Source organism: Camelus ferus, chromosome 17, assembly GCF_009834535.1.
Source record: "Camelus ferus isolate YT-003-E chromosome 17, BCGSAC_Cfer_1.0, whole genome shotgun sequence".
Classification (NCBI taxonomy): domain Eukaryota; kingdom Metazoa; phylum Chordata; class Mammalia; order Artiodactyla; family Camelidae; genus Camelus; species Camelus ferus.
This window is the reverse complement of record NC_045712.1, coordinates 19,501,889-19,745,681: the sequence shown is the minus strand read 5'-3', so window position 1 is coordinate 19,745,681 and position 243,793 is coordinate 19,501,889. Positions and strand designations below refer to the sequence as shown.

Here is a 243,793-nt window from a genome sequence, read left to right as displayed (position 1 = left end):
TTAATGGAGGTACTGGGAATTGAGCCCAGGACCTCATACATGCATGCACTCTACCATTGAGCTATACCCTCCCCCCCCATTTTAATTTTTCTGGATGAACTTTCTTTCCTAATATATTTATTGAAGTATAGTCAGTTTACAATGTTGTGTCCATTTCTGGTATACAGCACAATACTTCAGTCATATAGGAATATACATATATTCGTTTCCATATTCTTTTTAACTCTAAGTTACTACAAGATATTGGATCTATTTTTCTATATGAACTTTAGCGTTAACTTTTCCCCTTTAACCATGCAATCTCCTCTCTTCCTTCTTTTCTACCCTCTTCCCCCTAAAAGCATTGTCTTTCCAAAGGCTGCTCCTGCACACTTTTTAGTCCCTAAAACGGGATCAGTGCTTTGATCTAGGAAGACTCTTTTCACACTTAAGGTGGACTTACAATTTTCTTTTTAAATTTGAGATAGTTCACATACCATAAAATTCATTCTTTAAAAGTGTACAATTCAAAAAAAAGTGTACAGTTCAGTTTTTTTTAGTATATTCACAAGATTTTGCAACCATTATCACATCTAACTTCAGAACATTTTCATCATCCCTCAAAAAACCCACATAACCCATTAGTAGTCATTCCCCAGCCCTGTTCCCAGCACTCAGCAACTACTAACCTACTTTCTCTCTGTTTTTTGCCTATTCTGGACATTTAATATAAATGGAATCACACTGCATGGGTTGCATGTGCCAACAGGCACCTAAGGAGGCCACTGTTCTGCTGTGCAGCTTTTGAGTCTTCTCACATATTGTTCCCTCGCGAGGAACGCCCTTCCATCAACACCCAGCTCCTTCCCACATTGTGCCTTAGTCGTTTCCCAGACGCATCCATGTAGAGGCAACAAGTTGAGGACTGATCTCTACACATCCTTCTGATCCCTCCCCTCCTATGGCCTACAGTACTCCTGACCATCTACACACATTACCTTAGTCCTTAGTCACATGCTTCCCTATGCTATTTTCTTACTGTTTCATATATTCCTTCATTCACTCATTCACTGTTGATCGTGGGCCAGCCATTTGCCACGACTGTGCTAGGCACTGGGTACAGTAAGTCCCAAAACAGCAAAGACCTGGTTTGACTTGTTTACCACTCCATCCCTAGAGCCTCACATAGTGACTGGCTCATGGAAGATGTTGAATAAATATTTGTTGAATAACTGTTGAATAGTCTTTTCTCTCCACCATATGGTGAGGTCCTAGAGACCAAGAACTGTTTTAATCTGTTCTATGACTGACTGAGAACTATGTACCATACATTGTTCCAGACATGAAAACACTGTTCTAGACAACTTCCTTTACTTCTTCTATATTCCCTAGCACATGATTATAACCAGAGCTAACATTAACTGAGGGTTTTATATGTGCCAGGCATTAGTCTAAGTCTTATCCATTATCTCACTTGATTCCCCCAATTATTCTATAAAATAGGCCTCATTATTATCCCCATTTTATAGATGAGGAAACTGAGGCTCAAAGAGCTCGAGTAACTGGCCAAAGGCTACTAGCTACTGGGGTTTGAACCCAGGTGATCAGACTCTAGCGCAATCTCTTGACTACATTACTAGGTTGCCTTCAATGAGTATGTTTTGACTGACTGACTTGATTGAACAGGAGAGATCAAGGAAAGCCATGCTGGTGGCATACACAAACCTACAAATAACCACCAAATAGGGGTCGGGCCTTATAAAAATGACAAGTCGTTATGCAATTCCTTGACCAACACCAGATATAATAGTTGCATGGTCTTTGCAAGCTTATGGTGTGGTAAATAGGACATAAACTATGATATCATTTATTTCACTGAAATCACCCAGTCATAAAATGCTAAACAAAGGAGATGGCCCACTAGGCCATCCAAGGACTGGAAGAAGAGAACAAACACTAAGTTCCTAAATGTTGCTAACTCTTTACTAAACTGAAGGCAAGCAATAAACTTTCTAGGCTGAAAGTTCATTTGTCAGACTCAGTAATGCTGGTTGACATCAACAGGCTTGCCAAGGCACTAGCAGGGAAAAAGGAAAAGGGTGGGAATAAGAAAATCGGAGGGAGGAAAATGGAAAAGGGGAAGCCACCAAGTACTGCTTTGGCTGCTTTTCTGCTGTGGGCTGGTGCCACAGCAGGAGACAGAACCGTCAAAATGAGCATTAATTTAGCCAAAGGACCGTGGGGTGGGGGTGGGGGGTGTTTAGTTCTATGGGGCTCAGTGAAACGGAGATAGCAAATCTCTATTTATCATACTTTGATTTGGGTCCCACATCAAGTAAATAGAGTCCTGTGCTTAGAAGTAAGCACAAGGCCTAGGTTGATGCTGTGTGTTGGTTTGGTAATGGGGGATTTATGCCACTCACATAAATGTGTGATAAGATGCAGGGGGTGAAAACAGCTATTAACACTGATTAACTCAAAAGTTGACCACCAGCACATTCAGCCATTGTTTCCACCAGTACTCTTTAGTGATGGGCTTTGTCTGGCTGGCTTCACAAGAGACAAATGCCATTACAGGAGACCAAATAACATTATTTAGGCAGTCAACAGATAATAGAGACGCTCCAGGTATTAGCCTGACTGCATTAGTTTGATTTGTTACTACTGTTCACCTTGTCCTGGGCATTAATGGAGACAAAGGCTTGGAATTACCAGGAGCAGAGTTAAGCTGTGGATTAGAAAGAGTCTGCGTGTTTTGAGAAAGATAATTTTATCTTGGGTTTTCATTTCCATGTCCATCTTGCTTGATTTCTCCTTAAAATTAAAGTCTAGTTTTCCCCGAGTATCATATTCTCACCAATGTACTTGTAATTGTAATTGTTAAAAAAAAAAGTTACTAACTCATTATTTCCTTTAATAAGATCAGCCTTTATCTTTAAGGTTTCTGGAAATGATTTTAGGGGAAATACACTAGTGGTCAATGTTATTATTATATGTTATCTTACTTCTTGAATATTCCCATATGCTATGAACTCACTTTACAATATTTAGTGATATTATAAGTATCTGAAAATATAAAAGGGTGTGCATATTATATTTATACTTTTTTAATATTATAAACCCTATATTTTTCTGACTTCTACATGTTACTTTTTTCAGTTATAAATGAACCATTTCATAAATGATTTCAGTTATAAATACATAACTGGTTATAAACACAGTTTATTTCAATTATACACATACATTTTAGAACCACATAAATCAGTCATAGTAAATTGTCACTGGAAAATACCAAGATAATGATATTCTAGAGTTACCATGTTTCTTTCCTCACCAGACTTTTTACAGGTATGATCAGTTTTTATAATTAAAAAATAATTTAAGTGCATTACTAGTTGTGGATCAATGTTTGTGAAGCTGGTTCGTTTTTTCCTTAAGTCTATAATTTTATACAGAATCCTCACACTTCTCAGACTTGAGGGTTAGGTTTTAGATAAACTCTAGATAAACTATGGTTACTCTTTGAAAAATCAATTGTGACAAGTACTTGTTCAAAAATACTTAAATATTAATGTTGTGAAATAGTTATACACAGGACTTGCTAAACTAAGCAAACAACAGGAAGGAGGCAGAGCTATCTGAAACTGCAAGATGTTGGAAAGAGGCACAGACTGTTAAGTGTGATGGCATTTTTAAAAAATAACAGCAAAAACAACAAATACGTATGTGTGTGTGTATAGGTATACATATATAGGTGCTTTTATACACAAATATTTAATGATGGTTATCTGTGAAGGATGAGATTTGAGGGGGTTTTACTCTAATTCTATACGGCTTGCGTTGTTTACAGTTTGTAAATACGAACTTTGGGATTAAAATAAATGGCTATTTGAAAAAGTTTACCCATCACATGACCCTTTCCCCTCCAAGCCACTCCTGGTGGCTTCCAGTTCTCCAAATTTCAGGGAAATCTAATGAAGAGCAAAGAAGGCTTCTGGTGGATAAACTGTGGCTAATGTATTTCATAAACGGTGTTTCAAATGTTATGTTAATGAGAGCAGCTCTTTATATGAGAAAAAACGGCGCAGTCTGACAGTAGAAACTTCCTTGGAAAACAATTGCCTCTGGCCTTCCAGTTACTTCCCTGCTGCTCTTCTTTCCCTCCTCCCTCTCCGTCTCAGCAACACTACAGCTGGAAAAGCACAGCTTATTGCTGACCAGTTGCTGGGACACAGAGCTCTCTACCCTAAATGTGCTCTCAGTAAATGATTTTTAAAAGTTCTAAAATCTGAGTCATGTTACTTTTCCTCAGCAATAAGATGCAAAGCCCTCTAGTCTTTCTCATGCAATTAAAAGAAAAGAAAAATATATAATGGGTATAGATTCAGTAACTCAACAAGAACTTTCTATTCTGGTCATTACTGGGAGAGAAAAGAAGGGCAGAGGAATAGGAAGGAAAGAAAAGGGAAACAAGGGAGAATTTCAGTCCTAAAGGGCAAAGCTGAAATATGGCTTACAAGAAACAGAGTCCTCCAGCTCATTTCACTGGCCTTCCATTCATTAATTGGGAAACAAATACACAGATGTCCACTGGTAGGACTCCCTTGTGATGCACCTTGTTCTATTCCCATCTTTCATTGACAGGTACAATGACAGATGCAAAGAAAATAGTTTTTGTCCCAGAAAGTGCCCTGATTATTTCCAGTGACGAGGTTAGAACACACACGAAAGGAAGGATGGCTACCCTATCTCCTCCGTCAACATATTACTTATAACAAAACATACAGTTGATTGGAAATCACTAAACTGGAAACAGGTATAAGCCAGATGATCATTCTCACTTCGATGAATGAAAGTAAAACACAACATTAAAGGGACTAGGAAAATATTTTAAAATGTGCATTTGCAGCTCAATTCTGCTGTGCAATGCAATACTAATGGCATGACTATGACAACTGATGATCTTATATCTCTACTTTGGCATAATAACTTTGATTAAAAAAAACCCAACAACTTGAAACTAGAATGCTATAAAATTTACACTGATATATGGTGAGAAATTCTCACTGCTTTATGACAGAATCAAGAGAAATGAAAGATTCATGAATAAATCATACTCTGTATTTAAGTATAATCATGTTTCAAAATGCAGTTGAAGGAAACAAATCTATTTAAACAAATCTCATCTTTGTGCCATTCTTTAGATTATTTGACTTGAATTATTTTGAAATGGAATCCAGCTTGTGAAATTAATTACTCATGAGTTTACTGATTTTAGCAAATTGATTTATTAGATTAAATTTGCTCACAAAAATAGTTGGCTTTTTCTGAAAATGTTTATTAAAATATATAGTAAAGGCCTTTATTGTAACTAAGAGTGTCCAAGTATAATAGGTACCATGGTATAACAGTAATTATTTACAATATATTTTCAGAAAAAAATGACAGTACTCAGATTAAATGCAGAAAGGAAAATACACATTTTTAACACTTGATATTTCCATTGATTCTTCATGTTCTGAAACTGGAAGGTAATCTCACATGTTTAGTTTTCTATTTATTCCAGGAGATCCGTGTTGAAATTTTTTTTTGCCATGAGAAACTGTGATTCTCTATGGGATCTTTTCAGCTTTGCACGCCGATTTTGGAACCATATCTAAAATTAAGGAAAAATAAAACATATCTCAGAAATATTATTTTATTATTTTTAACATTTTAATCACCACAAGTAACAACTAAACTTGAAAATTACCTGGATTCTGTCTTCCTCTAGGTTCAATTTTTGAGCTAAGTCTTCTCTGATATCAATACCAGGATAGCAGTTTACTCTAAAGACATTTTCCAACACTTCAATCTAAGAACAAGGAAACAGTTATTTAAAGTGTCATCATAAAATAAGACTTTAATTTGTATAGCAAAATAGTTGCATTTAAATCTTGAGCAATTAATCTGTATACCTTTTTTTTTAAAATGACTATCCAGAAACTGTTACCAAAAAAAAGATATAATTTATTGTTTCATTAATAAGGCTTCTAAGCTGAGGTCCCACAGTGAATGGGCTTTTGCCCAACAGCGTGTCAGCTAAAGCCTTTGTATTACGATTGCTGGTTGAAAAAATTTCCTACCTGGTTTTGAGTAAAAGCAGTTCTTGGTCTTCGGCCTCTATACCAACTCAACTCTCTTTTCAAAGAAAGTCTTTCTGAGGCTGAAAGGTAATTTTCATATTTCGAAACTCTTTCTTCTTGCACTGGGTGATCCAAAGTACAAGGTAACGAGGTCCCATTAGGAAGACTTGGGATATGTAGACGTAGGTTAACATCTTTCCCTAAAAACAGAAAAATAAACCCCATCTTAGATGTTCAATTCTATATTCCACAAAGTTTTATAAGAAATAATTTCAGGAACTTGTCTTTAATTTTCCTAGTAGAATTCTTCTGGGTTTCACAGGAGAACTGATCTCTCATCAACTAAAATCCAAAAAGCAAACAAAAATGAAAACCTGTTTTGCTGATAGAGGACACTTTTGGTCTCCAAATGTCATTTACTTTTCAGTGGAAAGAGATTTAGAATATCTGATGTGACAAACACAGAGATCCTCCAAAGTAAATGAAGGTTCTTAGAATTTCCTGGGAGTGAATTTTATATCCGCTTGGGTCTAAGGCTGATAGTCTTAATTTCCCATAGGATTCAGCTGGAGACATTAAAAGTGCTAGATACTTCAATTATGTAACTAGATGAAACTGCAGTTTTTCTCTATGTAGTATATATATATATATATATGTATTTTTTTTTTAAAAGGCCAAACTGAATCTTGCAAACGAATAACAAAGAATTTTAAAAATTAAGCTGTGGCATACCTGAGGAGCCGCAGGTGTCTGCCCATGGCCTGTGAGGCTTCATTGATGGAACACAGTCTTTCTTCTGGTCCAGTCCTAAAATGCTCTCAATTGAAAAGGAGCAGGGTGAGGGCTTGCTTTCCCCAAGCCGAGCACCTTCCTGAACGTTGGGAGACATCTTCGTGTGGGTTGCACAGAGCTGCGGCTCTGGGCTCTAGCCTCTCGGAGCCTCCCAGGCTGGCTGTGCCCCACGTGTACAGGGCTGGGACCTTCCTGCAGTTCACCTTATGGCTCTGCTGACAAGGGGGCTGGATTTAGAACGTCACTAATTAAAATCCCGTCTTAGAAAGTTTTAGCATGTCAATGAACACTGGCCCAGCCAGCAGCTTCAGGAGTTAATTGTTTATTTGTTTGCAAGTAATTAGCAACTAATGGCTACACCAGGGGGGCCACCTACAGGGACAAAAAGTGTTATCTCTCCTAAGCAGAGCACAGACTTAACTTTCTCGAAAGAAGTGATGCACAAACTACCACTTCTCTTTTATTTGAAATCATTAATGTATAAAATCATGCTTTTTGTTCTGAAGTTTACACTTTCATGGACTCTAGTTACCTAAACATACAGGCCAGATAGGAGAGCAGTCACGTAATAAATAATCTAATTTGAGTGACTTTTCTTCCAAAGAAATTGGAAAAAAAATAATAATCTCTTAATGCTATTACAGTAATTCTGATGAAAATGCCTGTTTTTCATATGCATATGTAATAGTGAATGTTGTCAATGAAAACACAATAGAATTTGGAGTGCAGCATACTGGAAAAGGTTGGCAATGTTATTAACACCGAGTGTAATTGTCTTCCAAGTGCCTGCATTAATTCATAAGGAACAGTTGCACCAAGTATTTTAAATAATTAATGAGCTAATTCCCTTTTTTTTCCATTTTTTCTTTTAAATGAGAGAGGTACAAGTTTATATGAAGATTCATACATAACCACCTCCAAGCAACTTAAAAGCATGACTATTCAAACGAAAGGAAGAATTTCTCTTTCCATCACAGTTGTTTCAAAGGAAAAAGCATTGTCTATTGCATCTTTTAAAGAAAAATTTCCCTCTGCTGATCTTTTGAGGGACTGTGGACATGTGGACATTTCATGAGGACAATAAGGTTTGTGAAAAAATAAGCAAGAACAGAGTATTTTAATTTCATCGTCCTAGGAAAATGTGAAATTAAAAGAGAAACACAGCTGTTAATTGGGAAGATTCTGAAGCAGCCACTCCTCACCAAAGTTGGGATACTTTCTTAGTTTTTGTACTCCCCTGCTCCTCTTCCTCCAGGACCTTCTTGATAATAAATTTAAGTGCTCAGCTTTGTCCAGCATTTAGACAACTCCTGGGCTTTTCTTGATGGAAGAGGAAAAGTGGTCTGTGCTCACAGAGGTAATAACCTCTACAGGATGGAGCTCAGCTTCATCAGATTTTTCCCTTTCATGATGTCACTTCCTGTCATGATGTCATAAATACTGAGCTAAATTCCTCCTTATTCAAGCTCTAGAGTGGAGAAAGGAGTCACACACAAAATATCAATAGGCACACAAGATGCATTTATAAATATACAAGTAAAGCCAACCTGAGAATGAAAGAACTTGTAAACGTTTACACCTCAAAGAGGTTTCGCCTAGAGCATCTTGGGAGGTAGACTGTGCAACAGTGGGGGTGACCTTACTCTGGGCACACTTGAAGAAGAGAAAGAGATTCAGAACCTTGCAGATTTCTTTCTTTCCTTTGAAACATTCATCCATCCATCCATCCATTCCACAATTGGTTGAACATCTACTCAGTATCAGAAAAAACAGAGTAAGATACTTGCCTTCATGTGCCCATGAAGGTCACAGTGGTGTCATGGATGGGAGGGTGAGGAGACAGGCAACAAACAATACTTATAAGTAAATTATCTTGTACATTAATCAGACAACAATGGTAAGAATGGAAAAGGAAAAAGGGAAGCCAGGAAAGCTGGTTCATCAGTATGGGAGGCAGGAGGTGGCCTCACTTAGACCTTTGACCCCACAGATTAATGCCCTAGCGGCACAAGTTACAAGGATGCTACATGTGCTGAAGCAACGCCAGTCCCCAATTTCTTTTTTATCAACAAGGACTTTATAATATTTTCATTTCTCCTGAGTTAGTTTGATCTGGACTTACAAAATACCATTTTATACATGGATGAGTAGATGAAAATAAAAGATAGAAAAGATACTTTGAAAATGTAGAGGAAAAGTTTTCACATATATTCATTCAACAAATTTTTATAGAGAACTTAGCATGTGCCAGACACCATTCTAGGCACTAGAGATCAATGATGAACAAAGCAAGGTAATTTTAGAGAGTGGTAAACTCATCGAAAGGCATAAACAAGGTGACGGTGATGAAACATAAGGAGGGTGGGTGTAGAGTGGGGAGAGGGTCTGTAAGTATCGATGGTCAGGGAGGCCTCTCAAAGGAGGTGATACTTTAGCTGAAGCTGAGGACAGGAGACAACCAGTATGCCAAGATCTTGAGAAAAAGCACTGCAGTCACAGGGAACAGCAAGTATAGCTGCTGCAGCTGAAAAGCATTGGAATATTTGAGGAAGAAAAAGGCAGTTAGCCAGAGGGAAGTGAGTAGTACCAGACGCCATTGTTTGGAGAGCCAGACCTGGCTGGATAACGTATGCCTTTATAGAGACCATTGTGAGGAGTTCAAGTGCAAAGGGGAGCTAGGGCAGGGTTTTAAGCTGAGACTCAAATGACAGTCTGAGCTGTTTTTACTCACAGTACTTCTGACACCAAATGTGTTATGGGTTTTCCATACCAAGCAATTCTCCAATTTTTTACAGACACCAACAGGGCGTCCTACAATTCAGTTCTGACACTAACTACCTGGAGTTAGTACAGACTCCACAGGCCAAGAGCTCAGTCCCGTAAGGCTGCTCCCACTTTAGATACTAGCTGCATGTCCCAGGTTGCCACCTGTACTTCCGATCAACCAGCTGTAAACCCAGGGTTCCCACGACCCCCTTCTCAGGTTCAATTATTTGCTAGAATGGCTCACAGAACTCAGGAAGGCACATTACTTACATTAACTGGCTTATTACAAAGGATACAACTCAGAACAGTCAAATGGCAGAGAGGCAGAGGGCAAGGTATGGGGGAAGGCGCACAGAGGTTCCATAACCTCTCTGGGCACACCACCCTTCCCGCACTTCAATGTGTTCGCCAACCTGGAAGCTCTCCGAAACCTGTCCCTTAGGGGGTTTATTGGAGGTCTCATTACATAGGCATGATTGATTAAATCACTGGCTATCAGTGATTGTCCTAAATCTCCAGCTCCTCCCCACTCCCCTGAGGTTGGGAGGTGGGGCTGAAAGTTATAAGCCTCTAATCTAAGTTTGCTCTTTCTGGCGACCAGCCCCATTTTAAAGCTATCTAGAAGCCCACCAAGAACCGTGTTATTAGAATGAAAGATTCTTCTATCGCTCTTATTACTCAGGAAATTCCAAGAAATTTAGTAGCTGTGTACCTAAACTCGGGACAAAGGCCAAATACATTCCTTTCTGTATCACAGAACTTGTTTTTAAACACTCACCTTGGCTGCTGTGTGGAAAAAGACTAGAGACAGATGAGTGTAACAAGGAAGATCAGTTGGGAGTTGTTTGTTCAATACATTTTTTACTGGGCATATACTACGTGCAAGGCATTGTTCTAGGTGTGGTGAAAACAGGTAATTGTCTAGGAGCAAGAGATGATGGCTAACAGTGGGTTTGGAGAGAGGTACAATTCTTCAGGAGGCTGTGGGAGATTGAGTAATTGAATAATTGGTTCCAATTCTTCAACGTCAATAGTATATTATATAACCACTCTTGCTGTGGCCTCATAGTAAATACAGTGTCCTTCCCACCCCTTAGCTTTGGGCTTGTCTACGTGACTTGCTTTGGCCAATGGGAAGTGATGTGAGCTGAAGCTTGAAATGTGCCAGCATGACTGATTTGCCCTCCTGAGCTTCTGACATCACCATATGGTCATCCCTGGGGTAGCTGCCACCGCTCAGCCTGAGCCCCAGAATGAACACACACGGAGCACACCCCAACCCATCCTGCAGCCTGCAGCCTACAGTCAAGTAGGCCAAGCCCAGGCAAATTCAGTCAAACACTAAATGACCTGCAATTTCATGAATGAGAAAAGTAAATATTCATTGTTTAAATCACTGAGATTTGGGGGGTTTGACACACAGCATTGTGGAGGAAATAGCTCATTCATTCAGAGATAGAAAAACACATCTTGCAGATGGATTGAATATAGAAATGAGGGAAAGAGAGGCATTAAGGATGACTGTTTTTTGGCTTGAGCAAATATAGTGTCACTTACTGGGTTGTAAAAGGCTGGACTAGGGGAGGAAATAATTGGGGAGAAATGAAGTGTTCCAGTTTGGATAGCAAGTTGGCTACTGGATTTATGACTATAAGCTCAGGGCTGAATCTCTAAGTTTGTGCATCACCAGCACAAATCATCAGTTTTAAAACCATTAAAAGCCAGAGGTTTGCAGGAGATCACCCAGTGAAGGGAACTAGATACAAGAAGGATCTTAGGACCAAGTCCGAGGTATTCCAACATTTGGAAATTGGAGAAGATGTGCTGGAGAAGAAACTGGAGAAGGAAACAGCTAGTAACGCAAGAGAAAAATCTGGGGATATGGAATCGATCCAAGAGAGGGAAAAGGGTCAAGGAGAAGGGTGACTACAATAGCATCTCAAGTGGTCTTCCTGTCTCCATCCTTGATCCCTTATGGCTTTTTTAATCAACACAGCAAGAGGCCAGAGGAATCATTTAAAAATAAGTCAGTTCATGTCACAACTCTGCTCAAAACATGGCTTCCCATCTTAGTAACAGTCAGTCTTTTTAGGGGCCCTCAGGGTCCCATATGATATGCCAGCCCCCTTTTTCTATCTGATCTTATCCCGTATTGCATCTCCCATGCTTACTCTGTTCCGGCCACTTGGACCTCTGCTCTTCTTGAAAGCACCAGGCACAATCCTGCCCCAGGCCTTTACACTGGCTGTTTTCACTACCTAGAATATTCTTTCTTCACGTAACATCATGGTTTACTTCGTTACCTCCTTCAAGTATTTCCTCAAATATCACTTTCTCAATGAGGCTTACTCTTCTGCTTCTTTAAAAATTTCAGCCTCTCTCTCAGGACTCCTGATGTCCTTTGCCCTGCTCCAATTTTTGTTAAAAGCATTTACTATCTTATGCCTCGTTACATACCTGCTTATTGTGTTTACTATTTTTTGTCTGTTTTCTGTCTTTAGGGTTTTTGTCTGTGCTAGTCATCCCCCAGCATCCAAAACAGTGCTTGGCTCATACTAGATCAAAGAATAAATGAAAGGTCAGCTGTCAATGCTGCTGAGAGGTTGAGTAAGAAGACAGAAAGGTATCTACTAGGTTTGTTAAGGAGGCGGTTACTGGCAACTTTGGCAAGCTGGATGGGTAGAGAAAAAAGCCAGACTTGAAGTAAATTGGAGAGTCAATGAACTATTTCTGGTCTAGCAACATCCTGGGCCATATTCCTTGAAAGACCTTTCTACTACAAAACAATTAGATGCTAAAACATACCTTCAAATGCATTGCTGGGATCCCAACAAGTAAGGGAAACTTTATTTGTTCACCAAAGAAAACAACAAAAACCCAACAACCACGAACTGAAATCAGAACTGGGAGCAGTGATCAGTAACCGAGCAATAAACATGAGGTCACCCAAATGGGCAAAAACACTTAGCATTACGGAAACCAGGATTCTAACCCTCAGGCTGGAAGTAGGTATAGGAGAGCTGAACTGAAGACCCTCACTTCAGGTCAGGACCTTCAACATTGGCTCCTGGCAAAAGCAGACCAAATCCTCCCCGGAGGAAAGCTTCCCAAATTTAGGTCCACGGGATTCCCACAGATTAAAAGCAAGCAAATATAAACTCATAATCAAAGATCATCAAGCACATGAAGCTAGACAACACAAGAGAAAATTAGCAGAAACGAGATTTACACCATGTAGCAGAGACTGCTAGTTGTTTCACAATATCTATTCTACACTTTTCAGTAGCACTATACTTTTTAGGTAAAGGTTAACAACTACAATTCCCAAACTGTCTTACATGTTGGTATGATCCTATGACTTCTCACCTATGAAATGTGAGCAGAAGCAATGGGTGTAATTTTTAAGTCCTGCTCTTAAAACTTAGGGCTGTGCCCTTCCTGTTCCCATTTTCTCTCTCCTGCTGTTTGGACTGTGGACAGGATAGTGGGTGGTGAAGTGTTAAGGACAGGCAGTGTAATAATAAAAGAGAGAGGGAGCTGGGAACACTGTTGATTGGGAACTGGATTTTTCTTTTTTTTTTAATTTTTTATTTTTTTGAGGGTTTTTTTTTTCTTTTTTTGGTAGGGGAGAGGTAATTAGGTTTGTTTATTTGTTTGTTTTTAGAGGAGGTACTGGGGACTGAACCCAGGACCTCATGCTTGCTAAGCATGTGCTCTACCACTTGAGCTATACCCTCCCCCTGGGAACTGGAGTTTTCTATTCTAGCACTGGACTATGTACTTGGATGGAGAAATAAACGTCTGTCTTGTGATTTGGGGTCTCTGTGTTATAGCAGTCAAGTCTATACCCTAACTAACACAGATCCAGAAGAAATTCAGATACTAGAATTATCAGGTATAGAATATGTAATAGCTATTAATGAAAGTTTAAGGATTCTAAAAGTTAGAATCATCAATAGAGACAAACAGAAAGAAATTATCAGGAATGTCTGGGAAGATTTTTAAAAGAACCAAATGCATTTGATAAAACAAAAAAATATATATAACTATTGATATATACTCAGTAGATAAGTTAAAGGCATTTTGGACACAGTCATGAGGGTGTCTTATCCACACCCTGGCCAACACTTGTTATTATAAACATTTAAAAACTCTTGCCAATCTTACATGGTAAAAGAATCTCATTGTTTCCTTCTGCATTCCTTCAAATAAGGTTGGCATTTACTTCTTCCTATGTTTATTAGCCAAATGTGTTCCTTCTTTTTTGAAATGATGGTTTATGTCCTTAGTCTTTTTAGGCTGCTATAACAAAATACTACTGAATGAGTGAGTTATAAACAACACAAACTTATTTCTCACAGTTCTAGAGGCTGGAATTCTTTGATTGGGGATGCTAGTGTGGTTGGGTGAAGGCCCTCTTCCAGGCTGCATACTTCTCATTGTATCCTCTTGTGAAAGGGACAAGGATGCTCTCTTGGGTTTCTTATATAAGGGCATTAATTCCATTCATGAGGGTCTGCCTTCATGACCTAACCACCTCCCAAAGGCCTCATCTCCTAATACTATCACACTGGGCAGCAGGATTTCAACATATGAATTTTGGGGGATACATAAACATTCAGACCATAGCATGTCCTTAGATCATTTTTTATCAGGGTGATTTGTTGTTGTTTCTTAATGAATTAAGAGTTTTTCATATATTAAAGATAATAACTCTTTGGCATATATAATAAACATTTTCCTCATTTTTCCCTTTACATTTTTACTTTATTGATGCTGTCTTTTGTTATACGAAGTTTATATAGTAAAATATGTTGATACTACCCTTTATGGTTTCTGCCTTTAAAAAAGGCCCTTATAGTTCCCTTTATAGTAATGGCAAGTAGTTTCTATTGTACCTATCCTCCCAAAGATATAAACTATAAACCCTGGGCAAAATATTTTAAAAACTATCCCAAAATACTGGAAACTGGCCAAAAGCTGGCAGAAATTGAAGAGGGGGAGAATCTGGAACAAGTGAAAAGCCCTGGATAAGTTACTCATTTTTACGGCTTTTTGTCTGAAGGCAGGCACCAATCAGCACTATGTGGGATGATTCATGGTCTTTCTGACTTAAAAAAAATCAAAGGAGAGAGTCCAGAGTGACCACAGCAGCTAGAAAGTGACAGGGAAGCCTAGGAAGGAAAGAGATACAGAGGAGGGCCCCAAATTCTGCCCAAATCCATGGCTGAACTGGGCATGCACAGGGAAAACACCAAACATCTCAGCTAACACTAAAATGACTGAACAGAAATTTCAGCTGATGACAACTATAAGGGAGACAGATTTTAGAGGTAGAGCATAGCCTGACAAAATAAAACCAAAGGAAGAAAGATAGATAAGATAGATCAACACTCTTGAGAGGAATATAACAGAATCTAGAGACTATGGATATCATTCAGAATGTCTACAATTCAATCCAAAATTACTAGACTAACAAAGAAATAGGAAACTGTGTCCCATATTCACAAGAAAATGCAATTAGTGGAGAAATTCCCAGGAGTGATACAGATGTTGAAATAAGATGACAAAGATTAAAAGCAACTATTGTAAAGATACTCAAGTACATTTATGAAAATATGATCATAAATGAACAAATAGTATACATTATCAGAGATGTTTACCATAAAAGAGAACTAAAAGTAACTTCTAGAACTGAAAAATAAAGTATCAGAAATAAAAAATTCACTGGGTGGGCTTAGCAGTATATTGGAAATGACAGAAGAGTCAGTGAACTTGAAGCCATATTAAAAAAAAGGTTATTTAATAAGAACACATAGAAAAAAATAACACTAGAAGTCAAATTAACACAGCCTCAGTATCCTGTAAGACAATATAAAAAACTAACCTATGTGTAATTAGAATTACAGAATGATAAATAGAGCAACTACAGCAGAAAAAATATTTGAAGAAATAATGGCTGAAATTTCCCAAAATTCGGTGAAAGACCTAAATTTACAGATTCAAGAAGCTCAAAAAACCCCAGCAGGGTAAACACAAGAAAAACTATACCAAGGTACATCATAGTTGAACTGGATGAAAACTAAAGATAAAGAGAGAATTTTGAAAGCATGCAGAGAAAAATGGCACATTATATACATGGGAATAACAGTATGATTTGACTAACTTCTATTAAGAAATAATGGAGGTCAGAAGACAATGGAATAACATCCTGAAACTGCAAAAAAGAAAAAAACCAAAACCAAACCAACAAAAATACCCTCTTTTCAACCAAGAAGTCTATATCCTACAAAAATATCTCAGAGAATGAAGGCAAAATAAAGACATTTTAAGACAAAAACTAAGAGAATTTATCATCAGCAGACATGTACTACAACAAAGCAACCATGTGCAGCTGCCTGTGTTACGTGTTATGAGTAACTACAGGTTCTGATTTGGTCTCTTGGATAGCTCTCTCCAGGGGAAGCCAGCCACCGTGTCAAGTGTAAAGGCCAACATGTAGAGGAAATGGGGTTTTCTGTCAACAGTCTATACCAATTTGCCAGCTATGTGAATGAGCCACTTGGGAGTGAACCCTCCAGTCCCAGTCAAGCCTTCATAATGATTTCAAGATGACTGAATCCCCAACTGATATCTGACCACAATCTCAATGAAGACTCCAAAATAGGACTGTGTATTCAAGTCACTCCTGAATTCCTGACACAGAAACTGTGAGAGGTATTAAATGAATACTACTATTTTAATCATTAAACTTTGGCTCATTTGTTATGGAGCACTGGATAATTTATACGTAAGGTTCCATCAATTAAAAAAGAAAAAACTAGGGAGTAGGAGAAAATTTTAGGTTGAATGATGAAGAACAAAAAAGAGAATACAAATTACCAATATTAGGCATAAAGAGGTGATATCACTACAGAGACTACAGATATTAAAAAGAATATTATAAACAACTTTATACCAATAAATTCAACAATTTATATGAAATAGACAAGAACCTAGAAAAACATATGATTACCAAAACTGAGACAAAATGAAACAGAAAGTATGACTAGTCATATACCAATTAAAGAAATTGAATTGGTTATCAAATTCTTTCCACCAGGCCCAGGTACTTCACTGGTGAGATTTATCAAACATTTTTTAAAAAGTCTCAAACACACACCAATCTCAAATTCTTTCAGAAAATAGAAGGGGAAGGACTTTTCTAACTTTATGAGGCCTAAGTAACTCTGATTTTAAAAAATTTCAAAAAAAATAATAGACAAATATCACTCATGAACACTGACACAAAAACCTTAAAATACTAGCAAATTTAATATAGAAATATATAAAAACGGTAATACAATATGACTAAGTGGGGCTTTTCCCAGAAAAACAAGGATGGTTTAAAACTCAAAAATCAATCATTGTAATTCATCATATTAACAGGAAAAAAAAGAGAATCACGTGATCACTTTAGCAGATGCAGAAAAATACTCCTTCGTAACTTAAAATTTTTTTTCAATAAATTAGGATTAGAAGTAATTTCTTCAATCTGATAAAGGGCAGCTACAGAAATAACTAGATAACGTACTATTTAAAGGTGAATTATTGAATGCTTTCTCCCTAAGATTAGGAACAAAGCAAGGATGTTCACTTTTAGCAATTCTGTTTAACACTATATTAGATCTAAGTCAGTGCAATAAATAAAGCAAGAAAAAGAAATAAAAGTCATACAGGTCAAAAAGGAAGACGTAAATGGTCTCTTTTCACAGATAACATGATTGTTTACACAGAAAAATTTAACAAATCTACAAAATAGCTACTAAAATTAATGTGAATTTAGCAAAGATATAGTATAAAGGTAAATATACAAAAATCAATTTAATTCCATATATTAGAGGTAAATAATTAAGCATATACCTATGCTATGATCCAGCAGTTCAATTCCTAGAAAAATGAAAACATGCCCACAAAACAATATACAAGAATATTCATAGAAGCTCCATAGACAATAGCCAAAACTGACAACTAGGTGTCTATCAACAGGAAAGTGAGTAAACCATGGTATAATTATATAATAGAATACAGCAATATACAGGTATATACTACCACATATGCAACAACATTGATGAATTTCAAAAACATTATGCTAAGTCAAAGAAGACTTATACAAAAGAATACGTGAAGTATGATTTCACCTATGTGATGTTCCAGAACAGACAAAACTAGTTCATACTGAAAAAAAACAGAATGTAGAGTTGGAGGTGGAGACTGACTGGGAAGAGGAGTCAGGAAACTTGAGGGGTAATGGTAATGTTTTATATCTTGCTGGGGTTTGGATTATACAGTTGTATTCATTTGTCAATACTCATTATTTAATACTCTTTAAAATTTATTCACTTCACTGTATATAAAAATTTATCTATTAAAACATAAGCAAGTATTGAACTATTGTTAATGATAATACACATGCAGAAGAGTTTAGAGGAGAAGTATATTGATGTCTGTAACTTTAAAATGTATAAAACATAAAATGAATTGGTGGATGGATAGATATGATTATAATTAAACATTATTATATAATTGTAGACAGAACTTCCAATCCAATAAAGTTCTCTAAGATGATGTACATGTTCTATGTCTGCACCATCCAACAAGGTAGCCACTAGCCACATGTGGCTAATGAGCACTTGAAATGCGGCTAGTGCAAGTGCTGGTGCAATTTAATTTTAAATTTAATTTTGTTGTAACTTATTTAAATTTAGGTAGCCATATATGGCCAGTGGCTACCATATTAGATAGGACAGAGAACATTTCCATCACTGCAGGAGGTTCTGTTGGACAATTCTGGTCTAGAAGTACAGGACAGTGTTGAAAATAGTGATGATGAAAACAGACATCCTAGTTTTGTTCCTGACATGAGAATAGTGTTTCACCATTAATACAATATTTACTGTTGGTTTCTTTCTTTTTTTTTAATGGGGGTGGTAGTGGTGGTAATGAGGTTTATTAATTTATTTCTATTTGAAGGAGGTCCTGGGGATTGAACCTGGGACCTCCTGTGTGCTAAGCATGTACTCTACCACTTGAGCTATACCTCCCTCCTATTGTTGGTTTCTAATAAATGCTATAATGAACACAAACACAAAATGCCTATAGTGCTATATAGCTTCTAAAGCATGTGAGCATATTTGTTTAATTCTTTGACAAATCCTTTATTATTTTGTAGCTGAGAAAACAAACTGAGAGTTCAGTTGTAACTTGCAGAAGTCACCAACCAGCAAGTGGTAACTGAAGTTGACTTAAGTTTTCTGTCTTTAAATTCCCTTTTCTACTGACTTTATCAATTAATGGTCTCTGTAACATCTTCACCAATGATCTCATGATATAAACATCAAAGTGTACAGATCAGTTAAGAAAAAGGTTGTGAAACCTTGCATATGATACATTCTCAGTATCTTTCAACACTTCTTTTGATATAAGACATAAAAGCCTGACACACTGACACTGAAGAGAAGAGATTCTAGGAATTGTAAAATTGAACAGTCTGTATTTTAAACATCTATATGTACAAGATGAAGTAAAAACTGAGAAGTATATATCACTCCAGGGCAATCCACAAGTTAGGTGTTATACCATTCTCTAACTAAAGCTTAATAAAAAGTGATATGAGGGATTCATTTGAAAAATCTGAGCTTAAAATTTAAAAATCCTGAGCCACGGTTCACATCTGTGACGCTCTATCATTACTAAGGTTCTTATCAGCCATTGTTACTTGAGGCGCATGGTATCTTTCCCAGTGATTACAAGGTTCAGGAGAGTTGAAACTGTTTCCACATATACTTCTCTCTCTCCCAGCACCCATCACAGTGCCCATCACATGGGAGATATTAAATAAAGGTTTGTTAAATAAGTTCATTTATTTATAACATTTAAAAAACATCTCAGCATTTGTTCTTCTCAATCTCAGAAGAGTACAGTTTCATATTTTTATACTTTCAAATCAGTTAAAACTATTTTCAGTACAGTGCCTGGCATATATCAAGCCCTTGATTTTAAAAATTTGATATAAAGTCATCCAAAACACAGATGCATTTTTTTATTTTTAAAAGATTCATTTAATACCATGGTATCTAGAATAAAATACGAGAGTATCCTTCAGTTTTACCCCATTTTTACTCTCCAACCTACTGGCTACCGATACTAACAGTTTAGTGCTTCTCTTGTCTTTTAGAATGCCTTGACATAAAGAGGTAGATAAACACAAACCCACACACACATTTTTATCTACATGGAGTCAGACATATATATTGTTTTTCAGTGTGGTTCCCACACAGTGACATGACACTATGTCAGCATGTACACAGCTCTATCTCATTCTTCAAAAGCTGCCTGGTGCTTCAGCAAGTGGAAGAACCATAATTTACTGAACTATACTGCTGATAATGACACTTAGGGTTGTCTCCAGTTTTTTAAACTATAGTAAACATTATAGCAATAGGTATCTTGTGCATACATGTTAGCACACATGCAAAACTAGTATGTCCCTGAAAATTTTTCTTTGAAGAATGTACTAATTTTTTTGGTGGGTGCTGCCATATTTCCTTCTAAGAAATCTTTACCAATGAGCACTCTCACCCAGTCTAGCCCTTGTCCTTATGTCCTCCGAGGGTTGACAGTGGGAACAAGAAAACTCAGGACTAGGCTAAATTAGCCTCAGGTTTTCCCCCAGACTCAATAATCAAAGATAAAATAGTTTAGGATTTAGGGCTCCCAGGGGCTCAGGCCTACACGTTAGTGCCATTTAATCTAATCATTGCAGATTAAATGAGAGTTGTCAGTTAACCTGAGAACCTGATTGTTATTTATAACATTGTTTCTGGAGGATAAATGTTATGGTTCTTATCAACTTAAAAGCTGACTTTTGAATCACAACATTTATTAAACTCCAGCATGTATCAGGGATGTTCTAGGCACCTAGGAGATGAAATGATTTCTATCCTCATGAAACTCATGATTAAGACAGTAATTAATATTAATTTTGTTAGGTGAAATAATGTGATTATGGTTACATTTTTTTTAAATGCTTTTTAAAAAGAGATTCTATTTAGGTATTTACAGGTACAATTTCAGGATGTCTGGGTTTTACTTAAAGTACCTCAGGAAAAGAAGAAAGAAAACAGATAACTGAAGCAAGTGCTGCAAAATGTTGATGAGTGTTCAATTGGAGTGATGAGTGGCAGGTATATGTGGGTTCATTATCACTGATGAATAGATATATAACAATGTGGACTCATTATTTTTCTACTTTTGTAAACATAAATAATAAAATTCCCTTAGTCTTCTAGGGAAGACTGTCCTAGGTGCTTCCCCCTGCACAAAAGCCCTTCTCTTCCTGCTGGTGTTCTGACACCCCACACCTAACCACTCTCTGTGTGGATGCCTTCCTCACCCCACTGGTGCTCTGAAACCCCACAGTAGGCTGCCCTTCATGGATACTCCCCACACTCCTTGCATTCTGAAATCCTGCAGCGGGCTCCCAACCTGCACAAAAGCCATCTTCACCATGCCTGGACTCCAGAACAGCCTTCTCAGGCACCCTCGCCCTACTTTTGCTCCAACATCCTGCTGCCTATGGGCTGCCCCTCCACCAAAATGCCATTTTTATCCATCTTGAGCTCTGACACCCCCCTATGCAGATGTCCTCCTCATCTTGGACAGGCTCTCCATCCCACACCAGGGTGCCCCTTTTGCATGGATGCCCTCATTACCCCTGCTGGACTCCAATACCCATTCTGGGCCCCGTGGGCCACCCACCCTGCATAGACTCCTACTTTATTTGGCCCCACCTAAGGCCTTTAGGACTGAATGATTCAGAAAGAGAAGGGGAAAAACTATATATCTCTTTTTACATGAAATCATTGTCTTCTGTTATTAAGACATTACTTTTGACTCTGTACATAAAATATGATTTAGCTAAACCACTGATGTACTTTTTCCTTTAAATCAATATATCTCATAAAGTATCAAGTTTATTTAAGACAACGTTACTTTGCCCAGAATTTATATCTCATCTCACTAATTTATCCAACTCCTCCAACATTTGTTTCAAATCCCAATCTCTATTAAAGGTGTTTTTATCCGAAATCAGAATAAAAGTCAAAATCCTCACATAGGCCACTGGGCTGTCCATGATCTGGCCTCCTCTTCCTCGTCCCCACCAGACTCTTCCCCTAGGCTCCCTCCTTTCCTGCCACCCTGATTCAGTCTACACAGTTCTTAAAATGAGCCAAGCCACTCCTGTCTTAGGGCTTAGGGCCTCTGCCCTGCTGGTTCCTCTTCCTGGAACACTTTGTCCTCAGATGTCCCCACTGCTCATTCCAGTGACTCCTTCAAGTTTTTGTTCAGATGTCACCTTCTTAATGAAATCCACTCTGACAAGCTTATTTAAAATTGCAACTGCCCCCTCATCCCATTTTTCCATAGCACTTCCCGCTTTCTAATACACTGTATTTCTAATAATACTTAAACGTTTTTTTTTTTAATTGTCTTTTCTCCCTACCATTCCCACTAAACTGTAGCTCCACAAGGGCAGGGGTTTTTTAATATTTTGTTTATTACCTAATAAATATTTGTTGAATGAAGGCAGCCATTTCCTGATGTAGTTTGAACCCCAAAACTAAATTCAGAGCACCATCTAGTGTTCTTGGAAGGATGTGCTGATTAACTCTGAGACCTACCTCTATTAGTTGTGATATAAACAGTATGGTTTAATCAATCCTCAGTTGCTCTGTTTTTTACTGCCCTCTGTGGTTCTATAAAAAGTAAAATTATTTCAATGATTAAACAGTCATGGCACATATTGGCTTCTTTCAGAGCAGTCTCTTCTCTACTGCCTGCCTGTTGCTCCCCAGAATTTCTGATGAGTAGGAGTGTTATGAAAGTCTTCTGTCTTAACCTTGGGGTATCGCTCCTCCTCCCACAGCCAAAAAACAAAAACAGGGTAATAGCCTTTGCTGGTTTGGTACCTACACCACTTTTCCAGAATATCACAATATATATTTATTGATTTAAAAATTTTTGGTTTGGTCACAAAAGCCCCTAAATCAAAGTGATAAAACAGTAGCAAGGGTAATGGTAATACTATGTAAAACAGTATCAGGGTTCTCTAACATAATAAGGACAATCTTCTGACTTAGAAAATATTTGTTTCTTTAGATATGATGAAGGAAAAATGAATAAAATGAATGCTGCCTTAAAAGCATTAAAATATTTAATATTTAATAGTAAATAATGAAAAGAATAACTAGCTGATTTTTATTGAATACTTATTATGCCCAGCACTATTCTGAAAGCGTATTAATCATCTTCACAAGTCTATCATGTAAGTTTCTCTACACTAAGCTCCATTTTTCAGATGACAGAATAGAGACACAGAGAAGTTAAGTAACTTGACTACAGTCACAGAACTACTAGAGTGAAGCCAGGATTCGAAGCCAGCTATGCTGGCTCCACAGTCCATGTCCATGAGCTCATGCCTATGCTTTCAACTACTTCTCAACAGAAACAGAAGTGATGCTTCTTGGTTTCAAAGTTCTTGGCTTAGTCAAAGAAATTAGTTTATAATGTTCTCATCTTCCAAAAAAGAATTAAGGTAACTATAAAAGAAACAAGCATATACAATTATCCTAGAAATAAAAGTTTTATTCTTTTCACAGTCAAGAAAGTAGAAGCTACAGAATTTGCCTTTCTAAGGATTTAAGGTTTAGCCACGAATCTAAGGCTGCGGTGGCAAAGAGCAAAAGCAACATTAAGGTTAAAGGCCAGAGAGGCATTCGCAGTGGCACACTGAAGAATTGGTAGGTCCTTGCTGCCCACCCACCTCCTTTTGCAACACATTCCTCAGAACTTTTGATTCTACCCTCCAATTGCCCAAAGCTTCCCCGTGCCCTACCACTGGTTCAAATGTTTTAAAGTAGATGGAAATGACTCAGGTTCCCAAATTACCAATTAAAATACTCATTTCTTGAATTTGGCTCATCTCACCTGGATGTTAAGAAAACAATAGAATTACCTGTTAAAATCAGTCTCATTAATGTGTGATTTATTAGGTAACATCCAGGATTATTTGCACTATACATTAGACTCTCAAAAGGAGTATGAATTCCCCCAGAATTTCAGACTGATGGAGACTTTCAGGGGATATCTGTAAGTAGCAGTATTCCAAGCTCTCTAGGTGATTCTGGAAATGGTGCCCTTCTCACCATCTTGAGCTGGAACCAAAGACTCTTTCCTAAGTGTTTACTTGACTTTCTAAATTTTCTAAACTACAATGTTATTTAGGAAAGAGAAATGGCTATTTTCCATTTTGGATAGAATTTTTCAACATGTGGTTTGAGGATGATCTGCTTTGGACTCACCTGGGAAAGACTCTCAGCTCTATCTCTGTCTGACCCACTGCATCAGAATCTTCTAGCTGGGCTCAACCTTCTCCAGATGACTTTTACGTGTGCATGAGTTTGGTAACCACTAGCCTAGGGGGACAGCTTTGAAAAGTAAAGCACCAGTGTCATTTGGGTTGTTGCATTCTTTCCTATTATAGACCGCAGACCAGAACTTCAAGAAGTATCATGTAAAAACCTAATTACAAGCAGATCAAATATAATTTTAGGAGACTAATAATTAACAAATCTATTTACAAGACTGTATGTCCTTTCGTTGTAAATTATATATGTGTAACTTCTTAATGGATTATATGTGTGAAACGTCTCAAAGAATTCTTTGGTGGATGTCGTTTAATCCTGACTTGCCTTCCATAAAATTAAGGAGCTGGCCAAAGTTTTTACTATGCTACCCACACGTGAGTCTCCAGTAACCCTTGAGGCACTATCTGAAGAAGCCTCATTTCCTGTATAAAAGCAATTGAGTTTGGTCAACTGTACAGTACTTAAGCTGATGAAACTCAAACTGGTTTCCAAAGGAGACTATAATTCTGCCGCTTTAAAGACGTTTTAAAATAGGAAATACATTCATTTTTCTGAATGAGCAGAGTGCATAATAGCCTAAAGCTAGAGGATCCAAATAGAAAGTCTTTTAAGATTCTTTCTAGTTTTATAATTTGATGTAACTGCCTCTTTATCCAATTGAATATCAACTTGTTTTTGCTTTTTTTGTTTTTAATCAACTGAGCCTGGCAAGAATTCCTTGCACTTCTCTGATAATACAATAGCCTCCTTTACAAAAATACAGTTTACTTGCACATAACATACAAAAAAGGAAACCATTTAACTTGATGACACTACCCCACCCAGATAATTCAGATACCTAAGAGAATTTTTCATCGGAATTATTTGGTTTGGCCAAGTTATCTGGCCAAACCCCTTCAGTTATACCATATAATTACTCTCTTTGTTACACTTAGTTTTTACCTGTCACTTACTCCTGATTCTTATCAATTGCCACTGCCTTTCTTCTCCTTCACTCATAATCTAATCAGTTTAACCAGGAATGTCACTTACCATGAAAATCTGTCTTTAGAGCCAGGTTGCATGCCACTGTGCTGACAGAGTAGGAAAGAAATGTCAAAAATCAGAGTTGTGTTGCTGAGATCTGTACGATGCTGGGTATATCCAAGCGACTGTAACATTAACATTAATACTGTGTAAGAACAAACTCCAAACCACCTTTCAAAAACTAAAGCTCTTATCTAGAGGGTGACTAGCTGATCAACATCTAAGAGGAGAGCTAACTTAATAAAAAAACAAACAACCCAATCCACAAATGGGCAGAAGACCTAACCAACCAATTCTCCAATGAAGACATACAAATGACCAATAGGCACGTGAAAAAACACCCAATATCATTAATTATCAAAGAAATGCAAATCAAAACCACAATGAGGTATCACCTCACACCAGTCAGAATGGCCATCAATCAAAAGTCCATGAACGATAAATGCTGGAGAGGGTGTGGAGAAAAGGGAACCCTTCTACACTGTTGATGGGAATGTAGTTTGGTGCAACCATTATGGAAAATAGTATGGAGATTCCTCAGAAGACTAAACCAGACTTATCATACGATCCAGCAATCCCACTCCTATGCATATATTCAGAGGGAACCTTAATTCAAAAAGATACACGCACCCCAGTGTTCACAGAGGCACTATATACAATAGCCAAGACATTGAAACAACCTAAATATCCATCAACAGATGACTGGATAAAGAAGCTGTGGTATATTTATACAATGGAATACTACTCAGCCATAAAAAATTTAAAATAATGGCATTTGCAGCAGCAGGGATGGACCTGGAGACTGCCATTCTAAGTGAAGTAAACCGAAGAGAAAGAAAAATACCATCTGATATCACATATGTAGAATCTGAAAAAAAGACAAACTTGTTTACAAAACAGAAACAGACTCACAGACATAGAAAACAAGCTTATGGTTACAGGGGCAGGGGGAAGCAGGTGGGAAGGGATAAACTAGGAGTTTGAGATTTGTAGATACTAACTAATATACATAGAATAGATAAACAAGTTCATACTGTATAGCACAGGGAACTATATTCAATATCTTGTAGTAACCTATAATGAAAAAGAATGTGAAAACAAATATACGTGTTCATATATGACTGAAGAATTATGCTGTACACCAGAAACTGACAACATTGTAAACTAACTATACTTCAATAAAAATATATATATATACAAAAAAAAAAAGAAAGTTTATAACACTAAGGATAATCAGGTGAAACTATACTGCAAGTCTACCTGGTAAAACTTTTAAAGCTTGATTTTACCTCTCCTTTAAGAGATCATGGGAAAAATCTAGTATTTTAGTTTAAAATATGTAACATCTATTCCAGTTGCTGTATTTGAGGTTGTTCCACTGTACCTGGATTTGTTCCAATTTATCTGCGGAACCAGGCAACTAACAATCTTTACTCAGCATTTCTTTTATTTCTTGAATGAAGATGAGATGGACTGGTGGGATTCGTGCCTAGATTTTTAGAAGACACTAGTAATTTTGCCATTTTCTCTGTACACTGATTCCTTTATAAAAAACAGAGAAATGAGACAGTGTGAGGTTGGGGAAGATGGACAGACAGACAGGAGTTCTAATCCAGACCAAGTTCTAGAAATAGAGCTTCACTTTTCTCTCCTGAAAAGAGGACTAGAGCCCGAAGAAGCTATTTAAATCTTCTTCCAAAACTTTTTAATCTATCAGAAATACTAATCAGTTACCAACATAATTCACCAGTGTACCCTGACTTTCAAAAGACGTTTTCATTTGTGATTTAAAATAAATGTATGTCTAATTTGTGGTGAGTCGGCCCTTCAAAGCCGGGTAAGAACTGATGACATGGTAACAAAGCCACGTTTTTAACTGAACATACCGATATCCACGTTCCCAGAAAAATCTTTTCGAGTCGACTGTCCACGAATTTACCAGAAAGCCAGTTAACGACACAACTTCTGACCTCGCAGGCATCTGAGGCAGCACCATTTTGCTGGAGAGGGGAGACTGGACGTTTCAGGCAGGGTTGGGAAGGTTATAATTTGAGGAAACTAAAGTGAGGCCTCTTTCATGGTCTCTGACGAAAAACGTTACGGGAGAAGTTAAAACCGCTCCAAATTCCCCAATGCGGTCGTCATTCGAGGTTCTGGTTCCCACAGACGCACGCCTTGCTGGGGGCAGCAGGCCCCCTACGATTTACATCCAAACGCCCGCGCGCAGCCGCCCGCGCGCAGCCGAAGTGCTCGAGGTGCGCAGAGGCCCGCGGTCGCCGCAGAGCCGCTCGCGGCCAGTCCCGCTGCGCCGACGGGCGTCGCCGCGAGCCAATGAGCGCGCCGGGAGGCGTGGCAGTCAGGACGAGAGGGCGGGATTTCCCGCGCGGCGGCGCGGCCGCTCGGCGCCTGGCGAGGGCTGCTTCGCCAGCGAGAGAGGGCGGGTCGGGGTCAGCTGCTGCAGACGGGCAGGCGCACGGAGCTGTGGGCGGCCGCTGCCTCTCCTGCCGCCGCCCTCCCTCCACCAAAATGCCAGGGATCGACAAGCTGCCCATCGAAGAGACGCTGGAGGACAGCCCGCAGGTGAGGCGCGTGCGGCGGCGGGAGGCGAGGGAAGGAGCCGGGCTGGCCGACCCCAGGCCTGGCCCCGCCGCGCTCGCAGGTGCCTGCCCTGGCCCAGGTAGGCTCAGCCGCCCAGGGCTCCCGCCTGTCGCGCCCTGAGCCGCCGAGGCCGGGCCGCCCTCCCGAGGCCGACGTGGGCCTGCGCGGCTGGGCCGAGAGCTGCGTGCGGGATCTGGGACCTCGGCGGGCGGCAACCGAGCCGCCTTCGCGTTGGCTCGTGGGCCCGGCGGTCACGTACGCGCGCGGGGCTCCTTGTATTTGGCAGGAAGATTTTTTTTTTTTATTGCCGTGATGTTAAGGGATAAATCCCGATCTTGGAATTTTCTCCCGGAGAACCTCTTCGGAGAAAATGCAGAAGGAGAAAAGACCCTGTAAACTTACTTAATGATTTCTAAGCAAGCTAGGGAAGGAAATGGATAGTTTTTCTTGTGGAGATGCTGAAAGGCTGTTGATTTGGCCGTGTGGAATCTTCGGCGAAGCCCGTCGTGCGTCTCGGAGCCTCCCCTAGTGTCGTGGCTGTGAGTGTAGCTGCTGTCACTCGAGGGCGGTGCACACCGGGTGATGGACGGCGCCTTCGCCGCTCCCCTACTGCTGCGCCCTCGTTGCAGGCTTGGCTCTAACAAACTCATCAAAATAAAAGCCCTGTTTCGTGCGTTGGGGATGATACTAGTGGTTGCTCTAGCTTTAAGGCAGTCTAGGAGAACGTAACTACTAGTTATGTTTTCAGTACTGAAGAATGAAATCAGCTATATTAAAAACATCTGGGTGTGGGCTGTAACTCGCTTTGAGAAACTTCATCCCTCGGCCTGGCTTTTACATAGTAAGGGATTTAAGACGATGTTGCTGGTTGGCTACTACTTAGAATGAAGAAAGTTTCCTGAAATGTTCATTGAGAAGTACAGTTTGCACATAATTTATGTGTCTTGACCGCAGGAGGAAGGGGGTAGATCCCCCTTCCTAGGTGACATGTCTGCCACGGATATTGTGCCAGTTTTGATTGCCAATTTGAAGTTGCGCTCTGATTGAGGAATTGATTTGGTTTTTTCATGCTGAAAGTTTTCACAGGCCAGTTGCCTGCTGGTAATGTACTCTTATCAGCCTATACTGATACAAAGAGAAACCCACTTCTTGGCTTATCTTGACTGCCAGAATAGCCAGTTCAAACTCAATGATTTCTCTAGTATAAAGTTGTAAGCTACATCTGTTTCGTATGTTTTGCAAAAGTTTTGTGGGATGTATTGGTCAGGTGTACTTTGTCATTTTACTTTTTTATTTTATAAAACTCAACAGGTTTCCTTAACCTTTCTTCTCTTACCTGGCGTGGTTTTTATAACTCATAAAGACTATACACTGCTCAGAATGGATTACATAGTGCTCTAGCCGTGACTGGTGAGGAGGGTATAATCTATTGACTCATCTAATTTCTTGAAATTTTCACACAGTTTATAACCTGAGCGTTAGATTTTTTTTGTATTTTTTTCAAGCATGTGCCATATTGTTATCAGTTTTATGGTCATTTTTAATGAAATAGCCACATTAATAGTCTTCCAACTTCTGGGAGTAATAAATTTGAACTAGTTAATATTGTTTAGAAAAATTAATTGGGAGAACTGGGATTTAGAAAGGGAAGAAACTTGGAAGCAATTCTTGGGGAAAATCTGCAGCAAGGTGAAAAGCCTTGAATTTGGAATTCAGGGTATAAGGGTTTTAGTCTTTACTGCCACTTAGTACCTTCTGCTTTAGGGCAAGTCACTTAATTTCTCTGAACCTCAGCTGTTATAGATAATGAATGCTTTAATTTTTGTATTTTGATTATAAAAATAATAGTTGTTTGCTTCAGAAAAATTGGAAGGTACAGAAACCAGTTACCTGTCATGCACCCAGCATCAAACTCTGTTAACAGTTTGCTTTCTTTTTTCTAGTTTTTTTCTTGCCATTTTAATATGATTGAGATCATATTGAGCATGACAATTTTTATTCGGCTTTAACTTAACATTACAGCTAAGTATCTTAACATATTATTACATACTGAATAAAAAATTTAAAGGCTGCATGTTTCCTTAACTGACTTAATAGTTGTCCTATTGTTGGACTTCTAGAATTTTTCCTAAGGTTTGTTTTTATAGGGCTGAGATGAATGCTTTTGGGCATAAATTTTTGTTCTTATCTGGACTATTTAGATAGAGTCCAAGAAGTTGTGTAACAAACTTCTAAAGCTCCTGATATAGATAAGTTTTTATTAGATTATTTGATCCTAATCAAAAATGGCCTGCCAGTTGGTGTATAAAAAGTTAGAACCTGGGAGTCATGGAAGACTATCCTGAGGTATGGTTATCCTCTTTTAGTTTTAATTTACAGTAACTAAGCATTAAAATAGTGGAGTATTTGCAAGGCCAAATCCAGATGATTGAACATAAACATCTTCAGAATCATCTTGCCCAAATTATACCATTCTGCAAAAGATGCCATCTGTTGAGGCAGAAAATCTTAAGACTACACTAGATGACTTGTCCTTGCTTATATATTGTTTTGAAAATCAGAAACAAAATGAAAAGAACACGTAAGATCTTTAAAAAAAAATCTTATCAATGATTTATCCATGCTGGAACTTTAAAAACAAACTCCAGTCCCAAATGGAGGCTTCTTTCTTTGGCATAATATGGAATACTCATAGATTATGAGACAGACTTTTTTAAAATTCATATTCTGACATCTCTTATATTGGGATGATATAACAGTTGATGATATTTTATTTGTAATTGCCTGAAAACGTACACATTTGGTTGTTTGTCTTAGTGGCATGACTGGCCAAGTGCAACCTTTCAATAAGCCACAACCACTTGAAGGATCCAGCTTGTTTGTGTCTGAAAATTTTCCTTTGACACCTGGTAACATGAAGCAAGTGCTACCATCAGAACTTGCTGAATGGGTATCACTGGTTTGGAAGAAAATACTGGGACAAAGGGAGAGTGCTTCTAAGAAATATTTATCACCTGTTCATGGCATAGAATAATACTGGATGAGAAAACATGGATAGTGATCACTCTTGTATCAAAAAAATGACTCAGAGGAGTTGAAATTTTAGCATCATATTTATGCAGCTTTTCTTTTTTGTGTTTATATGAGAATTACATATAAAACTTTGTCTAAAGGTCTGTTTCCATGAATATCAAGTAAAAACATCAAGACATAAGAAAACATTAAATCATAGCTTAATCGCCAGCATTGGTTTGTTTTAGTAGTATATAAAAATGTATATATCACAGTTGTATGTATTAGTATATAAATCACAGTGGATGCCATCATAGATTCAGTGAAATGGCACCATGTTGATGCATTTTTGTAAGATGTTAACTTTAAACAGTCATTATACAATGTTGAACTATTATTAGCTTTCGTAAGGAAGCTGTTTCAACTCTGGGGTTAAGAACATCTTTTTAATGTAATTCCACTACAGCGTTTTGCATAAATGTGTTATGTCTTGAGTTAGAATGATAATTTGGGGGAATAAAAAAACCTTAAGTGGCAGATCTATTTTTTTTTTTTTTAGGAATGGAATTAGCCAAACATAATTTCATGATGCTTTCTTTGTTACATCTTAAAACAGCACTTGGAGAATGGGAATAGTGCACTAGGGCTAAAAGATAAAAAGATTCTGTCAGATGTAAATCTCTGGGGCATGTAGAGGACTGAGATAACATGGACTTCATATACTGGCATAATGATTTTGTGCTGCTTTTTCTTTTTTAAACCATATTGACTTAGCTTCCTCTTCTGAAAATAGGAAGCTAAGGAATAAGTTGACTTTTAAAAAACAACTTCTAAGACTGAGGCATAAATTAACTATTTGTAGAATAAAAGTACAAAGTTATCTTTTAGATTTTAAGCTGTAGTGATCTCAATAATTGTTGAAATTTAATTCTTCCTTTCCCTTTGGGATATAAGAAAGTGAACTTACCTTGCCTTGATATGTTGAGTTTCCTTATCTCTGATCCTTTTTGTTGACAGTCTTAACATTTTCTGACTGATGAGTTTTTACTCTTACAATTAAGGTAATTTTTACATGCTCCTGCTCATTGGGCCAAAAAAAAAAGCCTAACAATATGGCAATGTATAAAGAAGAATAAAAAATAACCCCAAATTCTGCACTCATAAAAAAACCTAATTAGCATTTTATAGGCCATATTGGGGAGGGGTACTGTAGTATTATTTTGGATTATGATGGGGAGGGGTTTGGAGGAGACCATTGGTAAAGACAAATAATCATGCTAAGTTACCCTGAAATAAGACATTTTAAATATTTATACATGGAATACTGTTAATTTAGCTTTGAATAATTCTGTTGATTTGTTCTTAGTTTAATATCAGACTTTTTAATTCATAAAAATACACTTTTGTAGTTTCTTCTAAGGTTTGTGTGACTAAGTTGGAAACTCCCTCTATTTTAATTAAGTGAAATTGAGAACAAAGAACCCTGACATCCTGGCATTACTATCAAAGGAGAGAAAATAGATTAAAACTCAGAATTATTAGAGCTCTAATATCTGAGGGTTTTTCCTTCCTTTAGGAAAAAGAAGTCCATCTGATTTTTATAGTGGTTAACATAAACTTACTGCTTTTATTTTATACAGACAAGGTCTTTACTGGGTGTATTTGAAGAAGATGCTACAGCTATTTCCAACTATATGAACCAGTTGTATCAAGCTATGCGTCGGATTTATGATGCACAGGTAAAGGGCTAAAGACTGACTCAGTGCATTTTTGAAATGAATCTTTAAGCCCATGAGGACAGAGATAGCGTCTGTCTTGTTTACTGGTACCTAGCCATGTCCAGGGCACACAGTAATAAATATTTGTTGAATGGATGTATGAACATTAAGTATTTTATATTACAGAGCTCACATTTCAATTACTAGTGTATAGTTTGTAGCACTACAAAAGTGATGAAGTTTGAAGCATTTGCCGCTTTCCCCTAAACACAGTATAAGGGCTTTCTTAATGAAACTCATGATAGTGATCTTTACCTAAGATCTAACTGAAAACCCCAAATTGTCACCAGTATTTTCTCTAATCATGCTTTTAATCTTATGGAATACATCCCCTCTCTGAGCAGAGGGTTTGAAAGTAGTTTACCTCTATCTTGTTAGAAGAAGGTACTAAAATTTGGATATAGCTCCAGGGTACCAGGAGATGAATTTAAAAAAGATATGACTAGGTTTTTTTGGTTGAACAGGCATAAGATTTGAGGCTCTGTTTATGTAAGTTAATTATAAGCCTTAATAGGAACCTGGGTTCTGTGATAAACTCTCTTTGGGATTAATTAAGTGTACAAGTTTCTTTTCTTTTTTTTTTCCTTCTCATTTTCTCTTCTTTCTGGACTCACATTTTCATTATGTACTTTAAAGTTGCTGTGATAGTTGTTTACTTTTTTTCCTAGAGTTAGGTCTCTCAAGAATTTGATTTCTGACCAGAGAATAATATGTAAAAGAAACATTACTTTTGTTTCTGGAAAAAAAAAAAAACCTTTAAATTAAAAAAGTATTTCTTTCATATGGCTACATTACTGTATTATAATGACTAGATCGACCACATTTTGGTTGTATGTTATTAAATGCTTATCATGGTCTAGTATCAGCATCTAGAGAGAGGGATCATCAGTCATCAGTGTAGAATCTTTTAAGATGTTGCTAAGATTATGTACAATTTACTTCTAGCTTTAAAGCTTTAACAGTTAGTTTTCATTAACTAAAAAGAAAGAGCACATACCTGGAACACTGCTGAATTTCTTGATGGTGTCTGTCTTAAGGTTTGAGTTTCCCTTCAAGTGCTTTTGTGGTAGCTTCCTTTCCAGTGTTTTAATGAGGGATTTGGAGAGCATGTTGTACTCTATTGAAGTGATAAAAGTGGCTTAAAACTTTTTTCTTAATCTTTAATATTGTGTTCATTTGAATGTTAATCTTTTCCCATAGAATGAATTAAGTGCTGCAACACACCTGACTTCAAAACTTTTAAAAGAATATGAAAAACAGGTACTGTACATCAACATTGTAAAAGTATTTAAAATATGCAGTGATACAGTATCTTTGTAGATAAACAGAATTTCTCATCAAGAATTCTAAGCCTTTTTGAATTCACAGAAGATAATTTTGATATGCCTTTGGAATTCCATTATGCACTTATATCTAATTTTAATTATTTAATGTTAGATACAGAGGTTATCTAGTTTACCCCTATTTTTTCACATGAAGAAACTGAAGCTTGCTCATGGTTACACAGCTGGTTAGTGGAGGAACTAGAACTAAACTTGTATCTTTGAACTTTCAGTATGGTGTGCATTCCTGTATACCCTGTTAATTGGTTACTTAGCAGATGTTTCAATTAATGTTTACTAATTATATGAATTATACTACTATATTAAAATGACATTTTTTAGAGCTTCTCAAAATTTTAGAAGTCTTCTGAAGTAATTTAAAACTGAAAATTATAATGTAACTCATGAAAGACATGCGGCATTGGACCTTTACCTCATCTCTGCTTTACTTTTCAGCGCTTTCCACTGGGGGGTGATGATGAAGTTATGAGTTCTACTTTGCAGCAGTTTTCAAAAGTTATAGATGAGGTGAATGCTTATTTTATTTTGCTAGAATAAGTTGTCTTATAATTAAGTTACTCAAGTTGTTTACCTTTATTGAGAACTTTTCTTATAATTATGTGAGTAAATTTCTATTATAAAGTATTACTATTTTAAGAAGTGTCTTACTTCCACATCTTGGTGGCTGTCTCATAAAAACAATACTTTGTCTGATTAAAACAAATTATTTTCAAGGAATAATCATATAGATGTGCTCTCTCTACTCTCAGTCCATGTAACATGCAACCTTTCATTGTGGTGTTTGATGTAGGCAGGGAGAGGAGTTAAGCTGTGAAGTAAAGTTCTCCTCTTCATGGTTTCTCTATTTTTAACATCAAGTAATGGAAGTTCATTAATCCTTCCATCTCAAACAGCCAATATCAATCCCTAATTTCTCTAACCAGTCATCAAAATAATTTAAAAAAGGCCTAGAAGCCAGGAGGAAGAAAGGTGGTGAGAAATATTTGGAGAATCCATAACTGTTTCCACTAGTGCAATGAAAGCTTTTCTTTTTACATGACCCATTAGGTAGTTCTGTCTTTTTAGTTTCTTAACTGGGAAAGTAATTTTTTGAAATATTTTAATAACTCATTTTAGCAAAATATTATATTAGATCAATATAAAGAAATAGTTATAGGAAATGGAATTTTTTTTATTGTGGTAAAATATACATAATATAAAATTTACCATTAATGATATTTCATACATTCACAGTGTTGTGCAACCACCACTGACGTTCCAGAATGGTTTTTGTCATCATCCCAAAGGAAACCCTGTGCCCATTAAGCAGTCACTCCCCCCTCCCCTCAGCTCCTGGCAATCACAAATCTGCTTTCTTGTCTGTATGACTTTTCCTGATTTGGATATTTCATACAAATGGACTCATACAATTTGTGGATTTTTGAATCTGTCTTCTTTCACTTGGTATAACGTTTTCAAGACTCATTCATGTTGTAGAAAGTATCAGAATTTCATTTCTTTTCTTCCTGAATAAAATTCTGTAGTATGTATACCACATTTTATGTATCCGTTCATTAGTTGACAGACAACTAGGCTGTTTTCCACCTTTTAGCTAATGTGAACAGTGCTAATGAGCATTCAAGTACAAGTTGTTGTGGTGGTGGTGGTGGTTGTTTTGAATACCAGTCTTCAGTTCTTCTAGGTGTATACCCAGGAGGGGGATTGCTGGATCATATAGTAATTTTATGTTTAGCTTTTTGAGAAACCGCCACACTATTCTCCACAACTTCTGCACAATTTTACATTCCTGCCGCTATTGTAGGAGTATTCCAGTTTCTCCACATCTTCATCAACACTTGATAGTTCATTAATTTTTTATTATACCCACTTAGAGGGCTATAAATTGGAACTGCATTGTAGTTTGTTTATTTTTATTGAAGTATAGTTGATTTAGAATGTTGTTAGTTTCTGGTGTACAGCACAGTGATTTGTTTAGACACATATATATAGTTAGACATGTATATAGTAGACTATATATATTAGACATATATATATATTAGACTATATATATATAGCTTTTCAGATTCTTTTCCATTATAGTTTATTACAAGATATTGAATATAGTTCCCTGTGCTATAGAGTAGGACCTTGTTGTTTATCTACTTTTTATATAGTACTTTGAATCTGCTAATCCCAAACTCCTAATTTATTCCTCCTCTTGCCTTTCCCCTTTGGTAACCAAAAGTTTGTTTTCTATGTGAGTCTTTTTCTATTTCGTCAATAAGTTGATTTGTATCATTTTTTAGATTCTACATATAAGTGATATCATATGGTATTTGTCTGATTTTCTTCACTTAGTATGATAATGTCTAGGTCCATCCATGTTACTGCAAATGGCATTATTTCATTCTTTTTATGTCTGAGTAGTATTACATTGTGTATATATACCATATTGTCTTTATCCATTCATCTGTTGATGGACATTTAGGTTGCTTCAGTGTCTTGGCTGTTGTAAATAGTGCTGCTATGAACCTTGGGGTGCATATATCTTTTCAAATTAAGAGTTTTCTCTGGATGTATGCCCAGGAGTGAGATGGCTGGATCATATGGTAACTCTGTTTTTAGTTTTTTAAGGAACCGCCATACTGTTTTCTATAGTGGCTGCACCAGTTTACATTCCCACCAACAGTATAGGAGGGTTCCCTTTTCTCCACACCTTCTCCAGCATTTATTATTTTGGACTTTTTAATGATGGCCATTCTGATTGGTGTAAGATGATACCTCATTGTAGTTTTGATTTGCATTTCTCTAATAATTAATGATGTTAAGCACCTTTTCATGTGCCTGTTGGCCATTTGTTTATCTTCATTGGAGAATTGCTTATTTAGGTCTTCTGCCCATTTTCGGATAGGGTTGTTTGTTTTTTGTTATTGAGTTGTATGAGCTGTTTGTATATTTTGGAAATTAAGCTCTTGTTGGTTGTGTTGTTTGCAAATATTTTCTCCCAGTCCATAGGTTGTCTTCATTTTGTTTATGGTTTCCTTTGCTGTGTAAAAGCTTTTAAGTTTGATTAGGTCCCCTTTGTTTATTTTTGCTTTTATTTCTGTTGCCTGGGAAGACTGATGATTTATGTCAGAGAATGTTTACCCTTTCAAAAAACCAGCTCTTGGTTTGATTTTTCATTTTTTAAATCTGTATTTTATTTATTTTGTCTCTGATCTTTATTATCTTCTTCCTTTTGCTGACTTGAGGTTTTGTTTGTTCTTTTTTTCTAATTCTTTTAGGTGGTAGGTTAGGTTGTTTATTTGAGATTTTTCTTATTTTTTGAGGAAGGCCACAATTACTATGAACTTACTTCTTAGGGCCGCTTTTGCTTTACCCCATAGATTTTGTATGGTTGTGTTTTCATTGTCATTTGTCTCAAGGTATTTTTAAATTTCCTCTTTGATTTCATCATTGGCCCATTGGTTTTTTTAAGTAGCATGTTGTTTAGTCTCTGTAGTTGTTGGTTTTCTTGTTTCTCTCTCTGGTTGATTTCTAGTTTCATGCTGTTGTGGTCAGAAAAAATGCTTCATTGTAGGTTTTTTTTTTTTTTTTTTTTTTTTGGGAGGGGGCAGTAATTAGCTTGCTTGCTTGCTTGCTTGCTTGCTTGCTTGCTTGCTTTATTTATTTATTTATTTATTTATTTATTTATTTATTTATTTATTTATTTATTTATTTATTCATTCATTCATTCATTCATTCATTCATTCTAATGGACGTCCTGGGGATTGAACCCTGGACCTTGTGCATGCTAGGCACACACTCTATCACTGAGCTATACCCTCCCCCATTTCATTGTAGTTTTGATATGCATTTTCCTGGTGGCTAATGATGTTGAGCATCTTTTCCTATGCCTACTGGCCATATGTATATCTTTGAAGAAGTGTCTTTTCAGACCTTCACCCATTTTTAAATTGGGTTGTCTTTTACTACTGAGTTTAAGAGTTGTTTATTCTAAAGATTACAAACTCCTTATCAGATATGTGATTGGTAAACATTTTTCTTCCATTCTGTGGGTTGTCTTTTTATTTTCTTGATAGTATGCTTTGATGCTCAAATGTTTTTATTCTGATAAAGTGCAGTTTATATTTTCTTTTGTTGCTTTGGGTGTCATATCTAAGAAACCTTTACAAATCCAGGGTCATTCTGAGAATTTTAAATGGAATTTTTTTTGATTGCTAGATAACTATGTAATAATATAACATGATTTTTAGTGTTCTCTTATGTAAATGTATCGACCCCTGTTGACTAATTTTGTTTATTTCTCATAATGCTGATTAAATGTTTCTTTATAGTTATTTGGCCTTTTTGGTCTTTCTTTTACCAGCTTAGCTCTTGTCATGCAGTACTTTCAACACAGCTTGCTGATGCCATGATGTTCCCCATTACCCAGTTTAAAGAAAGAGATCTGAAAGGTATTGAAGTCAAGTTTATGTTTACTTTCATTACCTGTCAGAAGATCAGTGCTCGAAAATGTGTATTACTCTGCACCTTAACCATTTCTGACTACAGCATGTGGCACTTTTACTTTAATAAGTCACTAAACATTTATAGGAGCTCCTGCTAGATGTTAAACTAAATACTGAGGAATACTGATACAAGTAAGATAGGACTTTCCTTGAGAAAGCCCTGGGGAGACGGGCAAACAGATAGTTGTGATACCCTGTTGCTTATAATTAGAGATGAGCAAGGTGCTGTGGGGGCTCAGAGGAGGGGGTCAGAAAGGCTTCACCAAGGATGTGACAGCATTGAACAATAAAGAAGAATTTGCCAGGAGAAGAGAGTCACTGTTCTATTAGAGGGACTAGAAAGCACAAAGGTATGGATTGTAGAAGTACGTGGCTTGTTGACAATGACAGGAAATTCAGTGTAGCTGCAGTTTTGGGTTGTTGGGGCGCGGCAGGAGACAAATCTAGAAGTAGATCAGTTGGGACTAGATCATGCTAAAGAGGTTGGACTTGAGTTTATCAGCAAAGAAAAGCCAACAGGGGTCTTTAGGAAGTAGAGAGACACAATTCTTTTGTTTTTGGAGTAAGGAATAGAGTGGATTTGATGTCTGGGAGAAGGGATTAGGAAGTTTGAGAGTCTAGTGAGGTGTGACCAGGGCCTGAACTGGGACAGTGGCACAGGAGATGGAGATGTGTCAGTGGGCTGGAGTGGTGGGCGGTAGCGGGGCTGGCCCATCAAGCAATCCATGACTTGGTAGTTTGTGGTGGTTTTCCCCTCCCCATTTTGGATACTTAGGTGATAAAATGAGAGTTTTATAGACTTGGCTCTGTTTTCTCATAACTTACAATCTCAGACGATCATACAGACTTTTAAATAGACTATAAAGACATTGACTAGCTATCAGTGGGTGGTAAAGTATTAACATTATATGTAGAATAAAGACAAATGTATTTCAGAGATGGAATTAATATTTGTGGTGGTGATTCTCAAGAATGATCTTTTCTAAGGTCAAGAAGAAATAAGATCTCTTCTCAATCTAAGGGTACTGAGTATCATAATCTTATTAATAAAATGTACTTTGTTTCTCATTTAGCATTTGACTTATTAGAGTCAATATGAAAAAATCAGTCAGTTGAATTCTGGTACTAAATCAAAATATTTGTATAGCTTAGAATTCGCAATGGTTTTAAATTTTGTTTTTGTGTCTTATTACTAATTTGTGGCAAGTACATTTTCTGGTGGTGTAACTGTTGCTAATGATAATAGTAAGTGTTCCATAGGCAAGTTCAAACGCTAACTTTTTCACTTTGAATGTTGAAATTTTATTTGGAGTTTCAGTTAAGCTTAAATGTCATTTACTGTTTTCTAAACAGAATTTAAGATGGGTCATAAATATGCTAAACTGAAATTTTTCCTGAATTTTTCCAGAAATACTGACATTAAAGGAAGTGTTTCAGATTGCTAGTAATGGTAAGCTCTGAATATTTTACATAGTTTTTTCTAGTAATGACGCATTTCTTTATCAACACAAATCTGTGGCCAGATTTGATGTAATATTTGTAAAAAAAAAAAATGATCGTAATTAAAAGTTTAAGTGAATATTTTTAAAAATCAGTGTTGTTATTTTAGTTGCACTGTTTATGCTACAAGAAAAATTTTAAAAGAAATTAAATCTTGTGGTTTGTTATCTTCATAATACCTAAGGAGGGAATGTATTTTCCCTTCCTTATTTTCCTGTATATTCCATATTTTCTTTAATGAGCATTTGCTATTTTTGTACTAAAAAATACTTTAAAAAACTTTCAGTGGACTACAGTTTCCTTGGAATTAAATGTTTTTAACAAATTTAATAAGCAGAAACATACTTTAGGGGAAATTTGGCTGTAGAGAACAGTTTGGGTGGAATGATCACACAGTAAGGAATTCTTATTTTGCTTTACTATGTTTGTTGAAAGATGCACATGTGAAGACCATGTAAAGCACTTACAAGTTTTGCAAAGTTTTATTGTGTTGCTGTTAATAGTCATTTCTGTTTTCCAGATCATGATGCTGCGATTAACCGATATAGCAGATTATCAAAAAAAAGAGAAAATGACAAGGTGTGATACATACTTACTTTTTCAGTATCACAGTTAACAACTGTTTCATTAGGTGGTCTAGTTTTTCCTGTTTAAAATGGTAGCCAGTAGTTACTTTGTATGTTTTGCCATATTGCCCTTAGTTTATATTTTCCTTCTAGTTGTTTCAAAGCCTTTTTGTTAAATCAGTTATTAGACAATTAATAATTGTCTTTTTAAACAAAATATTTTCCTGCTGACAGAATTTTATAAGTAAACATAACTATTCAAGAAAAAAAAATGTAACTGATGCCCAGGGTATGACATTGCCTCCTTTGCTTTGTATTTTGATAACACTGCATCGTATATATGTATTCAAAAGTGTCCTCTGAGATGCAGTGGTTAAAAAGTTGAATATTTACATATATGTTTAATGAAATTCTGTTATGAGAACTTTCTCATTTGTAAGGAATATATATATATATATTTGAATACTTCTATGAGTGAAATTCAGAAATACTACACTACATTTGAGGAGATACGTATTTGAGTAAAGAACAAAGAACAGAATGTTATGTTCATCTAGATGCTCCTTAAGATCATTCCTCTCTCAGTGCCTAATCCAAGACTTGGTGAGTAGGCCTCCACTAGATATTTGTGAGTGAGGTGATCTCTGTGCCTGGGAGTTGGTGTCTGCAGCCTTGGCTGCAGCTGCTGCGTGGGACACAGTGACCACTTGTGGGAATCCACACCCGGGTATGGTTTACCGTTCAACAGCTACTGTGACACAGAAAGGGAATGTTTCTCACACAAAATTCAGTACAAAGATCTGCTTTTCCATTTCTAATTTGAGTTCACTGATTACTTGATGGTGCAAGTATTAATACATAAATTTTGAGATCTACATTAGTTTGTTACTTTGCCATAGAGAAGTAGTTAAAGGTGCTAAGTATGAATTCTGATATATTTTACATTGCCTCTGGCTATTGCAGGTATTTTTAAAAACATTCTTCCACTAATTTCATTTAGTTGAAAAATTTATTGAGCACCTACTGTGTGGGGCAACAGTGTGAACAGGCTCCACTCCTACTCTCAGGGGGTGGATAATCTACATTTATCAAAGGCTTCCTGTGTGAAGGCATGCAGCTAGACCAGATGCCAGAGTACAAGGATGAAGAGAACACAAGAATTAACAGAGTTAAGTGCAGTAAAGAAGTCTTAACAAAATGCTGGGAAAGCACAGAGAGGGCAGCATATCTTTGGTGAGTTGGGAAAGGTTGCACTTTTAGGAGGTGCCATTTACACTGAAGATGAGTGGATGTCACTGGTTTGGGATTGGGGAGAGGGCATTTCTGGAAGGAAAAAGCCTTTGCAGAAGCACATTGTAGAGTCTGGAGAGTGTAAAGGTTCAGAGTCTTACTCTGAAGTAAGACTGCTGGGGGACTAACCTCACTCTGTGGCTTATTTTCTGAGGTTGTACACTATTCACTTAATTACAAGCCTTTATTTCTTTATTGAGAAAACTCAGTAGTTGTGAAGGTGAAACAAGAATGCATGTAGAGCACCTGACTTACAGCAATTATTATTTCTAGGAATAATTATTATGATAATGGAAAGATAATCATTTCAGTGTGTCTGGGACATAGGATGTATTTGGGGAGGCATGGCAGAACAACAAGAAGGAAGTTGGGGCCAGATTACTATGTTAATGACTGAAATGTGTATTAGAGGGAGTGGGCAGCCACCAGTGGGTTTTAAGTAAGTGAGTAACACCATGCAGTTGTTACAGAATAAAAAAACTAGTGGAAATGTGAAGGGGACAATGAAATTGGGAATCCAGTGAAAAGGTATGAGAATAGTTTGCAAGGTATTAGGAGAGTTTCAGCTAAGATTGTTACTGAAAGGAGAGGAAGGGATAGTTTTGGAAGATAGTTCATAAGTAGAATTGATAATACTTAAGATAGGAGGAGGAATAAAAAGTGGGTCCTAAAGTCCTTGGATGATGGGGTGCATCTAGGAAAATTTCAGAGAGCTAAGAAACAAAGTAGAGGAGCAGGTTTTGTGGGGGAAGATACTGTCTTTAGTTTTGTATGTTCCCAGCACATTCACACATAAAGAACCCATCTGGAGATCTGCTTCCTCTGACACTTGGGAGAGTCAGGGGCAGGAGATAAAAATTTGGGAGTCATTGGTAACTGGAATATTCTTGGTACTTGATGTGGTATTCTAAGGAAAGCAGGAAAAGAATGGGACAGTGTATTACATAATAGGTGCTCAATAAATACTTGTCATCTGCATACGAGAACTCAAGAGAGCACACATACTTTAAGTGTGAGTGCAGGAAAACAGCTACAAGCAGAGAGGGACATTAGGGAGAGAAGCAGAGAACCTGTAGGAAAGAATGGCATGCTGTGAACTGAAAAAGGTCAGAGATTAATGGTTAACACCAGACTGCTTTCTGCTTTTCCTCCATGTGGTAGACTTTTGCTGCCATTCTTAGCTCAGTTACTCTACCATTATAAGTTATGTGCAGAATTCTGCTTTTAACGTACATTTTTAAATAAAGTAGAGGATGGTAAAACAGGAAAACTATCTTAGCCAATATTCTGCAGATTTCTATCTGAAAATAAGAAAGGTATGCACAATTGCTGGTTATGCACCTTTTTCCTTGGGTAGGCTCTTCCTCTTAGTCATTATTAAAGATAATTAAAAGTAAATAAATAATAAGACTTCTAATCTTTTCACTCAAAGGTGAAGTATGAAGTAACAGAAGATGTCTACACTTCCAGAAAAAAACAACACCAGACCATGATGCACTATTTTTGTGCATTAAATACTCTTCAGTACAAAAAGAAAATAGCACTGTTAGAACCTCTACTTGGGTACATGCAAGCTCAGGTGAATACTGTACTGTGTTTTGGATTATAACTTGGGTTATATAGAACTTTGTAAGTTTGATTTTTATGTTAAATACAGGATATTACAAACTAAGGTCAAAATATTCATTTGTGTCTGTTTTTAAAGTACTTCAGAAAATGTCATCAGAATGCTATTTGAAGTAAGTTAGGGAGAATGGTTTTCCTTGCAGATGAAGCTTTCAAATATTTTAGGGTAAATGAAACCATTTACCTTGTATTTAGAAGTAATCACAGGTGGGGACAGGGACCAGAAAGCTAAATGAATTCTGGAGTTACTCCTGTTGCTGGAGTTTCCACTCACTCCTGCTTCATAATAGATCTGAAAGAGAATGGACAGGTTTGAGTTTGTCTCATGTTCCTTCCATACTTCCTGAGTTAGAAATAATAGATGAAGTTCAAAGTATTCCAAGAGGTGTGCATCAGGAAGGAAGCTAGGAAACTAAATTTGAGTAACATAAAATGAAATGGCAGTCCCTTAAAAAGCAAGAATTTAAAGAAATTTGAATATTCTGTCAAATATGAGTGTTTATTATTCCTCAGATATAAAACTTATCTTTGAAGTAAACATGAAATAGTTTATCCATATGACTTACTTGAAATGTTTTAAAATATATTTTCCAGTTTAAAAAACTTGCATACCATATGCATGTATTAATATAGGAGGATGCACAGTGAAATTTAAGAGTAATTTCTTCATTGGCTCTGTGCTCAGTAGAAGTCATTATGAACTACAGCCTATTTTTACACAAATGAGAATAATCCTTTGTCTTTTACTTAACCATGTATCTTGGCAATTGTTTATATGATTCCCTCTAAGTATTTTGTTTGTGTGTTTCTGTTGTTCAACCTTCTACTCCCACATCCTCTTGCCCCAGATAAGTTTCTTTAAGATGGGTTCTGAAAATCTCAGTGACCAACTGGAAGAATTCTTAACTAATATTGGAACAAGTGTACAGAAGTAAGTATTTTCTTCCTTAAAAAATTTCAGACGAAATTATGAGAATGATAAGTTGACAGCTAAATGCCATAACCTAAAAATATTTACTACTTAATTTCTAAGGGGCTGTTTTCCCTCCATCAGATTGTTTCTCTAGTGGCTTGTGGATGCTGCTTGGTTTTTTTCACCATCTTTTCCACAGAATATGAACTCTGAATTTCACAGTGGTTGTGGACTGTCAAATATAATGGTATTTTATTGATTCTAAACTATGAATATAACAGACACATAACAGTAACTATAAGTGAATTATCTTCACAGTTATCTGAATTGTAGGGTATGGATGGGAGATTACCAAATAAATCTTGCTTTCCAAGCCATGAAAGTTTAGAGAGTGAGCAGTTCTAATCAAGTTCAAAAGTCTGAGCAGTGATGTAGTTAATCTGAGGTATGAAGGGAGATGAAAATGATTGTTGTTTTAAAGGCATAGGACAGAGCAGTTTGAAAATTCCTCCAAAGTCAGGCATTCAGTGTGACTTCATTAGTTTTGGAATTTAGTATTGTTTCCAAAATATCTAAGTTTCAAATAAAATATAAAGCTGCTTTATAATATGTTCATGTTGCTTTAACCACCCATGCCACTGCTGTTCTCTGTAAGAAAATATTTTCAGAACAAATATATAGATGAATGTGATCGATAAAGAGTTGTCTGTGTGGTTGGTAATAATCTGTTCTCTCTGTTAGTGTTCGCAGGGAAATGGACAATGATGTAGAGACCATGCAGCAGACTATAGAGGATTTGGAAGTAGCCAGTGACCCCTTGTATTTGCCTGACCCGGATCCCACAAAATTTCCTGTCAATCGTAACTTAACCCGAAAGGCTGGCTATCTTAATGCTAGGAAGTAAGAAAACTGTTGTTATTTTCACATATTGTATATCATTTAGGGTAACAGCAGGTGAATATAATACATAATTGATATATTCTCCAAATGGTTTTGGTTTTACTAATGTTGAATCTTTTCAGTTAGTGGTATTAGTATTTATGCCAACTTTTTGACAGATGAGGTTCATGAGTAATTTTCAAAAGTAAAATTCTATTATATATTTCCTGAATAATTTAGAATTATTTTAAAAAGTGAAACCAATTTGAGTTGAAATAAATCCAGCATAACAAATGAATGCTATTAAACATCATTTATCATACTTTAAAATATCTGTAATTACACCATCAAGTCAAATTTTAGTTTTTACTTGAAGATAGGATAAAACAAGTTAACCCTAGCAGTAAAATAAATCCTTTTGTTTTGAATGTATTCCCTTGAAAGTTGGACTGTATATCTTGTGGTGCATCATCATAACACCTGCAATTTGATAATTGCCAGCCTTGTTTTGGAAATGTATATGCACACACACATACAAGTGGGTTGGCCTATGTGAATTTATTTTAGAGACTGAAAACCTGATGTTTATATTTTCTAGGCACCTTGGTGCTTTTTTGTAAGGTGATTCTTTATGATGTGCTTTATCTTGTGTCTGGCTTATGATGAGATTTCAGGTATGTTGTTATTAAAGAGTGAATGTACTTTCTTCATTTAGTAAAACAGGCTTGGTGTCATCTACCTGGGACAGACAGTTTTACTTCACGCAGGGTGGAAACCTAATGAGTCAGGCCCGAGGGGATGTAGCAGGAGGCCTGGCCATGGACATAGACAACTGTTCAGTAATGGCTGTGGACTGTGAAGACAGGAGATACTGTTTTCAGATCACTTCTTTTGATGGAAAAAAGTTAGTATTTTCCCCTACTATTAAAAAAATCTGTCCTATTTTAAACTACTGAAATGCAGGATATTTCCTTTTCATTTGGACACTGTATAGATATTATAGAATTATTATGTATTAACATAATTTTCTTCTTAATGCTGTAGAAACTAGTTGAATTTTCCTTTTTGACTTGGTTAAATGGTATCTTAATATTTTGAGGTTGTCAAAGCAGGGGATATAAGGTAATAACCTGTGGTTTCAGCTTAAAAAACCGATCACTGAAAATCCAGCATGGTTTGGGGAAGGCAGCACAAATCAGTGTAAAGAGCCCCAAACTTGGGGCCATAAAGTTCAAATTATGCATCCACTACCTGCTGGATGGTCTTAAGACAAGTTACCTAGCCTTCATTTTTCTACAAGTAAAATGGGGGTGAGGGATTCTAATCTCCATTTTGTAAACTGTTATGAAGAATAGCAATCTAACATATGTAATGTTCCCAGCATGTAGGAAGTAGTAGTAACAATGTTATTTTTAAGTGTTAATCAAATATTTCTGATCAGATTAATTTCTTAAGCCATTAATGTTTATATTGCCATTTTTAGAACTTCTATTACCTTTACATTAAATAAGAATCTGTAGAGTAGCTTTTAGAACAAATTTTTTAAAAGCATATAAAAATGTAAAATGGAGTGTGAAAAAAAAACTATAATCTGACTAACCAGAAGCAACAATGAACTTTATGGTCAGTTGCCTTACAGTTTTTATTTTTTATTCTTAGCACATTTCTTAAATAGTTAAGGAAATACTGTATATATCATTTGGGTCTGTATCCACATATTAAAAGCTTTTTATAATGGTTACATTATAATTCCCTAAGGATGTACGCCATAATTTAAAATTTTTCCTACGTTTAAGTTACCTGCAGTTTTCCTGTTTAATTAAAATATTGTTTGGGTCTTTCTTACTGTTCAGAAGCAGCTTCCAGGTTCCCTGAAAGTCATTTCCCCCCTAAATTTATGTACATTAAGATGTCATGGCCCATTATGTTTTATCAAAATGTGTAGTTCATCTTCCAAATATAAACACATAATGAATGTCAATTAGTGTGTGTCATTTATCACACTGGAAGAGCCTGTGTTTATTTGTCAAAATTACCAAATGGTTAATGTTACTGCACATACTTGCATTTTTGTATTTTCAGTTTTTTGCTAATGCTTAACATAATTTCCCATTTCACATTCCTGGTATGATTCAAAATCAGTGAAAAATTTTCTAAGTTTAAAATATTAACATCAAGAAAAATTATCCCTATGTTAATGATAATATATTTGAAAATTTTTAAACTGTATTCAAGGACAAATAATAAGTAATGAAGTAAAACTAGTGTTTTATATTAGGACCACTGATTTATGTGTGAAGTATATATGAAGTGTCAGAAAGTTGAAACGTATTGTCTTAGTTGCAGTGTACCTTTGTTACAGGCTGTCTCTGAAAACCAGCATATTTCTTTTTTGGTACATCTTGGCATAGATAGACAAAATCAAGAGTTGTTAAAATCTGAGTCCTTATGCCTTTGGTAGTCTCCTTTCCCTAAGATACTGGTTGGTTGTGTGTTTAGGGTTTTTTGTTTGTTTTGATACTGATTGGTTTTATGTGTACCTTTAAAGATAAAAAATTTCTTACCTCATGTTAAAAGCACTTTAGAAAAAAGTTGGATTTTCCTTTTTGACTTGGTTAAATGTCATCTTTTTTTTTCTTCAGATCTTCAATTTTGCAAGCAGAGAGTAAAAAGGACCATGAAGAGGTAAAATTTTACCTACTTAATTTCTTTAGCATCATCTTAAGATATTTTTCTGATGACAAAGCACATATTGATGTGTTCATTATAGAAATTTGGAAAATCCTATTTAATTAAAAAATTTTTTTCATAAAAATCTGTTGTTCTCAAGCAGCATTCTTAAGTTACACACAGAATTTTATAACTGGACCTGTAAGGAGAGAACTTAGAGATCATCTCTCGCTGTCTTTTTAAGAGCTCAAATTCCAAAATGACCTTATGACGGTTGCTTTCTGGCAGGCTGTTAGTATCATGAGGCGAGAGTTCAGTTCATTCCCTTCTCTTACCAAATCTCTGAGACAGTATTTGCTGCATTAAGAGCACAGTGGCAGCAGGTGTAGCATGGCAGGAAGCAATTAAAGCTTAAAACCTCAGGGAAATGAAAGACAGGAAAACAAAAATTTGGGAGTGTCTTTTCTTGCTTGTGAGTCTTTTATTCTTGGCTCCATTTTTACTTCTAGTACACCAAGTATGGAAGGTAAGTTACTACCAAGAACTGACACTTCAAAAACTTTGTCTTGAGAAATCTTCAATGAAAATGTACTATAGGTTGGTTTTGAGCCATTTTATCTGGTATTATAATTGTGTTGGTAAAAGACAAGGTTAGAAATTATGTAGAGATCAACTTTTATGTACTTCTTATTAAAAAGGGTAGGTATTAAAACTTGCTTTTGGTCTCTGAAGAACAGAGACGTATGTCTGCTCTTTGCAGAGTTTACCAGAGTATTAAGTTAGTTTTGTGAGACGCTTCACGCACTGGCATCCTTGAGAATGAAGCAAAAGATGTGGGGCAGAGAGTGTTTTCTGTGTTATTTATAAACCTGAAAGGGAAGTATGTAAAATGCATTCACAAGGAATATATTTAGCTCTTAACTTTTTTTTACATCAGTGTTAATCATGGTATCTGAGTCCAGACTGTCTTATTTGGTGGGGATTAAAGGGGGATGTGATATAAAAAGATAAATATAGACTATTAAATTATAATTTAACATGATAGCAATATTCTTATTTCCTTGTATGAAATTGGGATTTAAAAATAATATGTTCAGTGCTCTGTAATACACTCAAATATATACATCTTATGTAGATAGGAAGGTATTTACAAGAAAGTATGTTACTTCTAATGAAACTTCTGTGTCAGTTAAATATTGAACATTGTTTTAGAAGAGAAGCATTGTAGAAAAAGTATTAATCATATTTCTGTTTTTTCCCCTTACAGTGGATCTGTACAATAAATAACATATCTAAACAAATATATTTAAGTGAAAACCCAGAGGTAATATTTTTATTTTATGGTATCCAGATCTGGCAAAATTGAATAATTCTGTGGCTTATATGGCTTTTATTAATTATTGTATTTTCTCAAGTTCTGTAATCTTTTAATTTGCCCTTGAATGGGTAGCTTTAATATATCATGTATAGAATGAGTATCTGGTCTTCCTAGAACAGTAAATTATTTCAAAAGGTGCTGAAATTAGTCAACCAACAAATATTTACTGAGCATTGACCTTGTATTTAGCACTGTGTTGAGCACCATGGACTAAGGGGATACAGAAGAAAAATAAGCCATGGCCTCAGCCCTCCTGGAGCCCATGTGTGTGGGAAGACAAACTAAAACTTTAACATGTCATATAAATCAGCATGTAATTGAAAGTGTATGGTGGTGACTAAAAGCTAAAGATTCGAGAACATTAAAATCAGTATGGACTTCAGTTTTAGAGAAAACTCTGTGGAGACGGTAGAAACCTGAGCTGGGTAGGATTTGTCCATATTTTGAGGAAAAGATAAGACGTTGCAGATAAGAGAATAAAAACAAAAGCACAGATGCGGAAATGATGGGTTTATGAAACAAGTTGTGTAATTAGAATTGAAGGTTCTTGCTGGAGAATAGTAGAACTGAAAGGTACATACAGATCACCTGCAGATCTTGGTAAAATGCATATTATGTTTCAGTAGGTCTGGGGTGTGGCAGCCTGAACTTCAAGTTTTGCCAGTTACGCTTTGAGTAGTAGCAAGAGTATCAGATCAGATGAGCTCAGCCATGTAGGCACAGCTGTAGATGCAGTCCAAACATACAGACAGAACCCAGGGGTGCAGAGAACTCTGGAAGGAATCAAGTGGGCCCATACTGCAGTATAGTTGGGGGAAGACTTGGTTTAAGAAAGGAGCCATTTGACCTCTGCCAGTCTTGATGAGTCCAGCTAGGTTGTGAACCCGGCTGCCTCCCAGGGCTGTTCAGGGTTGATGGTGCAGGCTGATGATTTCAGTTGAGGCAGAGCAGGGCTATTTTCTCTAGGAAGCCCTCATCCTTCTAACTGTTGTTGATGTAGGTTGATTAGAAAGGAGTGTCTGGGTACATGTAGGAGGCCATTATCATAGTTCAGGCATGAACTGAGGGTCTGAAAAGGGTGGTAACCTGAGGGAAGAGAGAAGAGTGAGTCATTGAAACAGGTAAAAAGAAATTGACTGCACTAGAGTTAGTAACTGACTGACTGATGTAAAGGATGAAGAAACTGACTGATGCAAGGATGGAGACAAATTAAAGATGACTTCTAGGTTTTAAGCCTGGATGAAGAGAAGAATAATTTGGAAAAGAAGAGTTCTGTTGTTATAACGGTTTAGAGGTATCAGCCAAGACATGTATGATTTAGATGCCTAGGGAAACGTTTTGAATCAAAGAAACAAAATCTCATCACCTCCAAAAATTAGTAATTTCTTTTAGTTTTATAATCTTAGGAATTTCATCTAAGAAAATCAGTGGAGGAGTCTTTTGCTTTTAGTAACTTGATCTCCTGCCAGTCTAGCTTTTCCTTCCTGTTATGTCATTTGGAAACAGCAAAAAGTAAAATGCAAGTTAGATGACTTGTTAATACCTAGAGAATACATGGAGAATACAGTGTTTGGATTTGAATAATTCAGGCTTATTATGCTTCCTACCAATTATCAGAAGTCTAAGTTTTAGTATTTTCCTCATTGTCCAGAACTATTTTATCTATATTAATGAGAGAAGAAATTTTGATTAATTTGTGCTATTGTCTCATACTTTTGCTAACTATAAGACATAGAAGTACAAAGAATGTTTTGTGATTATTTTTTCTAATGTAAATACTATTTTATTTAGCTAGTGTTTTAAATAAAACAATGTTTTAAAATATTGCTTATGGAAAGCTTTTTTCAAATTTGGCCTGAAAATATCCATGATAACTTTATCAATTAATAAATATATAGATATTTCTGAGCATAAATATATTCTGGAAAATTATGAAAACATCAGCATCATATATAATACTTCAATATTTTGTGCCTATTGCCTACCCCTTTTAAATTTCTTTATTTGGAAAATTTAGAGTCCCCATATGCTAGGCACTGTACTAGGTGCTAGCAGTACACCCTGTAATCCAAAAAATCTGGCAGTGAAAAATTTAAAGAAAAAATATTTCCTATTATGTATATTAGTAGAAGAAAATCAGATTTTCCTCCTAGATTTACAGGAAGTAAGAGGAAACTTCAAGTATAATATTGTGAAGTTAATTATGTATCTTAATATTAAGACAGGACAATGTAGAACTACTTTAGTCACTTGTTTGCATTTTAAGTGTGACTCAAGAACATTCTGATAATTCAGAAAGTTATATTTAAACTTTTGGTTTTCTTGCTTTACTAATTAGTCCTTTTGAAAAAAAAAATAGGAAATTGCTGCGCGAGTAAATCAGTCAGCTTTGGAAGCTGTCACTCCTTCCCCATCTTTCCAGCAGAGGCATGAGAGCCTGCGGCCAGCAGGGTGAGTTACCAGACTGGGGGTTATTTAAAGAATTATATGGGCTATTGAAAGTGTTAGTGAACATTTTGATTTTAGCAGTGCTACTTACATTAGTATGAAATAGTTCGAGAAAATGTGTCTTCAAAGTGGTAAATTTACCAGCCAGAGTGCTAAATAAAGATGCCAAATTTCCCTAGTGTTTATCTCTAGGTTGAAGTGATTTATGTTTCTGAGTTTAGTAATTGGAAAGAAAGAAGTCTTTTGATTAAGTAGCTATGATTTGGGATTGTGTATATTGAAACTTACTCTCTTTACTGACTTATAAAATTGTATTTTCTTTTCTCATAGATGGTGTTCAGTTTCCAAAAGAGAAAATTAAATGCAATGCCTTTTTGTTTTCTTCTGCTTAGACCATCTCGGCCGCCAACAGCTCGAACCAGCAGTTCAGGATCCCTAGGATCTGAGTCCACAAATTTGGCTGCCCTCTCTCTAGATTCTCTGGTTGCTCCAGACACTCCAATACAGTTTGACATCATTTCTCCCGTGTGTGAAGATCAGTCTGGCCAGGCAAAGGCCTTTGGCCAGGGAGGCAGGTGGGTGGTAGCATCATAGAAATTCTGGTCTGTGCTCTGTAAGGCTTACGGTTCTGTTTCTTCAGTTGAGAGTCTTCTCTCTGTATCTTGTGTATCAGCTATGTTTTACTTTCTTTTAACTACCTAACATAATTTTGATAGTTGGAGTAGAACCATGTAGGTTCTCTCTTTGTTTTCTGCCTCAGTTAAATCAGTTAAGATAATTTGGTTTTAAAAATATTTAATTCTGAATTGCTTATTAGATCTACTTCTAAGGTATTTTACTAAAGAAAGTTGATAGTCCTATCTTTAGGTCATGACAGTATTTTAAAAATTCTTGAGAGTAATACATGTGCTATTGGTTTATTAGAAAATATTATCCTATGTCAGAATAAGAAATTTCCAGGAAGGTACTAAAATATCATACTATAAATTATTAATCACCTTTTGTTTATATAATGAGAAATCTTTGTCAAAGCAATTAAAATTTTTCTTTGTGGATGAAGGAAATGTAACTTTAGGCAAAACATTTATTAAGTAGGTTGAACACCTAATAAATTGATAAGGTAGTAATTTGGATACACATGGCTGTGACCAAGAAAAGGCACTTTACATTTGATCACAGAAATATACTTAGAATTTGATACAATAGGTCAGGCATGTTTTAGAGGGATCATGTTATTTTAAAACCAGTGTTATTTAGAATCACTTAGCTCTCTGCCTACAAAACCCACTTTGAATTGTACTTGTTTTCCTTCACTGTGGGTGTGCCAAAAGCCAAGCACACTAAGGAGAGAGGGAGCTTCCATCTATGGGTGGCCTTTCTTCCTGTATTCTGTTATTTGTGCTTTGAGAAACTCAGGTTTAAAACTAGGAAATGTTCACATTATCATAGTTAACTTGTGACACATACTTAGAGAACCTAAGGAAAGATTTTTCACAATCCCAGGAAACCCTTTGTATTTTTCTCAAGTAGTTAAAATTGAAGCTAAATCAGCCGTTATTCTGTCCTAGTTTATTTAAATTCAAGAATTTTTGCAACATGGTTTATTATGATGTTGATTTGTGTGTGTGTGTGGCTAAACATCCAATCCATCCGCATCTTCTATTTTTATTTATTTATTTATTTATTTTTGGCAGGGGGAGGGGGAGTAGTTAGCTTTATTTATTTATTTTAATGGCGGTTTTGGGGATTGAACCCAGGACCTCGATCATGCTAAGCGCTTACTCTACCACTGAGCTATATCCTCCTCCATCTGCATCTTCTAAAATGTAGCAACTTTGAGTTCAGCCTATTAACTTCGTGTGAGGTCAGGGGCCTTTACCACAAGTAAGTTGGTCATAGGTAGTATTCCTTAACAGGAAGGGGTATTTTAGAGCTTTTAAAAAATGTATGTACAAGGTTTTGTGACTTATAGTTTTTAACTCTGGGTTTAGTGATTGAGATTCTTTCCATGTGGCTCATGGTAGCTGACCACTGCTTCATATTTTTTAAAATACTTTTCAGGCGTACAAATCCATTTGGAGAATCTGAAGGAGGTACAAAATCTGAAACTGAAGGTAAAACAGAAGTGTAGTCTTATATTTTAGAAATTCTCAAGAGCAGTAAACTGTGAAGAATTCGTTGTTTACATTTATTCTGCTATCCGCTGTTTTAATGGTATCTTTACTGCATTTTTCTCTTTTTACTCATAGTACACTTAAAGCAACAACTTAATCAGACTTAAGATTTCATTATCCACACAAAATTATAGAATGTTATACTTTAACCTCATAATCAAATTCTCAGTGTATAAGATATCCTTTGAGCTTTTCCTAACAGCTGCTGTTTTCTTCTGGTACTGGAGCATGACTTTTTTTTTTCTTTTTCCAGTAGCTATTTATTTTGATATAATTTCAAACTTACAGAAAAGCTGTAAGAATAGTAACAGGAATTCTTTTTACTCAGAACCACCAGTTGTTGAAGCATAACCTTTTGCTATTTGAATTTGAGATCTTAATTTTTCTACAACTTGAACACTGCAGTTAGAGTTGTTTTTAAATACTTCTACTAGGTTAAAGTTTTCATTGGAAAATCTAAAAGAAGGCAGTGTATTTTATTCTGTAGGAAAAGAAACGTGGAATTTAAAACTACATAATGCATCTTGTTCTGTTTTAGATTCTATTCTTCATCAGTTATTTATTGTCCGATTCCTTGGTTCTATGGAAGTGAAATCAGATGACAATCCAGATGTTGTTTATGAAACAATGCGCCAAATATTAGCTGCCCGGGCCATCCATAACATCTTTCGTATGACAGAATCACATTTATTGGTCACTTGTGATTGTTTAAAGTAAGTAATAATCTGTCCCTCAGAAAACTGTAGGAAAAAATGTTTTACATAATCTTAAGGTAATTAAAATGTTTCCCCAATTTTTAATTATTATTACAGGTTAATTGATCCACAGACACAAGTTACAAGGCTCACGGTGAGTTCTATGTTTAATTTTAAGTCTCTTTGTACATGTACACATCTTAATAATAATCCTGATTCTGTATGTTCAGATATGGTAGTATGAATTATGTCTGGTTTTTAGGCTGTTATAATTGAGTCTATGGCCACCTCTCTAAAAATGTTATAATTGAACTTACCCTGTAACTTAAAGAAACAGTGCAGTCTGGTGTGATAACTTAGCTAGGGAGCATGTATAATGCACTGAAGATACTAACAATTAAATTAAGGAATTAAAAGGCCAGCATGATTGATTTTATAGTGATCTGTTTTGAAATAGCTACAAGTGTGTGCTTCTGTTTAATCATTTAATAATATAGTTGGTAATCCAAACCAAATATGACATTGTTTTTGGATTATCATTCTGTTAAGAAAAACAATTGGCTCTAATGTTCTGTTTATGGTACTTAATTACTTAGTACATGAGTTACTTCTGATGCTTGCTTCTGATGTTTTCTGTGGCAGTTTCCCTTACCCAGTGTAGTTTTGTATGCTACACACCAGGAAAATAAGAGGCTTTTTGGATTTGTTCTTCGGACATCAGGGGGGAGAAGTGAAAGTAACCTGTCATCAGTCTGCTATATATTTGAATCAAACAATGAAGGTGAAAAGGTACATGGCTTTTCAAAATGTGTTTCTGTTGTGAAATACGTATCATAGGCAAATTTTTTACTAAGATTTCTGGGGAAAACTCCCAAACTTTGCTTAGTCCAACTGAGTTTCTTGACCAAAGCGTGTTGCTCTGAAGAGAGCTGAGCTGATGGGTTGGGCCTTCTGACTACAGACCTGTATCTTCCTGGCCATTGATAGCTGGTGCAGTCTTCTGGCTTCATTAGCTTATCCTGGGAATGCAGAATCTTCCCATAATCAGCCATTTCCAAATGTCTTCAGCTTAGAGCAACAGCAAGCACTTCTTGCTTCATTCCTCACAATCCTACTATCTCACTAATGAATTTGAGATAATAGGAAGTGGGTACTTGAAAGAGGTGAGAGCCAGCAGTGGGAGCTCATAGACACTGAAGAAAATATACAAAGCCTTGGTTTGGGGGCTGGGACATTCTTAAATCAGCTTTTGTTTGAAGCAGTGTATTATAATGAATTATAAAACTAGTTACATCAGCCATTTGGATACTTGAAATTACTACTTTGTTGTAAGAACTGCCTGAGTTTTTCTACTTTTTCCCCTTTTAGATTTGTGATTCTGTTGGACTGGCAAAACAGATAGCTTTGCATGCGGAACTGGTAAGAATTCAAGACACTTATTTATCCAAGAATGTTAAGGAATTTAAGATCTTTCATATTAGTAAGTAAATAAAAATGATTTTGCAATGCAAGATTAGCAATAAATGCTATTGCTGATATATATATATATAGCATTTAGAACTTGGATAAATTAATGTTAGAATATAAATTTTTGGTGTGCTTTCTCGTATAAATGCAGATAATAATTTGAAAAGGTTACAAATGTAATATTAATTGAAAAGTCTAAAATTTAAAGTTATTTCATATTTAATTCATTAGTTGTATTCATCTGTTCTTCAGGATCGTAGGGCATCAGAAAAACAAAAAGAAATAGAGAGAGTAAAAGAGAAGCAACAGAAAGAACTCAGTAAACAAAAACAAATTGAAAAGGTATGCAGTCCTAATGTCTAGATCTTCTCTATCTAGATGTGATGTTTATGAAGTTTCCTTAATTCAGCACTGGTATTTTCAGGTTGGAATTTTCAAATGAAAATTCTGCTTGCTCAGCCACTTCACAGATGATTCATAGCAGAAAAGGGTGATGTCTGTCTTTTGATGTGATGTTTACATTACTAGTTATATTGACATGTAGTGTGACTTGCTGTTTAGCAAACATACTACAACTTTCATATTTCCACATTACAGTGAAGTTTGGAAGGTTGTCTGTCAAAGCAGGTCTCTTAAGAGGAGATATATATACATACACACACATGCTTAACTCCCATTATTGAAAGCCATACTGGCCTTAATAATATGTGTGTGTGTGTGTGTGTGTATAAGATGTTACCAAGAGTGTTAAATCATTGTCCATCCAACAAGATAATTTTAAGGTAGACAAATTTCAGAGCAAAATCTGGAAAATGCATTAAATAGGTGATCCATGAGATTTTAAGAGCCAGTTATGGGTTGTGACAGTGGTAGTAGCAATGGAAAAGAGGAGATAACTGGGGGATACTTAAGGAGAACAGACCAGTAAGAATTGGCAATGGATTGGATGTAGGGACAAAAGGAGAGGGAAGTGACAAAGATGACACTGAAGCCAAGGCTTACGTGATAGGTTAGGCTGAAGGAAGACAAGATAAATTGGACAAAGATGGAGAAAAGGGCTGGAAAGGGGAGAGAGAGGGAATGTGGAGTGATTATTATGAGCCTTTTACTATAGTTTTGAGTGAGATATGATGGCCTGAATGTCAGTTATTAGCCATAAAAATGGAGAGGAGGGAAATGATGGCTTTTATAGGATTTCTAGAATGTCATCAGAATTCACTTTGGTGTTCCATTGGTTGTGTGTAGCCTTTCTTTTCAGTCAGTTGTCAGATTATGCATACATATTTATGACAGAAGGACTGAAGTGGATCTCAAGTATATATTTTAACTGCATAGTTTTCCATTTGATTACAATTAATTTTAAATTTCTTTTTTTTTTTTTTCCACTAGGACTTAGAAGAACAAAGTCGGTTGATAGCTGCTTCCAGTAGACCAAACCAAGCCAGTAGTGAGGGGCAGTTTGTTGTCCTTAGCAGTAGCCAGTCAGAAGAGAGTGATTTGGGAGAAGAAGGAAAGAAGAGAGAGTCAGAAGCATAAACTTATCCCTGCTTTTTTGGTTGATATTTACCCCTTTGGAATTTACTGACAGTTTCTGTGATGAAAATGGCACAAGGTAACAGCGATGTTGAAATATTAAGGAGGAGACTAAAGTTTATATTTGATTGGTAGTTTTAACTTCATTTTTTAAACTAAGATTGACCTTGATAACTTAGGTTTGCATTGATTTTTTTTTTCCTTAAAAATAATATACTATGCAGTAAATTCAAATTCCACATGTCTGAAAGAAACCTTAGGAATTACAGTTGCTCAAGCCTTTTTTTCCTTCAAATTGTGAACTTGTTACCTTGCATTGTAATTGTCTAGGACCATAAGAGATCATTTAATCTTCAGCTTCAGATAGTCATGGATATGCTCCCTCTCTTTCATTAGGAACATTTTGCTGGCATTGAGGAAGCTTTTTGACTGAATAGGTTCAAAATCCTTATACAGAGAATTATACAAGTTTGCAAGTATTTTAACAATATAAAATGTGCAATAGAACTTTTACACAATAATTAGAACAGAGATTTTAGACTTTTAAGGTTTCAAGTTGTGGCAGGTGGTACTGTTGATTTCAGGGTACTTCCTTGATTGCTCACCCTTCTCTGATGTACTACACCTGATGCCAGTGGGAGAGAAGCTTAAGTGTCTTCCGTTCAAGATGGATACAGCCCTTGGCATTTTATTACGTTTTTAGTTCTCAGGTTGGGACTTGAATTATTGCTGCAGAGCAGTAATGGTTAAAATAAGATTTTGGAATTTATTAAAAGGGATTTTTTGTTGTTCAAATACGTTTTAGACTAGCACTTAACATGTAAAGATATTGTTACAGGATAAATACATTGTATTTTCTGCATTGCGTGAAATAATTTTTATTGAAGATCAAGCAGCATTTCGAAAGACGTTCTGTAACAATTATGTTTCCTGCTTAAAGTAGATATTCCCAGAGTTTAGTTTAAAAAATGTAATCTTTTAAATTTCAGACTGATACCCACAGTATTTTCATAATTCCATGTTTTTATAAAATACTGATCACCACTTTATATCCATGAAGGCAAATAATATATGAGAATAGAATAATTTGCACTAATTATTGTAAATAGTTATACTTTTCCAATGAGTAAAAGGTCTATTTCCACGAAAGACTGAAGAGAAATTGAGTGCTTGGTATAGGAGAGTCAACCCAGGAGGATTTTAGCCTGGTGCCAAGGTTAAAGTGACATTTCTTTACTGCTTACTTCTATGTCAAACCTTGATTTTTTTTCTTTACTTGGATTTTTAACATTACTGATAGAAATTATGTTCCTGTGTTTCACATGTAAAAATATATATGGACAAGTTAAATGTATTGAATAAAATATTTTACATATGCATTAAAATTTAAGAGATTAGCCACTAAGACTAACTTTACAAGGGAAAAGTTTTTTGTTATTTGATATACCTTTTTTTCTTATTAGTTCTGAATTAGAAATGGCATTTGTTTTAGTTCCCAACAGTATAGTGTTGCTGTTTGACACAATATGTACAGTTTTCTGCAGGAATGAGATAGATAATTATACTTAGGATCATGATTTTTTTTTAGCCATGTGCCAAATGGGAATAATTACTTAAGCATTATTTTGAAGCCTTATGTTACCAAAACATAGAGTAAAAAAGTAGAAATTTATGGAATACTTTTTGAAAAAATTTGTTTTGTCCTTACTAAAGGGAATACTTTCACAGTAGTTTGTGTATCATTCCCTTTTGTAGAAATTGAAATTTTTTCTCTGGTCAGCATTTAATTGGTCATGGCAGGTCCTACTTTTAAGGTGTTTTTGAGAATTAGTAAGCTTTCTGTGTCGTAAGTCTTTTGTTCATACTATTAAGCTGTCACCTTACTTAGTTCAGGTGAAACTTCTTAGCCACCGTGCAAGGAAGGTAGTCGGCATTAGGAGCAGTTTTACTGGGCTGGTTGGTGCTTTGTGAAGTAGTGAAGTGCTGCCCTTGGCAAGTACTCGGGGTCAAAGTGTAGACTAAAGTTAAGTGTACTGGCAGACCTAGGGAGGCTGGACAGACTTGTAGTTCCTTTTAAGTCATGTTTTGATAGGAATTTCCATAATAACACAGTCATATCCACGGGTAGGACCAAAGCACATTCCAATGCCAAATAGAAGTCATGTGCGGGTTTAACAATTTTAGATTCAACTTCTGCTCCATTACTGTAGAACTGTATGAACTATTTACTCCATTCCTGCAGATACTTAGGTATCAACTTTAATAAACTCCTTTTTGTTTAAAGAAAGCCGCCCATGGATTTCTGCATAACGTTAAAGCTGGTATTTGTTACCCTTTGAAATCCCGTCTAGCTTTTGGACGCTTTAGTAGTAACTGAATTCAATTTTGGAATATCTTTCTCAGATTCAAACCTACACTTAATGGTTTTTAGAAATTAACAAAACTGATTCTTTAAAAAGAAAGAAATGAAGTCTGCCTAATTCTGCTGGGCACTCTTGCTGCCTGTGTCAGCAGTACTTTTGTAACCATGGTAATGAAGTCAGTAGATGGGAAACTATTCCTTCCCCCTTGTAAAATTTAGAAAACTTGCTAACAAGGGACTGAAACTGTTCCCTTGAACACAGTCCTCCAAAGCCAGTCGAGTTTTTGCCATGTCTACAGTGATTACTTTGTGTTTAGTTTCAGAAGAATTGTCAGACTCCACAATCTAGGGGTACTAAATTTATGGTACTTTTATGCTTGGAAAAAGGATAGTAGGGTGTGCATAACATCCTACATAACATATAATCTTATGCGGTAAAGGCATCTGAGTTAATTTTGAGTTATATATAGGAACTGCAAGTATTTATGATTTCAATCTTATTATACATACTGACTGACCCTAAGAGCCTGTGTTTTGCAAAACCTGCCACCAAATTAATAAAGTGAAACTATTAACATTGGTTTTGATAACAATGTCCTAGCACTCAAACTACTTTAAATATTCAAACAGACTGATTGTAGCAAGCAATCCTTTGCTTTTATTTTTAGCGAGTTTGGCTTACTCTTCGTTCATGAGATTTTTTTCTTCCACATTAGTTAGTAATACATAAAAATTTGAAACTGGAACTATATTATACTTTTTAACTAATCTCTCGTGGCTGTACTCATATGTAATTTACTTAGGTTAATAAGAGAACTGGGGATTAAGTTAATAGCTAATGTGCAGAACCGCTTTGTATATTTGGTGATTTTGTAATGTAAGTGAATTGGTTAATTCTTATTTCACTGATACTGTATTAATCATGCATATACAATTAAAAATTATGCTACATTTCCCTTTAAAATTGGATTTGAAGAACTCAATTTTATGTAATGGTGGTATACATGTGGAGTGGAGAACTTATTTTTTCATTTTGTCAAAATTGGTATTCCTGACAAGGCTTCAGGAAATATGCTGTTAGGAGATTTTTAATGTATAATAAAAAGTCCATGATTTTTGTATAATCTTTTTTGTATGAAATATTTGATATATACTGTGAATTATTTCTCCAAGTAATTTCAAATGATGCTTATAAAACAATTGGACTTTCTTAGTTTGTTATGACAGTTATTACACATCTAACCCCACTGCAATTTCATAATAGCTAAAATGAAAAGTCAGTTACTGAGAAGTAATACTAATTCATCACTAGTGACTTTTTTCCCCAGAAAAATTAAGAGATTTTTCAGTAATTACCCTAGAGACTTTTCAGTTACCCTAGACATGTTAACAGACAGTGTATACTTGCTATGTTTGGTCCTATTCAAAGTAATTTCTGTGATTTAAAGGGCCAGGCTGTTGTGTACACCTGAGCCTATAGTTTTAATAATAATGCATATTCATTCCATGTGCTCTTTATTATTTCCTACAACACTTACCAGGTTCTTATCTTCTACTGGCAGTTTGTTTTAATTTGTTTTGAATTTTATAAAATGTATACAATTGTAGATGGTCCAGGGAGCGGATAAAATTAACTTCAGCATTCTGTAATTTATCTAAGTGCATGTACATCCTATATTTGTATATTGACGTACATATAATCCACCACTCACTTATAAACAGACACCACAATTTGATTTAAAAAAAATAAAAACTGTTCATGCCAGCTAGTTTTGCATGTTTTTTATGTGAAAACTATTAAGAGTAATTTTAAGTCTGTGCTTACTGAAAGTCTATGTAGCCATTAATCCCTACATCAGAAAGAAATCACATAACTTCTGTTTCCTTAAGAAGGACTATATTATGCTAAAAAAAAAAAGTATGCTAAGATTGAAAATACAGACATCAAGACTGTAACTGACTGGGCCTGTGGTCATCCCACCTCTCGTTTCTCTGTTGATGTGTCATATAGTGGCACAGGTGTGGCTGAATGAATGTCTCCTCAATTTCTTCCCTCACTTTCCCATATAGAAACCTGTACTTAAGTGCAGCATAGACTACACAGAAATGAAAATTTAAACTAACATCCTGTAACTGCCTCTATCAGCGAGCCCCTCCTGTGTGTCCAGTACTGGGTGAGGTTCAGTAAATAAATTATAAGCCATCTTCCATTTGAAAACACTTCTAGTTTTTATTCCAGTGATCACATTAATAAATGGTAAACCTTAGCCAGAGTTTTGTGGAAAGAAGGAACACATATATCCCATTAATGATGAGATTACAATTGAAGGTCTATTTCAATTAACTGAATTACTTCACCTTAGTACTGGACTCTACAAGTAAACAGACACTAAGCTAGCCTTGGGACTTTTGCACAGCAGCTGATTTCTAGGATCATGTACTGGGGTCAGTATTTTATTCAGTGCAATCACTAAGACATTTTATATATATACTTCTCTATAAAAATAATTACTGTTAAGAATTATCTTGAATTTATCAGAGTGGCATATAATTTTGAGCATGTAGAAATGTTGAATTCATACATTTAATTAAGATCAATAACAGAACTGATATATTTCAGTTAATTGAAATTTTTACTGTTTGGGTTTTATTTTCATAAAGCTGCCTTTCAGAATGCTAGCATCTATTGAGAGACTATGTTCAGAGTGACTTTTTAAAGAACATAGACTGCATTGAGATCTTAGTTGCTAGATAAAGTGAGAAATATGAATCATGTAACAAGTCAAATTTTAAGAAATAAAGCTGCAGAATTATACCTTTTCATCCTGAATAGTTTGATTACGAGGTTCCGTGAAAATTCCTTGTTCATAAAGATCATATTCTTTGTAAAGGACATATGCTTTCAGACGATTGGGCAGTGGAAGAAATGACATGAAGACAGGGCAGCGCAAGTGTAAACGTCCCATGCACTTCCGGATCTTTAGGCGGCACAGATGTTTCAGGGATCGAGGGTTTGCTAAAATGAAAAATAGTCACATTATCCAAAAGAAGAAAGAAGTGCTTCATTTCTTAGTGATATTAGCAAATGTATTTTATACCTAAGCTACCAAGATTTTTATTTGCTGTTACTAAATGGAAAAGTTCATTGGGAAATAGCTTTTCACTTCTTATTGCGTATCTTGTAGATACGGTTTCAGAGCCATGTCAAGTTAGAGTCCAAAGACAAGCATCAGTTGTGGGTCTGGCCTGTGAAAACTAGGGTTCTTAAATCTACATGTATATTAACCCCTGTCCTGCCCCTCAAGGTCAGGCTAAAAACGAAAGATCACCACCTGTGGGGAAATTAGATGAAAGAAATGTTTAATTTGACCTACGTGCTAGAACGGATTCATTTAATACCCTCTACCGCCTTGAGATTTTAGCTTTTTCTCATCCCTGTTTTTATTGCCATCTCATAGTTTTTAATTCCTACGTCTACGGTGTTCCATAGTAGGAAAAAAGTATTACCTATATAATAAATAATTACCTAATAGATTTTATCTATTGGGAAATGGTAATAAGTAAGTAGAAATTAAGTGTAGTTATACACAGTAACATTTTTTAGATAGGAATAGTATTTTTCTTGGTTTCTTTAGGTCAAGCTTTTAACCAAAGAGAAGAGAAGTCTACAAGAGTTCAATTTGTATTTTTTGGTAAGAATCTTCAAGAAAAGAAGATACTCACTCAAGATAAAATGGATTTCTGACCAGAGTCCCTGTTTTTGGAGCACAGCTTTCAACTTTGAACAGATCCGAACTTGATCAACGTAATCAAGCATCACTCGAACAACCTTTCCAGAGAGATGCTGCAGCCACGACAGAGTTATTACTTCACAGAACTGAGGAAGAAGATCAGAATTGTGAAATTAAATGGAAAACTAAGTATCTCTGGTTTAATATAGTAATCAAAAGAGCACTAAGCTCAGAGTTAGGAACCAAGGTCTCAAGTTCCTCAGTTATAAACTTAAGATGTTGAACAAGAAAACATTTCTTAGCTCTAACATTTGGGAAAATACTCACTACTATGTCTTCCAAACTTTGTAAGCTATAATGAGGGTGTGAAAAAGATTGTTACATAATACCTGTTATCCCCTTTGATTGCCCACATGGCTGTCTGGAATAAAGATTACCTTTCCAGCTTCACTTGCACCTAGGTGTGACCACTTGAGTAAGTTCTAGCCAATGAGATGGAAGTGTGAGCAACTCCCAGAATGCCCTTAAAGAAGTGCACGGTGTGTGCTGCTTCCTCCTGCCTGCCTTCCTGCTGGCTGGAATGTGGGTGTGAGTTTCTCCTGTGAATCATGGAACTGTCCAATTAGAAGGCTGTTTCCTCTGGCCTTTATTTACAGAAGAGGGGAATAAGCCATTTTATTAAAGCCACTCTTATTTTGGGTTTTCTATCATTCATAACCTGCTCCCCCCAGGATATGATAGTTTCTGGCTTTAAGTAATTTCCATGTCCTTAGACAAGGTGCCCATGTAAGGAGGAAAGTAACAGTATATGAAAAGTCAAGAAATAATACAAGATGATAATATGCCAAAATGTCAAGTCCTACATGAATCAACCTAAAAGTAATATGCACTGTTAAAATAATATTTGCCTTTCACTTTTCAGAATTGGTTTGAAGTACTTTCTCCGTCATTTAATTTCTATATTCAGATTTCAGTAATATGAATTCAAGTATTTATAGTGCATCTACTGTGTGCTAAGCACAGATGTGTAAGCTGAGGAAAGTGGTGAACAACAGCTTACATTCAGGTATTCGTGGGGGAGACACATAATCAGCAAAATATTAACAATTTCAGAAACTGACAAGTACTATAAAAGAAGTGAACAGCATTATAAGAGAATGATTAGGGAATGGAACTACCTTAGATAATGGAAGGGCCTCTCTGAGGAGGTAACACTTGAAAGGAGACGAAAGGTGGCAGCTATTTGAAAAGTAAGGGAAGAGCTCAAGTTGGAGAAAATAGAAGTGATTGATCAGTTAGGGGGCAGGAGTACCTGGGATGGTGGATAGGGATTATGATGAAAGCCAAGAGAAAAACGCCTCAAGGAGGGAGTGGTCAACTATATCGTGATTATTTTTTCATCAAAAGGTGACCAAAGATGTATAGCACAGGGAAATATACACAAAATGTTATAACTCACAGAAAAAAATGTGACTGTGTATATATCCATGAATGACTGAAAAAATGTGCTGAACACTGGAATTTGACACAACATTGTAAAATGATTATAAATCAATAAAAAATGTTAAAAAAAAAAAAAGGTGACCAAAGAAAACCATCAATCAAATGTTAATGCTAATACAGACAGCCAAAACCCTAGGGGTACAGATGTCAGGAACCCAGAAGCATTTTGGCTAAATAACTCACTTATTCAAAGAAAAAGGCATAACGTATATAAGACTGCATTCATTCTTCAAAACCTTGTTCATTTGTGAAACTCCCTATAGGCAAGAGTTAAATCACTTTTTCCTCTGAACTGTTTCTGTATCTTTTACATCTTTCAACTACCATATTTATTTTATCAAATATTTATCATATTAAAATGTTTCCAACCATGAGCTTCTGGAGAGGATGGAGTTTTATCTATTGCCCTAGTTCAGGGCCACTGATAATAACTATGTAGAGTGACACAGCTAATACTGTGCACTTACCATAGTATCTTTGATAACTGTAGATGTCCAGCCTTCAAAAGTACGTAAAGGATGAGCTTTGTCTCCATGAGAACAATCAAAGCATCGCTCTGTGTCATACCCATAATTCAACAGCATCCTGAGCATGACTTCATCTTTCAGTGTGTATTGCAGTGCTGATGGGAAATGTAAGGGGTTGACTCTGCAGAAATAATTGACGTTGGCCCCGTGACGTAGCAGCAGACTTATCAACTCATAGTTGCCCATCCTTAGGGCTATCTGGAGGCAGTTAACGGGGTCTTGATTAGGCAGAGCTCCGGCACTCAGAAGCAGCTTAACTGAAGAGATGTCACCATTTGATACAGCAAAATACAAAGCTGACTTCCTGTGGTCATCATAGTGTTTGCGAATTCTCTGATCTAGCATGAAATTTACATCAAACCCAGCCTGGATGAGGAGTTCCAGGCATTTGGGGTGTGCTCCTGCTGCTGCACAGTGAACTGGACTGATGCCACTCCGCTTAATGGCAGCAAAATCCGTAACTGGAACCAAAATCTTTAGGGCTCTGAGAAAGAATTTCAAAGTGCATTAAGAAATAGTTTTTGTTAGGATGCAGCATTAATCAGTTTATGACTGTTTTATGCTAGCACTGGATGGTATTAGTATCAGGTGGTATCTAGATACCTCCTCCCAACCAAAAGAACATCATAATTCCTGCAAGCAAAAGCTCAGATACCAAATAAAGTTAAATGGATCTAAGGTCTAGATATAAAACTCAGAGTTATCCCAGTCAGTGAGACCTGAGGATCCCCATATTGCCAAAGGACCCGATAATAAAATAGTTTTGTCTCTTCAGTAGCTACAGAGGAAGCCTGACTTTATCATTTTCTAGTTGGTCAAGAGTTTCTCATCGTTAAAAGGGGTATTGGAGTTGTAGGATCAGAAATGAAGAATATAAAGTTCCCAGAAACTGCTCCAAACCCCCTTATAGTTGTTACTATTTCTATTATTTGCAATAATGTAGTTGAGCTTACAGTAAGTGGCCTCTGTCAGCTGCCACGTGAATGGGCAGGTGGCCTGAATTCTTAGGGATGTTGGCATCAGCTCCATACTCTAGCAAGAGAGTCACAGAGTCTGGATTTCCTCCACTAGCAGCTTCAAGTAAGATGGAAGAAGAATCAGAGGCCTGACCAAGAGCATTAGCTCCTAGGAGGAGAAAGAGTCACGTTATGCAAAGAATCTTTTCCACTGTAACGCTTAAGCATTCTTAAAAATATATCACCACTACCATAAAAAGCAAGTATTGTGCAGCTATTTAGCAAAGCACTAGGAATCAAAGAAATATGTACTTCCTGCTCTCAAGTAGCTTATAATCTAGGTGGAGAGAAAAAATGATGTAAGCAGTCTCTTAAGTTATAAGTAGGTTGGCTTTCAGAGTAATTTTATAAGTTATCTGTTTAGAACTTAAAACTTCCACAAGGAAGAATTTTATAGAAGGTGGTTTTATTTCCAGACCAGCGTGAAAAAGCTCACCTATCTCGTCACACACTTATGTTAGATAGTGCTAACAATCCTGTTGAACTGTGTCCCCGTGCTACCTAATAAAGCTCTTCTGGTGAAAAAACCATCCCCTTCTCTCAGAGTTTTGGTTATTACTAGAGGGAGGGGAGAACTGGACTCAAGGGGAAGAAATCAGGAAGAATTTCCTAACAACTTAATTCATCTGAAAGCAGACTGGATTGCCTCCTAACTTAGCTTAAGCAGAAACAACATATAGGGGATGTTGTGGGGTCTTTCATCATATGAATCTAGGGCAACAACACAAAAAAAGTTAAACCAAAAGCAACCATCCTCTTAGCATGGTCAGGGAACAATAAGTAAAAGAGTAACCTGCATCCTAGTAATTTTAGGGAAATTACTTCACACCAAATGAGAAATACCAATCCAATTTTAGGCTTTTCAGTAGCTAATATAAACATAAATTTTAACATTAAATGAGACTTAAATAAAATGTTAACTTCTATTACTTTGAAGTTCTCCATAAAGAGGAGAATGCTTGGGTCGTGTTACCCCTTAGTAGTGTGCTGACTGTACAGAAAATCTTGCCTTTCTTCAGTAATAGTTCCATGATTTCAGTGTGTCCGCTTTGGGCAGCAAGAGCAAGAGGAGTGAATCCGTAGGAGCTCCGTGGGTCAGGGTGTGCCCCAGAAGCCAGCAGTAGCTGCACTATGTCCCGTCTGCCCAGTTTGGCTGCTTCATGGAGGGCCGTCCTCTCGTTGGCACACCGCAGATTGACGTCTGCTCCATGGCTGATCAGCAAGGCGGCCGTGTTGTAGGAGTCATGTAGAACGGCTGGGAAATTAGAGGCGAGGTGGACATTATGTTCAATAGAAAAATAAGGCTAGAGTATCAGAGCAGCTAGTTTCCCTTCTTAAAGAGCTCTTCCAACCTACCCGCCACATGCCAGCAATTTGTGTCTAGGAAGCGGATTGTAAAATGAGGCATATATCAAATAATATTAATAGTGTTTTACATCAGTAGGCTATTTGCTTTCCTGGAAGCCATGACCAAATTATTCATTGTCTACTGGCTGCTTAAGTGGCTGAAAAACATAAACATGAAATTTTCACTTATCATCTTTATGTTCTCAAGAAAATGGAAATTTAAGTACCCAGTACAGTCCTGGAGATGCTTAAAGCTGCTTTAAATGAAGAAAAACAAAAACTGTAATGATTAGGAAATTACTTTTAACCTCATATTTTGTTAACCAAAATTCTCTCACTGGCTTTTCTGCACTTATTCTGTTAATTCGCATTTGGATGGTAATCTTTAGTCCTTCAAGATTCTAAAGCATCTTAATTTATCCATCCCCCTAACCATTCGCTAATTATTGGCACCAACTGTGTTTCAGGAATCTTGCTAGGGGCCGGACACTGAATCGGTATGAATTCTGCTCATAACCATTTATAACGTGCCATTCTATGGCACAGCCATAGAAACTGCTATAATTGCTCTAAGACTAGTAATATAAAGTGCCAAGGGTGTTGGGTCTTTTTTAATTCGTTGAGCTGGCATTTACCGTGCTCTTTCATTCTGGAGACACATATCCTTTGCTTTAGGAAATACTTCTCTTGACTGGCTTCACTGATGGTGTACTGCCTCCGACTTATCTGTCCTCTTTCTACCGTTCCTGTTATTCACGTGTTGCTCCTCTTCATTTGTCATCCGAGTTCTCTTATTTCTTCTTCTTTCTTACTTTTCACTTTTTATCTTGTTCTTCTGAAAGCTTTCCCAACTTTATCTCCCAGCATTTGAGGGTTTTTTTTCCTGACATTGTATTTTTAGTTTTCAAGAGTTTTTTGTTGTTGTTGTTGTTCCAGTTTTCAAAATTTTTGGTAGTATCCTGTTATATTTTCATTAATTTCTCTGAGAAAATTAATGATAATTTCCCCCTACATTTTCTTTTCCCTAAATAATCTGTTTCCTCTTATCTCTTATCTCTTATCACATCTCTTTCTGTTGAAGACTTTCCTCAGATAGTCCTTGAATATCTTGCTCATGATTAAGAGCTGGAGACTAAAAGCTGACTGGAAATTCTAAACATTGACTGTGGTCTTAACTGTAGGTTGATATGCCTGGGCCATTTGTTGGGGAACCCCTAATTCCACTTTAGGTCTTTCTTCATGAGCTAATCAAATTCTCCAGAGAAGCGTCCTCTTGGAGGGCGAAGTTCTAGGGGCCAGCTTTCTAGAAATCTGGTGGAGGAGGAGAGCTGGGAGATCTTAGCCTGTTTGCTTAATTCCTCCAGTGTTTTCAGTCCAGTACTCCTGCCTTAGCCTAACAATGCCCAGTTCAGAGAGCCTCTGCTTACACTATTCAGAGAGTAAACCTCTAGACTTCTGCGAGGGTTGGGGAGGAGTCTGTGCCAGTGGGGTAGATTGGGAGAAGTGATCTAGGTATCTGACTACTTGTTTCACAATAGTTTTTAACCAATCCTCCTATTTTAGCTGCCTGTCCATCATCTATGCTCCATGAGGTAACCACAGCCAACAATTTCCAGGCCTTTTGATGTAACTGTACTGGTTTTTGACTGTCCCCACTCCAATTTAAGATTTGACTTTCTTGTCACTTACTACTCATTCATCTACTCTTCCAGTTTTAAAAAATCATGTTGCCTGTTGCCTCCTCTCTTGTTCTTCCCTTTCTTTTGTACCTTACCCCCTTAAAACACTTAACGAACTGTAATTATCCGGAAGACTAGGGAGGGATCAAAATTAGTCATTTGTATTGAATCTGCCATCTTTACCTGACCTACTCTGCTTCCGTCCTGTATTTCTTATACCAGAGTTAACTGGTTCAACTGACGTACCATGTAGAATGATCAGCTCCCAACTGGGCAGAGACTTTGCCTCAGGCCACCTCACAGGCCAGCCTATATACAGCTTCTTGGGGGTCAAGTACCCATGTGTGATCATTTGGGACCAGAGTGACCATGCTGCAACCATGCACAAAAGCTGCCTTTGAAACCTGTGGGCCTGGAGGAGACTCAGAGCGACACATTGTTCTCCAGAGCCAAAGTGTTAATTTACCTGTGAGAAGAGGAGAATTGCCTTCGAAATTCTTGACATTTGGACTGCAACCATTGAGAAGAAGAAAAGCGACATTTTCTAAGAGGCATTTGCTGACAGCCAAAAAAAGTGGTGTTTCACCATTGTGGGTGGTTTGCTCCCACACACTGGGTTTTGAAGCTGAAATAAACCCATTAGACCACACAGATTAAGATACAGAAATAACTTTTAAATGTCTGTCTCAGAACCATCAAGAAGAGTTGCAAAGGGAGTTTACCATTCAGGGTTATTTCCAAAATGTTCTTATTTAATTGCACTGCAGCCTTATGCAGGGGAAGCCAGCCTATCTCGTCTGCTTCATCAAAAGCAGAACGGTACTTGGTCAAGCGTGACAGTGCATCTTCCTTACCTATTGACAAGTTAAATGAGAACATATTCACGTTTGGCACATATATGAGGCAGCCCATGCTGCTTCTGAATTCCACCATTAATGTCGGTGCATAAGACAGCAGAACTCTTTTCAATGGCATGGGACAAACAAGCAGTAAGGCCCTTCATTTAGGATTTCATACCACCTAGGCCTGTGAATACCCATTATCCTGTTACATACAGGAAAACAGCTCTGTCCACCGAGGAGCCCAGGAGCTTTTGCTAAGTTGTGCTGAAGTAGTTTCTCCCAGGAAAGGCCACATCAGACTCTTGACAATCAGCTGTGGACCCCACAGTGCTCTGCATTTGGGAGAGTCTGCTTCTAGGCTTCCTGAACTTAAAGGGGAAATGCTGCCAGTTGTCACCATCACATCTTAGCACAAGTTGAAGGGGAGAGAATAGGAAAGAGTACTTAACTGTCTCTATTATTTCAACTATCTTCTTATAGTCAGTGCTCAAAAAGCTGCATAGAAAAAGAAAATGTATGTAATTCCAAAACCGAGGAAAAATGAAGGCATTTGATATAAAACAGTAAGAAAAGATAAAGGCAATAATAGTATTTAACCAAGGATGAACACCACCCCCCAAATGGGGATGATAATAGTTCCTAACACATACAGAAGTAATGAGAATTAGAATTTAAGTGAGTTAATATTTATGAAATGCTCAAATAGTGTTGCACACAGTGATCACTCCATGAGTTTGTTACTTTAAAAAAAATACTGTATATTTGATATACTTCAACATCTCTACATTTAATTATAAAATCTCTTGGGGTTAAAACACATTTATCCCATTTTACCTCCAGAGGTCACCATCAAAAGCAAACGGTTTTATTACCCCTGAAAAACAACAGCAACTACTCAAGGACCTGAAGTCGCTGATCACAGACAGCATTTGACTCGATGTGCTTGGCTGTAGATAGCCCAAATCCTGGGTGATTCTCTAGGGATCCGTGGAGGCCTCTCCTAGTGTTGTCATACTAGAACTCCGAATCCACACCCTTCGGAAGGGGTTAGTATCTTCTGGGTTTAAGTTTACAATAATTACTCTTTTTGACTTGACTAGATTAAAGACATTACCCCACCCCAACCACCCCACTAAGGTTTAAGATAACTTTACGTCTGGGTTGGATTTATGCATTTCCATTATCTCCCCAAAGACAAGATGCATTAGAGTTCTCTAGCCCTTCATATCCTCATGTATTTCTTCTTTCTGATTTCCAGTCTGCATCTCCTCACCAGTATTTGCTACTAACCTCCAACTATCTTCTTTAATGCCTACTTAAATTCTGAATTATTTTGAAATTTCTCCTGTCTGGGCAGGCATCAAGTCTCATAGATATTTAAGTGACAGCTCCTTGGATTCTGACCCTCTCTTCTGTTTTTTTGTCATAACACTAGAGTTGTGCTTAGGACAAGTCTCAGCCGTTGAATACTTATACTACTTTGCCAGTGAGATGTCATTACCTCTCATCATCAGGTGCCTGCTGTATAGTTCCTGGCTTGTGAATATCCTGTAAACTCTGTTGAATGATGAGCTGGGTGTCAAAGTCATTGTCTACATCTTCATCACTGGTGTAATTATCCATGTGAAACGCAGACAGATTTACTCTGAAGTCAAAATGAATTAAAAATATTTTCCCAGTTGTGAAAACAGATTATCAACTGCTTAAAATTATAAATGAAGATCGGAAAACTAAAAAATTAAAAGGATTGATAAATGAAAAAATGCAAACATTTAGAAAACAAAACATTCATTAAAAATTTTTCAAATGCAAAACAGTTTTCTGAACTGCCACAGATTCAACATAAATCAAAGTTTCCATGAGTAGCCATTTACTTAAAGCTTATTCAGGAAACACAACCTGTCACACAAAACTTAGGTCAGTGCCATTGTAACTATGAAAATGTTCATATTGATCTATTTTAAACTCGGCTTATGAGTTTTTCTCAGTGATTGTAGCACTCACTCAAAAGAACATCTTTCCTACACACAGTGAGTACTATGCTGAAAATAACATTTTATTTAGCTAGTAAATACTAAAAATAAATATGTTATAGGAATAAATGTACTCTCATAATATAACATATAACAGGAATAGTGGTAGTAAAAGCCAAGATATTTTATTAGGCAATATCTCAATGGTTTTCAAAGAACATTTCAGTTTTAACATACAATAGGTTTGATCATATACCGAAGACTTTTTACCTTTTGTTATATCCTTTAGCACGGCACTGAAGTTTTCACGGCTACAGATTAGCACATCAGAATTTTCGTTTATATTTAGGATCTCCACTCCCCTGCAGTGACCATTCCATTAATAGCTTTACTATAAATACTTCATCATAAGACAGTTTGGCACATTCTCCTTGTTTTTTTACATGTGGTTTAGCTCTGTTTGGAAACCTGATCTCTTTTCTTCACTGCATATTCATCAAATTTAAAGGATTAAACATTTTATTTCCAGAATAAAATGCTTTTGCAGGGGGTTGGCCCTCTTCGTGAAGTGAATTCATTCTCTTAGGACTCATGCCCATAGCCACTGTAAACTAGAATCAATTTTCCACCTGAGAGGCCAAACATTTTGCTCTGACTAAATTATCAGAAGTGACGGTCCCAATGGCTGTGATTCACTGGGATTGTGCACCTACATTTCCTTTGGGTTACAAGCCACAGCCTGAAATGTCCAGGGAATCCTAAGGAAGGAATTAACTACACAAGATAATAAAACTTTGACTATAATTTTGCTTTGTTGAAATGTTTAAAAATTGTGAATATACACTAGTATTATAAGTTCATACTAAATAATAAGAATAATAACTATTAAAAACAACAAAGAGCCCACTTGGCATTTCCAATTAAATATGAAGCAAATGCCGAGAAGCACAACACCACCTCAAATCTGCAGGAGGCCCTCCAGTCGTCTTGCTGCCTTTGCACGTCAACTCCACTGCTTTGAGATTCCTTTCCTCATCACAGGGGTACTGTGAGAAATGGAACTAGTGTTTTAAAAATATGAAGGAAAGGGTTAGTTCTGAAATTGTTTCAATAGTTTCCTTATTTACAATTTATTTATTGATGTATTTGAAATGCTCGTGTATAATCACTTCAGGTAGGTAAGTGGAAAGTAAATTATTACTGAAGCTGATGAAATGACTTAACACTTGTGAATGAGATAATTTCTGATATTAGTTAAATTTTATCCAGCTGGTCTTCCCAAATCTATTTTTCACATATATATCAAAACTAAAAATAAAAAAGGAACTAAACAAAAGTTTCAAAGATTTTTCATATGCTTCAAATAAAACTGTCTTTTCATGTTTTTCTTCCACAGATGTCTGTGATCTCGAGAGTCCACCTAGAAGGCTGTATTTCAATCAAGAGTGGGTACGTCAGGGAGGAGAACAATGCAAAGACCACTCATAAAGGTCACGTAAAAGAATGGCATCGTGAGAGTTGGTTTTATAATATATATTTTCAAATAAGTGAAGACAATACTTTTTTTTTTTTACTTCTTTCAGACGTTTTCTTAATTTGTCCAATTTAGTCATCCAACTGACAAAGCAAAGCAACCCCACGTTTGATCCAGTGTTGAGTGGGTTGGTCTGTTTTTAACAACATTGCAATGACAAAGTTAGTAGAATGTCCTGTGGTGGAAAGAGTGCCTTTACGTTCACTTGTCTTGTAAAGGGGACAGAAATAGGCATTCGACTTCACAATCTGAGACTTTTCAGCTTGAAAAAAAAAAAAAGAAATGCATTCATTTGATAAAGGGAAAGCAGCCACTGGTACTAAAAGAACAATTAATTATCCTGTAATAAAATGAACAGTACTAAATCTAAGATCATGGTTATGATATCTAAACATTTTAAAGTAGTTGTTTTTTACATCTGGCATATATTTATTATTGTGAAACAAGGCAATGATTTCATAAAATGCATGATTCTGGGTCTACAGGACAGGAATTGATTTTAAAGACCTGACCACTAAACAGACATGGAAACACTCAAGAGGACTTGGGAGAGAAGGAGAAGGTAAAGAAGGAATAAAATACAGCATAAATAATGGGGAGATGCAACAAGAGAAATGCAGCTGCTGGGAGCTCTAATACAAGAAACCCATAAATTAGAAGAAGCTGCAGTTACTATGTGTTTTCAGCAGGTTATTACTTAGAAAAACACACCAACTCTTATCTATTCACAAAAAGAATCTATACACAATCCTTGAAAAGTCAGATATGAGACATTAGGAATCTTGCTAAACAGAGGCCATTTATCATAAATGAACTGCTTTAATAAAAATACTTAATTGTTTGGGTGGTGATTGTGGGTGATTTTTAAATGTTTTCATTTATAGTTATTTGAGAATGAAAAAATTAGAGGAAAGAGAAAACAAAAGAACAAGCAACAGTCATTCAGACTAGGTGGAGAAATGATGATTGCAAAAGGAGGGAAGGAGCATGTAGGTTTCCCAAGGGGGCAAAAATTGGCCTCCACCCTGTGTGGCTTGCAACATCTATACATTGGGCACGTAGGCTGGCTCCTAGGCCTGGGGAGTTTCTTATAACCAGAAAACTCTAGTTTCTAGCCGGAAACTGTGTCAAGCCTATTTGTGTCTCTGAGAAGTACAAAGGCACTTCACAATCAAAATATTGATGGGAAGCCCTAGAAGTGTGGGGGAGGGGCAATGAAAATGTTACATCCCATGGGATAAGAGAGATAAGAGGCAGAATATTCCTAATGTAATGTCAATGCACTACAAAAAGGGGAACAATATATTTCCAATGTAAACATAAAGTCACTATTTACTATAACTGAACAATATCCTAATAGTTTTGAATAGACTTATTTGGGGAAGCAGTTAAAAATATCTATCATTATCCTCCCTAAAACTCTACAAAATTTGTTAGAAATATATTTACTTGGTTTTATCCATATGATGGGCATCAGGTCAAACAGAAGTTTGGGGTATTGTTCAGCAAGCAATCCACTGTGAAGAGAAATTAACAGATGTTAATCAGAAATAGGATGAAATTTGCATCTTAGAAATTGCTACTTAGATATTGGCTTTTAATATAAGAGAGGACCAAAGATATGCAGGAAAAGAAATGTAAAAACAAAACAAAACCAAGGAAGAGGCAATGAAGAATTGAGAGAAACAAAAGAAAATTATGGAAAGGCAATGTATACAAACAGTGGACAAATATAAATTCCTGCCATTTTTAAAGTCCTGTCCAAGAGGGCAGACACTATGCTGTCACATTTGACCCTCAAAATAGTCTTGTCCCCATTCCTATTCCACAGGTTAAGAGTAGAGGCTCAGAGAGGTTGAGTACTTTTCTCACAGTAACACAGCTCTTATGTTCCAGTGTCATGATTCAAACAGATCTATCTAACTAGATAATGGGGTTTATTTTCCTTATGCTACATTGTTTATTTGTTTGCTTGCTTGTTTGCTTGCAAGAAGGAGGGAAAGAAGGAAGGAAAAGATGAATATATATATAAGGAAAAGTAAGTCAAAAGACACGTCAGTAGAATAATGAAAATGAAAAGAGATAGAAATAATCAAATGAACTATAAGCATGCTAAGTCTCCTCATATCTCTATCCTATCTCTATAGAACCACCTTCTTGCTCCTTCCTAAGCGATTTTCTCTTCCTTGGCCTTTAATCCTTTCTTGAGAGTAAAGTCTAATCTTGACTCTGGAAATAGATTAATGGATTGTTAAAGACCAGGTCTCCAAGGGAAATTGTCTTTCCCTTTCTCTCTTACCTCCATAGATTTAAAATAGGGAATAATTGAGTATTTATTTTAAATATTTATTTATTACATCATCAAAACAAGAAAAAGTAGCACAGGGAAATATATACAAGATCTTGTGGTAGCTCACAGCGAAAATAATGTGACAATGAATATATGTATGTTCACGTATAACTGAAAAATTGTGCTCTACACTGGAATTTGACACAACATTGTAAAATGACTATAATTCAATAAAAAGTGTTTAAAAAAAGTAAGAAAAAATTTTTCATTCACCAGTAGAAATGGGAACTTTACTATAACTGAAAACTATTTAAAACTGAGGTGTTCCTACACATCACAAAACAGAAGGTAACTGTTATAAAACAGAAGAAGAAAAATAATTTCAACTAATTTTTCTACTAGTAAGACCACTGAAATATTAACTAAAAATTGTTTGGAGCCTAAAATTGCTCACTAATTGCCCCAGCCTGAGTAATGATTTATAGCAACAATTCTGATATTATTTATTACTTGTGTTCCCTAGAAGAAGCCTTTGGTTGGGCAGTGGGGGAAAGGCAGCAGACAGTTTACCTCACCTATAATTCAGCCATAGTCAAAGAGGTCTTTGCACTTGAAACTACTGACCTTGTTCTGTCCCAGCGTGCTCCATCGAGATATAATCCATGGATATAAACACCATCTTCTGGTGCTTTCTCAGATGTGTCAGATGAAATAACCTGAGGGGAGAGGCACACATTAGTAATGATTTCCTCACCAGACAACTTTGTCTCATAAAGAAAGCATGAGCCAAATCTTCAGAACACATTCAGGGAAACCCCTCTATATAATAGCTTCCTGAACTATAAGTTTTTTCAGTAAAATGTAAATGTAAATTATACAATACAGTTCTTTTTGAAGCATTTTATCTGATTTTACTATACCTCATACTAGTTTTTGCTAAAATAGAAGAGCAGCATTAGATATTTGAATTTAATATTGAGCTATATAAAAAGTCCTCTCCCAGAGATAGCAAGATAAATATCGTATACTTTCTTCATGAAACACAAAGAATGGGAAGAAGTCAAATTATTTATAATGGGCTATAAAATATGAATTATGCATATCCTCCTTGCTTAAATGCATGCCTTTGATGTAATTATATGGAGTTTAAATTATACAGAGTTTAAAGTGTTACTGTACCTCAAATTCATATCCTAGTAAATCAATAGGGATGGTATATTTTCTGGCATAATTCTGCATAGCTCCAGTTAAAAAGGCTTGGGTGAAAAAGAAACCTGAGAGCCAAAACACACAAGGTTTTCCTGAATTATACCAGTCCTACAAAGGAAAAACAAAAGGCATTATGTTCACTTTTCAACTTAGGCAAGAATCACCTGACATACCATTCCTGGTTCTGCTTTTTGTGTATGTTGCCCACACTTCCCACCACAGGGCTCTCTTTCCTGACACCAAACACACAACCCACCTTGGCCCTCCTACCTTTTATCCCTAATAGTTACTCTTGGAAAATTCAAACTAATTTTAACATTAACCTGAATAAAATAAAATTTGAAAGATTTAAATCTTCTACAAAATGGCAAATGTAAATTATTTGGGTATTTATTATATTACTTAATCCCACTCAATGACTTAGGTAACCTAAATGTCCACAAACAGATGAATGGATAAAGAAAATGTGGTATACACACACACACACACACACACACACACACACACACACACACACACACACACAGGAATAATACTTGGCCATAAAAAAGAATGAAATTTTGCCATTTGAAGCAACATGGATGGACCTGGGGGGCATTATGCTAAGTAAAATAAGTCAGAGAGATAAAGACAAATACTGTATGGTATCACTTATATGTGGAATCTAAAAAATACAACAAACTAGTGAATATAACAAAAAAGAAGCAGACTCAGATACAGAGAACAAACTAGTGGCTACCAGTGAGGGGGAGGAGGAGGGGAAAAGTAGGGGTGGGAAAGTGAGAGGCACAAACTACGGGGTGTAAGATAGGCTCAAGGATATACTACACAACACGGGGAATACAGCCGATATTTTGCAATAACTGCAAATGGAAAGTTAACCTTTTAAAATTGTGTAAAAAAATAAAAACAAACAAAATAGTCTGAAGAAAAATGGGCCTAGGAGATGAACGGGCAATTCACAGGAGAAAATACAAATGGCAAGCACACATACCAAAAGAAAAAGAGACTCATTAATAATCAAAGAAACTCTAATTGAAACAATCAGATATGGGTGACCTATAGATTGGCAAAAATTAAAAAGGGATGTATGAGAAAGTCTCTCTCCCCACATCTGCACAAGTACGGCTATTTTATGAATAGCTCCTATAGTGAAACAAATAGAGATTTTGTAAAATAAAAAGGCAAATAAACACTGAAAGGTCATATACCTATGTGAACTTCCAAAATGTATTTTTGGGGCTCGCCCCACCCTCGCATAACCATCCACCATAGGATGGGGCAAGCCGAGTTGAGGAGGAAAAACAGTATGCTGCCTTGTGTATCCTTTATATGTGGGTTTGTGGGGTAAAGGGTTCGGAGATTTCAAAGTGCCTAAAATCTTTTCCCTGGTTTTATAAGATAAGAGGGAAGAGGCAGTGATTTCTAGATAATAGCCAATTATTGATAAATCCAAGCCTCAGCCTCTTTTTGTGATTCACCACCAGTATTAAAATCACAAGACCAAGTTACTTCAGACACCACAAACAGATCTTCAAAAATATAAATGTCACATATTACTTGGGTTTGGGAAAATAAAACTTAATTTTCTACTTAGTACTTTGAAATGTGTGATTTTTAATATTCAAAAATTTTGGTTAGAGTACAGTGAAATCACTAATCCATTTCATTCAACTCAGAGACTTTCAAGTGACTACAGCCAATTTCTGGTATCTCTTCAGTCAACCAAAAAAAAAAAAAAAAGAAAAGAAAAGAAATTTTATATATATTACACATATATAGTACATATAATTTTTAACCTGTAAAAAATTCAGCCGGGCTAGAAAATCTGTGATGTAACTTCCTAGGGGTTTAAGACTTGGGTATGATCGTTGGGCCCATATTTCTGGAACTTTTCCAACAAGCAGACTGCCAGAGAGTGCCTCCAGTGCAGAATCCATTACAACCACGCCCTTAATAGCTTTTTCAAGGTCCCGTAGAGTGTTGCGTATAGTCTTAATTAAACTGTAAGGAAAGAAATTGTGTCATTTATACACACACATATATATAGGATAGTAAATATCAACATATAGTCTTTCCAGAAGAAGAGATACAGGATACCATTCACAGCTTTATGGAAGTGTTTCATAAAGTGTGGCTATCTCCCACTTAATAATGTAAGGTAATTTTAGGTGATACTTGGATAAACATTTTTCATGTTAATTATTACATACATATTTTTAAATCTAGAAAATAATGTAACTTACATATCAAAATTGCTGCTTTCTGGATATTACTGCTTAAGATCAGGTAATTTAAACAGAGAATGATTTAAGGAAAAATAACAGGTAAATAATGTTATTCCTGACATGAAACTATGGAAAAAGTTATAAAGGTACTATGCAGTGGCTGAAACTTGGGAAACTCTGCATTAAAACATAAAGTGTACATTCATTTATATGCTTGCAAATACTTTGCTTCCCACTTAGGCCCAAATTGCTAAGAACACCATAAATATACCTGAAGTGAGAGATTTAGGTTAGAAGCCTAAGCAACTGAGAGATAGTATACTATGATACATAAATACATATGGTCTTTGCATCAGAAATACTGATTAATTAAGGCATCATAGGGTTTTAATATGTTTTATTTTAAAACATCAATGTCTGGAAACTGAAATAAACTTGGAAACACTAGAAAACTTATAACCAAAAGAGTTCTTCATTCCTTAAGCCAGTATTGAACGGTAGACAATTCAATTTAAAAATTCAAAGCAAATAATTTGTTTGCTATTTTAAGGTACCTAATCAATCCAGATTGGACTCAGGAAGAAAAGGAGGGGTGTGTATATGTGTCAATGGTAGAAAAATGACAAAAGATAGAACTACACATAGGCCTACATAAGGCTCATTCCATCTAAATAGTTCCTGAAGAGAAGAGCAACAGATGGGTGAGAAATGATAAATGAATATTTTTTAACCAGTAAAAGCAGACCTGTTTTTCATCATCATTTTTACATTATAAAACATTCTCTCCCTTCTGGAGCAACTTTAGATTGATTAGGCAACTTTAAAAAAGGAGAAAAATTCCAATGAGATGGCAGGTTTTAATACTTTTTTCTTGAAATTTTAATTCAATACCGGTGTATCTTTCTATCAACTTTGGTTGGTAACCTTCTGAATCACTGGGTATAGAGCTTCTTACTTGTTAAATCTTTCCATTTCTTGTACTAACACAGTATTCATGCTCTCTTCATATCTCACGGGATACTTGAATAGTGCTGATTCAATGTCAAAATCATTTGGTAGCTAAGAGAATAGATTTTGAAGATCACATATTATTCTCAGAATGAATAATCAGTTTCACTCAGCTATAATATCAGTAACAGCTAACATTAGGCAATTATTATGTGCCAAGCATTATGCTAACTGCTTTCCCAACATCTCATGTAATCCTTACCATACACACTTAGGTGGCTATTATTATCTCCATTTTACAGATGAGAACATTTAAGTACAGAGAGGTTAAGTGACTGCCCAAGGGTACAGAGCCCGAAAGTGGTCTGTTTAATTCCACAGGTATCTAACACTAAGGCCTATGCTCTTAACTACAGGATATAGCACTTCACAGAAGATATACATTTCTGAAAAGTTGTATAATTTTCTTTTGTAAATTGAATCTTATTTTTCATTAATAAAACTGATTTACCACTTCATAACTGTTTTATATGTATGTTTATATGGAGCCAATAAATTATCATCTGGCTCCAAAAAGCTTTGCTTATGCCACTAACAAATAACTAATGTGTAAATGTGGCAAGGTTCCAAGTGTACAGCGAGAGAAAAGTGTCTGATTTCAATGAGGTATCTCACAGATGCTGGAGGAGAAGTGATGAAGGGAACTCTGGGGCTGATGATCAAGCCCCAAAACACTGGAATTCACACTCTTAAGGGGGCAAAGGCGTTTCTCTATCAGGGAAGTCCCAAACTAAGAAAGCTGAGCTGCCCAGACTGTCTCCAGGTAATGGTCCCTGGGTAGTACAAAAGAATTCTGTGAAGTCACACTAGGTGGTGTCACTCAAGGCACCTTTAGCTCAGCACAAGCATTCTACCCCAATTAAGTCTCATATGCCACTGCCAGGTAACTTCCTGTTAGGGATCTTATAAGAGCCACCATTCTGGGAGGGCAAGAACTTTTCCCCGAAGAGATAAATCACTAGCAGGAAGGGGCCAGGGGTGAGAAGAGGCAAATGGCAGAGCAGCAGTCCAGGGGCAGAGGTTGGAGGAGGCTAGTTTGCTTTCACCCAGGAGTAGCAGGAAGTATTGTTCCCTTTTTTTCTCCAGTGGCCACAGCCAGGCTTCAGGTCAGTAGGTTCTCCTTAAGGAGTCATGTAAGGCAAGGCGACCAACTGGGAGAGTAGAGTAGGTGCCACCCACGGGTCAAGGCAGATGGAGTAGGGGTCAGGTTCTGCTCTGTTAGAGTGACTGACACTGAAATATGTGGATAATTACTGTATTTATCCTGGAGGGGAGTTGTGAAGATCTGTTCTTAGGACCATAAAGTCCTCATAGTAGTTCTATATTGAATGTAAGACACAGAAAAAAGTGAGAACTTTTTTCATCCCACTTTACCAAGAGAGCTAAGTATGTTGGGCTGTAGTATGTGAAAAAAAAAAGCTGTAGCAGCTAATTTAGTGTCAATCTTATCTCCCTGTGCCTCCTCACTTCTGAAGGTATAAATTAAAAATCATTCTTTTCTTGAACTGGCAAGTTCAGACCATTTCCTCCATTTAAAAAAAGTAGGTCCACTGTCTTTATTTAGAAATGATAATAAACCATGTATTCAGTAGTTCTTCCACAACTGTAGTTGCTAAGAACTTAATAGTTGCCAGGCATTATGCAAACCACTTTAAATTAACGATCTCTTTGTTCACGAGAACCTTATATAGTTGCAACTATTATCACTACTTTACAGATTTGGAAACCAACGTTCAGAAAGGCAAAGTATCTCACACAAGGTCATAATGCTGCTAAATGGAGTTTGCAGATTAACATTTCAGTGCCATTTTGATTTATATTATATTACAAGTAACACATCTTAAGCTAAACTTTACCTTCTTGAGAATATCTTTGGTAATTTCTAATAAAATCTGGTCAGCACTTCCTGAGGATCCTGTCTGCTTGGAGCCTCCTTGGGTGAGGAGCAAGGACTCAAAGAGGATTTTCGTTTGTTGAAGATCTTTGGAGATATCAACATTTTCATGTAATCCAAATATCTCAGGGTGCTGAGTAAATGGAAGTTTCTACCAGAAAACAGATTCAACAAGCATCACATTTTCACTGGATATGTTAATAAGGCAGACACATGCAGACCAAAAAAGGTTAAAAATCAACTAAATATCCAACAACAGAGGAATCAAACTTTCCCAATTTTCAGTAATTACTAGAAACAAAATACACTGAAAGCTGATTGAACCACAATACTTGTCTAATCCTATACATTATGGGGAATCTTTCACTGTTTGCTTTTTAGAAAAATCACACTTGAATCTAACCCTTTTTTCAGTAACATCAGTTACCTTAATGAATTCTATGTACTCATTATAAGTGCCTTTGGGAGGTGCAAAATAGTTTCCACTGGGAGAGAACTTATAATGAGAGTTTTCAATTATGTGTAGATTATAAAAGTCAGCCAGCATGGTTAAGAGGAGACGTCTGTCCCAGTCATCTGTCACTCTTCCGCCATAGTTACACTCTCCAGTCAGGTAAGAAATAGCTTCAAATGGGATTGTATCATATTCATTTATAAATAACTGGAACAAAGGAAAAATGAAATGAGAAAAACCTTAATGTCTTTCACTTCATTTCCATTTTAAGATGGCCTTAAATATCTATCAATCAATCATATCAATCTATACACATGAAAGTGGAGTTGGAAAAATTATCATGGGTTGTTTTGAAGCCCCATGTCTTAAATCATAAAGTCCCTTATACAGCGAAGAAGCAGAAAAATACAATATTCCGTGGTTGTCTAGTTGTGTTAATACATAATTGGTAAAACATGACAGAAATAATGGGGAAAATGTTAGAGTTGGACAGCCCTGACTTCAAATCCTACCTCAAATTCTGAGGCAAATTTACTTCTTAGCTTTGGTTTTTCCAAAATAGAGATAATATCCACCTTATAGGGTTGCTGTGAGGATTAGAATTCATGGAAGTAACATAACTAGTTCAAAGCCTGTTACTAAGAATTTATAGTGGACATTTATTCCCTTTTTCTTTGGAGGAGGGCTGCTAACCATCTCAGGTATCTCATGTTTCACACTGTGAGTCTACAGAAACTGAAAAAGCTGACCACTCACTTTCTTAGCCTCCCTTACAGCTAAAGCCTAGGCTTGTGACCTGGGCTTGGAAGCTCAGATGCAGCCATCCTAGACTGAGCTGGGGTTTAGTATGCAAATGTGCAGGTACAGCAAAGAATCTTTCTGATGACATCAGAGAGTGTGCAGTAGATCAGAGCCCGTGTGGCAGCTATGAGGGCTGTAGTGTCTAATATTTAATAAGGATAGAGGGACTGCTCTTACCAGACATGGTGTGATTCTGGATAGGACTGTGGATGCCTTGGCTCTGTAGCTACCTTGGTGATTCTGTGACCTACCCAATATTTTTACAATAAATTCCTTTTCTACTGTTATTGTTGACTGATAGAGCTAAACTGTAGACTTGACTGAGTGGAGGCTAAAAGGATCATGAGGACATATATAAAGCCAACCCTGAAGAGAGCACTGCAAAAAAAAGGAAACAGGGTCTTTGATGACAATACTTCTGTTGATTCAACCAACTCCAGAGTCTTTCCTTCCTTTACACCTCTTTTTTACGTGAGATAAAAAAGTTCATTATGGTTTAAGCCAGTTTTGAATCAAGTTTCCCATTATTTGCTACAGAAAAATTCAGATGGAGATTATGCTTTATAAACCAAAGTTATAATTATTATTACTATCTCCCAACTATTAGTGATATTGGGAGAACCTAATAAGTTAATCTAAGCAAGGGGGATTTGCCTAGGGCCTGGTACACAATGATCCTCCATCTAGGTTACTTCCTTTCTAACCTTACCTGCAGTTGTCGAATACTGATGCGTAAGTCTGATTCATTAAATCCATATGGGATATTCCAACCAAGAGGACCAAATTTCTTTCTCTCTTGCACAAGGGCATGGAAAAAACAAACTCCAAATAGCAACTTCTCCCATGCCTTATAAAAATATACAACAAGAAAAAATTCTGATCAGATTTCCATCATTAAAATGTTTATATGTTCATTGCCATATTACCAGTTCCTAGAAGGATACCTCGCAACTAGTAAGAGTTCAAGAAATATTTATTGAACGAATGAATGAATGGATGGATGGATGAATGGAGGTACAGAAATATATTCCTGCCCTTAAGGGGAAGACAACTGAGTATAGGAAACTTATCTATAAACCTGACAGACAATTAATATCTTATCATTCCTAAATAATTCAAAAGCCAAAAATGTTAGTTTACCTGTGACAATATAGATCATATTTACTTTTAATAGCCAAATGATAACAGTTCAGATTATTGCTTGCCCAATGGTCATAAATTAGCCTTGTCAAAGGACATCTCAGCTATTTCTGGTAGACTTACAAAGGAGTTTTACATGTGTCTACAAACCAGTCAGGTACAAAAACCCTAGGGCAATGGTTCCCATAATGTTTATACTTTTTCCTGTTTCTTAACTGGTAAGAATTTGGGCAGGGAAAGGGAGTGCTATTTATGGGGACACCTAAAGTCCACAATACCGTGTGCAGAACTGTTTTATATGGATACATTGAAGAGTGTTATTAATATGTCAAAATATCATTAGTAGAATTTAAGTTTCATGAAGGCAGATTTTTTTTGTGGTGGTGGTGGGATCTATTTTATTCTCACTGCCTTTTAGCTAGTACCTAACACACATATCTGTTGAAAGAATAAATAAATAATGTGAAAATAGATTGCTACTCTTGTATCTTAACCGTCTTTACAAAACGCACTTTTGGACTTTTGTACAAACTAAGATACATTCATTCAATAAATATTCGACTGTCTTCTACATGGGAAGCAGAACACAAACTATCGGGAATAAAATGATGAACAAGATGGGTATAATTTCTGTCTTCCTAGGAAATGCTTAAAGTTTAACATTAAATAAAGTGTTTATATTTTCATATTTTCACTATAAAAACACATTTTAAAAGTTCCAGAAGTTGAATATTACCAGTTCCTTTCCCTCGCATCCACTGAAAAACTGAGGATCAGAAATTGGATCTGTGAGATATGACTGGAGGAGATTTAGCCGAAGACCCGTAGGAGGTTCATTAGTCATTTTTACTCCATTCTGTAAAATTGTTACTGGGAACTAAGACAAAATAAACAGAGTATTACTCAAGATAACCAACTCAAGTCCTAAAAATGCATACACTATTGGTATAAGGGAGGACTCCAGAAGTATATTTAAATCTTCAAGGTTAAGCATTTAAGATATGCAATGTAACAGATAACCAAATAAAAGTACTAAATTCCATAGGAAATATACATACTTTGGGAGATGGATAACTTGTGAGCCAAAGCCTAAAGGATGAGTTACAGACTTCAGGGGTAAAATCTTCACATATTTTTTCCAAAATGGGCATCCAGGAGACAGCAAGGTGACAATTTTGTAGGCAAACCCAAGTTCCTTCTTCTGTTGCTGCTTTAATCATTTTTGTTGCAATTGGTCCTTGTCCCTGCCCCAGTGAAATAGCTTGAAATTTATTTCCAGACATAGCTTTATCATTTGCAAATTTCAGCAAGCCTAAGAGTACAGGAACACAGACACAAAATGGTTTCACTGTTTACTCTAAAATTATAAAATATGCCTTACGTTTCAATGTATAGGTATTTAACTGCGGAAAATCCTAGTTACCTTTCCTTATAAATACCAGATTTACTAACTGATTTATAATCAACTAAGAAACAGATATTGAACAAGATGATTTGTTTATAATTTCTTAAGAGTTAACAGAATATGCACTTACTGGCCATGGGATCTGCTCCTGGAGACAAGACAAAAATTAAAGGAATAGTGCAATTTGAATCCAAGTAACTCTTTGTCAAATCAAATGATGGAGGCTCTACAAACTTTTTCCCTAGTTTGTCAGTTACATAATTAGTTATAGCTGGAGTTATCTGTTTAAGAGAGAAAAGATATGATCTTTAAAGAAATTTTTATTTCATGTAACTTTGATTATTACTGAAAACCAACAAAGAGTAAAATATAAGTCTAATGGACAAGAAAAACATCCAGCATATCATAGACAAAGTGCAAATTTTTCTAATACATAAAAACATCTATAAACTGATGGGACAAGACTAACAATCCAAAAGAAAATGGGCAAAGAAGATAAAGTTTATAGAAAATGAAATAGAAATAGATCTTAAACATATGAAAAGATGCTCAACCTCACTTAGTACAGCAGAGACTGCAAACTGTCCCCATTCTGTGTCTCCTTTTGGTAACTGAACCCCAAGTTTACCCAACCTTTCTTGCAGCTAGATGTGGCCATGTAACTAAGTTCTGGCCAGAGAAATACAAATAGAAATTACATATGGGGCTTTCAGATCCTATTTTTATAAGAAAGCTGGTTGCCTTCAAACTCTCCTTTCCTCTTCAACAGAAGTGGTATCATGAGCCAGTTTAAATTTTGCTAATGAGGACCACACTTCAGGAGACTTCTCTAGCATGAGAGAAGGAATGTGAATCTGGATGATCTCAAGAGCAGAGCTGCCCTGGCAACCCTCAAGCATTTGCTCAGGGCTGTTAGGAGAGGGAGAAATTAACTCCTATTTTATTTAAGCTATTGTATTTTAGGTCTCTTTGTTACAGCAGCTTAGTCTATACCCTAATAATAAGAAAAATATAAATCATAGTTATACTTAGATACCATTTTTCACCTATCAGATTGTTATATAAATGGGACAAAGATAGCCTTTGTGTATTCACCCCTAATTGTTTCTGTTTCACAGTGGGCTGAAATCTGATAGCTCAAAAGCCCACTGCTACCAAAGTCAAATTTTACACATTCAATTGTTTTAAACCTAGCCCAAGTCAGCAGGTTTTTTTTAGCCATTTAGAGCCTGCCTATTTTGCACCCAACATCTGCTAGTTATAAAAAAAAAAAAAAAATAAGCCCCAGGACATAGAGACCCTAAGCTGCTGCTCCCCTTCAGAGTTCTGATCCAGACTCCCAGCCACCATTCTGATGAATAATGTTATCTAGATACCACACAAGTCCCCCCTCAGTTAGGAATTCCCTTGCCTTCCCCTCTCCTTCAGAGTAATGGACCTCCCCTCCTCACTCCCAGCCTCTGGACAGACTCCTGATGTGAGAGAACAGACTCCTTCCTCCCCAACAAACTGGTCAAAGCAATATCCAGTGAAACTCATGTGTGCTACTGTCACCTCGATCAGCCCCAGAATCCTCAAACTCCCTGCACAGAATGCCAAAGATCCAAAAGTTTGGCAACATACTGTGTGGGCTAAAGCACAGGTAAACAGACATTTTCATACACTGCTGTGGAATCTGGTATAACCTTCATGGAGGACAGTTTGAAAATATCTATAAAATCAGAGGGCAAATTCACAGACACAGCAATTTTATTCCCAGGATTTTATTGTGAGAGATAGTTTCACATGTGAGAAATAACTTTTGAATAAGGTTATTCATTGCAGCTTTTTAATAACATAATATATAAATATTATAAAGGTTCAACGATGGAAACACATTTATATGTGCATAAAAGAATAACAAGAAGCAGGTAACATTAACTGCCTAAATGAAGTATGTTGAGTGACTGAGAGATGGAGACTGGAGGTACACTTTTCATTGTATTCATATATTCATGTGACTCAAAACAGTGCATCAGTTTTGAACCACAGGAATATATGATTTACTTATAAATTATATTAAAATTAATTAAAAATGAAAGAATGCATCTTATCAACATTAGCAGCAGAAAATAAGTACAAAGAGATGTCACACATTATCCTCTACATGCCAAACAACTTTTTAAAGTGAACCTGTAGGAATTTGATGGAGGGGAGAATGATTATCACAGGCTTCTGCAGTCCTATAGGGTTTGTGGAATGCATGGGAAGGATGAATGGAGGCTTCTATATGAGTAATTTCATGTAGTTGTGAGCATTCTGTAGTTTTAAACAGTAGGAGTTTTAAAGAGAAGATAAGAATGGAATGGCAGAAAAGAGATCTGGTTAGCCAAGGTAATAAGACTGCCAAGCTGTAATTTTGTCATTATTCTACAGGTACTGACAGGCTGGCTACTGAAGGTTTTTTAAAAAGGAGCTCACAAGGATATAACAGTTTTTCTTTCTTTCTTTAATAACTTCACATGAGCAATGACGAAATCTTTTTCATCCTTTTACCATTAGCACTATGTATAGTTTCTACCTAGCACAGTAGATCTTCAGTATACATTTTAAGGAAAGGGAGATGCTAAGGACAGAGAGACCTTGCTCCCCACTACTCTGTGCACTGGTCAGGGGCAGTGCTCCCTGAGATGATGTAACTGTGCTCAAGTATGATAGTTTTCTACAAAAAAAGAACATTGTTCCAGTAACTTAACATAAGAAAAGGTTATAAGACTTTTCTATAATATTTTGATCCTTCATGTAAGACACACTAGAGAAGAAATGGAGACTTAAGCAGACCTCGAGATGGGCTTTACGATGGTTAATTTTATATGTCAACTTGGCTAGGGCACAGTATCCAGATATTTGGTCAAATACTAGCCTAGATGTTGCGGGGAAGATATTTTTAAGACGAGATTAACACTTAAATTAGCAGACTTTGAGTAAAGCAGGTTACTCGCATAATGTGAGTGGACCTCATGCAATCAGCTGAAGGCCTTAAGAGAAAAAGACCGATTTCCAATGAGGAAGAGGGAATTCTGCCAGTAGACTGCCTGCCTTTGGACTCAAGCTGCAACGTCAGCTCTTCTGTGGGTCTGCAGCCAGCAGATTTTGAACTTGCCAGCTTCTACAATCACATGAGTTAATTCCTCAAAATCTCTATTTTTATCTGTCCTACTGATTCTCTTTCTCTGGAGAATCCTAACACAATTTTTAATTGAATTTGGTTTAATTCAATTAAATTCAACTCAATTCACAGACATTTATTGAGATGTCCTACCATCTGCCAGGCACTGCTTTAAGACCTGGAGATATTGAGCAAAATAAGACATGGGTCCTGACCTCAAGAAGCTCAGAGCCTAGTGGGAGACTCTAACAAACAAACAGACAACTATGTCCAGGAGCCAATCAAACAGTACAGGGCCTTCCAGGAAGTGGGAAAATACAATCTGCAACCAAGAGTAAAATCAGTCAACAGAAATAGATCCAAACATGATGGAATTAGCAGTCAAGGATTTAAAAACAATTATTATAACCGTGTTCAAGTATTTAAAGGCAAACATAAACAGAATGAAAAGAAAAATAGAACATATAAAAAAGAACCAAATGAACTTTCTAGAAATAAAATATATAGTAGCTAAGAAAAATTAACTGGATGGGATTAATAGCAGCCTAGACACTACAAAGAGGAAATCAGCAAATTTAAAGATAGCAATAGAAACTGCCCAAAATGAAGCACAGTGATACAAAAGATTTTAAAATAATTAACAGAGTATCAACCACCTGATACATGGTATAATATCAAGAAGTCTAATGCATAACTAATTGGAATTATGGGTGAGGTGACAAAAAAAATATTTGAAGAAATGGTGGCCAAAGTTTTTCTCAAGTTGAGGAAAACTATAACCCTATAGATCCAAAGAACTCAATGAACCCTTTGAGCATCTGAAATAAGGCCTAAAGAACCAAATAACAACAATTTTAAAACTAGTACTTCATATATGGCAAATTATCTAGGTTCCAGATAGAACACATTTGTATTTTACCTTATCAGGTCTTAAGCACCGAAGAACTATTATTTTCTGTAGTTCATTTAGCCTAGTATCCATTGGTACTGGAAATTTAGCATTTTGTGGCTCTTTACTGTCATAGATTTCTCGCCATTCAGTTATATTGTCACAAAAATGATTCCTAATGGAAAGAAAAACATCCTGTCATTGGGAAACGATTTTAGAAGAGATTGTTGAGTGAGGAGATGAATTAAGACAGCTATAGAAGCATTTAAAAAAAACCACTAGATTACAAATTTACCTATCACTAGTCAATGCTAACTCATTATGTTTAAACAATTACCTGAGTCCTTTGAAGGCAGGAAATTCACTTGCACGACAAATTTCCTCCCAGCTTTTATCTTGTAGCCAGGTTGGATCAGGATTTTTCTCAGCACTCTTAAGACTTACTCCTCCAGTTAAAAGAAACATCAGTTCCTGATATTCAATCTCTTTTTTTGCCCTGTGTTTCCAAAAGAAGGACTCTTGTAAACTGTTGTTTTAAAATTGAATGAAGTCAGTGTCTACTTCTATAGCCTGGATAAAATAATCAGGACTGACTTACCCTACTGCTATAAACAACTAGAAAACTGGGGGAAAAAATCAAAGAAACAACCGTTTTTTGGAAATTATATAATAGCCAGTGCAGGACTGTGGTCTCTGAAAAAGGAGAGACAAATAAGGTGATTCCTGTGATTGTCTTGGCTATCTGCCTGGAGGCACATTCCAGACTACAAAGCAGGGAGGCAATAAAAACTGGAATTTAAGAGTATTGCTGAATTGAAAAGACAGAGATCAGAGTTGAGGAAGGCTGAGATGGCTGGAATTTGTGAGAAGAGTACCAGAAAGGAGGGAGATACATGGAACAGGAGCTCCAGAAATCTGCATATGTATTCTCTTGATTCTATTGCTAAATGCTAAGTTTTGTATGAGTAGGGTAAAACTCCAGGAGGCCAGGCTAAGAATATCTGGGGAGCGGTAAACTGAGTAGCTGCCAAAGCTCACACAGGACTGAAGGTATGAGTTCTTGCCAACTACAATTTGAATCTTTATTGAACACCAGAGCAATTCATTGGTGACATTGGAGAGATCACACTTTAGTAGTGAAGCTAACTGAGCTTTAGAATAAAGTCTACAGTAAAACTGTTACAGAAAGCCTATAAGTAAGACTTGAAAAGATCAAACTAATTCAGTGTAATTTAAGTACCTGCAAAAGTAAAGTTTAATGCTCTTTAAAGGAATTTTTTAAATTCCAGCATTTACCAATGTAAAATTCACAACTTCCATAACAGAAGAAAAATACCAATAGATACAGGCATTGAAGTGACAGGGATGATACAACAAACAGAAAAGAATGTTTTAAAAGCTATTATAGATATGCTGAAAGGGTGAAAGCAAAACATGGACATAATGAAGAGAGAAGTTGGCAATGTAAAAAGTAACCAAATGAAACTTCTAGAAATAAAAAATTAAAATCTGAAAGAAAAATGCATTTGGCCTTTCCTCAGATTTACAGAAATTAAAAGTATTCATTACCAGTAGACCTACACTATAAGAAATATTAAAGGAAGTTTTAGGTAAATGGAAATTTGAATTGACAACAACAAAAATAAAATAGCATCAGAACTGGTAAGTACATAGATAAACATAAAAGACATTTTTCTACTATTTATGCCTCTTTAAAAGATAACTGACCATTTAGAGCAAAATAAAATGTGCTGTGGGATTTATAACAAATATGACATGTATGACAACAATAAAACAAAAGCTACAAAGGGAGAGATAAAAGTATACTGTTTTAAGTTCTTATACTATGTATACATATATGAAGTAGTATAATTTTACCTGAAGATAGACTATGATAAGTTAAAATGTATCCTATAACCGTAAACAAGTCACTAAACTAATAAAAAAAATTATAGTTAATAAACCAACAAGAGATAAAAGAGAATCATAAATACTTTAAAGAAAAACAGAAAATGAAGAAACATGGAACAAAGAACATATGAGCAAAACAAAATAAATCATAAGATGGTAGATTTTAAATATAACTCTATATATTATCTCATTGAATGTAAATGGTCTAAACAATTTCATTAAAGGCAGTGATTATCAAATTGGATAAAGCAAACAAGACATAACTACAGACTGTCTACAGATACAGTTTAAGTGTAAAACAAACAGGTTAAAAGTAAAAGTATGGAAAAATACATACCATGATAACACTACTCAAAAGGAAGTTAGAGGGGCTACCATAATATGACACACAGTAGATTTCAGAGCAGTGGGTATAAACAGGGATTTTAAAAAGTCAAGTCAATTTACTAAGAGGATATAACAGTCCTAAACATTTATACATCTAATAATAGAGCACCAAAACACAAAGCAAAACTGATAGAACTTCAAGGAGAAATCTTTATAGCTAGAGATTCCAAATCTCCCTCAGTAATTAAATAAGTAGATAGAAAATCAATAAAGATATAAAAGATACATAGACCAGCTTGACCTATTTAACATTTTAGAACATTCCACCCAAGAACAGCAAAACACATTCCTTTCAAGAGCACATAAAACATTTACAAACATAGATCATATTCTGGGCCTTCTAACGTCTCATTCTTAAAATTTCTGGAATAGGAAAAACTATGGAGACAGAAAGCAGATCAGTGGTTACCTGGGGCTGAAAGCAGGAGTAGGAATTGCCTAAATTGGCAAAAGGAAATTTTTTGAGATGATGGAAGTGTCCTAAAACTGCATGTTGGTGATGGTTGGACAATTGTATAAGTGCACTAAAAATCATCTAACTGTATTCTTACAATGCGGAAACTGCATAATATGTCAATTATACCTAATAAAGCTGGATAAAAAGGAGCTCTTTATTGAGTGATTTTCATTTATATTAGTAGAAAAAGTTGCAAAATAACATTTACAATGTGCTCCCTTTGTATAAGAAAAGAAAATAAGAAAAACATATATACAAATATATATGTGTGTGTGTGTGTGTGTGTATATACACACATAAATATATTTTTGCTTCTTTTTACAATAATTTAAGCTTAGAATTAAATGGATTGATTTAGTCACTGATTACATACACCTGAGGAAAGAATTAATGAACTAGAAGAATAAAGCTTTGAAAGGCAAAAGGGATAGAAAATACAGATGAGAGGGTAAAAGATATAGGAAATGCATGATTAAGTCTTAAATACATGGAACTAGGAAAGAGAGAGAAAATGAAGAAGTAGTATTTTTTTAAATTATGAGTATTTTTCAAAACAGTTAATAATAATAACAGATTCAAGAAGCCCTATGAATCCCAAGCAGGATTAACCTCCTCCCTAGAGATGAGGCAATAAAACCATCTTTGTTCACAGGTGACATGATTGTCTATGTAGAAAATTTTAGAGAATTGACCAAAAAACCCTCCTGAAACTAATAAGTGATTATAGCAAGGTTTCAGGTTACAATGTTAATATACAAATGTCATATATATCGGCAACAAACAAGTGGAATTTGAAATTAAAACAGTACCATTTGCATTAGCACCTCAAAAATTGAATCTAACAAATTATATACAAGATCTATATGAGGAAAACTATAAAACTGTGATGAAAGACATCAAAGAAGAATTAAACAAGTGGAGAGAGACTCCATATTCATGGATAGGAATACTCAATATTGTCAAGATGTCAGTTCTTCCCAACTTAATCTATCAATTCTATGCACTCCCAATCAAAATCCCAGCCAGCTATTTGGTGTATAACTGACAAACTGATTCTAAAGTTTATATGGAGGGAGAAAAGACCAAGAATAGCCAACACAGTATTGAAGGGGAACACAGCTGGAAAACTGACATTACTAGACTTCAAGACTTATGATAAAGCTACAGTTATCAAGACAGTCTGGTACTGATAAAAGATTAGACATGCAGATCAATGGAACAGAGCAGAGAGCCCAGAAAGAGACCCAAATAAATACAGTCAACGGATCTACAGATTCAATATAATCCCAATCAAAACCCTAGCAAATTATTTTGTAGATGTTGACAAACTGATTCTAAAATTTATTTTATATGAAGAGGCAAAAGACCCAGATTAGGCAACAAAATATTAAAGAACAAAGTTGGAGGGCTGACACTACCTCACTTCAAGACTTACTGGAAAGTTAATCAAGTATGCTTACTACATCAGGTAATCAAGACAGTGTAATAAAGACAAAAGAATAGATAGTTCAATGATACAGAATAAAGGACCCAGAAATACACCCATATGAATACACTCAACTGATATCTGACAAAGGAGCAAAAGCAGTTCAATGGAACAAAGATAGTCTTCTCAACAAATGGTGCTGAAACAACTGGATATCCACATGAAAAAAAAAAAAAAAAGAATTTAGATCAAGACCTTACACCCTTCACAAAAGTGAACTTGAAATGGACCATAGATTTAATGTAAAATGTGTAAGTATAAAGTAAAGTAAAGTAGAAGACAACAGGAGAAAATCTAGGATGCCTAAGTATGGTGATAACTTTTTAGATACAACACCAAAAACATGATTCATGAAACAGAATTGATAAGGTGGACTTCATTAAAATTTAAAACATTTGCTCTGCAAAAGACAGTCAAGAAAATGAGAAGGCAAGTCACAGACTGGGAGAAAATATCTGTCAAAGATGTATCTGATAAAGGACTGTCATCCAGCTCAATAATAAAAAATGAGCCACATAACTGATTAACAAATGGACAAAAGACCTAGCAGACACCTCACCAAAGAAGATATAAACATATGAAAAAGATTTTTAATATCATATATCATTAGTGAATTGCAAATTAAAACGAGATAACACTACACATCTATTAGAATGGTGAAATCCAGAACACTGACAAGGGCAAATATTGGCAAGAATGTGAAGCAACAGGAACTCTCCTTCATTACTGGTGCAATGCAAAATGGTACAGCTACTTTGGAAGACAGTTTCTTACTGAACTAAACATACTCTTACCACATGATCCAGCAATCACACTTCCTGGTATTTAACTAAGTAAGTTGAAAACTTATGTGCTCACAAATGTTTATAGCAGTTTTATTAATAATTTTCAAACCATGGAAGCAACAAAGATGTCCTTCAATAGGTGAATAGATAAACTGTAGTATATCCAGATAATGGAATATTACTCAGTGCTAAAAAGAATGAATTATCAAGCCATGAAAAGACATAAAAGAATCTTAAATGTATATTACTAACTGAAAGAAGCCAACTTAAAAAGACTATTTCTTGATATGAGTGGTAGTTACACAGATTTTTGCTTTGTACAAATTTACTGAACTGTACAGGAACATTTTGTGAGCTTTACTGTATGATCCAAATTTTAAAACTCAAACACCAAACCACCAATACTAATGTAGAGAAATGTACAAATAAGACCATGAATTAGACAGAGCAAAAACATGATATCCTTCTGTGAGAAGCCATTGATTAGGTTTTCCAGGCAGGTTTTTTAAACAAAGAAAGAAAAAGCAAATAACTTACAAAAGAAGATTGGCACATAATAAAAAGGAAAACAGCAGCTTGTCCTTCTCAAATAGTGATCGGCATATATTACAATATAAGTTGTATGTGAAGTGGTCATTTAAATATCGCAGACGCTTTTCCAAAATTTTGGATTTATTACTAAAAAGTTAAAAAAAAAAAAGGAAAATATATTGAGTCAAATAAAACCAAGAAAAAAAATAAGTAACATAAGAATTAACATACAAGTTGTTTTTATTTTATCAAAATAACCACTGTTAAAGATATTAAACTACATACACACATACACGAGTGCATATAAAAATAGTGAAACCTGAATAAGGTCTCTGGATTGCACCAATGTGAATTTCCTGGTTGTAATATTGTACTATAGCTATGTAAGATGTTATCATTGGAGGGGAACCCTCATGCACTGTTAGTAAGAATGTAAATTTGTGCAGCTACTATGAAAAATAATATAAAGCTTTCTCAAAAAATTAAAAATAGAACCACCATATAACCTAGCAATTCTACTTCTGGGTATTTAGCCCCAAAAAACCTCTAAAAACACTAATTCAAAAAGATATATGCACCCCTATGTTTACTGCTGCCTTATTTACAGTAGCCAAGATATGGAAGCAACTTAAGTGTTCATCAATAGATGAATGAATAAGAAGATGTGGCATATACACAATATATACTTAACAATAAAAATATTACTTACCCATAAAAAAAGAAAATTTGCCATTTGCAACAACATGTAAGGAACTAGAGGGTATATGCTAAGTGAAATAAGTCAGATAGAGAAAGAAATACTGTATCATCTCACTTACATGTAGAATCTAAAAAACAAAACCAAGGAACAAACAAAACAACAAAGAAACAGACTGACAGATACAGAGAGCAAACTAGTGGTTGCCAGAGGGGAGAGAGTGGAAGCCAAATAAGTGAAGGGGATTAAGAGGTACAAACTTCCAGTCATAAAATAAACATCATGAGATACAATATACAGCATAAGGAATATAATCAATAATATTTTAATAATTTTGTATGGTGACAGATGGTTACTAGACTTGTTATGGTGATTATTTCTTACTGTATTTAAATGTCAACTCACTAGGTTGTACACCTGAGACTAACATAATACTGTACACTAACTATACTTCAACTAAAAAAAAGATTTTAGCACTGGAGAAACTGGGTGAAGGCTACACGGGACCTACCTGTACAGTTTTGTATGTGTTTAACTTCTTGTGAATCTGTATGTTAAAAACAGGGTATAATTCTACGAGAAAATGAAATATGGTTTACACATCTATTTTCAAAATTCTAAACTTCTTATTGTACTCCAAAATGACCAAAAACAATCAGTTAATTTAAAAACACCTATTGAATCTTGTAATAACCTTTAATGGAAAAAAAAAGAAAATGAATATATGTATGTATATGCATGACTGGGGCATTGTGCTGTACACCAGAGACTGACACATTGCAATTGACTGTACTTCGATTAAAACAAACAAACAAAAAAACCACCTATTGAATCTCTGTTAGTGTGAGGATCTATGCTGGGGAGGGAACTGTAAGAGATAAAGATTTATGAAACATTTACCTGCCCCAAAGAAGCATAAAATCTAGATCAATTTCATACGTTAAAGAAAATTTATAAAAAGCCAGAAAACATGTGAACAGAAATGGTTACTTTTGGAAGGAGTTATGACTGATACTTATTTTCTTCTTTATACTCTTACATGTTTAAAATTTTTGGAATAAGAATATATTATTTTCAATTTTTCAGTTTAAGATTTTTTTACTATACTTGTGGGAATGTAAAAATTTTTCAGTAATACTTAAGGGATTGTAAGATGATACACCCATTCTGGGGAAGTTTGGCAGTTACTTTTTTAAAAAAACAAGCAACAACCATATGACCCAGCAATTGCACTCCTAAGCACTTATCTTGGAGAACTGAAAAATTATGTTCACACAAAAACCTATACATGCATTTTATAGCAGTTTTATGCATAAAAGCCAAAAATTAGAAATAACCCAGATGTCCTTCAACAAGTGAATGATGAAACTGTGGTACATCAACATCATTAAATAACTCTCAGCAGTGAAAAAGGAGCAAACAACCTGAATGAATCCCCAGATAATTACACCAGTTAAAAAAAAAGCCAATCCCCAAAAGTTGCATACTGTGTGATTCCATTATGTAACATTTTTAAAATGACAAAATTACAGACATGGAGAACAGATTGTGATAGTCAAAGGTTAAGGACACGGTGGGGATGGGAGGGAGGTGGGTATGGCTATAAAAGGGCAACACGGGGATCCTCATGGTGATGAAAGTGCTCTGTATCTTGACTGTGTCAACATCAATATTCTGGTTGTGACATTGTACAACAGGTTTTCAAGATGTCACCATTGGGGAAACTAGGTAAAGAGTACATGGGATCGCTGTACTACTTCCTATAATTGCATGAGAATCTACATTTATCTCAAAATTAAAAGTTTAATTTTTAAAAACTAATACTTGGCTTCATGGGAATGGGATGAGAGGGTAGGGGATGGCGACACTTCTCTAAGCAGACCTTCTTGTATAGGATTAACTTTTGGAGTCATACTGATGATTTATGTGCTCAAAAATACAATAAAATTATAATAAACAAGGATGAAGGGGAAACTCTAAGATGAAATACAAAAATAAACAAACTACCCTAACTTTATTTCACATGAATAACAAACATCACCATACTGAAGGGGGAAAAACTAACTCCAGTAACTTTTCAATATAGTATTTTGTGTAGAGAAACAAAAAAACTGTGAGTTTCTGTGGGAGCATATTCATCCAGTTCTCTTTAGGAAATACCCAAGAATTGCTTGATTTGCTGGAAGTACTTAATCCTCTGGCAAATCTATGTTTAATATTTTGAGGAATTTCTAAAATGTTTCCAAAGCAGACGCACTATTTTACAATCCCACTAGCAGAATATGAGGGTTCTGATGATGTCACATCCCCATGGACACCTGTTATTCACATTTATGTCAATTCAACTTGAATATCCTCATCATGTCGGTTGTGTTAATTCAAATTCTAAATCCCAACTGGGAAATCACTCAGGAAAGATTGCTCTACCAAGAGCCCAAGTAGAACACATACGGTAGGCTCAAATCATACTTTTATTTTCCTTAACAAGTTACTAAATGCCAGACATTGTTTAATAACACTTTACAAATATTATCTTTTTTAAACCTCACAACAATTCTTAAAGGTAGGTACTATTATTATCCCTATTTTATAGATAAAGAAAATTGAGGCAATTACAGAAAGGTGTACTGACGTGCCTATATTCAGGTAGCTACTACGTGGCAAAACTGAAATTTAATCCCTTACAACAGTCTAACTCCAAAAGCTGTGTACATTCATTAATTGATTACAGTGAAAATGTTTAGCAAATGATTAGAAATGTGGGGCTGAAGCTTTTTAGAGACCTCAAGGCTGGATAAAGATATACTGGAGTTGCTACCAAAGATAGGTCATGTGCTTTATCAAAATACTTAAAAGAGAGGGGTGGAAAGGACTAAAGCCAATCCCTCTATGCCTAAATCTTGAGTACAAGTGAAACAAAACTTAAAATAGAAAGGAGGCCTGCTTGTTTTTTCCTCCATCCCTTCCTTCCTTCCTTCCCTCCCTCTTTCCTTCCTTCTTTTCTTCTTTCCTTTATTCCTTCTTTCTTGCTTTCCTTCCTCCCCTCTTTTCCTTTCCTTCCTTCTTTCCTTCCTTCCTTTTTACATTTTCCATATTTTTAATGTTCCATAATGAATATGTATGACATAAATAATAATAAAAGAAGTTACATTATTTTTAATGGAAAGGGTGGTGAAAATCCAATCTAGGGAGGATGAATGAAGCTAAAGAATGTTTACCTGTCATGGATAGAGCTGATATAAAGGTTCACAAACCAGGTGAGCGAGTACTGGTACATGGGATCAATGTTAGCCAGGTCTGCAATGCTAAAGAATAACACTGAGGAATGTTTAGCGATGGGTCTATAGCCTTCTCGAGACTCTGCTATTTTGAGCTCTGTTTTTTCTGCAATCTAGAAGAAGAGAAAAATCAAGATTAAGAAAGAGAAAATGTGTTTTAAGTATGTGGTTTTTTGTATAATGAAATTTATAGTAAAAAATACCCCTTGATCAGTGACAAAATTACAGAAGCATAGTTTACATGAAAGGACATTTAGGTTCCTTTTTATTTTTAATTACCCCCAGTATTAAGATGTGTTTAATTCATGGGGTGGGCCAAGGAGAACTGAAAAGTCTGAAAATCAATACAGTCAGCCTGTAGAAGTCATTCTTCATTATCACTTAACTGTGTGAACTTGGGCCTTAACTACTTTTCCTGGGCCCTAGTTTTCTTGACTATGAAATGCTCAAGATGACTAAAACCTAAAGTTTCTTCCACCTATAACATTGTGGGATTCTAAAAAAAAATGCAATATTTGGCTGTGTTAGATAAATTTGTATTAAGTACTTTATTGTGTGTGTCTTCCTTCCACTACATACCGCCCCCAACTCTCCCTCTCTCCCTGACAAACAAATGACAAGGCAATGTCAGAAGAACATTCTTATTAATTCCTGGAACCACTTACTGTTCAATTAACCAGCCATTACATCCACACATCTTAAGTTCTAACTAGAAACAGAGGTAAGCTAAATTCCCAAACTTAATTTTTAGGAAGAGTCAACTAAAACTTGAAAAAAACGGACTAGATTGCCCTACCTATACAATAATGAAAAAAGATATTTAAAAAATTTTTCATTCCAAATTTATTTCTTCTGTGTATAAATACCATGTGGATAACACCAGGTTTTGAATAATTCAAAAGTAAAAGATATTCTCTAGTGAGTTTAAAATTAGTTTCTATATTTTGGTATTTTATGAATTGTTTTTATTTTCCAGAAAGTCTAACACAGTACTTTCCTTAGGGAATGGAAGCAAACCGGAATCTTAAGAATCAAAAAATTTCTAGGATTCTTTTTTCACCTGCTGTTTCTTTGTTATCTCATTGGACATCAATTTAGCGGAGTCTAAGACTTTAATTGCACTTTCATCTTCTAAAATGTTCCCTTCTGAAGATGATAATGTTTCTAAAATTTTTTTCTCTATATCTTTTAGCTGTTTCTTATTAGCTGCAGACTGAAGAATAAGAGCATTTCGTTCCTCTTCTAATTCTGGTCTAAAAGAGATTTTTAAAAAGACATTTAGTCTAAGTTTGTAGTATTTTACCTAAATTCACAGCCAAATATTAGATATCACAGTTTTTAGACATTTAAATAATATCATAGACATGAAACATAAATTAAGATGATTAATCTCTTTATCCTAACCTAGGGAAATAAGTACTTCCATACAAATAATAATTTGAAAAATTCAAGCAAAAAAAGCATTAATTACATATAAGTAAAATATGGCAAAAACATATATTACAGTAAGTCTAAGAATATGCTAAGTTCATCCACATGGCTTAGCTCATTATAGAAGACTAAGAACTGGAGAAGAAAGTTAGAATATGAAACTTATCTATTCCTTGGCTTAGTCATATCCAGTCCCTTTTTCATCATCTCTTCTACAATAGTAGACATAGAAAGGATGACTCATAATACAATTGGCTCTTCAAGTAAAAGACAAAATTGGCACTTACATCCTACAGAGATGGTATGAAACTTCAAAATAATATAATTCACCATGTTATAGAATATGTTATGACATGCTTCTGTCTTGGATACCATGCAAATGGAATCAAATACTGGAAATAACACAAGTCCTTCATGGTACATATTTTCACTTATAACTTGATTTCATGTAACAGATTACTTGATAGTGCTATATTAAACTTCAAGTGAAATCAAAGATTTCCTTCAGGAAGTAATTCTTTACTAGTAGCCCTTGCAGGTACCATAATATTTTTTCTTATTTAAAAAATAACACATAATATTTTTTCTTATAAAAAATAGTAATGGAAAAATACATAAAGTATAAAGAAAATAATAAGAATTACCCATAATCTTACCAGCCCTAAGGATAATCACTGTTAATATTCTGGTATATTCCTTCCAAATCTTGAGTATAAATGGATATCTGTTCATATGTTAAAATTTTTAAACAAAATATTATCCCTACCATATATAGTTTTGTATCCTGCTTTTTCATTCTTGCCCTAAGTATGTTCTAATTTCTTTAACATCCTGTATATAAATCTTTGAACACATTTCTGATTTTGTTCATAGCATACATTCCATTTTTGGTTCAAACAATCAGATACAAGTCAGAAGTCATGGCATGTCACCTGAATCTTACTACCCCTACTAAAAGGCCAGTATAACACGGTTCGCTTATGACTTACTTGTTGGCTACTTTAAATAATTATATAATTATTTAATGTATAAAAACTATAAAATTATTTAACTTATACAAAATATAAAAATTTGACAAGCTTTCAAAATAATCACATAACAAAAATATTAATGGCCTACTAATATTCTTCTCTAGACCATCTGGAAGCATCTAAGACAATACATACCTCTCCTTTGCAACAACAATACCTAGTAACTGATCTTCAAGTCCTTCTGGAGTTATCATGAAGTTGAGCAAAGATAGCTTGGTAGCCAGCTCTGGCATGTAGTGTGGATTTCTTAGTTTTGTGGTGATATAAAACTTGAAATCAAAGGAATACTCAATAATGACCTCACCAAGTCTGATGCAATCAATGCCACCTATATTTCAGAAAAAAAAACACATAATAAGTAAGCCAAAGTTACATAGCTCTTCCCTCTATGTTAAGGCCTTCCCTAGGTTACAAGTAAAAAGTCATAAAGTAATTTAAAATAGAATATAGGTGTGACATAAGTCACAGACACAGAGGTAAGTAAGCAATTATACAGCAGGACTCATTCTGGGATAGTATAAGATATTTTTTCTGATTGTCATGGAACCTTCTAAATCAAGATTTCTTTTCATCCAATTTCCTCTATTAAGTTTCAGTAACAATTTCAAAATTATATGTATATGACTAAGGTCCTTAACAGTACTAGAGTTTGGCAGAGATAAAATTTTTATAAGCAGAAAGATGTAAGGCGGGGAATGTTTCCCTAAGTCAACTCTTGGTCCACAGTAACTATTACTGTTTATAATAATGGACTTTGTGTGGTCCATGGTCACAAGATAAAGGAATTTCAGGCTGGTTTCAACTTTACGTTCTCTACTGAACAGCAGTTTAGATTAACAGTGATTAAGACAATGAAGGGAAGACAAAGTATTCATTTTTGAATATCTGTGCTTGTTCCAAATTTCCTTCCATGCATAACAGTGACACAGAAGCTCTGAGTTATTAACATTATTATTGAATGTATGCAGTGGGTTGTTTTTTTTTTTTTTTTTTTTGGCCTCAAAGATAATCCAATCATCTCTCAGTTCTACCAACTAATATTAATTGACTTTTACCTTGTTTAAAAGTTTGTCTAAGTAGTAAAGGCTCCAAAGATGGATCCAGCTCTTCACCAACATTTTCTAATAGAAGTGGAGTTCCAAACTGAATACAGTTTTCCAGGGTTCTCATATAGTCTGAATCTGATAGCTTAATAACACTGAGCTGATTTTCTTTCTCAGAGTTTTTGATCCACTTATTGGCTTGACCCTGGGGGTCAATCATCAAAGGCCTAGAACACAACAAGAAAATTCCTGAGGGGAATAAATACATGTTGAGATTTCTTGAAAATTATACAATTTAAATAATAAACATCACCCTCAATTTGTACAAAGTGTTTCACATACATTATCAGGATGAATTTTAATAAAAGTCCTGTGAGAAAGAAGTGAAAAGCAGTTTTATTCTCATTTATTTTTGAAATGAAGAAATTCAGTCTCAGGGAGTAAATTGCCCAAGGTTTCGAGATTTAAAACTTAGTTCAATGTCAGAAGTAAGACCTTGTGAACCTATAAGCTGTACTCTTTCCAATATAACACACTGTTTTCATGGTAATTTTAATACATGTCAAAGTTAATATAAAAAATAATCTTATGATTTGATAAAAATTTAAAGAGATCCATTAGTCTATAATAGATTTCCTTAGGTTATAAGCAGAGCCATAAACTAAGTTTCCAAGTTTAGTCTGGTATATATTTGACATCTATTTATTTTTTCTATGTAAGTATGGTAAAGACTTTGGGTTCAAGGACATATGATTCATGGTTTCAGATTTTCAAAATATGATGCGCTTTCCCTCTTCTTCAGTGATGATGCTGACTGTCCTAGGTACCTTTTGTATTTAGCACTGTGCATTAAATTATCTTTAAAAAATATTAATACCGAAAGGGGAGTTTTGATCCGATGTCACTTTGGCTTTCCCTGTCTCCTTGTTTCAACAGCTTCTAGGGATAAAATCCCTTTTTCTTTTGCCTGCAAATAAGCTCTTTAATCAATTCTTTCTAGACCACTCTGTTTTTTTCTTTTCTTTCCAAAAGACAAAACAATCCAATACTAGCTGAATTACTGTTTTCTTTTTCAATTCAAATCATACTGAAATCCTACTGAAAGCACAAAAAGGTCCAGACACTAGTTAAAATTTACTTTTGTCATCACAGCAAATAGAGGAAAACTGTTCTGGAAATCAGAAAGTTATTTTGCATATAAGTGCTTAGAAGTTGCCCAGGAATTAGACTAGTTGCTTTCAGTACCTTTTAAGGCCCTGTTTAAAGGGACTTTTTTTCTTCCTTATACAGTCTTATTATCAGAAAAATACACTATTTATTCATTCCCCTGCAAAAAGTAACAATTTCTGTAAGTTAACATTTTTAAGGTTAATCAATGTTCTTGGTAATGCCTAAATCAATCAGTATTCTCAGTAATGCAATAATTAGAGATTCTTGTTTATTCTAAACAATTCCAACTCCTACTTAATACAACTTTGTGTGAATATTACAAATACAATTGGAAAATTGAGTTATTGTTTCAATTAGAGAGATAGGCCAAGGTACTTGTATTCCACGTGTACCTCACTGTAGGTATGGAAATAGTGCTCATCTACGTTTGAGATCCTTTTTCTGAAGGAAAAAGCATTATCTAGCTATGCTTCTGACAGAGACGATAATTTGGGGGAAAACAAAGCTTTGCTGTTAAGTAGCCAGAGATGTGTTACTAAACAATAATAATGTAGCACAGTATTTTCATCATAGTTAAAAAGTAAACAAAGTTAGAACATGAGATACAGACACTAAAGTGAGGAACTTGAAGATCATAATCATTTTAAACTCTTAACGTTTATTGAGTACTTACCATGTGCTAAGCACTTTCTCACAATGTTCCTATGAGGTAGGAGTTACTATTATCCCCATTTATAGATAGGGTACCTGAGGCATTGAGAGGTGAAAAGGGTTACGAAAACCTCAAGACAGAAAATGATAGAAGAAAATTTGACTCCAAATAGCCAATCCCAGAGTCTGCACTGCTCTCAACCACTGTACAATGTTATAAACATACAAACCTTTAGTAATTATGAGCAAGCACAACAAGGACTGATTAATAATAAACTATGGTTCCAACAGCATGACAGGCTAAATAATCTAAAAATCCTCCTGCCACCTGTTACTGGCAGATAAAGTACTACATTTTAAAAATACACCGGTGACATGCATTTAAAAAATACATACATACAGAAAAAGATAGGTGCCAGAAACACAGATATTATATTATGAAATTCTTAAATAATATTATGATACTTAAATAAGCAAGGGAAAAACCCCAAAACATTCCCAAAAGACAAAGAAACTAATAAAAACAGATGTAAAATGACACAAATGTTGGAAATATTAGACAAGTATTTAAAAAATAACTGTGATTAAAATGTAAAAGAGCTAGTGAAAAAGGTGGACACCATGCCTGAAGAGATGCTCTTCAGCAGAAAGATGAAATCATAAGAAAGAATTAAATGTAAATACTAGAAATAAAAAATATGATATCAAATCTAAAGAATTTCTTTCATGGGCTGTGTAGACTCAACACAACTAAGGAGAGAATCAGTTAATATAGTTATTAACTTGAAGGTAGTTTTATAAAAATTATTTAGCCTGAAACTCAAAAAGAAAAAAGAGTGGTTAAAAGTAGAACAGAGCATCCAACAGCTTTGGGACAGTATCAAAAAGACTCACAAGTGTATGTTACTCCAGAAAGAGAAGAAGGTAAATGAAGTAGATATGAGAAGCTCAGGGAACCTCAATCAGGAGAAATACCAAGATGAAAACACACACACACACACACACACACCTAGACAACTCACACACCTAATAAAACTGTTGAAAAATAGAGAAAAATGTGAAGGTTGTCAGAGGGAAAAGGACATTACATAAAAAGGAATTAAAATAAGAGCAGATTTCTCATCAGAAACTCTGCAGTCCAGAGCAATGGAATGACATCTTTAAAGGAAAAAAGCAAAATCAAAAGAATCCAAAAAACTGTCAACTCAGAATTCTACACTCAGCAAAAAATATTTTTTAAAATGATGAAATAAAGAAAAAAAAGTTGAGTGAATTAACTGCCAACAGACCTATATACAATTAGTGTTAAAAAATACTCTTTAGGCAGAAGTATGAAACTACACAGAAAGACAAACAAAGAAGCCCCAAAATGGGGAAAATAAACATAACATAAAAGACATTTCTTCTTATATTTAATCACTTGAACATACATTTCTGTATAAAGCAAAAATAGTAACAATATATTATGGGATTTATGACGTATGAGAAATAAAATATAGAACAGCACAATAGATAGGAAAGAGATATTGGAACTATATTGTTGAAAGACTCTTATATTATATGTGTAGCAGTGTCTTTTATTTGAAAGTATTCAGAAATTAAAGATGTATATTGTAAACTCCAGAGGAAACACTAAAAATAGGAGTGTATAACCAATAAGCAAATAGTGGATATAAAACGGAATCATAAAAAATTTCAATTGATTCAAAGCTAGATGGAAAAAAGATAAAAGGAACAAAGAAGAGATGAGACAAACAGAAAAGAACTCAAGATGGTAGATTTAAATCTGAATGCATCAATAATTCCATTAAGTATAAGTGATCTAAATATTCTGATTATAAGTGAGAATTATGTCAATTATACCTCTATTTAAAAAAACAGAAAAAATGTCATGGTAATCTTCTGCATCTCGATTTTGGCAGGGATCATATGACCACAGGCCTTAGTCAAAATTCATAAAACACTGCACCTAAAAAAGGTGAATTTTACTGTATAAATCATACCTCAATAAGCCTGACATAAAATTTAAAAAAATAAAATGAAGAACAAATGCATTTTCAGACCAATTCATAAGTCCTCACTAAATAAAAGACTGAAGGGACAAAGATAGCATTACAAATCAGTGAGAGTAGTATGGATAACCAATAAACAGCTCTGGGGTAATGGCTATCATAAAATAAATAAATAGAATTAGATCCTTACCTTTCATTACATCCAAAGATGCAAAAAGAAGTGAGCAATAGAGTCCTAATTTTAAACTGCTTTCCCAGTTCATGGCTCTTTTTCTGAGAACTATATTCCTAACTTACCCATGTTTGTTACGATAATGGCTTGGCCCCAGCCACAGGTGACTAGACCTAGGGTACATGTTTGTCCCATGCTAGGTTAATCAGATTCTCGTCTCATGGGAATTTGAAGTTGGACTTAATGGTTCTGGTTAATGTATATTATTCAACTGATACATTCTGTGAACTTAGGAACTAAGGCTTAGTAAATGGCCATGTGCACAGAAAAACCAGAATCAGTATATAATCAGAGACAGACCAATGAAGCAGCTGTGCAGAGAATAACACAGAAGATAGGTCCTACAGCTTGAGAGAGAAAGATTGAGATTGTTTGGGAGAGATAACAATTTTCACATTCCAAAGTCCTGGTGGCCCAACTTTTTTCTGAGATATTTTTAAGATACTCTAAAGTGAGTAACCGAAAGGGTGAACACTAGCTACATTACTGGGTTTTGCTGTCAGGAAGTACAGAGAGATTAGGTCTCTGTGGTTACTCATGCTGGTATCAAGAAGGATGACAGTCATAGTTGACCACACTGGTCCCAAATGGTTAGGAAGTCAAGTCCAATCTATAAGGATGGTGATTCATCCATCAAAACTCATCCACTCCATGACCTGTGGACCAGCCCATCCAAAAATAACTGGTAGAAAGGGTAACACCATTGAAATGTTACTTTATTAGAAGAGTTAGCTTTCTGCTAGAAAATGGCAGATGGTTTTCTTCAATTTATGTACACTCCTGAAACCTCTGTTTTCCTTGAATTTCAATTAAGACTTGTAGACATCCCAATAGCATTTTTGAACTGTAATTTAAAAGATCCAAATGGCCACCAAATGCATAGAAAAGAGTTCTAAAATAGAATTAATAAAGATTCAGGGTCTAATACTCTGTTAAATAGAACTTTCCTGCTCTATAAGAGAACACATTTTTTGGAACAGCTAAATATACTTTCTCAGATTATAATAAATTTTACTAATTGCCTAGAAGTTCCAACCTAAGGATATTCATTCTCAAAATGCATACTTTTAGTATTTCAGTAAAATATGAAATACTAATACAGTATGACTCTATTTTTATATGAAGTTCAAAAATAGGCAAAACTAACCTGTTGTAGAAAGTAATCAGACTAATAATTTCCAATGATCGGGGGGTGAGGTTTACTGAGAAAGGACATAAGAGAACTTCCTGGGTATTGGTAATGTTTTGTATCTTGATAGAATTTTGGGTTGCATAAGTGCATACTTCTGTTGGAACTCACTGAATGGTATACTTAAATTTTGTATATTTCATTGTATATAAATTTTACCTCAAAAGAAAAACAAATTAACAAATATTTAACTTTAGTTAATAATATGCATGCTGAAGTATTTGGGGGGAAGTATATCCATGTCTGCAACTTGTGTTGAAATGCATAAAAAAGGATGAGTTGATGGATGAATAGAGGGATGGATAAGAATAATAAAATGTTAATTGCAGGATGTAAGGGGTAGTAACTATATGAGTGCTTACTCTAAAATCCTTTCAACTCTTCTCTGTTTGAAAACTTTCAAATAAAGTAACTGAAAAATTAATACTTTACATTCCTTACCAACGCCTGGAGTTATTAACAATCACTCCATTGTCTATGGAGAAAGCATCTGTTGGTAATCCAGCAATATTCCAAGCTCTAATTTTTACTGGATCACCTAGGGTCTTACTCAGTGAGAACTCTTCCGAACATGGGATTTTTTTCTCCTGTAAGAAATAAACACATTTCTTTTGATGTTTTCTTTTATCTTGTTGATTGAAATATTTTTAAAGTTAAAATATTGATCTAATTGTCATTAGATATTATTTAGTAATTCTAAAGAACAGGAAAAAAACTGAACTGAAAGTTGGACTATGGAAATATTTTATTGATCAAAGAAGAAGAAAAGAAAAATCCCGTATTTCCAGTCATTTCTTCCCTTCTCTGTTTTTATTATCGTCTTTTCCCCCCCAAATACCCCAACACATACTTTAAATGTTCAAAAAGGAACTTAGGAAGTATAAAACCATTACCTTACACAACACACTCCAGTCTTCTGTGCATGTTTGCCGAAAGCCAGAAGTGAAAGGACCAAGGTAGGCTATTACTCCTGCTGATACTAAGACATCACCAGTCAAATTTTCATATACTATCTGAAGGTCATCTGCAGCTTGAGACCATCTGTGAGATCAACCAAAGGCAAAATAGCCTCATCACAGAGAATGATGGTAGACAGTGATTAATAGGGCAAGGGGCTTCTGGTCCAAATTCTATAACACAAAGCCATGAAATTTGGGTACTTGCTTACCTATAAAATGAGGAGATTGGGTCCCTTCTAGCTCTAACATACTATAAAACATATCTATGTTACACAAATGATAATCTACCTTCCATTTTTAGAATATTAGGCATTTCTTACAGGACTTGGATCTTCAGAATAAGCAGAAACAAAAACAAAAAAAACCCACCAGCATTTTGTTTAATAATTTTATTCAGGATGATTTGGTCTAGTGGCCCTGCTATTTGTTTTAGTCTGTAAACACAGGAACATTTCCAATTCATTATGAAAAATCACATTTAAATTGTATAGCAGCTGGCATACTATTGCTAAAATTGATATTTTTTTCATTTAATGAAATCGTTATAATAAAAAAGTACATTTATGGATGCTATTCATTCAACAAAACTAATAAGGTAGTTGGTTGGCTAGTATAAATAGATTAGAATAAAGCTAACTGTTATATCAAGTCAGTTATTTGAAATACATTTAATAAAATGAGCCATATATCTACTACTCAAACATGTTATTCTGAAAATTTCAAATATACATAAAATTGGAAAGAATGACACAATGATCACCCACATATTCACCACTTAGATTAAAAATTATCATTTGCCTTTTGCTTCTTTCTCTCTCTCTTTTCTTTTTTTTTTTTTTTTTAACATTTGAAAGCAAGTTGCAAACAACCATCAATGGTATTTATATCTGTTAGGAGAAGCCAGGCCAAGTGCTTTATAGAAAGTCCCACATTCTTAACCAGCCATTTAAAAATCAGTAATCAAGATAAATACCCAAAGAAAGTCATATTTAAGACTGACACTTAAAAATATTGTTAAAATAAGTAGAAATCTGACCTCGATTTTTCTCCACCCAGTCCTCCAATTAGTTTTGAGGCTCTTTCAAGCTTCTTAGCACAGAGTTCCACCTGGTCTTCTAAACGAGCCTTTTCCTCAGTTTTCTCAAGAAATGTTCTCTGTAAATTTTCCAAGTGATGTTCTACTTCTGCCAGTTCTGCTCTCTTCTGATTCAAAAGCCCCATTGTCTCGGCTAAAGACTTCTGAGCTTCTGTTAAGCGGGCTTTCTTAGGAGCCACTACCTGTTTGGGAACAATATATGCAGTTACAATGTGCACTACATAAAACCAAAAGTCTACATAATCCTTTATGGATATTATGAATTTAAAATGTTTATTTATTATAAATTATTATAAAAATTAATAAATAAATTACACAAATTTTAAATGCCTTAATACTACATTGTATTTTTATATACAAATAAAGTAAACTATACTTATATATCTTATAAAATGTATAAATCATTCTGGTCTAGCAAACTGTCATCTATCTATAAAATAGGTAAATTATTTTGGACTAACAAAATGTTACATGTAACAAAAATGGCATTAAAATATAGCAAAATATCATAAAATAATGAGGAGTTGCCATTCAACTGTTGCCAAAAACAGAAAAACATGTTAACAAGAATTATAAACGGTTAAAATATATGAATGTGCTTTTTTTTTTTTTTTTTTTTTTTTACAATTCCAAGTCTTTGATTTTCTTCCCAGTCAGCTGAGGCATACATTTGCCTTGGAGGGATTAAGCCAGTGATAGCAGAAATACAAACAGAAAGAAAGCCTTAGTATTCAGTTCCATAACCAAAACTGAACTTTCTTCAACAAATCTTAAAAAGTGACATTTTGTTGAGACAAACACGATTTTCTAAAGTTCTTATTTTATTATGCTTATTAGTATATCAAGAATGGGGTTTTCCCAACTTGATCATTTGCGTATACTGTAAGCCACTGGTAGAAAGAATTTACAAGATGACCAAAGAGAGTATATGTCAGTTTGAAACGTCTTCTGGCACATTGCCATGAATGGGCTGAAGGCTAACAGAGAAGAATGAGGCAAAGCATTAGAGCTTCAGACACCGAATGACCTGCTTTCTCTCCTCTCGGCTGAAATCCTGAAGGGAGAACATATTAAGTTAAATGGATAGGACTCAGGAAGCTCCACTTTCTACTTTTAACTTTGGAGGAGATCTTGCTGGATACCTTCCTTCAACCCTTCCTTAACAACATGGGGCAGCTGCATCAGAATTAAAATAGCAGTGCAGAGGTGTAGAGTGAGAAGTCGGGAAAGAACCTGAATACCTTGGATTCCCTGCTTTATAAAAAGGATCCAGAAGATTTCACATGTCTTATGAGACATGTGGAAATTAGCTGAGTTGAGAGCTCACAGACTTGTTGAGATTACTATGGGGAGGGACAAGATGTTCAAAGGGAAGAACATCCAGATAAAATTAATATTATTTCTTTAGCAGGTGTATACAGGTTCACTCCCCCTGAAATTAACAAAGCCCCTACCTCTCTGCAGGCACATATGCCTTATTAGAAATATCTTCTCAATTGTTACAGCCTGATCATTCACCTGATACTCTAAGGTTGTTCTAAACACATGCTACCACGTATTTCCATCAGTATTTTTATTTATATTTCCTCCTTCCCTCGGTAGAATTCTGAGAGCTACAGAGGGCAAGGCCAGTGTTTCCTTGGTCCTTTGCTAGTCAAATTTACAAGACACTCTTAACCAGTTTCTGCTCTCCCAGGAATTTGGCCCCAGTGGTCACTCCATAAAAGATTCCCTATCACTGCATGCCATGGCTTGATTCCGTGCTTCACCTCTTAACCCTACTGGAATTTCTTACTTCTGACCTTTGAATCAGGATTTTAATCTGCCACTTTGCCCTTGATGTTTTGGATTTTTCTTTGCTTTTGCCCCAGGTCCCTATAACTAGAGGTCAGTCATCCCTGCTCTCACTTACACTAGCCCTAACCAGATTATGTCACACACAAGTATTCTTTTCATCTACTAGATACTCAGTCAGTGTCTGATGATTATGCTGCAGCAGGACAAATTCTTTGAGGTATGACTTTCAGAAACTTAACTAGTAAATACACACATAGATTTTAATTTCTGGCAATATTTCAATAGAAAATAAATGTACTGATCCTCAAAATACCTTTGCAACTCTGTCATAAACTTCCATAGCCATGATCCACTTACACAGACCCTCAGCGGCAGAAGAAGCTTTAGCAACCTTAGGGGGGTCAAATTCAGGGTTTGTTAAGTATTCGCCACGAATCTTCTGCATAACAGTCACCTATACAACAAAGATTCAGATCTTGAAGTTTCAACATTTATCACATACAATAAGATGAAAAAATAATCATGTATAGTAAAAAATTATATTAAAAACTTATGTTGTCTTTAAAAACCAAAGTCAGTACTTTGAGTTTTTTTTTAAATAAGCATAATTGTAGCAGAAACACGTCATATTTGTGAGCACAATATGCAAATTTATTACAGATACTGAGGCAAGATATTTCATCTAAAAAAATTAAAAGACTTTTACAGGTAGGGAAAACATATGGAAACAAGGGAAAAGAACAATTAAACATAAATAAATAAAAGTTTGGATGGAAAAAAGCACACTATACTTTTTTATCTCACATAAATTTATATATTCAATTTATTAAGATATAAACTGTTATAAGAAACCACTTAGGGAACTCTTTTATGTCAATAATACACTAAAACAGTAATTTATTAAATGACTTTCAATGGTCTGAAAGAGGAACGGTTTAATGCATTAAGAGTATTTATAATATAGTCATTAATAAATGTTAACATTCCTTTATTATTTTAATCTTAAAGATGGACTATCTTACGTTTTATATAATATTGCATAATGTTAAAGATTTTATACATCTTGGCAAAATTATATTTATAGAAAAAAATCCAATCAAACTCACTGGAATGTTGTCCTTGTCATATTCTCTTAAATCTCTTAAGAAATTCATATCTCCCAGAAGTTTTTTGCTAGGTCCCCAGTAATCTAATATCTATAAATAAAATTTATGGAGACTTATTAAATGTATAATTAAAGATGCTCATTATAAAACTTTTCTTCTTGAAGTTTAAGCTGTATTAATCTACTACTATATATAAAATAGATAAACAATAAGGTCCTAAGTATATATAGCACAGGAAGCTATATTCAACATCTTATAATAACCTATAATGAAAAAGAATATATATGTAAAACTGAATCACTATCCTATACACCAGAAGCTAACACAACATTGCAAATCAACTATACTTCAATTAAAAAGATATTAATCCAGAAAAACTATACATTGTACCTTCAAAATACCAACTTACATCTTGTTGGATATGAAATAAAGAGAGTTCTCTCCCTGAGAACAGGTTAAACATATCAAAATTTAAAACATGTACATGAACTTATATATTAAATTTGTTACTAAAAATTAAACATTGAAAAGAAAAGATGATTATTCTTCTTTAGAAAATTTAAGAAAAGCAGCTGGTATAAACACCTTCACAATTTCATATAAGAAAATATGTTTTATTATTTCAACTTTTATTTTCTTTATTCTTGACTTTCAAATCAGAACAGTAGTGCTATAGTCTTTAAGTTTGTTTCCTCCCCCAGAATTCCTACGCTGAAATCTAATCCCCAGTGTGATAGTATTTGGAGGTGGGGGTCTTTGGGAGGTGACTAGGTCATGAATGGTATTAGGACCCTTATAAAACAGACCTCAGAGAATGCCCTCTCCCTTCCACCGCAGGAAGACACAGCCAACAGATGGTAGTCTATAAACCAGGACATTAACTCTCATCAGACACTGAATCTACTATGGTCTTGATCTTGGACTTCCCAGCATCCAGAGGTGTGAGAAATAAATTTCTGTTGTTTATAAGCCACTGCAATGTATGGTAATTTGTTACAGTGGCCCAAATGAACTAAGACAGGTTGGAACCATTTTTTCTTGTAGACAATCTCCTCACCTTCCTAGGCTCCCCAAGTGAAAAAAAGAAGAGAAAGCAGAAAGACACAGATTACACATTGCTCTGCCAGTTATAAGATAAAGCACATGGTACTTGTGCTAATAAAAGGTATTAAATAACTAGCTGAACATTCTTTTTCTTAATTTCAGAAACCTAACAGGTGTGTCTGTGTCTGTGTGTGTGTGTGTGTGTGTGTGTGTGTAAATGAGAATACCTTGATAAGGTAAGAGCCTATTTATTTTCTTTATTATCTCTATGAAGGATAGGGTGGCAAAAAAAAACCAAAAAAGCCCAATTCTCCAATTCAGGGACTCAAACCTAGGTATTGTAAAAACCTGAAAAGAAAATAAATCTGTAAGTTTAGTTTCAGATGGATGCTATGCTTTTCTTTTTAAGGAATATAGCTCTGAATAATAATAGTAATAGTAACAGCTAACATTTGTGAGCTTACTGTTTGTAAGGCTTTATACGTAAGAGTTTTACACATATTAACTAACCTAAACCTCACATTACCTTTGTGAGGCAGGTACTATAACAATCCTCTTTTTACAGAGTTCCATAGAGGTTAAGCAACTCCCCCAGGGTCACACTGCTAAAAGAGTCATGACTTCTGAATACAGACATCCTGGCTCCAGAGCACATGCTCTTAACAACTTCACTATTCTGCTTAACTCAGCAGGATTTTTGAATGCTCAGAAACACCTATATAACCACATCATACTCTTGAGAATCTCAGCCAGAAAAGCACAGGTATCTCCCTGTTCATTCAGTTCCACTGCACAATAGTGGGGAATACTGCATAGAAAAGGAGACAGAAGCAATTTGAACTACATTTTTCTGATGCTGTATTGTCTTAGCTTTACCCTGGAACACATATAACCTGGAAAACAATGTGTCTTCCCTGGACTGGGTGGGTACTGTTGACACTTCATTTGATAACAACTGATGTAAAGTGTTCTGAATATTCATGAATATGATATAAACCTGTGTCTAGTTATTACCTTGCCTCCAGTTCCTGAAGGATCTGAAATTTTTTCTGGTTTTATATCTTTCATGACACAAATAGCAGCCATTACTAGTTTAACACCAGATGGAGGGTTCTTCATTGATTTCACAATTGTGATGTCAGCTGGCTAAATCAAAAGAAAACAGGGTATCTTCAGAATAGTTTATTTTAAATAATGAGTTTCAAAAAAAACGTTGGGCAATAATAAAAGCATTAATTTTTATTTGAAATTGTAAATTTTTTTTGCTTTGCATGGTTATGAAAGAATTAACAAAAGAGAATTTAAACACAGATTAAGACCAATGGTTCTTAAGTGTTTGACAGTTCATGGATCCTTATCAGAATGTGATGGCAACTATGAACCTTTCAGAAAAAAATATTTTTGCACAAATACACAAAATTTTTATACAATCACATAATAAGCTCATACATGGAAGCCAGCTTAAGAACTTAGATAAAGATTTAATTCTGCATTTGTTTACATATAACATTAGTTTTACCCCACTAAAATGAAAGAAGTAGATCCCAATTCCAACCTTATTTTCTAAAAAGGTATATACTGTTATGACAGACATAATAGATTCACTTATTATCCACATCAATATCCTTTTGATTTCCCTTGCAATTCCTGGAAAGCTAGCAAATATTTATCTTAGTTTCCCAAGCAACTAGAGTTGTGGGAGGTCATTAGGTTCCACCATCAGATCACTTGCGTGATGCCAGAATTCAGAATGAGTAAGTGGGGAGATGTGCAGGGCGTGAAGCATCTGTTTTACTGATGTGGATTATGGTGGAGGTGGTATGGCTCTGTAGGAAGGCTCTGCAGGCTTCCAACTGAGAGGGCTCATTCCTCTGGCAGACTACTTCCTCAGCTTGGCTTTGTGAGTCATTCCTGGCAGCTCAGTCTAGAATCTCTTTCTTCAGCTCTTCCAACAATTCTCTAATCCATTTATAAAATTCCCTAAAGAACTTCTATCTGCTAATACTAGATAGAGTCAATTCTCTTCTCTGCAACTGAACCCTAACTCCTATAATACAGTATTTTATGACAGGAAGGGGACAAACAACAGACTCTCAATGAAAGGGAATTCTTGATGCCTTTAAACCCTACCAGTTCAGGTCATCAGTATTTAACATATGCCTCCTGGTCCATGTAACCAAATACCTGTATACAGTTTTACTTTGTTGATGAAGCACCAGCTAATTCAAACACTTGCCTTTAGTGTATCCAGTGCAGACAGAGCTGCTTCCAAAGCTGGAATTGCCTCCACTAGGTCACTTTCACACTCATTTTTCAGAACTTGGGCTTCTTCTGCCTTTCCGCTGGCTATCTCTTCATCAAATTTCACAACCTTTCTTTTTGCTTCCACTTGTGCAGACTCTATTTCAATAATCTAAAGTAAACAAACAAAGAAAAAAAAAGATATTTCCCTAAACATCCTACTGCTTTCTCTATCCTAGAGACAAAAGAATATTTGAAAATCAGGGAACCCAACAGAACATTTTGAAGGGTAAAATGAGAAGAAATGCAAATATACGTGACCTAATTTGGTAATGGGCTTCCACTGCCCTTCAAAAACAACAGAACCCATGTAGAACCCAACGAGGTAGCCAGTCAATTGAAAAGGGTAACACCCCTAACATCTAGTGGCAAGAAATTAAGGCTTATTTTCAAGGCTGATTTTGTATATTTCAGGTATCTTCTGGCATCAATTTTTTAAAATTCAGGATACTCTACCTGCATCATATGTGCATTTTCAATTTTCGCTTCCTCCAATTTGGGTTGTAATTGAACAAGCTCCATTTTCATTTCACCAACCTAAATAGAGTTTGTCATTAGTTTTCATAAATACAATAGCTATAGAAGCCAACACAGAAATCTGAAACTTAAATGTATCATAAGGTATTAGAGACAGAAAACCTTAATTTTTTCTTCTAGTTCTTTACATGATAAAACAACAACAACAACAACAAAACCATGAGAGTGTGGTTTTGTTTCACAAAAGACTTTATCTTCCTTGAGTATGACAGGGCAGTGGGAGAATGCAGTTGTCACGGAAGAAACGCAGATAGAGAAAAGGGTGGCAGCTCATCCAATTTACCTGAGACTCTGCAAAAGCTAACTTGTCAAGCCCATTCACATATCGCTGTTTTGCTTCCATGACAGCTTGTCGCCTCTTAGTCAAAAGCTGTCGGAATGAGGCAATTAGTTCAAGGTAAGAAGTAGCAGTAACATAGTTATGTCGTCCTAACTCTTGCAAGAACCTAAAAGAAAGGCAGATAGCATATCTTACTAAAAGCAATGGGTTTCACAGAGTAAGGAGTAAATTCAACATAGCAGTAACAGCAAGCATTTAAGAATAAAGGTTAATTTTATTCAGAAGCAGCAGGGTACTTGAACTTTGTAAAAATTCTAGAATTTTACACAGAATCACACCCTAGTTTCTTCTCTGCAAAATATCAAATAGCAATGATGTATTTAAAAAGCACAAACGAACAAAAACGTATCTCAAAAGAGAACTACAGCAAGAAAGATATAGGCCTTTTACATGTTTCATAGGCAAGGAGGGTCTAACCCTGCAAGAGACCTGAGGTACAGTAGGCAAGCACTGAAGGAAAGAGGACTGCAGGTAGTGTAGCAAGAACAAGTCATCCTTCCTTGCACACGCGTGTCACATGTTGGTTGAATGGGGTTTGGCCAGAAATACAAGACCACTACCCATACACATAAAAACAATGGATGCAATGATCTTTCATGGCAAGTATGTAGACTCAAGCCCACTGCTTGGTGTAATTGTCCAAGCCAAACATGCTAGCTGACTGTAAAACTCTGGATAGGCAAACATGCTATGAGCACCTTTGAAATGAGGACCTCAGAGATGTACAGAGGTAAAACAGATACTTTTAAGGTATCCACAGCCCACCAACCAGCTCCCTCTGTGTCTGAGAACGTCCATCCAGTGCCTCAGCAGCAATGTTTGTTCCATGAAAATTGCTACCCTGGCCACAGGTTGGGCATTGGACACAAAGGAGGCTAATTACATTTGGGAATAAATTTGGAACATGGAGCTGGAAATAGTCAGTTTCCGCTTACAGCTGGAATTGAAAGAAGTAAACTTGAGAATTGAGAGGCAGCCAGTTTCCTCCATATGCACTGGGAGGTAGAAAATTCAGTCTACAAAGAGAAAGAAAAAAGCAAATGCCCCAAGAGAAACAAGGGTGAGAAACAGAGAAAAGGCATTTCTGGGTTTCTGGTGGTCTCTTAACTCCTGCTTCCAGTCACTTCTAAGATCCAACTGTATTCTTTCCCTTAGGCTTTGTAAGACACATCTGTATCCTTATAATAAATTCTCCTCTTTGTTAAACCTAGATAGTAGCTTTCTATTACTTTCATATCTTAACTAATTAAATGATCAGAGAGACTTATAAGACATAGAAATCCTATTAAAATTGGGGCTTTCACAAAAGAGATGCTTTAAAATACAAGGCATTATTGTCATTTTAAAATTTATCAATATTAACCTTTCTGAAAGCTCCATAATGGAAGTGTGAAAGTGCTTGCAGATTGGAACTATCTCTTGTCGTTCGACCTCAGTAAGCTCCAGTGTTTCTAAGAATTTCACAGCCACAAGTTCAAGAGCATCTTCAGGCCATGGCTAAAAATAAGGGAAAAAAACAAATGAAATTTAAGATAGTCACCCTCCAATTATATAAATTGTCTTCCTATGTGAGAAGAATTTGGTGTTGAGAAAATTAACACCTAAATAGGGAAAACAGAATAAGGGGGACTAAGGTCACAAGTAAATCTATGAAATATCCAATAAATATTTTACATGTTAGAATTAAAGACAATGCAATATAAAGGAAAGGTCAATAATATTTTACATATCAAAGATACACTACAGTGCTTCCCTAACTCTTCCACTTGGATGTCTAGTAGGCATCCCAAATTTAGCATGACAATGGCAGAGGCCGCTAGTTGACCTCCTAATACCTATAAGCCCCTTTTCCTTAGGACTTCAACTTTATTCTAGATAGCAGTATGCCCAGCTACAATACCACATTTCCTAGACTCCCTTACAATTCAGAGTGGATAATGACATATAAGTAGATGTTGGATGGGGATGTCAGAGAAGGCTCTTTAGAGAGTTACACAGAGCTATCCTTTTTGCCCTACTTTCCATTATTTCTACTTCTTGCCTGGAACACAGACAAGTTGGAGTTCCAGTGGCCACCTTAGACCATATGATGACTCTGAGGATGAAAACCACATGCTAAGGATAATAAAGAAGAACTTGGGATTCTGATGACTTTGCTAAGTCACAAAAGTCCAAGTCTGCTTACCTTCAGATTTTTTTTTTTTCTATATGAGAGAGAAAAAATTCCTGTGTGTTTAGTTTGGGTTTTTAGCAGCCCATCATAATGTTTACCTGTAATAACATCAAAGCTGAACTTTTGATTTTCTTCCCTACAAATTCATTCCCCTCCAGTCTTCCCCATCTCAGTGAAATGGTTCCTTTGCTTTCCCTGGAATATGCCTAGGGTGCTCTGTCTCAGGGCCTTTGGATTTGCGATTCCTCTGCCTAGAACCCTCCTCACATAGACCTCCGTGTGGTTCACTCTTCTATGTCTCTGTGCAAATGAAATTCATCAGGAAGGTCTTCCCAAAGCACTCTTTCTAAAGCAGCATTCCTTCCCTCACTATTCTTTCCCTTATCTTGAATTTTCTTAGCACTTACCAATATCTGACGTATATTTATTCATTTGTTTTTGTCTCTCTCCCTGACTCACCACTAAAATGTAAAATCCATGAAAGCAAAGACTTTTTCTCACTGCTGTTACCTTCAGTGCCTAAAACAGCACTTGTCAACAAATATTTGAAATATTTATTCGGTGAATAATTTATGTTAAATGAATAATTAGTCTTCACTTGCTCATTATTTTCCAAATTTCATTTCACTTAGAGTCAACAAGATATCTGTAATTTTTTTCCTGTATAGTAGACAATACATATTTTAAGATAATTTTTTCAGTATCTGACTCTCTATCCTAGTGAAATTCAAACTTTTTGATCAAGTACTTCATTAGTAAGAAAAGTTTTAAGCACACACTACCAGTGTATACATATTTATAAATAGATTATATTCATATGGTATTATCATACAAATAATATTTTTGAGCCTCAAAAGAGGAGTCTAAATATTTATTATTAATATAAGTGAACTTTTGTAAAATGCCAGAATAAGTATTATATGACTTTTCCGATCATGTAGCTCTTTTTTATAGTGAAAAAGCTCTTCCTCAAGGTCCCCAGTAGACTCTAAATCAAGATCCACTGGCAAGGAATGGGTAATGAACAGGCTCATGAGTAAAACAATAGTAAGAGGAATGAGAGCACCAATGCTCATTTAGACCAACCAATAGGGAATTAATCCCTATGATACATGGCTACATGGATAGTGATTTCCTAAACAAAATCAGAATTCTGTCTGCAAAGATAGAATGGGTAGAAAATGGCTGTTGATAGGTAACCAATGGTATGCCCCAGGCCATCATAAGCTAATATTGCAGGTCACACTTTTTCTTGTATTATTTATCTTTAATTTTCAGTTCATTGCAGGAGGCCCTTCAGGGCACCTTGCATATCATCTATGACACATGGTCATTTGACATACAGAGTTAGGGTGTCAATGTTAATCCATATGAAATAGTTTATACACAAATGAATATTCCAGTAATTCCTTCTCTTATCCTCTGAATTGTTTTGGCAGCCCTGGTAGCGTACACCATACTTTGGAGAACACAGATCTACCCAGATAGTCAGTGACTTCCTGACTATGTGACACAAAGTGGCTTACACTCACTTCCTGAGTTTCACAGACCCAGGCCCCAAACAATGCCATCAGCTGCCCTGACACATGTTTTATATCCCCACTATCTCACTGTAAAATCTTTTTCTCTCTGTTATCCAATTAATCTCCCTTATCTATTTGCAGCTCCTAGCTCCTTCTTTTTAAATTTCCCCCAACAAGTATGAATCACATAAAACAGAATAGAAAGTCTTACGGTTATAAAAAAGATATCCAGAAGTAGTAGAATTGCATTTATAAGATTCCACAGAAGAAAAACTTATGGTTGGACAGGTTTTGTTTGGTTAGTTGGTTGGTTTTGGTTTTGGGCTACTTAATGGAAACAATATTAAGATATTTGCATAAAGCAAAACCATTTGGCACAGCTCTTATTGTTGTACAAGCACTGCAGCATACACTAGCTGAAACGTATGTACAGTCCTCAGAAGGACAGACTTAGTTTTTCACACATGCAACTGATAAATAAGCAAAAGAGAATAAGACAACTTAGTATTAGAAATTTATTTTTAAAAGAAATTATCCAGAGTCAATCTACAGTCCATATTCTATTGGCCATAAAACAATTAAATAGAAGGCACCATTAACTACTATTCTCAAGAGCATAAATACTTAATGGTCTTAACACAGGCAGTGACGATTTGCCTTGGTTAAGTGAGGTGGTAGCTTTCATCATTTGCTGCTGACATGACTGAAATTGCCACCCAAGTTGGTCTTCCTGTCTCTTATACTGCCTCACTCCAAATTACCCACCATTCAGTCTCCAAATGTTTTAGGGTTTAATTCTAAAATATAGATTAGCTAAATACATGTTAATGCCCCCACAGTATCTCTGGTATAAAACCAAATTCCAGAGGGGAGGATATAGCTCAGTGGTCATGTGTGTGCTTAGTATGCACAAGGTCCTGGGTTCAATCCCCAGTACCTCCATTAAAATAAATAAACCTAATTATCTGACCCCCAACACACAAAAAAACCTCCCAGGCACATTTACAGACTCCTTTATAGCCTGGTACCCACTCAAGGCTCCAACTTAACTCCTGCAGCCATATCAAACTATTTGCCTAAATGAGCCATGCTCTCCCCACTGCTCCACTTTTGCACATACTATCCTCTTGTGATAGTTAATTTTATGTGTCAACTTGACTATGGGCCACAGGGTGCCTATAAATTTGGCCAAACATTATTCTGGTTGTTTCTGTGACATGTGTTTCTAGACAGGTTTAATATTTAAATCAACAGACTGAGTAAAACAGGTTGCCCTCCTTAATGTGAGTGGGCCTCATCCAATCAGTCGAAGGCCTGAATAGAACAAAAAGGCTGACCATCCCTCAAATAAGGGGGAACTCCTCCTGCCTGACTGCCTTCAAGCTGGGACGTGAGTTTTTTTCCTGCCTTTGGACTCGAACTGAAACATCAGCTCTTCCTAGATCTCAAGCTTGCTGGCTTTCAGACTGGAACTACACCATCAGCTTTCCTGGGTCTCCAGCTTGCCAACTGCAGATCTTAAAACTTGTCAGCTTCCATAATCATGAGAATCAGTTCCTTATAATATATGTATAGATACAGATATCTCTCTCTATATATATCTTTACACATATACTTATGTGTGTATACATATATAGACAGAAAATACATTTTATTGGTTCCAAATACACCCCTCCTTTGTGTAACTAACTCATTTTCATACATCAGAAAGTTACTGTCTTAATAAGTACACCATTTGAACACCAAGAATGTGGCTTTTTTATGTAATTGTGGTTGCTCATTTGCTGATTGCCTTTTTTGTCTTCCAGTTTAGAGTATGAGCTCCTCGTGGTGATCATGTAGTCTTATCAGCCCCTGGTGCCAAGCATTACGCCTGCCATTAGAGTAAGTGATCAAGAAGCACTTGATGAATGTACATTAATGGAGATTGGGTAAGATTTCAGTAAAATTCCAAAACATTTAGCTGTCCACCCACCCCCACCACCCCAAATTACAAACCTGAAACCAGTCAATGGTACAGCAGTTGATGAGGGATGGAAACTGCCTCAAGCGATTTCGAAAGGCATCTCCAATAGGGCTGAAGGCCACTACAACGTGAAGATTATCTTTGCAGCAATTCACAAAGAAAGCAAACAGGGCCAAGGGACTGAGTTCATCATGTTTATTTCCAGCCTGAGCCACAGGACGAACACCCTAGGGAATATCAGAAAAAGCCCCATAAACAGAGATTGGTAAGCTGATAATAAGATTAGTAGATACTGAAATATTAAGAATTTTTATTACTCCTCTTATAAATATCTTAAAAGTTTTGTTTTTATATCAATAGAGTGACTTTGATATAGCTTGCACTTAGAAGACTACTTTCAATTCCATAATTCTATAATTTAAAAACAAATACCTGCCAGGAATTTGACTTATAAAGATACTCACAAAAAGTTCACCAAGAAATATATATATGAGACTATAATTCAACATTTCTTTGAGAAAAAAATTTGAACAACTAAAGCATACAGTTAAAAACATTATAAAACATCTATTTTTGTAATTTTATACAACTGTTAATAATAAGGTGTATCAACATACATGCTATGGCAAGATCAGGAAGATAAAATAAATAAAAAATCACATTGTGCAACAGTGTAATTTTGTTAAATTAAAAAACATATAGGTGCCATGTGTGAGCACCTTTTTATGGAAGCAATCACAAAGAACTATTAACAGTGGTTACATCTGGTGAGATGGACTTAAGGGAGAATGTGAGAGGGAGACTTCAATATTTTATTTTGAACATTTTTCTTGGTTTATATAATTTTTTCATTTTGGACATTCTTACACTGTTTGAATTATATAACTTTATTCTTATAATATTTGTATTTTTTAATGCTATTAGAGTTGTTTAGTAATGAGATTGTAGGTCACTTTTAATGTTCTATCTTTGTATATCTCCATACTGAAAGGCATCTTACATGAGGTTAGGCATAATGGCTCTAGGACTAAACTTGAATCAAATCCCAGCCTGCAGATGATAAACTATGTGACCTTGAGGCAAGTTTTTTTAACCTCTCTGTAACTTAGTTTCCTCATCTATAGAATGGGGAAAAGAGGACCTACATCTGAGAGTTGTTGAGAGATCAAATGGTTATTACATGTAAACACTTAAAATAGTTCTTGCCATATAGGTAAGTACCTTTCAGCTTTTGAAATTCTACCTTTCTCCTTGTTCAGAGCACAGAGGTTTCAGAGTTAATAAATTATCTTATATATAGATTTCAATTTTTTTCAATAACCGGTTTAGGGAGTGGTCACAATGATCACACAATTTCTGCTGTTACTACAATAAATTTATTTCTCTCTACTATAGATATGTTCTGCCTTATGTGATAGCTGTATCTATGGGAAACTAAATCAACTCTATATTCATTCCAACAGTAATTCTCAAATTATGATTATTATGATCAATATCAATCTATGAAATTATGTTCAGGTAGTCTACCTGCATTAACTCTGACTTAATAGTGGGGTATTCAAATAGACAAAGGTAATACACTGTTGTAACTGTAGAGCAAGAGTTCATACCATAAAATAGTAGTGAAGCAATGGAAAAGCCTTGTAGCAAAGTGATGAGAAGAAAAGATAAACAATGTAACACACTGTCATCATTATGGAAAAAAGGAATTATTAAACAAAAATTCTATCTCATAACTATAGAAGAAGCTATTTAAAATTCACCCCAAAAAAGATGTATTAAGATAATATACATTAAGTTTTCAGTTACCAAAATCCTCTGCACAAGCTACATTTACGAAGAGTAGAAAAGAAGTTTCAACATAAAATTTCTATGATGAGAGCACAACTCCAAAAAAAGCACTTACCTCCATAACTTCTTGTTTTTCATCTGCAGCAAAAATATTAGGTACTTCTCCAGTATTGAGCACACTGTCGATATCCTCTAGAAAAGCTTCTTCTTTAATCTGTGTGTCCGTGATGAGAAAGACTGTCTTCTGGCCCCTCATGCCCACATTCCTTAATAGAACCTTAAAATAAAAATGTACTTTATAAGCAGAATGCAGTGGACATCTGTTGTTTTTGCTTTCTTTCCCTTCTTTTGATAACAACATCTCAGTTTTAGTGTAGTATGTCTCCCTATCAATCAAGGCCTCCATTCCTCCCATCCCTTAGGTGGGAGACTCTAACTGATCAGAGATTCAGAGCAGGGCATATGATTTAACAGGGCCCAATCACAGTCTTACTTCAGGTACTGAGATGGACTTGAAAATACAACTTCTGTCATTCTGGGATCAAGGATATAAAGGCCAGTAATCCAGAACTACTAGGGTCCAGCTGTGCCACCTTATAGAATGAGTCTGCTGGAGAAGAAAGTCAAGTGGAGGAGGAGAACAGAGCCAGGAGATTTAAAAAGTAATTACTCAGGACTTAATTTAAGCCCTAAAATTCAGCCATGTCGAAAGCCTGTCTATCTATGGACCATTCTGTCATGTAAGCCAATAACCTTCTTTTGCTTAAGCTAGTTTGAGCTGTTTTTGGTTTTGATGTTTTTTTTGCTTTTCCTCAATTGCAACAAAAGATTCCCAGCTAACATAAAGATATGAACCCAGTGATATGCTGGAGCTGACTTTTTTAGGATTTTAGAAGTAATTGTTAAAGTTTCAGGAACTTGTGAGCAGAATGTTAAACACAGCCAGCATTAAAAATTAAATTACATTAAGTTGTAATTAAATAAATTATATTAAAAACAATGGTAACAAATACATAAATCTCATCATCTCCTAACTATTTTATTATATTTACTATTATGTATGCTGTAGAGGTTATTTAAATCTATTGTAGCCATACAATAAACTATCATGTAACGGTGTTCAAACACATAACCCTTCCCAACTCTGTTTTCAGTGTTACCATGTTGATATCTTTAAACAATCCATGGTGGGAGTTTTTACACCACAGAAACTGGCAAATGCTACAAATCAAATGGTCCCCTCAACTCTCTGGAGAGTTGGTTATTAAACATTTTCCACTGGATGTATTTCAAGTAAAAAATAGCACTATTATTTCTGCAAGAAACTTTTAAAATAAACTTCAATTTCTGTTTCAAAAATCATATCTTTAAATAAATCATCACTTACATAAATGTTGAATTTTACTGTTACACAAAACTACACTTTTTTTCCATTAAAGCCATCTTCCAATATGAATGTTGTATTCCTAGAAATTTGTATCCTCAAAATTAGTGAATCTAGCTTTTAAAGAAGTATTACATCTAATAATGCCAGCTTCACAATTATTTTATTTAGTTTTTATTTTTGTAATTATTAGTATCATATAAAAATAAATAGAAAAATACAATATAAATAGAATTAGCTTATTGCAATAAGCATTACTATATTTAAAAGTCATATACAAACATGCAATGTATAAAACTGTTTCTAAATAGGACAAGAGAGTTAACATTTCCAAAATACAAATTATATGCCAGGAATATTACAAAGAACCTTATATATGTTGTATAGTTCAATCACAAAACCCTATGAAATAGGTGGTATTATCCAAATTCTACAAATGAAGAAACTAAGGGGTGATATCAGCAAGATGTCAGACTAGGAAGCTCTAGGACCTTGTTCTCCCATAAAGATACCAAATTAGCAATGTACAGGCCAAAATACCTTTGTGAGAATTCTAGAAGCTAGTTAAGGGGCTGCAGCATCCCCACAAGTACATAAAAAAGAGAGATAATACATGGAGGGTACGAGAATTCTTTGCATTTTTCCCAGCCTAGCTCCTCCCCTCATGCAGCATACAGAACACTCTACCCAACAACAGCAGAATACACATTCTTAAGTGCTCACAGAATATTCCCCAGCATATACCACATGTTAGACCACAAAACAACTCTTAACAAATTTAAAAGGACTGAAATCATAACAAACATCTTTTCTGATCACAATGGAATGAAACAAGAAGTCAATACCAGAAGAAAAATGGCAAAGTCCACAAACTGGCCAATTAAGCAATACACTTTTAAGCAACCAACAGGTCAAAGAAAAAAATCACAAGAGAAACTAGAAAATTTCTTGAAACAAATGAAAATGAAAAGCCAACATATCAAAAAACTATGGGATGCAGCATAAGCTGTGCTAAAAGGAAAATTTATAGTTGTGAATTCTTACATTAAAAAAGAGAATCTAAAATGAAATACCTAATCTTACATCTCACAGACCTAGAAAAAAGAGGAACAAACTAAACCAAAAGCTAGCAGAAGGAAGGGAATAATCAAGATTAGAGCAGAGGTTCCAAAATACACAAACAGCTTATACAGCTCAATATCAAAAAAATAAAAAATAAAAAACAAACAAACAAAAAAAACCCAATCAAAACATGGGCCAAAGACCTAAATAGACATTTGTCCAATGAAGACATAAAGATGGCTAACAGGTACATGAAGATTCTCAAAACTGCTAATTATTAGAGAAATACAAATCAAAATTACAATGAGGTATCACATCACATCCATCAAAATGGCCATCATTAAAATGTCTACAAATAATAAATGCTGGAGAGGGTATGGAGAAAAGGGAACCCTCCTACACTGCTGGTGGGAATGTAAATTGGTCTAGCCACTATGAACAGTATGGGACCCAGTAATACCACTCCTGGACATATATCCAGAAAAGATGAAAACTATAATTCAAAAAGATACATACACCCCAATGTTCATAGCAGCATTATTTACAATAGTCAAGACATGGAAACAATCTAAATGTCCAACAACAGATGATGGGATACAGAAGATATAGTGTATATATATATATACAATGGAATATTACTCAGCCATAAAAAGAATGAAATAATGTCATTTGCAGCAACATGGATGAACCTAGAGATTATTATACTAAATAAAGTAAACCATAAAAAGACAAACACCATATGATAACACTTAAATGTGGAATCTAAAAAAAAATGATACAAACTTACTTACAAAACAGAAACAGACTTACAGACATAGAAAACAAACTCATAGTTACCAAAGGGAAAGCAGAGGAGGGATAAATTAAGAATTTGGGATTAGCAGATACAAACTACTATATATAAAATAGATTTAAAAAAACAAGGATCTATATTCAATATTTTTAATAACCTGTAATGAGAAACTGAAAAGGAATATATATATGTATAACTGAATTACTTTGCTGTACATCTGAAACACTGTAAATCAATTTTTAAAAAAAAGATTACAGCAGAGGTAAACAAAATAGAGAAAAGAAAATCAATAAGAAAAAAAAATCAATGGAACTTAGAGTTGTTTTTTAAAAAAAAGTTTTTTAAATGACAAAACCTTAGATAGATTAAGAAAAAAAAAGAGAGAAGACTTAGGTAACTAAAATCAGAAATGGAAGAGGGGACATTACAACTGACGGTAAGCAAATTACAAAAGATTAGAAGAGAATACTATTAATAGTTGTGTGCCAACAAATTGTATAACCTAGAAGAAATGGATAAATTCCTGAAAACAAAGTAGATGAAGAAACTAAAGCACAAAAAAATTCAGTAACATGCCCTAGATAATATAACTAACAGTCATACAAAGCAGGAATTAAAACTGAGTTTGCCTAACTTCAAAGTCCGTGTTCTTTCTATTATAGTATACTGCTTTCTAAATCTATTGGATCATTCAGGAATAAATGTGCCAAAAATTTTCCTTTAGAGTGAGAGCTGAAAAAAAAGAGTAATTTTTTCCTTCCAAGTCTGATTATAGACCTCTTTGATATCAGCTTGGATTCTACAATTTCCACTTGCAAGGAGCCAAGAAAGGCTCAGTTCTCTAACTTTTAGGATGTAGAATGTTAGTATGTGAGGGTTAGTGAAAGTGAAAAAAAGTCCAACAACATTGCCCTTATTTTTTTTCCACTTTGCGTCATCTCTCTTCTGGGGCCTGCAGAGCCACAGGCACACAGGGATGAAGCCCCAAGTATGCACTCCACAATTCTATTGGTTACTGGGGCAACAACACATCTCCAAAGAAGCTATTAAGATTTGACAGCATTGATGACATCATCACCAGTGAGGTTCATATTTAACAGTCTGCTGGAAAACATACATTTATCTGAAATAAGCCCTCTCTGAACTAGAATAAAGATAAAATCAACAATAGCCTTGGTAACAGTGCAGTGGATAAGACTTAAGCTATAAATCCTGCTCTGCTGTGCATACCTTCCCTCAACTTCAGTTTCCTCATCAGTAAAAGACAGAAACACCGATACCTGCTGCACTGAACTGTCATACCTATAGAATGAAATCATGGATGTAAAGCACTTAGAACAGTGCCTCAGCACACACAGTAACTGCTCTGGGGATAACATTATTATCATCATCACCAATGTACTTAGCACACAGTGACCCAGGCTGGCTGTCTCTTTATAGATAAAAGAATGTACTGATACTATCTTAGACACTAGGTTTCCTCAACTTTACCTTCAGGTCCTCTCTCCACTCATTCATACCATAGCCCTTAGAAATTTCTGGTTGAAACATTTGCATTTTTGCCATGGATGTAGCCAGACGAGTTAAAGATTGACGACCACTTCCTCCAAGTCCAACAAGCAAAGCATTTCCACCAGACTGCTTTAGAATTCGACATATTCGTGATAAATGTTCCAAAACATACCTATGAAATACCAATATCATCTTACTTGAAAATATGAATATAAATTATATTTACATATAACTATTGTTTTACTTTCCAAGAAGGATGGACTTTGCAGTCCCATATGTTACTATCCCAATTTTAAAGAGGTAATCATCAAAATTTTCATCAAACTGATTTTTCAAATGTAGTTGCAATTGGATCATTTGAGGTAAAGGAAAACTATTTGAAGTACAAATTCAGGAAATGTAATACATAAATTATAAAAATAAAATCAAATGCTAACTATTTATACTGGAGGTATATTATCACTTTTCTTAAAAACATTTCCTCAATCTTTTAATATTAGAATTTCTATGTGAGAAAAAGAAAATCAGTTATCTATAAAATAATAAATTCAGGAAAGACACTCAGCCTCACTAGTAATTAGGGAAATTAAAATTAGAGCCACAGTGAGATACCATCCCACTCTCCTTAGGCAGACAAAACTTACCAAGTCTGGCAATCCTAAGTGTTGTCAAGGGTGAGAAACAATGGAAACTCTTAAAAACAATAATCAGTTTTAAAGATACTTTGGCAAAACTTAGTAAAGTAGAAGACGCTTACATACCATAACACAATAATTCCACTTCTAGGAATGAAGCCTAGAGAAATTCTCATATATGTAACCAAGGAGACAGGAATATTCAAACCTTTTTTATAATCACAAAAAGTAGAAGTTACCTGGAAGTCTATTTCAGAAGGACTACATTGTGTTAAAATTATACAATGGAATGTTACATAGTAGTAAAAATTCTTTTTTGTGAACTTAACTATGGAATAAACCAACTTGCAGAGGAATATGCACAGTATAATATCATTATATGAGTTTAAATATGCAAAATAAGACTGCACATATATTTAGGATCACACATGTGCAGTAAAAGTTCAAAGAAACAAATGAGTTTGTTTATACTCCTGCAAAGTATGATGGGGATGCAGTGAAAGAGGCTACACAGGTACTTCAAATAAACTGCTAATATTTTATGTCTTAAGCTAGGTGATGGGCACAAGGTCATTTGTCATATTTTTATATCATTTTGTACATTTTAAGTATCTCACAATAAAATCTTACAAATAGTAATTTTAACCATCAATACCAAATATAGGTACCTAAAAATGACAAGATTCATTCTTGTTTTGTGAGTTTGATTATACTCATCTAAGCATTGGTCCACAATGTCACTAAAATGATGAATATTTGGAATTTCAATATAAACTCTGTCATCCCCTTCAAGGTCAGGATTCATATAGTCACCAAACATGAGATTTCTTAAGTCTTCTTCAGTTACCTATAAAATGGAAATCAACAAATTACAAAACTTAAAATTTTTTCTAAAATAAATGTAAGATGTTACATAAAAATGTTTTGTTTATGTTATGAGATGATTATCAATTAGATAATTCTTTTAAACTAGGGTAGTAAATAATATACTTGTAAAATTAACACCTGAAATTATATTATATCCTTAGGAAATAAAAAGAAAAGACCTTTTTTCTATCATATAAGTTTTTTTCCCCCTCACAGGCTGGAAAAGTTATTCTGAGCAACTCCTATTTAGTGAGTAGTTACTAAGGGATGGCATCTTATGTCTATTACATCACTCAATCCCTATCATATAACTTCTATGTTACATATATAATCCCTCTGAATACAAATCTTCTCAAAATAAATGCCTATCTATGGGGAAAGTTAAAAGAATATGATCATTAAGAAGCAACGGTATTTTTTAAAGATAAATTGATGGTAACAATTCATGCTATTGTACTGTTTTAATATGTTTTTAATCACTAAATATACTCACTGGTGCATTCTCTTTCCTCAAATGTGAAAAGATACTATCAAATGATTCTTTAAAATGGTCCCTTACAACCATTTTGGTTAAATTGAAGAGCCAGAATCGGTCAGCATCATTAACGAGGCGATCATAAAACACTCGGAGAACCTCATGCACAAACAGACGAGTCATCGTGTGCTTGCTCTCCAAAGCATCTCTCTCAATAAGTAAGCAGCCCCGGATGACACGTGAAAAATCCCGCAAGTTGAAAGTGTAATGAGATTTTGTGGGAGTGGGCAAAAGATTTTCCATGGATTGTTTATATATCTGAATATGAAAAAAAAGCAAAAATAAAATGCTCCTCATCAGCAAAGCCATGTAACAAATAGTATAGTATATAAAATATTTTATTTATCCTATCAGATTATACTGACTTGGAAAATTGTATAGTACTGAGCCTGGCATAGCATATATCTATTTATTTTGATTTACAGCACTCAACCAGGCATTATAAAGTCAAGGGCACTTAATATTATCTAATTCCTTCCAAGCCCAAGAATTGACAATGCTTTTATTTCCCCGTTATTATGGTTGTTCCATTTAAAAGTAAATGACCTGGAATTAATAGCTAACAAAAACTTTAGCAGAAAGTGAAATCAGATAACTCATTCTGAAGCAATTGCAATGCAGAGGAGGAGGAAACACTGTCCTTTTGACTACCACTGACTTCAAAATAAATCAACGTGTTCTCTCTCCACCCTTCTCTCTTATTTTCTCTCTCCTCCTTCTTCCGTATTAATTGGCTATTGTATCAAAATGAAGTATATTTTTTTTACTACATGCTAAAAATCAAATGAAGTTCAATATTCTCTTTAAGGAAGGTAAATTATATCTTTTATAATATAGCCTAAAAGATCCACAAGAAATTATTTTTTATTTATATATGTTTATGATTCATCTCCCTCCCATAACCTCCATACATGGTAGGACTATAATGCTTCAAAGATAGGAGGGGAAAAAAAAAGGAACCTTTCCATTATCCCATTCTGCCTGACCAATTCCCCTCTCTTTCCAGGAGATGCCTGAAATATAAATATATTTTATAAATAGAAGTACTTTTATGTATCAGAATAAGTAGGGTAATTACAATGTACTATCTCTTTGCTCATAGTTTCTCCATTTTAATAGCACAATTTTCCAACAGAACAGGGGGAGAAGGACTTTAGAAAAATACAACACTCTTGGAAACAGATGGAATGATTCTAGGGAGCTTTTTGCTTCTGGTTGCAGTGATTTCAAAGTAACCCCATTTTATTGAGGCTCCAGAAACCTTAGTTCAATCAGATTATCACTAACTTACTTTAAATACACTTTTTTCCTTTTATCATTAGTGATGAGGCTGGCTCTGGCCTCTGAGCAGAGGCAGGTTACATACCCTGAATAAGTTAAGGGCTGCTTTTGGCCATATGGGCAGTCTTGTTTTCTATTCCTACCCTTGTGTTTTCTTATTTTTTTCACTGCTACTCCTATGTTCACCTGTTTTGCCCACACACCCTCAAATCATGTATTCATAAGCTGCTTAAGTTTTTTTCTTAACACAAACATGAAGAATGGGAGGGAAGACAGAAGAAAAAACTAATAAATACCAGAGTAGGAATTCAACAATTAAGGAAACACCTATGATGTGGCAGGTACTGGTTCTGGATGATTTAGCAATCTTATTAAATAGGTATTATCTCTCATTTTAGTGATTAAAAAACTAAGCTTCTGGAAGGTCAAATTACTTGCTCAAGGCCAGACAGATAGGAAATAGCAGTAAAGGCTCAAACCCAGTTAGATGCTCTAAATTCAAAGCCCATGATCTTCCTTTCTCAAGCCTTTTTAACAGTTTCTCTGAAGCTGAAGACCAAAGTAAACGGCTAAGGGGGAAAAAAAAAGGTTTAAAAAAGAAAGGGCCAAATGAGGATACATGTAATACTAAAACATTTTGTATTGCATCCTTCGCTCACCTCCATAGTTCCACTGACAATTTGGTTCCCAACTGAAAAGTACTCAGGAGGAAATTCACGAGTCCTAAGGTAGAATGCTACAATGGATGAGAAGATTCGGACCATAGTTTCATCACTAAAAGTATTAATAGTGCAGATGTTGAAATGTCGAATAAAACGGGGAGTGACAGGATTTCTTCCACCACCTGGAGGGCCCATGGCAGCAATCAGCTCTATGTCAACCAATGTGATTTTACTTGTGTCCTTAAGGTCATACCTTAAAAGTACATAAAAATTCCAAATTAGTTATAAAGCCAACAAGACAGACTGAAATGTAGCTCTCCTTAGAAACTTAATCCGATTTTAGCTTCTCTAAAAGAAGTTTAGATCATGCTTGGAGTAAAAGAAAACTTTTTTAAAGGTTTCCTGTAATTTTTATTCACTTTTTAAACTGAAATACAATTGACATAATATTATATTAGTTGCAGTGTCCATTCTAATGAATTGATATGTGTATCTACTGCAAAATGATCCCAAGTCAACATCTGTTACCATAAATAGTTACAAAAATTTTTCTTGTGATAACGTTCAAGATCCACCTTCCTAGCTACTTTCAAATATGCAATACAGTATTATTAACTACAGTCCCCATGATGTACATTACAGCCCCCTGACTTATGCATAATTTGTACCTTTTGACCCCCCTTCACCTATTTTGCCCACACACCCTCAACCCCTGCCTCACACAACCACCTAACTGTAGAGAGAATTTGTTTTAAAGCAGCACTCCATTTCTCCTTTCAGTGACACTGACTCTGTCACCCAGATTCTAGATATCTAGAACATCCCATCCTCTTGCCCTTGCCTTTCTTTTCTTCTGTTCTTTCTAGTTAGAATCTCTGCTTTGCCTCTTCACACTCCAAATCCAGAAGCATGAATGAGAGATCAATCTTGGAGGATGATCATACGTCCCAATTTGCCTAGGACAATTTTGGTTTGTGCTTGCCCTATAATAATTATTAATACTCCCCCTTTTCTCAGAAATATCCCAGTTTGAATAATAAATTATATATATATATATATATATATATATATATGTATTCTATTTAGAGCTAAGTCCTGACTTCTTTTTCTCATCTCAAATCTTATCTTCAGAGACAAAGATGTCTAAATAGGACCTATATACCTTTGTTACATAAAAGGGGGCCGCATTAGGGAATTAAAAAACTCCAAAGAAGTTTTAATCAGAAAGGGGTATATAAATGACTCAATTTAGTTAAAACCACTCAGAATGAAAAGGTACCTAATTCCAACAGGTCATAAAGTCCTTTAATATTGAAGTTCTTGCAAAAGGGGGAGGGGTGGGAGAAAACTACCCAGTTCTTAGTCTAACTGTGCCATAGAAAGTATGAAAATATGACCTAGTTGCTGTTGAAACCAAGTCATCTCAAAGATTTGATAGTCCCAAACAGTCAAAGATAATATAGAGAATTTAAAATGGTAGAAATATAGGGTGTTAGTTACGGTTACTTAGGGCAGAGACCACCCACAAATTCTCAATGCTGGGTGGATGGTAAAAGATGTAATTTGTAGATTATTTTTAACAATTGAAAGTAGTAGTTAAAAGGGAAGAAAATTAATACATTATTAAATATTTCCAATACTGAATTATTCATCCATAGTATAAAAAGGTATAGAAAAGTCTTTCAAAGTTTTCTGTATAAGAAAAGGTCAGAAATCATTTTCTTCCATAAAAAATTTGGAAAATATACATTATTCTTTTTTGTGGGGGAGGTAATTAGGTTTATTTATTTTAACAGAGGTACTGGGGATTGAGCACGTGCTCTACCACTGAGCTATACCCTCCCCCCACAAAAATGTATTATTTTGATGTGAGAAACTAAAGTAGAAAAAATAGAACAAAAAATAACTTTAGTATGGCTACTTAAGACTTCAATTAAATAGTTACCAATTTCCACAGTCAAAAAATTGTCGTAATAATTCAATAGGAGGTTGAGCTCCATATTTCTCCAATGCAGGCATATTCATGTCATCTATAAAAATTACACACTTCTTTCCCATAGGTGGTCCAAAAACTCCTTTGCGCCTTTTGTCCAGTCTAGCCATAATAATGTTCTAAAATGTAAAGAAGAAAGAGTAGTATATTAGAAGTCTGAACACCAGAAAAAAAAGAAACTTAACAATCTAATTATGTAAGGAAAAAACATCAAGCAATACTATGTGCTTGTGTTAATTTATATTTATTCATTTTTAGGATTATATCAAACTTCCTATTCAACATCATTCAAAGAGCATTTATTGAAATCCTTCTATTTGCTCAGAATTGTTACATACACACCTATTTATATTTTTATTTTGTACACACATGCATGCACAAAATATTTTCCTTATTCTACATACAACATATCTATTAACTTTAACTTACTCAATATCTAAAAGCACTAATCTAAATTTGTAGTATTTTGAAATTAGGGGATACCACAGGCTTAAAACAACAGAAATGAATAGGTCAGGAGAAAATGAACAGACAAAAACTCAGGAATGGATGATAAAAATCTGATTAGAAAAGGTCTCATGCAGTATTTTCATATTGGCACCTTTGAAGGTAAAGGGTGGGATGCACAGCTACATGGTTCCTGTCACAGAAAATTATACAATATATAGTCTGTGGTTTGAAAGATCTTTCACTGACAGAACTTTAGTAAGCAGCAAATATCCCTAAGGATCATCTAGGAGAGTCTTGAAAGAACAAGTAAAGGTTCTCGCTCTCTCTCCCCCTCCCTCCCTTCTCTTATATTTCTCCAGTTAAGAAATCATTTGTTGTTTCTTGGGCTTAAAAAAAGGTGACAAAGCTCAATAATTCAGTGTTAATGCAAAAATCTTCTCTTGAACTTTTGTCCCTAAAACCTGATTTTTAAAACTTACTTGTAATGCCAAAAATAAAAGTTTTGAAGTTTATTTAAATTCATTGAAGATTTACACAGCTGCTCATTTAAAATACATTTTTAAACACTAAACAAACAAGGCAAAAACATTAATAACTATAGACCCACGTTTCTGGCTTTAAACTAACCTGAACCTGGTTGGCACTGGTCCGTGCAGAGAAATTAACATAAAAAGGAAAGTACAGGTCCTTTTCCAAGTGATTCATCAGCTTATCCTTCACATACACTGATTTTCCTGTACCAGTTGGACCCACAAAAAGTAGTGGCCTTTATGAAAACAGTGAACATATCATTCAAAAGGAGAAAAAGTCAGAATACATTTCAGCTAGAGGAGTCTGGAGTTAGTTAAATAAACATAAATAATACTCAACTTATCTTCATTCAAAAACTCACATTTTAAGTAATTTCATCAGACTGGTAAAAGTAAAAATTGGCACACATTTTTGCTTACTGTTACTGAGACTTAAATAGTAGCAAACTAGTATTTGAACCATGTGTAACACTGCTATATGCAAAAACACTCAAAACAAGCAGTAACATCCTTAACTTTTCAGGAAAAAAAAAGCCAAAGTTTGTCTCCCCAGAAAAGTGATGTATTTGAACTTTTTAGTTAAGAGGTACAGGCAAGGGGGTGCTGTATGGAATGTCTATTAGGATGGTGACAATAAGAGAGGTTGAAGTGTTTCACAGTTACCTCAATAGCATAAAGTTTTTGTGAGAAACTAAATGACAATGAATTCTCAAGGTAATGGTTATGTATAACACTTAATAGCATTTTTCAGTCAAGTCAGTATTACTAACAGAAAATATCTGTCTAAAATGCAGACTCTGAGGAGTTCTCCTCAGGCAGGGTTTCTCATTCTTGAGTAATCTGAATTGACTTTAAAGGGAAAAAAATCCTAAGATTTTACGTTTACAGAACAATGGGGAATCCCAGTTTGAGAAATACTGAATTCAAAATTAAATACTGTCACTTGGAGTGATAACTTGTCACCGCACAATACATAAAAACAAACACAAAGGCTGGCACTAAAAACTGAGCATCAGTGTTCAAGTATAAGGGGTCATCTATATGACTCAAATTATTATAATATTTTTTTAATTATCATTAAAGTATAAACATAAAATTACAGTTCATTTAGAACTACAGTGATACCTGAGAATTCATCTGTGTTTCCCAGTCTGAGTACCACTTACCTTATAAAAACTTTATTAAAATAATTTTAATAAAGGGGGCGGGTATAGCTCAGTGGTAGAGCACCAGCTTAGCATGCACAAAGTCCTGGGTTCAACCCTCATTAAAAAAAATAATAATAATAACATAAAATAATAAATAAACCTGATTATCTCCCCCTTCCCAGTTTAACAGATAAAAGCATGTTCTTAGTTTGGGGTCCATGGACAAACTAAAGAAATTCTTGGACAGTTTTCAGAGAGTCTATGAACTTGGATGACATAAAAATTGTATCTTTACTTTCACTACTCTTAACTAAAATGGAGCAATTTATAATAGTACTTGTGTGTTTGTCATCAATAGGATACACAGATACTACATTATATATTACAATTGTTAGAGATATCTCAAAAATATCACTTATGCCCATTATTTCTTCAAAATTATGATAATCATCAGACTCACTGCTAGATCTTATTATTATGATATGGAACCATAAAAGACCCAGAACTGCCAAAGCAATCTTGAGGAAAAAGAACAAAGCTGGAGGTATTACCCTCCCAGACTTCAGACAGTACTACAAAGCTACAGTACAGTGAACAAAACAGCTGGTATTGGCACAACAACAGACATATGGATCAATGGAATAGAATAAAGAGCCCAGAAATAAACCCACACACCTACGGTCAATTAATCTTTGACAAAGGAGGCAAGAATATATAATGGAGAAAAGGCAGTCTCCTCAGCAAGTGGTCCTGGGAAAGCCGAACAGCTACATGTAAATCAATGAAGTTAGAACACAACCTCACACCATACACAAAAATAAACTCAAAATGGCTTAAACTTCAATATAAGACATGATAGCATAAAACTAGAAGAGAATATAGGCAAAACATTCTCTGACATAAATCTTAGCAATGTTTTCTTAGGTGAGTCTCGCAAGGCAATAAAAATAAAAGCAAAAATAAACAAATGGTACTTAATCAAACTTAAGCTTTTGTACAGCAAAAGAAACCATAAACAAATTGAAAAGACAACCTATGGAATGGGAGAAAATATTTGTAAACAATGGGACTGACAAGGACTTAATTTCCAAAATACATAGACAGCTCATATGACTCAACAAGAAAACAAACAACCCAATCCAAAAATGAGCAGAAGACCTAACTAGATATTTCTCCAAAGACACATAGATGGTCAACAGGCACATGAAAAGATTCTCACCATCGCTAATTATCAGAGAAATGCCATTCAAAACTACAATGAGGTAGCACTTCACACCTGTCAGAATGACCATCTTTAAAATGTCCACACAATGGAGTATTATTCAGCCATTTAAAAGAATGAATTAATGCCATTTGCAGCAACATGGATGAACCTAGAGATTATTACACTAAGTGAAGTAAGCCAGAAAAAGAAAGACAAACACCACATGATAACACTTAAATGTGGAATCTAAAATATGATACAAGTGAACTCATTTACAAAACAGAAATAGACTCACAGACATAGAAAACAAACTTATGGTTGCTAAAGGGGAAACACAAGGGGAGGGAGAAATTAGGAGTTTGGGATTAGCAGATACAAACTACTATATATAAAGTAGATAAACAACAAGGACCTATTGTACAGAACAGGGAACTATATTCAATATCCTTTAATAAACCATAATGGAAAAGAATATAGATACGTATAACTGAATCACTTTGCTATACACCAGAAACTAACACAACATTGTAAATCAACTATACTTCAATTTTGAAAAAAAAAAGGAAGTACATGTATTACTACTACAGCTCAAACCTGTTCAATATTTTAATGAATATATTTTAATATGTGGTTTCCTTTATAATCTTATGTTTATATTTGTTCATTTAAAAGCATTATTCCAACAAGTGGTTCATGGAACAAAAGAATTCCCATACTAGGAGTCCCTCAGAATTGACAAGTGCCTTCTTTGCCTAAGAAAGTTTTCAATGTCAGCCTCTAAATGTAAAAATGCAACTATGGGTACAATATTGGGATAAAATAATGGTCCCTCATAACCTATTTTTCATTTTTTAAAAAGTTAAACAAGATAGAATTGTCACAAAATTCACTCAGAAACAGGTTCTTCATCAAAACCAAACCAACCATGACATTCATGCACATTATGTAAGCCTGTGTAGTTTAAATAGTATTAATGATAAATTATGCCTAGTGTTATAAAAGAAAAATAACTATAAAAGTTGTTAAGAAAGTTGGTATGGATACGCCTATGGTACATGCTAGGTTTTCATCTTTTTTGATGTGCTCTTCTGATTTAAGTCTGAGTCTTTCATGTTCTTCTTAAATTATGAAGAACCGACATAGGACATATTTGAAAAATGCTAAATATAATGGGAGAATGTAGATCATGGTTAGTCTGATCCCTAAGGGGTACAGTGAACCTTTGAATAGAATGCATACCTCTTTAACAGTAACACGGCAACTGACTTTTAGTTCGCTGTTACAAATAAAGGAAATAAAAGATGGCTTATGAGGAAACAAAGTATGACGGCAAAGGCTTTGGAGTGGCCCACAGGAAAACTGGATTCCAGGTTTTCCACTATTAACAGATGTCACTGTGGAAATATCAATTAATCCCTCAAGGTCTGAAAATGGATGATCTCAAAGTTTACTTCAAAAGTTCTATGATCCTATTAGAATGGCACTAAATTTAAAATGCATGTTCATAACAGAGTTTCTTACTTTCCGTAGGTAATACTCAAATCCATTAAAAACGTGTATCTAATTGTGTCCATTGTAGGGACTATGATATCTTGAATCTTGACACGTTTATCTCCTAAATTAGTACTTCTAATTAATTCATTCCAGTGGACCCAGTGACCTCGATTTTTCAACTACAAGAGAACATAAATTTTAGAATATTATAACCATGTGCTTGCTATCTAAAAGGCTCTTTTAGCAGTTATCATATTTGCTTATATAAACTTTATACTCTTTTCTCCCTTTTTATTGTATAATATTAGATTCATCTAAAATAATGTATATAACATATTTAAGTCATGAAGCAGATTCATAAACATCCATGAATCCACTACCCAGTTTAAGAAACACACATTTTTCTTTAACTTTTAACAATAACCTGAAGAATTTAATGCAATTTAGTTATCACAAATCCAACATATATCAAATTTCAGATATTTTTGCTTTTGTCTTCTTAACACTCTCATCTCTCCAAAATGCCTTCAAGATGTCCTTGCATATATATGAAGAATTTATTTGAGAGCCACTCTGATGTAACTCAAGTTACAATTGCCTGGACTTTGGCTTCATGTTTTCACATTTTAATTAATCTAACTAGAAACAAAATATCAAACTTATTATATTTGTTTCTCTAAAATTATTCCTTTTGGCATTTTGATCCAGGCTGATATTCAGCCAGGATGATACTAAAATGGCTGAACTGACTGTTACAGTTACTGAAATTCTTCTGAACCAGTGGTTAATAGCTGCTATCCTGACATCCTGTAAGCCTCCCTAATCCACCCTCCCCACACACAAGTATCTTCTTCTCCCTTTGTCCTGCACTTCCCTGGAGATCCTAAAGACTCACCATCAAGCAGCAAAATAGTTAACACCTGGCAAAGTAGGCGGTCTCTTGGATCCTGCTCCAGTGCTATGGCTGTCATCTAAGAATCTTTAAATATTTTCTAGCAAATTGTATATATACATGGTTTGTGTCTAGATGATTGTAATTTTGCAAGTTTGGGTCAATGTTTCTTTAGTAATTCTTAGTCTTAATTTTTTAGGTTTTAACTTTTATTTTTATCAAAGTTATATATACACATATTTTAGAGTCAAAAGTTTTACAAGGTTAAGGAAAAGAGCAGTTTTCCATTCTCATTTTCTCTTCTCCAACAGCAACTACCTTTACCTCTTTAAGCTGGATATTTTTGTATTTAACTCCAATTCTTAAAAAATATGCTTGTGTTATCACCTATTCCCACTGTGACTAACGGGGACGAAACTCCTTCTGGGCATATTCTTAAAACTCCGCACTACCATAGTTTTACGGGAAGACTTCTTCATTGGCAATCAGGAGAGCTAGGTTCAAGTCCTAGCTCTTGATACCTTCCTAGGTTTTTTTTTTTTTAACCTATAGACCTTGAGATTTAAAAATTGTAAAATCGTAATTAAGGGTCTATCCAGATCTTATGGTTCTATGAAGTAAAAATCGCATAAAGCAAATGATTATGCAAATACTTGCTGTTTAAAAGAATCTTTTTGCGAATTCCTTTTTAAATTGGAGAAAACAGATCTAATTTAAATCTGAAATGATAAAACATGCTTAAAGCAAGATTATCTATTTATTACTGTCCACAAGTTATAGGAAGAGAAACTAGTGAGAAGGAACTAAAACGCTAACCACTGGAGTAAAAATAACTCTAGAATGAGAACCCAGTATTGCCTGCTGATCCCAGACTGTGTTTTATGCTTATCAATAACAAGCATTTTATACTATACCTCATACATGTAGTCATAGACCAGGCCTTTTTCATCAAAATGGCATTCCCATTTACCCACAGAGTCAGGCAGTGGGTTGTTTCCATCTTTTCCCTGTATGACTAATCGTATGTACATGTCAAAAACAATGCGACCATCTGTATCACAACTTCCTCCAATGGACCAAATCAAAGAAAATATAAAGCAAGCCTGTTGGTTAAAAAAAAAAAAAAGTTTAGGTGGAGAGGGTACAGCTCAGTGGTAAAGTGTGTGCTTAGCATGCATGAGTTCCCAGTTTCAATCCAGAGTAGCTCCATTAAAAAAAACAAAAACAAAACCACAACTAAATAAATAAATAAACGTATTTACCACCCCCCCCCAAAAAAAAGGAAAAAGTTTAAAGTATTCATTTAGGAGAAAATTTAGTATATTAGATTAACTAAAATTTAATATATTAAGCCCTGGTTAACCTACTTGGGAAAGGTCATGTATATAAATAGAGTAGAATGGACCGGGGGGAGGGTATAGTGCATGCTTAGAAACACCAGGTCCTGGGTTCAATCCCCAATACCTCCTCTAAAAATAAATAAATAAACCTAATTACCTCCCACTGCCAAAAAAAAAAAAAAAAAAGAAAAAAGAAAAAACTAGAATGGACCACATCCAAACCATATAAAGAGTCATTTCTCTGGCATTATCTATCTAAATTTAAAATACTCATGCCAAATGACCTAGGAATTTCCCTTTTAGGAGTTTATCCACAAATGTATTACCATCGGTTAAAATGATACAGGTACAAGAATATTTACTGAAGCACCGTTTGTGGCAGCAAAATATCAGAATAAACCCAAATGTTCTTTAGTTGGGGTCAGTTTCATTGGAATATGCTACATACACTGGAATACATGTAGCTGTTAAAAAAGAAGGTAACTGGATAAACACTGATATAAAAAGATGTCCAAAATATATTGCGAGAAAAGGTGCAAATCAGTATGTATCGTATACTAACATGTATTAAAAATGTATACATATGAAAGAGAATATGCATCAAATATCTCTACCAGGCTACTAAAGGCATTTGTAACAGTGGTTGCCTTGAGGGTGCCTGGGGGACTAGTAGAGATAGAAAACTTACTTTTGTCTTGAATTTTGCTCTAGATACATGCCTTATCTGGTTAGGAAAATCAAATATACTTTAAGAGAAAATTTTCAAAGAGTTATCAATCTACATTGGTCTCTAAAAGTGATTCTGAACAATTTAAAAGTTGGAAGGAGTTTAAGTTTACAAACAGAATGAAAATCTTCAGGAAATATGTAACATGAAGGTTATATAGGTGAATTATTCCTAGGATACTTCTATTTTATAAAAGGTAACACTGATAGGTATGGAAGAATATTAAAAACCAGTTCTGTAAAAGGTAGTTCCAAACTTAGAGGAAAAAAGGAATATGAATTAATTATACTTCAAGCACGTCCAATTTCTCCTTAAGTGGAGAGAAATAAAGGCTAAAAGGGAGAAGGAAAGGAAGAGGTTATGATTAGCAGGGGATCCTGGAATGTGAGTGTCTGAGGTAGATTTTCTATGGCAACAAGATGAAGGGAAAACAATAGGAGGGAACTGCTATCACCACAGGGTAGAAGAGAAGATAGCCTGAGTAGAGGAGACTGATCAAGGCATTTGGGAATAATGTGGTGGATAGGAAAGTAGCATAATAGGCCAGGGAAGAGAACAAAACACCTCTTTCCTTTGGCTCCCCTAGAGCCTTGCTCTCTGGCCTTCTGACCTCTAGACGTTAGCTAACCTGGACCACTGACTCCTCCCTACCTGTATCCTCTGTGGATTCTGACTACAATGCTACACCCAGTTGGTCGAATGCCTGCTCCTAGTCTTTTGTAGGCAGCCTTTTTTTTTTTTTTTTTTTTTGGACATTAAACATCAGAAATGTATTCTTTCACAGTTCTAGAGGACAAAAGGCCAAAATCAAGGTGTTTCAGGGGCATGCTGTCTCTGAAAGCTCTAGGGGAGATTCCTTCCTTTCCTCTTTCAGCTTCTGGTAGCTCCAGGCATTCCTTGGCTTATGGCTGGATAACTACAGTCTCCATGTAGGCAATTTATTGCAGCCTACACTCTGGCTTAACATTTAGACAAAAATCAATTCACCTAAAGGCTACATTGATTTAATATTAAGTCACCTACTTATTTATCAAAGTATGATCTGTAATGAATAACAGGGTATTTAGATTCATTCCGACATGTTTTACTTTCTCTAAATCATTTTTTAAATCAGAATACCAGGTCAGGGCAACTTTAATGTCTTCAAGTATTGTTTTGGTGCTCACCAAAAAGAGCTTGGGATCTTGTAATGTCTTTCTCAATGCAAGTATCAGTTGCCAGAGGCATGTTTTATTCTATAATTAAAAATCACATTAAGTATAAAACCAACCATAATCCAAACACGAATGTGCTTGCTGGTAGGATCATTTTCTACCACGTTACAGAGTAGTGCTTCAAAGAGGCGTGTGAGAGATACAACCACATTGCTATCGCTTGTAGGAATCAGTTCCTGCAAAGTGAAAAGAATAAGGTACTTTATTTTCATCTTATTTGGATCATAAAAGAAACTAAATATTTCATTTAAAAATAAAAAAACCTCATATTTATAAAGTCTTAACAGAATTTTAACTTAAAGAATTCAAATTGTAAGCACAATACCAATCTTTGAAATATTTTAGTCTAGCATATTATATTACACAATTGTGCAAAACATATTCTTATTCCAAATTCTGTGAGAAATGAAAACTAGTTGTGTTCTAGAGACAGCAGAAATGAAGTTTTTAACAGCCATCTATTCATTTATTTATTCAACAAACATTTATGAAAAACATCATATAACTACATGCCAAGCTGGATATGAAAATAATACAGATGATCTCTGAAAAGAAGCGGCATTGAAATTAAATAGACCAAAATCATATAGTATAATAATGACATGACAGAGGAAGTGCCAGGGTGATGGAAGGCTACCAGAATACTCAGGATAAACAATTAGCCCAGATACCAGGGAGGAAGATAACAGAGAAATGGGAGAGGAATAATTCAGGAAGGTTTCCCAGATGAAAAAATAGCTGAGCTGAATTTGGAAGGAAAATATGAGTTATCCAGGTGCAGAAGGGAAAGATGTTCAAGGCAGGGGAAACCACCTATACACAGACATGGAGATGAGGGTAGACACACTGTGTTAAAGGGGTTCTGCAGGATGTGAAAATAGGGTGTGAGAGAGCAATGGCAAGAAATAAAGCTTGACAAGGAGACAGGGGTCAGATCCTGAAAGGCTTTATAGACTGTATTAAGGATCTCGTGCTAAGAGGAGGAGGGTGCCAATGGAGGGTTTTAAGTAGGGGAGTAAATGGAATGAATTTGTGCTTTGGAATACTCATTCTGGTAGCAGGGTGTAGACTGGACCAGAGTAGCTCTACTGTATTGATTCAGCTAGGAAATGAAAAAGGTCAGAACTGTGGCTACAACAGGAAGAAGGGGGTGGTCAAAGGAATTGCCATGGAGAGGAGAGGACAGATATAAAAGTTAGCAATGAAGGAAAGTCAATAGATGTTGGGAATTAATTATGAAAAGAAAATCTAAAGCTCATTATCAGAAAGATAAAGTCAATTTTGTATTATTTACAACATACAGTATTATAGTTTTAAAATTTACAAAACTGAAAAATGATTATCTGTATATTTTCACTATGAGACATTGTACAGAATCTTCATAAAGTGATTTTTTTTCTTTTATGCAGGAGATTTTCCTACCTCCAAAATAGTATTTTAGGATGAAAATCTACTGAATACCCTTTTCCCTTCTCTATATCAATATATTTATTTATATGTAAGTAACTAATATATGTATGAGTGTGTGTATACGGTGGTCCCCAAAAAGATATGCCCATGTCTTAATTCCAGAAAGCCATGAAGGTGCTCTTATTTGGAAAAAGGGTCTTTGAAGATTTAATTAAGTTAAAGATCTAAAGATGAGGATATCATTCTGGATTATGTGGTGGGCCCTAAATTCAAAGTCATAAATCCTTATAAAAGGCACACAGTGGAGAGACACACAAAGTACAAGGGCCATGTGAACACGAATGAAGAGACTAGAGTTATGCAGCCACAAGTCAAGGAAAGCCTGCAGCCAAAAGAAGCTGGAAGAGGTAAGGAAAGATTCTGCCTTAGAGCTTCTTCCAGAGGAAGCACAGTACTGTCAAAATCTTGATTTCAGACTTCTAGCCCCAGAACTGTGAGACAGAATAAATTTCTGTTGCTTTAAGTCACCACGTTTGTGGTAATTTGTTATGATAGCCCTAAGAAACTAAAACAATATGTAAAACTTTCTCATAAAATACTATATGCATGCATATATGAGTTTTTAAAGGTACATATTTAAAATACTTTTGACATATGGGAAATAATTGGGATTTTCAAAGCTTTAGTCACCATAGTTTTATCCAAAGAGTATAGCTGGAATAAATTTTACCTCTGGCTTATTCAGATATAACTTGAGCAATATAAAACCAAAGATGGATATTATTATAACAGTGCTGGGTAAACCACTTCTAATTCAACTATAAAAGTTAAAGAACAAAAGTATTAAAAACAACTATAAAATTATATTAGTGGATACATATTATAAATAAATGTTAATTATGACATCAATAGCATAAAATGTGGGGGGGAGGAGAGATAAAAGTGAAGAGTTCTCATATGCAAATAAAGTTAAATTATTGTCAGCTTAAAATAGCCTGTTTTAAGATATTACATGCAAGTCTCTTGGTAATCACAAACTAAATACTTATAGAAGTTACACAAAAGAAAAAGAGAAAGGAATCAAAACCTATCAGTACAAAAGAACAACAAAACACAAAAGAAGATAGCAAGAGAAAAAAGAGGGACAAAAGAATTACAAAATAAACACAAAATAGTTTTAAAAATAGCAATAGTAAATCCTTTCCTATAAATAAATACTTTAAATTTAAATGGGTTAAACTCCTCAATAAAAAGATACAGAGTGGAGGAATAGATTTAAAAAAAAAGATCTAACTGTACCCTATCTATAAGAAACTCACTTTATATTCAAGGACACATTTGGCTGAATGTTAAGGGATGGAAAAAGATATCCTACACAAATTGTAAGCAAAGGAAAGCAGGAATGGCTACACTTAAAGTAGACTAAGTCAAAAACTGTCTCAGAGACAAAGACGGTCATTACATAATGATAAAAATGGTCAGTTGAATAGGAAAATACAACAGTTATAAATACATATACACCCAACATCAGAGTACCTAACTATATAAAACAAATAAATATTGACTGATATGAAAGGAGAAATTGACAGCAATACAATACTAGTAGGAGTCTTCAATACTCCAATATCAGTAAAGGACAGGATATCCTGACAGAAAATCAGTAAACAAACAGTGAACTTGAACAACACCATAGACCAAATATACACATATAGAACTCTTCACCCAACAGCAGAATGTTCATTCTTCTCCAGTGCACAAGGAACATTCTTCAGGATAGATCACATGTTAGATCATAAAACAAGTCTTAACATGTTTAATAACACTGAAATTATATCAAGTATCTTTTCCAAACAAAATGGATTGAAACTAGAAACCAAAAATAGCAAGAACATGGGAAAATTAACAAATACATGGAAACTAAATGAAATACTCTTGGACAATCACTAGGTCAAAGAGGAAATCAAAAATATCTTGAGATAAATGAAAATGGAAACAAAGCATACCAACACTTATGAGATACATCAACAGCAGTACTAAGAGGGCAGTTTATAGCAATGAACATTTTCATTGAAAAAGAAAAAAAGATCTCAAATAAACAACCTGATTTTACAACTCAAAGAACTAGAAAATAAGAGAAAACTAAATCCACATTTGGCAGAAGGAAGGGAATAACAGAGACTAGAGCAGAAATAGAGTATAGAAAACCAATAGGAAAAAAGTCAACAAAACTAAGAGTTGGTTTTTTGAAACAATAAACAAAATCAACAAAACTTTAGCTAGACTAACCAAGAAAAAAAGAGAGAAGACTCAAATAAAATCAGAAATGAAAAAGGAGACATTACAATGGATACCTCAGAAATAAGAAATAATAAGGAATTATTATGAAAAATTATATGCAAACAAATTGGATAACCTAGAATAAATGGATAAATTCCTAGAAACATACAACCTACCACAACTGAATCAATAAGAAATAGAAAGCCCAACAGACCAATAACAAAGAAGGAGATCGAAGTGGTCATCAAATACTTCCCAATAAAGAAATGCTCAGCACCAGATGACTGCACAGCCGAATTCTACCAAGCATTCAAAGAATACAAATCCTTCTCAAACTCTTCAAAAAAAAAAAAAAACCAGAAGTAGAAGGAATACTTCTAAACTCATTTTCTGAAGCCAGCATTACCCTAATAAAACTAAATCTAAAAGTTGAATACATAGAAAGAAGCAGGAAGCGAGGTGGGAGAAATAGGGAGATACTTAGCAAAGAGTACAAACTTACAGGTATATAAGATAAATAAGACTAGAGATCTAATGCACAGTATGATGATTATAGTTAATTATCTCGATACAATACTGTATCAGTACTGGAAATCTGCTGAGAGTAGACTTCAGGTACTCTCACCACACACACATACACACACACACATAGATAGCAGCTGTTTGAAGAGATATGTTAATTAGCTTGACTGTGGTAATTATTTCACTACATATATGTATATCAAATCACCATGTTGTACACTTTAAGTATATATAATTTTTATTTTAAAAGTTTAAAAAATTAAACAGAGGGATAAATTCATGTGCATGCATACACACACATATACATCTGAGTATGGGTATAACTAGATGAATCTAAATAAGATCAGTAGGTATTATCAATGTCAATTGTTGTGATATTATTGCAACAAAATGTTGCAAAATGTTACCATGGGGGGAAATTAGGTGGCATGTACATGGTATCTCTCTGTATTATTTCTTACAACTGCATAGGAATCATGGATTGTCACAATAAATATTTCAATACATGTCTAAGGGGAAACTGATTTTATTTATCCTACCATTCTGACTTTAGACTTAGTCACATTGAATGGGAAGTCAAGAAACTTGAGTGGGTAAGAGAATTATAGTGTTACCTTGCATTTTTTCTTACGAAGATTTAATGTGGGCTGTATTAACCAGTCAAAAAGTCCCCTCAGAAGAGCTTGATGTTCTGGTTCTTGTAGAGGTCCTTTCAGTGAATTCAACCATGAAGACACAAGCGGTTTCCATCCCAACTGTGAGGGCTCCAAATAAATCATGCCACAGCGGCTGACAGTGGCAGGCTAGAGAAAAAAGACAAGTTTTCCTTCTCCAACCTAGCAGTTATTAACTACTTCCCTGCGTGACTTACAGGGTCCTTCATGATCTGGCTTTTGTCTTCCTCTATAGCCTCGTATACACTAGACAAAACTATTTGCAGTTACAGTTCCCTGGAAATGTCATGGCTCCAAGTCTTTACAAGTCATCTTGGCATATTTGGAATGCCCAGCCTCAACCAATCTCCCTGGAAAAGTCTTACCCATCAAAATCAGATCAAAAAACATTTTTCAGTGTTCTCCTCTACAGTTCCCCTTTTGGGCATTCACTCCCTCCATATTCTTAGAGCACTTACATGTAGCCCTATATTGGGATATATATATATATACATATATATATATTTATTAGCATACTTCTCATCCTCTCTAAATGAGCACACACTGTATCTTATTCATCTTTGTATACTGTGCCTAACTCACTTTCTGATACATAATAAAAAAATACTTATTGACTAAGTGAACAAATGAATAAATGAGCAAACAAACAAATTACTGTTAGATTAAATCATGGACTTACTGAGGCCTGGGAAAGGTCCATTGCTTCAAAGATGAGGCTCATTTGAGGGGACATTTGAATGATTTCTCCACTCATAAGGCAAAGCTAAAGGCAATTTTTTTTCAAATGTTAATTTTTTTAATCTCAAACTTCTCAAATAAAAATTTATTCTATTTATTTGTTAAAATATCTCCTGTGATATAATGGAGTAAGTATTAGAAGGAAAGCCAGAACATCTTAATTGTAGGTCCTGCTCTGTCAATTACTTAATAGGTAAGCAAATACATAATACCTCTGAGTCTCAGTCTCTTCATCTATAAAAAGGGATCATTTTTCTCTCACAGAATTAGGGAAGAGGGGAACTACATGACATTAAAAAAGACCCATAAAATCCTAAACAAATGTCAGTTTTTGTTATTAATAAAATTACATAAAATATTCCTGATTTTATAAAGTTGTCATAAAACATTTTTATTAACAAAAAAGAGAAAAAGAAAAGATAGAGAATAATATGAACACTCACATATCCAAATCCTAGATTTACCCAATGTTAACATTTTGCCATATTTGCTTTGTCTCTTTTTTAAAGTATTTTAAAGAGCATTACTGATATCATGGCATTTCACAACCAAATATGTCAATATTCATCTCTAAAAACAAGGACTTTTTTATATAACCATAGTAACATTATCACATCTAACAAAGTTACCAATAATTCCTTAACGTCATCTGATACTTCAGCCAATACCCAAATGTTCTCAGTTGTACCAGAAGTGTCTTTTCAACTGACTTATTCAAACCAAAATTCAATCAAGGATCATGCATTGTGTTTGCTATGTTCCCTTGGTCTGTTTTAATCTAAAACATTCCTCTTTAATAAAATATGTAAAAAGCTGAATTTATCAACTGCATCCTTTCTGCCTAATTCCTATCTTGTCCATTATTGTTAAAGCCTTTCTATCTTCTCAGTCTCCTTGGCTTCCACCTTTGGAATTATCATTAAGTTTTAATAACGTTGTCAGTAACTATAAATTGTTGATATTCCAAATTAATTACATTATTAAGTCTTTTAAATTCTTTCTCTCTATTTTTCAGTGTTTACTCTCTAATTCTACAATCATTACTCTATTCCCAGATTTGCCCCTATCTAGTTAGTCAACAATGCAGCATTTAACATTTCTGGATCTGTTTCTTATTTGTAAAATGAATGCATGCCTAGTGCTGGACTGTCCCCTATGATGGCTAGTAATCATATGTGGCTATTTCTTTTAATTTTAATTAGTTAAAATTAAATAAAATTTAAAATTCAGTTCTTCTATTGTACTTAGCCGCATTTCAAATGCTCAATAGCCACATGTGATTAGTAGCTACTTTATTGGACAGTGTGGATATTTCTGTCATTGCAGAAAGTTGTATTGCACAGGGCTTGTCCAGAATACTTTTAACTTTCTACCAGATTATTTCAGCAAATATTCTCCTGTTTGCTACAAATTTGGGGAGGTGGAGTCAACATTTTCCTCATTCCCTTATGCTATTTCCCAACCACTTCTACTCCACCCTCCAGTACAACACTTGATCCTTTGACAATCCTTGCTTGGCTAAATAAAGCCTTTGGTGGTTGGCTCAATCTCTTTCTCTCTACTATAACTCTGTCCTGATCCAGTCAGTGTTCATGAAGGGAAACATCTCAACACAGCAGCCCCCCAGTACCCAACTACCTTGTCTTCATGTATCTTTCCCCTACTACTCCATTCCAGTCATCCACTTTATATACCCAGAACCTTCTCTCCTGGAACACCACGCAATTCTGAAATAATAATTTCAAGCATTCCAGTCTCTGCTCATCACCTCCTATCCATCCCAGCTGTCTCACTCATTGACTCCTACTACATTTGCTCTTCATTTTCACAGGGATTATCATATCTCTGTTGTTTTCACTTCCTTCATTAGGTAGCTTCTATTCTATGGTCTAGCACTTCTATCATTCTCATGCCAGTATCTTTAAAGTCTTTCTCTATTTTCAGTCTAGCAACATTATCTACACCCACATCCAAAGTGCTTAGACTGGTATAGAAAATCTCACAAAAGGCAGACCTTGGCATCTACAATTAATAAATAATTCATGGTCTTCAACTCCATCATGTTCTCTATAACAAACACTCAGATGTGCTTCTATGTTTTCCTAGTCAGCTCTCTTTCTCATTTTCCATAATGGCTAATTTAAATCTTCCCCTTTCTACTCTAGTGTACAAAGAACCAGGGCCTACCACTTCACAAAGAAAGAATAAATCATTGAAAGGATTTGCCTTTAAATTTCCACTGTCGAATCCATACATTCACCTTTCCTGCCTCCGTCTCATCCAATATGAGACTATTCTTTCACCTGACTCTGAATCCTTAGACTTGACTCTACTGATTAACATTCTCTTTTCTGAATCATCACTACTTCTTGTCTGCTTACTTCTGCCTCTTAGCTCAATCAATATGATTGAATGAATGAAAAGAAGGATATGAAAAAAATGACCAACCACCTATGATTAAGTACTGGAGTATATGTTTGCATATTAACATTAAAAACATTAAATTTGTTTGCTTATTTAGTAGTTATTTCATATAAGTATAAAAATAAATTGTGATATATTAACATAGTGGAATACTAGTACAGACATAAAAGAATACATACATATATAAAATGGAACTCTAATATAAATATCACAGATTACTATATCAACCCAAAGTAGGAAAACACAAAAGAGTATGATTCCATTTACACGAAGTTCAAGAATTGGCAAAACTAGTTTATCACAATAGAAGTCAGAACAATGATTGCCCCTGGGGAGGTTGTACTGATTGCAATGGGACAGGAGTGAACCCTGTAGAGTGCAAGAAATTTTATGCAGTTTTATCTAGGAGATGGTTATGTGAGTGTACAGATACGTTAAAAAAAATCAGAATCTAAACTTAACATTAGTGCACATTTTATACTTTACATATGTAATCTCTCAATTAAAATAAACACTATAAGAGTTCCATTTTGTCATTCTTTTGTATATCTCATAGTTTCTAAGGTAATGTAACACATATAAGCACAGAAGCAGTTGACCTTTTCAAAAAAGAATGAGGGCTTTTAATTTTCTCATAAAATATTAGTTTAAAGTTCTATAAGAAACCTTAAGACTAGAGTCACTTAACAACTTATTATCACCCATTATATTACTATGCCTTCCTACTAAAGCAGTTTTAATATATTCATATTCTATGAAAAAAAAATGAAGCAAAGAACTTACCACAGCACAGTTTTCATTGAAAAGGTAATCTATAAACTTAGTCAACTTGCTGCATCCTTCATCTTAGATATATAGTATGAAATGATTAGCTGTTGAACACATAATGTTGCTTAAGCATGTCTACATCTGCTTTGCTTTACCTTTTTTTAATTGTGATTAAAAAAAACCCCATATATTTACCATATTAACCATTTTAACTTTACAGTTCAGTAGTGTTAAGTATATTCATATCATGCATCTGTTTTGCTTTTAATCATGATGATTTACCTTTTTATTATCATCCAGTACTGTGTTCATGCTCTCTATCCACAAAGTGTCAATGGGACCATCAAATACAACCCATTTCCGATCAGGTGTTTCTGATAAAGCAAATTCTCTGAAAGTGTTAGCCACAATACCATCAGTCCACTGAGGAGGAAAAAAGAGAGTTGGAAAGCTTCCTTTATAAAACTATAAAGTACATTTTGTATTATAAAATAATACAAAAACATTTCAAATTTCTTGGCTTAATGTACACTGTCAGCAAGAGTTGAGAATGTTTATACTGCAGTTTACCTCATGAGACACTGGGTCAAACTGTCCAAAAAGTTGGCCCATAGTAATGGATTTGGGGTTTACAGTCCTATAAACAACCTTTTCTTCCTCTCCGTAGCCACGTTCATTCATAAGAGTTAGAGTATCAGCCAGCATATGCAGAACTTTTGTTTTAGCAGCAAAAGGCTCTCCTACTAACATAAAACTATTAAGGAAAAGAAGTAATTACACAATAAGGTTCTAAAAGAATAATGGTTAATTAAATTATTTGCCTATATATTGGTATATAACATTTTACCCTATGATCATTACTACACATAATCTTTAAATTATATGAGTTTTTCTAAAACATAAGGGAAATAATTTAACGTCTTAACTGATTGATCTCTAAATCAAATTCTCAACATTAATACCATTCTCTACAAAAGAGTATAATAAAAAAATCTCCAATGAAAATGGAAATAATTGTGCACTCTTAAAATTTTTTAAATGACTTGGGTCTCCAAAGGAGAGAAGTAGAAAGGATCCCCTTTTCCTCAAGTTTTCACTTGCTATAGAAGTTATTAGTGCTCTTTGCAAATACTTCTGAATCTCCCCTCTCCTGGTACATGGCAATATTCCTTACCCTCTTGTGGGAATTCTAGGTGACTAAGGAATAGTATGTGTAAATGATGGGTGTTACTTCCTACTAGAGGTGAGATAATTGCCAGTGAGGGAAATTACAGACCTCTCTCTTTCCCCTCTAGCACAACTGTGACCCATAATGTTGAGAAGCTGGTGCTCCAACAGCCTGGGACCTGAGTAGCTATGATGAGCAGAACCTCCTTGTTAAACTATAGTGGAAACAGTATGAATGAGAAATACACTCTTCTTTTTAAGTCACTAAGATTTGGGTGCTGATTGTTTCTACAGAATAACCTAGCCCATCCTTACTGGCTGAAATTGGTACCTAGAAGTGGGGGAAGGTATTCTTGCCATAATACAAAAGACTAAAATAACTGGCACTGGCTTACAGGCTAGGTTGTGGGTGGCAAATTAACTGTTATCGGAGACTGAAAGATTGGCAATTAATGTTATGTAACAATGAAACATTTGGTAAATTTATCACTTGAGATAACCTGGAAGATAGATAATATACCTAACAGAACTGCAGTTTTAGGGGGAAATGATAGTAAACAGAGTATTATTAGTAAATATTGGCAGCTTATGGCTGTATTTAACAAGGAACTACAAAAGAAATGAGTCCAGGAAAATATGGTCAGTTTGCAAGCAGGAATGAGTCAAGGGAGTCTAGAATTCATAGACTTGAGGGACTGAATGAGACAATTTATTCTCATCTGCAATTAATAAAAGATAAATTGACAAAACTTTTGAACAACAAAGATCAACTCAGTCTAGCATCAAGGATCAAACCAAGGGTAGGGTCATTGTATAACTTTATTAAAACCTATGAAAGATTAATATGGTTCCCAGTAATCATTTCAGGATGACAAAGTAATTCAGGGAAAATAGAGTAAAAGTGTGGCCCTCTCACCTAAGCCCGATAGGTTCAAGGATACTACAAGAAAGTTTAGAAAGGCTTGAAAATGTACATAATACAAAGGGTTTTTAAAAAACTTCTGCCTTCAAAAAAATCATGACCTTTGAGACCTCAACTTTCTATAGGCAGTAAGCAGGAAGAAAATATTTCTCAGTTCCCAAAAATATTTTCTCCTTTGTCCAGGTCACATGTGGTCAGGGAAGAAAATGGAGATGGAAAAACATCTCAGAAGGTTGAACCAAAGTCCACAGAGGATAAGTTACTGGAAAGCCTCTCAGGGAGCAAAATTAAGCAGAAGTAGATCCAGGATTTATGGGGATTTAAGTTTATACAATTGGTTGGGGGAGGCTCTCTAAGGGAAAAATATACATATATATGTAATTATGAATATAAAATATCTAGTCATTTTAACAACACCTTATATAATAGATTATGTATAAAATGATTATGACTCCCTGAAGGGGCCTCTACAAATAACAGGTTCTAAAGTTTAAACTCCAATAATTTCACAGTCAATCTCTCCCTGGAACTGGGACCCCACATGCCCAGCTGAGTATCAGAACTGCTACCAGCAAGTTTGGCTTTGTCTCCTATTCTTCGGTTTCTGAATGGGAGTGTTTGTTCTGGTAAACCCACTATTGTAACACTGGATGTGTGCAGGGCAGATAACTTGTCTTTTGCAATTTTTAGGTCTCCGGATCAAGTGGAACAACTCCTAAATCTGATACACCAACTATCATGCATCTCCTAGAGATCCTGAACTTTGAGTCTGGTTCATTGATTGACTGGAACTTTTAGGTTGTTTCCCTAAGAAAGAAAAAGCATATTTTATGTGCATGAAGTAGAGCAAATAACATATTTGATGATCAAATGGGCAAACTGTGGCGGTCACTAGTGCTTTATCACTGAATGAGCACTCCTTACCAATCCTTTTTGGACATACAGCATGGGAGAGAAACAAATCTTTGTTTTTAAGCCAGTGGGATGGAGATTGGGGGTATGCTAGCCTACCTATGACACAAAGTTTGCTGAGTCTTGGTTCACAAATTTTAGTTGTTTTAATAATCTAACTTAAAAATAACATGTAACTATGGTAGACTGTCTATAATCTTACCCATGTCTAACAATCATCATTTCATATGTCTGGATCATCTTTTCAAGAAAAAACTTGACAGGCTGAAGATTGTGTACTCTGCAGGCTTCATGAGCACATTCCAAAAATTCCTAAAATCAAAGAAAAATGGAATGCATTTCTATAAAATGCTATTATAAATCATGTCATATATGTCTTACAAATGTAGACTTTTCATTTAGAAATAAGAAAGTTGTATCTTCTTATATTTATAAATTATTTAAAACTTAATTTTTTTAATTAAAAGGGGGAACAAATAGAATTAAAATACTTAAAAATATTAGTATTCCATATTGTAAGTTATGAATGATCATGGCACCATAGCATTAGGTGTATGCTAGATGCAAACACGCCTCTTAATAGTATTTTCTAGAATTTCACTTTTGGTTAGAATACAAAAAGACAAGTCAAACAACCTTCCACACTGTAGTAAATAGAAATAAACAGAGAGTCTATAAAAATAAAAATTTTAAAGATACAGGAGTGCTCTGGGTACAAATCAGTCTAAAGAAAATAAATTTCAGAAAAGGATGAGCCTTTCCTAGGTGAACACAGGTCAACAGCTAATTTTGCCTTTGGGAGCAAGCACAGACGCAGTTGGACACTGGGTTGGGCCTGCTATAGGCACAGGGACTTTGCTGAAGTAAGGAGAAACCAACAGATATTTTAATGGACATTTGGGCTTGTGTGACAGATTTGAATCTGAAGGAGCCTCAGATGCAAAGATGGTTTTCCACTACCCATGTTTTGGCTGAGTGTGAAGTAACACGAGATATCCAGGGCTTAGCTGGAAAGGCACACAGAGAGAGATTTTCTTAGTCTTAGGATGCTTATATGCCAAAATGTTGTTAGAGGAGGGACCGTATTATACAGTAGGACAATTCTCACTCTAAAGACATTTGAAACCAGAGGCAAACTAAAGCTCAATAATTCTGCAACAAAAACTCTGGGTCAGGTCAACTCCTGATTGAACTGATCAGCTGCTCAATCTAACTATTTAACAAAGGAAAAACATGGTCTTTCTGCAGGAAAATAATACCAGTTCAGCCTCTACAATTATTTCCTACACAATTTTTTTAACACAAATAGATGATGATCAGTAGGAAAAAAAAAAGTAAATAAAACAAACTCACAGGTGAGCCAAATGTCATAATTGGCAGAGAAGAACACTAAAATAAGCTTTGTAAATGTGTATGACAAGAAAATACATAGTATGACAAAAAACAGATGAAAAGATGAAGAATTTAAGCGAAGAAATGGAGTCTTTAAACAAAACCAAAAAAATTAAATTTGTGAAATTAAGAACTCATTGGCTAGGCTTATTAGCAGACTGGACAAAGCCAAGGAAAGGATTATTAATCTTAAAGACACGTCAATAAAAGTGTTCAAACTAAAGCACAGATTAAAAAAAAAAAAACCCAGCATAGGAGACATGTGAGACAGTATAAAATGGTCTAACATAACAAGTAATTGGAGTCCCAGAAAAACTGGAGACAGAAAACAGGGTAGAAAAAATATTTTAAAAGATTATTACTGAGAATAGTTTAGCTTCAGCCATACATCATCTATCTCATTAAATTGAGACTGTTTTTTGTAATTAAGTTTAAGATTTATTTGATTTTACATTATATAACATCTCTAAGAGGTAGGCACTTTTCTTATGTGTATACATATGTAGCTCTCGTTATAAAGTCTATATAATTTAAATGAAATTGGAAATGCACGTGGTTTGTTTCCTTCATAAAAAAAGGCAGCACATTACTTAAATGTGAGAACCAAATACTTAGATTAGCTATAGGATGTTCTGCCACTTAAGTTTATCATCTTTTCTATCTGCTAAAGTATATAATATAGTATATAGTAGTAAACATTATAAATCACAAGATAGGAAATAAAATACTTACTCTCTTACAATGAACATTATCTTTGAATCTTGTTAACCCAGGTATCATATAACATAAGGCACTAAAATTTATTCTTCCTCATTAATTAAAGTGGCCAAAATAGGGGTTTATCCTCCAAACAAACTAAAACACTCATTTAATAAAACTCTGAAAACTATTGTCACCAGATGAATTTATTTGCAGATCAAGTCATTCTCACAGATTTACTTACATGATAGTCAGCTTCAGGAAGTTTAACACCGGGAAATAAGTCACTAGTTATTCCATTAAATAAGGGTATATCATGTGATAAAAACTTTGGTTCATTTACATCTTTAATTGATCGAAGAAGCTAAAACCATCCAAAAAGTGCAATGTAAGTTAATTGCCAGTGTTTGCCTGTCCCCCGCAACCCCACAAAAAGTCAAAGTTTCTTTTATGCTGCTCCATGAAATCCCCATAGTAAAAAGCCAATGTTACACTTATCAAACCAAAAGGCCTTTGGATTCACATAAAGTACAATGAAAAACAGAATGCCAAAACTATCAACCCCATGTAAAAGGCTCAATGCAACAACTCTCTTTATAGTTCATGATCAACCTTGCTGAAAAAATTATCTTTCTACTGAAACTTTCACTATGTATACACTGAATACTTACAAGTATATCTTCATCTTCATTTGGAAATTTTAGTTTGAGATTTCCAGCAGCCACTAAAACTGCTTTTACTGCTCGCATCCCATAGTCATAATGAAATTGCGATGAGAGCTGCTCTGAGCAGAGCCTGTAGGTCATTACTATCTTCACAGACAGAGGTTCTGCATTCAAAAATCCATAGGAATAGAGGGAGATTTCTGCTATGAGGGCATAATTTGGAACCATCATAGCCACTGTTCTAAAAAGAACCTGAAGTATATAATAAATGAAATATATTATTTACATAAAGAAAACCATTTTTAAAGCTAAGCATAAGCACCCAAAGATGATGTGCTGACATTTAAGTTTATTCCTCCAAAGCAGCACCTTTTCATTAACTCTAATTTTTTCAGCAGCACTTCAACAGTTTTATGTATTCCAATATTTTTTAGATTAAAAAAAATTGAAAAGTTTTTCTAAACTTTATTCAGATAAAAAGTTTTTAGAGGCTTACCTTACAGCAAATGGGAAAAGGTAAAAGGGAGATTACAGATACATGGTGAGAAAATTATACCATTTTGAGTAGATTATGCTGTTACTTTTGATTACCAAATTTACACTCTTAAAAAATATTACCTTAAGATTATCTGGCAATTCAGAACGTCCTGCGTAGCCAGGATTCATAGTAATAGCTACAAAACAGTTTGGATTGAGCTTAAGTTCTGTCCCTTCAAAAATAAACACTTCCAGCTTCTGTTGAATGGCTCTCTGAATGCAAAGAATCTGTTGAGCTACCACTGACAGCACTTCCAGCTCAATTCGATTAAATTCATCAAAGCAAGCCCAAGCACCAGAAGAAGCCAATCCTTTAAAAAACTAAGGACAAGAAAAAAGATGATTTTTCTTAGGAAAGGGCATCACTTGTTAAAATAGATATTTAGCCTTTTAAGTCAAAATTGAAAGTTAAGCTTAATAAAATCCCTAAGGATAAAAACAGTGTCTCTATCCCTAAAAACAAAAGGTTCAACTAATGCTTGAACCATATTCAAACAGTTTTTTAAACATTAGTTTGCTTCAGTTTACCCAGTTAGACCTAGCTATAAATTTTAACATTTAACGTGTAACTTTACCTTTCCCATTGCTAGATAATCTAGTCCATCTGAACAGTTGAATACCACACACTGTACAGCAAGAGCTTTAGCCAAGTCCTTAGTGGTTTCAGTTTTTCCTGTGCCTGCTGGCCCTTCTGGAGCACCTCCAAGGTTTAAATAGAAGGCACCTACCTGAAAAGAAAAATAAATGTGAAAAGAAATCCATGCTTAACTGAAAATAAACAAAAACCCTATAATAGGACAATTGCTTATAAATGGATTTAGTCGTATTTGTAGCTTCAGTGAGGCAGTAATACAATTACATTATTTAGTTAATTTTTAGAACACAATCTTTTAGCTGCACAAAGAAAAAGCAGTTTAAAAGATCTAAAAAAGTGAAAATGTATCCAAATCTCCTTTTCTTCTAACACTTCATACGTATCCCATTTGCCTATAAAAACAAAGAGAATCTAGTCTTGAGGTGTTAATAGTTGGTCAGAAAGGTTTAATTAGAAGTGGTTACAAAAATGGTTGCAGAGAACAATAATGGCAATCTCAATGGCTAGCCGCAAAGAGAATGAACACCTTAAAGTGAATGCAATAAACAGGGACCCATCAGTTGGAAGATAAACAAATAACCCATTATGTAATTTTGTCTATGATTCCCCCTGGCTATTGCATTCCACTCTTGGTTTTGGTCTTCATTTCCTCCATCCCCATAGCACTGTGCTGTATTTCTCTTACCAGTAGTGTTACTTTCTATCTTGTGAAAACTAGGGTAATTATCAGCTAGCCATTGATAAATGGTGAACTGTGACCTGTCTTCACTGGTCAGGCTCATTTTCACTGTTTTTATAAAAGCTTGCATGGCCCTCCAAGCGTCCCGCAGTCTGGGCACTGGGATGTGTGCCCAAGTTGCTTTTTAGGAATTTGGAGTCAGGTGTGTCAAATCAAGCTTGAATTGATTAAGACTGGTTAAGACCACCAACCCTCCATCTGGGCAAGTGTCCATTCGGTGACATTTTGATGTCAGAGGCCAAAAACTCCACCCTCAGAGCATGCTAACTCGACCATTTCCTGAGCATCTGTCCCATGAAGAAACCTGTGGAGTTGCGTATGCACAGAGGAATGATTGCCTCACAGTTTTCTTGTCTCCCATTACCTTTCCCCAGGCTCCCCACACCTTAGCTTTATCCTATAAAATTCCTGAGCCCTTCGCCTGCAGGGAGGCAGATTTAAGACCTGTGTTCCTGTCTCCTTGCTTGACTGCTTTGTGAATAAACCCTTTCTCTGCTTCAAACCTCAGCATCTGGGGGTGGGGAGGTTGTGGGAGAGATGGAGCCAGAGTGTAGCTGAAGTGGCAGAGCGCATATACTTAGCATACATGAGGTCCTGGGTTCAATCCCCAGGAACCTCCACTGAAGAAAATAAACAAATAAATAAACCTAATTACCTCCCCTCACAAAAAAAAAAAAAAGAAAAAACACACACACAAAAACCTAGAGCAAACCTCAGCATTTCAGCGTTTGGCTTGCTGCAAGTTGGGCAAGTGAACCTGGTTTGGTAACACTTATAACACAATTAATTACATACATTTTTTTCCCTCTCAATTAGTCCTTAAGCTTCTTAAAAGTAACATTAGCAATAGCTGAATTCTTTCTAGGTCCCCACAATGACTAGAACAACAGCTGGAAATTTTTAGAAGCATGCAAATTACGTCAACTTTTTCGAACTATGAAGTCTGTTTCATGAAAACCACTATGACAGTTTGTGAAACTTAACTCCTTTTAGATAAAACAGTGTTGAAGGACCAAGACTGTACATACGGGGAGACAGGGCGCATATGGGAACGCTGTTGATTCTGCTTAATTTTGCTGTGATCCTAGAACTGCTCTTAAAAAAAGTATTTTTTAAAATAATAATAAATAGACCTATAAAAATCTTAAATATTTTCTCATTTACTAAAATAAAACAATAGAGAATTCATTAAATAAAGGCAATATCGATAATATTTTACCTGTTTTAAATTTACAGTAAATGTTATACTATTAATGTCTATTAACTTGATTGCTGGAAATCTCTCCCCTTTATAGTTTTTACAACTTTGATTTTACAACTCAAAAGTTGTTAGCTTCCACCTTACAAATATTCACAGCTTCTGATTTCACTGAGGTCTGAGACATTTACTCAAGAAATATTGAGGGAGTAACTATGTACTTGTTCATCACTAGAGCAGAGAACAAGACAGACATGGCCTGGCCCTCATGAGGCTTCCTGAGGAGAGAATTTGGTGAAAGATTTTATCAGAGATGCATTGGCACCTTACAAGAATCCTTTATTGGTCATTGCATCTATACCTCCCTTATTCACAAACAACCCCCGGCCCGCCTCAGCCCCAGGAGTGAACCAAAGCCAATGACAATCAAGAGACAGAAAAGCTGGACCCCTTTGCCTTAAAATGGGGTACCTCTATTACGCCATTCTTGCTCCAAAGCTCCCCATGAGATCAGGCTAAGGCCATGCATCTGCTGAAACCACATCTTTGCTTACTTTTACTTCTGTTTTCCTCACTTCCTTAAATAGGTTTTCACTGAGGGCATTCCCTTGAAAATCATTGTCCTAATAATCCCATCTCATCTCTCCTTCCAGAGAACTCAGCCACTTTAATTTACTTACTCAGCACAGGTGAATTGGTGTCTTTTGATTCTCCTCCTCCAGTCCCAGGTAGGGTTGCCAGATTTAGCAAATAAAAATACAGGATTCCCAGTTAAATTTGAAAATCAGATAAACAATAAATAATTTGTTAGTATAAGTATGCCCAATGTGATAATCAGGACATATTTATACTAACAAATTATTCATTGTTTATTTGAAATTCAAATTTACCTGAGAGTACTGTATTTTATCTGGCAACCGTATTCTCAGGTTTGGGTTTTTTTTTTTTTCCAATAGTCATGGCTTTGTCTTCCATAGCTTCCCAACAAGCACAGACCTCAGCACCACCTGCAGACATTTCAGCTCTCCCCCTCCTGTTCAACAAAACTAACTTGGAGGTCTAAGGACCACATGTACTTTCCTCATCTTCTTGTCATCTCTCCCAGAAATCCACTGCAATAATTGATACCCTTTTCCGAAGCCCTGGTTTCCTCTTTAAATCTCCAGAGCCTTTCTTTTTCTATTTATCCTCAATGGGAGTGACTCACAATTTTCAAACGTTAGAATTCAAACTCTTAAATTCCACAAAAGCAGCCACAATAAATATTCATTACTATAATATTCCATAAGAGGAATTTGCAATTGGGAAAGGATAAACTATATTCAACCCTACAGATTAGAGGATAAAATGAAGACAGCCATGTTAAATTTGGACAAGAAATATGACACCAAACCAAAAAGTAACCTTTAATGTGTAAAGCAAAATAATTTAAGCACGTACCAGTGTTCTGTAACACCTGTCAGTTAGAGGAGTAATGACAAGCCGAGGTGAGTTCCCAAGATATTCATAAGCATATTTTACATTGCAGTTAATGATATGAACTCGTGCATTCTCATATTCCCAATAATATCGAAGTTGAGCAAGCCACTGGAAATCTGTATCACTTGAGACACCTAGAAGAAATAAATCAAAACAAGCCATATAACCCTGAAATGGAAATAATTTGAAAAATAGGTATTTTAATTATCTTTTATAACAGCAAATATTAAAATAACTCATGTTTTCTAATTTATAGAAAAGATCATGTGAAATACATTATTTTGAGAGAGAAAAAGACATATAGTGTAAGTCTGTTTCTAGAAGTGTCAGCCAGCGGGGCTGACATGGGGTTCTAGAAGGTGAGTGGCCCAAATGAAAAAATACACAAGAAGTTGCCATACCACTGGACAGACTTCAGCAGGAGACACCATGGGGTTAACAAAACTTTATTCTATTGCCACAGGGTGGTGCGTGCGCCTATGATGCACCTGTCCTGCTTTTATCTGTTCTCTCCCAGCACATGCACAATGTGAATTTCTTTGTTCATTAGGCTTACAGAATATCTCTAGCACATGCGTACTTCTATTTCCTTTGTTCTAAATCTTATATAATTGATGCATGCGTACAGCCATTATTTACTGCATACTACAAACGTGCTCTGATCGTGGCCTTGGGTCCCATGGCCTTAACTCATCTCAAGACCCACTCACAAGAAGCTATTGATATTTTGTCTTTAATATTACCGAAGTCACATACCCATATCAATCATGTCCATGACCACATCTCTAGCATGGACATCAATAGTAACCAATGCCCCCAGAGTAATCCTGGTCTGCTTCGACAATTTTCCTCTTACAAGCTCTACAATATCATTTAGTTGATTCTGAAGTTCTTTGTAGTACTTCTTTAATCCCTACAAAATAATAAACTAATGTTATATAGTAGCTAAAACATGTATTTTATACATTTATTCTTTTACAAAATAACTGTGGCTTCACAATGAAGCTCAGTACAGAAGCAAATTATAAAGTAGAGTGATTTTGTCTAAGCCTAGTAATATATTAAGAACAAGTTTTTAAATAATTGTACAATTTTAATGCTACATGTAGAAATGGGGAGGAGAATAGATAAGCTAACTTGAAAAAATAAAGCATATAGAAAAGAATGTTATTTGAAATAATTCTTTACCTCTGTCCCACCACTTATAACTTCCTGTGTCTCAGAAGTCCAGAACATTTGAGAAACACAAAGTACAACTTGGCCTGGCCACTCTCGAACCCAGTCTTTTCTTGCAGATTCTGGATAAGCCTGAATAATTAAAAAGCATTTCTAACTTAAAAGGCTACAAAAGGGAAAATAAAGCTAAACGTTTAACAACAGACAAGTACAATATTTGGTACATTTGTAGGCTAGTATATAGTCATGAAATTTTTAGATGACTATTTAAAAGACCTTAAAATTTTTTTTTCAAATTATGATTATATTTTTGAAATATTTGTTTATTTATAAAAGAATGGAAAGATGAGCACCAATATGTTAATAATCAGTTATCCCTGGAAGAATTTGATTGTTGATTCTTCTGGAAGTTGTTTTTCATAGGATTTTTATGTTCCTTTGCTGTGGGGAGTTGTCAAGTTTTCTACATAGAATACATATTACTCTTTTATATTGAAATATGAGATTATTAAAGTTAAAAATAAATCGGTCTATAGGTTATGTATGTTGATGCCAAGATTTAATTGAAAAGAAAACTATGCAATCTACTAGAAAGCTGAACTAGTAGCTAGAACTTTTTTATTATTTATCCATAGTTTTTCTAAAAACTTATATGACCAGAGTATATAATTTGAACAATTATATGTTTTCAAATATACACAATTGAACAATCTGTGCTTCTTGAGTTCAAAGTACACTTTCATTTCGTCCAACATTTTTATGTTCAAAATGCATTTAAATGCATTTATTGGGGGATAATCTTTTTAAAAATAACTCATTTCAAAAGTAAATGATAATAGCAGATCCCAAATTAAAAACTGAAAAAAATGACTGCAAAGTATGAGGTTGATACTAATGGAAACTACATTTTTAATACAATAACACCATCTTAGATACAAGAATATTAAACATGAGAATATAAATATTATTAAAATGCATTTTATTAGCAATATTCATAAGTGAATGCAATAACAAACTAACCTAAGTTTCAAAGAAGGTTAAATTTCAAAGAATGGATGAACTATTGCTAGGAACACAGAAGGTAAATTTCTACATGGATTAAGGAAATACTTTCATGGATAATGCTGCTTGTTTCTTATGTGTTTTAGTTTGTTTGGAATTATAAACCGAAAAAGGAGAGAAAAAGTCAAGATTTATCTGCAGGAACATTGAAGCTGAACAGGATAGTCACTGCCAGAAGATAAGTCTCATAGGGCTTTTGGTGAAGGAAAAAGGATTCCTTACTTATATAAAGTGAGTAGCTGGACATTGGGCTGCAGCACCTTTTAAAATGACATTTTTACTACATAGCTGTTCCTTTCTGGTCCTAAAGGCAGAAATATACTGATGTTTATCATTCAAGATTAGGTTAATTGCATTAGCATAAGTGAGGCACATGTAGTGCCTAGATGTTATTTTTCCCTCAAATATTATAGGTCCTCCTTTAATGTTTGTTCATCTCATTTGAGTTTTTAAGTAATCGTTTGAGTATAAACAGCAATAAGTAAACTAGATCATGCATTTAACCCCTATGTCTGAAGTTCTTTCTGATCCTAGAGGCTTTTTACAGGATACCTAGACCCTCTCCCATTTGCTCTTTACCTGATTAATTCCTAGTTATCCTGTGGGTCTCTGTTTCAAGTTTACTTCCTCTTAAGAGCCTATCACTAGCAACCCACCTCTCCCATTCTAAATTATATACACCTCATTATTCTTTCTTACAACACCTTTTTTTTCTCTTGTAGCACTTAATCACATATTATTAACAATTCTTACTACTATTATTATTTTAATAACAATGTTAGAAACAAAGAGTAAAGAAAATAATAAATGGCTTAAAATAGTAAGAACTTTAAGTGTTAATTTACTGGTACCCATTCAAAATCTCCTAAAAGAAAGCATTTACAGGATATAGGATATGTATTAAATTCTAGGAAACACACCAGCCTGGCCGCAGCGATCACATCATGAATACTCTGGAGCATCAAATCTTCCACTTGAATGAGCCACTTTTCCACAGCACCTCGTGCAGCAGACGTGGAAATAAGGGCAATCAGCTCCACTCGCTCACCTTCAGAGCTATACATGGCTTTAATGTCCAGGTTGGGAAGGAACTCCAATTTAGCAATGCCCTCAAAGCATTTTTTTAAATGAGGCTGAACTCTAAGTGGATCTTTGGTCTCTGACAAAATCTCTAACATTTCATCATTAGATAAGAAGAAAAAACTAGGGAGAAATATGCAAATATAAAAGCTTTAGTTATAATTCACCACTCATCAAAAAATGCTTTAATTATAGCACAACTGATTATCCATCATACCGAGGAAAGAAAAGTCTTTTTTTTTCAAGATATGCGTTCAGGCCCTTCATAATTTTCTCCAAAAGTTCATTGCAGTTCTGTAGTTTTTCCAGTAAACCTGTTAAAGAAGTAGCAGCAAGAACCTAAAAGAAACCCATTTGTCTGGGTCAGCACTTATGTACCAGATATAATGATAAGATCTATACAATAGTTTATGTTATATGTTAAAAATGTTAAGACATCAAAAAATTTATGAAAATTATCATAAAATTTTTTGTAATATAAAACTATTAAAATTCAATAAATCATAAATATTCTTATCCAAAGATGCTAGTTACAATTGAGAAATTGAGATTATCATGCATGTTTTCATTTCTGCTATATTCTTTTGAATGATGTGGGAAGTCTGTTAGGTTTGTGTGTGATTTAAGTTTTACATTCACAATGGTCAACTATAACAATCTGTGGTATGAGTTGGCAAACTACATCCCATGGGCTAAATCCAGTCTACTACCAGTTTCTTTGTTGTTGTTGTTCTTGTTCTTGTTTTTCAGCTTTATTAGATATAACTGACAAATAAAAATTGTATATATTTAAGATACACATCTTGATGCTTTGATATATGTATACATTGTGCTGTCAGTTTTTGTATGGCCCTCAAACTAAGAATTATTTTTACACTTTTAAAAGGTTCAAAAATTTAAAGGAAGAATAACATTTCATGGTACATGAAAATGTCAGTGTCCAAAAACAGTTTTATTGCAGCATGGACACATATTCAGTTACATACTGTCTTTGGCTGCTTTCTCGCTACAACAGCAGCAGAGCTGAATAGTTGTGAAAAAGACTGTATGTATCACAAAGCCTAAAATATTTACCACGTGGCCCTTTGCAGAAAAAAATTGCTGACTTCTGGTCTATAAGAAATAATGTCTTACAAAGGTTCTAAAGTCAATGTGTACAAGAAATCCTTGAAACTCATAAATTTCCATGGACTACTGACCCTCAGTAAGTCCAGCATGGCTACTTTTTCATCCAATGTTGAAACAAATTGTTATTTCTTAAACTGAATACCAGATTTTAAAAAGTGGATGTATATGTATGAATTTTGTATTCTGTGTGTATGAAAAATACATAGTCTTTCAACATTAGAATCACACTCAACAAGGTGCTATACTCACTAGGAGAGACACATAGCAAGTGAGACCAGCTAAGAGAACTGCTGATATCTTTTTTCCATCACTCATAAGCATATAGAGTCACTGAGTGGAATATCAGGTGAATCACCTGCATTACTCATATGCATTCATATTCATTCTCTCTCTCTCTCTTTCTCTCCCACCCTCTTGCTCTCTTCATTTTATTTTATTTTACTATTTATTTTATAAGATGGGGCCACTGAGTATACATACTAGAAGCCAAGTGAATTAAATGTACGTTTGAAGCAGCTCCACTATCTATATTAAAGTTATGAGTAAGCATATCTTATGAATTGAAAAGTAAAATTATTTTATGCTTTTTTATATTTTTCTGAACTTACCAGTTTGTATACAATGAGCAGGTTTTATTTTTGTAGTTGGAAAAAAAAAGCCAAATGCTTTCTGTAACAGCCAAAAATAATAATCCCCTTTATTTGTAAGAGAGAAAACAAACACTTCACCTTTGGATCTTTTGCGCAAAACTTCATGATATCCCTCCAATGTCGGTCTACTGTCTGAAACTGACGCCCTTCTTCTGGCATCTGTTGCATGATATCCTCAGAACAAAAAATAGGCTCCAAATACAGCCAATGAGCTTGTACTTTTAACCATTCATCAATCGTTTCTTGTATTCGAATCAAACGGTCCTCCCAGGCCTTAATGAAAACACACTATACTAAATTCCAGGTATACAAAGCCCACAAATTGTAGCAAGGAATATTTATCTAAAATTTACTGTTATTTTTAAATCAATTTAAAACAGTTCAAAGTCACTTATGGGCATTTCACATGGGCTTAGAAAAACTCTAGTAGGAGATCTGAAGTTTTCCTAAATCATTGAAACTCACAATTGCAAATAATTGTAGTTATAGACCAATTTCCTAACCTCTAGGTGAACCATCCCATGCTCAGAAAGCATCCAGGAATATATTCTACTCTACACCAGTGGCTATCAACCTAGGGGCTATTCTGCCCCTACACAAAAGGACATTTGACAATGTCCAGCAGCATTTTCATTTGTCACAACTGGTGAGATGAAGGTTCTACTAATATCTAGTGGGTAGAGGCTATGGATGCTGCTAAACCCTTCCTACAATGTATGGGTCAGCCCCCACAACGAAGAATTATTTAGCCCAAAATATCATCGGTGCTGGGTTGAGAAACCTTGCTCTACGTAAACACAATTTGAGGGGGTGGGAGTCTCCTTATTCTCACAGATCTCTGAGAATCTGCAGATATTTCATTAGCCAAAGCTCATTCATATAATCTCTGTTTAGTTCTGAAATCCATGACCTAAATTCCTGTTTATCAAGAGATTGGGCCTCATATTTTTGTTTGTCTTGTAAATTCACCCTTGTTAAACGAAAAAATTTCTGCAAAAGCCATCAGGAAATGGCAGGTCAGCCTGATTCAAGGGAAAATATGCAGCATGATGTCTTTTGGAAGAACACAACTCTTTATCTTCTCCAAATATTGAAAGCCAAGGTGTTCTCTAAAAACACCATTTATGCTTAAATTAAAACCAGAGTGCCTTGTTTAAAATTCCAGCTTTGTCATTTATTAGCTGTGTGAACTTGGGTAAATTACCTATCCTCCTATGCCTTGTTTTCCTTATCTATGAATGCAGACTGTAACAGTGCCTACCTTGAGGGTCTGCTGTGGGGATTAAATTGGTTAATAAATACAAAGCCCCTAGAGCAGTATCTGGCATATATTTAGAAGTTAATAAATATCAGGGAAAAAATCCATTTGTTGTTGATCTCTTTCCCATTTCATATAGTCTCCAGTCAGAATTTTAGATAGTATAGATACTACCTATAAAGCTATTGGTTATTATAATTTATTTGCTTTCTATATTTACCCACATCAACTATAAGGATATTAAATAATCTTATCCTCAAATATCATTTGTTTTTCTCAAATGGACAATAATTCATTAATTACTCTAAAAGACCCTCAAGCTGTTGTTCACAAATACAATTAAAGAATGGTGTTACAAAACTTCACTACTGTTTATAAGAATATAGCATGAAACAGGGATCTAGGCTGTCTAAACTTAGATTAAATAATACCAACTTTTTTCCTTCCAAGTGTATCACTGTCATTGGAGAATATTTTTCTTAATAAAACACCATTTGTTCTTTTTAAAATCATTAGAGTTAATGTCTCAGATCTGTTCTATATAGTTTCACATTAATTTTACATAATCTGTTCCTATATTTCACCAAAGCTATCCAATAAACTGATTTATTTCCACAAGAGCATTTATGTAATAAGATTGCAATTTTTATAAATAACCAGAGTTGACTATCATATTTAACATACCTTGATCTCTTTTTCAAATGGTTTGATGAAAGGTGAGCCTCTCATTGTCTGAGTTTTTATAATTTGATCATCAAGCAGAGCCTGAATCTCATCTACTGAAGACAGAATACATACTCCAGCATCACGATATAGACTTATATGAAAAGCAATATCATCCCAAGTTCCCATCATTGTATGCATGGCTTTCTCTAATGAAAATTCCTAAAAGGGAAGAAAGTATAAAGACTGTGAGAATGAAGAAAGGATCTTATTTACTATATTACCTTTCCCTAGTGAATTCAGTAAGCATTGGTACATTACACAGCCATTTTCTTAAGATAATCTGCAACGGTCTTTAAGTCAGAAAAAATTTTAAAACAATTTAAAAAGTCCTATGGAGAATGACAACATAGTTTTTAAAAATTCACTTGCTCTGAAAACTACTGCTGTCAGTATCAAACTAGACAACAGAATGAAAGACCTGCTGGATTTTCTCTGAAGTGGTTTTTCTGCAGTCTACAGTCTGAAGATGTTTTCAGTGTATTTCAAGAACACTAGAAGGCCATACTTACTCTACTAGAATACACAAACATCACATGCCACACATACACACACACGTATTCTGTATTCATAATGGAAAATTATATATCAAGATTAGCATATCATCCATGCATATCAGAATGTGGCAGAATCAAGAAGACAGCAAAGGAACAATTTGTAGTCTGGATTCAGGACAAGGAAGTTGTACAGAAGCACGTACTTTGTAGGGAAAAATAAGAGTGATCTTCTACCACTTTCCCCCTATGTCCTCCCACTGCTATCCAGTACGATACATTCACAACAAAAACTGATTATTTGATTAACAAACTCATCAAATAAGGTATTTCAGTTGATCTTCATATTTACCTTGCTTGCACCTGCACTTATTACTTCAAATTTTCCCAAGTATGGTGTAAGGTTTAATTTTAAAACTTTCCTCAGTGTAGTTCCAGAGTCTGGAGTCAAGTCATAGCCTACAATTTCTGACAACTGTTTCCAGTGACGTGATCTCATTCCAGGATTGCACAGGATGGAGACAGTAGGGATATAGTCCTAATGGTGAAAATAGAAATAATAATGAGTTACTCATGTGATTTCCATATATAAACACTTGAAATTATGTAATATATTTAGTGAGCCCAATCAAAATACAGTTAGATTTGGAGTGGGAGAAAAACTAACAAAATTAGTCTAAAGTTCATCTGCACAAATAAACATACCCAGGAAGATTATAACGGTAAAGAAAGCAAAGGGGTAAATGTTCTATAAAATATTAAAGTATATGATAAAGCTATGGTAATTAAAATGGTCATATTATTATGTAAATACAAAGTTAAGTTTATTCTACATATTACATGGAGAAATATATAGTATAACATATTATAATATATAGTTATAAATACACATACACACATAACATATATGGGGAAAAGCCTGCACCAAAATGCCAAAAGGTAACTGTTTGGAGATAAAAATTAAATATTCTACAAAAAACTTAGTTCATTGCTCTTGATACTGATATTAGAACATTTTCTTTAAAATCAGGAACAAGATAAGCATACTTATTATTAATACTTTAAATCAACACTGTATTGAGTGTCTCAGCCACTGAGGTAACATAAATACATAAAAGGTATGGGGAAGGAGCAGGGTCAAGATGGCAGAGCAGAAAGACCCTGAACTCATCTCCTCCCATGAGCACAGCAAAATTACAACTACTTACAGAGAAACTCTCTATGAGAATGACCTGAAGACTAGCAGAAAAGATGTCCATAACTGAAGATATAAAGGAGTGACAACAAGATGGGTAGGAGGGGTAGAGAAGCAATCCAGTCAGGAGAAGAATGGATGAACACAGTGAGAATTTCAACTAAGAATTATAAAATATAAAGAAGAACCAATTAGGGCTGAAGAATATAATAACTGAAATGAAAAATACATTAGTAGAAATCAAAAGTAGATAGGATTATACAGAAGAACAGATCAGTGATCTGTAGGACTGAGTAGTGGACACCACCCAAGCTGAGCAGAAAAAAGAAAAAAGAAGATTTAAAAAAACGAGGATAGTTTGAGAGACGTCTGAGACAATATCAAGCCTACTCACATTCATGTTATAGGGGTCCCAGAAGGAGAAAATTGAGAGAAAGGGCAGAAAATTTATCTAAGGAAATATTAGCTGAAAACTTCCCTAACCTAGAGAAGGAAACAAACATTCTGGTCCAGGAGGCATAGAGTCCCAAACAAGATGAACCCAAGTAGGTCCACACCAAAACACACCATAATTAAAGTGACAAAAATTAAAGATAAAGAGAGAATCTTAAAAGCAGCAAAAGAAAAGCAACTAGTTACGTATAAGGCAACTCCCATATGACCATCAGCACCCTTTTCAGCAAGAACTCTGCAAGCCAGAAGGAAGTGGAACAATATATTCAAAATAATAAAAGGAAAAAACTACAACCAAGAATACTCTGCCTGGCAAGGTTATCATTTTGAAGGAGAAAGAAAGAGTTTTGCAGACAAGCAAAAGCTGTAAGAGTTTATCACCATCAAAAAGACCTTATATGAAATGCTAAAGGGACTTCTTAAATGAAAAATAAAAGGCCACAACTAAAAATATAAAAAATAATGAAAGGAAAAATCTCACCGGAAAGGCAAACATACAGTAATAGAGGTGAATCAACCACTTATAAAGCTAGTAGGAAGGTTAAAACACAAAAGTAGTAAAATTAATTATATCTACAATAGCTGTTAAGGGATATAAAAATTAAAAGATGTAAAATATGATATCAAAAGCATAAAACATTTGGGGGGTTACTAAAAATGTAAGGCATTCAAACTTAAGACATCATCAACTTAAAATAGACACCTATTTATAGATTGTTATATATGACCCTTCTGACAACCACAAACCAAAAACTTACAACAGATACACACACAAAAAAGAGAACCGCTGGGTCACTGAAAAACTCAAATAGGAAATTTAAAAATACCTTGAGACACATGAAAATGAAAATGCAACATTCAAAAATCTATGGGAAACAGTAAAAACGGTTCTAAGGAGAAAGTTTATAGCAAACAAGCCACCTCAGGAAACAAGAAAATTCTCAAATAAACAATCTAACTTTACACTTGAAGGAACTAGAGAAAGAGGAACAAACAAAATTCAAAGATAATAGAAGGAAGGAAATAAAGACAAGAGTGGAAATAAAACAGAAACTAAAAAAAGAAAGAAAGAAAGAAAAAAGGAAAAAAAATCAATGTAACTAAGAGCTGGAAAACTTAGAAGAGAGGTCTGGGCTGGAGTTAAACATTTGGGCGTTGCTAGCTTATAGATGGTATTTAAATTCATCTTTTTTTTTATGAGATTAATAAAAGCATCTAGAGAGTGAGAGTAGAGAGAGAAAAGGACGGATGAATGAGCCTGAAGACCTTCCAATATTAGGAGGCTGAAAAGAATAAGAAGAAATAGCAAGCAAAAAATTTAGTGATACTACTGGTGATATTGGGACAATTTGTTTTTCTTTCATCTCAAGATGGCTTCCAGAGATGATAGTAACACACTGCTATGAAGAAAGGGGTAGTGGATGGTGCTGATAAGAAAGGAAAAGAGTATCATCTGGATAAATTTTAAAATGATCAAAGGCTTAAATGTTAACAATAAACTATAACTAAATCTCTAACTAGGCTGATTAAGAAAATAGAGAGAAAATTAAAATTATCAATATTTGGAATGAAAAAGGAGTTATCTCTATAGATCCTACAAACATTAAAAAGATAATAAATAAATGTTATGAGCAACTTTATGGCAATAAACTCAACAACTTAAAAAATGGAAAAATTCTTTGAAAAATACAATTTACCAAAATTGACACAAAATTAAACACAAAATCTAAATATCCCTATATATTTTAGAAGTTAACACTGTTTTCAAAATCCTTCCCGTGAAGCTCTAGGTCAATGGTTTCACTGGTGAATGTTTCTCTAAAATATTTAAGAAAAAATAACAATTTTATACAAAACTCTTTTGGAACATAGAGATAAAACCTCCCACTTGTTTCATAAGGCCAACATAATCCTGATATCAAAACTTGACAAAGACATTATAAGAAAAGAAAATTAAGATCATATTCCTCCTGAACACAGCCTCAAAAATCCTCAATAAAATATTAACAAATAATAAACTAGAATAAAATAAACTAGAAGAAAAATATTAAAGTACTAGAAAAAAACATTGTCTTAGAATGGGGAAGGCATTTCTAACTATAATTCAAAAACCAGTAGACATAATAGAAAAGAAAGATAAATTAATAACTACATTTCTAAAAAGGGCTTCTGCAGCACAAAAGCCACCATAAACAAAGTCAAAAAGCAAATAATAAATATCTGCAAAGCATATCAGAGATAAAGCCTAATCTCCCTAGTCCTGTTTCTAGGACTGATCGTGTCCTAGATATCATTAAGAAAAAGACCAATTACTCAATTTAAAAATAGACAACAATATAACCAAACAGATCACAGGCAAAGAAATATAAAATATTCTTAAATACATAAAAATATGCTTAACCCTTTATGTAATAAAAAAAAATGAAAATTCTCCTAGCAGATCAGCAAAAATTCAAGTCTGATGATATTCTGTTGTCAAAGTAGGCAGGAATAAGCCAGAAAGAGAAAGAAAAATACCATATGAGATCACTCATAAGTGGAATCTGAAAAAAAAAAAAAACATAAATACAAAACAGAAACAGACTCATAGACATAGAATACAAACTTGTGGTTGTCAAGGGGGAGAAGGGTGGGAAGGGATAGACTAGGAGTTCAAAATTTGTAGATACTGACAGGCATATGTAGAATAGATAAACAAGATTGTACTGTATAGCACGGGGAAATATATACAAGATCTTGTGGTAGCTCATTGTGAAAAAAATGTGACAATGAATATATGTATGTTTACGTATAACTGAAAAATTGTGCTCTACACTGGAATTTGACACAACATTGTAAAATGATTATAACTCAACAAAAAAAGTTTAAAAACAAAAACAAAAAAAACCAAAGTAGGCGGGAAGTATATACTCATAAAACACACACAGAAGGTAATTCAACTGTAGATTCTGACCTGGGATTTACTCTTCTGCAGTTTACTTTGTAGTCACACCTTTATACACAGAAATTTTACACCAACATATAATATTATATAGGTACAAAAAGAATGAAAAAAATGTTTCCAAGATAAAGGGGGAAAATAATACATACAGTATGCTATTTTTATGTAAAAATATGGAAGGATTAGAATATATATTCACATTATTACATGTGTAAAAAACTCTGGAAGTATACACAAGGAGGTAGTAACACTGACAACCTAAGTTACACAGGTGAGAAACACAGGAAGGAGAATTTTCAGATATACCTTTTTTTAACCATGCAAGTGTATTAAATATTGAAAATAATTTTAAGTTGTTACTTAAAAAAATTTTTCAAGCAGCTCATAAAATCTCTGAGAGTGCTAGGCACAGAAAAGGACAATGCTCAAAACCCCAGGACAGAGTTTTGCACTCTTGAGTATGGTGACAGTGGAGATGGCACTACCAATACATCTTCTGCCACCACTGCCTTGGGAAGTTGGATGCATTATCCACTGTCACAGAAACTCTATGAATGAGATGAGACGCTAAATATCTTGCCCAAGTGGCATACTGCCACTACCAAGCAAATTTATATTGTGATATATACCTTGGTAGTGTGACTCTAAAGCTTTCTCAGCTAACTGCTACCCTGTGCTGCTGCCTATAGTATAGGCTGATTTGTTCTACTAATTTTTTTATCCTCTTCATATCATTGTAGCTGTCATTATAGTTTTCTCTATTTGTCAAGCATTGTTCTATGAAGAAATTGATTTCAATGACTTCATCAGGAAAGAATGAAGCATGAATTCAATAACAGATCAAGTTTTCTGGATTCAATTTTGATTTTGCTTTCCAGTCTTTCTATTTGCCTTCATTAGCACATGATGTGAATAGCTCTATCAGGGCTTTCTAAAATGTCATTAAATGTGCTCATACCTTAAAAACTTTTATCTGCTCCATTACTGTAGCGCACATAGTAATAGTAGGATTCTCTTTTGGTTCTTCTTCAAGTTTCTCTTCTTCCAGAGATCGTCTTTTTGCTGCTTTTCTTTTTTCTTGTAATTCCTTCTTTTGCTTTGATTGGAAAAATTTCAGTGTCTTAAAAATTTCTCGGGAAAATTCATCTACATCAGCTTCCATGCTTTCCCCATTAAGATCCAAAAACCCTCCATCCATCCACCTGAATTGAGAGAAAAAATAATAATAAACTCAGAGACTTTTAGTGTCTGCAAGGGCCTTAGAGATTCTTTCGGCTAGGCCCTTCATTTTATAAGAGAAAAAACTGAGAGCAGGAGCAACTAATGGTTTTTCTCAGCCATACACATAGAGCTGATAATTGAGTGACAAGACTAAAACCATCATTTCAGCTATGCTGCATGTCCTAAAAATGAATCAGACTATAAATGGACAACTAACGGTATCCAAATAAAATGGAGATGTGACTCCATACTTCTAATTTTCGGTGTAAATATTAGTCAAATTAGTCAAATTAATTAATTGCATAAAAAAAAGAATCAACCCTGGAAAACCCAAGTGAGAGTTTAGATATTATATTAGTAAGGTTAGTTTCCAATATTTGATGCTTCTCCTATATGATATTTGGCTTTTCTTTCAAATGGACAGATAAGTCCTACTTTTAAACTTAGCAAATACCAACAAAAAAATTAATGTACATTTTACACATCTTTTTATATCATTTCCTTAATTTTTTATTACATTACCAGAAATTACCGTTTTTCTGTTCGTTGCCACTTCAAAACAAAATTAAAAAACTTCTGATATGGCTCAATGTTAACTTTTAATTTATCCAATTCAGGATATTTTGTCAATTCCCATTTGAAAAGTTCCTCTTCTTTATTAATAAATTGAACCGCTTCCTCAGATTCCTGGATACGTTTTTGTAGTTGTCTTACATCTGTTACATACTGAAAGCAAAAAATTTTTTATCTCAAGAAATATCCAAGTAACGTTATAAAAATAGGATTATATAATACAGCATAGGCTATGCCCTTGCATTTATATAGCAGCTTTAAATATCAATTTCACAACATTACTAAGACAGAGGCAAAAGGTATGGTTATGTCTATTTTACAAATAGAAACTAAATCACAAAAAAGGTTAGCAGCAGTTCCAGGCCTAAGAGTCAGGCCCCTGTTTGCCTTACTAAGCACATGTTTTTCTGTATTTTTAAATTATTGCAAACATGTCCTGTATTCATCTACGAGCCTGCCATAGCTACTGTCTTACATATTTATCAGACCTGTTGCATGCGGTCCAGTTCTGCAAATTCTGCAAACTCTTCCATACGGCGTGATTCCTTTTCTATTTCCAAAATCAGTTTCTCTCTCTTGGCTATTAGCTCATTTTCTTTTTTATGTTTAGCATTCTCGATGAGCTTTTCAAAAGACAATTTAAACATGTTAATTATTTTGTTACAAAGCAAAGAATTATCAAATCAGAAATCTGAACACTTTGTATAGTAACAAAAACCATCAGAGCAGTAAAAATAAATCATTGTACAAAAATAAAACATTGACATAAAAATGCAAAGAATAATGAACAACACAGAAAACCCTTCCTATATCTCCAAAGTGACTGTAAAAATTCTTATTTATTAAATAGATATTTTATTTAACAGATTCTGGGAAAATAATAAAAGCTATTGTTTATCGAGCACTTGCTACCTCCAGACTTGTTAAACATCTTACCTATATTACTACAAGTATTATTATCCTCATTTCAGAGATGCAGAAACTTGGGCTTATAGAGGGTAAGAGGCATGTCCAATGTCAGAAAATTGAAATCTGGATTAGAACTCTGATTTATCTGACTGAAGTCCATGCTTCTCATTACTATACCATCTCACTTCCCAACTTCAGAGAAACTGGTTTACATTAGGACTTTTTCAAAATCTGAACTACATTCAGTCTTATATAAAATCCTGAATCTGCTACTCCTTATCTTGGTGAGACTGGAAAAGTTACTTAACTTCTCTGAGAGACATGTTTCTTATCTATGAAATAGGGAAAATAGGAGCGCCTGGGAATTTAGTGAGTATTAAATGATTTAATATGTGGAAAGTACTTAGCACAGTATTTACTACTATTATTATTATTAATTTGAATAATAATTCTGACTTTCTTACTGCCAATCCCACTTTTTACAACCTTCTGAGTTAAGCTTAACAGTCTGCCTGAAGCCTGCAGGACCATAAATGTTGCTAACCCCAAACTCATAGTGACACATGAATTTACTTCTTAAAGGTATATGGCAAGTATGTATGAACATTAAATGAACACTGTTCTTAAAATATCAGAATACAAAAATACATACTGAAAAATATATTTACCTCATCATTTTCATCAAAGACAGGATTAATTTTCCAAGGCCACATAAGGACAGCTGAATTTAAAGCTAAGTCTTCTTGAGGAAATAGAAATACATCAAAAAAGTAAATCATCCGGCGTTTGGATTCCTATGGAAGAAACTCCAGATATATTAAACCATATAGAAAATCTAAAGCACTATGAAAAAGAGAAAAACCAACAGTAATTTCTAATACTCTCAAATTTCCATCTGACTTAGATTACTAATTGATATTTCATATCACCCAAATCAGTTATTTCAATAACTATAGGATTATTTATTTGGTTTCATAACACACAATTACAGATTTTTACACCCCCCCAAAAAAGCTTTTTAAAAGTTTTTACTTGCAGTTGACTTAACGTAATGGTATTCTTGACTCTCCTTGTATATGACTAAAAATGGTGATCAAATATGCAGCTTCTGTTCAGCAACCCTTTAAATTTTTTTACATTTAAAGAATTTTACATTTTTTATTCTTATGTATTTAATTTTTGAATCTCTGGAGATGAAGATTTTAGCATCCTTTATTTTGTTTTGCATCTTCAATGACATTACCACCTTTTTGCCTACCATTAGCATATAGCAATTTTCCAGAAACAGTTTAGGAGTGAATGGCCAAAAACAAACCTCAAAAAACAAAAACAAAACCTTTAAAACCAGTAGTTTTACCTGAGTAGAGAAGTTTAATATCTTTACCCACTATATCCTTCATTGATCCATATGCAGTGCTGTAATTTTTAAGAACTGAAATACAGATTCAAAGGCTAATTTAAGGTTTTTGTTTTGAGATACAGGTATGATGTATATGTATATAATATAATGTGCAAAATGCATTATATATTATATCACATGTAGAAATTAACCTAATAAAAATTGATTCATGTAATTAATTATATTAATAGATTAAAGGAGAAAAAGCATATGATCATCTCAACAGATGCAAAAAAATGATAAAATTCAACATCCATTCCTAATAATGTTTTTTAAAAATCTAATAAAAGATAATTTACTAATCTGATAAGGGTACCTATAAAAAACCTATTGCAAATTTCATTCTTCAGAGTGAAATCTTGAAGGCTTTAACTTTGAGACTGGGATCAAGATAGCCTCTGTTCAACATTATACTAGAAGTCCTAACCAAACCACTGCAGCAAAGAAAATAAAGTTTTGAAAATGTGTAATGTTTAATGAGTACAAAACCAGAACTGTCATTATTTATAAGTTATATAATGCAGATGTGCTAAAAGAAACTATTAAAATTAAAAAGAGAAATAAAAAATATAAATTTTAAATTTTAAATCTTTTAAAAATTTAAGAAAAAATTTAGTGATAATTATTAATTTGAATACAAAATAATTTTATATTATATGTAAAAAGTATAAAATAAAAATTCATAACTTCATACAAATAAATAATTGAATAAATTGATAACTGGAGGAGAAGAAGCAAATCTCCCATGCAGAATAATTCCAAATAAATGATGTAGCTACTCCACTTTAAAGGAACACAACTCCCCTGTTCTTAAGTGTGGCTGCATATGGTGACTTCCTTCCAAAGAAGACAGTATGAAAAGGGGGAGTAAAAGAGTGAAGAAACACGATAAACAACTTCAGCCTGATGATCAAGGTCAGTATCAATAGTGACAAGTCATGTTGATAATATGTACCCTTGGTATGATGTGATCACTTTACCTTTGTGATCCTCCTCCTAAAAACCCACTACTCCACTCTAATCATGAGCAAAATATCAGCCAATTTCCAGATTCTCAAAACTTTCAAGATCATCAAAAACAAGGAAAGTCTAAGAAACTCTCACAGCCAAGGGGAACCTAAGGAGACATGACAACTAGATACAACGTGGTATCTTCAACGAGTTCCTGAAGCAAGAAAAGGATTTTCAATAAAAACTAAAGCAATCTGAATAAACTATGGACTTTAGTTAATAATGTATCAATATTGGTTTATTAACTGTAACAAATGTACCATACTAATGTAAGATGTTAATAATGAGAAAATTGAGTGTGTGAGGCTGTGTGTGTAATATGAGAACTCTCTGTAGTATGTGCTCAGTTTTTCTGTAAATCTAACTGTTCTAAAAAAATAAAGTTCATTAATTATTTATATAAATTAATTGTATTTTTGTATTCAAGTAACTGAAAGATGAAAAAATTAATATATAATTTAACATAACATTAAAAGAGATTAAGTACCTGAAAGTATAACAGAAGATGTGCATAAACTCTACAGAGATAATTATAAAATACTGAGAGATGTTAAACAAGAGGTAAATAAAAGATATATCATGAACTGGAAGACTCCATATTGCATGTACTGATTCTCCCCATCTATTTAATGTATTTCTAATCAAAGTCCCAGAAGATTTTTGTGGAATATGAAAAATTGATTCTAAAACTTATATTGAAAAAATGCTAATTCTAATTCTCTAAATTTATTATCAATTTTATGTAGTCTCAATCTAAATCCCCAAAGGTTATTTTATGTAATGTGATCATCTAATTCTAAAATTTACATGAAAATACTAAGGTCCAAAAACAATCAAGAAACCTGATGAAGAACAGGGAAGGAAGACATGCTCTACCAGGTATCAAGACTTATTATTGCTATTACAATTAAGCTGTTGTTATTAAGTTAATGTGGTATTGACATAAGGATAGACAAAAAGGCCAATAAAACAGATTAGAATGTCTTAAAACTGATTTGCATATACATGGACACGATATATAAGAGAGATGGCATCACAGAGCAGTAAGGAAAATATAGACTCTTCAATAAATACATAATTGCTTATGCATATGAAAAAATAATGAAATAGCACCTCACATCATTCACAAAAATAAAATTCAGTAAGACTGAAAACCTAAACCTGAAAGGCAAAACTAAACAACTTCCAGAAAAGGATACAAGAAAAACATCTTGACCATGGATAGGAAAGGTTTTTTTGGTTTTGTTTTTTTTTTTTTTTTGGTGGAGTGGGTAATTAGGTTTATTTACTTATTTGTTTGCTTTTAATGGAGGTACTGGGGATTGAATCCAGCACCTTGTGCATGTTAAGCACGCTGCACTCTACCACTAATCTATACCCTCCCCCAGGAAAGGATTTCTTAAACAAGACACAGAAAGCACTACCTATAAAAGAAAAGACTGCTCCATTTGACTAAATTAAAATTAGGAACTTCTGTTCATCAAACACCAATAAAAATTTAAATAAATTACAAAGTAAAGGAATGGGTATTTATCAATAATATATTCAAAACTACTACACTGAACTATACACTTAAAATGGTTACGATAGTAAATTTTATGTTATATTTTATCACAATTTTTAAAAACCTATTTACAAATCAATAAAAAAAAGGACACACAACCCAAAAGAAAAATGGGTAAAAGATACATACTGGAATGGAATACTACTTAGCTAGACACAAAAAAGAATACAATTTTACCATTTTCAACAATATGGATGGGCCTAGAGGGTATTATGCACAATATAGGTGAATAGGTTTATAACTTTGTGCTGGGAAGGCATAAGCATACTGCTAAATGTAGAAACTATAAGAGAAAAAAAATTTTAAACTTTTATGAGGATGCACACATGGTGGAATTAAAGAAAAAGTATGATTACTGTAGAAACTAAGTGACCCGATTAATACTCTGCTTCAACTCACTCTTCTATTATTCATTATACACTGTTTTCAAACCCTCTTTCTCCCTTCTTTTAAAATTCTTTCTCTCTCTCTCTCTTATTTTTTTTTCTTTTTTTCCTAAGTTCTATTCCTAAATAGGCATCAGAGAGATAAAATCCTTAAGGACCAAAATAAACGACTGATACTCCATAAACCACAGTGCCAAAGAGGTATGAGCAAGATGAAGAAGCAGAAAAACCTTTCCCAATTAAAAGAACAAGAGAAATCCCCTGAAAGAAAGATCAACGAAATAGACATCGATAGCCTACTAGATCAAGATTTCAAAAAAGGAGTGATCGAATTGCTGAAGGAATTAAAAGAGATAGTGTTTAGAGATATAAAATATGTCAAAAATGAAACTGAAGCTATAAAGAAGAGCCAAGTAGAATGGGTAAACTCATTGACAGAGATGAGGAATGATCTAATAGCTGTGCAAAGCCGACTAGATAATGCAGAGGAACGAATTAGTGATCTAGAAGACAGGGCAATAGAAAGCACCCATTCAGAAGAACTACAAGAGAAGCAAATAAAAAATAATGAAAATAGCATAAAGGACCTATGGGATAATAGAAAGCGTCCCAATCTTCGCATCATAGGGGTCCCAGAAGGAGAAGAAAGATCAAAGGGGATTGAAAAGGTTTTTGAAGAAATCATGACTGAAAACTTCCCAAACTTAAAGAAGGAATCAGATATCCAAGTACAGGAAGCTCAGAGGGTCCCAAACAGGAAGAACCCAAATAGACCCACACCAAGACATATCATAATCAAGATGGCCAGAGTCAAGGATAAAGAAATGATTCTAAAGGCAGCAAGAGAGAAGCAAAGAGTAAGTTACAAGGGAACCCCCATAAGGCTCTCAGCTGATTTCTCTACACAAACACTACAGGCCAGAAGGGAGTGGCAAGATATATTCAAAGCCCTGAATGAAAAAAAGATGCAGCCTAGGATCCTTTATCCAGCAAGGCTATCCTTGAGGATAGAATGAGAAATAAAGAGTTTCACAGACAAAAAAAAGCTGCAGGAGTTTAGCAACACTAAACCCATGCTAAAAGAAATATTGAAAGGGCTATTCTAAATAGAAAAGCAGCAGGATGCTACAGAAATGAGAAACACACAACTGGAATGGTGATAACTCATGAATTACAAATAAAGTAAACATGAAATTATAAAAGAAGACATACAAATTACTGAGAGTGGGAGAGGGAGGCAGGGAAATATAGAATATTTTTTTCTTTCTTTTTAAATTTTTTTTAACAGTAGGTTGGGTTTGAGATCATGTTACTATCAGTTTAATAAAACAGTTATAGTAATGGGTTGATAGATTTACAAAAAAGGGTAACCACAAGCCAAAAATTTACAAAGGAGTCACAAAAATTAAAGTCCATGGTAATACAAAGGAAAATTACCAAACCACAAAAGGAAGAAGAAAGGAACAAAGAGGATATACCAATTCAACTGCAAAGATAAGTTCAAAATGGCAATAAACACACATCTATCATTAATTACTGTAAATGTTAATGGACTAAATGCTCCAGTCAAAAGACACAGAGTGGCAGACTGGATAATAAAGCAAGAACCTTCAATATGCTGCATACAAGAGACCCACTTTAGGGAGAAGGACACATATAGATTGAGAGTGAAAGGATGGAAAAGGATATTCCATGCAAATGGAAAAGCCAAAAAAGCAGGTGTTGCAGTACTGATTTCAGACAAAATAGACTTTAAAACAAAGGCCATAAAGAAAGATAAAGAAGGACATTTTATAATGATTAAAGGAGTGATACAAGATGAGGATATTACACTCGTTAATATATATGCACCCAATATAGGAGCACCTAAGTACATACAAGAATTACTAACAGAGATAAAGGGGGATATTGATGGGAATACAATCATAGTTGGAGATTTTAACACTGCATTAACATCACTAGACAGATCTTCCAGACAGAAAATAAACAAGGCAACAGAGAAATTAAATACTACAATAGAAAAACTAGATTTGGTGGATATTTTCAGAGCATTACACCCCCCAAAAATAGGATATACATTCTTTTCAAGTGCACATGGAACATTTTCCAGGATCGATCATGTACTTGGGCACAAAAGAAACCTCAACAACTTTAAGAAGATAGAAATTATCTCAAGCATCTTTACTGACCACAATGCCATGAAACTGGAAATCAACAACAGAGAAACAAAGGAGAAAAAAAGGAAAGCGTGGAGATTAAACAATACGTTATTGAAAAAACAATGGATCAATGAGGAAATCAAAGCTGAAATTAAAAAATACCTTGAGACAAATGATAATGAAAGCACAACCACTCAAAACCTATGGGACACAGCAAAGGCAGTGCTAAGAGGGAAGTTTATAGCAATACAGGCCTTCCTCAAAAAAGAAGAACAATCTCAAATAAACAATTTAACCCACCACCTGAATGAATTAGAAAAAGAACAAAAAGCCCCAAAAAGCAGCAGAAGGAAGGAAATAATAAAGATCAGAGAGGAATTAAATACAATAGAGATTAACAAGACCATAGAAAAAATCAACCAAACCAAAAGCTGGTTTTTTGAAAAAGTAAATAAAATCGACAAACCTCTGTCCAAACTCACAAAGAAGAAAAAAGAGAGAGCACAAATTAGCAAAATAAGAAAGGAAAATGGAGAAATTACAACAAACAAAATAGAAATACAGAATATCATACGAGAATATTATGAAAAACTATATGGAACCAAACTGGATAACCTAGAGGAGATGGACAAGTTTCTGGAAACATACTGTCCACCAAAACTGAATCAAGAAGAATCTGAACACTTGAACAATCTGATCACTAGAAAGGAAATAGAAATGGCAATTAAAAACCTCCCTACAAATAAAAGTCCAGGACCGGACGGCTTCACCGGGGAATTCTACCAAACATACAAAGAAGAACTCATACCAGTCCTTCTCAAACTCTTCCAGATGATTGAAAAGGAGGGAATACTCCCAAACTCATTCTATGAAGCCACCATCACCCTGATACCAAAACCAGGCAAAGACACTACCAAAAAAGAGAATTATAGGCCAATATCACTGATGAACATAGACGCCAAAATCCTCACCAAAATTTTAGCAAATAGAATCCAACAACACATAAAAAAGATTATACATCATGACCAAGTGGGGTTCATCCCAGGGACACAAGGCTGGTTCAACATACGCAAATCAATCAGTGTAATACATCACATCAACAAGAGAAAGGACAAAAACCACATGATCATCTCAATCGATGCAGAAAAAGCATTTGATAAAATTCAACACCCATTTATGATAAAAACTCTCGCCAAAGTGGGTATAGAGGGAACATATCTCAACATAATAAAAGCTATATATGACAAACCTACAGCCAGCATAGTACTCAACAGTGAAAAACTGAAAAGCTTCCCACTAAAATCTGGGACAAGACAAGGATGCCCACTATCACCACTCCTATTCAACATAGTCCTGGAAGTCCTAGCCACAGCAGTCAGGCAAGAGAAAGAAATAAAAGGGATCCAAATTGGAAAAGAAGAGGTAAAAGTGTCATTATATGCTGATGACATGTTACTATATATAGAAAACCCTAAAAGGTCCACACAAAAGCTACTAGAGCTGATTGAAGAATTCAGCAAGGTAGCAGGTTACAAAATTAACGTTCAAAAATCAGTTGCATTTCTTTACACTAACGATAAATCAACAGAAGAAGAAAGTAAAGAAATAATCCCCTTTAAAATAGCACCCAAAGTAATAAAATATCTGGGAATAAATCTAACCAAGGAGGTGAAAGAATTATACACAGAAAACTATAAACCATTGATGAAGGAAATTAAAGAAGACTTTAAAAAATGGAAAGATGTTCCATGCTCTTGGATTGGAAGAATCAATATTGTTAAAATGGTCACACTGCCCAAGGCAATCTACAGATTTAATGCAATCCCTATCCAATTGCCCAGGACATATTTCACAGAACTAGAACAAATCATAATAAAATTCATATGGAACCATCAAAGACCTAGAATTGCCAAAGCATTACTGAAGAGAAAGAAAGAGGCTGGAGGAATAACTCTCCCAGACTTCAGACAATACTATAGAGCTACAGTCATCAAGAGAGCATGGTATTGGTACCAAAACAGACATATAGACCAATGGAACAGAATAGAGAGCCCAGAAATGAACCCACAAACTTTTGGTCAACTCATCTTTGACAAAGGAGGCAAGAATATACATTGGAATAAAGACAGTCTCTTCAGCAAATGGTGCTGGGAAAACTGGACAGCAGCATGTAAAACAATGAAGCTAGAACACTCCCTTACACCATATACAAAAATCAACTCAAAATGGATTAAAGACTTAAACATAAGACAAGATACAATAAACCTCCTAGAGGAAAACATAGGCAAAACATTATCTGACATACATTTCAAAAATTTTCTCCTAGAAGAAATAAAAGCAAGAATAAACAAATGGGACCTAATGAAACTTACCAGCTTCTGCACAGCAAAGGAAACCAGAAATAAAACAAGAAGAAAACCTATGGAATGGGAGAAAATTTTTGCAAGTGAAACCAACAAAGGCTTCATCTCCAGAATATATAAGCAGCTCATACGACTCAATAAGAAAAAAATAAACAACCCAATCCAAAAATGGGCAGAAGACCTAAACAAGCAATTCTCCAAGGAAGACATACAAATGATCAAAAAGCACATGAAAAAATGCTCAATATCACTAATTATCAGAGAAATGCAAATCAAAACTACAACGAGGTATCACCTCACACCAGTCAGAATGGCCGTCATTCAAAAATCCACAAATGACAAATGCTGGAGAGGCTGTGGAGAAAGGGGAACCCTCCTACAGTGCTGGTGGGAATGCAGTTTGGTGCAGCCACTATGGAAAACAGTGTGGAGATTCCTCAAAAGACTAGGAATAGACTTACCATATGACCCAGGAATCCCACTCCTGGGCTTGTATCCAGAAGGAAATCTACTTCAGGATGACACCTGCACCCCAATGTTCATAGCAGCACTATTTACAATAGCCAAAACATGGAAACAGCCTAAATGTCCATCAACAGATGACTGGATAAAGAAGAGGTGGTATATTTATACAATGGAATACTACTCAGCCATAAAAACTGACAACATAATGCCATTTGCAGCAACATGGATGCTCCTGGAGAATGTCATTCTAAGTGAAGTAAGCCAGAAAGAGAACGAAAAATACCATATGAGATCGCTCATATGTGGAATCTAAAAAACAAAAACAAAAACAAACAAACAAACAAAAACAAAGCATAAATAAAGGACAGAAATAGACCCACAGACAGAGAATACAGACTTGTGGTTACCAGTGGGGTGGAGGGTGGGAAGGGATAGACTGGGATTTCAAAATTGTAGAATAGACTACACTGTATAGCACAGGGAAATATACACAAAATGTTATGATAACTCACAGAGAAAAAAAATGTGACAATGAGTGTGTATATGTCCATGAATAACTGAAAAATTGTGCTGAACACTGGAATTTGACACAACATTGTAAAATGATTATAAATCAAGAAACTAAGTGGACATCTATAGGAGATAGAGGAAGGGAATTAGTTATGATCAGAAAGTCATAAGCAGAGGGCTTCTGGGGTGCTGGCAATATTCTATTTCTTGACCTGCGTGGTAGCAACATAGGTGCTCCATTATAACTTTGTTTAACTATATGCTTTATACATTTTCAATATGTTTATCATATCTCACAATGAAAAAAACTTTTAAAATATGTAAATTTTTAAAATTCTTTTCTTCTTTTAGTTGAAGTATAGTCATTCACAATGTGTTAGTTTCTGGTGTACAGCATAATGCCTCAATCATGCATATATATACATATATTCATTTCCATGTTCTTTTTCATTAAAAGTTATTACAAGATATTGAATAGAATCCCCTGTGCTATACAGAAGAAATTTGCTTTTTACCTATTCTTATATATTAAAAATTCTTACCTTGATCCGTGAAACCAACTCATGAATTCCTACTGTTCGGGCTTTTTCTACATAAGATACAAGATCCATCATCTCTTCTGTTGTCTCAGGGACTTTTAATGCATGCTCTTTAATTGCTTCAAATTCACTGCAAATACTGACATAACATTCTGCTTTATTATAATTGTAGTAACTAATAACATATCACACTTAGTGTCACTATGATTACCATAAAATAGAAACTGTAATATCCTAAAATAATTAATTAATTCACTAAGGTATCTTAAAATACTTAAGTATAAATTATCTTACATTATTCAACATACATCTATATCTACACATCCTTACAGAAGTTACAAACTAAGAGGGGCCAGACAGGTAACAAATGAGTTAAATGAGTTGGAGGATCAGTTGCTTGAACACTGGGTGAATGAACCAGGGACATTCTCCCTGTCAAAGGGAAAGGTGCTTCTCAGCTCCATTTACCACTGCAAGCCCAGTGTGGCAAGGTCTTCCAACTTCTTCAAGAGAAATAAGGATCTGGAGTGCGTGTGTGTGTGTATGTGTGTGTACTCTCCTAAGTTTGAAATGTTGATAGCAAATTCAAAATTTGTTTGAAGAAAATACAACACAATATGAGACACATAAAACACATCTGCATGACACATTCAGCTAGTAGTTCATGAATCCAATCTTACAGCCACGCTGCAAACTAGGTATTACTATCTCCATTTTACAGATGCAAAAAATAAACTAGGTGACACAACAAGTAAATATTGCTGGTCAGGAATGATCCCAGATCTTCCCAATATCACTGAAAGTCTGTGGTCTTTCCATTATTGTGCAACCTGTATCCAAATGCTGGTTTATGTCAATTTCTTATTTGAAAAAAATCCTGGGTTGCCTCAAAACTAGTCTCATACAGTATCAAATGAGAAGAAACCAGACCAACAGGACCACAAAGAAACCTCCTTAGGAGGCATCAATAGAGAAAAACTTGTAACTACTTACATGTTAATCTTTTATTTTTAAACAAGAATTGTTATCAGCAAACTACCTCTTCTAGCCCTGTAATTCTCAGTTTGGCAACTAATTCTAATTTCTAATTCTACTTGGCAACTAATTCTACTTACCATTCATTTTCTTTCCTATGTTTTGAAGCTATGTCATTTAATAATAAGTTTGCAAAGGCTTTTGCTTTGTTTGTTAGGCCTGTCTTCAAATCTTCACAATCCAAACGCACCATAGGAAAATGAACCCACTGAGGCAAAAGCATTATTTCTGAAGCAAGGCTGAAAAATTTTCCTATAAACTTAAAAAAAAAAAGCATTTAAAACAAAAATGCTTAGAATTTTCAAATTCATCATTGATTTTTTAGTACAATAGTATGGTGAAAAATCTTAATCATATGATATAAACGTAAACTCATTTCTCTTTGCTAAGTGACTAAAATTTTTTCCATTGTTACATGAAATCTTTTTTCATCTGTCCTTTCATTAAGGAATTTACCAATTTACCAGTTGAAATCCAATACAATGCCATTTATACCATCAATATCTGGACATTTCACAAGGTGAAATTTCCCTCAGTAACAATTAAAAAAACTATCATCTAAGTAAACTCAGCTCTTGGTTTAAAATCAAATCTATATCATATGACAATTTGTATAGTTGACTAATAGTTGCTTGTGCCATTACTGATACCTCACTGAAAATTCTAATTCAATCTTCAGGGAAATAAATGTAAGAAACACTTATATTTGGTTTGGGTCAAAATAATCCAGAAGGAGAGAAACACTGTGCTCTGCTATTTACCAAAGTTCCAAGATATTGGAATTTATATAAATTCTTAATATCTAGACACTGGGATAATTTTTAAAAATTGAGCAAAGCAGTATGGAAGAAAACCTGACAAACTGTATTGTAACAAGTTTTATGGAAAATGAAACATATCTACCAACTTTGGGTAACTTTGACTGAATTTTCACAATCCATCTTTAATGTTCCCTCTCTACCTTCCTCCTCACCTCATCCCCACCCTCCACCAAAATGCCCCATGTTGCTTTTATTCTGCCTTGAGAAGAGTTTTTCTTTATTTCCTTCTTTCTCAAAGCTACCCTATTTTTCTAGAGTCTCCAGTATTTGGTGAGTTGGGCTTAAAATTTTCAATGTTTAATGGAACCAAGGATACTAATTAATTAGTTCAAAGACTACATTGAGCAGTCATGGTTCTTGGTTGGAAATATACCAAATAGAGAGTAGATAGAGCTGATGGCACCAGAGAAGGGAGAACAGATATTTCACTTTTCTCAAGTGCCATCATCCAGTTTTTCTGGATTATAATTATATGGATAAGAAAATGGGCTGGATAAAAGAAAATATGGCACACTGGAAACAACACAAATGTCCATTTACAGTAGAAAGGATGGCATATTCATACGTTAGAGTGCTATGTTGTAACAGACTATGACTGTATGCAAAAAATAGTTGAATTTCACAATGATGAGTGAAAGAATATATATATATATATATGATATATCTTTCATATCAACTTATCATGGGGCAAAACTAAACTATATTACTTCAGGATGAATGTATAGGTGCTTACTAGAAAGAAAAGCAACAAATGTCAGGATAATAGTTACCAATAAAGAAGGGGGATCATGGTTGAAAAGAGGCACATGGGTGGCTTCTGAAATGCTACAAAATTCTAATTCTTAATCTAGGTGGTTATTAAGTTATAATTATCTATATAAATCTGTACATATATGCTTTATATACTTTTTTATATTATATTTCACAGTTATATTACACTTTTTAAGTGGAATATTTTAAACACACAAAAGTAGGCAAAATGTACCCATCATCCAACTTCAACAATTATGAACTCATGGCCAACCTTGTTTTCTCTATACCCCTAACCACTCCCCTTCCATTTTATTTTTACACAAATTCTAAGCATCACATCATTTCATCTATATATATGTTATAGTTCATATTTTTTATTTCTCCCAAATAGGCATACCAGTCACAACTACAGTATCTCATAATTGACAAAGAAACCCAGAGATCTATTACTAAACTTAAAAGTAAATTTTTATATAGTTATGTAAACCATCCAGAAATTATAAAATTCTAGAAATTTTCACAGTAAAATACTAGACCTAAGGAAAGAGTCATTGTGAAACCCAATGAAACATATGCTCAGCTTAGATATTTAGGGTTTACAGATACTACAGGTTATGGCTAGGACCAAAAAAATGTAGCTGTTAGCTCATAGAACATTTACTGTGCCTATTCTCTGCACAGCATTGTATCGATATATGATAAAATAAAAATGAAAGAGAATATGCCATCTCTGACTTTGTGAAAGTAATAATGCATTTATGAATCCATTATGTATTTTTACAAACACATAAAAACCAGGTAAGATAAAAAGTATGCATACTAGAAAAAAACATATAATCATCTTATAGATGCAGAAACAGCATTTAACACCATTCAACACTCTTTTGTGATAGTAACACTTAACAAACCAGGAATAAAAGACATAAAAGGCAATGTCCTCAACTTGATAAGGAGTATTTAGGAAAAATCTACAATATTGTACTTAATGGTTTAAAAAATTAATGTTTTCCCTCTAAGATCAAGAACAAGATAAAGAAATCCACTCTCACTACTTCTATCCAACATTGTACGAGAGGTACTAGCCAGGGAAATTAGGCAAGAAAAATAAATAAAAGGCAACCATATTAAAAAAGGAAAAAGTAAGACAATCTATATTTGTAAATGACATGATATTGTATATAGAAAATCCTAAACAATACACACACATACACATAAAACTATGACAACTAATAAACAAATTCAACAAAGTTGTAGGATAATATATACAGAAATACCAATATTCAGAAATCAACTACTTCTAGACATTAGCGATCAATAATTCAAAAATGAAATTAAGAAAATAATTCCATTTATAATAGCTTCAAAAAATAAAATACTTAGAAATTAAATTTAACAAAACAAGTACAGGACTTGTAGAACACAAAAAATTGGGGGAAAAGTGGAAAAGCACTATATGACAGATTGAAATGATGCAGACCAGCCTCCATGTAACCTATTGGAAATATGCTCTATATGTTCAAGAATGTAAAAGAAAATATGAACATAAGAAAGAGAAAATAAAATTTACCAAAAAATTGGTAAAATATAATACCTGAAATGAAAATGTTACTTATATGAATAAGGGCAGCTTAACACCAGAGAAGAAAAGATTAATGTACTTAAAATGATGCTACAATTATCCAGAATGAAGCATAGAGAGAAGAAACTGAAAACTCTGAACAGAACTTCAGGAGGGAGGGTGTACCTCAAGTGGTAGAGCACATGCTTAGCATGCAGAGTTCCTGGGTTCAATTCCCAGTACTTCCTCTAAAAATAAGTAAATAAATCAACCTAATTACCTCCCTCTCCTGGCAAAAAATAAATTAAAAAAAACAAAAAAGAACTTCAGTAACCTCTAGAATAATGTCAAACAGTCTAATATATACATAATTGAAATTTTAGAATTGGGGGAAGAGGAAGACAGACGAAAAAATTGAAGTAATAATGTCTGAATGTTAAATTGAAGTAATAATGTCTGAATGTTTTCCAAGCTTGGTGAGAACTATTCAGATCTAAGAATCTTAACAGTATTTTCTGAGAAGAAATACAAAAGAAACAACGCAAAAGCACTTGACAATCAACTAGCTAAAAACAACAAAAAAGAGAAAATCTTAAAAGAAGCCAGATTTTAAAAACATTACAGAAAGAAACCCAGAAAAGAATTCCAGCATGACAACATGAGTTCTGTGCACCTGCTGAAAATTACTTTAAAAACAAGTATTTAAATTAAAGCTTCTGAAAATGGTCATAAGAGTATGCATAAAATGAGGAAATATCTATTCATTAAAATCCATTAAAATTTGGTTAAAAAAAGTTGAGACTCTGTAGTATTTGAACCTGGATTGTTCCCTCCCTCCCTGCTCCCAGCTCAGCAAGGTGGAAATTCCACTCTAGACAAGTGCACTCAAGAACACAGGGCTCTCTCTCCCCATAGCTTCCAGCTGAAGGGCTTAACTAGCTGTTGCTGAATCAAGATTCCTGGTGAGTGCAACCGGGAGGCAAGGACTCCTTGTTTCACCCAGATACCACTCATGGAAGGGAGGGTCTACCTTGGTCTTGGTACCACTGAGAATACTGGGACACCAATCACACTTGCCCAGCTGGTAAAGGTGGCAGTTCCATGCCAGAAGAAAGACAAGAAAACCTCAGGTTACTGCTCTCTGTTCCACTGAATGTTCAGCTCCTTAAGTGGGATTATCACTGAGAGAAGCATATCACATCCCCATTCCCAGTTCCAGGGCCTTGGCCCAGAGATTTTTCCTGAGGGTGAAGGGGAAGCAGGTCATAAAACAGATACCTCCTAAGAAAGAAAAATACCATATGATATCACTTGTATGTGGAATCTAAAAAAAAGACAAACAAACTTGTTTACAAAACAGAAACTGACTCACAGACACAGAAAACAAACTTATGGTTATGGTGGCGGGGGGAAGGGGGTGGAAAGGGATAAATTGGGGGCTCGAGATTTGCAGATACTAACTAATATATATAAAATAGATAAACAAAAGGTTCATACTGTGTAGCACAGGGAACTATATTCAATATCTTGTAGTAACTTATGATGATAAAGAATATACGTATGTTCATGTATCACCGAAGCATTATGCTGTACACCAGAAATTGACACAACATTGTAAACTGACTATACTTCAATAAAAATATATACAAAAAAAAAAAAAGAAAAGAAAAGAAAATAGATACCTCCTAATCTTTTCCCAAAGGAACTGACTTCATTTGCAATAGAGCACAGAAAAGTTCAAGCCTAAGTGTGTCCTCAAAAACAGTGAAGGTTGTGGTAGGGAGCAACAGTGAGGAAGATTCAGGGATTTAGTGAAGATATGGGCTTAAGCCATAGACTGGCTAGTTTGAGGAAGAGAGCCAGAGTAGGGGACTGCTGGTAGGAACCTTGAAAATGAAAGAAGCCAGTCACAAAAGACCGTATAATTCCATTTATATGAGCATCAAGAATAGGCAAATCTATAGAAAGAAATTAGTAGTTCCCTAGAGCTTGGGGTAGGAATGAGGAGTGACAGCTATTGGGTGTAAAATTTTTTAGTGGGGGTGAAATATTTTAAAATCAGATTGTGATGATATTTGCACAACTCTATAAATATACTTTAAAACACTGAACTGTATCTTAAACAAGTCAATTGTATGGTGTGTGAATTACATTTCAATAAAGCTGTTTTTTTAAATGAAACCTAGAGAGTATTAACTTAAAGCTAGAGAAAAAGACTTCAGAATAAGGAATACTGTCAGGGATAAAAGAGACATTTCATGATATAAAGGATGTTCTTCAAGAAAATGTAGTAATCCTAAATGTGTATGTAAACAAAAATAGAACTTTGACAGCCTGTGGGGAAATGAATCCTGTCAGTGACCACTTGAGTGAACTTTGAAGCACGATTCTGCTCCAGTTGAGTCTTTATATGAAACCACAACCCAGCTGACAGCTTGACTGAAATCTCAAGAAAGACTCTGAGCCAGAGGCACGAAGCTAAACTAAGCTTGATTCCTGACCCACAAGATAATGTGAGGTAACAAAAGTTTGTTATTTTAAACTGCTAATTTGGGGGGTAATTTTGGGTTTATCCCAGGAAAGCAATGTTGGTTTCACATTTGAACATCAATAAATGTAATTCAAAATATTAATAGAGAAAAGAAAAACCATATGATCAACTCAATATTTGCCCAAAAAGTATGTAACAAAAATCAGCACCCTTCCATAATAAAAAACACTTGGCAAACTTGGAATAGAAGATAATTTCTTCAACCTGATAAAGGGCATCTACCAAAAAAACCTATACTTATTTAATGTGAATATATGAATGTGTTTTCCACAGCATCATAAACAAGGCAAGATGTCCTCTCTCATTGCTGCTATTTAACACTATATTGACAGTGAAATCATGCAAGAAAAAGAGAGACATTTAGATAGGAAAGGAGGAATTAAAATATCTTTACTTGCAGAATCTATTACAGTATGAGTGTATGTGTAATATTTTCCTAAAGAATCTTTTTTTAAAAAACTAGAGCTACAGTAATCAAAACAGCATGGTATTGGTACAAAAACAGACATATGGACCAATGGAACAGAATAGAGAGCCCAGAAATGAACCCACAAACTTTTGGTCAACTAATCTTCGACAAAGGAGGCAAGAATATACAATGGAATAAAGATAGTCTCTTCAGCAAATGGTGCTGGGAAAACTGGACAGCAGCATGTAAATCAGTGAAGCTAGAACACTCCCTTACACCATACACAGAAATAAACTCAAAATGGATCAAAGACTTAAACGTAAGACAAAATACAATAAACCTCCTAAAAGAAAATATAGGCAAAACATTATCTGACATACATCTCAAAAATGTTCTCCTAGGGCAATCTACCCAAGGAATAGAAATAAAAGCAAGAATAAACAAATGGGACTTAATGAAACTTATAAGCTTCTGCGCAGGAAAGGAAACCATAAGTAAAACAAAACGACAACCTACGGAATGGGAGAAAATTTTTGCAAATGAAACCACCAAAGGCTTGCTCTCCAGAATATATAAGCAGCTCATACAATTTAATAAGGAAAAAAACAAACAACCCAATCCAAAAATGGGCAGAAGACCTAAACAAGCAATTCTCCAAGGAAGAAATACAAATGATCAATAGGCACATGAAAAAATGATCAATATCACTAATTATCAGAGAAACGCAAATCAAAACTACAATGAGGTATCACCTCACACCAGTCAGAATGGCCATCATTCAAAAGTTCACAAATGACACATGCTGGAGATGCTGTGGAGAAAAGGGAACCCTCCTACACTGCTGGTGGGAATGTCGTTTAGTGTAGCCACTGTGGAAAACAGTATGGAGATTCCTCAAAAGATTAAAAATAGACTTAACATATGACCGAGAAATCCCGCTCCTGGGCATATATCCAGAAGGAACCCTACTTCAAAAAGACACCTGCACCCCAATGTTCATAGCAGCACTATTTACAATAGCCAAGACATGGAAACAGCCTAAATGTCCATCAACAGATGACTGGATAAAAATACTATTCAGCCATAAAAACCGACAACGTAACACCATTTGCAGCAACATGGATGTCATTCTAAGTGAAGGAAGCCAAAAAGAGAAAGAAAAACACCATATGAGATCGCTCATATGTGGAATCTAAAAAAAAAACCCAAAACATAAGTACAAAACAGAAACAGATTCATAGACGCAGGATACAAACTTGTGGTTGCCCAGGGGGAGGAGGGTGGGAAGGGACAGACTGGGAGTTCAAAATTTGTACATACTGACAGGCATGTGTAGAATAGATAAACAAGATTGTACTGTATAGCACAGGGAAATATATACAGGATCTTGTGGTAGCTCACAGCGAAAGAGAATGTGACAAGGAATATAAGTATGTTCATGTATAACTGAAAAATTGTGCTCTACACTGGAATCTGATACAACATTGTAAAATGACTATAACTCAATAAAAAATGTTGAAAGAAAGAAAGAGAGAGAGAGAGAGAGAGAGAGAAGAAAGAAAGAAAGAAAGAAAGAGGAGAGAGAGAGAGAGAAGAAAGAAAGAAAGAAAGAAAGAAAGAAAGAAAGAAAGAAAGAAAGAAAGAAAGAAAGAAAGAAAGAAAGAAAGAAAGAAAGAAAAAGGAAAGAAAGAGGAGGGGAGGGTATAGCTCAAGTGGTAGAGCGCATGCTTAGCATCCACAAGGTCCTGGGTTCAATCCCCAGGACTTCCTCTAAAAATAAATAAGTAAACCTAATTACCTCCCCCCTAAAAAATAAATAAAAAAAAATAAGAAAGAAAGAACAAACTACTAAGACTTAAAAAACAAAACAAAACTAGGACTATTAAGTGAGTTTAGCAATGTCCCAAGATACAGGTTCAATATGTAAGAATTATATTTCTATATACTGGCAATGAAAATGAAAATTCCTATTACAAAACAATACCATTTACAAGAAAACTGAGAAAACCTGAAACAATTTAGGAACAGTATTTGCAAGAACTGTACAATGAAAACTATAAAACATTGCTGTGAGAAATTTAAGAAGACTCAAACAAAACAAAATATATCCTATGGTCATGAACTGAAAGATTCAGTTTTAAGATGACAGTTCTTCCCAAATTGATCAAGAAATTTAATGCAATTCTAATCAAAATCCCGGCTGGCTTCTTTATAGAAATTGATTTTAAAATGAATATGGTATTTTACATATGGTATGTATATGGAGAAGACCTAGAGTAGTCAAAATAATTTTGAAAAAGAAGAACAAAGTAGAGAACTTATAATACCTAATTTTAACTTACTAGAGAACTACAGAAATCAAGACCATGGTATTGGCATAAGAACAGATCTTTAAACAATGGGAAAAAATAGAAAATCCAGAAATAGACCATAAATATAGAGTCAACTGAATTTCAACAAAAATGCCAAGATAATTTAATGGGGAAAACATGATATTTTCAATAAATGATGTTGGAACAGCTTGATACCCAAGTGGAAAACACTGAACCATGACCCATATTCTACACCAAATGGGAAGATTATGTATGATGGGTAATAGACCTAAATGTAAAAGCTAAAACTATTAAACGTCTAGAAGCAAATCTTTCTGACCACAGAGTGGGCAAAAATTTCTTACATGGGACAGAAAAAGAATGAACCTTAACAGAAAAAAAAATTGATAGACTAAAATTCATTAAAATTTAAAATGCCTGCTCCTTGAACAACATGGTTACAAATAATAAAAAGTCAAGTCATATACGGGGAGAAAATATTTGCAAAATATATTTCAGATAAAGGACTTTTATTCAAAATATATAAAGACTCCTTAAAATTCAATAATAATAACTTTGATAATAATATAACACAATAAAATAAATCCATCTATAATTGAACATTAAGAATACAAAAATGCAGCTTAAAATGTAAAAATTATTATAACAGACATTTTACTTCTAAAAAGATAAGACAGATGGAAAATAACACATTATAAGATGTTTAACATCATTAATTGTCAGTGAAATGAAAATTTAAAACCACAATGAAACAAGCAATCAGCCACTGAAGAAGTCAAAGAGGGAATAAAATAATACCTGGAAACAAATGAAAATAGAAACACAATGACCCCCAAATATCTGGGATCAGCAAAAGAAGTTCTAAGAGGTAAATTATAAGTGATACAAGTCCACCTCAGGAAACAAGAAAATTCTCAAGTAAACAATGTAACATTACACCCAAAGGAACTACAAAAAGAAAAACAAACAAAATCTAAAACAGTAAAAGGAAAGAAATAAAAATCAGAGTGGAAATAAATGAAATAGATATTTTAAAAAACAATAGAAAAGATCAATGAAACCAAAAGCTGGTTCTTTGAAAAGATAAACAAAATTGATAAACCTATAGCCAGACTCATTAAGAAACAAAGAGGGCTAAAATAAACAAAACTAGAAATGAAAGAGGAAAAGTTACCACTGACACAACAGAAATAAAAAGGATAACATAAGAGTACTACAAACAATTATACAGCAATAAAATGGACAACCCAGAAGAAATCGACAAATTCTGAGAAATGTACAATCTCCCATGGCTGAATAGGATAAATAGAAAATGTGAACAAACCAATTACCAGTAAAGTATTTGAATAAATAATTTAAAACTCCCAAAAAACAAAAGTCCAGGACCAGACAATTTCATAGGTGAATTCTACCAAAAATTTAAGAAGAGTTTAACACCTATCCTCAAACTATTACAAAAAATTGAAGAGAAAGGAATGCTTCCAAACTCATTACATGAAGCCAGCATCACCCTGATGTCAAAACCAGACAAAGATGATACAAGAAAAAGGAAATTACAGGCAAATATCAATGATGAACACAGATGTAAAAATCCTCAACAAAATAGTATCAAAACAATACATTAAAAGCATCATACACCTTGATCAAGTGGAATTTATCCCAGGGATGCAAGAATGATTCAATATCTGCAAATCAATCAGTGTGATACACCATATTAACAAAATGAAGAATAAAAACCATACAATCATCTCAATAGGTGCAGAAAAAGCTTCTGGTACAATTCAACTCCATTTATGATTTAAAAAAAAACTCAGCAAAATGGGTCTAGAGGGAGCATATTTCAACATAATAAAGGCCACATCACACAGCCAATATCATACTCAATGGTGAAAAGTTAAAAGCATTTACTCTAAGATCAGGAAGAAGACAATGAAGCCTACTCTTGCCACTTTATTCAACATAGTATTGGAAGTCCTAGCACAACAAACAGACAAGAAAAAGAAATAAAGGGCATCTAACTTGGAAAGGAAGAAGTAAAACTGTCACTGTTTGTGAATGACATGATAATACATGAAGAAAATACTAAAATTATTGCCAAAAAATAGTTAGACCTAATAAATAAATTCAGGAAAGTTGAAGGATACAAAGTTAATATACAGAAACCTGTTCTGTTTCTATACACTAATAATAAAAGAAAGATAAGTTAAAAAAAACAATTCCATACTGCATCAAAAGAATAAAATAACAAGGCGGGGTGCCAAGATGGAGGAGTAGAAGGATGCTCTTAGCTCAGGCTCTCCCATGAAGAGAGAGAGCCACAGACCCACCCATTCACTCAGAACACTTGCTAAACTTTGACAGAAAATCATCTACTTCAAAAGACAAGATTCCTCACAAAATCTGGTAGAAGAAAAAAAAAAAAGTAAAAGGAAATTAGTGCAGGACTTGTCCCACAGGGAGGGAGTGGCAAAGGAGGAAGAGGGCTCTTATGCTGGGAAACCCGCTGTGTGGCTCCCAGGTGGAGGTGGAGTTGAAACCTGAATCCCTACCCAGGGGTCTCCACAACTTCATAGGCAGGGCTGAGATTTTTACAGGCAGAGGGGACTAATTTGCTGCGCAGGTGCCTTTGTGAACCTGCACCTCTAAGACAAACAAGCAAGGAGTAGAGTTCTAGCACTCAGTGGGGGCAAGTGCTGGTGCAGAGTTTTCAAGCAGACCTGGGTCCCTTACGCAGACATGGCACTGGGGATGCCCCTGACCCCGTAGAAAGGAAGACCATGAAGAGCCAGAAGCCTAACTTTAACTAATAGAACAAGGTCTTTCAGGAGATAGGAATCTTTTTGATTCAATGGGTTCTCCCCTATTGCTGCCAGAATTATCTTTCTAAAACTCAGATTCAAGTAAATTACTTCCATGGCTAAAAACCTTCAAAACAAAGTACAAACTCTTGAGCAAAGATACCGAAAGATTTTCCCATGTGACTCCAACTTATAGTTCCAACTTCAGACTCTAAATCTGCCACATATTATATTTCTAGTTACCTATTCTTCAATTATTTGGGGATTATTTGATGTTGTCTGCACACCTCTAAAGACTTCCGGCCTTTGCTCATGCTATATTCCCTCTCTTGTCACCTATAATCAAAGTCCAGCTTTCTTTTCACTTTTTCAAGAAACCTTCACCAATTTCCCAAGGTAAAAGCAATCATTTTCTCTTCTGAGCTTCCACAACACTTTGTCCATATCTCCATTCTAGTACTTATCTCAATATATTATAGTTGTTATTTCTATGTCTGACTTCCATGCCACATATATGCTCCTGAGGAGAATGTTTAGGTATTATTTATTTTTGCATCACTGAAATCTTGCTATGTGTATGATGAATATGATGAAAGATATTTTTGTTGAATCAATTAATGAGTTATATAAGTAACTAAATAATTAGAGGAACCTATGAGTTTACTAAAATGATGTTTTGAGTAAGAAATTCTATTAACTTAAACTGAAGCATTTATTTTATATAATAAAAAGGTCCTAATTTTAAAAAGAAATTCAAAAGACATTAATGAAAAACAGAATTAACACTTACCTCTGTGTATTCATCAAAAGTATGATCTTCTGCCTGAAAAGTCTCTATCTGCTCAACTGCAGTCCCATCAAGGAGCCAATTATATTTTTCAACTGAAAATTAATAATCTAATTAAAATCTCAAAACACTCTTTAAAAAAATAAAGTGCTTTTTTCATATGGTCATGGAATGGAGTAGTCTATTCAATTAAATATTATTAATAGACTATTAAAATACTTTAATAAGAAGAGACAGAATAACGTAAAATAGACTTAAGCAAAGCAGGTTAAACACAGACGTTTTAAAATAAAGATAACAGGGTATGTAAAATAACTTAGAGGTATAGATAAGCCAGTTAATAAAAGTTTTTAGTTAATAGAATGTCAAATAACATCTATTCTGACTCCATAATACAGTTGAGGAGACTATTGAGCTACAGGCTCTTAAAAACTATTCTTAGAAATTACCTTGCTTTCTCCCTTGATTTAACTTTCTCCTTATGCCAACATCTCTCTACATTTTGGCTTTATCACCCTGCTCCAGTTAACATTCACCCTTTGGACCGAAAAACAGAATTCAGGTTTTTTGGGTTTGATCCTTGACTCTGCCAAAAGTCATGCCTATGCTCACTTCTGGTTCTCTCTGCTCTTTCATGACAGATCCAGACAACCAAATATCTGACCAAATTCTAATAAAAATAAAATGATATTCTTTTGTGACAAAAAAGAGATATAATGTGTCATATATACCGTATGTCTCATAATGTTTTCTTGCACCTTCTAAGTTACGATGTACTGCCACCTTCAGAGTATTAAGAGCCCATTGTAACACGTGTTCAGGAAGTTCTGTGTCAAGATTCACAGTTGTTGAAGTTCCTGACAGCCAAGAGGGTACTGTTTGGACATTCTAACATAAATAAAAATGACAATTCGTGAAATAAATATCTGTGCAATTGATTTATATGTAGATCTTAAACTATATTGTTAAATTTTTTTTTCATATCTCAATGGTCCAAGAAAAGATAACTTGATGCAAAGTAACGTGATTTAAAATTGTTTGTAGTCTAATATAAAACCTTAGTTGTGTTAGTTTCCTATTATTCAACAAATATGTATTAAGGAACTACAGTGTCAGAGTGATTATACTAGAAAAGCTCTAGAAAGAACAAAGATGACTTAGATCTTGTCCTTAAGTTCACAACTCAGTAGGGAAGATGAGACATGTACAAAAATATCAATTCGTAACCATAGTAAAAAAAGTTCTAAGAAGAAAAAAGTGATCTTAAGCCAAGAAACTTTCTCAAAGCGAAAGTACTTTTAACTTAAAATAAGCTGGAGGATGGAAATAAAATGAGTTGTAACATTTTATGTACACATCCACTTTATACAGCTTCAACTCAGTTTAAAATTTTGAAAAAGAGCCATTTAAAGAAACCTGATGGATAAAGGAATACCTGCAGAGCTTCAGCTATTCGCTCAACCAATTCCAAAACAACATCTTCCAAATCTTGAAAAGTAGGATAAAATTCCATTTTATCATCATCAAATGTCAATTCCATCTTAAATATTGGCAACCCTCGTTGATCTTCTTGGTCAAAGAGTTTTACAAATCCTTCTACAGTTCTCTTTAAAAGATCCTTTAGCTGCATGATTTCATAAATTATTATTACTTTACAAAGTAGAAATTCAAACTTTAACTAAAATCAGTAATTATTTCACTCTACCAATCCATTTAGTCCTGAAAATTATCTTCATTCAGCACAATATATTCTTCATAAATATAGTCTATGAAAATAAATAGAATATATACAAACTTTAATTTTTTTATAGAATATCAACAATCTTAAAACGGCAACTCACAATCTTCTAAATTCTTTAATAATTCTGTCCCTGGTACAGAAGAAGTTCCAGAAGACCAAACAACATGGTGAAGACTGAAGGGAGGAGAGGCCTGAAACCTAAGGTTGAGGGTGTCATGGGGTGATGTGTATATGGGATGAGGGACAGTGGTATACTAGAGCTATCTCCTACAAGAGCCAACTGTCAAATATTCAAGAATTTCGTGAGCCAGTTACTAAACCCTTGGATGCTTGAAAATCACCATGGTGGGATTATTTACACCATGGAAATTGGCAAACACTACAAATCAGGGCTTTTTTTTTTCCCTAGAGAGTCAGATTTCCAGCACTCTACTAGGTGAAGATGAAGCCACTACAACTTAGCTGGAACTTAGAAATGCACACTGTAAGTTATAAGATTTATTTAAAATACTAATTTTAGTAACATTATCATTTAAAATATATAAAATGTATTTACCTGATTTGACATAAGCGTGGAAACACAGTTATAAAATGCATCCAATTTCTCAGGTTTAATGCCTTCTAGTGCCTCCTTCTTTGTAAAAAGATTTATAACCTTTGGATACCATGTGTTCATTATCTTCTCTTCTGCCTTTCTAGCTTGTATTGATAAATCATTTTTCAGTGATTCACAATCAATTGGGCCTTTAGCTCTATTTATGAGAAAAATAAAAATGATTTAAAGCAAATAACAGATATTGGTCTTGATCCAAATTACTGAAACAAGTAAGATAAATTAAAAATTTTTTTAAATCTAAAGAAAAGTCCTGAAGATTTATCAGTTTTAAATATTATACAGTCAAAATCAGAAAGACTCAAGCAGAAGACATTCAAATTTTAAATGCTAATTAATAAATATGGGATTTTACCTAATTCCTGTTAAGTCTAGCAAAACTGTATTGGCAAACGTTGTATAACCAAGGTCCAGTAACATTTTCATAGTTGGATGAACAATGTGCAAATTAGCTAATATTTGACTTCTTGTCTGCAGATAGTTAGAATGCCAAGGATTAGAATAATCCAGGCCCCTGGAAAAGCAAAACACCACATCAAACAGGATTCAAATAACACATTCTAAATTTTAGGAAATAATATTTATGACATGGAATTAGTATTAAAGTGAGAAGACTGGGGATTAAGAAGATAGAAATATGGTCAGCAATAGAAAACCTATGAGATATGCATGTAATAAAAATACATGAAGATCTTGAGAGTGCATTATGTTCAGTAAGAACAGAGATCATCTGTGGTTAAGGCAGGGTGATGAGCCAAGCATGAATGCCCCAACTTCCACTGTGTTTTGGCTAAGTTACCCTAAGTAGAGATAAGCAAACTCAGTCCTTAGGACTAGGGAGAAGAGATGGAGAAGTCTGTCTGGCATACTCCAGCTTACTTAAGACCAAGTTGAGCTATATACATCCATAGAGGTTCCCATAATTGTATATGCAACAACTAGACAAGTTTAAGGTAGAGGATTCCTCTCAGGGAAAAAAAAAACAGTAGTGCTATATATTAATGTTTTCAAAATACCTCTGAGCTTCACAATTGTAGCCTTGAATGTAAAATCAGTTTATTTTCAATCTGTTATCAAAACCTAGATGCAGTGCTGTTTTTAAAATAATTTACTCACACAGGAGATTCAGGCAAAGGGCCTCCTTCATCTTCAAGCCATTTAACTGGAGGTCTCACAAGAACACTCCGCACTTAAAAAAACAAAACAAAACAAACAAACAAATAAACATATATATAAACTCTTGTTGAAAATCCCTGCAAGACGTAACTTAAATCAAAATTTCTAACTTCAGATAATGGCTAGTATGCTTTAATACACATCAAAAATGAGTATAAGAAAAAGCTCTTTTATTTGAAACAAAATCAAGCTCTTGGTACTATTTTGGTCCTATTTTGGAGGTAAATTCAGATACAGTAAAACTTTAGTTAAGTTCTCAGTTTTTCTCATTCTATCTACTCAAAAGCCACTAGGATGGCCACTTAAAAAATTTTGATCCAATTAAAACTGCAAAGGTTAAATCCCTAATAAATCTCCCCAAACATATTAGTATTTTCTTATAATCTTGTAAATAGTATAACTACAACCATAAAGACAAAGTAAAAAGTAAAAAGCTTTTAGTTAATAAGCACATAAAAAAATTACAAAAAGTGCCCTTAAATTACAAAGATTTTGACTAGATTATAGGCTCAAAATAAAAACTTTAAAAAAAATACCTAAGAAATACTTATAGCTAAACATATAATGTTCGTCATTCATTCTTCATATTTCTACTTTTGGTTGGGAGAGGTGAGGGAACAAACAAGTTTGGCATATGTTAAATGATACTTACCCAAATATCTCTTCATGCTTTTTTCAAAATCACTTGACACCTCATTTATGAGACTTTGAACGAGTTCTTCTCTTTCTTTCCCCTCCTTTAAAGACTCAGGTATCAGTATTAACATGTGATCCAGCCATTCCTGCTGAATAGGTACTATCGGACTACTTTCTACACATTGTTTCAAATAAAGATAGTTGAACTGAGAATGTAATAAGAAAAAATTACATGTTCTAAATGGTGTAGCATTTCAATGATGTATGTTCAACTGTAGCATTTCAGAGTAAAAATATTTTGGAAAAAAACATTTTCAGAATACAAATATTTTATCCAAAAGTATGACATATAAAGAAACTATTTTATATTTTTCTTTATTTATGATGAGTTCTCACCAAATTAATGTTCTTATTGTAATCTTCATGTTCTCAAGGCAAAACAAAATCCTTTGTCTAACTTACTATTCTTTCATTTAATTCATTAATTCAACAAATCTTCAGGTATTTTTCCAAATGCTGAGGATACAGTAGAAAACAAAACACAAAAAGCCCCACTTTCTTGAAGATTATATTCTGGTATAATATCAGTATAATAATTTCATAAATTATCCCATAACAATAAGCAGTCTGACAAAAATAGACATGAACAAATGGAAAGACAGCACTTGATGTTGGTAAAGATACTTTAACAACATGAAAATTTCAGACTGTCCCCAAGACAATTTAATGCAATGCCAATAAAAACATCTTCACACACTTTTAAGGAGCTAGGCAAGTACAGACTAAATTCAAGTGGAAAAATAAACATGAGAGAACAGCCAAGAAATCCCTGAAAAAGAAAATCTATAAGGAAGGACTAGCTGTAGGAGACATTAAACATACTATAAAGCCCCCTAATTAGAATAGTGTAGTACAGCAGCATGAATAGACAAACTACTGGGGAAAAAAAAAAGGAAAGTCTACAAATAGATCCAGGACACAGGAAAATTCATATTATGATAAATGTGGCATCTCAAATCACTGGAGCAAAGATAACAATTTTAATAAATAGTTCTAGGGCAACTGGTTAGCCATTTGGAAAAAAGTAAATTTAACTTGTACCTTCCAACATACATAAGAATAAGTTCCAAATAGATTAGGAATTTAAATTAAAGAATGAAACTATACAAGGACTAGAAAAAACTGGTAAATTCTGCTATAATTGAAGATAGGGGAAAACTTTCTAGCTATGATTCAAATTCCAGGTACAAAAAATTAAAAAATGAATGACAAATTTTGACTAAAAAAAATTTAAATGTTCGATGGCAAAAAAAAATCATAATAAAAAAGGTCAAAAGACACTGACAATCTGGGAGAAAATACTTGTAAACATACTTCTCAAATAAAGTGTAAAGAAAGCTTAAAAATTTAAGACATGGGTGAAACTGGAGGACATTATGCTAAATGAAACAAGCCAATGACGAAGAAACACATACTGTATGATTCCACTTACATGAGATATCTAGAGTAGTCAAATTCATAAAACAGAAAATAGTATGGTAGTTGCCAGGGACTGGGGGGAGAAGGAAATGGGGAGTGATTTAATGAATATAGAGTTTCAGTTTTGCAAGATGAAAATATTCTGGAGATTGGTTGCACAACAATGTGAAAACACTTAACACCACTGAACAGTACACTTTAAAATAGTTAAGATGGTAAATTTTATGTTATGCATATTTTACTGCAATTTTTTAAAATTAGGGGGAAATAAAACCAATAGAAAAATGGGCAGAAGACATGAACCAACATTTCACAATGAAAATATTATAAAAATGGCTCTTAACCATATGAAAAGGTATTTGATCTTATTCATAATTAGAAAAAGAAACTTTAAATGAGTTGAAGATACCATTTGTCACCTTTCAGACTGACAAAAAATAAAAAATATGATTCCTACATTCTGTGGTGAGACTGTGGGGAATCAAGGACTCTCACCAGCGGCAAGTAGGAACACAAATTGGAACAACCCTTTGGGAGAGAAATTTTGCAATCTCTAACTAAACCCAGCAGTTCTACTTTGAGAAATTGAAAATACACCTCCAACTGTATGAAAACACACTTACAGTTTATTCATTGCAGCAAAATATTAGAAACATTTAGGAGTGGCTAAATAATTATATATCCACACACTGTAGTCTGCGCAGCAACAAAAACAAATGAGGAAATCAAATAACACCCATGAAGATGACAGAGAAATAATAGTTACAGGACCAGAAAGATAAGTCTAAGGGGATTTAGAAGGAAATTAATATTCAGCAGTGTCAAAAAGTCCACTAGAATTGTAATTTTTAAATTTTATCCATTCTAATGTGTATGTAGTGATAATTCACCATAGTTTTCATTTGCATTTCCCCAATAATGAATATGCTGAGCATCTTTCGTGTGCTTATTTGCCATCCACATATGTTATTGATGTTTATTCATGGCTTTTACTCATTTTCTAACTGGATTTTTTTTATACTATTGTGTTTTGAGAGTTCTTAAATATTCTAGACAGAAGTCCTTTGTTGGATATGTGATTTGTGAATATTTTCTCACAGTATGTAGCTTGTTTTTTCATCATCTTAACAGGGTCTTTCACTGAACAGTAGTTTTTAATTTTAATGAAATATAATTTACTAGGTTTTTTCTTTCATGGATTGTGCTTTTTAAATTTAAGTATAGTTGGTTTACAATATATGTTAGTTTCAGATGTACAACATAGTGATTCAAAATTTTATAGATTATACTCTGTTTAAAGTTATTATAAAATATTGGCCATATTCCCTGTGCTGTACACTGTATCCTATAGTTTACTTATTTTATACATATTAGTTTGTACCTCTTAATTTCCTACCCCTATCTTGTCCTTCCTCCCTTCTCTCTACCCACTTGTAACCACTAGTTTGTTTCCTGTATCTATGTATTTCTGTTTTATTATATTCTTTTGTTTTATTTTTTGATTCCACATATAAGTGATAACATTCAGTATTGTCTTTCTGTCTCACTTATTTCACTAGGCATAATACCCTCCAGGTTCATCCATGTTGTTGCACATAGAAAATTTTCATTCTTTTTCATGGCTGAGTAGTATTCCATTGTATACATATACCACATCTTCCTTATCCAGTCATCTACTGATAGACATTTAGACTGCTTCCATATCTTGGCAATTGTAAATAATGCTGCTATGAACTGAGGTGCATGTATCTTTTCAAATTAGTGTTTTCATTTTCTTTGGATATATACCCAGGAATGGAACTGCTGGATCATGTAGTAGTTCTATTTTTAGTTTTTTTGAGGAACTTCCATTCTGTTTTCCATAGTGACTGAACCAATTTACATTCCCACCAACAGTGTATAAGGGTTTCCTTTTCTCTGCATTCTCACCAACATTTGTTACTTGTGGTCTTTTTCATGATAGCCACTCTGGTAGGTGTGAAGTGATCTCACTGTGGTTTTCATTTGCATTTCTCTGATGGTTAGCGATGAGCATCTTTCCATGTGCCTATTGACCATCTGTATATCTTCTTTGGAAAAATGTTTATTCAGGTCTTCTGCCCATTTTTTAATGAGGCTGTTTGTTTATTTTTTAATATTGAGTCGTATGAGCTGCTTATATATTTGAATATTAACCCTGTTATCAGTCATATCATTTGCAAATATTTTCTCCCATTCAGTAGGTTGTCTTTTCATTTTGTCAATGGTTTCCTTTGCTGTACAAATGCTTTTAAGGTTAATTAGGTCCCATTTGTTTATTTTTGTTTTTGTTTCCTTTGCCTTAAGAGACAGATCCAAAAAAAAAATTGCTACAATTTATGTCAAAGAGTATTTTGCCTATGTTTTCTTCTAGGAGTTTTATGGTTTCTGGTCTTACATTTAGGTCTTTAATATGGATTGTGCTTTTGATGTCATGTCTAAGAATTCTTTGCCTAGTCCTAGGTTTTCTTCTAAAATTTTTAATCTTTCTGTTTTACATTTAAAGCTATCATCAATTTTTAGTTAATTTTTATACAAGGTGTTAAGTTTAGGCTGAGGTTTGGGGGGTTTTTGTTGTTATTTTTTTTAATGGATGTCCAGCTGCTCCACTCCATGTGTTAAAAAGACTGTTTTTTCCCCCATTGAATTGATTTTTGCATTTTATCAGAAATCAGTTGGCTGTACTTGTGTGGTCTATTTCTGGGTCATCTATTCTGTTCCACTCATCCATGTGTCCAATTATTTAAAAGTAAAAGGTTTTTTAAAAGTCAGCTGGAGGTGTAGTAAGAGAAGTATTTTAAATACATCCTTTAGGTTTGGCAACTAATGGTCATCGCAGACATTAATGATGAAGTGGTGGAGTTCCCAGAAGTCAGACTGCCAATAGCATTCAGGAATGAATGACTGTTTCATATCCAGCTACTTATTTTAGATTGTAAGACACTAAAGACAAGAAATGTGGAGGAAGAGTGAGGATCCTAAACACACAGACAAAAATATCTTGCAGTCACTCAGCCTCACATTAAATATTTATGAATATTTGGGGTGTTTATATTAGATCTTACACCTAGGAAAGAGGCAAATCAACAGCCAGAGTCTCCAGAAAGGTTGGGAGGCAGAGGAAAGAGGAGGAAGAGTATTTTAAAAGGACAAAAAAACTTGGAATAGCTAAAATGAGGTTCTTCCAAAGATCCTCAGTCTGTATGAAGGTATCTTTAGCCCTCTATCCCAAGAGGGAACTTTAATGGATTTGGAAAGCCTGTCCCCTCATCTGGGAACATGCTGCATAAATTCCTTTCTTGTGTAACTAATACCAGAAGTTTCCATATCCTTTGCTATTAAAGAAATTTTACATATTGTCATCTTCCCACAAATCACATCATAGTCCCATGTTATCAACCATGCAGTCAGTGTCTTTTTTTTTTAACCTCTATCATCTAGCATGTGGGTAGCACACAACGGATTGTCAATAAGCAGTCATCTTTTATCAATATTAGGACAGTAAAAAGGGAGACGTATTTCCTTTGTAACTACCACTTCAAATATTTTTTCAGTTGTTTGGAATAAGAACAAAAATATTTACAATTAATCCTCAGATAATGAATGGCAACAAAAATAAAACCCATATTGTCATCCAGGACATGCTTGTTCCTTTTGGCAGAAAAAATAATCTGTTTCTAAATTTCTTTCTCCTCTAGAATGGAATTTAGCAGGTGGTCTTAGAAGGAGCTACTTTGTAATCATTTGTTTGAGCATTTTTAAAACAAGAAATATAAAAAATTGAACTCACTCCTTTCTTTTTAATTTCACTGGTCATCTGTCAAAAGCAAATAAACAAAGCATAATTAAATCAATAAGAAAATTTTTAATTAAAAATATAAATAGTTTTATATATATGTATTGCTTTTTAAAAATACTAGTTATATTGAGATTGACTTAAAATAATTAATAATTAAAATAGTATAAGGGTAAACTTTTTAAAGAAAAAATATAAACTTACAGTTGGGGGATAATCTGGCTCTGGTGATGAAGGTGTTCTTTTATCCAGTATTCTGTCTAAATTTCTTTTGGCTCCCTCAATTCTGAAATTTATAGTTAGAAAAATGTATGACTCTCTTGAATATAACATTAAAATATATGATTAAAACATTACAATTTCAACATTTTTGAGCTATACTTAAAGAAGAGATATTCAAGAGTTCTTTATCACACAGAATTTTCTGAGAAATAAATCTCAATAGCCATTAGCAATGAGACCTTAATTTTCAAATTATTCATGTGTACTATAAAAGGAGACTAAAAATGGTAACAAATTTTTTACAACTATAACATGACAATTTTAAGTTAATCCTGATGCACTGTGGGCCCTTATATGTATTAATCTCTGTTCAAATATCACTCTGTCAGAGAAGCCTTCCCTTACCCCTTATATTAAGTAGTATTTCCTTCACTGTCCATCACTTTTAACCTCACTTACCTTGCTTCGTAGCACTTACCCTCACTTGCAATGTTATATGTGGTAGACTATTTTATTCATTGCTTTATCCCAAAGCTTAGAATAGTACCTGGCACATATTAGGTACTTAATAAACAGTTTTGAATGTAGGAATTTATCACCCATAAAATTAATTTCTTCTTTAAATAAAGTTTATTTATATCATTGTACACATTATACTTGTGTATATGTATTTCATTGTATAATATCATTCATATATCATTGTATAATACATTCATCTGTCACCAAATACTTAATGACTGCTTCTATTTTGCAAGATACCCTACTAAGTTTTATTAAAATATAGCAGCAACAAGTTTCAAGGAATTTATAAATTGAAAGGGTAGGAAGATAAGATCATAGTACTATATGAAAAGTATGGCACCCTGATGGTTTAGAGGACAGACAAGTTCACTTCTACCTGGAGCTATCTGTGAAGGCTATGTGGACAAGTTAGCATTTACAATGAGCTTTCAATGAAGAAGAGACTCTCAGGTGGAGACTGGTTTTCCTGGGTATATGGATCTGAAAAAACAAAGATCTTGAGAAACAGGAAGGAAAGGGAATGACGAAAGGCAAAAATTAGGAATGAGGAGTTATCCAATATGCCCAGAGTTTATGTAACCAGATGGAGATTAGTTTGCAGAAGTGGTTTGGAGTATCTAGCTAAGGGCCGCAAATAGCCAGCCTTTTAATTTAATAGACAATGGAGAGTCACTGAGAGTTTTTAAGCTTGGGAACATCTTTAGGAAGACAAATCTACCAGTTTGTAAAGACTAGATACACTAGAAGAGATGGCCAAAGCAGAAAATATACAAGGAAAAGAAAAGAGACCTAAGAAAGAAGATTGGAGGATGCCAAATGTGACAGGAATGAGGAAGACCAACTGAAGGAGGCAAATGAGATACGGTCAGAGAGGCAAGAGGAGAACCAAAAGGAATTTCAAGGAAAGGATGTCCACTGGAACCATAAAAGCAAAAACTTGTAAACTCCATAAAGATAAAGACCATATCTATTTTGCTCACTGCTCTATCTATATCATTTAGATAGTGTCCATAGTGACATTAAGGTCAATAAATATCTGTAGAATGAACGATCAGAATAGTGGATTTGGAAAAAATCTTGCATGTCTAGGTCAGTACCCTATTTGATGCATGGATACTTTCAAAAATATCAAGTTGTAGTTCAGGATGGGTAAAGGGGGATGACATTCATCACTTTCTGAAGTAGCCCAATTTATTGTCAGCTAGCTCATATTCTTAGAAACAAATTTCTTGTATTAAGTTGTATCCTTGTAACTTCTATTCTCTAGAGCTTTATTTTAAAAAGTCACATTCCTCTTCTATACTACTCTTTCAAAACTTAATGATACCTATGCAGTTCCTTCAACCATTCCTGTCAATAAAAGTTACCATTTATGGTGAGCTTATGATGTTCTAGGAATCAGCTTAAGATCTTTATATGCATGGATCTCATTTAATGTTCACAAAAATTCCAAGAGGCAACCACTATTATTGTCTCCATCTTATGAACAGGAAGGTGAAGATAAGTAAAGTTACTTGACTTGCAAACTCACCAGGTTAATAAGCTGCAGAGACGGGACATGAACTCAGACCTGTCTAATGCCAGAGTCTGTACTCTTACCCATTAAGCGAATCAGTTTCATTTAAATTAGGTAGTTTTAAAATTCCTTGCTCTCCTCAGTAACTATAATAGTTTATCAACATCCCTCTTAAAGTATGATCCCAGAATTCCAGATGTCGTTTGACCAGTGCAGAGTAAAAATTTTCTCTCCCACATTCTAGACATTCTTCATTTATTAAAACAGACTAAGACTGAATTAGCTTTTTTGAGTAGCCTCATTTCCATGTTGAATCTTACTGAGTCTGACTAAACCAAAATTCCAAAGGCTTTTTCACATGGAGCAGAAAATGTGCCTGGAATATCCTCGGCCTCCTCTTTTCTTTGATACTCATCAAGGCCCAGTCCGGACTTTCCTTCATCCGTCATTATCCCTGAGCAGTGTAGCTCTCAGTGATCAATACTTTCAAGGAACTTGACTACTATTTTGGCATGCTAGTTGGCACTAGCTGCCTTGCACTATAATGATCCCAACATAAATATGCCTAACTTCTTTGAGCTCTTTATGTATAAATGCCACCCTTTAACATAGCAACAATTTCTGGGAGTGTGTTTTCTCCTACTGCTATAAATAAAAAGAGCTGACAAGAATATGAGAGTGAGGATTTTCACTCCCTGTTTTTGCTTTCTGTGTTAATAATCAAAAACAAATAAATGAAGAAAAACTGGATAATTTCAAAGGACTGTGTGAGAGACTACATTCGATTTTCACTCTGCCAACTGTTCCCAGGAACTGATCCCAGCAGAGGGCCCAGTTCTGCCCAGGACTCCTTTAACAGCCCACCTCACTCCTGGAACTCTCTCTCGTCACAGAGCTCATCCCATCTCTGAAACAAGGAAGTCTACATTCCTGTTACCTAACAGGTAGAAGTACAATCACAAAATCCATGGCCACCCAGAAAAATGTGTTTCTAGTATAAAAATCTCTAATTCCAAATGCATTTTCCCCATATAAAACACATGACAATCCTAATCTCAGTATTAATACAGTGCTCTACTTCAGGTAATTTTGAGGCAGTATTTTTCATTTCATCAAATGAGAGAAGTACTACTTATAGACCTGTATGAAACACAGTAAGAGGTAAAGTTCCTCCTTCAAAAATTCCTTCATCCACCCATTCATTCACCAACAATAACATGCCAGGCGCTGTGCTTTGTGCTGAGATCTCTGTCCTTAAGCATGTCACAGTAAAGTAGACGAGAACAACTAAGAGAATAAACAACAATACTTACTGTTTCATAACGTACTCTGCTCTCTCTGCTTATGACACCTGCTCCTGTGGTTTTCCTCCTGTATCACTGGTAGCACTTCCTCAACCTATTTGCGGGTTGACCCTACTCTATGCAACACCTAAACATCATAATTCCTAAAGGCTTAGTCCTGGCTGCTTTCTCCTCCCAATGTTTTTTCTCTCTCTGGGTGATTTCAGCTATTCCTCATAGCTTTAAAAAATTGTCTATATTCTGCTGAATCCCAAATTTGTATCTCTAGCCCAGACCTCTTCTCTTACATAACCAACTGCCTACTTAACATATTTCCCCTTAAATGTTACAGAGGAACCTCAACTCCAGAAGAGAATTATTGCTTTTTACACCCATCATCCCCTGAACTTCCAATTCTTTATAAATATAGTCACTACCATCCACCTTGTTACCAAAGCCAATCCAATAGCAAGTCTTACTGATTCTGGATCCAACCAATATCCCCTATAAATCTACTTCTCTTCTCCTCCTCCATTGTCTCCAGCCTTATCCAAACCACTGTTAAGTTCTTATCTATACTACTCCCAAAAAATCCTACCCGAGCTCTGTTTCCTCCTATTCTTGCCCTCTTCCTCTCCACCTCAGTCTATTCCTAATAGTCCGAGTGATATTTTTTAAATGTAAGTTGGATTTCATGTCACTCCCCAGTTTAGAACAGTCCAATGGCTTCCATCGCACTTAAAGGAATCTGAATTCCTTATCGCAACCTACAATCTGCCTCCACCTTTCTCTCCATCTTCACCTGATACCACTCTTCCCCAGGCCCCTGATACTCTACTGACATTGACCTTTGTCAGTTCTGAGAACAAACTGAAAGCATTCACATTTCAGGGCTTTTGTTCTTGCTATCCCCTTTGCTAGAGTGGTGTTCCCATGTTCATTTAAATGACAAGCTTCTTATTCTGTAGATCACTAAATATCATCTCCACAGGACTGTCCTGCAGTGTTCCTAGGAACACCTTCCCTGTCACACTCTATCCCACTATTTTATTTCTTCATAGTATCTATCACCTTCTAAAGAGTTAACATACTCTTTTTTAAAAACATATTTACTGTCTCCTCCCACTAGAATATGAGCTTCTGAAAGTCTACAGTACTTTCTATTGTGTTCTCTATGGTCTTTCCAGTAACAAGCAGTGTCTGTGTAACAGTAGGTACTGAACATCTTTAAATAGATGTAAAAGAAATATTTAGAAAGGGTTAAAGCTGCACAAAGTGTATTAGGAGAAGGTTTTCTGGAGGAGGTGATTCAAAAACTAAGCCCTGAAGAGCTAGTATAAATATTTAGGCAGACAAATGCTTTCCAGTGAAGGAAACTGCAGGGAGCAATTATGAAATTTATTTTTCACTAAACTGAAAAAATATAATACAGTCATGGAAAGGCAAGCAGTTCAACATGACAACCTGAAATAATGAAAGGTTTTGGACAAGAACAATATGCAACTCCTAAGGAACCCCTTTCTCTACTGTCTAGGTCTACTAAAACATTGAGTAGCATTTTACAAATGAAAGGAGTAAAGGGCATCTAATAATATATATACTGACATTAGTTAATATACCTTATATATTTGGATTTAAATATGATTAGATGATTAATAGACTAATAAAAATATAAATCTAAAGAAGTTATATGATTAGTAGACCTGTTCAATTGTAAGGAAAGTAAAATTAGCAAAAATTTAAATTATTTTAAACTAGCAACAATATGATCATCAAACAATGTAACACAGAGTAAAACTTAAGTCAGTTGCCAAAAATATGTATGAATAAGGCAGACCAAAAAGGGAAAGAGAATGCAGAAAGAGAAGCAGAAATCCACTAGAGAGAAATCCCCTATTTTATAGTTCAGTGTTAGGTTCAAGTCTTACAGATGAGCTCAGTGTCTTTTTCTTCTTATTTATCCCCACAGCCCAGCAGTGTCAGGTACCTAGGAAATTCTCAGTAACTGCTGAATTGAACTGAACTATCCTTACAACAGTCTTTGGTAGCTGGTACCTAAATTAGTTTTAATTTTCACTAAATCGGAGGGGAAAGCACAGGAAGTTGGGCTATATTTCCTTTTGTATGGAAAAAATTTTAAGTACAAGTAGTTTCAAGATATTTTATTAAGTATTTGCTCAAATACAATGCTATTTGTAGAGGCCCAGTTACTTGGCTTTACTTTTAGAGACCAGTATGGTTATGATATATCAAGAGGAGGAATAGCATGGTGTTCAAAGTATGCATATTCTAGGACCAGACTGTCAGGGTCCAAACCCCAACTCTGTGACCTTCGGCAAGTTACTTAACTTCTTTGCATCTCAGTTTACTTATCTATAAATAGAGATAACAACAGTATCCATGTTATAGGGCTATAAGAAGTATAGGTAAAACAATAAAAACAATGCTTAGAATAAACACTGTAAGCATTATATAACATTTACTATCATGATTACTTTGTAAATCGTTTTCCTAATTGAATTTGAAGATGGTGTTTTGCCCATGAACAACCTACGTAATAAAACTTTTTATGAGAATACAAACACTAATTATTTCATTCACATTCCAAAGAAGGATTATTTAGTAGTATGCTACTTACACTAACTGATTAATTGTCTTCTGCTGCTCCTTGGATCTTCTGTAACTCAGCAGCTTACTCTGTGTTGGTGTGTCAACACCTATGTCTTCAGGGGGACGGACAATGGGCGGTAACTTCAAGTTCAGAGCCTCCTTTTCTGCTGCAATGGCAGCTTTGTTTGGATCTGACATCTTGATCCCTTAAAGATGAAAATACTCTATATTCTAAAAAATAAAGAAAGAAATAAAGAGAGAGAAAAGAAAGAAAGAAAATACTCTATACTCTGAGGAGAAAAAATCCATAAAGCCATTATTGTAAAAGCTAGCCTCAATATATTCATAACATATCTTACACATCAATACCAAAAATTCTAGGCCTCTTTAGATCTTCCTTCTGAGAATGGCAGTTGAGATAAATGAGTAGGGATTCCTGTTAGATCTCCACCACTCATTGCTATGAAGAAATGAAGCCAGTCACTTCCCAGTGAGTGAAGGCTTCAGTTTCCTCATGGGTGAAATTAAGGAATCTTGGATCGGATGCTCTCTAGACACTCTTACAGTTCTAAAATTGAAGGTTCAAATTTTTCTCTAAGATGCAACTCACAAAAACAAAATCCAGTTGTTGAGGTATAATTCCTCTCCCCCAAAAAACTGACACTTTACATCATTAATATTTTCAAACATCAATATAGTATGTTAGTTTTGCTGCCTTTCTGAAAAGCCATATTATGGTCAAGCAAAAATAGGCATACTAAATGCATAATAAACCTAAAATGTCATATAAATACTGAACAATTAACTGTCACATCGACTGCATTTGCTGCGGATGCCCACACAATTTGGAGATTCCCGCCTTGAAGAAGAAACTAACTCTGCTGGCACCCAATTCATAATCTCCTGGCCCGAGAGAGGGGTGAAGAGAAAAAGCTCAGGCCAAGGAAGTACCTGTCCGATTATTTTCAGTTTCCCAGCTGCTCACATTAAGAGGGAAACGTTCAGTGAACTTCTCCAGTGGTGAAAGGAAGGAGAAAATGAGGGGTGAAACACCCGGAACCCTACCGACTCCTGCCGAGCTGGGCGGTCAGCTGCCGAGCAGAAACAAAGTTGTCGCCATGGAAACTGTCGCGGTCGCTGCGGAAAGACTGGGTAAATGTTGCCTGGAGAAGCAGTTGCTGAAGCTGCAACAGATTAGGATTACCTGTCACAACAATAATTCATTACTTAAATAAGTGGCGGTTGAGATTCTTTCCCCAACTACTTTCCCTTGGAAGGGGCAGGGAATCAGGATCTTTAAATTGTGGAAAACTGCAAGACTGGAAATTTGGATCTGCTGGAAAACAGATTTATGTAAATACTCGCTCTCAAAGCAGGGTCAAGTCTTCAAGTGTCCCTATAACGACTTCCCTGTAAATATTAAAACTAATCAGAAGTACAATTTGTCTTGTTTCTTGATGTGGTTATTTGTTTAGAGAGCACTTTTCCTTCAAGAAACTCTTGGCAAAAAAAAAGGTTAAGTTGTGTAAATTTTGTAAGTATGCATGGAGAGAGAAATGTGAAACTTTGCTATTTAAGGCTGCATAATGGATACTCCATCTAAAAGATAAAAGCTTTCTCAAATGCCATGTTCATAAATAAAATTGGGGGATGAATAAATCCTGGTGGTGTAATGATGGGTATATTCATTCAACAAATATTTGAGCATCTTCTATGTGCCCATCAGTATGTAAAGAATTTTTTTAATGAGAATACAGCCTACACTATTGTGTCTGACACACAGTAGGTCCTCTAAAAAATGTCATCTGGGTGACTAAATGAACAAATTGAACATCCTTGCAGCTTGTAATAACAAACCATCTGTCTGGAGAAAACGAAACACTTGTGTGGTTTTTTGACACATCAATTTGGTTAGGCTAAACTACAAGGACTGAAAGGAGGACAGCAGTCTTTTATGTCATGCACACCTTCTCCCAGTTATTCAATCAAACACAAATCTAGGACTGCTATGAAGAGATTTTCCAGATGTAATTCAAGTCCCCTGGTAAATTGATGTTAATGGAGGGAAATATTATTTGTGAGGGACTAACTCAATCAGTGGAAGTCCTTTTAAATAGAAAGTTTGGGAATGCCCTGAGTCAGACACCAAACAGCAGCTAGGTCTACAATTGCTCTCCCCTCTGTGGCTCTTCCCTTCCTAACAGCCTGCCCCTACAGATCTTGGACCTGCTTAACCAGCCTCCACAGTTGCATAAGTCAATTCCCTATAATGAAGTGTACATATATACATATATATGGATGCATACATATAGGGGATATGTATAATCTACTGGTTCTGCTTCCTTCATTAACCTAATACAATGTACATCTTTTTTACAGTTTTTATAGGTATAATGTACATACTATAGAATTCACCATTTCAAAGTATACAGTTCAATGAATTTTTAGTAAATTTATACAGTTGTGTAACCATTACCAAGATCCAGTTCTAAAACATCTCCATCACTGCAAAAAGTTCCCCTGAGCTCATATGCAGTCTAACCCTACTCCTACCTCCAGCCCTAGGCAACCACTGATTTGCTTTTAGTCCCTATAGGCTTACAATTACTGAAAATTTCATATAAATGGAATCATATAGAGTTTTTTATGTCTGGCTTCTTTCAGTTAATGATGTGTTTGAGGTTCAGCCATTTGTAGTATGTAACAGAAGTTCATTTCTTTTTGTTGATAAATAGTCTTCCATTACATGAATATATCACATTTGTTTTATTTATTCACTAGTTGATGGACATACGGATGGCCTCCAGTTTGGGGTTATTATGAATAATACTGCAATGAACATTCAGGTACAATTCTTTGGATAAACATACATTACATGGTGGGAACTGCTGGGATGAATGATAAGTCTGTTTAACCTTCTAAGAAACTGTCAAACTGTTTTCCAGTGGCTAGAAGATTTTACATTCCTTCAAGCAAAATAGAAGGGTTCCAATTTCTCCACATCCTTGCCAAGACTTGGTATTGCCTATCTTTTTTATTACAGCTATTCTAATGGGCATATAGTGGTATCTCATTGCGGCTTTACTTTGCGTTTCTCTAAATACAAATAACAATGAATATCTTTTCATGTGCTTATTATCTATTAACATATCTTCTTTTTTGATAACTGTCTATTTAAATCTTTTATCCACTTTTAAGTTGGATTATTCAGCTTTCTATCACTGCACTGTAAAAGTTCTTTATATTCTGGGATTTCTGGTCAAGATGGCAGAGTAGTAGGACCATGAGCTCTTCTCTCTTCACAACTACAACAAAACCACAACTGACTGCTAAACAACCATTGAAAAAAAAGACTGGAACCTAGCAAAAAAGATCTTCAACTGGAAACATAAAGAAGGAACCACAGCAGGACAGTAGGAGGGGATGTGCTCGTGATATAATCAGGCCCTATACCCCCAGGGTGGGCGGCCCACAAGCTGAAGAATCATTAAGTTGCAGAGGCCTCCCACAGGAGTGAGAGTTCTGAGCCCCACATGAGGCTCCTCAGCCCAGGGTTCTGACATTGGGAGGAGGAGACCCCAGAATATCTGGTTTTGAAGGCCAGCAAGTCTGAGCTCCAGGAGCCCCACAGGACTGGGGGAAACAGAGACTTTACTCTCTTGGGAAGCGCACACAGAATCTTGCTCATACTGGGTCCAAGGGCACAGGCAGTGATCTCATAGGAACCTGGGCCAGACCTGCCTGCTGGTTTTGGAGGGTCTCCAGGGGAGGTAGGGGGTGGCTGTGGCTCATCCAGTGGACATAAAAGCTGGTGGCCAAACAACATACTGGGTGGGAACACAGCCCCACCCATCAGCAGACATCCTAAGCCACAATCTCTAGACATGTCCTTAGACAGGGTCCTACCCACTAGAAGACTAGGACCAAGCTCCACCCAGCAGTGGGCAGGCACCAATTCCTCCTGCCAGGAAACCTGCATAAGCCTCATGTTCAGTGCAACATTAATTACAACAGCTGAGACATTGAAACAACCTAAATGAAAGTGTCCATTCATGGATAAATGAATAAAGAAAATGTGAGATACATATAGATATGATATAGTTGTAAATATAAATATAGATATATAGTGGAATAGTATTCAACCATAAAAAAGAAGGAAATCCTGCCATTTGTGACAACACGGATGGACCTTGAGGGCATTACGCTAAGTGAAATAAGTCAAAGACAAATACTGTATGATCTCCATTATATATGGAATCTAAAAAAAATTTAATCCATAGATACAGAAAACAGACTGTTGGGAAGAATTGCAGGAAATGTGTGATAGTGTTCAAAAAGGTAAAAACTTCCAGTTATAACATAAACAAGTTCCAAGGATGTAATGTACAGCATGATGACTACAGCTAACAATACTGAATTGTATATATGAAAGTTGCTAAATCTTAAAAGTTCTCATCACAAGAAAAGAAAATTGTTAACTGTGTGAGGTAAAGGATATTAACTAAACTTACTGTGGGAATCATTTGGCAATACACACATATATCAAATATGTTGTACATCTTGGCTAATACAATGTTATATGTCAATTATATCTCAATAAAACTGGAAAAAAAAATTAATTTTAAAAGAAATAATTTTTAAAAAGAGGTTGGTCCCTTAAATAAAAAGCAAATGGAAATTATTAAAATTTGAATGTATGAGGAAGTAGATTACCCTGAAGTGCTATCAGCAGGTACTACTCAAAATTTCTGAGTGCTATAGCTTCATGTTGACTTTAAATTAGAAAAGATAGAGGTACATTAGTGATCTATGCTGTTAACTGCCAGTGTTACTAACCAAACAATGGTAATTATAAGAAATTAATCTTCACACACTAATCTCTGCAGATATATGTATAAGTAACAAGAATAACTCCATCAACTCTTAACTTTTGCTTAGTGAAAGTTAGCTTGTGTTTCTTGGTATGAACTGAGAATGGATGAATAAAATTATTTCTATTAGCCGCTTCTCCTTTTGGTATCAGGGAAAGTGTATTATTGGTTCAGACTTACAATCTCAAATTTTAATTATATAATTATAATGAATATAATTTATATATATAATTATGCTACAATTTAGCCTCATAAAATATAGCTTCAAATATACAATTTATTTTGTCTTATTTTCAAGTCTGTTGAGTTCAAATTAAACTTTCTATGAGAAGTTGTGACACTTTTGGAACAACCACAGACACTTTCTCTTGAAAAAACTGACAAAAGATAGTGAAAAGAGAAGGGTACTGAACCAGGGGTACATTACATTTCCATTTGTGCAAAAAAAGTGGGGGGAGGGCTATAAATTCATAAATGTTTGTGTATGCATAGGAGTCAAGGGTGGGAAGATTACTTTTCTTCACTATGAATATGTTTTACTCTCTAAAAAAAATTTAAATATATATATTAAAAAACCTAAAAGAAAGTACATTTCAAGGCATCTGTCTCAAAACCAGGATTAAGACTCTGCTAGAGTTAAATCAGCTTACTTGAAAGAAAGTCATTTTCTCACAGGGCTTTTATCTTTCTTTAAGTAGGCTGACTTAAAATTGATTGAGTTCTGCAAAGTTACATGAATGAAAATGCTGTGCATAAGAAAAATGCCATAGCAAAAATTATGTTTGCTAATGTGACACTATAAACTGGAGTGCTGAACCTTATTTTCTTCCTTTCTTAGGTCAGTCAATTGACATAATGTAATGATTTTTATTCCTACACTGTAGCCACAGATTACATATATATATGTCATCAGCATGCAGTCGGCTTGTTAAATGTTCACTGTGTAGGGAGAGTGGAGGACAGGAATATAAATTTCAAATGACTGCAAAATTCATCCTTTAGGGGGAGGGTATAGCCCAAGTGGTAGAGCGCAAGCTTAGCATGTTGGAGGACCTGAGTTCAATCCCCAGTACCTCCTCTAAAAATAAATAAACCTAAATACCACCCCCACCACCAAATCATCCTTCTTTTAGAAAAGGCTTATTTTCCTCATTGTAAGCCAGGGGGAAAGGTATGGCTTCTTATTAAATACCCAATAAACAGTACAGTTGTAGGATAAGGGAGAGTGAACACAAATAAATCATTTGTCGCGAGAAGCCACTTCTCAATTTGTTCTTTGAATCTTAGGGGTCTTTTTTTCCTTCAGTTAATCACAAAATATTAATTACACTTAACACAAAAGCACTCTTTCTTGAAATACGTTCTTCACTTTTCTTTGTTTTCAAAGAAGCAACACTTTTCATTTCCTCTTACCCACTGGCTATTCTGTATCCTGTCATTCATTCAGCAATGTCTGGCCTTGAGCAGGTAACACTCTCTCTGGACCTCACATCTGTACAAGACATTTTTAGCAGTCTTCGCTCACTAAATGGGAGTTATTATATATCGTTAGTTGTTATTAACTACCACAAAGGTTCCGCTCCGCGCTCGGCGCTGGCTGGCCTGAGGCGAACCCACCACACCTCAGAAGAGGGCAAGCAGCGTCAGGAATCTTGTGAAGAGGAACTGAACAACACTTTCACGCCCGAACCCAAGCTAGCAAACTGGGTGGAGTTCCCTACGAACTCGCGCAGGGCACCCAAAGCGGCGCGAGAAAGCAGGTGGCTAGAATCCAGGCAAGGGGCAGGCCTCTTTCGGGGAAGCGAAACCCTTGACACTGCCTCAGCCACTTCCGGTTTGAGCGCACCTACTCTTCCTCCCGCTAACTGCATTTTCGTTAAAACCATGTAGTCTAATATTTCCCTCTGGAACTTCTATATTTTCTACTTTCTTCACTTTTCCCGCCTGATTACTTGAGTTGAATATAAAAATTAAGCTGGGAGGGATTACAGACAGACATGGCTATGGGAAAAAGGAGCAGGTGACGGGCCTGACGAAAGTGCACGCTGGAGTACCGTGCACCCTCTCCTCGCCGGCCGGAAGTTGCCGGACTCAATGGGTCCCGGAACCGGCGGCTGCTGCTTCTCTGTCTCTACCTGACGCTAAGCGGCCGTTCTGCTGCCGGTCTCGTCAGCCTCTGGGCCACCAGGTTCATGTGGAGGCTCCCAGGCGCCCGCGCCGCGCTTCGTGGGGTCCGCACGGCGGTGGAGCGGCACAGTCGGGCCGAGGCGGCAACTGAGACCGCGGCGGGCGCGATGGAGCGCGCTGTAGTGCGCTGTGTGCCCTCGGAGCCTAAGCTAAGCCTGTCGTTCGCGCTGGCTGACGGCAGCCACAAGAACATGCAGCGCGACCAGAGCGAGCCGCTGGGTCGGGCTCTCAACCGGATCGCTACCAATGCCCTCAAAGGCCACGCTAAGGCAGCTGCCGTCAAGAAGAGCAAAAAGAACCGGCCAAACGCAAGTGGTGGCGGGGCCTGTGCGGGGCCTGGGCCCGAGCCGGCTGCGGCCAGCGAACCTGTGGTGAAGCTGTACTACCGGGAGGAGGCAGTGGCTGAAGACGTGCTCAATGTGGACGCCTGGCAGGACGGTGCTGTGCTGCAGATCGGGGATGTCAAGTACAAGGTGGAACGCAACCCGCCAGCCTTCACTGAGCTGCAGTTGCCGCGCTACATCATGGCCGGCTTCCCAGTGTGCCCCAAGCTCGGCGTCGAGTTTGGGGATCCTACCGGCTCCCTCTTCCGCTGGTACAAGGAAACCAAACCCAGAACAGCGGAGCCAGAGAGCGGAGGCCCCTCGTCATTGTCTCGCACTTCGCCTTCTCACGGTTGGACTGAGACTGGTGTGGACGAGCGCGTCTACACCCCGTCCAATGCTGACATCGGGCTACGGCTCAAGCTTCATTGCACCCCAGGCAATGGGCAGCGCTTCGGCCCAAGCCGGGAGTTGGAAAGTGTGTGTCCAGTGGAGGCCGGGCCCGGCACCTGCACCTTTGACCACCGGCATCTCTACACCAAGAAGGTAACGGACGACTCTCTCATCCGCACTGTCTCTTACAACATCCTGGCCGACACCTACGCCCAGACTGAGTTCTCGCGGACAGTCCTGTACCCGTACTGTGCCCCTTACGCCCTGGAACTCGACTACCGCCAGAACCTTATCCAAAAGGAACTAACGGGCTACAACGCCGACCTCATCTGTTTACAGGAAGTTGACCGCAACGTGTTTACAGACAGCTTGGTGCCAGCCCTCGAGGCCTTTGGGTTGGAGGGCGTGTTTCGAATCAAGCAGCACGAAGGCCTGGCCACTTTCTACCGAAAGTCTAAGTTCAGCCTCCTTAGCCAGCATGACATTGCTTTTCATGAAGCCCTGCAGTCCGACCCACTTCACAAAGAACTGCTGGAGAAACTAGTTCTGTACCCATCAGCGCAAGAGAGGGTGTTCCAGAGATCTTCTGTCCTTCAGGTAAAGTAAATCCGCCAGTCTCCTTACATACTCGTCCATTTTTAGGGCCCTGGAAGGGGAGCGGCGGGGGGTTGGACGGATGGTGCTTATAATTGAGACGAAAACAGTTCAGATTTTACTGAAATGTGTTTGCTCTTGCATCTTCAGCACATAGTTTATCCTTCTTTCCTTCCTTATTAATTCATCCATTTATTGAGCAAATAATTCTTGAGTACCTGTAGTGCACCAGACAAAATACAGGCTGCCTTGAAGAAGACAAACAGGAACTTTTCATAGTGCTTACAATTTAGTGTGTTTAGCTAAATACAAGAAAAATAGTAATAGCTAATATTTTCTTACTACTTGCCAAGCACTATTATGACACATTTTAAAGAAAATTTAGGTGGCTGGCATGCTTTACAAAGTGCTACATAAATATTCGCTATTATTTGAATTTTGGCTCATAGTAATCCTTCTGTTCCCATTTTATAGATAATATTCTAAAACTCTGTCCAGAATTTTTAGGTAATTGGTTTTGTTCATACTAAGAATAATAGCAACCATTTTTTGAGCACCTACTGTGCTTCATGCACCTCTGAGTAAGCTCATCTGAGTCCACACAATTGCCCTCCTTGAGGTAAATACTGTCCGTTTTTTACTAATGATGAAGCTGATTTAGGGGGGAAAAAAAACGTGTGGACTCTCTGCAGGTCACACTGCTGTAAATGGTAGTTAGTATTCAAACCTAGCCTGACTCCAAACCCTGCACTCACCCACTCAAAACCAGTCTGCAACCTTAGCGTTATCACCTAAAATGTATTCTTTTCATGCTACCTCTATATGTTAGACTATTATTAAAGTGTGTTACACCAAGTCCTATTCATGTATATTCTAAAAATTAAAAGTTAAATTTAATAATTTCGATCATATGTCATCAGTAGGGAAGGATATGGAATAAAATGTCAATCTGTCATACAGTCTTAAAAAAAAATTCAGATGGGCAAATAGCAACTGAACTCTGGCACTTTATTTTAGGTTTCTGTTCTTCAGTCTACAAAGGACTCTTCTAAAAAGATATGTGTTGCCAATACCCATCTCTACTGGCATCCTAAAGGTAGGTTTATTGGTTTTCACAAGTGAATTGAACATGGTAGCTTAAGGTAAGTAAAGCTGTTTTACACAAATACATCTTTTTTTCTTGCAGTTTTTTAGAGAAATATTTGACATAGTGCTGTACAAGATTAAGGTGTACAGCATAATGACTTGATGTATATATATTGCAAAACGATTAGTGTAAGTTTAATTAACATCTATCACCTCATATAAATACCAAAAAAAAGATTTTCCTTGTGATGAGAACTTCTGGGATTTACCCTCTTAGCACCTTTCAAATATACTACACAGCAGTGTTAACTATAGTCATGTTGTGCGTTACATCCCCAGTACTGTTATTCATCTTACAACTGGAGGTTTTAACTTCTGACCACCTTCATGCAACTCCTCCCCACCACACAAATATGCATCTTGAATCTCACCCAAATAGTGTAGTGAGTTTTAAAATTTCTATCTTTCTTCTTTTCTTAACTTAAAGGCAACTTTAAAATGTACTTAACATTAGATAAACAAGGACCTGCCGTATAGCACAGGGAACTATACTCAGTATCTTATAATAACCTATAATGGAAAAGAATCTGAAAAAGAAAGAATACATGTGTATAGGTATATATGTTTTTTTTCTTAAAGTACTTAACATTAATGCTTTTTATATTCTTAGGTGGGTACATTCGTCTCATTCAAATGGCAGTAGCCTTGGCTCACATTAGGCATGTCTCATGTGATCTGTATCCTGGCATACCAGTTATATTTTGTGGGGACTTTAATAGTACTCCATCAACAGGAATGTATCATTTTGTCATCAATGGCAACATTCCAGAGGATCATGAAGACTGGACTTCCAATGGGGAAGAGGAACGGTGCAACATGTCTCTTACCCATTTCTTCAAACTGAAAAGTGCTTGTGGTGAACCTGCTTACACAAATTACGTTGGTGGCTTTCATGGATGTCTGGATTATGTTTTCATTGACTTAAATGCTTTAGAGGTTGAACAGGTGATTCCATTACCTAGTCATGAAGAAGTTACCACCCACCAAGCCTTACCTAGTGTTTCCCATCCCTCTGATCACATAGCACTTGTATGTGATTTAAAATGGAAGTAGGTTTGTGTTTAATGGAATTTGTCTGCTTTAGTTGGAAATTTAATATGAATCAAAGCTTATGTGTAACTTTCAAAGAGGAAAACAAGACACCAAGGTAAAATATTCTTATCCTACTAGTTATGTTCCAGTGTCTTTATTACATGACTGTTCATAATGTTTGCATAGTATAGTTCCTCTACCCTTTTTTACTACCCCTGGAGGAAAAACAAATATTATTTATAACTAGCACGAAGAACACTGAACTATTGTGTACATTTTATAAGTTTTTTTTAGCTAGTAACTAAGAATTGTTTAAAACAAATCATTTGAATTATACTATAATTTTCATATCATAACACACATTTCAAATTAAATCAGTATATATAATTAGGGGGAAGTGCATACCAGTTAAGGTGAGAGGCCTAAGTTCTGACACATGGAAGGAATAACATTAGAGTCCACCTCTACCTCAATTTAGTTAGCAATTTAATACAACTTTAAATTTGTTTTAACAAAAGATTAAAATATACCATCATCAATTGCTATTGCTTGCCATCTTTCATTTTTCAATTAACATAAGATATTTTCATTCTCTTATTTTTAGAATTTTAACTTTTAGTGTATGGTACAAATGGAGATATTTATATTCTCATTCTTATTGCAGCTCATTTTAACTTTGGGGATGCAAGCACAGTTTAGTTTTCCAACTGACTAGTAACACAGTTAACTTGATCCTGTTGTCTTTGATATTCTTACCCATGAAAAATGTTCATAAATCAACAGGGTATTTTGACCATATGATATTAGAGAATACAGCACAATGCATCATTTTATGAGAAACTGCCTACTGATACGGGCTTGAAATTTTGGATGAATCATGGAGGATTTCTATGCTAGAAGTATTTTTGAAATTGTTGGTTTTTCTAAACAGGAGAAAGGGGAGTAACAGTTTTTGAGCATCTCTGGAATAAACTTTTTATAGACTTGAGCATTATAGTTTGAGTTACAGGAAAACATTGTATATATAATTTATATACTGTAAGAAAAAAATTAAATATGAAGCCAAACTCCTTTTAAAATTAGAAATTGTAGTTTTACTGACTAGTTCGTAGCCTAGGATGGTAACCCAGCTTTTCTAACTTAATAATCACCATACCTTATTTGTAATACTTTAGCTGTTGGCTTCTTGATGTTCAGGATAACCATGTTACCTCTTCTTTCTGCATTTAATTTCTAGCTTAGATATTAAAAACCCACCTACTTCAAGAAGAACTCTGATTTTCCACATTCATGAGAGCTTTTGTTCCAGTTTCTTTAATCTCTGAGCTTGACGCCACAAGAACTTTCCTCTTTTGTTAAAGTAGTCTGTACTTTCATATTCTGCTCACTATCCAATATAGTTTACTCTTAGTTTAGTAATTTTAAGAATGAGAGGGTTTTACCTGCACTTTAGATTGAACCTGGAAGTATATTAAAGTACTTGAAGGAAAAAATTAAGGTGGCAGTTTCTTGAGATTTTTGTTTAGAAAAAACTATGAGTGAAAAATTGATGCTACCAAATTTTGCCTTCCTAAATAGTATTTTGAGAGCATTTTAACATCATTTTACAAATATATAAATAATAGATTAAAGCCAGAATCTGATTCTTTTGCAATCTTTTTTTCCTTTTAAAAATTTGGCTTTGGTCTGCTTTCAAACATATTGACAGGATTTTTACAATATCTTGAGAAAAAACAAAAAGCAGAGAAACATAAAAGAAAAAATAACAAGACAGCCTCATGCCCGTGAAAAATACACACTTCCTATATTAACACCTTGGCTAGCTAGATTAGAGTTCTGGTCAGAAAAACTCTATAAACACTTATCAAACATTCCACATCCTGGTTCATTAAATTTGGTATTTGTTGACTAAACAATGTGATCAGATTGTATATAGGCACTTCAGAATATTAGAATATAGAATACTCTTGTGAAGTGCCATATACTCTGGTCAAGTCTCTAGTATACAGATATGTTCATATTAGTCCAAAGGTAGGGAACACTAAGAAAATTGCATAAATAATATACCCAAATTGCCTTGTATATGTTAGAATAACGTGTTATTCAGAAATATTTAAGAGTTTTAAAAACATCTTTGTGATGGAATTTTTCTATTACATCTGGATTTTTTAGTACATTTAATAAAGTATGGAAAGTCTAGCAACTTTGGTGAACCACATTTTATGATGTTACAGGTTCTTGCTATAGGAGTTAACATTTCAAAATTTTATATTATTGATTATAAATTACGAAGAGTATTTAGAACACATTATCCTGTTATTACACAGTTCCCACTACAGATACACACCCTAGTAGTTCATATTTCACTAGCAAATAATTTCTGGCTATAATGTGATGTTACTTAAAATTCTGGAAACTAAAGTCAGTTGTTTCTAATTTTCAAGAATTTTACTGGGTGATGACTATTTTCAATTTCCTTAAGAAACTTCACTCAAAACAAATGGAATCATTCATCTCTATCTTCCGTCCATTTTCTGTTGGTCCAAGGTTTTATATAATACAATCCATTTTACCCAGTAACTCACTTTAATGTTATCCTAGAGTGTTGCTAATGTACATCTTCTTAATATATTGATGTATTCCTAGTTGTCATTTTTGCTAGTTTCATCTCATTTGTGTTCTTTCATAGTTGAAAATGGTTCAGCAGGGAATTGGATAGGCTTTATTTAGCTGGCTTTCTTATACTAGAAGAGTATACATAATTTTAAAATAATTTACTGTGTATAAACTTTATTTTCCCTGTGGAATAGTTTGGAGAAATAGTGTTACCTATCCAGGGTAAAATCATTTAGAAATATAGCTGGCCTTCCTCCCAAAACAGGGTTAAGTATGGTATTTTGGATATCTTAAGCCAAAGTTTTCTGCTGTGGCTGTAGAATTTTTAAGTACTGTAAATAATGGAATGATGTTACCCCTTTCATTATCCTTTTATTACATACCTAAAGAAGATGGCTTTTTGCATCCTGGCTTGTGTCCTTTTTCTTTATCCTAAATGAGAGTCCCATGATGCTTTGGTCCTTCAATCCAAAATTGATCTTTTTCTTTTTGTCATTGCATGTCAAATCAATTGACAAGGACTGGCCTAAAAAAGAAACCCCATGATCATCAGCAGTCACTCCCCAATCCTCCCTCCCATCAGCTCCTGGCAACCACTTACCTACTTTTTGTCTCTATGGCTTTGCCTATTCCAGACATTTCACATGATGGGATAATAGTTATGTAGTCTTTTTTCACTGGCTTCACTTTGTATGTTTTTAAGATTCTTCCATGTTGTAATATTTATCAGTACTCCATTCCTTTTTATAATGAATATTCCATTCTATGGACATAGCACATTTATCTATCTGTTGATGGACATGTGGATTCTTCCACTACTTGGCTTCTATGAATAATGCTATACATTTGTGTTCAAGTGTTTGGACATGTTTTCATTTCTCTTGGGCATATATCTAGGAGTGGAATTGCTAGATCATTTGGCAAATGTCTAACTTTGAGAAACTACAGACTTTTTTTTTTTTTTTTTTTTTTTTTTGGTGGTGGTGGTGGTGGGGAGGTAATTAGGTTTATTTCCTTTTTCTTTTTCTTTTTTTTTTTTGATGGAGGTACTGGGGATTGAACCCAGGACCTCATGCATGCTAAGCAACCATTCTACCAATTCAGCCATACCCCACCCCCATGTAACTACAGACTATTATCCGAGGCAGTTGCACTATTTTGCATTCTCAAAAAGCAATGTATGGTGGTTCCAATTTCTCTACATCATCACCAACAGTTTATCTTTTTTATTACAGCTATCCTAGTGTGAAGTGGCATCTCACTGTGGTTTTGATCTGCATTTCCCTGATGGCTAATGATGCTGTGCATCTTTGTGCTTACTATCTGTATATCTTTGGAACCCAAATTAAGTTTAAAATTGAGTTTTCTATTGTTGAGCACCCTTTCTTTTTTTTTAAAAAAACCATCATACCTCACCTCTTTAAAGCTATCCAGAAAGGCAGACCTTGCTCAGTCTGTGCTTAATACATCCCTATTAGTTGAATGACACTCAACCCAGCCTAAAAAGAGAACTCCTGCCATCAAAGTACTGGTCATTTGCTGAGAGCCAGCTCCCTGCCTGCAGATGGCAGTGTTAAGCCCCACAACACCAGGTGTGTACTTACATGCCCATTAAAGTTGAAAACATACCATGAGAACAGTGCAGAAATCCTCAACAAGGTCAAGAGACTCCACTGCCCTCTAAAACACAGGACCTTGCAGGCATCTACTACTTCATACAGCTGCCTTAATTATTCCTTACCTGAGTCCAGATGATTACTTTTGCTATTGATTTCTCATTATCTTTTTCACTAGAATATAAACCACTTAAACATTTTACATAGTTTGTGGAAATAACTGTTAAGATAAAGGGCAATTTGTCCAAAAGTAACACACAGTAAGAAACAAAAGCAGCCAAGTAACTGAACAGTAGTGGTAACTTCAAGTTAGGAACCTGAATACAGTATCACAATGTATATGCTAAAAGAAATTTATCAAGTATATGCTTGAGTTTAAATAATTCTCAGGAGTAAATTTTACAGCCAAGTCCTAATCAATTCCATGTTTATATTAATGTAGTCTTTAAAGTAAAATATTTAGATTACCTTAAAGAGATTAAGAATGTAAAGCTAGTATTTCACTCCTAACATTTTTCTTAAAATTAAACTAATATGGGGGCAGGGGTAATACCTCAGTGGAGAGCACATGCATGTTACATACACAAGGTCCTAGGTTCAATCCCCAGCACCTCCAATAAAAAAAAATTAAGCTAATATAAGCAAATGTCCTTTAGGAAGAGTTGTTGACGTACCAAAAGTATCCTAACACTAAGTCTGCATCTTTGGGAAAGGTAAACTGTTGAGAGTAAGTTATTTCTGATCACTTTCTCAGAATGCAATCTTATATACAGATAGTCAGACTCTAATAAAACTGATTAATTTTTCCCTATACCAGATCTTCAGATAATGTACTTGGGGAATATACTTAGCATTTGCTCTTTATTACTCAAATCTACATTTTCATATTAATTCTACCGAAGTTAGTAACTAATACATTACTGAAACATCCAACATGCCACCAGGAAGCATAAGCACATTTCCAGTTAAGTCAGAGGTCACTTTCATCTCCATGACCGAGAACCAGAAAATCCACATTTCAGGTTGATCCAAGACTTCTGGTTTCTGGTCCGGCATGTAAGATGCTTGGAAGTTGCCATTTTATCCTAACAAGAAGTAAAAAACGGAACAAAATGGAAAAAAAAATCAACTATTCTTAGATCCTTAAAAGATGTCACAGGGCAAACTGGTGCCCTCACTGGTGAGGACAGAATCACAACTTACAGGAGCAGAAACCTCTGCAGGAACAAGTGCCAGGGTAAGGAAACCTGAACTGTAACAGAAATTCCCAGAGAGGCTCAGTGTGGACAACTGAGTTTAAAATTCTAGGGAACCCAGTAATTAGTAGGCCCCCACACTTGTGAATTTTATCTCCTAGATATATATCAGCTTCTCGCAGTGAATAATGGAGGAAAATCCCTTCATGCTTCTGGTAGGGGGAGAGGAAAAGGAAACATTTTCAAATATGCCAGGGCATCCTGTTCTTAAAAAAAAGTTCTGCCCTTAGGAGAAACTAACCTAATTTACAGGGGTCTTATCAGAGCCTAACCAACCAGTGAGAAAGGAAATATCCAACTCCAGCCCACTCCAGCCATTCTGTCCCACTTTAGGGGAAGGAAAAAAAAAAAAAAAAGAGAAGCATTTGTAAAATTCAGTCTAGAGGCACAGGCTCACTAAGACTGAGGCCTAATCAGACTATAGGATGCTTCCCATATCCCCACAACTTGTGACATTACTAAAGGCCTAGTTATACAGTTTCTTTTACCTAGTACATTATGTCCAGTGATCAAGAAAAAATTACAAGACATACTAAAAATCAAAAAAGCCAGTTTGATGAGAGAGGAAGCATCAAAACAAGACTCAGATATGGCAGGGATGATAGAGATTATCAGATCAGGAATTTAAAACAACTATAATTAGTATCTTAAGGGCTCTAATGGATAAAGTAGACAATATACAAGAATAGATAAGCAATGTTGGCAGAGATGGAAATTCTACCAAAAATTCAAAAAGAAATGCTAGAGATCAAAAACACTGTAATAAACACTGCCTTCAGTGGGCTTATTAATAAACTGGACATGGCTAAGGAAAGAATCTCTAGTTTAAGGATATCTCAACAGAAACCTCTAAAACTGAAATGCAAAGAGAAAAAGACAAGGGTGGGGGTGGGCAGAAATCTAAGAACTATAAGACAACTACAAACAGAATAACACACACATAATAGGAATATCAGAAGACGTACAGGAAAAACATGTGAAACAGTAATGACTGACAATTTCTTCAAGTTAATGTCAGACACCAGGAAAAGCAGGTGACACCAAGCAGGATAAATGCCAAAAACTTACACCTAGGCATATCATTTTCAAACTACAGAAAATCAAAGATTAAAAAATCCTGAAGAAGTCAGAGGGAAAAAACACCTTACCTATAGAGGAACAGAGAGGTAAGAATTACATCCGACTTCCCAGAAACCATACAAGCAAGAGAGTGGAGTGAAATATTTACGATGTTGAGAGAAAGCACACCCACTGACCTAGAAGTCTATACCCTGCAAAATTATCTTTCAAAAGTGAAAGAGAAACAGACTCAAACAAAAGTTGAGGGAATTTGTTGCCAGCAGAACTGTCCTTGCAAGAAATGGTAAAACAAGTTCTTTAGAGAGAATGAAAATGATACAAGTCAGAAACTGCGATCTACACATAGTAAGGAACAGCAAAGAAGAAAATTTTAATTGATCTAACAGACAACAGTTTGTTTAAAAGATAACAGCAACACTGTAACTATGCATGCTTCTGTATTTACATGCTTCTGAATAAGTAAAATGAATGACTGCAATGATATAAGGAACTGGAGGGAAGAATTAGTATTATTTTGTTATTATAAAGTACTCAATACTACAATGAAGGGTATATTGTCATTTGAAAGTGAACTTGGATTAGTTGTAAATGTATATCACAAACTTTAGGGCAACCACTAAAAAGTTTTTTTTTTTAATTCTAACAAATGCTAAGAAAGAGAGAAAAAAAGAAAACACAATCATATATAAAGCTCAGTTAAAACCAAAAAGGCAGGAAAAAAGTGGAAGACAAAAACAGGAAGAACAGGGGCAAGCTTAATTTAAAAAATAGGAAAAGAAACTAACAAAAAAAGAAAGTTTAAAAAAAAAAAAAGAACAAGGGCAACAATTATAAAAGGTAGAAACATGGTAAATATAAATCCAGCTATGTCAATGATCACTTCAAACATCAACGGTCTAAATGCAACACGTGTAAGACAGATTGTCAGATGGATCAAAAAACAAGACCTGTATGTTGTCTAATTTTAAGTGTAAATATAAAGACATATAGTGATTAAAAATAAATGGATAACAAGAGAATGAGAAGCCAAACCCCAAACCTGAAGAAAATATTTCTGAAAGACACATCTGATAAAGGACTGTTATTCAAAATATACAAAAAACTTTCCAAACTCAACAGCAGGGGGGCGGGTATAGCTCAGTGGTAGACTGTGAGCTTAGCATGCATACGAGGCCCTGGGTTCAATCCCCAGTACCTCCATCAAAAAAAATTTTTTAAATAATAAATAAACCTGATTACCTCCCCTCTCAAAAAAGCCTTAGTAAGAAAATCCAAGTTAAAAATTGGGCCAAAGAACTAAATCTCACGAAGAAGTTATCAGGAAGAAGGGCATTCCATAAAGATAAAGAGGTCAATTCTCCAAGAACACATAACAATTGTAAACAATAGAGCATCAAACTACATGAGGTGAGGCAAAACTGACATAATCACAGAGAAGTAAGTAATCTACTATAGTTGGAGACTTCAACACTCCATGAGAATGGACTGATCCAACATACAGAAAATCAGTAAGGGCATAGTTGACATCAGCACCACCACCAATCAACTAGATATAATTAACATCTGTAGACTACTTCACCCAAAAGCAACAGAATATGCATTCTTTTCAAGCTCACACAGAACACTGACCAGGATGGACCATGTTCTGGGCCATATAACACACCTTAACAAATTAAAAAAAAAAAAAAAAAAAAAAAAGAACCATACAGTATCTACTCTCAGACCACAATAAAATTATACAAGAAATTAGTAATAGAAAGATAGCTGTAAAATCCCCCAATACTTAGAGATTAAACAACATACTTCTAAATAATACATGGGGCAAAGAAATCTTAGAGAAACTTTAAAACATTTCAAACTAAATGAAAATTAAAATAAAACCTATTAAAAATTGTGAAATGCAGTGAAAGAAGGGCTTGTTAAGTAAATTTAAAGCACTGAATTCATATATTATAAAAGATCTAAAATCAATCATCTTAGCTTCCACGTTAGGAAACCAGAAAAATAATCAACTTGAATCCAAAGCAACCAGAAGAAAAAAATAAGAACAGAAATCAATAAAATTAAAAACAAGAAATCAAGAGAAAGTCAACTAAACCAAAACCTAGTTCTGTGAAAAGATTAATAAAATTGGTAAATCTCTAGCCAGATTAAGGATACAAATTACCAATATCAGAAATGAAAATGGGGACATCACTACAGATCCCATGGCCTTTAAGAGATGGTTTGATCCCAGTGAATGATCTGGAAGTAATTCTGCACATTTGCTAATGAAAACTAGAAGCCTTAGTGAATGAGACACTGATACCCTGGAAAGTTAAACATTTCACCTAAGTTTTATTTTCAATAAAGAATGTAAATGGTGGGGGGAACCTAAGAAACATAAATATGTAACAAAACATCAAGATTATCACAGAAAGCCAACTGAATAAAGACAAAAGATAATGAGGAATATTATAGACAAAAAAAAAAAAAAAACCACAAAACACTTATTGGACAGAGAACAGATAACGGTTCTATCAACTCTGATGCTGCTAGTCAGCCTTTAAGGGAACCACAATTCCTCTTCAATTTCTGTTAACATACTTAACAATCGACAGAATACTTTTTCATCCAGGGGTATAATCAACTGTTCTGCACAACAAGGGAGGTCACAGAGACCTCTTACTGATCGATCAACACTAAGCTTAACATTTGTGTAAACGGTAAACAATGAATCTACACTGCCAAGAATTTCAGAAAATACTGATTATGTCAGTATCTTAGGACAGTGATAGTGATAAAAGTTTGCATTGTTTGCAAAGAATGTTACAACACAGGGAACACCACTATCTCTTAATTCAGACTTTTTCTCATTTATACTCACTTATACTTGAAAAAAAAATGTAACTTCTCAATTAAAAAAAAACAAAAATAACCTACCACCACGAGGACTGAAGAAAGACTAATTTCTTGATGGAAAAAGCATGCCAAGTTGCCAATACAATTTTCCTTTAAGAAAAAAAAAGCAATCTTACAAATCTTTTAAGTCATTTTTAGTGAAAATTAGGCAATTTCAGCTTCTTAATGCAATCATTTCCAATAATGGTAGTATGAGGTGCCATATGTTGAAAATAAGATAACATGGACTCTTTATTCCTTCTTCAGAGTTCATGAAAGCATCTTTGACTTACTTGGTTTAGTTTTTTAAATTAATACAACAGTGGTAAATTTAACTATGATCCTAACACTGAACCTACTGAAGTTTTACATCCCCTAGTTGAACCCTATAAAACCACACATACTATATATCCTTAGTTTTATCCAACAAGAAATAAGACCTTTCTTATTTGAAGAATTCATCCAGTGGGCTAGAAAAGTTGCACTTACATCAATTGGCACAAGTTAAGAACACACTTTACCCCAATTACCTGTTTGACAATCACCAACCACTTATTCTAATTTCCTTTCACTTGCTCCAGTATTTTTTTTTACAATTCAAAAATGTACATTATTTTACAAGTATGTATTTGGTTTTCAAAATAAGACTGCAATCCATAAATTTATCTGAATCTATACAAACCATTAATAACCATAAAAACGCCAGGTTTATAAAATACACAAAACATTATAGATAAAAACTAAGTTATTCATAACATCACCAAATTGAGTTCTTAATAACTTAATAGATGTAATTCATGAGGCATATACCTTTATTGCCTATAACAAAGAATTAGTTACATGCAGCATCCTGCAGAAGCTAGAAAGAAAAGTGAAGCAAAAAAGTGCTTGTGAACTTCGTTCTCTTACATAGGGGAGCTGCATCACTAACAGCCTATGTACTCTGCCATGTAAACGGTATGAATTTGTTTTTAAACTCATGTTAGCTGGGAAACAAACACCTGCATACATGCTTTGGGGGCAGTTTATTTTATTACAGCTTTTTACTCTAGGTCTGACTTTAGAAATGTACAGCATCAATAGTATTTTATCAAAGAAAACTAAATTTTTGAAGTGGCTCCACACTCTGTTATACATGATAGCAACCTGTATTTTATTTTATATTCAAACAATTACGAATCTCTCTGGGGTCTGTATGATTGTTCACAGTATGTAACATATGCAAATCAATTCTGCCAAATAAGAAAATCCATCTCAAACATCTTCAAGATTCAAGAAAAACACACACAATTACATTTTATCATTTTATTAGGAATAATTCCAAATGGGTTATGAAGAAAACTTATTCATTGAGTTTGATGAGTTTCCCAAAAACTCTTAATGAAGATATGTTCACCAATAAACAATAAAACATCAGCAGAACTATCATATATTGGGCAAAGAGTTAGGCTGATACCAAAAGCAACATGCAACATAAAAAAGATACAATATAAAGGAAGACAATCTGCTGGATATTAAAAATCATCTCAATATGAACTCTCTGCATCTAGCACAGAACTAACTGGCTATCAAATCCAAACCACACCAAGGTAAGCTTGACTGATGGAAGCTAGGAGTCAATAACGGGGGAAAATAAAAAGTTCCTCAGTGCAAGAGATCTGAATAGTGTTTTGGAGCATTTCCCTGGCTGGTACAAGCAGTATTAGAAAATCTTTTTGGCAAGGGAGAAAAATAAATACAAATGGAATGCTACATTTTTTAAATCAGCAGACTGTCCCAGGAATGATAAAGGTATCAGTAAAGTAGCAAGGGGATAACTTTAAAACATTATTTGTTGTGGGCTCAAAAAACATTCAGAATGGATTTATTTAAAGGTGTCAGAATAGCTATGTCCAGGCATTTAGGCTTAAGGGAAGTAAAATGAAAAGAGGATACTTTTTTCCCAAGTTAAGGAGAATTTCTTTAAAACCAAGCATATTGCTAAATAGCAACATTATACTTGGTAGATAATAATTGGCAACAAAATAAGTTTAAACGCTGTAATATTCCGCCCAAACCAGTCCCAGATACTGTTTAATAACCAAGATGCAAACTAATTTTGTTGTAACAAGCCTAGACCAATTCTATCAAACATGTCCTTGGTTAGATATCCAGTTTCATTTAACGTTTTGAAAGCTCATTTGACAGCCAATCAAGTCCCTCATACAGACCGGTTCCTTGTGTAGCACAAGTGGCTTGAACATACCACTGTAAAGAAAGGACAAGAAAACACTTGATTAACACAGGACTATGTATAACCAGTGTTTAAAATTTCTTACTCAGAAAATTATTTTCCAGGGCTATTATTTAGTCAGCAGGTACCATAAATGCATAGGGAAAAAAAGGAAACCAAAAATTAAGACATAAAACCAACAAAAGTTCTACATGTGTTCAAGTATTATATCTCACAAATGATTAATTTTATATTTAATGATCTCAGTATAGACTGGAACTGTTCTCTTACCTCTTGCTTCTCACAAAACTCCTCTCACATTTAAAGCTACTGCTACCCATTCATTATATTTAATCAACCATCTACTGATTCATCTGAAAAGAACATCCATGGGAAGATTAGTAACTATTAAACTACCCACCTGATCCTTACAACCCTCTCGTTTCCCATAAAATTAAGTTCAGAGTAGAAGAGGCAAAATTTTGAAAGAACAGGGATTGTTGATATTTTAGAGGCAAGCTTTTCAGGGAATTTCACTATCTTTAGTCATATGCACCCCCAAAAGTTCCACTCTTTAAAATGTTTATGAATCTTAACTTCAGTAACTGTGTGAAATGCCATGAAAAGTTACAAGTACCAAGAAAAAGACCTAGAAAGCAATTCAATTGCCTTAAAGGGATAGTTCATTAATTTTCTTTATTGACCAGTTTTATCTTGCCTTAGAATAAAGACCTTGCTTTAATGTAGCAAGGCCACTTCAAGTATACCATGCTGCCAATTATCATTTGAATACCAAAGACCCCAGTAACCTAGAAGGCTGAGAAAATGCACGAATTCATATCTTCACAGCATGGATAACTGGCATTATTTACAATTTATCTTATTTAAATTGGCCTGGGTCATCTTGAACAGTCTATACAGTTATTGCCATACCACATTATTTGCCTTGTTGACCAGCTAATGAAAACTACTATAAAGCACAAACCACAATAATAGTCTGTGTTATCTCTATATATAAAACAGTACACTGTGTTTTTCCAATATTTAAATCACTGATCTAAAATGATAAGCTACTGGAGAGTTTATAATTTTAAATTCCAAACTTGTAATATCATAATTAAAGGTTCCTCCACAACCTTTTGGTGTTAAAATGCAAACTAACAGTTCAAAATACTATCTAAAATATAGCTGCTAAATTATTGGAGTTTTAATAAAACCAAATTACAAAGTATTTGCTGCAGAGCTATTTAAAAGACATAAAATTTAAATTAAGAGTATCAATAATCTTTAGATATTACAATTTGCATACAGTACAGTTTTCCACATCTTTATTAATACTAACCATTTTGAGGATAAAGTTAAGAAAAGTCAAATGAAACAGATTTAAAACCTTTGGCTCCTTAGAGGATATATAATAAAAAGTTACTAAAGGGAGATGATATCAACATGATTTAAAGTAAAAGTGAACACAATATTTAAAATGGTTTGAAATAAAGCCTAAAAGAGCTCGTTTGTATAAACAATTTTTAAGATAATATGCTCATTATCTGTTTCAAAAGAGACAATTAGCTAATAATGTTTAAACTAAATACTAGCTTAAACATTTATCCTAATAATTTTAATAGTCAGGAAGTTAATATGAATATGAATCTCCAAATACTTACTGTTCTGTTACGGAGAGACTGAAGACCTAATTTATCTGTCATTTCACTAATGGCCATAGCATTTGGCAAATCCTGTTTGTTTGCAAAAAGCAGCAACACCGCATCTCGCAACTCATCTTCCTGAAGCTGAAAATAAAAGCTAAGACATTAACCACCAAACTGGAATCTAATTATTGTAACAAACTAGGTAAAACACTGTGTTTGTGTGTATAAAAAACATTTATTCAACATTAACACATCAAACATTAAACCAATTTCTCTAAGCCAAGTTCAGGTACACTTACAACTTAAATCATATCCTAAAGTTTTGAAGTCCCAGGCAAATAATCATATGCCTTTAAGTAAAGCAAAACTGTTTTCCAAGCCAATCATCCCACATTCCATTGAAGTAAACCATTCATTCAGCCATCATGAACATCCATGGAGGGTCAGGATTGGCAAGGACAAGAAATGCATATGGGAATAAAACATTTATGGCAGGCTCTTATGGTACTCAGTAGTAAAAGTATTTAGATGATGACTCTTTTTAGACTTTTATCCTTTCCAGCCAGGTGGACTGAACAACAATGGGAAAACAATATAGTGATTAAGGCATTAGCAGTACCATGAAAAACACAAAAATAATACCAAGAGCAGGAACTGGTAGGAATAAAATACTGATACATGATACAACATGGCTGAACTTTGGAAACTTATGCTAAGTGAAAAGTGACAAAAAGTAAAAAAGGTAACAGAAGACTACAGAGTGCATGATTCCAATTAAACGAATGTACAGAACAGGCAAGTGCAGAGACAGAAAGCAGATTAGTGGCTGTCAGGACTGGGGGTGGCATGGTAGTGGAGTAAGGGGAAAGAATGGTGACTAAATGCCAATAGTTAGAGGATTTCTTTTTGGAGGTGATGAAAATGTTCTAAAATTCGATTGTGGTAACGAGTGTACAATTTTGTCTACTAAAAACCATTGACCTGTACATTTCAAATGAATAAGAAGTTATGGTATGTGAATTATATCTCAATAAGGCTGCTGACAAAAAATAAAAGGGACAAAAAATCCAATTACATATATACTGGCACAATGGTTTTACAAACTACACTCTGTCTTAGAAGCAATGAATAAGAATATTTCACTTCAGTAAATATTTTGCAGCTACAAATCTGAAACCATAACAAGGTTCCTCTAGCAAGTTCCTCAACAACTCCACCTCCTCAGGATTTTTCACAATATAAATGTATGATAACATTAATCCAATACATGACAATGCCAATATGCCACGATCAACCAAAATGCAACAACCCTTAGGAGTAACTTTTTATCATGGTTGCTATTACAAAACATTTTGAAGTATGTATCATAGGTACAGTATAGAGAAAACTGAATTCAATAAACTTTGGACCAAGGGATTTGAACCAGAATTCCTAGGTCACAAAATCTTCAAAACTACAGATTTTATATCTAAAAAATAAAGGACTGGGCTAAAGTAGATATCCTCAATGAGAGAGATGCATCAAAATCACCCATGGAGCATTCTACAAACAAACTGGGCCTCCCCCTCAACTTACTAAAGTAGCTACTCTACCATGAATTTTTTTTAAAAAGTTCTATAGGAGACTTTTATGTGCAGTCTTAAGAACCTATGATGACAGTTCAGGGTTCTTTCTAGCTCTAAAAATCTCATTTCTATAATCAAATTACAGCTAAAATGTACCAACCACTAATACCATCCCACTGTCACCCAGAAAAACACA

General features: G+C 34.9%; 6 protein-coding genes across 17 annotated transcripts in view; 2 read left to right on the top strand and 4 right to left on the bottom strand.

The window, feature by feature from the left end:
- Nucleotides 1-5,460: 5,460 nt before the first annotated feature.
- On the bottom strand, nucleotides 5,461-27,468 carry HESX1 (HESX homeobox 1). 9 transcript variants are annotated; one of them, XM_032458242.1, is made up of 6 exons: nucleotides 27,043-27,468; nucleotides 25,163-25,281; nucleotides 6,837-7,123; nucleotides 6,105-6,304; nucleotides 5,732-5,833; nucleotides 5,461-5,635 (listed from the first exon to the last, which is right to left on the bottom strand). In XM_032458242.1, the coding sequence occupies exons 3-6, from the start codon at nucleotides 6,991-6,993 to the stop codon at nucleotides 5,537-5,539; spliced, it is 558 nt and encodes a 185-aa protein (XP_032314133.1). In that variant the 5' UTR covers nucleotides 6,994-7,123; nucleotides 25,163-25,281; nucleotides 27,043-27,468; the 3' UTR covers nucleotides 5,461-5,536. The 9 variants fall into 9 exon arrangements, with proteins under 9 accessions (XP_032314133.1, XP_032314135.1, XP_032314134.1 ...); XM_032458244.1 differs by having other exon boundaries at nucleotides 6,837-6,921; XM_032458243.1 differs by having other exon boundaries at nucleotides 6,837-6,919; nucleotides 25,163-25,203.
- A 57-nt stretch (nucleotides 27,469-27,525) lies between these two features.
- APPL1 (adaptor protein, phosphotyrosine interacting with PH domain and leucine zipper 1) lies at nucleotides 27,526-61,647 on the top strand. 2 transcript variants are annotated; one of them, XM_032458225.1, is made up of 22 exons: nucleotides 27,527-27,736; nucleotides 32,407-32,505; nucleotides 33,745-33,804; nucleotides 34,323-34,394; nucleotides 38,236-38,323; nucleotides 39,786-39,827; nucleotides 40,398-40,456; nucleotides 43,166-43,312; nucleotides 44,208-44,290; nucleotides 45,014-45,172; nucleotides 45,867-46,055; nucleotides 47,794-47,836; nucleotides 49,089-49,145; nucleotides 51,559-51,650; nucleotides 52,040-52,222; nucleotides 53,709-53,761; nucleotides 54,360-54,534; nucleotides 54,634-54,670; nucleotides 55,159-55,305; nucleotides 55,885-55,935; nucleotides 56,236-56,325; nucleotides 57,373-61,647. In XM_032458225.1, exons 1-22 carry the CDS (start codon nucleotides 27,683-27,685, stop codon nucleotides 57,517-57,519), a joined length of 2,127 nt encoding a protein of 708 aa, XP_032314116.1. In that variant the 5' UTR covers nucleotides 27,527-27,682; the 3' UTR covers nucleotides 57,520-61,647. The 2 variants fall into 2 exon arrangements, with proteins under 2 accessions (XP_032314117.1, XP_032314116.1); XM_032458226.1 differs by lacking the exon at nucleotides 56,236-56,325 and having other exon boundaries at nucleotides 27,526-27,736.
- ASB14 (ankyrin repeat and SOCS box containing 14) lies at nucleotides 49,171-73,579 on the bottom strand. Of its 2 annotated transcripts, none has more exons than XM_032458233.1 (11): nucleotides 73,454-73,579; nucleotides 72,025-72,168; nucleotides 70,972-71,018; nucleotides 70,404-70,535; nucleotides 70,148-70,306; nucleotides 67,665-67,910; nucleotides 66,593-66,764; nucleotides 65,580-66,123; nucleotides 63,602-63,755; nucleotides 62,695-62,894; nucleotides 49,171-50,285 (listed from the first exon to the last, which is right to left on the bottom strand). In XM_032458233.1, exons 2-11 carry the CDS (start codon nucleotides 72,144-72,146, stop codon nucleotides 50,250-50,252), a joined length of 1,812 nt encoding a protein of 603 aa, XP_032314124.1. In that variant the 5' UTR covers nucleotides 72,147-72,168; nucleotides 73,454-73,579; the 3' UTR covers nucleotides 49,171-50,249. The 2 variants fall into 2 exon arrangements, with proteins under 2 accessions (XP_032314124.1, XP_032314123.1); XM_032458232.1 differs by lacking the exon at nucleotides 73,454-73,579 and adding an exon at nucleotides 72,767-73,447.
- A 182-nt stretch (nucleotides 73,580-73,761) lies between these two features.
- Nucleotides 73,762-225,048, bottom strand: DNAH12 (dynein axonemal heavy chain 12). 2 transcript variants are annotated; one of them, XM_032458203.1, is made up of 75 exons: nucleotides 224,615-225,048; nucleotides 219,243-219,361; nucleotides 218,206-218,408; nucleotides 212,229-212,310; nucleotides 212,019-212,045; nucleotides 206,748-206,937; nucleotides 206,036-206,108; nucleotides 205,275-205,433; nucleotides 204,863-205,058; nucleotides 204,001-204,189; nucleotides 203,297-203,453; nucleotides 202,569-202,660; nucleotides 190,636-190,814; nucleotides 189,524-189,659; nucleotides 179,793-179,918; nucleotides 178,704-178,838; nucleotides 178,175-178,368; nucleotides 177,380-177,623; nucleotides 172,185-172,370; nucleotides 171,300-171,500; nucleotides 169,436-169,630; nucleotides 167,797-167,918; nucleotides 167,420-167,702; nucleotides 165,450-165,569; nucleotides 165,018-165,174; nucleotides 164,223-164,395; nucleotides 160,826-160,978; nucleotides 160,332-160,571; nucleotides 159,720-159,965; nucleotides 159,293-159,412; nucleotides 157,160-157,269; nucleotides 154,527-154,710; nucleotides 154,239-154,379; nucleotides 150,706-150,789; nucleotides 149,967-150,155; nucleotides 145,200-145,319; nucleotides 142,777-142,965; nucleotides 140,998-141,149; nucleotides 137,222-137,360; nucleotides 136,097-136,263; nucleotides 134,149-134,404; nucleotides 132,167-132,466; nucleotides 131,475-131,653; nucleotides 130,151-130,343; nucleotides 125,536-125,697; nucleotides 123,662-123,856; nucleotides 119,331-119,464; nucleotides 117,911-118,073; nucleotides 117,547-117,627; nucleotides 117,026-117,202; nucleotides 115,804-115,935; nucleotides 113,746-113,835; nucleotides 112,953-113,093; nucleotides 110,783-111,024; nucleotides 109,681-109,828; nucleotides 109,229-109,374; nucleotides 103,546-103,760; nucleotides 102,626-102,818; nucleotides 101,089-101,281; nucleotides 99,969-100,141; nucleotides 96,060-96,200; nucleotides 90,834-90,992; nucleotides 90,527-90,671; nucleotides 86,590-86,740; nucleotides 86,113-86,366; nucleotides 85,791-85,931; nucleotides 84,624-84,761; nucleotides 83,087-83,320; nucleotides 82,622-82,810; nucleotides 80,713-80,816; nucleotides 79,329-79,533; nucleotides 77,500-77,637; nucleotides 76,945-77,036; nucleotides 75,480-75,547; nucleotides 73,762-74,292 (listed from the first exon to the last, which is right to left on the bottom strand). In XM_032458203.1, exons 3-75 carry the CDS (start codon nucleotides 218,373-218,375, stop codon nucleotides 74,102-74,104), a joined length of 11,883 nt encoding a protein of 3,960 aa, XP_032314094.1. In that variant the 5' UTR covers nucleotides 218,376-218,408; nucleotides 219,243-219,361; nucleotides 224,615-225,048; the 3' UTR covers nucleotides 73,762-74,101. The 2 variants fall into 2 exon arrangements, with proteins under 2 accessions (XP_032314094.1, XP_032314095.1); XM_032458204.1 differs by lacking the exons at nucleotides 219,243-219,361; nucleotides 224,615-225,048 and having other exon boundaries at nucleotides 218,206-218,574.
- A 72-nt stretch (nucleotides 225,049-225,120) lies between these two features.
- On the top strand, nucleotides 225,121-231,750 carry PDE12 (phosphodiesterase 12). The gene is made up of 3 exons (XM_006184828.3): nucleotides 225,121-226,548; nucleotides 227,563-227,641; nucleotides 228,302-231,750. Exons 1-3 carry the CDS (start codon nucleotides 225,241-225,243, stop codon nucleotides 228,742-228,744), a joined length of 1,830 nt encoding a protein of 609 aa, XP_006184890.1. The 5' UTR covers nucleotides 225,121-225,240; the 3' UTR covers nucleotides 228,745-231,750.
- Nucleotides 231,751-239,461: 7,711 nt separating this feature from the next.
- The window catches only part of ARF4 (ADP ribosylation factor 4), a 16,709-nt gene continuing 12,377 nt past the window's right edge, over nucleotides 239,462-243,793 (bottom strand). Inside the window, exons 5-6 of the mRNA XM_032458245.1 lie at nucleotides 242,048-242,173; nucleotides 239,462-240,418 (exon numbers count right to left, since the gene is read on the bottom strand). Coding sequence (XP_032314136.1) covers nucleotides 240,332-240,418; nucleotides 242,048-242,173 — 213 coding nt within the window. The 3' untranslated portion in view covers nucleotides 239,462-240,331. The remainder of the gene's footprint in view (nucleotides 240,419-242,047; nucleotides 242,174-243,793) is intronic.

What these genes read in the sequence shown, in the direction of transcription:
- HESX1 (XM_032458239.1), bottom strand. Translation starts at nt 27,152, where the DNA reads ATGGTGCTGCCTCAGATGCCTGCGAGGTCAGAAGTTGTGTCGTTAACT. An exon ending in TTCTGGGAACGTGGATATCG is followed by an intron (nt 25,204 to 27,042) that starts GTATGTTCAGTT and finishes CTACTCTGTCAG; the next exon opens with CACAGTGGCATGCAACCTGG. An exon ending in AGACACCTGCGGCTCCTCAG is followed by an intron (nt 6,305 to 6,836) that starts GTATGCCACAGC and finishes TTCTGTTTTTAG; the next exon opens with GGAAAGATGTTAACCTACGT.
- APPL1 (XM_032458225.1), top strand. Translation starts at nt 27,683, where the DNA reads ATGCCAGGGATCGACAAGCTGCCCATCGAAGAGACGCTGGAGGACAGC. An exon ending in GTCGGATTTATGATGCACAG is followed by an intron (nt 32,506 to 33,744) that starts GTAAAGGGCTAA and finishes CTTTTCCCATAG; the next exon opens with AATGAATTAAGTGCTGCAAC. An exon ending in GTAAAAAGGACCATGAAGAG is followed by an intron (nt 47,837 to 49,088) that starts GTAAAATTTTAC and finishes TTCCCCTTACAG; the next exon opens with TGGATCTGTACAATAAATAA.
- ASB14 (XM_032458233.1), bottom strand. Translation starts at nt 72,146, where the DNA reads ATGGATAATTACACCAGTGATGAAGATGTAGACAATGACTTTGACACC. An exon ending in CAGGCACCTGATGATGAGAG is followed by an intron (nt 71,019 to 72,024) that starts GTAATGACATCT and finishes TTTTCTATGCAG; the next exon opens with CTTTTTGAGCACTGACTATA. An exon ending in TTTGGAAATAACCCTGAATG is followed by an intron (nt 70,307 to 70,403) that starts GTAAACTCCCTT and finishes GGTTTATTTCAG; the next exon opens with CTTCAAAACCCAGTGTGTGG.
- DNAH12 (XM_032458203.1), bottom strand. Translation starts at nt 218,375, where the DNA reads ATGTCAGATCCAAACAAAGCTGCCATTGCAGCAGAAAAGGAGGCTCTG. An exon ending in CTAGACTTAACAGGAATTAG is followed by an intron (nt 205,059 to 205,274) that starts GTAAAATCCCAT and finishes TCTCATAAATAG; the next exon opens with AGCTAAAGGCCCAATTGATT. An exon ending in TTGTCAGTGGAACTATGGAG is followed by an intron (nt 132,467 to 134,148) that starts GTGAGCGAAGGA and finishes TTTCATATTCAG; the next exon opens with ATATATAAACAATCCATGGA.
- PDE12 (XM_006184828.3), top strand. Translation starts at nt 225,241, where the DNA reads ATGTGGAGGCTCCCAGGCGCCCGCGCCGCGCTTCGTGGGGTCCGCACG. An exon ending in AGAGATCTTCTGTCCTTCAG is followed by an intron (nt 226,549 to 227,562) that starts GTAAAGTAAATC and finishes ACTTTATTTTAG; the next exon opens with GTTTCTGTTCTTCAGTCTAC. An exon ending in TCTCTACTGGCATCCTAAAG is followed by an intron (nt 227,642 to 228,301) that starts GTAGGTTTATTG and finishes TTATATTCTTAG; the next exon opens with GTGGGTACATTCGTCTCATT.